The following is a 247,210-nucleotide window of genomic DNA, read 5'->3' on the forward strand; positions in this document are numbered from 1 at the left end:
CTTCCAAATCCAAGGTCTGTCTGGCAGTCTCCACCTTAATAAACACTCGCCCATTAGCAGTTATGAAGTTTTTATCCTCTGCTAAAGAGGTATGAATTATGCAGCAGGGAAGTACATGAGTTAGTGGCTATAAATCGCTCGGCAGCAGCAGCACCAGCTCGCCCGCGGGTACCCGGGGGTGCTCCCGCCTCTGCCAGCCCCGCTCTGCTGCCTGCGAGGCGGCGCAGGGGCTCCTGCCTGGGCCCGGTGCCTCCCGGTTCCCAGGCCGTCAGGGTTCCCGTTCCCGGTTCCCGTCAGGGCTGTGGGCATGCCTGGCCCTGCTCTCCCTGGGAAGGGCACGGCCGCTGCCGCGGGCACTGGCCTGCCCTCGCCTCGCACCCGGCCTCGCCGCACCGGCTCGCAGGCTCTTCCCCAGCGAGGGGTAAGCGCTGGACCGCAGGGCCGCGCGGTTTTGCTGTAATAAGGCATTTTCTGTAACGCTTCAGATGCTGTCGCTGCAGGTGAAGGCTCTCTCCGGCGATGACTTTAAGCCTGGACGTAGGTTTTGTGTCTGAGGACTTGCCAGCCCGCTGCTCGCCGGGGCGTTCCCGCAGGCGCTCGCCCACGTGCTGCCGGATCGGCAGCGCTCCCTTCCCAACGTTATTTCTTAGATCAGCTGCTGTTTAGGCTTTGTTTAAAGCTCCCCGCAATAAGCTGAGCGTTGCAGTGCGAAGGCTTCTTACTTATTACTTGGCAGACAGTAGGAGGCTGCCAGAAGTCCAGTTGCAGATGAGATGTGGGAAGATGGGGCTCCTCTGAGCAGGTGAGGCAGGAGTGGGGAGCAGACTCCTGCACCCCAAGGCACTGCCCCTGGCCAAGGGACCACAATTAACCAAATTACCTCCGGTAACACTTGGGACTCCGTGCCATGCCGCATCTCCCAGGTCCTGTTACATGGCTCACACCCACGCTACTCTCCTGCTTTATGCACCCAGTCAATCCTGAAAGATTTGCTTTCTTTTTTTTCTTCCTTCTTTTCACATACAGCCCCTAAACAGCCACCTGGCCGGCTACTGCTCTGCAAGGGATTTTACTTGTGTCATGTGCATTTTTTCAGGACCGTGAAGGCCTAAAGGTGATCGAGATATTAATTGATACTCTGAATTTCCTACTCTTGTTATTAGAAGAAATCTTCCCATGAAATAATTCACAAGTGGAAGAGATGGTGAGGAAACTTCTTCTACAGAAACAGCCCCGGCCACTGTCTCCAGGCTCTGTGAGCTGAAGGAGAGAGTTACAAATGAGCAGCAGGCAAAGAGTTTTACATAGTTTTATTTTCTTCCAGCGCCACTATGATCTATGAGCTGTACCAGGCAGATCTTTCCAAAGCAGCTATAATAACTCATAAATATTTATGGTGCTTAATCATGAGGCAGCAGTGGTGCAGAAGCAATAATTCCTGACACAGTTTCAGTGCGCTGGGCTCAGGTCCCCGATGCAGCCAGGACGGGTCCATCCCTTGTCCTGCACGGGGGACCCTCCCGCTTTCCTGCCCCTTGTCCTTCCCACAGCTGCCGAGCGTGTGTGGGAGCAGCGGGGGTAAGACCATGCGTGTGAGAGAAACAGTAAGCGTGGGCTGGGCGGGAGGGATGTCCTGGGGACACTGGGAGTCCCCAAATCGCTGCCCAAAGAAGGGCAGGGAGAGGAGCTACCCCTGAGGAGGGCTCCGACCCGGCTGAGGGGCCAGCCTGCTCACTCCCGGTCTCCAACCGCGGGGATACGAGAGTAAGGCACCAGCTTTGTTGCATCCCAACAGGATCTGCAGCTTCCATCTTGCTTCTCCTCCTCTGGTCCTGGCGAAACGCGGCCGTCACAGCGAGGGAGGCCCTGTGCACGGGCCGGCGTCTGCGCTGCCTGGCTCGGGGCGGTGTCGGTGCACCTGGGGCTGGGGGGTCCCTCGCAGGGGCTTCTCAGAATCTGCTGTCTGCCCCCGGGTGCTCTCACAGCCCCGGTCCCAGCAGCTCCCGTGCCGCTACGGAGCACTGTCTGAGCGTTGGTTGTGCGGAGCAGCAGGGCTACAGGCCCCCTCTCCTGTAAGAAAATTGGCCTGGAATCTGCGCTGAGGCTGAGGCTGAAAGTCTTTGCTGAAATGGCAGTTGAGCAGCAGTTTGGCAGTGGTGAGGACGTTTCGGTAACCAGTTCTTTCTGGTTACCAAGCGAAGATTCAGTTAGGAGAGCACTTTGAGGGTCTTCATGATGTCACCAAGGTGCACATCGTACCCCTTTCCTCTGACGGTCTCCAGGAGCGTGGTGGGGCTGGTCTGTAAGAGCAGTTCGCTGAACAGGAAGCGCCTCTGGTGCCTCCTCTCCCCTGAAGTCACTCCCGGGCGCAGGTGTCAGTGCCAGCAGCGCTGCCCTGTTACTGTACGTGGCTTTGAGAGTTCTGCCTTCACCCATAAAGAGCCTCGTCTGCTTTGGGGTGTCTGCAGCCCTCTCAGGGGGAGGCTCTGTCCCTCCAGCTGGGCTGCCAGGTGACAGACAAGATGTTCTGCTCATCTCGTCCCGCTCAGGCTTGTCTCCCACAAAACAAGCCACCGCTGCCTGCCCGGCTGTTGTTCCCCGTTAGCCTGCTGAGGCTGTGCTCTGGGAAAAAACCCACCACAGTGTTTTCCTGTGCAAGCCAATCCTCTGAACCTGATTCATGGCACCAGGCAGCATTTGACATGAACCTGCAGTTAATTACATGTTCTTGCTAAAAATAATTGAGTAGCCTAAGTTCGGATCGCTGTAATTGCCTCCTAATGAATTTATGTGTCAGCTTGTTATGTGCAACTTCGCTGTGTTCTGTAAATAGCAAATTAAGTTCATCGCTCAGTCTCCAGGCGCCCGAAGCACGAGCACTCCACAGCCGACTTCTCCGGCGGGAAGGCTGCAGCGCAGTCGCCGGCCATCCCGCTCCTCGGCAGCACGCCAGCCCCGGGCCGGGCACATGGCGCGAGCCCCGGCAGCCCTGCGACTGCGTGGGAGGCACGAACAGCCCAGCACGCTGCCCACCACGACGGCCGCGCTGGGACGACGCAGGCTCCTGCCTGCAGGCTCATCCCTGTCCCAGGTGCCCAGCCCAGAGCAGGGCTCAGCGCCAGCCCCCGCTGGGGACAGATCTGGGCTCTGCTGGGCACCCAGCGGGACGCAGGCTGCAGTCCCAGCCCCGTGCCGGGAGCGCTCTGCCGCCTGCCCCGGCCGCTAACGGCTACCGGCTGCCAGCAGAACGCTGCTGGTGCTCGACCAGCATGGGGACACGTTCCCTGGACAGCCAGAGAACGAGCTACCGAACCAGAAATTAACCCAGAGAACAGAAATGTGTAATCCCAGTGACTTCGGTGAGAGTTACGAGAAAATGGTGCTGTTCCTTGTTAATTGTTATGACCTGAACAAGACCAGAACCCCCACCTGTGCTCCTTGAAGGAAAGAGAAGCTTTGGCAAAAATTACCGAAATGATGACGTGCTCCCATAATGGCTCTCTACAGAGCATTACTTATTGTCATTGTTTTTCGTGTTTGCTACCAAAATACCAACTACAGCTCCCCTACAAAGCTGTGCATGTTAGTTTACCTCATTAAATCCTAAAGGATTAGTCAGCTGTTCCTCAACCACAGAACTGTTAGGAAACATCTAAAGCTCAAAGTTATGTGGCTTGGAAAGTGATTTTCTAATACGCAAACTTCAAAGGAGTTTTGAAATCCTGCAGCGTAAGGGAGACAGACTAACGTTAATCCACCGCAGTGCTGCTTAATGGCCTGTTTAATTTTTGTCTTGATAGGTCTTTCTAAGCAGCTGAGCATGACGGGTGCCTTGCGATAAGCCAGGGTTCAGCTTCACCTCCAAGCGCCGCATCCCCTCGTACCGCCCCGCTCATCGCATACGATCTCCTCCTCCCCACGACGGCAGCGCGTGTCCCGCTCGGCCACGTCCATGTGCCGGTGAGTGCCCGGGGACCACGGGGGGCTGTGCTGGGACAGGCGGGCCGTGTCCCCTCGAGGGAGAGCGCTGGGGAGCCCCAGCCTCACCACAAGAGGGGACTCACTCCGCAGGGCCCGGCGCTGCCTCACGGCTTCGCACCTCGAGCTGCAGCTGGAGGTGCTGGGAGAGCTGCCTGCACCCCCAGGGCCACCCCGACCCTCCCGCTGCCCCTTGCGGCACCAGGAACCCATCATAACCCAGGCTGTGCGGGGACTGCCCTGACTCAAATAAATAATGCTATTAACTGAGAAGTAATGAAGGAATTAAGCACACTGCATTTTGAGAGCACAAAGCACTGAAACCCACAAATTAATTAAGCCTCACAGCCCCCCTGTGAGATGCAAAGGTAATTGCTGTGTTCACGGTGCATGTGGGAGAACAGGGAAAGGGATTTGTTGTGGCAGCAGAGGCTCTGTAGCGGAACAGCAGAAGCACGAGTGGCACTTCAGCCCCGAGCCCCCTCCGGCCTCACCTACGTCTCCTGGGCTGACAGGGAGCCAGTGGAGCGGGGCTCGGGTGCTCCTGTGCTGTGCCGAGCCAGGACAGGGACCCCCGGCTCTGGCCCCCTCCCGCTGCCTCTCCCCACCGAGCCCCATGGGGCCGGGGCAGAGCCGCTGCAGCCCGCTCTGCCCGCAGCGTTGGCCCTGCTCTGCCGGGGCACGGGGAACCCCGGGCTCCCTGCTCCCAGGCGCTGGAGGCTGTCGGTGTAATGGGAACAGCCAGCAGCACAGAGCCAGACTGAATAATGTATCTGCTGGTGTGTTACCAGCTGGGAAACCTGTTAGTAATAAAAATACACGAGAAGAAGCAAGAGGACATGAATGTTTAATTGGATGAGGGCATCCTCTAGGATACCCACATCTCTGCCACTTAGGCAGGCCCAGCGTGAGTGGAGAGGAGGAGCGCTCCCGGGCATCGGAGCGCCGAAACGCTGCCTCACGGCAGCCGAGCAGCAGCCAGACAGCCTAATGCCGAACGGCAGCGTCTTGGCACGTGTGGCGCCCGGGGAGCGCTCCTCCTCTCCAGCGTGCGGCCCTCGCAGCGTCTCGAGGCACAGCTCTGCAGGTGCGCTCGTGTCTTTGCACCTTGAGCGAGTCCTTGAGCTGCTTCTGCGGGTCCTTGCTGCATCTCATTTCATTCACCTGAAAGCAAAAGGCACCGTATCGTGCTCCGGGGAACAGCAAAAGACCCTGGCAGCTAGACTCAGTGATCTTAAAGGTCTTTTCCAACCTAAATGACTCTAAATGGTTCTATGATTCTGTGATTCCCGACCCATAGTGACAGTGCCCGAGCCCCCAGGGGCCACCCAGCAACAGGTCACTCTCTTTTTTCTTTTCTTTTTCAGTGAAACTGGTTTTGAGGGCTGACACTGAAAAATGGAGAACTGTGTACTCCACCCCACTGTCCTTCACAGGGAGGTCGAGCCGAGCTGTGGAAGCTGAGAATTGATAGCTGTAAAATAGATCCATCAGCAAAGAAAGAAAAGTCCCTGCTTTCTGAGAGGGAAATTAATTTTGACATCTTAATTATAAGTCAGAGGAAAGGTTGGTGCTGGAATAGTGAGCTTTGACGATTATTATATCGTCATTATTCATTAACGACTACAAAAGAAACTAGCTCTTAATGATAATGGTAAAGTATAATGGCAAACCTAGGAAGCTTCTATTATATCCTATTTACTCCAAAAGAGTCCTTTGCTATTAACTCGATAACAAAACCCAGAGGTGCTAATCAGGTTTTGGTCTACAATGACATGTATTGCTGTATAAACACTGCCAGGAAAAAAGAGTCTAGAAAATCTGTCTCACTGTGTTTAGAACAATAATTGTAAAACTGGATGAAAATAGAACAGGAACTTCCAGAATTACAGCTGTCAAACGCAGCGGTGGTATTCTTGTCTGGCCGATATGACTGGGCCTAGGGAGGGAGGAAAGCAAGAACTTAGGGAAAGGTGTCTCGGCAGGGCTCTTGGAGGAACAGTGACATCTGTAAATGGCCTCTGATTCTGAGACTGCCTCTTAAATGTGCTGAAAACCGTGGGGAAATGGAGAAACCCGGCCTAGGAACTGAACAGGGTGCAGCGGGAAGATGACAGGTTATTTCTCAGTTAGTGGATGCTCAGCCCCTGCACCTCACAGCGGATTGCCATGGTAGCCACGGAACAGAAGGAGACCTTTACCGCTGGCGTGCGGGGCGGTCTGGGCGAGCTGCAGCAGCAGCAGCTTACAGCCCCGCGGAGGGGCGGGGGGCGGCCGGGACGGGGTCCCCTGGGCGCTGGAGCCCCAGGAGCCCCGGCCGCTGCCAGGAGGGTCCCTGCAGGTCTCCTCCCAGCCCGAGGGATAGTTCCTGCCACGTTCTTCTATAGCAGTGATACCTGGATGGCCCCTCCCTTGAGGTGAAGTCTGTTCTGTCAGAGTGCATTGTTGTACTAAAATGTAAATTAACTTAAACCTGCTATAAGAAGCTTATTTCAATATGAGCTGTAATTGCTGCTGGGGCTGTAAAAAAAGCTTTCTTTAAAACTTTTATCAAAGTTGTTTTGTGTTATTATTGCTTTCTGTGATGTGTCTGGATTTTCTAAACAGCAAATAATTCTGCACTTATCTTGGTTCCTTTGATAACACTTTTTATGACAGACCTACTGAGACTCTAACTACATTATTAACATTAAAAAGAAGAATGGGGACAGTCTTTTCTAAATAAGTCTCGAAAAACCCTTGTATGCCATTGCTGCTGCTTAAATACTAATCATGGAAAGACAAGAAATGTATTAATTGCACAGCTTTGTACAGAGCAATGTAACAGCTATGAATTATCGTGTTGCTAGGACTAACAAATGCAGCCATCCTTCTTCAGCTGGTTTATTTGCTCAGATGGGGCTTTCTGAAATGTTAGTGCAGTTGGAAGAGATCCTCCAAGTGACAAAGCCAGCTACATCCACAATAGCAGCAAAACAAAAGGCCGGTTGTGTCCGTCAGAAATGGCACCTGGGACACCGGGGAGCGACCCCGGGGGAGGCTGACGCGCACGCCACAGCTTGCAGGGACAGGCAGGCAGCTCCCCTTCCAAACGCTGGAGGGGCAGGAGGGGAAGGAGACGTGTTTTTCTGGTCCCAACACTCCACTGCTCCTCCTTCATCCTATTTTCTAGAAATGAGGAAAATCATCAGTGTGTTGGTGCAGCTCAAACCCCCTCCCCTCCCTGACGGCTCCTCTCTCAGCAGGATCAGTGTAACGGGAGAGGGCAGGACAGCACCTCACCCCTTCCCTCCGTCACTCCTTCAGATCCACCGTGGTTGCTGTGATAGGAACAGTTTGTCTCTGGGAGATCAGAGCGATAGGAACAGATTGTCTCTGGGAGACCAGAGCAGGCTGAAGGAGCCTGCATGGGACTGCAGGGCTCGCGGGGCCCGGAGGGCGACGACGCGCAGGAGTGGGCATCTGCTCTCAGGAGGCTGGATTCTCCTGCGTTCGCCAGGGAAGTTTGACTGTGCAGGGACACAAAGTGCCTGTGTGCTGCTCCGTGAGCTGGTCTGCTCCCCCTTGTTTCCCCCTCTGCTCACGCAGCCCGTACCCAGCTGGGAGAGAGACAGCAGCTGGTGGAAAGGAGCAGGAATTGGAGAGGAGCTGGGGATTACGTTTATCAGGCAGAGACGGGGATAGGCTTTTGGACCACGTCAGCTATCCCAAATCCCTGTGAACGGGGCTATAAAACTTGGCAAGGCTGCTACAGATATTTCAGATCTTATTAAAGATGTAAAACCACTGACAGAGCTGAACCGCTTACAGATGCTAACTCGGCTGCTGGTGGAGTAGGCTGACACTGGGAGAAGGTTCAAGCGAGGGATTTTAGTGGGTGATGATCAGAAACAAACCCAAATGCAGAGAAATGGCTGAGCTGATGAACATGGTAAAACATCATCAAACCAACAGCTTCTGCTGTTTCTGATAAATGGTCTAAATAGTGCGCCAGAAATAGTTCAATCTGTGGTTGAATTTGATTTGGTTTAGATAAGCTCTTAAGAGGGAAGATTTGCAACAGGTAATTCTGTTCCTATGGGCGATTATGGATTCACAAAGAGCCCTCCCTCCGCTACACAAGTAGACAAACAAACAAGCCTAGCTTGAAAGAGCAAGAAAGCAGTCCTTTCCCTCAGTTCCGACATTGTCTGGTTCAAGTCAAAAGGCACTTCCTGAGCTGGCAGCAGCCTAAACAATACAGCGTGCAGAAGTGCTGTCAGGAGTGAGGATCTGCCTGAATAAACCAAACCCAGCACGCAGCAGACTTTGGAAGGGCTCAGATCTGAGGACACAGGCGGCAAACCGCACCGTGCTGGTCAGTAAGGCTCATGTGTGGAGGAGAGGTGGCCTGTGCCACCCACTAGCCAGGGCTGCATCCTGTTGCCAGCACCAGCGACTTCCAGTTAAGGAATCCATTAGCAGCGACCCATCCTCTGCACTGATGATGCTTGAGAAGGTGAAGAGGGCTTCTGCTGTAACAGAGTAAGGGCTCGCGGTAAGAGCCTTGTGGCTAATTGTGAAATGGTCCCAGTGCCTCCGCATGGCAAAGGGGGGACATGTCCCCTCGGTGCTGCAGGAGGGAGAGCACCAGATGATGGGGCCAGGGGAGATCAGGCCAGTTCTCGCTAAGAGCTGGGATGTGCCGTCAGTTCCTGAGCGTGTCCTGACTGCAGATACCGGGTGAACTTCAGAGCAGTCTGCCACGGCAGCTCCCTGCAAACGCTCCCCTGCACCCTTCCTGTCCGAACCCCCCAGTCCTGCTCCCCCACCGAGCCGTGTCAGAGCATCCCGCTGCTTTTCTCCAGCCTTGATTTTTCTGCAAAGCACTTAAGCTCTAGATCTAGACTTAAACACTCCTTTACTACTTTTAGGCTCTAAATCCATTCTGTAGACGTCAAACCCACGCTTTGCCGTGACTCTGCGTGACTGCGTGACTTCGCTGTCCGGGGCTGTACCCCCACTTTGCGTTCATCAGCACCCGCAGGGCTAGATCTCATCGCAGACCTTCCGGCTGCGGCCAGAGCGTGCGGCTGAGGGGGATTTGCGTAGGCTGCTGCTTTATTCACTTTGACAAGTCCTCTTAGCTCGTCTATAACCCTTATACAGAAAGCTAGAGCAGCAACCAGCTGCACGGGCAGCAGGCATATGTGGACCAATCTCTGTAGTTACTTTTTTTTTTTTATTCTGGAAGTTTTGACTCTGGAGGGTGAGCTGCACAGGAAACAGCAAAGCAGATGAAAAGTGCTGGAGAGCACATCACTGCGCTCCGCACGTATCTGCACTACACCTGCTGATGGAAATTATTTCCTCTCTTTCAGCAGTGCCTTGTTTATTGTTCTCTCACCCCCCTTTTTTTTTTGCCAGCTTGAGGATAACTAAACACTGCTGTCATTGTGCGAAGCAAGCACAAGCCGGGTCAGGAGCAGACTCATCCGTTGTCCGAGCTTTTAACCTGTTGGCAGATGCTTGCATCAAGCAAATCATTTGGTGTCATTTCTCTTTTTCGGGTTCTCCGTTGCAGGGATCTGCCTGTACACAGCCTCCTTCAACCCCAAGGGTGTTTTTTACGTGTGGACGGGGGGCAGAGAGAGGAGGGAAGGTTTTAATGCTGCGGGAGTGCTGTTCTTGCTGGTGTTGCCTCTCGTTTGCATGCTGTGGTGACATGTGTATTAAATACAGGCGGATTTACGGAGCGGCTTCGTATCAGTGCAGCATTCATTGATACTGATCTACAGCCTGACGGGGCTGGTGCGTGTTCCGTTCCCAGGTGAGGAGCCCAGGCACCAGGGCTCAGTCAGCTCAGGCTGACACAGATCTCTATTAAGACTTGGGTTTATTCTCTAAGCTTTTTTGGAGCTTGACAAAATTCCCTGGTGAGATCTGCTTGCATGGCAGCTTTTGCTCCTGTACACGTTAATTTAAAAGTTTGCTTTCAGATAACTGTATCTTAGGGTCACACAATTTTCTAATAGACAGTCCACGGAATAGCAAGTGCCGGGCTCTGACCCGCTCTCATCCAGCTGTGATGTGTTTATGCTTCCTTAGAGGCACATAACTTACTGAATAATTTGCTACCCCGTGTTTGAGATGAGTGCCTCTGTTAGGGAGGAACGGTGTGCCTACTGCTCCTCCCTGACAACTATTTTTGTTTTCAGTTAATGCAGCGCAGTCAACCATCACCGCCGGTTCTCCCAAAGCTCCACAGCGCTGTGGTCGGGTAGTACTGCTGTGAGACGGCCGGAGCTCCTGCGTGCTCGGTCACTGGGAGGGCAGAAAATAACACACTTCTACACATACAAATGTCTGCACGTGCTCTGTGCTGGTGCACCTTGCTTTCATTTCACCTTTGCTGAGGATGGAATTGTTCTTATTTCCTGTGTGTATGTGTTGTGTGAGTATTTTGCCTCTGTCTGGGTCTCTCTAAGCCTGGGACTGAGGAACTGCATAGCGAGTGCTGGGCACTAGGATCAGGACTTCAGAGGAGTCCAAATGTAACGCCACAGATCCCTTTCTGTCCTCTCTGAGAAAGTGTGTCTCCACGCTCTAGTTAAACAGCAGTCTGGCATGTTTACGCTGTTTTGATTGCCTTTGAACTTTGGCAGTGTGATAAACAAACTTTGCTTCCCTGCCTCCCAAGAAGTTGTGCTGCCTTGAAGCAGTTTATTTCCTCAGCTGGGATGTGGCAGAGCTCGGCGCCCTGTTTTCCTGGCACCTGATGCCAACAGCAGAGAGGGATGGCAGCTGCCGTGACATGACGGGTGACGATCCGAGATGCTGGAGCTCTGATGTCTCTTTGATGGCCCCTTTGTGCTCACTGAGACTTCAAACGCTGGCGCTCAGTAAACACAGTTCTTCACACCTCGGTAGGCTGGGGCTGGTGGCGGTGCACAGCACGCTCCTGCTGATCCCTGCCAGGCAGTGCAGACTCTTCACGTGCCTGTGAGCTGCTGTGAGTAGTCAGGAGGGAGGAAGGAAAGCAGGACGAACGTACTCATCGTCATGTGGCACAAATGAGAATTAAAGTTGTCCGTCGGTTCCCAAGCAGTTTGTTTATGTTTCAGTTTGTTCGTGATGGAACAGCGAAGCAGGTCCTGTGGGGAGAGATGTGCTGTGTGGGGTGGGCTACCCCGAAACAGCATGGTGGCCCGGGGGGCTGCCCCGTCTCCCCCCAGCAGAGGTGATGGCAGGGACCCCAGGGCAGGGCCCCAGGGAGCCCCCCGAGAGGCTTCACACATCGGCTGGATTTGCACAGGGTGCCAGCGCAGCCGCATGCCGGGCACTGGCGAGGGGGTTAGCGAATGGTGCTGAGAACCTGAAGGCACTCACCACCACTGCCGGCTCTCTCCAAATGCACGGGGACGGGAAGGTAAACCTGCAGCTCCACAAGAGGATGATCGTTCACACGACGCACAGCTCACCTGCTCAATGTACTGGTGGTGGGGAGCTTCATAAAATTTACAGAGGATTAGGGAGCTCTTTTTGGCTTTCAGATTTACATTGAAGCGTCCTGCTAAAGAGAACAGGACTCTCGCCGAAGGAGCACAGCTTCATGGCTTGCGTTTGTCATTAGTGTGATTAGCCAGCACGTCAAGCTCAGCATTTCCGGAGCTGTGCCCCGTGTCAGGGGTGTAACACAGCGGGGATCTCACTGCGGGGTTTGAAAGTCTCCGCCAGTGAAAAGACGGAGTCGCATTTCTTAAGATAAGGGGCGGTAAGTTTATCCATCCCTTCTGTGAGGGGGGTGGATAAACTGCTGACCCCGGAGCCAAAGGCCACTCAGCCCCTCCTTGAGATGTCTGTGCTGTCCGCACACCACTGCGGGTCTTCTCTGGAACGTCTGGCACAGGCCACTGGCGGCGGCTCATAAATTACGGATCACGCCTGGTGTCACAATTCCCCTGTAAAATACTGAAGGTTGGTTTTAAGTAATGTGACAGTGTCCCTTTTAATGTCCTGATCGCGAACACCACAAAGCTTTCAGCCTTCTTGCTTCCATTCTGCAAGTGCGAAAGAAAATTTATCTCTGGCAGTTTTTCCTGTGCCTGTTGGCAGGCAGCCCCAGGTACTTCTAATCGCACCCAACACAATGAGCTAAACCCGCGCTCGCTGCAGCTCCCTAACGCCAGAGCATCGCACCTCGGATGTACTGGGAGCATTTGGTTAATGTCCCCAAACAAGTTTAGATTACACTGTTTTACCGAGGCCCCTTTAATCGCCCCCCCTTACTCACCACCATTTACTCGCCCCCCTTTAGTCACCACCTTTTACTTTAACGGGCTGCGAGGCTGAAAAGGGGGGGGAGGCCGAAAAGGGGAGGGAGGCCAGAAAAATTGGAGGCCAAAATGTGGTGGTAGGCCACAGGGAAGTAGAGGTTAGAAGAAAGTGGAGTGTTTCGGGGGGGCATGTTTTGGGGGGGAACTATTTTGGGGGGGAATATTTCAGGGGGGCTATTTTGGGAGGGGACTGTTTCAAGGGAGGAGTGTTATGGGAGGGACTATTTCAGGGAGACTATTTTGGGGGCTCTATTTCAGGGGGGAGTATTTGCTTTTTGGTAATAGCTACTCTCTAAGTCAGAGGCTAACAGGCCTTAAAGGTAGAGGGATCTGCAAGAACTGCGAAATACCGAGCAGCAGAGGTTACTGGTATTTGTTATGAGCAGGTTTCTTAGTGGTTTTCCTACTACACAGAAATTAACCCCTCGCTGCTATTTACCATTGCAAAACTTTCCGTGTTGAAATGGGATACGTGTAATGTGCTCTGTTGGGCAAACTGTGGTGAACACAGGGACACAGCAAGGGAAACAAAACTCCATTGTTTTACAGCTCTGCAAACATTCTTCGGGCTCTGCAGATACCAGCTTCTTCATTTCCTCCTATGGAAAGGAAAAGTATTTGAGTTATGCAAAGTCACACCTCTTTATTTGCAAACAATGGCAATGCCACACCTTCTCAGGACTCGGATTTAATGCAGCCCCGCTGCTCAGCAGGACTTCAGCCCACAGGGCACAGCTGGAGCCTTCAAGACACTCCTAAAACATTGTAGATGTCAAAAAAGGTTTGCAGGGGAAATTCAGCCTCTGAGTAAGAGAAAAGCAACTTAAGAGGACTGAGCAGAGAAATTTGCAATTTGTATCATAAATCTTTCAAAGGACTAATTTTCAGCTTTTACAGTGGTGACATTGATTTTGAATGAACTCTCCTGTGGTTCGTTTCCAGGGTTTCATTTGCTAAGGAGCCATGCTACGCTCCCAAATGCCGTGTTTTCATGGCGCGGACCCGGTGTGTAATCCATACCTGGCGTGAGCTAATTGCTGTACCCAAAGCTTTGATATGCAGCTAAATAAAAAAGCTCACGTGGAGATCAAACGCGCTGGATTTATGTTTTCCACTCAAAAAAATGTCTTCACGGGTATATCTGAACTGTAGCCATCGTTTTGACCTCTGCTTTGGCCCGACATGCTCAAAGCAGCATTGAACCGCCTGGCTGCAGCTTCTGCGGCTTCTTTAGCTGTGCAGGCAGCAAGTGCAGACACGAGGGTGCCGGGAGAGGGGTGCAGGCTGCTGGGAGAGGGGTGCAGGCTGCCGGGAGAGGGGTGCAGGCTGTCAGGAGAGGGGTGCAGGCCGCCGGGAGAGGGGTGCAGGCGCACCCCACTTCAGCAGCGAGCGAAGGCCGGCGTGAAGCGCCGGGGGTGGCACGGGGAGGTACCAGCTGAGCGGCAGAGGGGAAGGCGGGCGGCCCTCCCTGCGGCCGAGGGGCTCCCAACTGCCGCCACACAGCACAGCCCTGGCTGAGGGGAGATCAGGGCTGAGGGGAGATCCTGAGGGGAGATCCTGGGGAGAGATCCTGGCTGAGGAGAGAGAGATCCTGAGGGGGGATCCTGGCTGAGGAGAGAGAGATCCTGCACAAGGTGAGCACTGGCTGAGGGCAGCTCTGGGCTGAGGGACGCTCCTTAGGGGAGCTCCGGGCTGAGGGGAGATCTTGCCCAAGGCGGGCGCTGACTGAGGGGGTTCCTGGCTGAGGGCCGCTCCTGACTGACGGCAGATCTGCCCGAGGCGGGCCCTGCCTGAGGGGCTGTTCCTGGCTGAAGGGGCCACACTCGGCCCGCGGCGCGGCTCTGGCGGGGGGGGGCCCTGGCGGGGCCGAGGCGCCCAGCACGGCCGGGGACCGACGAGGCCCGGCCCGGGCCGCCGCGCTGCCCGTCACGGCACAAGCCCCGCCCAGGGGAGGGGCCGGGGGCGTGGCCAGGCGCGGCCGCCGGGGCGCGGCGGGGGCGGGGGTCCGAGGGCGCGCGCGGCGGGGCGGGGCGGGGCGGGGCGGGGGCGGGGCGCGGCGCGGCGCGCGCGGCGGGGGCGGGGCGCCGCCTCGGCGGGGCGGCGGCAGTCGGGCGGCAGCCGCGGCCGGGGTCGGATCGGCGGCGGCGGCGGGGCGGGCAGCGGCGCCCCGCGGTGCGGCATGTCCAAGACGCTGCGGAAGAAGCGGCACTGGCTGAGCAAGGTGCAGGAGTGCGTGGTCTCCTGGGGCGGCCCGGCGGGCCCCGACCCCGACCTCCTGCGCGGCGGCGCCGAGCGCGGCGAGTTCCCGTACCTGGCGGGCCGCCTGCCGCCGGGCGGCGAGGGCGCGCCGGGCCCCGCGCTGCTCTCGGGCAAGGCGCCGGCGCCGGGCGACGTGCTGCTGGAGGTGAACGGCACCCCCGTCAGCGGCCTCACGCACCGCGACACGCTGGCCGTCGTCCGGCACTTCAGGGAGCCCGTGCGCCTCAAGACCGTGCGCCCAGGTGAGCCGCCCGCCGCAGGCCGCGCCGCGCCCGCCGGACCCGCGCCCCGCCGCCGCCGAGCCGGCCGCGGGTAGGCCCCGCCGCGCCGGCGCCCTGCGGGGCGGGCGGGAGGGCCGCGGCGGGGTGCGGGAGAGCCCGCCCGGCAGCGGCGGCGGGGCCCGGGCCGCGGGTAGGCGGCGGGGGGGGCGGGTGCCGGGCTGGGAAAGTTTCCTCGGCCGCGGGCGGGCGCCTCCGCCGAACGGGGCGGCCCCGCTCCCGCGGGGGGCCCCGGCGTCCCGCCCCGGCCCCGCGGCGGCGCTGGCGGGCGCCGCTCGCTTCCCGCGGCTCCGTCCCGCCGCCGGGGCCGGGCGGCCGGTCCCGGGGGCCTCGCCCGGGGGCTCCGCCGGGCGCGGCGGGGCGAGGGCCCGGTCCCCGGCTGCTGCCTCCCGCCGGCTCCGGCGCCCGAGGGCAGGGGGGCGGGGGGGGGGGGGGGGGGGGGGGCGCTTGGTTCCGCGCCGCCGTAGTTCGCGTTTGACACCCGTGCGCGGCTCGGCGGGGCGAGCGGCGGTCGCCTGCGTGGCCGAGCGGAGCTTTCGGGTGACTCGGTCGCTCCCGGGAAGGTCCCTGCCCGGGGCCGTGTGTCGGCGGCAGCGGCTCTCCGCCACTCGCAGAAACAGCATTTCGTGGTTTTTCCCGGTATTCGCCCGATCGGCTGCTCGGAGCCGGGCAGGTGCGGCGGGGGAGGTGGCTCGCCAGGATGCCGTCGCTCTCCTCTGCCGGTTTCTAATTTGCCAGACACCGAGAACAAACTCTGGGTTTTCTTTTTCCATAGATTTGGGTTAATTTTGAGTACGCTTTAATTAGCAGTGATATCAGATCATTGTGGTAAAATCTTCTTTATCAACGTGCCTGTCAAACGTCAGGTTAATGCTGAATAGTGGTACCTGCAGTCACACGAGCTAATGATTCACGGGGTAACAAGCTTCGGATTTGCCGCTTTCCTGGTCGGGCAATCCAGGCGTGAGCCTGGTGCGTTAAAAAGGAACTGTCTTCAGTAAAACCCTGTTTGAGTCCCAGCCGATACCTGTATTTCCACAACCGAAGTCTGTAATATTTCTTGTGCAGCTTCCTTGTTTAACACCTTGTACTTCTGTCGTAACTGCTGCGTTGCTTTTTGACTTTAGGTGATAGATAATTTAAATCACATTTTCCTTGTTTGACCGCTGATGAAAACGCATCTTCTGTCTAGAGACTGTGCAGTTAGTCCTGATGCATATCAGCTGCTAAACAAATTAAAAAACAAAACAGAAATAAACCCACACCTTAAAAGCACCTACAGAGCCCTGGTAGGCTTGGGAAGATGTCTTTATTTCCAAAATTGGAAATCCCATCTGAGTGAAGAAAATAGAAAAGAACAAAGAGCTGCAAGTTAAATGTAAAATAGGATTAAAAAAAACTGATGAGCAAATTAGGTGAGATGGAAAATAATAATAAATCTCTTATAAAATGAGAAAGCTTGTGGAAGATGAAACTATAGTTAGAAGATCAAAGGGATTTCTTGTGTTTACCATGGAGGGAAATAGGGGTATTTCTGTACGGGGACTTTCCATAGCAGAGAGATATCTCCAGCTGTCAAGTTAAAACTGGCAGAAAAGATTTAGAAGAAGGTGATACAGCAAAGAGTAGAAAATGGCCTGAACCAGGTGATGTTCCTTAGGAGTTCCAAACAGGAGGTACCGGACGGCAACGCGTTGCCTGTTCCCTAAATCATCACTGGTGGGGAAGGCGGGGGGGGGGGGGGAGCGCGGTGCCATGGGACAAGGGTCCAGAAGATCAACAGGACTGACCTCTGATTCCAGCTAAAACTGTAGTTAAGAATGAAATGATTGGGCACGTGAATAAATACCATCTAACGGGGAGAGTGGGTTGCTTTTTAGAAGCAAGACTGTTAGTTTTTGAAGGTTCACCGGTTGGTTTAATTAAACCCAAGTATTTTGGCATAGTGGATTTTCAGGTAGACTCCCAGCAAGGTACTGACAGACTCTGAAGGCAGCTCTCGTGTGGCGGTGGAGCTGCCGAAGGAAGAGCAGAATTCTCCCCTGGGTTAGTAACTGGTTAAAATGCAGGAATGGTTTTCTCAGCAGAAGGAAACTGCTGCTGGAGTCTTGCAAAGACCTGTGCCGTTTAGCATACTTGTCCAGAGCTTGTAAACCGAATGCTAGGTTGAGTTGTAAAAAAGAGCTAGCATTTTTATGCTGATTTTGTATAACTTTTGGAACAAATCAAACTGAAGCAATTTTTCCCATGCTGGAACATATTGCAAGCCTATTTACCACATCAGATGATTTTTGCAGTAATTTTCAGCGTTAGATGTCGTGTCCTTAAATCCAGTATTTCAAAGCATACTGTTTTTCTTGGTTGTGTTTTTGCACGGCTGCCACAGCGGCGCTCAGTGGCAGTGCTCCAGTTAGGGTACGTGTAACTAGGGAAGCTGTTGACAGGGTGCTCTCTGTGGAGACCTGTGACTTGGCGTTTGGCTTCCCTTCCACCCTGGGGATGTGGGGCAGCGCCGGCTCGCTGACCCCGGGAGGATGTGAGGGGTTTTGTGGTGGAGCGAGCGAGGGCTCCGTGGAGCGCACGTAGCATGTCTGAGTTCTCAGAGACCTGTAATGGCGTGACTCGTTTTTAAGGTCCCATGTTTCATGTTTTTCTCCAGTCAAAGCCGCGCGCTTTCAAATGAACCCTGGTGTTGAGAGGCGTGGAGTGTCTCTGCCGGCGGCCCTTCGTGTGCCCAGCGGCTCTTCTGATTTGAGTGCTCTTGGGACAAGTCTGAGGGGATCCAACTTCAGGGGTCTTTACCATGGCAGCATGGAGCTTGTTCCCTTGTCTCTGAGTTTTAGGGTGCGTGTAAGGCCTTGATGCTCGTGGTCTGCCTCTGCGTTTTAGAAAGGCAACTTCGGTGTTTAAGAGCTGGCTCCGTCTCCAGGCGAGGCCTGTGCGGGTGTCCCAGTGGTCTTGAACAGCACGTCAGGGGACTGGGCTGCTTTATTTCAAGTAGTGGTGTAGTCCATTAAAGGCAGCAACAGCTTTAGTTGACAGCAGTAAAATCTGTCTGATACTTCTAGCAAGCTCATAGAAAATTTAAAATGGAAATTTCAAGATGCTGTTTAGTCTTGTTTGATAAGACACTTGAAAGATATGAATGTTAATTTGAACGCCATCTGTTAACTGCGCATCACAAATGATGGACCATTTTGTTGATGAAGAAATTTGTCCTTCCCTGCCTTGCTCTGCCCTTCCTTGCTGAGGGGGGAGAACAAGACCAGTGTGCCGCGGGCTGCTGTGCCCCAGACGAGGTCTGGCTCGGGCGCGTGTGGGCTGGCTGGACAATCTGTGGGTCCGCTCTCAGTAGGGGCTGGCGTGGCAAAGTCTGCAGAGGCCGGTCTCGAGCTCTCTGCCAGTGCGCTTGGACTCAGGCCAGGATCTGAGCTGTCTAAGTAAAAGTTAGATATCCCTTCGTTCTAGGTGATGCTTGAGATGATAACCGTACCTCTGTTCTTGTGCAATTCATCATCATTTGGTCAGATGAGCACCACGGCAGTACACAGAAATCAGGCTTTTTGTGCAATGGGATATTTGTATGTATGTGCACGCGGGCCAGTGCAGGCCGGCTCATCATAACGAGTGCATTTGTATTTTAGCCACACTTGGTAAGTGCTGGTTTCGAGCTAATCGCCTGCTTACATGCATCCAAACGATGACTGCTGTGTGGCTCGAGGACCCTCCCTGCCCAGTAGTACTCGCATTAGTCCATTAGCCTTGTCACTGGCTGGCACTGCCGCGGGTTCTTTTATTTCTGTTAAGGAAAAGCCAAAGTTTTTTGCTTTAGTCAAGTCCATTGTCTTTGAGTGCGAAGTTCATCCTCCGAAGGTACCTACGAGTTGCATTTGGCATTGAGATTTACCAGAGGGATGCTTGTCTGTGCAGGCGGGCCTGCTTGCTAAAATACTCATCAGTCTAACTTTGAATGCCTGCCTTCTTCATGGCAGCATGGTAGCCAAAATACATCAAAACTAGGTTGCAGACTTAAAGTTACTGATTATCTGCAAGTTCCTCTTTCTGCAGCCTGAGTTGCCAGATACTACGTAGGAAGGAATGTGTTTTCCTTCCAAACTAAGGAGCTTTGATGAATACAGCTACTCTGTGGCAATTATTATGGTTTCATGGCTGCTGTAACTAGCAGTTGGGAAGAAGCGGGCAGAGCCTTGTAGCTCTTCCACTTGAGAGGCGCTTCCAGAGCGCGTAGTTTTGTCCCTGGATTACTGAGAGAATGAGTGTTGGCGCCACTGGGTCAAAACTGGGCTTTAATCAAACAGTGCAGCAAGATTTAAAATGACGGAAAGTCCCCTTCAGACTGAATTTTTTTTTAGTAGTCTCAGTTCTCCCGAACCCGTTAAACCCCGTTTCCCCCTGTATTTGTTTCCTAGCTGGCTTTGACAGTCGTGGCTGGAGCCCTTCCTCCGACGGGGGGATTTGTTCCCTGTCTCCAGCCTGGACCGCCCGGCCTGCAGCAAGGTGTCAGTTCGTGCTTTGGTGGTTTTTCTCCCAGCTGGGGCTCAGGAGGACTTCCCAGCTCCTGTTTGTGGAGCTCATGGGGTCTTTATTTTTTCAGTCCTTCGTGGGTTTACCATAGCACGGCACACCCCAGTCCGAAGCTGGTGCGCACTGCCACTTCGTGTGCGCTCGGCCGTAGCCCGCAGCCTCGCGACGTGACACCTCGAGCTACTTCAGAGCTGTTGCTTTATTTGAGTTACGACGCGTTAGTACAGAGGATGAGGTGACTGACAGGTGGATGTAGTACTCTGCGGTTCTCGGTACCAAACGAATCTTTTTTGAGTCAGTATCTTTCACTAAATCATGCAGTGCTCTTGGGACTTGAGGATCTTGAAGCTAGCAAGGCCTTATCTTACCAAAACGCTCTCCTGATCGGGATCTCGTATGAGCTTACAAGAAGCCAGCTTGCTGCTGGATGTGTTTCCTCACGTGACCGTGGAATTGCGTGGTGATCGATCCCTGCTGCCCCCGTTACCGACGGGAGTTAAGGGAAGTGTTTAGAAGTCGGCTGGTGTATGGGGGTCCCTTCTCCAGAGCAGAATGAATGAAAACGGTGATGACAAATACAGTGACTCAGATCAGGATTCAGCACTTGAGACATAATACTCCAAGCTGAGTATATAAGGTTCATTTACATTTTCTCTTGTGCTTGAGGTAGGTACAAGCCTCCATGTGGGGGTAAACATTTGCATGTTTGGCAATTAAGGCAGAGAGGAGGGCACGCCGCACTCCGAGGCTGTTTTCGCAAAATCAGATGAATTCTAAATGTGCCGTGTTAAAACAGAGATCAGAGTACACACTAGGATAATTTTGCCTCTCGGAGGAAAGGCATTACCCTAATTCTGTGTTTCTCTGGAAGCTGGCAGCAGGCCAGCGCGGTGATTAAACAGGCTGCTGCGTTACTCTGCTAGTCTGAGGAGCTGAGGCAGCCAGCTCGGGCCCTTCAGCCCTTGGTGCGCGGTGGGTGGGGGGTGCTGGCGTGGAAGGCTGCCCTCCCTCCTCGGGTGTGCGTGGGGAACTGATCTGTTTTTACACAAAAGGAGGAAAGGTTGATTCGTTTTACCACACTAAGAAAAGCCCAGAACACACAGGGTTGCTATAACGCACGTGTAGGGTATCCCAGTTCATGAAACCGGGCAGGAGACAGATGTGCAGTCTGGCAGGAGGGAACGGAACAGGGGGCGCTCTCCGCTGGAGGCTGCCGTGTCTCCCGGGCAGTGGCAGCGGTGTGTCCTGCAGCAGCGAGCTCGCGCCTCGGCTGGGTGGGTGCGAGGACTGCCAGGCCCTCGCCAAGGGACAGGCGTTAGTACGTGCACGTAACTTACAATCTTGTTTCTCATATTCATCTTTATATAAACATATTATTGTTGGCATAGAACATATTGCCTTTCCCTTTCACATACCCCTTTGTTTAAATTTTGCTGCGATGAGTACTGTGTTAATGATTTCACTGTGAATGCACTCTAATTATTCTATTCTTTCTTGGCGTGTTAGTTTCAAATGATAACGAGGCCTCGTGTGGCTTTTGCCACTGTGCTGCTTAACACCAGGGTTTTAATTTGTACTTTTTTGTTCCCTTCAGGAGAGCCCTTCTCTTCCCTGTGCCGTTGGTTGGTGTCTCTCAGTAGTGCAGGGTGAGGCCGGCGGTTACCTGGAGCCGGTGGCAGAGCGGGTGGTGTGGTGGGTGTTCGTCTCCACACCCCCCTCCTCTGCACCCCTGTCCCCTGCTTTAGGGGAATGAGATTAGCGCTAGGGCTGAACGATCAAGCACTCGCAGTCCAGTTATTCCTGCAAGGAAATTTTCTCATTCAGGTAGACAGGTTTGATTGAAATTCTGGCATGTATGTTTATGTTGATTTTCTATGTAAAAATAAAAAAGCCTGGGTTTACAGGCCAGCATAGAACTTGTTTAAAATCCTTGAAACTGTCATTTTGACACTACTCTGCAGTGGCAGAGGCTTTCTCTTCTGTGTGAGTGAAGCCAAGAATGGAATAAACGTGAACCTTTATTAGAAGCCCTGATTTCAACAGCATATTTCATCTTCGTCGTTTTTCTCTAGATACTGCTCTTGAATTCTCGGCTGCCTTTAATGAAATGCCTAGTCAGTTGTAGAAAATGGCTGGTTTTTATCACGCTCAGAAGATATAATTTCCTCAATTTTTAAAAAAGAATTTTCATTTTGCTTTTATAAAACAAAGGCACTTTAAAAATAAACTGTCTTTTTAGAAAATTCCTGAAGCAAACAAGCTGTACTTGTATAACGTGCTATGCACCGTGCTCCTTTATTATTGAAATATCTGCTTCAAGATAGATTTCAGCTGATGGTTCTTAAAAAAAAAAAATCTTAAAATATAACAAGGATTGTGCATTCAGATTTACAGCTGAAAAATTTCCTCTAGTTTTGATTGTTGCTCAGTTTTAAGGTCTCTGAATTCATTCTTGTGGTTCTTTTTAATTCACGATGCTTCTTTTTAAGGAATATCTTGTCACATTCATGGGCTGTTAGTTAAATCACATCCTTTTCCCTGAATGGAAACAATTTTCTTCTTCAAAGCGGTAGTATTCCTGAGAGTACTAGATTTGGCTTAAGAGCTCATATTTTTCTTTGTATTTGAGAGTAAATTCCTTATTTAGTTCTGCTGAACAGAAGGTGGAGGGGAAGATGCGGTAAGGGGAAGATTGTAGACTTGTATTGATCTGTTACACCGTCACCGAAACTAGAGTTCTAGGTAATTCATCTTAGTTGCTAATTGGTATTTGGAACTGTGTTAAATTAATCTTTTCTGGGCCGCGGTGGGACCGGGAGCTGCTCCCAGGTGCCATAGCAGTGGTAGTTGAATACGGCAGCCTGGCTTCCGAGCTGATCAGTTTTAAAAGCAAGAGCAGATGGTTTTGGGGAAAAGGGGAATGTTCTGGGAAGGGTGTTTGCCAGTGTGGGGTGGAAGAGGCTGTAGAGGCACTGCTGGAGAAAGGGGACTGTCACCGTGGGTGCGGCCAGTCGAGGGGTGCTGGGGTTTGTGTTAACTGGCCCACGCTGGCTGTGAAAACCCGTGTTCGAGCTGTCCCTCGGCACTGCTGCTTAGGGTGCAGGTCCGGCTGGGGGCGCGTTGCCGTGGTCGGGGATTAGTTTAGGTGTAGCTTTCAACATGAAATACAGCCATAGCAAGCTTTTGTTCAGGCTTATGTCACTCTGCTTTTTTTGTCCCATGCAAATGCAGCGTGTTAACAGTAGTGACCTTCTGTGGAAATGCAATCTCACTTGCAAGGCACACCAAGGTTGTCAGACATAACTCTGGGCTCTCTCTGACAGCGATCTTTCAAAGCGTGTTTTCATAGCTACCTTTACAAATGCTTGCTTAAAGCTACTTTGCAATATGTGTGTTTGTCAAGCCTGTAATTTTTCATGAATTGTTGGTTGCTCTCAGTTGAATGTAACGCCTTCAAATTGAAAGCCACTAGTGTGTTTACTATCCATCCTGTGACACTCTTCACTTGCTGAATAGCAGTCTAGTTTGTGTAGCTTGATACATTGTAAATTATTTTCCTCAGATATGGTTAAAAAGTTAATTCCTTTAAGCTCTGGATTGCCATATCTCTTCAGTTACCTGTATAAAAAATGTAAAGCTTGAATTGTAGCGCTCTCAGATCATGGTACACTTGAATATTGGTCCTTACGGTGTTCTACTTCAGTGCCTTTTCATTACTGACTTCTGGTAGTAAATACAATCAGACAAACAGCTGGTGTCTTATGAGTATGGATTTGGATGCTATACAAACATCAGAAGTATTCTGGGTTTTGGTGTCTAGAAATGCATTATTTCCATCTGCATGATAATGAAGTGTTCTTTTCAGGAAGGTGGTAAAGGCAATCGACAAGGTTAATGTGATTCTGTGAATTATCTGTTACTAAAGTTGTCTCCTTAAATCCACTGCATTCGGAACTGGAGAACGTGCGTTCGTACAAACCCAGACTGGTATTGCCCTAGTGCGAGAGCCTGACCCAAAATCCACCTACAGGAGTAGCAGCGTCGCGTGGTGCTGGGCGTGAGGCTGGGACCAGCCAGGGCCCGCTCTGGTGCTGGGCGTGGGGAGAGGCCGGTAGCAGCCCCGTGTCTCCGCTGGGCCCAGTCGGGCAGGTCGGGTCCAGCAGGGAATGGGCGAGATGCAGGTCACGACCTGGTGCTACCGACTTGTGCAAATAATACTGGGGAGTACTTTGAGGATGACTGCTCACCTTATCTCAGAGAGACAGAAGCAGAGGAGATGCGACGAAAGGGATCACCAGCCTGGAAAAGCTCCTGTGCAGTGAGACAGAGAAAGGTGGAATTACAACACAAAGGAAGTAAGCACGAGGAATGGGAATATGCAATAACGGTACAAAAGAGCAGGATTAGGAGTTTGTTGCTCCTTCCCTCACAGCACGAGTAGGAGGCTGTAACCCCCAGGAGATAATCCCTGGTAGCAGGAAATGCATCTACAGGCATGTGCAGTCCCTGGAGTGGCATTCAGCAAGGTTCAGCAATGGTTTGAACTTTGCCTCGTTACACTTGCTATTCTAGTGACTTGTAGGTGCTAATTAATAACTGAGTGGGAAGTGCAGATGTTTCTCATTTGGTCCCAGTACAGCTTCAAACTGAAGACATGGGAACACTTCCCTCCTGTGCTGGATGTTATTTGAAACTTTATCTTTTTGTCGGCCGAGTGGGAGCTGTAGGAGCCTGTGGAGGCCCCGCACTGACAGACGCCTCGGCCGGGGTGAAGCTCGTCCCCTCCAAGTGCGCCCACCCGAGATGGGAGCGTGTCTGCTTTTGACTGGGGGGGGCTATAGAAATTTCCATCAAAGTTGCCCAGAAACCCCTAGAGCCCTGAATGTTCCATGCTGCTGGATGTCACCTGGGCTTCTCGGGTGGAGCGAGGACGTGGCAATCCTCCCATCCTTTCTTTGTCAGACTGCAAACCTGTACTTGTGGAGGTGTTGGGGGCTGAGGAGCGTGGCCGACTGAGACAGGGTGTGAGGACAAGCTTGGTGTGCGGGGCTGGGGCGCGAGCTGCGCGCCTGGGGAGGGCAGAGCGAGCGCTGGCCCCGTAGAGCCCCAAACCTTTGCCTTGGAGGGTGCGTTGGCCCCAGCTCGGCCCTGAGGTGCCTCCCAGCCGTTCAGGCATGACGCTGGGCACGGGTGCAGCAAGCGGGAGGGCTGCCCGAGGGCCCCGCAGACGCTGCGGCGGAGCAGCAACCGCAGGTGACACACGACCTGGGTGTTTCGAGGGTCAGTTTATGGATCTTATTAACAATAGGAAATAAAGAACTGGAAATACTTTGTTTTTAAGGAAAGTGATTTCTTTAAAAATCATTCAGGCACCTGGAAGATGTGAATCGGGGCGATGTTTACTCCATCTTGGCTTCAGATCTACAACATTCAGTAGCTGTCTGCAGACCATTACAGGTTTATGTAAAAAATTCCAGAAGTTCTCAGCTCAAGATGCATCATAGACTAAACGTCGTAGTCATTTAAAAGAAAAAACAAGCTCCCTTCCTCGTCCACCCCACTAAAAACCCACATTCATTTTTAGGTCTGGCCATCAGTCATTTCACTTCTTTGTAGTGCAAATAGGAATAAAGATCTCATCTCTTCGAAATAAAAATGAATGGTTGGTATGTTCCAGTGTTGTTTGCCTCCTGGTAATCAAATGCCGTTTGAGGTATATGTCATCAGCCAGTTTCTCTGAGCTATGAACAACACCAAAGGCCATTTTGAATTTTAAAAATACAAGTCGGGAGATCTGTGCAGTCATCTGCCAGAAATTGCTCTGAAAACAACCACCGATATTTGGTGGTTTAGCCTGTATATCAAGCTTTGAATGTAGAGAATATAAAGAAATGTATTTAGTGCCGAGTTTCTATTGAAATGCCCCTGCTGCCTTTGCCAGAGTTTTTTTGATAAAACATTTAGGGAGAAATTAATTTCCCTTGGACTAGGATTGTTCTGCAGTTGTATTCTGAGAGCAGTTCCATGTTAGCTGTTGTGTTTTGGGACTCAAATTGTGTCTCTTCTGTGAAGGACTGGTTTAGCATGCAGGCGAGGACGTAGCGTGCGCTCTGGGAACCGTTTTGCCAGGACCCATCTGTTTGCCCTTTGGAAGGGTTCGTCAGCTCTCGGTGCTCTGTGGGGGAGAGGGGCAGGGCCGTGTCCAGCCTCGGGCCGTGCCTCTGGGAGCCCACAGAGGCCGATTTCTTCTGCGGTGCTCCGCTGGAGTCCTCCCCACCTTCTTGGATGCCCCTTCCCCGCAGGTTGGAGAAGGTGCAGGTCTCCCAGCGTTCCCTTCCCCAGCTTGTGGCCGGGCAGGCAGGAGCTTCGCTGGGGAAACGCCCGTCGGTGCCTGCCCGGTGCCGGAGAGCTCTCCCGGCAGGTCCCCCCGACCGCCGTGGCAGGGGTTACACTGGTGTGTGCACCGGTTTTATGCTTAGCTAGAGGAAACGTTTAAAAAAAATCTGCTTTCATGCTGATGAAAGATCAGATGAGAGAAAAAATTCCATCTGAAGTGACTACTTAATTCCTGTTTGATACAGTGATGTTGTTTATCAAAAAAGTTGCTAGTGGATATAACGTCAGGGTAGAAAGTGGTTTTCTGCTCTAGAGCAGTAACTTTCAACTTGTTCATCTGAATTTTCCAGTGTCACCAAGTCTTGTGTGGCAAAATTGAGCCCATTTTTAATCTGTCTGCTCTTCTTAAATGTTTTATGAACACCGTGGGAGTCATTCAGGGCATGTCAGTCTTCAGTGGCCGCAAGCTGAGACCTGCTGCTGTGGGTGTCTAATGGAGTGGGGCAGCCTCTGGTGACCCACCGAAAAGGTTCCTGGAAAGAGATTTAAAATATGGCCTAAGGTATTTGATCTGCAGTTGAGCAGGTCTTAGAGTATCTGCAAATATCTCTCTTTCTTAACTGATGAAATCAGGCAGCTGGGTGAATGCAAATAATTAAACCGGTTTTAGGTCTTGATATCCTAAGAAAAAATATATCTGATTTGGTGTTAAGCATAAAGAAATTATTCTTGTAAGTAATTGAAAAGAAAATTCCCATGGTGGTTAAGGCTGGTAGTAAAAGCTATAAAGAAATAGACAAAGCAACTGATAGACAACTTTGTGCTTCTGTTTTGTGTGATGTTTTTAGCAAAGGTAACTTGCAGATAATGAAGTATATATAATCTTTAGATGACTAGGTGGTTTGCTGTCTGATGTAGCGAAGAAAGCCTCTGGAACAAGTATTGTATCTCTTAAACAGTTGCTGTAGTTGTAGCCAATCTTTGGGAAAAAGCACCGTGCGTGGTGTCTCGGGTGTGCGTTTTGCATTCTGAAAAAAGCAGCACGTGGCAGGGCAGCGGTGTCCAGCATAAAACTTAGTGGTTTTCCTACCCAGACTCTCCTAAAAACAAATCCAAACAAAAAGTAGAAGTGCCTGTCTTGATATAAGTTTTCCTTTTCCCTGCAAGACTTCTTGGAAGATCACAACGAAGTATAACTGAAGTAGAAACGAGGGCTGGTTTATTCTGTTTGGCACATTTCTTCTGTTTGCACAGCTGGTGGCCTACCAGCTTTATCCTGCAGCTGAATACAGAGATGCATGTGTGTGAGACATTTCTTTTCCTGACATTGCTAAAAACCAAAACATAAAACCACTGACAAATAATTTGAACTCGGTGTAAGTCAACATGCTGATTAAGTATTTCCCTCCTCTGCCAAGTGACTTCTATGAAAAAAGCTAAAGGATATAGGTGGGTTTTTAAATCATTTTGACAGAGTTTCTGCTCAAATAGACAACAAGAACACCCAAACCCCAAACGCTTAAGCCTTTCCCCCTCTTTTAAGATTTCATTGCCAGGATACGCAGCTTTGTTTTGGTTACATGCCAAGTTCACTGTGACCTTCTTGCAGTCGACAGAAGTGGAGTGTGCTGGTACTACTCATTAAATGCAAGAGGATTAACATCCAGTTTATTTCCTCTAAAGCCACAGAACTATCAGGAAATAACTAAGCCCTAAAGTTTTAGGTTTGTAGAAATGATTTCCTCCTAATGCATGTATTTGGGGGGAATTTCAGAATCCTGTTACGTAAGAGAGAGGCAGAGCCCTGTATTAATCCTGGGGAATGATGTTTAATGGCTTGTTTCATCCTTTATTGGTCTAAAGAATTCCTCAGAAATCAGCTGACCAGAAGTGCCAGGGAAGTATTTTTACCTCTGTTGCTGAAACTATTACTGCTCAGTGATTTCACTAATCTTCTTTGCAGTGAGATTAGATTGTAAATGCTCTGGTGCAGGGAGAACTTGTTTGTGAAAACTGCTGGGTACCGTGGGTGCCGTCGAGTGGAAGTACCAATAAGCAATCAAATGTGGTGCTCCAGTGCTGAGCAGTATCTTGAAATACTTATTGCCTTGGCTTTGCTTCACATAGACAGTGTTTCCTTGGAAGATAAATTTTTGTAGTATGAACTTTAATCCATTGTGTTTCATATATACAAAAAATGCTAATGACATAACTTGGAAGACAAAATTGCTCTGGTTTTATTCCCTACTGAGAGTTGGTCCCTCTTGTATAAAACAGTTTGTATAAATAAATAACAATTGTTGTCCATTTTTCTAGATCTCTGACATGTTTAGATGCATGTAATTTTTGTTTTAAATGGCTCATTATAGAAGCATTAATATGCCATATTTATGAATAAGATATTTTTAAATGTATTCCCTGGTAGGTAAGGTATGAAGTGTTGGTGGCTGTATGCAGTGGTGGTTAAGCGCCACAGAATAGCCGAGGTAACAGCTAACTGGCTTATGCTCTGTGCTCTTACCAATGTTGAAAACGACAGATAGTTATGTCCTTGACAGACCTAGGTGCTATTATTAAACCCTGTTTTGTGGCGTATTTACAGGCAGCAGGAGAACGGTTTCACTCAGCGCAAGGCCTGAAGTATTGCTCGTGTCGTGGCATTACGAACTACAGCCACTTGCCTCTGAATCGCAGGCTTTCCGATCTGCCCTACTTACTCAATAGAAAAAACCTAATCCTCTGGATTTTATTTCCCTCTCTGTAGGACAGCAGTAATTACTTTTCTGTGGTGAAGGTAGAGATGCTGGAAAAGTTTAATTAATGCCCATTAGGAAATGCTGCTAGTACATAAATGAATTCCGTAGGACAGGGTACTTAATGTTCATCAAAATAGCAAATAACTGCAGTGGACTGAATGTTGTTTATGCTGTACTGCCTATTACATCTCTTTGTTCTGCTCTGTTCTGCAAAACATTTCAGGATATGTGGGTCTTCCCTAGCCAGGGACGTCTTTTCTAACCCCTGTGTAAAGCGTATGGATTCAAAATGAGGTTTGGGTTTAGAGCATAAATCTCTAAATCTCCTGCGGCTTTGTCACTGCGGAATTGAGTAACCTAAGGGGAAAAAGGTACATTTGTCTGCTCAGCCCTAAGGTACTGCACTGGGAATGCTTCACTGTCACTTAGTTTTGGTAGCTGAATAGCCTTATTAATCTGAATCTTTCATATTAATCTCTCCACCTCAGTAAATAACTCGCAGAAGGCAGTGCGAGTGTGGCGACGGCTCGTCTCCTGTGCCAGGGCCCCCCCGTTGCGGGGACGGGTGCGCAGGTCGTCCAGCCGCCTGACGAGAACGTCACTCGCTGTGCCTGAGCAAACGCCGGGGTCGTTCAGTCTGACTTGTCTCGGGGCGCGGGGAGCCTAAGGGTGTTTCCGAGGCAGGTCAGAGGGCGGGCGAGGTGCCCCGTGGTCACAGCTCGGCCGGCGTTTGGTGCCCGTCGGCGGGTGTTGGGGGGGCCTTGTCGGTGTCAGGGTCAGCCCTGGGTTCCGTGCAACATTCAGTTGTGGTTTGAACCAGGCGTTACAAATATCTGTAACTCACGGGTATTTGTATTGTTGAAACAATGTTCTTAGCACATTTTAAAAACATAAGCATAGATAAGTGATTTGCACAGTTCTTAATTTAAAGCTGTTTTTCTGTAATTAGCTGTCTGCCATCAGAACTGTCAGTTGTTTCTTAAAGAAGCGTTGGAAGCATTTGTGCTATTGAAACGGTTCCTCATCCCAGATTGGAACTCTCCGGAGGCCGGAGAACGCTCTTACTGTGCTGCTGTATGCATAAATTTAATAAACTTTGGCTATGCAATGGTCTGACTTTAGCACAAATTTGTAACAAAAAAATGGTGACAGGTGTGTCTGTTAGGAAGCAGGAGGGTATTGGCCTCCTCTGGTCTTTGCAGGGGGAGGGAACATGGAATGGACATGAAAATGGCTTTGTGGATGGGCTACCATTTAAACGGCCTCCAGAGCAGGATCCGGGGGGCTTTGTTAACCTTTTTATAGGTCTGTATTTGTACACAAGTGTGTGTAGTATTTCCACAGGGAAGTTCTAAAGTGTTCGGAAACTACCAGCTGTTCTCTGCTTTTTCTCTCAGTTAAAAGTCTACTAAAAATAGGATATTCTTCTATTCAGGCATCAAACTCTGATATGTAATGTGAAGTGTCATGCTGTAGGAATAGTAAAAGGGTTTTTACCTGAGGAAGTTCTTTCTGTGGATTGTTTTTTCTTATGCTGGGTGAAATGCAACAAAGAGAAAAAGGATTTAAATCAGTTCCTGCTTTGCTGAATCACCTTTGGGGGCATAAAATTTGTTGTTCTGAAATCCTTAGTTGTTGCCTCTAGGCAAATACATCTGATTTTTTTTTCCTAATTGAACTATGTTGTTGAGAGGTCTGTTGTTCTTCCTCGTGTGTGTGGTTGCAGAGATGTTGGGTATTAAGGAAAGGGCAAGGAAAAAATAATTATCGCTCATGTTTTCAAAAAACCCCAGTTCTTTAACAGAACTTTCCATCTTATCTAAAGAATTTGAAATTGGGACACAAGAACTGGGCCCTTTCTTTGAGCTGTTTGCTGTTACCTGACAGTACAAGTTTTAAATGCAAAGTGTGAGGCTTTTCTTATATTTAACAAATATGTGGACATAAAAAATAAAATCTGTTTGTTGAAGTAACAGTGTGCATCTGGTTCAAATGCAGGAAATTGGAGTGATGCCTGCAGAGGTAGCTGGACCTCAGTGCTACTGCAAACGCTGCAAAATAAATGTAGAAGCAGAGGGTATTTTAAATGTTTCTCTTCAAAACGTATTCCTAGCCTGCATGCTGGACGTGCATTGATGTTTTTACAGTAACAAATCTCTCCAGTGCTCCTGCTCCTGGCACAGCAGACCCCCGTGCCGCGCGTGGGGCACTGAGCGTCCCAGCGGATACCGAGGCGCTTCGTACCCGACAGGCGCAGCATCGGCTTCACCTGGCTGCTCTGACAGTGCCTTCAGGAAAGCCACGTTAGTCTCTTAATAAGAATTTAAACTGGCAGATAAAGACAAGCTAATCTGTTTCATCACATTATTTATTTGAGCAGCAAGATGTCTGGTTTCTTTTCCTTGCTGTTTCTGTGTAGCTGCCAGTGGGGACTGCACGGTGAATTTTGGAATCTGGATGGTTTTGTTTTGTAACAGTCAAGCACTAGCTGCGTAATTGCTACCTGCTGCTGACTCGATACGATGAGTAAAATTAGGAAGGGTCTTCACTACATTCCAATCACAGTTCTGTGACATGATCAATATTGTCAGGACAGGAACCTGCTACCTGGTTTGCTTGATGTAATTCTTACGATCATGGGTGTGGGGTGGCTTTTCATCATCTAGCTGTATGTTTTATTATATTAGTAAGTTGATATATATCATATACTTGTATTCAAATGAATAAAGGCAACCTTCTAAAGCTCTTACCTCCATGTTTAGTGTGAGCCGAAAGCAAGGAGAAAGGAAGCATTTTAATAAGAAGTATCTACTGTGGATGACAAACATCTGCTCTGTGAAATGCTGTGCTCTGGCAATAGTAAAGCATTTCAAAGAGATTACTGCAGAACCTATACGGTCAGACAAGGCTGACAGAAGAGGGAATGATGCAGTAAATACGGGAAAAAACTACTGTGCTGTCAGTTTGGGTTTTCCTGTTGGGGTGTACATCTATAGCTGCCTTCTGATTGATTGTGAATTGAGAACAGAAATTAGATTTGGCTTTGCCTTCAAAGCTGTCTTTTTATTTGAAGTGCTTTCTTGTGAGAATTCCATTTCTGTGTCAGTCTTGAATTTAGTGAGCTCTTTAAGCAGATATAAATGAGTCCAGCCTTTGGAGACAGCTGCATAAAGAAGATGACTGGCAAGCTTCCCGAGCCGAACGCGCCGCAATCCAGGAGCCAAGCGCTCCGAATGGGAAACTTGTATTATCGGAACTGGATGACCCTCTCAGTCTGTGCAAACATTATTATTTTGCTTACAGCATCTACCTTGTGCCAAACTTTCGGGGACAAAAATTAAACTGAAAGCAACTGGTGAAAGTTAATAAATCACTGAATCCAATAGATAATCATCCACACAGTTGTTGTAGACACTTGCTGGGGCGCAGTTCTCTTCTGCCTCTTCTTTAGACTTTGACTCTTGCTCACTGCCAATAGGTCTGTTTGTGGCCATTTATTGTACTTGGAGAAGAGACAGTAGGTGGCTTGGAGGCTGCCCACCGCTGAGTGATACGTGCCGTTTGTACCTGGCTGCAGCAGTGGCCCAGGAGGACTTCCTAAAATCCGAGCGTTGAGGTCTTTCAGTATGGTGGTCCATGGCTTACATAGACTCGTTTTGATGATGGAAGACTTGAAGTAAAAATTAAAATAGCAGTTATCTTGCTGTGAAGTTGCTGTCCTTGCTTTTTCTCTGTGCTTCAACTAGTTTTAGTTTATAGTATGTTTTAAAGTAGTGAAAGAAGTTTGTTCTGAAGCTAAAAATAATTGGGAATTCAGCTGCTGTGTTCCCCATGCCGAGTGACCTCTCTGTAGGTGAACAAATGCTAACACGTGCCAGCCAGAACTTAATCTGCTGCAGAACTGACCTGTGGCCTGTGCTTAGAAGTTCACATAGGTGGCAATGGAAGAGCGAGTTTTCTTTAATGTTCAGTAAGTTCTGGTTATGAAAACCAGACTTATCCTTTTAATGAATAGGTTATTTGCCCTTTTTTAATCTGCCGATCTCTCAAATGCAGATGTTCTGAAAACTTTATTGCAGAAGCATTTCTTAAAAGATTATTATCTTGTAAAAACTCTTTCTTTAGAAATTTTATGGTTTTCTTTTAGCTTCTCTTGAAAATATTTAGCAGATTAAAAGCACAGTGGAGAGGCAGCAAATACATCTTTTCAAAGCTGCCGAGCACTGCGTGTCAGGCTCTGGTGGCTGAGGGAATTCAGTGGCTTCAGTCGTAAGATGGGCAACTGTCCGACTGCAGTCAGTCGCCAGGAGGGGCCTTGGTGGGAGCTTTGAGAAGTGGTTGCCAGAATACGCCGCTAAATGCAGCTCCCTGCTGCCGGGTTCAGCGTGAGGCTGCTCATCCGTGTCGCAGTTCTGAGAGTCGGGCGCTGCGGCCGGGCTCGGCTCTGCAGGGGCTTCCGAGGTGGAACTGCTTGGGAGACCAGGCCCTGCAGAGCGCGTGGCTCCGGGAGCACGTTACTCCCGCTGTGTTCCCCTCCGAAGTTGCGGCAGTCGGTAAGAAAGGCCTTGCGAGGAGGAAATGGGGATGTCTCTTACCTGTTCGATGTCAGTTCTGGGTGGGCTTTCCTTCCGTAAGAGACACGGGTTCGTTGTTAATCTGAAGGTTTGTGTTTTAGTAGCTCTTAAGTTACCAGCTGCTTTTTCCACCTCCTGAGTGACATACTCCATGGAGATTGCTTTCTTACAAACTACCAATAGATCAGAAAACGAAGAAATGCTGAGAAGCAGATGTTGCATGACCAAGTACCCAGCTGTGTACTAACAAAATGAATCTCATGGTGATTAGTTAACAATTCCTTGGCAGTCAGAGGCATATGTAGAACAGTAAGCACAGCATGGGGAAATAATAATAATAATTTTTTTTTTAAAAAGGCATTTTCTGAGCTTAAAACATTGGCAACATCAGTTCAACCATCTGTGTTGCTGAAGAGCTGACTGTGTTGTGGGTAAGTCGTACCAAGGTCAGTTGAACTGACTTAGAAGTCCTTAACCCTTTATTGGTAAAATAGAACATTTTTGTTTTCTAAGCATGGAGTGCATTATAATTTAAATGACATGAGCCACACCGTGGATATTGGAACGTGAACTGTCAGTAAGGGAAAATGATCACTAGTGTTGTGGAGTTTTTACCTGCTGTTAGATGAGGATGTTTGGCCAACAGCAGCAAAGCACAGGAACTGACCTAAAAAAAGACAGGCAGCCATTTAAAGTTAACTTTTACAGTTTAAGGTTAATTCTGTTATTGGAATGGAGTTGCCATTGTTGTATCTATGGGTGAGTGCGTGCAAAGGAGGAAGATAAAGATCGTTATGACCTTCTGGCTATATGATTTAGAGCTGTGGCTGCAGTTGCAACAGTCTGCCCTCTGGAATAATTCTCTTCTGCAGTGCCTTTTTTTTGTCATTAGAGAAATAAATGAGTATGTGTAGGCTGTGAATGCTGTCATCCTTCCCTTTTACCCCCTTTAGTGCCCTTCTTGCCCCTGCTGTCCAACAAAACATCACAACTGTGTTTTTCTGACCAGTTACTCATCACAGGTGATAACAGCTTGGAGAGTACATTTGGGGAAGGGGTGTGAGTTGTGAACGCGGCTGTTTCGCACGTGGCTGTAAGGGGATTTATTGGGTCGCAGATGCATTGACACAATGCAGAATTAGCATTTAGGCTCCACAGAGGTTGCTCTGCCATTACAGCTGGGTTTAGCCGTGTTTTCATGCGGGCGGGTGGTGGGCAGGTACATGGATTTTCAAGTCCAAAGCCGGAATTGCCCGTGTGTTCAGAGGTGGCTTGGAGCTGGAGGCGGCTGCGGTGCTGTGCACAGCCCTGTGGGAGGCCCCCGGGGCTGCAGATTTAAATTGAACCAGACCTGGTGCACAGGGATGTGAGGAATCCCCAAGAGGGAAGAGTTGCTGTTGGGGGGCTGGTTGGTTGGGTTGGGTTTGGTTTTTGCTCACTGGCTGTTTCTGGAAAAAGCTTCTTCCATGGGCTGGTTCGGTCCTTGTTTACACATGCTGGGTACCATTAGGATAGCGCAGGAGCTGACATAAGGAATAAAAACGTTATATTTTCTGAGAGACGTTGGAAACGCTTGTCTGATAATGTAACAAGAAGTGTAAGACTTTTAATTTTTATAATTTTATTTGGTTTTGTCACGTGCGTGCAATCTGCGAAAGGCACAAACCTCTCTGCCAGGGCCGGTTTCCCTGCGGGGCTTCGCAGCCTTTCCCACCTCGCGGCGCTTGCACTGACAGTGCCGGAGCTGTTCCGCAGTCAGGGCGAGGAGTTGCCTTTCCTGCTGCTGTTTATCTTGTTACTGGATGGCTGGGTTCAGGTTTTAGCCCAGAGACGGGATTGTGCATTCGGAGGCTTTGAGGACCACCTGTCTTAAAACACCCCGAGCTAGCGGGGTTTTTCATTCGCTGTCAGGACTGTGGTGAGCGTTAGGGGTTTCTTCCCTAGGGCCACTGTGAGCGTATCGTGTGTCTGCAGGGTGCCCTGGCTGAGAGAATTACAGTGTTGGTGAGGACTTCTGACATGTAAGTAGGGTTCAAACTTCTTTAAGTAAGTTCATGATGTTAGTGCATATGCAAATAATAAAACTTAAAAACGTCAATGTATATCTGTCCTGTTCATTTTTACTAATGCTTACAAATACTGTGCTTCTGGGTTGTTTTTGTACTTCAAGAATATACTAGGTCGCCAAATAACTGAGTTTATATTATGTTTCAAGCAAAAAATATTTTTTTTATATAATCCTGGCAGTGAATTCCTTGGTGAACTTTGATCCGGAACACGGGCATTTATGCAGACAGTAAGTTTCTGCCCAAGGAAGTAAACTAAATTATTCATACTATGAAAAATCGAATCATTCCCTGGGAAATGCTGTTTCTTGTCAGTTGTGAGAAACGTGTACGTGGTATACAGCGGATGGAAAACAACCAAATGTGATTATACTCGTTATCTAAGCTTCTTCGAAGTAGCTATTGTCTGAAAAGCTGAGCTGCGTGTGCCCATCAGCTCAGTGCCTCGCGCCGGGGGAGCGCCGAGGTAAAGGGCTCGGCTGCAGGAAGGTGGCTCTTCCTGCAATGGTATTGTTTCAGTTTAGCAACCTTGTGAGCACTGACCTGCTTAGGCCACGTGCTCCGCGGGCTTCGCTTCCCACCCGGCGCAGGCCTCGCTCCACGTGTGCCCTTGAAATTGCGAAGTCTGCTTCATCTCCTTTCCTGTTCCCAGTCTCGCACTTCCTCGTGTCTTTCCCTGTGTGCTGCGTTGCTCCTCCTGCTCATCTGGGGGGGTGTAGGTGGTGGGGAGGGAAAGGCCCTTACCAGGACGCGATTCCTCCCAGGTGCCAGCGTCGCCTCGTGTGCCGAGACGGGCGTCGGCGCTGGCCGGAGCCCGGCGGCCGGGAGGGCCTCAGCACGGCTCTGCTCTAACCTGCCCCATCGCCTCTTCCCTTTCTCTGCCACTTGCTCTTAAACTCAGTCGGTACAGTGAATACTCAGAGAATTCTCAGTTCTGTAGATACTTCTTACGGAAACAAAGCAAGTGTTGAAATGTGGACTCAAATGTACACAGTGCAACTGAATATTTTTAATTTTTTGCTGCTACTAGTGTTGCCCTAGAGAGACAATAATATCTAACTAGGTTATAATAATTGTACTTTTGGGGATAATAGGCCATTTTTGTAGGAATCTAATAGTTGAGCTTTGTTTTTAGAATGAAGTTGTCTATTTTTGTGATTTTGTGTGTGTGTTTAATCTGTAGGATAGGAATTGTTCAAGTGTTGGATTTACTAAATCACTTCTAGTTCACCCACGTTTTTTTGAGTTCTCTGGGGTCCAAACACTTTTATTTATGGAACATTTTAGAGTGGGAACAATAATGAGCAATTTTTTCTGTAAATTGGAAGCTTCAGTATCTATATCCTCCTGTAAATTTAAAGCCACTGCATTGTTTTGCATCAATATAGTGGTTCCTGCTTTATGTTGCAGATTCTCTGCCTGCGTGACCATAAAAATAAATCATGAACAATCGGTTAGGATGGGAGATGTAATCAGTTAAAGCCTAATGAAGCTTATACTTCAGAGCAGGCTCATCTGCTAAAATACTACGTTGGCTGAATCGCTGCTGCAAATGGGCGGTTTCATAATTGCCTTTCAAGTTAGGTTGATAATACACTCTGTTATCTCGGTGATACCTCGTTAAATCCCACCTGCCCTCGGTCACTGGACGTTTGTGGCGCAGGCGCTCTCGAGGAGTGGGGAGGTGGAGGAGCCCGTCTCCGCGTTGGATGAGGCGCGTCCCAACCGCTTCGTGCCGCTCCGGAGCGTGTCGAGCGCGTTCGGTCGGTTGGCACCCATGTCGGCAGACACGGGCAACAACTACCGGAGAGTTTAAAAACTTCCTGTGCCCCAGTGCGGAACCAGGTGGACGCTGCTGGGTCCGCGGGTGCTCAGGAGCCAGCTCGGGCAGGCGGGTGCTCACCTCGCTGCTCGCGGTGGTTCTGAGCCCAGGTACCTCTCTCGCCCCGCTCCTCCTGCAGTGTAAGTAACGAGGAGCGTGTCGGCCTCGGCTGCCTGAGTCTGTCAGAAATTCCAATGCGCCGACCCATGGAGGCGAGCGCACCCTCACTTCTGAGGGCTCTCCTGTGGCGCTCAGCGGTGACGGCTGCGCCGCTCCCGTGACTCGCGCTGGAGCGCGCGAAGCGGCTGCCGTCGTGCCGGGTTAACTGCCGGGATCGGCCTCGCCCTGGAGCCAGGCGTGTGCACGATGGGATGTGCGCGGGGCCTGCTTGTACTTGGCGAGGAAGCACTTGAATCCCGAAGGCTGAGCAGCTCCTCTTTGCTGGCATCTCGCTCTTTGTACTTGCTTGTCTCGGAGAAAGCACTATTTCATATTTAATTGAAAATCCTGGGTGCCATAACTGAAAATAAATCTTATTAAATGAATAGTGATGAAATAATAGGACATGCTGTGCAAGGGAAAAGATAAATTCCTTTCATTTTTAATTCTACACGATGATTAACACATAGGGAAATATTCTTTCCTTATCTGATTACTTCAACAACATCATGCCGTTAAGATCATAAACGGAAGCTTCCCTGCAAAATTGAATTATAACAAAACTGTAGTTCATCGAGTGAAACCACTGAGATTCATGGGTATGACAGATAAATGTGTGCTCGGTCTGTGTGAACGAGGTGGGAGTGTGCCTGCGGCTCCCGATGAGCGTCGCTGGTAGCTGGGCCCTGTCTGTGGGTACCTGGGACGAGCCTCCTGGCTCTTCTTCGGTATTTTTCATGTGTAGTTGTAGCACCAAATAAACGACAGAAAAGGCGCTTGACTGACATCTTCGTACAGATGAAAGAGAATTACCTTATTTTCTGAATTGGAAGATTTTTAAAGTATTTTGAACAATGCTGGTAGGTCTTGAATTACTTTTTTCTTGTAGCTTGCCGTGTAGTAACACTGTGAGTTGGGTGGATTTACTGTAAAACTGCCCAGGGGATGTTCAGTACGTTCTCAGGGGCGTTCTGGGGAAAATTGTAAATCTTATAAGATTCCTTAAGGGTATAAGTTACCCACAGGTGATACTAAATGCTGTTTCGTAGGTTGTGTTTCGAGATAAAATCTTTCTCATATTTTATTTTTATGAAAATGGTGACTTAGACGAGCTAAAAGTTGCAATGCTCTTTATACCAGCACTTCAAAATGTCAGCATTGATACTTTTCTGTAAGAGGCTTGTTTTTCCGAGAAACATGTTGAAAAATCTGAGGAAGATCCTGTTTCCTTCCAGCCACACTTGTGCAAAGAGGGTCTGTGGGAAGGGGCCCTGCAGCCCCGTCCCCGCGGGCGCTGCCCTGCGCCATCCGCAGGGACTCTGCCCCGTTCCTCAGCGGAGCGCTGCGGCCTCGCTGGTGTGTCCCTGCTCCTTCGCTGTTGTAGCAGCCTCAGTAAAGCCTGTGTGGATGCAGAACCGCCGTGTGAACTCTGCATGAGTCAGGCACTACCATTAGTCATGGCCAGCGCACATCTGGAGTAGCAGGGCTTGTGCTGACTGTCCGCATTGCGTAGAGCGCGCTGGGCGGGGGGTTCTGGTGTTGTTTCCCAATTAAACTTTGAGATGTCTCTCTCTAATCAATGCCTCTGTGACATGGCACATCTGTTAATTTGCTCGGAGGAGTGCTGACCTGGCACTTAGATGCTGGTGGGAGCGCAGTGAGGCACAGCTGTGCCATCCGCAGCTTGAATTTACTGCGGAGCTGCCTCCGGTGAAGCCCGAGGTGTCCGTCAGGAGCGCCGCAGCCCGCCTCTGGGAGCGTTGGGATCTCCCAAGCGCCTTGGTTGAAAAGCCTGTTTGAGAAGCTCCCAATTCCTTCCTAAAAACTGCAGGAGGACTTTTCCTGGGAGCAGGAGTTGCTCCTTTGCCTGCGTGCCCGGTGCTCAGTGGGGTGCCTGCCCTAGCTGGAGCTCGGGGGTCCCGCAGGGGTGAGGAGCCCACCAGAGCTGTGTGCCCTAGAAGCCCATCGGTGACGTTCCCACCTGGGCCAGCGTGTGGGAATGAACCGCGCCCTTACGAGAGCTGCTGTACTGAAAGCGATGCGGAGCGGGGACGTTTGGGATGGGGATGGGTCTGGCCCCGCTTGCTGCTGTTTAAACTTGGTTTATGGGTCCAGCTACGACAGACATTGCGCTGCCGCTCACGGACGCAGCTGAAGGATGCCTTCGCTGTGCACGGTTTCTGTTGCCAGTGTTGGTCACCCAGGAGGTTTGTTCTGTTCCAGGACAACAGGCATACAGCATCTTTGTGAATAGAGTGTGTTTGTCAGGCTCCTACTCTGCCAAACTCCAGACTGAAATAGGTTAGTGGGCCTAGAAATTATGCAGAGTGTAATTGCATGTCTTGCTTCCTATGGAGACCAGGCTAAAAATAAACCTGTCTATGATTTGCATAAGTTCTATTCTAATCAGAACACTCAAAAAAAAAAAAAAAAAAAAAGGTCTTGGCATGTGAACATGTACCCTTATGCTGGGAAAACAGTGCCAAGTCCCAAACAGATTAAATCGCTTGTGTAACACAGAGCAGCTGCAAGGACATTCTTCTTCGGGGATGTGACTGAAATGTGTCATTCTGTGGAGCTGCACGCTGCTCAGCAATAAGACACGGTATGTTGGACGTACGGCGGTGTCTGAAACGCGAGCCTGTGCTGGGACAAGCACGAGGGCCGCTGGGCTGTGCAGTCGGTTAACCCGGTTAACCTGCAGAAGTGCCCTGTGTGGAATCCCTTGCTGGGCTGGGATGTTGAACCAATGCTTGTTAAATGTCAGTAAGTCTGAATTTGCAGATTATCAAAGGAAAGCATTAATATTAGAACAGTTTTGGGACTCAAGTAACATTTTGTTCAGTTGTGTATGTTAATTGTGCTTTCTAGACCAAATTGGTTGGTTTGTCTCAGTAAATCATTTTCTCTAGTGTAAATAAACTAAAACCTCATGTTGTAAATTTAAGGGAATGAATGGAAGATTGTTTATAAATGGGGAAAACCAAGCCATAGTTACCCTGAGGAAAATCACCTCTATTGTTCGGGTTACTTATCTTTGTTTTGGAGTGTTCCACTTCTGTGTCTGCTCAATTAAGAGCAGACTAAATGATTTATGTATTATTATAACGTATGACAGTTACAGAGGACTCTGATTTCATGGCTCCAGTGTCTGTATTTGACTTCACAGTACGAGTGTTCAGCGACAGATACTGCTCGTGCCAGACAGCCCTGGAGGTGTGGTGAGCTGCACAGTGATTAAAACTCGGCAAGGGATTGAGTGCATGATCAGGAAGCCTTAATAAAGTGCTATTATTAAAACAGCCCTGTATTTTTAGTCTTTTTAACATGTTTACATATTACAAGTTCTAATTGTTGTTTTGACCCTTTCGATTGTTGTAACACACTCTCTTAACATGTTTGAGCCTATTTGTGTGTCGCCATACAGGCATCGGTTGGATCCTATTCTGTCCTGCTCAGCCTGTTTGTGTTCGCCTGCTGTCGTGATGTCAACAACCTGTTGCCTCTCGTGCTTTACATTTCTCTCTTACTTCGAGAGGCACAGTTAGATCTTGCAAATCTACGTTGTATTTGTCAGGTGTTCAGGCTCCCAGGCTGTGCTCAGTGAGCTTTCCAGATATCCCTGCAAATCCTTTTTGTCTTCAACCTGGTGGTGGCAGAGGCTCAGAGGGTGCAGTTCATCTGGAATCTTGTTCTTTATCATCAGTACAAACACAGCTTATTTGAGATGGAAATCCTGTGCTGTTTTAGTGGATGGAGTACGTGGGCCCTGCCGCAGGAGGAGGAGGAGGAGGACAGGGAGAAGCAGAGCGGTGGTGGAGGTGCGGGGAGAGCGGCACGGCCGGAGCCGGGCGGGGGGACGCCTCTCCCTGCTGCCCTGCGTCCTCTGGCCCGGGGGTGACCTTTGCAGACACTCTCCACTGACTCTTCCCCTCAGCCGTCGCACTAGTACCGACATACAAACCTCTGTCTGCGAGCTCAGAGCAGAGTCTGTCTCTGCTTTCAGGTACTACCCCACGGTGATTCAAACTAGATTCTCTGCAGCAAGTCTTAGTTGTTTCAGGCAGTTGTAAAAGTCTCCATCTTTGCCATGAATTAAGTAGGATACACGCTGCCTCACAGTGAAGTGTGGGGAAGGATCTTGAGAAAAGTAGAGAATTAAAATATCTCTTGAAAAATATAGCAAATCTTTATAAATAGGCAAAAGATCGTTGATCTGTTCTGTGCTTTTTTCATTTCTCAAGAAAATACCAAATCAAAGAAGGGAGAGGGAAGTCTCCGTGTATAATATAAAAGGTCAAACTGTTCTCTTGTGGAAAGTTCTCTTGCATTTTTCTTCCCCACTGTTAAGTTGAAGGGAACGGTTGTGTTTGCATTTTATTTGAAACCGTTCATTATTTTAAGTCATTTGAGTTCTTCTCATATCTCCTTCAGTGTCTGATCTTATATCAGAAACAGCTGTACAGTTCTTTGTGCTTTGCATTTCTCCTGTTTAATAATGGTACATTAAAATACTTGGCGTTATCAGAGAAAACCCTGCCCATTGGTAATTCTCCTGACTGCACGCCCATGGTTAATGGATTGCTGTGTGCGTGCAGTGTATTACTGTAATCATATCTGATACTAGATGCTTGGAGCTGGCATCTGAAAGTTTGAACTGCTTTACTCAAAGGATTTTCATTTTTAAAATCCTTAAGGCTGAGGCAGAAAATGTTAGGCTGTGCAAGCTTTTTTGCTACTAATGCAGCGCATAAAACAACTTAAAATGACGTCTGCTGTCCTCCACAGAAGTCATGCACAGACTGAGGATGTCTGCAGATGTAACGAGATACAGAAAAGAAGTAACATTCAGTGAAGAATTGTGAACTGTGTTGGTCCAGCAGTAATTGCCTACACTGCTCATCATCTCCGTGTGCTACTCTTTCCGTGTTTTTTCCATGTAGGTTTTGTTTGGTGTTAACCCCCTAAATGTATACCCTTCATTTTCAGGAAGACACACCCCTCCTCCCAGAGCTGTGCTCGGCTCTCACGGAGAGCTGCGTCACTGAAATAGTGTTGCTGCAAAATGCCTCTTGGTTTTGAGTCGGGTAGAGCCTGTGGTTGTCCCACATACGGGTTTCCAAACGCCGCTGGTCTTAACGTACAGATTCCTGCGCCGGGGCGCGCATCGCCCTCCTGCCGTGTGCTGGCCGCCTGGGTGCCCTCGCGGGGCCGCGGCCACGGAGCGGCTCGAGGGAAGGGGCAGCCCTTGGGCTTGGCGAGCCCTGGCAGCCCTGGGCTTTGCGCCCGAGCTCCGCTGTCCCACGACGCGGGTGTGCTCTGGCACGTGAGCTACGGACCTTTGCGTGTGGGTAGGTGCGAGCACAGCCGTGTGCGTTGCTGTTTGTGGTTAGATGGGAGCTGCCCTCCGCCTCCCCCCACCCTGCCCGTAGAAGTTCCGTGCTCTGGAGCAGGGGGATGAGCTCGGGGTAGGTGGTAGAAGGTGCTTCTTTCCTCTGTGAAAAACCTCTTGATTTCACAGTGCTGGATCCTTATTCGTAGCTTCCAAGATTCAGTCAACTGTGATGCATCTATTTGCAAACGGAGGCAATTGTTGGTTGGGCAACAAGTGTTCTTTTCGTATACCAACCAAATGGCGCTGAAAGACTCCGTCGAAATGCCATCTATGTCTGCCAATATTTTCTTTCTTCTTCCTTCTTTGCTAAACAATAGATTATTTTTTTTCACGGTAGATGAGGAACCCAGCCGTGGATATTCAGTCTAGAGGCTTCTGTTACAGTTGACTTTGCTGTTTCTATACTGCCAAAAATAAAAACCTGGAGGATTGCATACAGGCTCCCACTGTTTACATTTCATCTCGGGCTTCTCAGCTCCAAGTGTTTTTCAGAATAAACAATACATTATTTGCCAATCTCTTTGTATTTCTTAAAGATTGTTTGGGGATATGCCTTGAATAAACAATGAATTATTTGGCAGTGCTTTTTGTATTTCTTGCAGATCAGGCGGGGTATGCCTTCCAAAGCGTATTTCAGTTATCTTCAAAACTTGAAATGCTTTAATGAAGAAGTTCATAAGCAAACACAAAGCCAAATTATTTTTGCATAGGTTTACCAACAGTGGGCTGGTTTATTGGTAGAACGTTTCCAACCCTACAAGATTTCAGGGAAACAGTACACCGCAGGATGCTGTGGTGCTCAGGAATGAGGATTGAGAAACTTTTGTCTCCCTGAGTCAGTCACCTCCTTGACTGAAGATGTTGATCACCTGCAGGCTTGTGTCGATCACCCCTCTGATCATTTTTAGTAGTGAGCAGTCTCCTAAATCTGTAGGCTTAAAAGCCAGGACTCAGTTGTGGGTGTTTGCTGAGTTTATTTTGTATTACTGAGAAAAACAAGAAGCTCCCCAAAGTGAAGTGGGATGTACATACTGTAATGACGTTTGTGGCAACCTCATTTCTTAAATCTGGATAAACAGTTTTTCATTTATTTCAGAAGTACTGTAAAACACACTTCCAGTAATTTGAATGCTATGGTGATTTATTAATACTGTAAGGCTTATCTCTACCATAATTTCTGTAAATAAGAATATATTGCCAAGAATTTAATGGACAGCATATAACAAACTGCAATTAAACAAGTGTTTCAAAGTGAACCTTTCTAATATTTTTCAGCTTTTGGCTAGTAAATGAGTCTGGTTTAATGGATTATTGTGGCTATGAAGTGCCTTGAGATTTTTTTCTGTACAATAGACCCTGTAAATTCTTCTATGAATTGTTCTGCATCTATTGTGTTAATGTAATTAGATGAATGTGACATACTTACCCTTTACTTTTCTGAATTTGCAGAATATCTTTAATGACACAGCCATAGTTGAGCTACATGAAAGATCCTTAATTCAATTTTCTTTAAAGAAGATTGACGCTAGTAACATTTAGCCACTTAACAGTCTTTATTTCCCAGCATGGTAATCGGCAAATGCTCTGCACCATCATTTCTCTTTGGTACAAAGAAACAAGATGTGCTATTGTAGTTAGAAGTGTACGAATTAGTTGTGCTACTTGGAGGAATTAAATTCCTTCCTCTGCTGCTGTGGCAGTTCCTGCTGCTGGTTGGCGATGTCTCCCCCAGTCCCGCTCCCTTCATTCTGTACTGAAGCTCTGGGACTTCCCACCTGGACTGGTTGGTCTTGTGGTTACTCTATGCCTTGGAGCATTTGGTGGGGATTTGTAAAGCCAGTCTCGTAAATGTAGCTGTTTGCATGGTTCTTCGGTAGTTATTAGATGTCCAGTTCTTGGACGCATTGCACAGGAAAATGGTGAGCAGGACGGAATCTCTCCTGCCTCTGTCTTGGTAGGACACTGGCATGCAGGAGGGTAATGATTTTCATCTGGCTAGTGTTTCCTAAATACCTTTATGTGAGGCAATTAAAAAGCACAGTAAAATAACACAAATGGCTAGCAGTCTCCTCCAGGCTTTTGGAAGGCTGGGACGTGCTCGGCAGGGCTGTGTACCAAAGCTCGTCTCGGAGGAAGAACGTGTGAAGGGCTTCTCTCAAATTGGCCTTTGCCTGAAAGTTTTGATAATTTCTCAAATACTCTTTTTTTTTTCCTCCCCTTTGTTATAGCATGTTTTCTCCAGATGCTGGAATAACTTCTAGAACTGTGTAACAAGACTGATTTGGATTTTCCGCGCACAGACACCGTGCAAGGCTGCGTCTCTGCCCCTCCCTCCTCTCCGTGTTCGCTCCACTTGTTCCCAAGCCTCTTGCTCATCCGTGTCCGTTTGTCACCTAACCCTGGGCTGTGGTGTCGCAGCAGATGCTAACCCTGTGCCAGTGGCTCCTGTCCGCAGAGTTTCATGCTGTCTAAGCTTTTTTGGGGGGACCCTCGTGTAGCTTGTTGAGTGCAGCATGGCGTAATCCAAATATCTTTGCTGTCCCTGTCTTCAGTCAAATAATTTATCCTCTGCAGACATTCAGTAGAGGGGAATTCACACAGCCCAGCAGGCTTTAGTGAGATTCTGTTAATGAATATTTGAAAGCTTTTGTAAGACCTCTTACTTAGGAATTTAAAGTATATTTGTAAAATATTTTCTCCTTAGAGCATTACTCTGGGTCACAATACCTCTGTTGATACCTGTCCAGATTCCCAAATAGTCCCGCTCAGTTTTATCTGCACTCATCAGTTTCTCATCCTCAGGACTCCCCTTTCCTCACCAGACAACTTCCCCAATTCCTTCCCCAGTTCTCCCACTGCTGCTGACAGCATCAGTGATTTCAGAAGAGTTGGTTTGTGATGTTTGGTCTGCTCTCCACCCAGATCTCTACGAATGATCCTGGACTGAGGGAGAAGGTGAGAAGTCTGTCAGTATGGCCAGAACAGATTAAAATACATTATTGCTCTTTTCTCATGCCCTTTAATCTAAGACTCCATTTATTTTGGCTTGGTAAAATACATCATTTGCATTTACATCCAAAAATAAGCTTCTCATGTATTTGGCTCTTCTCCCACGTTTGTTCTGGGAAGTCAAGATTCATTCTTTACCTTGTCTGTTCTGTTCATTGTCAGGGGAAAAAAATCTGTGTCTTGTGACAGATTGCTGTTTTCAGACAAATGTCGCTGCCTACCAGGGCAGATGCCAAATACCAAATCAAGGTGCCCTTATGGTGTCCGAGCCAGAGACCTGCCCACTGTGGCCCATCGCAGAATCTCTGCTGAATTAGCGAACGCTTGGCCTTTTCTGATGTCGGATCTGGCAATCAAAAGAGACGTGATTAATTTAGACTTTGGGAGCAGAGCAGAGTGGATCTACTGCTGTTTGAGTCTCATTAAAAGGCAAACAGCAGAAACCTACCTGTCACATTCCTGGGATGATTCTCTGCTTTTGGTCTTTTGAACACCCTTGCAGTGACTTAACTCCAAAGCAGCTGGTAATCGCCGGATGGCGTGCAGGTGCTTCTTGAGCTCTGTGGCTGAACACGGTGATTTTCTTACTCTTGTCTCTTAGCAAGCCGTGTGTCACCTGACAGTGAGCCCGATTGCTCCTTGAAGAAGCAGCAGTTCCCTGGGGTGCCTGGAGCGGGGATCAGCCCATAACGGGACCGGGATCTCTGTTCCAGGACAGATCGCTGGCCCAGACGTGGTCGTCATCTCGACCTTCCTGGCCAGAATTTCTCTAGGGAGCGCCTCTCTGGAACGGGCAGAGCCCAAACTTGGGTTCTCGTGTCCATGACCTGGAAGAGGGTCAGGGAGGTGAGGAGCGGAGCGTGTCCGCGGGGCCCTCGCTGGCCCGGGGCGCGGGCGGCTGAGCAGCGCTGTCGGTGTCACCTTCCTCCTGGGCGGCCCCAGGCCACTCGCCCCTCCGCCTCCCTGGAGGAGAAGCAGACTTCTGCAGTCACCCATCGGTGTTTCTGCCCCACAGCCTGAGACCTGCTGACTGGGCTGGGCATTCTCCAAATGTTGCGCTCTCTTTCTGATTTAACTGAAATAATTCGAACCTCCCATGTGTTTCTGGCACTGGGAATGTGGGTGTGTATCTGCTGGGTGGGCAGCCTTGTAGCGCAAGTGCTGCTGCCGGGCTTTTCTGCCTCTTCCATATTCTGTGAATATGCTGATTCTCTTGTGCGCTTTTAGAAGGAATTTATTGTGTTCAGTGAATGCATGTGATCTGTAACTCGTGTTAAATTATCATATGCAAGTAGCTGCTGAGGAATATCATAAAGTTAATGTGTTGCACACTAATTATAACTTTGGTTGCCTAATGCAATGTGTCTGCTTTGTGTAGCTGAACGTTTCTTTAAATGGCTTTTGCTTAGTCACATCAAAGATTGCTTAATCCTACTTTATGTATTGATAGCCTCGTAGTAATTAAGCAGTAACTGTTTTGCACTTGATCAACCCTGATAATTCCTATTTTAGTTAGCCGCTTTTGAGCAAAGCCATTTAGCTGTTTTATTAGCCCTTGATGTGTGTTTCACATGGAATTTTCATATTCTGGGCTCCTCTTGCAGTCACCGCTTATGTAACACGTCACGTGGCCAAGGGTAACTTTGGCCGGTGTGGAATTCTGTTCACATGGATGAAAGTCTGAATTTACGCTCTGAAATTCTGTTTATGTTTCTCCTCTACTTTGTTCCTGTTGAGAAAATTGTGTAGCAGTATCTAACCTGCGCTTTCTTGGTTCTTCAGTGCTTGAAAAGCCCCTGAGGACAGTAGTGCCGAGGTCAGCCAGGGAGGGTGGGCTGCGGGGCTCTGGGGAGCGGGGCGGCGGGTCACAGCCGGGGGGAGCTCGGAGCCCCGGGAGCCCCCGGCCGGGGCTGCCCCTCTGCCCACCCTGCCTCGGGCAGAGGCCTCCGCTGCCGCCCCACCTGCCGTGAGCTTCTCGGGGTTGTTCCCTGTTAATTCAGTAGTGCAACATGCTGCAGACAGGCTTTTTAAAAATTTACTCCAAGACGGAGGGAATGCAATTCCCTTTTCGCATGTTCCCTTAAAATACCTTTTTGTGCTAAAGGCTACAATGAAAGCGTAAGCCCTAGTAATTAATGATGTAGTTTAATAGGAAAGGTCATGTGCTTTTAATAAACTGCTACTTTGAAAAATTGCTTTTATAATTAACAGAATTTTTCAAATATTTTGGAAGAAAAAGGCCATGTACTTATTGATTTGCCCATCGGCACTGCAGCTCCTCGTTAGCATATAGATGCCACTGTCTCTGGGAGGTGTTGGCATGGAAACTTCAGGGTGCAGCTCCCCGCACAGTGTGTGAGTCCTCTAGGAAGTTGTCACCTCTGTCTCTGCATAAAATGTGCATCAAAATGAAACGGAGGATTTCCACGTGGTCTTCAGAGTGATCTGTGGGGGCTGTCACAGATACTCCATGTACTAGCAGCATTAGCCAGACCCACTTGTGACATTATTTTGCTGTCACTTAGTATTGGGCAGCAGCATAAAATCTTCACAGATTGAATTCTTAGAATTTATGTGCGTATTTAAGCTTTGGGCTCTGCTATTTTACCAACATTGTTAATCTAGAAATGGACTGTTGTGTTGAGTTCTAGTAGCACCACGGCCCCACTCCTCTGTCTGCAGCTGCGAGGTGTGTACCTTGGCGTTCCCGTGACAGGCTGGGGGTATAAATAGCCGCCTTCATCCCGCGGAGGCACGGCGGCCGAGGCAGCTTTGCCGATGCAGTGTGTGGTGTGACGAGAAGTGAAAGCCGCTCCCCCCGTTTTTCACAGTGTCTCTGTCGCTCAGACTTGCCTTCGTCCTTCACAGCTCTGTGTTTTGCTGCAGTGGTGCTCAAGCCATTTTTCTTCTGCAGTCACTTAGCTCTCCTTACGCATAGCCTCATTTAGGCAGTTCCTTTGTGGTTAATTTAAATTAAAACTGAAAACAAGAGGCTTGTGCCTGTTCATCTTGCAGAACCTGAACGGTATAAAGTACGTTATTCCTCTTGACTGGTCCCTGTGTTGCGTGTGTCATCCTTCAGAGACAGCTCAGCCGCACGACAACCACCAACTTGACATTTATTAGGTCATTTCGGAGAGCCTGATACATGAGGTTCTCCTAAAAGCCTGCGTGAAACAATGTAAAGGAGCGTGTTCAGCTCCTGGAGGGGGAAATAGCTGGCTTTTGTGTAAGGACAAGCTCTGGAGATTGCCTAAAGCAGCCTTACTATTACTTTATTTTTCTGCTTTCTAATGCCCACCATTCTCTATGTGACTTTCTGTCATTTTCTCTCTGCCTGTTTTGTTTGACTTTCTTCCATTTTCCCCAGGCAATCCTTTCAATCTTCAGTTTAGTCATCTTGGTCTCAGAGTATAGCCCAATCTTTAAGGTTTTAGCGTTAAGATTAACCCCTCAGTGTTGGCATAGCCTTAATAGCAGCTTTGCTTTTACTCTTTTTTTGGACAGAGTTGATATTTATTGAAAAGAGTTTATGACCTTTTAAATTTTAAAACATGAAGAGGGTAAGATCAGTGAATAAATGAAGTGTCTGTGATTCTACATCCAGTACAGCTTTTCCCCTCTTGCCAAGTTTTCCCGACACGCGACACCCTGAACACAGCTAACAACCAGACTCGTTGCCCGAGTGAAATACGTGTGTATCGATCTGCCGAAGGAAATGGGCTCGTCTGGTTACGGCGCGGTGCTGTAGGCCTGGCTCTGACAGCGAGATGGATGGACCGTTTTAGTGGTAAAACATTTTTTAATGGTGAGAAACCATCTTGTCTACAAACAATAAAGCGATTTGTAGTAACAAATGGAAAATATTTTTCTTGCTGGAGATTACACCATTTGTTTTCATTTTCCATGACATGTTTTGCTCATTATGCTGCAGGAAGCAAATCCAAAGTTTTATAAAGAACAGCTCATGATGGCAAAACAGGGAATTGAGCTGGGGGCTCGCTGTCATAACAACAGAGCACGTCAGACCCGGGGGAGCTGCGGCGTTCCTGCCAGTTCCGTGTTTGGGAAGGAGTCGGGGATGGGGGTGCTGCTCACCCCACCCACGTTAGTGGAATTACGGTGCCGGTTGTGTAACTCCGGGGGAGCGCGAGGACTGCCCTGCGCTGCCCTCCCAGCGCTCTAGAACGCGGCTTGTGTTTCTGGACGTCATTTTTAAATAAATGACAGGGTTAAAGGAGGGTGAGAAATGGGCTTCCTTTGGAGCTCAGGGCTTTGTTAAGCCCTGGTGTGCTGCCTGTGTCCCTGGGGGGGTGGGGGCAGCTCACTCTTTGTTTGCTTGGGGGCTTAGGGTCGTTTTGAGTGAGGTTTGGTTAATTTGTGGATGGCACAGACCTCTGAAGAGAGGGCTGACCGGTGGTCTTGGTTTCACTTTTAAATACTTTCCAGCATGCCATTGCTTTGCTTGGAGAGAAGAGGGTGCAGATTGAAACAGGGTTTGCAGTTGGTGAGTGGTGGTGGCCGAGGTGGTGATTGAGAGACGAGCGTTAGGTGTGTGTCTGCCCTTAACTTGGCCAAACGGGAGGGAAGGTATAAACTTACCAAAACGTGCAACTGACTTTGCAGCAGCGACACGTAGTTGGGAAGACTTGGTTAGTGGTGGAGGGTTTTTTGGGTTTTGGTGGGTTTGGTTAATTGTTTTTTTTCCAAATTTGACACCTATGTAAGTACAGTAATCTCAGTTTAAGGTGAGGTGAACTCTGTATTAAGACTGATGTGGGTCTGTGCCCCATTTCATTCTCGGGCCCTTTGAGGTGGTCTCCTCAGCAGCTGGTCTCAGCAGGCTCCTGTCAGAGTCACTCCTGCGGCAGGTTTACGCGTCTCGTAACCTGTTGCTGACGTCCTTTCAAAGGAGCAGTTGTCTGTGCCAGCTGCTGTGATACACCAGCGTACGCCATCTCCTCCACTGGGTTTTGAAGACAAAGACTGAGTCTTTTTCCCTAAAGCCCTGAGTGTTCTGCTGTAGTACGTAACTTAAATTTATCAAGGTCACTGAACCCTATTTAATGTGCTTTCTGGGAAGATGACAGGGTACAAAAGATTGGTTTGTACCCTTCTGTCAGAAGGATGAAACAATAATACAAGAGCTCAGTTATTTGTGTGCTGAAGGGGCTGCAGTTATCTAGCGATATGACAGATTCACTAACGATACCTGACAGAAATATTGCGAAGGAATAATTGTAAAAAAACTCTCTTCTATCATGTCTTTAAAAAGAAAATATTTTCTTTTTATAATATCAAGAATGCAGATTCCCATGTGACAAAATACTGAGTTCAGGTGCCTAGCCAGTAGGTGTAAATTGAATAGAAAGTATTATCACTATATTTTGAAGCGGTTTCCTGTCTGTAGAGGCTTTTAATTTTGGTAATAGATTCTGTATGTTAAGACTTCTTATTGATTTCCAAACAATTACAGAATATTGTCATGGTCTTGCTTGGGAGATACTGAGGTCGGATGGTTGTTGCTCAGCTGTGTTAAAATCACTGGGCCAGTTCACATCAGCAGAGAGTCAGGCTTTGTAGCATTGAGTGACTTTTCCCTTCAGACTGCTGCATGTCAAACAACCTCACTCTTTCTGCTGCTTTCTTTTTTTTTGAAGCATTTATAGCAGTGAAACGCAGTTCATGTTGTGAGATCCTGCTTAATTTTTAAAGTTATTCTTGTTTGTTTTTTTTTTAAGGAAAAGTCATCAACAAAGACTTGCGCCACTACTTGAGCCTTCAGTTCCAGAAGGGCTCGATAGACCATAAACTCCAGCAAGTGATCAGAGACAATCTCTACTTGAGAACCATCCCTTGTAAGTATGTAAAGACCAGCCTCATTTGATCCGTTCCTGCTAACCGTCACAAAATTCGAGAGCTTTAACTGCCTTCTCTCTTAATCTGGTTTATAGTTTTACCTTGCAGCAGGAATGCCCGTAAATGGCTTTGCTAGAATAGTTTCATATCTTAAGTTGCAATGGAAAGGTACAGCCAATGTGGACTGACAAAACAGCAAAAACTTCAGAATTCAAAGCTCAGCGTGTTTCAGTAATATCTGTGTTTTACTCTTTGGAAGTTTGACAGTTGCCGTTAGAATAACCACAGCCACCATGGGAAACAAATCTTCCTCAGCGTGATCAGGCAGCGCAAACACATCCTGATTTTTGTCGATGTATTGGTTTTTGCACAAAGAGGAAACTGCGACCTGGAGGGGGTGACATGCAGTAGGCAGAGCAGTGTTGTGGGAGGGTTGTACCAGGAAGGGTTGCAGCCACAGGAGGTTGTGGGAAAGGAGGTGCGAGGAGGTGGTGGCAAGAGAAAGGGGTGAACCCCTGGCCCAAGAGGAGGAGGAGGGAACGGTGCGTGGACAAACTGTAGTGTCACAGCCAGAATGCATTCATGAGAGAATCTGGATGGACCTGTCTCATCTGAGCATCTGCTGGCACCTCCTGGGCCAGCCAGCACAGGTCCTGGCTTGCCTTTAGCCAGGTGCCTACAGGCTACTGCTCCCACCAGCGGACGTCTGTAGAAAGCACCGTGCAGGGGCCAGGGCGCCCTGACAGCTGCCAAATACCCTGTCACTGCTTCTCGCCCTTCTCTGCCCTTTCTTAATTATCACGACATCATCCATTACCTTGCCACAAAGGTTCACTGATTAAAAAGGCTCATCACCAACTGTATTTAAAAATTCATTGCACTAAAAAATTTTCAACTAACATTTTTTAACTACAGGAATTCAATTTAGTGTCATTATCATACGGAGCATGCCCAAGAGTTTGTGACTTTCTTAAAAGATAATAGTGAAATGCAGTTTATTTACTAACAGCTCTTGTTGATGCTGCTGCCTGAAAAAATTGACATATGCCTTTAAAATGCTATTAGGTTATAGGCAGTAATGAGTCAGTGGAGTCCTTTCCAGGGGAGCTTTAATTAAGCTATTGTAACTGTGGGGGGGCCTGTGTTTATAGACATAACACTTTGAGAACGTCTACGTGAACACAGCAATTACTGATTACTTTGAAAAAGCTTACCTACAGCCAGGGCTTGGGGAATAGCTGAATTACACTCTGAACTGCAGCATTAAAAAATAGTTTCTGTGCCCAGTTATTAATTTGGTGGCCCAAAAATCAAATATGCTTCGTCACGTTGACCCTGTCGCACATTCGTGCGTTGGGACCGGTGGAAGCAGTGGAGCCGTGTAAACACCACAGCTGGTACCGGCTCCCAGAGCCCCGGCCTGCGATTGCCTGGCCCCGGCATCCTCAGCTTCCACAGGAGAAGTTTTTGGCTCACTGAGCATGAGAAAGAATTGTCTCTAATGACCACCTCACCCAGCTTTTTTCTCCTTCCTCAATACCAGAACTGTCATGCCTACATAACTTACTGGTCTAGTTTTTATACGTTATTGTTCACTTGCTCACCAGTGTTCTCTTATCTTACTGGAGTGACATCATCATTGTATAAAGATTCAAAAGTATATTGTTTATACTGAATTGTACAGCAGGCAGCATTTGGTAAACAGGCAGCACTTAAGTATCTTACAAGAATGTTCTCTCTGTCTTTTCAGGCACTACAAGGGCTCCCAGAGATGGGGAGGTCCCTGGAGTAGACTATAATTTCATTCCTGTTGAGCAGTTTAAAGCACTGGAGGAAAGTGGAGCCTTGCTAGAAAGTGGAACATACGATGGTACGTTGGTGATGTTTAATGGAATGGGAAGAAGGACCCAGTACTGGGGTCCCGTCTCTTGGTCTGAGTGTAGCTCCGTGTACCCGGGAGGTGCCACGGTCCTGCCCCGTGATGGTCATCGCGGGAGTACAGCGGCAATATTAAGTCTGCCTGTGAAGAGCTGTGACCTTGTTTTGAAGCTCTCAGTAAATCACAGGTTGGCCTTTCAACCAGTCTTAATGCAATCAGATTATTTTTCCTATTGCATTTTTGAGGAAGCATTCTGAAAATGTTTGTCCATGCTGGGTACAATTTTGTTTTAACAGAATTCAGTCAATTTTGTTTAAACCTTTGAGAACAGAGCCACGCTCTTCTCGGAGGCACATGTCAAAAGTACAGAAGGCAAGGGAAGTTCGGATACAGCAGGGAAAAGAAAGTGTTTTGCAACGAAAAATTGAACAGCACTAGACCGGATTGTCCAAATCTGAGGCAGAGTTGGTTTTGTTAAATGAGATGGGGAAAAACCTCATAATGGAGCGAACTGTCAGGAACTGGCTGCCCAGAGGAGTCAGAGCTGCCACCCTGTGATGGGCTTGGCTTTGCTTTGCTTTGCAGGGTTCGGTGCAGTCAGAGATAACTTTACATCCCTGTGCTCCAGGGTGGGGGGACGGGCTGAACCCCACCTTTGTTTCAAGTGAGAGGGAGGGGAGACCCATTGGGCGGGCTCAGCCCCGGGATGTCTCTGGTTTCTGCTGCTTTTTCCTGTTGCACATCTTCCCTCTCGGCACCCTGAACAGAACAAGCTGCAAACATCTCGTGTTGCTTTTTGTATCGAAGTTTATAAAGCCTGAAACATGATCTGGCTAGATTTTTTTTCAAATACGTAGTTGTACTTGAAGTCAACTAAATTACAGCCAAATTTTCAGAAGTGCTGAGCATGTGCAGCTTTTATTGATGCTCAACAAAATTGACCAGATTATCAACCTCCCTGATTTTTAGGTATGTTTAACATATATTTGATTCAAGCGACTTTAAGCGTGCATCTAGAGGAGGACTTTGGTAGGTGGGGGTTTTACTGGCAATTGAATGAATTTGATTCACCCCCTAACCCACCCACCCCACCCCCCCCCCAAAAAAAAAAAAAAGTCCAAAGTAGAAAATTCTGTGCAAGGCTCTGTACCTCCTTGTTTTACATGTCTCATGCTGTCTGTGGAAATCTCCTAAGCAGATCTCGACTAAACTAGCTTTCCCCCCGCCCCCCCCCCCAGCTCCCCTTTATCTGGCTGTCACCACTTTGAGCCTCGCTCTGATATTTTCAGAAGAGTTTCTTATTTTTTTTACATGGTTAAAACCATGTCCAGCCACCAAACGTTACCCCAGCAGGAATTCTGGGAAGCTCTCTTGCTGCGTGCTCAATTCCCTAATAAAAATCATATGAGCAGTCAGGAGAGAGGTCAATTGCTGAAATCCTTTTCCAGAAAACAACAGATGATTCCTAGTCTTTGTGTTTTAGATTAAAATATTGAAGTAAAAATCTGTTCATTTTTCTCAAGTACAAATAACTTCTAGATGAAGCTGCATTAACAGCTTTGTTTAGCAAGTGTGTTGTCAGTAGAAGATTGTAGGGCTGTGGTTTTAAAATGAATTATTTGTAACTGTTTTTATGTAAATAGATACTTTATGCTTCTGCACAACATTAATTTGCTTTTTGACTTTAGCGTGTTTCTGTTGCTGCATATTACTCTGTCAATCGGTTCATCGGTATATGGAGTAAGAACAATTGATTCTCACTGTTTTGCTTCTCTCAGAGTGTTCCCCAAGTCTCTTCGTGGAGCATTAGTGAATTCCAGGCAAAGTAACAAATCCATCTTTTCCTTTGGAGACGAGGCAGTATAGAAATTTTGAATTAAACCTGATGTCTTCTGATACACAATAGCATCGTTGGCAAAAAGACGGTGTAGGAATAAACTGGCTTTGACTCTTGATTGGGTTTTGATAGTGCTGATGTCTTCTTTACCAAGTTAAGTTACGGTGCAGGTCTCTCACCAAAACCATCTGTCATGGGCAATAAAACATTGAGGGCCACCTCCAGTGCTTCCAGCCAGTCCCAGAGCTGTAGTGACCCTGGGTTCTGTCTCGTTGCCAGGTAATTTTTACGGCACTCCGAAGCCTCCAGCGGAGCCCAGCCCCTTTCAGCCTGATCCAGTGGATCAAGTTCTTTTTGACAATGATTTTGATACCGAATCGCAGAGGAAAAGAACCACGTCGGTCAGCAAAATGCAAAGGATGGACAGTTCTCTCCCTGAAGAGGAGGAAGAGGAGGAAAAGGAAGCAGTTAATGGCAGCGGAGGGATAGGTTGGTTGAGAAGGGGAGAAATTCCCTGCAGTGCTGTATGAATGCATAAGAAGTATACAAATGACATCCATGCTTGCTTGAACTGCTTCCTTAGTGTTGGTGGAGTTTGAAGGCAGTTTTCTATGCAGACTGGTGTTTTTACTCCATTTTTAAATTATCTTTTAAAAGGAAACAGCTGTTCTCCCAGCCAGATGTGCAATTGCATCATAAAATGCACTGCTCATAGAGGACATGTAGTGCTGGGTATCGGCCAGTTACATGAGGAGGAAGGAAAAATGTATCCAGTCTGCAAATAACGGGATCCTTTGCGGAGTAGAATTCATACCCTGTAAAGGTGGTGGTTTCATTTTGAGGAGATCGCTGAATTTGTATGCGAGAGATTTTAGTGAAGCAATCGGTTTAAGGGGCAGCACTAGCTCATACTGTAAAATTTTCAGGTGATTTTGGTTAAGGGAACTATCACGCAGCCTGAAGCTGCCTGGAGGGGAGTTTGTGGAGAGGAATAAAGCAGAGCACGTTGAGACTGGACCAGTGTCCAGTGGGGCCGTTCAGAGACCGGCAGGACGCCCTTTTCCTTTCGCTGTCGTGGTCACTCATCTCGAGGAGGAAGAACTGATGGCGAAGAGAAACTGTCACATTGCATTTGCAAATGATCCTCCGTGTGAGCGTTTAGGACAGGCTCATATTGACCAGAGCTGGCCTAACCTTGGCAGCTCCGGGGCTGGCAACACCCCGGCACAGGGTGGCCCGGTGGCTGGGTGGGTGATTGGGGAGGGTCGTGGCCATCGTCGTGTGACAGAGGACACCGAGCACAACCTCGGGGCTGGAGGGTGGGGGCTTGCATTCGAAGTTCTCTGCAGGGATTTTTGGGAGATTTTTCTTGTTGTGGCTTGTGGGAGGGGGTTGGTTGTTTTATTGGCTGTTTGGGTCTTCTCTGTGTTTCATTCTGTTGCTTCAAGGAATATTAGCAGGATTTGGGGGTTTTTTTGGATGGCTTTGCAAACACTGTTCTCTATGTAGGAACTGCAGCAGTGTAGTCAATTTGGATTTCTGCTAGCGTTGATTTTTCAGAGTAGGCTCAGACACATAATACAAGGTTAATTCTGTTTGTCAGGGGAAGAGCAGAGTTCAGTGATTTCATGTCAGCTTTTCAAAGTTCACAGCTGAAAAAAAAAAAGTGGAAAAATGCACATCACATACAGGGGCGTGCTTGACATCCACTCGTAGCCAGATTGAGAGGGTGGTTCTTTGTGAGAAACAACATAAACATCTGACAAATAGTAACACTTTCCCTGAACAACTGCAGAAAACAAAGAAAAACATTCAGATTCTCCTGACTGGATGAAACCTGTTCCCAGCTACAACCAGACAAGCAGCTCCATGGACTTCAGAAATTACTTGTCGAGGGATGAAACCCTGGAACCACTGCCCAAGAACTGGGAGATGGCCTACACTGACACTGGCATGATCTACTTCATCGAGTGAGTGGACGACACCGTGGTGGGGTCGCGGTGCCCTTCGGAGGGGAGGTGCCGAGGGGCTGTGCTCTGGGAAGCTGCCTGCTGCTCTTACACCTCTCCTCTTCTGCCCTTACTGCTTCTGTTTCTCTGTGACATTTAATATATTCCTACTGTTACGTTCCTTACTGACAGTCACCTGTGTTGCGTACTTGGAACGGTTGCTATCGTGCAGGAAAGCCTTATGGCTCCATGTGCAAAGTCAGTTTCTGTAACGTGTGTTTTGTATCTCAGAAAATACAAATCTGGGTGGGTATTGCTAGGTGAGGTATAACATCGTATAAACCTTCACTGTGTCAAATGGCTCTGAAATGCGAAAGCTTGTTTGTTCTTTCTTGGCTGCTCGTGTTCCTTGGCTGGGAATGCATGCTTTAAAATACAAATAGCACGGATTAAAGCCCAGGATGGGAAAGTAGCTCGTATGTGCACATGTGAAACAGCCTCGTTTAGGAATTCTAAGGCAAAAATGAGACAGAAACCTTGCTGAGAGTTGAGCATAAGAGGAGGCTAAAAATATTTTTCCCTTTCAGGTAGAAACAGCTGCTGTTCCCACATGAGTTCTTGGGGGCAGGGGAGAGTGTTTGTACCTCTAACACTTCACAGCTGTCCTGGAGAGTCTCCAGTGTGCTGCTACCTCTGAGCGTCATTGTTGCCTTTTCTTTTAGCATTTTATGATGTGACTGAGGCACAAATAAAGGTTATATTCTTTAAAGACTACAGTTTGCCCATGGTAGTAAATATTTAAAAGTTAAAGTTTCTTCAGTCTGAGGGAGTTCTCTTCTTTTAATGGCATGTGTTCTGCTCCACAGCCATAACACCAAGACAACCACGTGGCTTGATCCACGGCTCTGTAAGAAAGCCAAAGCTCCTGAAGACTGCGAAGATGGAGGTGAGATGTTCAGAATTCATTGGTCACCTGTGACGGGTAAATGCCTGAGTTTGTCACAGCTGGATACGGTCCATTACTGCTGTGGTGGAAGCTACAGGTGACTCTGGGGCAGGCAGGGTCGCACTGGGCGTCCCTGGTTTGGTGGCAACAGGCGTTTACATAAGACTGGGAAAGTCCGTGGTGTATTTTCCCTTGAGTAGCAGAATCTGACTGAATCATGGGTTTATCTGCATTCCTGAGAAGAGAATGAGATATTTTGTTCCAGTAACTATCATTGCTAAGCAGAAAGCTGCATGTATTAGTGACAATCTCAGTGGAAACTGTTACACAGGTGGAATACGGCAGGAGGAGAAGGTCCATCAGCGTTAGAATGTAGGAATGATGAAGAAGATACAACGTAATGCCTATTACTAATGATATCTGCTGCGTGTGACATGATATAATACTTAAATGCATAAGTAGAGGGAACAATCTGACTCCCTTCAACTCTTCACACTGTTGCTTCAAGACTTACAGGTCAGGTTCGTGACTGGCCTACAGACGATTCCTGCAACCATTTCCTACATGGTCCCGCAGTATAGTCGGCTAGAAAAGAGCCCCAGAGAGCTCTGTCTCGGCAAATGCCTGCTGCTACAAAAGCTGAGGCAGACTCAGAATAGCCTGTTGTCTTCCTAAATTGCCCAGCCTAACAACCGTGTATTCATAATGAAGCCAGCTGGAGCAGTGCACGCGTACTGCTGCTTATTAAACATATGTGCAGCTCACCACAGGATAAAAAGCACACTTAAACAGAGAGATGCAGGATATCCAAATGAACAACGTTTAAACGAATAGACCCTCTGGGTCTTTTCTCGAACCCTGCGGAGTGATGCTGGTATTAATAATTGGTAACATGCTGTCATGTACTGGGAAAATTCCTGTTACCATCAAACACAGGGCAGCCTCAAACAAGGTTACATTCCAGTTTTATCCTTAAAATGTCTAGCTACCTGACTGTATTTGTTATTCTAATATTTAAGTTTTCATGGTCAAGGTAACTAGAACAGAAAAGCAGAATAATTGGACGTCTGTGTTAATTAGCACCTCCAGGCAGTAATGATCTGCTGCTGGGTGCCACCTTACCAGGTTCTGGATTTGCCATAAAAAGGAGCTTTGCACATGTAACTTTCAGTGCCGTATCAGACGGGACAGGTAATTTTTTCTGTCAGACCCCTTAACGCAGGGATGTCCAAGGCAGCCCAAGCCCACGCCGCTGTCAGCTCGTGGCGTGGCTGTGGGAGCGGTCAGGCTGCGGCGGCTCAGAGCTGCGTTTCCTCGTCGTGGCAGACCGGGTGGCCTGTGCGGGAGCTGAGCACGTGCTGGCTCATTGTGGGGCTCTCCCCATGGTGTAAACATCAGGGCGAAACAGCCCGCGGCGCTGGGGGGGCTCCTACATATCACACGGGCTGTTACAGTTCTGGCTGAAGGTTTCTTGGGTCCACTGAAAACTGAAACGTTGACAGAATGTAACATCGTTCAAATATCCTGATGTTATCGAGAGAGCAAGTAAAGGTGGCGTTGCTTCTGCCAGGTGGCCTTGAACGGAAAGGGCGAGAGGAATGCAGAGGTGTGTCTTACAAGCTTGGGACGTGGTACTGCGAGGCATTTAGAGCTCTTGTGTTTTGGGGGCAGAAGCAGTGTGACCGTATTCATACTGTGTAGTTGAAAAACTCAACAACTATCAAATCACATTCATAATTTATAATTAGATTAATTTTAAATAATGTATTTTTTTTCCCCTTTATAGGTTGTTCCTCTCTAAATAGGTTAGTTTGTATCTTGTCTCTAAGTTTATTACATGTTTCAAGTGGCATGTTTTTGTTGAATACAAGTCTCCTCATGTAGTGGAAGAAAGTGAGAGTTACAGGGCTTCAGATTCCCTGGAACAGGCTGATATCCTTTTGTCAGAAGGACCAGCCTCAAACAAAGGAAGGGAAGAAGTATTTTCCTCATATTTTTCATGAGTCTGTAATCTGTCCTCTCGTTCCTTCGTAAGAACTCTGATATTTGCAGATAGTTTTCCACTGTAATGGAGAATCTTGTTCTTTTCTGACTGCAGAACTTCCTTATGGATGGGAAAAAATAGAAGACCCTCAATACGGAACATATTATGTTGAGTAAGTGCTAATTATTAATTTGACATAGTTATAAATTGAGCAGAAAATAATGAAGTGCTTGATGTGCAGCCTGGATAGGCTGTGGGGCAGCGTAAGTGTTAAACGTAGCCAGCAGAAGAGTTCGAGGGGCAGCGGCCACACGGCGCAGGCTGCTGGGGCGCTGGCGTGTGGGCAGGCCCACGGGTGACCTTCTGACCTGCTGGCCTGGATTTCCTTCGGGGAGGGAAAGCAAGTAGCAACCAAAGTAATTTATTAATGGGAATGAGCTGATGTCATTTTTCTTAGCTTTAACAAAAATGGGGTCACTTGATTTAAGAGTGGCACCTGATAACTGTAAAAGAGCAAAAATAACTTCTATCTCACTGCTGTCTCCAAAGAGCCGAGTCAATAACTACTGAATTGCTGCAGGAGCTCTTCTGAATCTCCTTCAGGTCAGAGTACATGAAATCTCTCAAACCACGGAGAAGAAAATTAGTAGAGTTGAAAATGTTAGCCGCAGAGAACAAGCTGACATTTTTTGACTTTGCAAAGCCAACGGGTATTTAAATTCTGCTCAGACTTACTGCTCTTTTCCACTCTGCTGTAGTACTCCAGCATCTACGGGTAAAAAGGTGATGTCTGAGTTCGTAAACATTATAGGTGGATGGAAGCAAGACATAGAGTCAAGAGAAAAAGCAGGTTTTCTCAGTTCTAAACTGTTACAACCTTTTGAAAATGAGCAGAGTGGGATGAAGGTATGCTCTGCCTAGCAAGTACAGGAAGCGAAGTAGTATTGGCTCTTAAAGTAAATCAAGTTGTTGAAAGAACAAAAATGCTTTCAATGTTGATTACGGTAGTTTATCATTCATTCCTCCAGAGTGTTAATCTCAGATAATAAAACAAATAGTATTTGTAGGTGTATCTCTTGTGGTTGTCTTTTCTGTGAAACAGGCAGAATGCTTTCTGCTGAAATCCTGTCTCCCTTTTGTGTGTCTACAGTCATATTAACCAGAAAACTCAGTTTGAAAACCCAGTATTGGAAGCCAAAAGAAAAAAACAGCTGGGACAGACTGATGTTGGCCCTTCAAAGCCAGGTATCACTGAATATTGTGTTCTTTGTCACTAATATCTTTATCTGCAGGTGTGCATCATAAGTAACCAATTTTGGAATTCACCGAGGCATTAGCCTTGTCTTTCTGCTGGCCGTTGCAATGCTGCCCTCCCAAATCTGTAGGGTCTTTTGAATGACTTTTTTAATGTTAAAATTGAACTGAGACTCTAAGACTGCTTCAGAATCATGGTGCTGGTTCTGAAGCTGCTTGTCAGAAGCAGCTTTTGAATATATGGAGGGTTAGAAGAGCCAGCTGGAAGATGCAGGTAAAACCACACCTTGAATTTTTATGCTTTTGATCTGCTTTAAGCTTGGTATTCAAGGGTTATAGTTTAAATCTGGGAATTATAGGTGGGAGCTTTAGTTCCAGCCCTGTTGTAATCTGTACTGTGGTCTTGAAAAAACTCTTTTTCCATGCACTTAACTCGACTGTGAAATGAGTGTAACAGTATCTTTTTGCTTTAGTCCATAACAGTGCTGCAGGGGTTAACCAGGGTCAACAAAACAAATCATTAACCTTTGACATCTTATAAACCAAACAAGCAAGCAAAAAACTTACCAAAACTAACCCTGGTTTCCACCTTCATATGTCTCTATTCCATAATTCAAAAGCACCCGAGAAGTCTGTCTTCACTAGAGATCCATCCCAGCTTACAGGAGCGCTTATACGGACGTCGCTGAAAAAAAGTACAATGGGATTTGGCTTTACAATCATTGGAGGGGACAGACCTGATGAGTTTCTCCAGGTGAAGAATGTCTTAAAAGACGGACCTGCTGCACAAGATGGGAGAATTGCACCAGGTCAAGTATTATCTCTCTAAAATTCCATTTCCTGTGGCGCTTTTGGAGAGCGCAGTTTCTGCGGCCCAGGAGGTCGGATGACTCCATCCACTGACTCTGAACACTGCACTCCGTGAAATAGTTTTCAGATTTGTGAAAGATCTGCGCAGAGCAGTGCCTGAAAAGGGGAAGAAGCAATGTTCTAGGTAGAAATCTACTTTGAGGACAGTGCTGCAGATTTCAGTAGTTCTGCTTTAGCTAAGACTTTGGCTTCATGGTTGTTTACAGAATGGTTTTTTGCTCCCTCTCTATACGTAAAGTAAAAACAGTGTGTGTGTGAATCCTGGTCTGTGTTTTGCCTTGTTGCTGCCCAAAAAGATGATGCCAGATACTAAAATAGCAAAAAACCTGCAGCAGGAATGAGCAAGCAAAGCTGCATGAACTGGCCAAGTGAGGAGGTAAGAGGGGTGAGCGGACCTGCAGCCCCTGAAGACCTGCACACCTTTTCATTGGTGGTTGACATTTAACCTTGCCGTAACACGGGGTTTACATACTAGAAAGGCAAAATGTTCATTACATATCACATAAACTCTCTTTAGATAAGAGTAATAAGAGTTCATGCTTTCAATTATTTAATACTATTTACTTAGGAAATGAAACAATTTCCTGTTTTGTTGCTGACCCACTGTTTGAACTTGTCTGCATGCGGTTCGTTTTCCTCCTCTGTAAAAATGAGGCGGCCCCGCAGCGTTGTGTTGCGGTGCGCACACGTGTTTGAATGAAAAGATGTGCCTCTGTTTCTGTGGTAGCTCCTAAGAGACTTACTGTTTTACTGGTGCCCGGGCATTTAAGTGATGATGGTTTGCTTGTTGGGAATATTGTACTTCACATGCAAATTTCATAATCAAAATAACGCACGTTATGAAGCCTGCTTCCACTTCATTTTGAAAATACACGCTTGGCCGTGTGTGACAACGGTGTAAGAGTACAGAACGTGTGTGGGTGCAATCCTAGCTTAAGTTCAGCCACTCCTAAAATAAACACAGGACACACACTCCCCCCAAAATCCGATTTATTCTGGATTGAGTTTAGGATGCTGTACGATATGAATTAAAGTAGAAGACATCTGCTTGCAGTAGTGTGCGTGCACTGCTTCATCTCCTGGGGCTGCACAGTATCATTTTTTAAATCTGCTGCAGATTAAACTTTATATATTTAGCACACTGTGTTCTGCGATGGACTAGAATAAATGCAAAGAGGAAATCCTTTATGCTTTTTGGCAACAGATAGCCCAGGGGTAATAGCCCGGCCACCACTTGTTCCTAGTTTTGAAGAATGCGCAGTGATTTCCTCCAGTTGGGCTTTTGTCCCGAGTCTCAGAACACGGGACAGGTGTGGATGGTTTCCTTTCTGGTTTTGACGCTGTTGAACTTTCTTTTGTAACAGGTGATGTCATTGTGGACATAAATGGAAGTTGTGTCCTTGGCCATACCCATGCAGATGTTGTCCAGATGTTTCAGCTAGTTCCCGTCAATCAGTATGTGAACATGACTTTGTGTCGTGGGTATCCTCTTCCTGACGACAATGAAGACCCTGTGGTAGATATAGTGACAGCTACACCTATTATCAACGGACCGCCTGTGACCAAAGGAGATGTTTGTGTGAGCAGCCAAGATTTAATGGCAGGAACGGTTGTGTTGGACCAGAATGGAAAAATGGGCCCTATGTTGGTCAACGGTCGACTGAACGGCCCTTCCGTGGACGCAGTCGAGCAGAGGATCTCCCTCGCGTCCTCGGGCGGCTCCCAGCCGGAGCTGGTCACCATTCCCCTAGTGAAGGGTCCTAAAGGCTTTGGCTTCGCCATTGCTGACAGTCCCACAGGGCAGAAGGTGAAGATGATTTTAGACAGCCAGTGGTGCCAGGGCCTGCAGAAGGGGGACGTAATCAAGGAGATTTGCCATCAGAACGTACAGAGCTTGACCCATCTGCAGGTGGTGGAGGTGCTGAAGCAGTTCCCAGTAGGAGCAGAGGTGCCGCTGCTTATCTTACGAGGAGGTACGTACGTAAATTTGCAGTTGTCGTATGTGGTTATTTGCTTTTCTAAAGTCCCTTTTTAGTGTGTATCTAAATCGTGTCCAGCCTTGACAGCTTAGCAGCTTATTATCTCTGAGCCATTATGTTCTAAGTTTAATTTATACCCCTGAGTATTTGGGGTGAGAGCATGTTGCTAGGGGTTTGTTTTTTCAGAAATTGTATTATGATATGTTGATGCACTGTCTCTTCCAAGTGCCTGGGGAGTGCTTCAGCAAAAGTGCAGTCTCCAGCATAATCCAAAGCGTGTGATGGACAGAGGTTTCTGAGGCTCGCCAAATGTGTTCCAGTAACTGTAGCTGTAATGGTCAGGGGGTAACGGGAGGCAGGAAGAAGGATCAGCAGTGAGGTGGAGCCAATCACTGGAAATGCCATAAAAATTCTCATCTTTGTATTTGCATTTTTATACCTCTTCACTGACTGTCAATCACAGACCAGAGTGTGTCTTCTCCCCGAAAGCTGGCTGGTAGGGTGTGTGCGCTTGCCAGAGGGAGCTGAATGAATTATTAAGCAACACATGGCTGCTTAGTGTCCCTGGAAGCTTTTATTGGAGCCCTGAGAGGGTCACTTCAAACAGTCATCGACATTTGTAAAAATCTCCAGGTCGTCTTCTGCGTAAATGCCACTATTCCTTAATCAGCTAAGGAAATAATTAGATTTCTTTGGTGTCAAGTGAAATTCCTCTAGACAAGGATTCCTCACAGTCTCCGTATCCAGTGAACCCAATGAATTGGGCTGACCAGTGTCTCTAAGAGGAGGAATAGGTATTTTTCATTGTTGTGCAGCTAGCAATTCTAATTTGAGACTACTCTGAAGTGATGTTCTTGGTCAACTGAACATTCACTTTGCCATTTCGAAGAAGAGTGAATAAACAGTTACTATTTTCAGCCCAGGAGGAGCTGATTATGTTGCCTTAATGCTGTTTAAACTTTTGGTGACCTAGTACTGAAATTGCTTTCTGCATTGTATTTTCTTCAGGTCCACCCTCGCCTACTAAAACTGCCAAAGGGGTGAGTATTGCTGATGCATTTAAATCTGTTTCTGATGGAGAATATTCAGGGCTTTTTGGTTACAAGACAGACTCATAAATATGGTCTGCTTAACACAAAAGATTCCTTTGAGTTTTTTGAGGAGGTGACAGATATCTCTCTTCTTACTACTGGAGAATCAAGAATGCAGCAAAGATTTTGTATGATGAGGGGAGTAGTACTGTTGATTTATCAGGATTTTAAATATGATATTGCCACTTCAGTTCTATCATTACTTCCTTTTTTGCACTATACTTGAAATTGCTGTCTGTGTGCATGCTTTGAGCTGCTTTTGTAATCTCATCTCCTCTGGGTTTTAGTTCCTGTGATAATCTGCAAGATGATTTAGCAAAACCACGTCTACTTGCCTGGCACAAATTCATTGTGTTAAGTAACTGCTGTCAGAATACCCATTAAAAGGGAAACAAAATACAGTATCTATTTTTTTGTTTTTCATTGCTAATTACCTGTATTAAAGTGAAATGGGATTCTAAAGGAATTTTATGATACTTCAATATTTTTCAGTCCTTGCATAGAATTAATGGACTGGTTAGTACTCCCTGCCTGAAATGCTTGCCTACCTTTGAATCCATATTTTCAGGAAGTCTTTATGTAGTGGTACACTTCTAGTTTGATACTCATTATTCTTGGATGTTCCATCTGTTGGGGTAGCTTTAATACCTATTAGCTCAGTAAAGAATCCTTGGGCTTAATAAAATACCCTCTGAGTTGATAATGCTGATAGTAATGCATATTTATGTCACGAGCAGTGCTTTTATGATTAGGGCACTCGGCGAACAGAGCTGTTTCTTGTACAGAACAAATAATTTCATTTTAGGAAAACCCCATTACTGGGATGTAGCCGTAGCTCCTCTGTCTCTGTCCTGCTGTTGGGGTGTTGAAGTCATATCCTAGCGCACAAGTTCGTGCTCTTGAAGCAGACTGTGCTCGGTGAGATTTGCAGCTCCAGTTCCTTGCCGCCGTCAGCTGCCTGCACCGGATCAATCGGGGCATAAACCCCTGCGGCCTGGGGACAGGAGCCCTGTCGGCGTGGCTCCCTGTCGGTGCGCTCCGTGCAGGCAGCGCTCCGCACTCGGGGCTGGCGTCCGAGCGCCCGCGGTAGCAACGTCCCATGGAGCACTCGATGGTCAGTGGCATTAAGCAGCATGGCCAAACAATTCAGTTAAAAAGGGCAAGTTCTTGTGTTTATAAACACGCAAGAAGTGTCAGGCTGGTGACTCACTTGCGGGGGGGTTCTTCCACTCTTGGTAAAAGGGTGTATCTAAGTCTATTCTGCTTGTGCTTTTGTTTAACATGCACAGGCACATGCAGACTACCGTGTTCCAGTTTTTCAGGTTGGGTTTCAGCCCAGAATAAGCGTTTAGAGTTATTTAGTGCATAATCGATTGGAAATAGAGGTGGGAAACCACAAGAATGCTTGCTGTCCTTTCTTCCTGAATTCTAACGGGAGTGTTGCAGCTATCGGGTACTAAAAGAAAAGTGCAAGTACCGGGTGACGAACGCCTCGCCCTGCCCAAGCGTGTTCCTCCTGCCCAGTTCCCGACGCCGCTGGGACACCCGCAGCAGGCGGCCGCTGCTGGGCACAGCTCGGGCGCTCTGTGAGCCGTGGGCAGGGGGCAGCGCCCGCGGGGCAGCTCGTGCCTGTGCTGGTGGCCCACGGGCCGGAGCCCGGCAGGCACCTGCCGAGGAATCAGTCCCTTCTCCGAATACGACCGGTCCCGTACACCCGGCGTCATCCCGGGTGCCGGCAGCAGCCAGGAGCTGCGCTCAGCTCTCCCCCCGTCGCTCCAGACCCCTTTCGAAGCCCCGGCTGCAGCAGAGACCTGTGGGGTGTGGGGTGGGCTTCAGTACCCGGTGAGACACTTCACTGGAAGAGCTGTGTTGAGCTGCAGTATCATTCCCCTGTTCCCTCGTTTTGCCCTGCATTTCACCTCTGCATGATGTTTATTGTCTTTGTGCACACACGTACACAAATTCAGTTACACTCTTGATTTCATACGGATTTTGTGGGGTGGGGTCTGTTTCAGAAGGACAAGCAGGACAGTTCAGGTAGTTTGGAAGCTGTGGGCGATCCCATCCCGCAGCCGATGCCCTTTCCACCTGCTGCTGTACGACCAGGCTCTCCTAAACTAGACCCCTCGGAAGTCTACCTGAAGTCTAAGTCTATATATGAGGACAAACGTGAGTATATCAACTTCAGCTTGGAAATACTCAATTATGAAGGAATTTTTGCTTTGTCATGTGTGGTAAAACTACTGTGACTTTCCTGTTGAGTTTGTTAACCTCCTGTAGATAAAACATTTCAAGACATGCATAATTCATATATAAATTAGAAACTGTGAAACTCCCTTAAAAAAAAAGATACAATATGCTTCAACCATATTTACGATAAAACAGTTAATCATAGAAATGGTCGCAAGGATGATCTAGTCTGAAGTAGACCTGACCATTTCAGGGTTTATCGACGGTAGCTCTGAGCTGTATTACAGACAGATTTTGCCCTGACCCACCATATGAATGCAGCTGGGATTTCTCCTTTGGCATTCGTCAATCTATCCTTCCTTTTCAGCCTTTTCTTGAAATTTTTTTTTCCATTTTGGAAAGAACATCACTGAAGATTTGACTGTTTGAATTATTTACCATATTTCTGGTTACTGTGTTCTGTCGATGAGAAGAGTCAGAGTGCACAACAAAAGTATAATCTTTCAATACTCAAAAGATGGCTCCTTACATGTTTTGAAATGTTGCTTTGTCTTAGCTCCAAACACAAGAGATTTGGATGTTTTCCTGCGAAAACAAGAGTCAGGCTTTGGTTTCCGGGTGCTTGGAGGGGATGGACCAGATCAGCCCGTAAGTGAAACAATTTGCGGTCGCCTACGTGTTACCTTACAGTATCGCTGTTAGAATGACACCAGCTCTGCCATCCTCATTTCCCTCTCATTCTGAACAGTTCAGTGACAGCAAAATCAATCGATTCAGTAACTGCCTTTTACAGATCAAGAATTGATTCAGATTACCTTTCTTTTTCCTCCTCATGGCTGACTTTAATCTGCAAGGCTGCCGTGCCCTTCCCGCTATCTCGAGTCTGGCTCGGGCAGCGGTTTCCTCTGTCAGGCTGGTGACACTGATGGTGTGTCTGTCGTTGCTGCTGTCTCAGGAGCGCTCCAGAGGGCAGCGCTGGGGCTCAGCCGTTGCCCTTTTCCACTGATCCCACTGGTGGTCTTGCCACAAAATGTGCCCTGGTGATGCTCAGTGTGCTGTGCACGTCGGTGTGTCCTGGGGAGCAGAGGAGTGGAAGGAAGCTGCTGCTTATCCCGCAGAAACCCCGTCAGGCCATTCTTCTGAACGCAGCCCAGTGCGACCGAGGCAAGCTTGGGGATGGTGTCGCACCCCTTTTCCCCCACCTCTCCCACCAGATATTCAAAAATGCATTTTGTCCTGCCGGTCAGTGTGGATTCTGGTGGATTTGTCTCGAGGGGACAAGCACAGCTTTTCAGTGCCTTCTTGCAGGCTTTTATTTGCCTTGTGGTTTTCCCTCTTGTCTCAGAAAATACAAAATGTGGTACTTCAAGATTTTCGAGACAGGCTTGAAGCAGAACCGATTAAGACTGGCTGCCTTCTGCAAATGGATGGTGGTGGTGGTTTGCATTGTAACTGGCACCAAAACGTAGCTAATGTTTGCACAGGAGAAAGAATACTAGTTAGAGGCTGGTTTGCTTTAACCTGGTCAGGGGCTGGAGTTCAGCTGGATTTGAGGCTGTCAGTGTAGCCGTGTCTCCTGGCCTCAGCCTGCAGAGCTGTGGCCCTGGGACTCGGAGAGGTGGTTGCCAGGGCACGGTGGGGTTGGGGGCCGAGGGGCAAATGCTGGTGCGGATGCCCCAGGCGGTCTGTCCTCTGAGGGCAGGCTGAGGGAGACTCCCCTCTATTTCCAAAAGGGCAAACGTTTTTCTCTGGGAAGAAGTGCTAAGACTCGTACCGTGTGTTGGGGCTGTGCCTTCAGCTGTCAAGTTGAGAGGAAAAGCTTTTGGAATAGATACCCTAGATTGTTTCCTGATTACAGTTAAGGAATATGGGTTTTTTCCATTCACAGACTGTAATCCAGTGCTAGCCTTTTTTTTTTTCTTTCCCCTAACATGCATTTAGAGAAAAGGAAGAACAAAACCAAAAAGAATTTTACTTGTGTTGCACTTTATAGCATTTGTGGTGTTTTGTTTCCATAGCAGCCATAGCTGTTGGTGAGTGTCAGCTAATGTTATGGATGCTGCGTGCAGATGGTCTGCCCCCCATTGCTTAACCTCCAGCGGCTCCTGGACATAATTATTCTTAATCTTTCATTTAACCTGAATGTGATTCTAGCATATGAAATAGTGTGTGGTGTTCTTATCTGTGTTACATTTAGTAGCACTCTGTGAGGTGGGGGTAAGGGGAGTGCAGCTCTTTGAATGCATTAGCTAATCACCAGAAGCTGTGCACTGAAAAAACTTCGAGCATGGAACTGTCTGAGCAGCTTTTCAGAACTAAATCTGAGTTCTTTTGAAAGCTTTTATTTCTTCCCCAATCACTCTGGCCTAGTCTTGGCAAAAAAAAAAAAGTAGAATGACTGACAGAGGCTTTCATTTCAATAATGTCTGGGAAATGATATATATAGTAAGTACACAGTGTATGCTTATGTCAAAAGTTGGGCTTTTCAACAAACTGAAAAACATGCTAAAGAGATAGTGATACTTCCAGAATTGATGGCAATAAGGATTAAAAATCCCCCAAAGCTTGAAGTATTTACTGAATGCCTTGAGCCCCCAGACTGTATCCACCGAGTCAGCTTGTACAGAGCGCACTCGCTGGCTGTGTTTGTGCTAGAATCAGACAGTCAGATGATCTTTAAAAATACCTCCCCAAAAGCCCTCATCTGTCTGGATTCACCTGGAGTCCAACCATTACGTGTTCTGATGAGTTCATGTTCTGCCCTTCAAACCCCCCACTGCTCTGCTGACAGATTTATATCGGAGCCATAATCCCCCTGGGAGCGGCGGAAAAGGACGGCCGGCTGCGAGCTGCGGACGAGCTGATGTGTATCGATGGAGTCCCTGTTAAGGGCAAGTCGCACAAGCAAGTTTTGGACTTAATGACCAGTGCTGCACGGAACGGTCAGGTGCTGCTGACAGTCCGCAGGAAGATCTTCTTCGGTGGTAGGTGTCTGTCTGTCCGGAGGGGGTGCGGCAGGACACGCGTCTGGCCAAAGCAACACTTACGGTTTTGTAATAAAATCAGCTAAAGCTGCTCTGAAACTTATCAGTTATTGCACTAGAGCTGAGCAGCCTGAGCTACATAATTCTGAGTAAGTGGAGAGAAGCAGAACTTAATAAGCTGATGCCTTAGTGCTTGCTAGTTCGCACTGCTCATGGGTAGGGCTCTGAAAACGATGATGGCAGTGGTGTTTCCTTCAAACCTTTTTGCAGATATTGGTTAGAAGAGCCACTAATGCTATGCAAATCAAGTAGTAACACAATCTTTTCTGTACAACATGCTGTATTCTCAAGTCTTTTGGCATCTGTGTGTGGCAAGAATAAGTGCATTCAAACCAGAGATGGTTCAGGGCAGCATGTTGTGATTCTGCAGCCCGAGATCGGTGTCCAGATCGGCAGCGCACAGAAGATTATTGTCCTCGACTCCATGGTGCCGATCGTGTGAATGACAGAGCTGGGATGGGGCGCTGGAGCACTGATAACAGCCCCCTGTTCCCATCAGCAACCTCTATCGCTTTTCCACTGCATTATTCAACCATTAATTCTGAGTGTATATAAGTAAAAGGAAAAAAATATTTTTAAGATCAGTTCCCAATTTCTTTAAGATGCCTTCTGATAGACAGACTCCTTCAGGACCAAAAGTTTGTAGGTTCCTAACAGAAAGCCTGGCTTCAGTCTTCAAACTGCCTTTTAAAAAACATTTCCTTTGTTCCAAGTAAGCCCTTGTTCCTCGCTGAAGATAGCAATAGTTGTAGTTTGTAGCTGGATCTCTGCATAGGTCTTGTAGCATGCAGAAAAGCCACAATGTTTTTTGCTATAAGAATGTATCAGATGGCTCTGACAAAGCCTGTGTGGGCACTGCCAAGTCTCTTCTGTGTGCAGCCGCCTTTCCGTGCGTCACTGTGCGCACCTGTGCGGGACTCTGCGCCTCTGAATGCTTCATCCTGCATCTGATTTTGATTTGCTCCAAACCGTATTGTTAATGAACTCGCCCCTTACTTTCCCAGGCAGACAGTGTTTCCTCATGCTGGCGCTGATACGGAGAGGCACAGGTTTGCTGTAGTTGCTTGGTGAAACAGCAGTATTGTTTCTTGCTCATTTGTTGTTTGTCTGTTACCTGCAAGGGGAAAAGCACCCGGAGGAGGAGGAGTCGCAGCCGGTCCTGACGCAGAACGGCTCTCCCCGACCGAATCGGGTAGAGTTTGCAAACCAGCAGTCCCCGGAGGTCTACGACGTCCGTCTGCAGCGGAAGGAGAACGAAGGATTTGGCTTTGTCATCCTCACCTCAAAGAACAAACCTCCTCCTGGTGGTAAGTGCCGTGTTGTCGCTGCGTGGCGCTTGAGCGAAGCCGCTGCAGGCGGGAGCGGCGCTGGGCTCCCTCGGGGGTCTCTCTGGCAGGCCGGTGTTACGCTGCGTAGATACAGTCAACTTCCACTCACACTGTTCCACAGCCCGACCACCTGAGGCTTGGTCGTCTTGCTCCATGTTTATGCTCTTTGTCACCCAACTGTGACATAAGTGGGGAGCAGGGGGAAGGTCTGTCACAGGCAGGAGCGTGCGCCTGTCGCAGGGTGGTCGTCAGGACGAGGGTATTGGTCGGGCTGTGGTGGTGATGCAGATCTCACGCTGCGGCAATTCACAGGCGTTTTAATGGAAGTATAGTTTCAGTCTTGGCTTTATATTACCTAATCAGGTAGAATTTCTTATTTTGGGGATCTGAGAAAGTAGAGACTGTGGTACTTGGAAGAAAGCAATGAAGCTGTTACTGTCAGACAGGGTGTTTGTCGAGAAGGATCATCAGAATGAAGTAGCAGCGTGTTCTGGTGTTACAGTTCTGATACATAGACTTGACTTCAGGCATAGTTGTAAAGATAAACAGCAAAATAACCAAGGTTAAAAGCAAAAATAAAAAGCAGTGTTGTGAGCAGAAGTGAATGAGAGAAGCTGCTTGTGGGAAGCCCTGGAGTCCAGCTCAACGAACGGAAAGATCCGTGACCCCCTGCGCAGGAGCGGGTCCGCTCAGCGTAACCCCCGTGTGCGATGCCACCGGCCGCCGCTCACTGGCACAGCAGGAGGGGGTGGGCAGCATCACCCCCGAGATTCCTTCCCTTCGGCCTCAGGTCGGGGCTGTCTGTTCAGCACTAGAAATAACAGGCCAGCTCTGCTCACCCACAGACAAACGCGATTCACTGACGGGAGATAACTCCCGGAATCCTCACTCGGTTCCTGAGCTCCTTGGGGTAAATCACCCTTCTGGAACTTCTCGGCTGGTTCCAGACAGACATAACGATGGCTCGAGAGCGTGTCTCTCTTACTGAGTCTCAGACACTTTCTTCTGTTTTTCCACTTCGTTTTACTGCACAATAAAAAACAGCAGGAGCACAGAAAAAAAGCGTTTCTAAATAACATTGTGCTGAATTCATCTGATACATATTTAGCGTGTGGTGCAGTCTTGGCTCAGGCGACACCTTTTCAGGAACGCTCTGGAAGCGCCTGGCACGGCGCAGCGGCCCACGCGCAGGGTGAGCTGTCCCCTCCCCGAGCCTGGCGCTGCGCTGGTGGCCGTGTCCCGCCTCGGGGTGGCCCTGGGTACACGCTGTGTTGGCTGTTCAGTCAGATATTGAGAAAAAAATATTATAAACAGAATTATTCTATAATATACTGGTATCCTGTTATAACTGTACTACAGACACCGTTTGTGTCTGGGCATCTGCTGCAAATCCCTGTTTATGAGATATTAGACCTGGAAGTAGAAGACAACTGAAAGCTGTTCCAGTGCTGGACAGAGCAGCCCCCTGGCCCAGGCTGTTTCTAACACACAGTAAAAAACACGCTGGTGCTTCCACAGGCTGTGCTGTGCAGAACGTTTCTGTGCCACAGTTTAACATGAAGCTACTGTGTTCTTCTAAAGCCAGGATATTTTAAAAACAAGTAATCAGCAATTGGGTCTGCAACCCTGCAGTGCTTTGCTCTGCACAGTTGGCTCTTAGGTTTATATAATACTTAAAAAAACAGTCTATTAAGGGAAGTGTAATTAAAATTTAAACTCATGGTAAATGCTAGAAGGCATCAATGTCTGTTCCTTCGCAGTAACTTCTGCGTGTGCTAGCTCATTAAAACAATCCTTGATGGCTGCTTAATCTTGGGTGGCTGATGACACTGTGAAAGTGTTTCAGACCTGCCGTTGTGGTTTCCAAAAGCCAGCTGATAAAATCCTGACAGGCGCATAACGATGCTCAGCGCTCCGATCCCTTGGAGAAGAGCTTGTCTGGGAGAGCAGCTACTAGAGAGAACAGGTATCCATCAAACCCCCTTCAGGCTTTGGAGACACAAACAGGTTTCTACATGAAGGACCAGGAGGAGCATTGATGAAACATGTGGAGGTCAGTCTGGAGAGGTATTTGGAAATGAGTTACAAAGGAGCAGTGCAGCAGTTCCTGGTAGAAGAGCCCTGGTGAGGGATCTGGGAAGGACAGGAGCCAATTTTGCTGTGCTTTCAGGCATCCAGATGAACGAAGGGCTGTTCTAGACACTGACGGATGCGCTTTGAGGTAACGCGAATCCGCTCTGTCGGGGCCACGTCAGCACGCGGGCAGCTCCGCGAGCCGCGCTCTGCCCCAGGTCTTGGTGGCCTCTCCTGCCGCAGCGGCTTCTCGCGGGCCCCCAAGTGCCATCTGCAGCGCTGACGTCCGGGTCAGCAAACCCTAAAACAAGCTCTGCCCCAGCGCAGCGCAGCTGTGTCCTGTGGGAGAGGCGCCGGAGGGGCGTGGGGCGTCCCTCCCTCCTCGTGCCTTTTGGTTCCGCTCGTTCCTGCATCTGGGTTCACCTCCGGGAAAGCAGAAGCCGTCTTTTTTCCTTCTGCTTCTCGTAAAATTCCCTCTTCTCCCTGTTCTGTCTTTTCTGGCCCCCATTGCTTTGGCCTCCAGAGGAGTCTGTACCCAGAGCAGAGTGGCACTACAGGGTGAACGGAGGCCAAGCCGGGAGAGCTGGCTAAAACCCAGGATGGTCTTTACAGGTGCGAGTTCCTGTCGGAGAGCAGGAGCAGGGCGCGGGTCTGTGCGGGGCTGCTGTAGCGCACCGTGCTGTGCTGAGGGTCGCTGCCGAGGTGCTCGCCAGGCTAGGTCGGTCTCTGGCAGGAGAAGTTCAATTCCCTTTTGAAGTGTATTTAAGGCTTAATTTTTGGTTGCAAGGAGGAAGAGTTAACCTGTGCATCCAGATTTCTAACGACTGTGTTAAGCTGGTTGTCTGTCACTGTCTCTGAGTCCACGCAGTGCTCCAGGGTTTGGGTGTGAAATGGAAAACAATAAGTTACGGGAGGGAAACCTGCTTCAGAGTGCTCCTGGGACACGGGGTCTTGCTCATCCCTTTGCAGAGGTGACCCATTTCCTTCTCCTGTTCTCCTTTAGGCACAACACCTTGTACGTGACGAGGCCGTGCTGTCGGGCTGGCATTTCCATTCACCCCAAGTGAAACATTCTCCAGGCTTTTCTTGTACCAGCAGTGCTGCCCTTCAGGGCAGGAGTGGGCTCTGGGACGACTCTGGCAGTTCTGGGTCTGGGTGATGCTTATCTGACATGAACATTAATCATGTTGCTGTGCCTGTTCTTGATCTCCTAGTGATTCCTCACAAGATCGGGCGAGTTATAGATGGGAGCCCGGCTGACCAGTGCGGGAAGCTGAAAGTGGGAGACCGCATCTCGGCGGTGAACGGTCAGTCCATCGTGGAGCTCTCGCACGACAGCATCGTGCAGCTGATCAAGGACGCGGGCAACGTGGTGACTCTGACTGTCGTGGCTGAGGAAGGTGAGGAGCACGCGTGGCTGTGGCCAGTGGGTGGCTCTGCCGGAGTCTGATGTTTGTCACTTCTGAAGATAATTCACATAAAGTGCAGAGTATTAAGACGTTTGGAAATTAAAGGAAAGAGAGTGAAGCTCATGTGTTTGCTCCGGAAGAGCTGAAGGCAGGCGGGGCAGAGAGCGCTGCCAAGATGGTTATACTGGGAAGTAAGATACAAGCATTAACACCACGATGGAGGGTAAGACAAATTCCCATGGTTTCTCACATGAGAGACACACACACTGCTGCTCCCATGGAAACGTGTCCTGTCCAGACCTCGTGCTCCTCAGCCAAGGAGAAGTGACCTCTCCTGGGGCAGCTGCAGCAGCCGCGGGATGACGCTCAGGGAGGAAATCTTCTCGCCCCCGACGGTGCCTGTCCCCGCTGCTGCGGTCGCTGCCAGGAGCTTTGTTCCCGACGAGGCAGGAGCTCCCGGGGCGGCTCTGCCAGGCAGAGCGACGGTGCCCTGCGGCTGCAGGGACACCCAGATCCCCCCGTTTAGGCACTCTGAGGTTTTCCTTCCTGCCATGCTAAAACACACAAACTGCCTAATGCTGCTTCCCTGGGGTACAGCAGAAACCTCCTGTAGTTCTGTCTGCCAGAACGGCCCTTTGAAAAACAGTCCCAGCCCACCGTGACAGCCTTGCCCAGGGCTTTCCCCCAGAGCCTCCCAGGCTGCCAGCAGATTCTTCACAGGCCACTGCCATGTCACCTGAGCAGCCCAGGCAGTGTCTGTGACTGCAAAGTCCCATCTTTAGAGACCATATTTCTAACGCAGGCTCCCGTGCAACGCTGCACTCACTGTGGGATTGTCTCTACACAAACAGTTCATTATAAATATGTAAAATCCAATCATTTGAAGAGAAAAGCTGTTTTCCAGCCCTGCTTACCACTGCATTTTTCTGGATTGCTGCTTGTGGGTTTAATTAAACTCGCTATTGTCATTTTGCCAGAAAGTTGGCTTTCTTCACCTTTTAAATAATAAATACCTGAAGCCAGAGTGTGTTATTCGCATGATGATTCTCTAATTACACATTCATTGCAAATATTTAACATGCTATCTCAGCCTGTAATACAGAATTTCAAAGACTTAATTTTCCTTTTTGTTAATGCTTGAAGCAGAGAGACTTCTATAAATTGTTATTTTTCTATTAAGACTTTAATTTTTATCAAATCTAATTCATTTCAGTTTGAAGGGACGCACCTCAAAGCAGTTGCTCAGGGCAATGTTTATAATGCAACTGAAGTGAGTTGGTTGCATTAAGTCTGTTTCTCCGGGGCTCTTAGTCACCTTTGTTTTAAACTAAGCTTTCTGACTATAATGCTTTTGTCCCTTATTTATCCATATCCTTACCTGGACTCTGTGTAAGAACTTTTTGCACTTCCTCAATGCCAAAATGTAGAGATAAAACAAGAACCTGAGGAGAATCAACAAAGAGAGCGGGGAAAAAAGTCAGTAGCAGGTGGTAAAACTCGATTGAAGAGACCAGTCAGAAAAAATGTGTGGCTTAGAGGAGCTGGAGTTGGCGTGTTTCAGATGTAAAGAATTCTGTGACAGTGAAGGAGAGAGAGAAGCAGAACCTGTTCCACTGAAATGCAAATATATTGCCACTTTAAAATTCTTCTTGATTTGGCTGGAGAAATACAGTTTAGCTCCTGGCATAACCCCCTGCAGCAGAGTGGGTGTGAACTGGGGCTTCAGGCGTTTCCCCGCTGGGTTGCTGCACGGAGGTGGTTCACGAGACAGTGGTTAACGCGAGGAAGATGCCGGATGCGGCTCGAAAGAGAAAAATGCCCGTTCTGCCAGAAGGTGTTCAGCATCGCAGAGCACAGACCCTAACAGAGTTTGCTGTTCCACAGTGCATCAGCTTCAGTGCTGTCCTCTGAGGCTGGCACAGAAAACGCTGCCTGTACCCCTTCCCTCTCCCTCCCAGCTTTCGCAGATGGGTGATCTTTGCTTTTCATACGAATAAACGAATTCTACTTCATGTGCCAGAAGACATTCTTTAACATTTTTCACAAAAGCAGGAGCCTGTCAGCTTTTGTCATGTATTAGCTGGAAACACAAGAGAGCAGGCTGAAAAGAGGACTGGAGAATTTGTACAAACAGATGGCATTTTTCTTGCCTGTGCTTCTAAATTAAAACTCTGAGTGTAAACCAGGAGTAAAAGTTGACATTTTGTCTCTAGAGAAAAGCCTCTTGAAGGCAAGTCATAGTAATAGCACCAGGCAGCCCTGTGAAGGACTTGGGAGGTCTCGTGTACCTCAGAAATTCAGTCTAATAACATGCTTTATGTTTTCCTTCCCTTCAGATGCGTGAGCGCTTTGTGTATTTTACTGGGGTTTGTTTGTTCCTAACTGAGAAACGCAGTAATGTGATGCACCTCACAGAGGACTGGAACATCTCTTGTTTTGGTGCTTGAGATTTTTTTTTAACCCTTATAAGGAAAAGGAGTTTATTAGTTTATAATTCAGCATGTAAGTTCATCTTGGGCCACTACTTGCCATTCCAGGCTCTAGCTAAGAGGCAGCTTTCTGCATAGACTGCAGTTCATTACTCTTAAGTGACAGACATTTTGTGTCCTGAAACATTTTTCATAAATGCATTGGATTTATTGCAACGTGCACAATCACTGTATTTTGTGTGGAAGGGAGAATAATCCTGAGCTATCTTAAAAGATTTTATTAAATGTCACTCTGCTTTAATTTCTGCTTAACCTGTCAGTGAACGAGTCCTCCAGCGTGGCTGTGGGACCAGTTCCTGACCTTCCCTAGAACTGGCCGGCAGCAAACGCTCCCTTGTGCCCTGAGTTGACAGTTCCCCTCCATCGTTAGGGCCTTCACCTCTGAGTCCTCACTGCCCCTGCAGATCCCCCTTCTCTTACCTTTAAAAAGGAATATGTTCTCAAGTGGGTGTTATTCTTCATCTCTTACAAAACTTGATTATATTGGATATCCAGACCGATGTCATGGACCTGACCAGCCCTAATCCCTTCTGGTCTTTATCAACTTGCAGTGTGAAAACCCTTCTGCTTTTGTCTGCTTCTGTTAAAATTGTGTTGTTTCTCTGAGGAAAAGCAGTGTAGATAAGAACAAAGTTCCTAGTAATTTATTCCGTGGAACCAACAAACTGCCCTTGAGTTCCTGGTTTATGGTGTTAGACCTTGGAAAATCCTCTTCACCTCGTGCCTGTGGCGGCTGGCTCAGCCCGAGGCGCTGCGGCCGCGCTGCTCAGCAACACGCTGGTGCTCACCGCAGCCTCGGGCTGAGACTGCCCGGCTCTATACCCGGGATGTTCTCTCTGACTGTTGATTTTTCTCTGAATTTATTAGAACACCGCGGTCCTCCGTCAGGAACAAACTCTGCCAGGCAGAGTCCAGCTCCGCAGCACCGGCCGCTGGGATCGGCACAGCTCAACCCTTCCGGCACAGACAGGTACAGAGCTTTGGGGTGTGGAGAACGGCCGGAGAAGCTTGAGCAGAGGGGTTGTAATGCAGAGGTAACGCCCACGTCCTTTCACCTCTGTGTAGGGGAGCTACGGAAGGCGAAGCTGGAAAAGAAGTTTCAAACAGTTACAGGCTTTCCTGGCCTGAGCACAAGCACCTGGCACAGTCCGATGCTGGCGTTGCTTCGGTTATTGGCGGCCGTCACTCCCAGGCACAGGTAACCCTCCCAAAAATACTGGTCTGTCAGGATGCTACTGGGGCATTGCCACTGAGATGCAAAACCAGAACTATAAACATTTTCTTGTCAGAAAAGTTGTGTATAAGAATGCACTAAGGTGTTTCACAGAATGTTTTTGCTAATGTTTTAAATTTGATTATGTCCTTGGCATAGTCGAGTAATCATTAAAATTATAAACAACAGAGAAAATGCTTGCAACGGGGCTACTACAGACCCTTTGACAAAGTTAAAGAAACTTCATATATATCTAAAACTTAGAAGGAAAAATGTTGTGTCTGTTTAGATTGAGAATGAAACCCTTACACCTAATCGTACATGAGTTGTGTTGAATTCAGCCTAAATCACGGCTTGCATGCTTCTCAAAATACAGAAATGTGTGAAGCATTTTTCCAGAAAAACAAATGTTTAAATCTGCCTACAAGTCCTCATCTTTTTTCTCTCTGACTTCCCACGCAGAATCCTGGCTGTTTCCCAGTTGAGTTGGAAAGGGGCCCTCGAGGGTTTGGATTCAGCCTTCGAGGAGGAAAGGAATACAACATGGGCTTATTCATCCTTCGACTCGCTGAAGACGGGCCAGCTGTCAAAGACGGGAGAGTGCATGTGAGTTTGTCTTCTCTAATCAGTCTGTTGAGCCAGTTGGCCTTTTGACACATTAATTTACCCACAGTGGCAGCAAACTTTGTTCCTCCCCGAGCGCGTGGTCGCAGCGGGCAGCGCCGGCGCAGCTGCGCTGAGGCGGGTGCTGCGGGATGTGGGAGCGGCTCCAGCCGTCCCCCGACCTGCCCGTCGGGCCCGAGTTACCTGCGTGTCCCGGGTGTGAGCAGCAGCTACTCGCGATGCTTTAGGAGCTCAGACAAGAAATTGCCCAGTGGAGCAGAAAGCTGAAAGGAGAATCACTGCCCGAGGCAGAGAACTTGTGAGGAGTTTGTGTGTTGCTGCTCTGTGCAGTTTGAAGGTACAAACCTGACTGGTTATTGTGTTAATTCTTACGTTGGTGTAAGGAGTTCACTTTCAAGTGTTGTAGTAAAAGCAAAATACATGGGTACAACAGCAAAGAGCGATGGTACAGGAGCATCTGTGGCTGCTGCCCAGAGCTGAGCTTTTGGAGGCTGGAGCGGGACCTGAGCTGGCGCCAGGGAGGTGCCGTCCCAGGCGCAGTCCTGGTGCTTCGCTGCACGTAGGGCCCCCGGCACAGGGCTCTGCCCCCCCCCTCCCTAGCACAGGGCTCTGCCCCCCTCCCCCCGCACAGGGCTGACACAGATACTTGCTGGGGCTGCTGTGGGGCTTAACTGGATGTGAAGTTGCAAGTATTGATAACTTCTATGATCCTAATTCTTTACAGTAATTCCCTTTTTTCCCCGGATGCTTGAGGGGGTATGTGAGTGTAGTGTTTAGTGCTGATATTTCTCTTGTATTGCTCTTTCAAGTGGTGTTGCGCCAAGCTCCAAGGCCTCACTGTCAGGGCAAAAGCACCCAAAAGGTTCCCAGGTGACTGTGCCGGGGCAGGGCTTGCTGGGGTGTTGCCAGAAGTGCTCCAGCCCCCACACACCGACTTCCACTCGGAGCACGAGGCCTCAGCACCCGGGTAAAGCTCCTGCCATCACTTGGCACCCGCTGTGCCGGGACGTGTGTGTGTGGTGGGTGGTCGTGTCCCCCGGGGCTGCGGGCGCTGCGCCGAGTGTCCCCAGCAGCTCAGGGTGCAGAGGGGCTGCGCTCGCCCGGCCTGACGTTACTGACAGTTTTGCTGTCGCTCAGTCTCTCCCTCAGCTGAAGATGGTGTCATTTTCTGGCTGCACTTTAAAACAGTGCAGAGGAATTTCTCAGCCCGTTAATGGCAGCTGAGCATGATGGGAGGCACGTCCTGTCCTGCCCATGAGCAACCAGCCAGTGACCTCCTTTGGCAGAGCCAGTTTATTTAACAGAGCCCAGTCAGTCTCTTTAATCTGCTCATTTTATGCGCTAGTGACATCCCTTGGCTGATCCATGTACTGCGAAACAGGTTTCTGGACCCTCTTTGCCTTTCCAACCCCTTCCAGCAGCCTGCACGGGCAGTCTGAGCTGCGATTACCTGCCCCGTGCCTCTTCACGGTGCTAACTGGCCTCAGAGACCTTAGTACTGGTAACTGCGTCGTGGTGATCTCTCCTACCTGGAATAAAAACTCCTTCCCTGCCGTAAAACCTGCTGTGCCGGGACGGCGTTCAGCTCTGTGTCGCTGTGGTACCCGTCAGTCTGACTTCAGGCAGGCACGTGGTGCCAGGTTTGACGTGGTTCATCCGTAAGCTCCTTCCACGGTGACCCAGAATGAAAATACATCCGAGCACGTGGCGGTATCTGTGCCGTCACTTGTAGGAGAACGGAAGGTGTGTCTAACGGGATCTTCTGCTGAGCTGGCTGAGCAGGAGAGCTGCAGGCAGAGCTCTGAGCCGCCAGTGCCTGGCGCCGGGTTGATCAGCAGCCGTGGGACGGCATTGCTGTTGCTGAGGGGATTTTAGCGTGAGAGGAAAAATAGAAGCATCTGCCTCTGTTTTGTTTCTTCCTAAACTAAAAATTAGTTTATGGTGTCAGAGATTCACAAAGACTAACCTGGTTGCTATTTTCTCATCAGGTTGGTGACCAAATTGTTGAAATTAACGGAGAACCCACCCAAGGAATCACTCACACACGAGCCATTGAGCTGATTCAGGCTGGAGGGAATAAAGTTCTGCTGCTGCTGAGACCAGGGACTGGCTTGATACCAGATCACAGTAGGTCATCTCCAGCTTCGTTGGGAGGGTCCGAGGCAGTGGAGTGAGGAGACTTGGGTGCTTGTTCACTGAAATAGTCAGCAGTTCCCTTTGTGATAGCTGTGTGGGTGTTCGTATGTATTTTAAAATACAAGGAATATTTTTGGTAGAATTAACACGTGACAAGTACCCAGGAATATTACGCAGTGTGGAATTACTGGAATAATTGTAGTAAGTTTCTCAGCTCTGTCCAAGCTAATCGAGTTTTCCTATACAAATGTGATAATTAACACTGATTGCATTTTAATTTAAATTAAAATTCTCTATGATACAGTACTCAGTTCAAAATGCCCATATTGTTAAGAATATTATTTCTGTACAGATTTACTTCACTGGTTTTAGCCTTCTAAACTATGGAATGTTTTGTTTTTCAAAGTCAGAACTTCAGAAAGCAGGGAGAGACAGCTTTGCTCTCAGAATGGGTTCTGTTTAAAGGTGTGACTTCTGCATCTGCAACAGGAAAGCACAACTTTGTAGGCAAAAAAAAAGGGACAGAAAAGCAAATGTGTGCAGGAGCTCTGAGTTCAGCTGCAGAGCCCAGAACTGAGGATGTCGAGTCTGACTTAGGAAATGTTCCAAACTACAGATCAGAGAGACCTGTGGCTGTGGCGGTGCTTTAAGGCAGAGAACCACTTTCTCCCTGAGTGCACGTTTTAGTCTTTTAACCCTTGATGCTGACACCAGGATTCTGATGGTAAACGTCTTAAACTGTGGGGCCACTTTTCCTGATGAAGAGCTTTTCGGTAATATTGACCAGCTGTGAGTTTATCCTTTGAAAATTTTAAAACGCACAGTTTGAACTCCCAAATAGTTCGTTCTGTTCAGTCATTTACAGGCAGCAACTGGCATCCACTCAAGGGCTAAAATCTGCTCAGAACTTCCTCCGTCTCTTTCCTCCAGAGAACTAGAAGATGGCCCTTAACATTTTAGCTGCTCCAACCTGCACAGCACAGCAGAATCGGAGCATTAGTGCATGGCACGGGAAGAGCCCGTCTGTGAGCTGCGGGGTCTGTTCTGTGCCATCGTGCTCAATTCCTGGCTGGCTGGGTTTGTGTCTCACACTGAATTACTCGGTCGTTAGGGGCGGATGTTGGATACAGTCCTGCTTGTGTCCTGAGGAGCTGCTGCTGAGGTTCTCTTTAAAAGCAGCGTCTGTGAGCTAGAAGAGAGGGAGGCAGAGTGAGGGCACCTCGGGCTCTCCCGACTAACGCCCTTTCAGCGGTGATACGTGGTGTTTCTCCTGCACCACGAGGGCTGTGTGGTAGTTCTCTGGAATTACTCCTGGCCCTCTTGTTCACAGAAACCTCCTCAGTCTGAGGTAGAAACACAGAATCATAGAAAAGTCTGAAGGAACCTCGGGAGCCCGTCTGGTCCAGCCCTCTGTCCAAGGTGGGGCCTGAGATTAGGTTCAGCACCTTAGCTCAGATCAGCTGTGGAGAGGGGAAGGGTTTTGTTGCCTCTTGTCTTGCTGTTAATCGTACATTTCTGATTGAAATCTTGCTTGCTCTGTGATTTTGGTATGTAGTTCTGGGCTTTTTCTCTTCCTCCTTCAGGTTTGGCTCCTTCCAGTCTGTGTCCCTACGTGAAACCTGAGCAACATTAAGGGCTTTCAGTGCTTTTCTTGGTTTTTCCTTAAAGACTTGGTAAATCTGCATGTCTTGTGTTTCATCTCTTCCTGTTATTAAAATGCAAAGCTATGAATAACCTCAACTTTTCACTATTTTCAGTTTTCTTTAGTGTAACAGTTCCAGTTCATTTGGTTTTCTTATATTAAACAATGTAGGTCAGGGACTCTCTGTTCTGCTGCGTAGGCTCTAAAGCTGGGCTGGTACAAGACCGTGTCAGTCCCGCAGAGATCGCGCCAGCGTTGTAAGCACGAGTGTTTTCCCAAATCACATCCTTACGGTCGTTGTAGGTTGTAGAACAATGCGATACAGAAAACTGACTAAATAAGATTTTGGGAGTATGCCACTACGTAATGTTTTTTTAAACTGAAGATTTCATATAACATCCTGGAACCTCAGTAGTATGCCTGTTCCTAAAATATTTAGTGATTAGGGTTTTTTTAGTCATTTAGTCAAATCTCTCACTGTTCACTTCCAGGTGATTGGGATAGTTCTAATCCATCTTCGTCAAATGTAATATATGAAGAACAGTCACCATTATCTTCATCTTCACATTCTGCTTCCCCACCTGAAGTGTGTTATTTACCAGTACCAGGAGAAGCTTTACCGAGAGTTCAGCTGTCTGAGAAACTGGAACAAGCAAAGAACACTGTGCCTGACAAGATAAGCACTTTAACTGAAAACCAGTTTGAGAAGAAGCTTCACTCTTCTCCCCAGAGAACAAAGAACAGATGGGAATGTCCCTCCAGCCCAGGGTTTGAAATCACAAAAGGTAGTTTGGAATTAGGGACCAGAAGAGACAGATCTGCGAGTCCAGAGATGTTAGTGGCTGCTGAGGGACACCCGCACACGGGATTCCACAGCCCCGGAAAGGGGGATCCAGAAAAAACCTACGGCAATCTCTTACATAAATCTGACCGTTCCAGAAAGAGCGAGAGTAAACCCACAGAAATGGGGATGAACAATAGTAACAAAAAAGAGTATTCCAGTGGAAATCGAGGAAGGTCTGCCAGTCCCCAGAAGCATCTCGGTAAGCAAGGAAACGTAGAGGCAGTAGGCAGGTTACAAGAATATCCAGATAGAACAGCCGGTGGTGATAAGACGACTGTTGAGCAGTTGAAAGGTGGAAATGGTAAAACAGGAGTCGCCAGGAAAGACACGAAGCAGAAAATTTCTGGAAAGACGGAAGGGCGGCCTCCAGAGCGACAGCAGGCGGCATGTGATGAGAATAATCTTCCGTTTGGTGACTCGAGGAGAAACACATCTGAAGATGAAAAAATAAAGAAATCAAATTCTGGAGAGCCAAGTTCCATCAGATTCAAAGCTTCCAGTCTTTCCAATATTCCTCTGCTTTCCATGGAGAAACAAAGGTGGCTGGAAACACAGGAGACTGTTGCGCTGAACAGACAACGCGGGGAGAGACACGTGGAGCTGCCCGATGAAACCAAAGATGATGGAATTTCCAAATCTGAGAACAGTTCTCCAGTCAAGAAAACACCGATAACTCCTGGACCTTGGAGGGTACCAAGCGCATGTAAAGTCACCCAAACAGCAGGTGTGGCTGAAAAACGGGTTTGACTGACACTTTTTTTTAGAACATGTTTTAATCAAGTTTCTAATAATGGTCATTTAAAAGCTTTGTTTCTTTTCACAAAGTTGTCATTTTTCTCAGAAACTGCTTAGAGGGTGGAAAGTATTTGAATTGTTCTTAAGTTATCTAAGCTGCATGAAGGACTCTTGGATTGCTCAAATGAAACTCTTCGTAAGCTGCTGTCCCCTTGTCCCGTGGAAGGCGGTGTTCTGCTGCTCCCGACGTTGCACTGCTACGGCTTGCTCTGATAGTATTGTGAGTTTCTGAACAAAATTATTTAATGCCTGTATTGCCAATGTGATCATGACTCACTTCTCGTTCTTGTGCCAAGTTATCTGCTGTATCCAGTCAATCGGATCCTTCTCATCTGTACCCCGCTCACAGACGAGGCAAGGTTTTTGTTCAAAATGGGTGTTTTCTCAAGAGCATGTTGCATGTTTACATAAGGAAATACATGTTCTTACTGGTTCAGTAAGAAGATGGGCGAGTTGGTTCTGTCAATTCTAGGGCAGCAAATGAGCCACTGCTGCTGTTCAGTTGAGGTTTTTTTCTTAAATTTTTATACCTAATACAAAATCATGTAGATAATTATATTTAACATAATGTTTTGTAATTTTGCTTTTTATGAACACAGCAAAATTGCTTTATTTTCTTGATTTGCAAGGAATGCTGACAGCAACTGTTTGCAAACATCTGAAAAGAGCAAACTCCAGGTTCTGTTCAATAACGTCGTTCCTTTGGTTTCCCTCGTGGCACTGTGGCACCCTTGGCGGAGCGGAGGCAGGGGGTGCACAGCTGTTCTCAGCCTGCCTGCGGGGCTGAGGTCCCATCTCATTATTTAATGTGAGTTAGGAACTGGGGTTTTCTCCCTCTGTAGAGACAATTGACCTTTAGGACAGAACCAGCTGCCGTAGTGGCTTCTTAACTGAAGTTCTTGCCTGTGTATAGTAGAAGTTTCCCATATTTCACTTTGAACGTGTGATCTGTTCTAGGAGCGCTACATCAGATGATGTACAGGGTACGTGAGACTTAAGATCTATTGTTTGGGCTAGAATATGTGTTTTTAAAAAAGGAATGTTACCACCAGAACCTACTGACACATCAGTCCTACAGCTGTTAAGAACAGCGACTGCCTAAGTTGAAGGGTTTTATTTTAATCATAGTTTTAGTGGTGATTTCCTGGCGTTAGGTTTTCAATGACTCCAAAAACATGGTAAAAGGAGCCCATTGGTCCAGTTTGCAGGAGGAGGAGGTGTAAAGGGTCAAACTTTACTTACCTTAAAATCCAAACTAATGCGATTTGCTATTTGAAAGTGACTTTTGGCTTTGGCCCATTTAATGTTTTAAAGCTTAATGAAGCACAGTGAGTCAGTTCTGAGTTGAATTCTTCAGAAGTAGAGATGAATACTCGAACAGCTTTTTAAACAAAGACTTTGAAAATTAAATAGGCTTTAAAGCAGATCTGAACTGTGCTCTGCTGCTTGACATGGGATGATCCATTGAGATTTGCTGTGTAGCATCACACGTACAAATACTCCCCGGTGCGGAGTATGACTGTGAAAATATTTAATACTTTGAAGTAGCCTGTGTAGATATTATCTGTGTATTCTTACCGAGATTCTGTTTTATGTTGAGTGTCGGCGGTTGCCCTGACCACTGAGTACAGATTCAGATGTTTAATACAAAGATGAATTAGCACCACTGAAATCACTGCCCTGTCATCAACTACCCCCACACTTTTTTCTGTTAATGTGACCTGATTTAGTGTCTTACCTGTGTGTGATTTCTCCTTCCATAGAACTCGTCTCTGTACTTACTGTCCCAGACGACTTAGCAATGTGGCCTTGGAATGCCAAGCAACGTATGGATGTACTGGGTGTAAATGTTTATATACTGTACAGCACCTTTATACATACTTCTGAGGTTCTGACTAGAGAGACCTGTAAATCGCTCATTATTTTTTATATAGATATTAAAAAGAAACTCCAGTTCATGGCCTGTTGGTTCTGCACTGTATAAAATAGATTCTTTGTTGACTTTCAGTGGTGTGATACTTCAAGCAGCTAAATCTGTGACCCGGGTTTTGCCCACAAACATAATACCCTTCTGGAAACCAGTTTATTACTGTAGCTTATTACTGGAAGTTTCCTTGACCCCTGTTCAGATAACAAATGTTCAGCAAAGGTGGTATGAAAATCATCGAGTCATGTAGAAACAGTTGTCAATGATGAAATACTTGTACTGTAGGTTTATTTGTATATTTTGATATATAAAATTGTCATCTCCTTTTACAACTTACAACTTTTCCTTGTACAGAAAATAGCTGTAAACAATTTACTACCAAAAATTCTTATTCCATCTCACCCCTCTGTGAAAGAATGAAGCTATGAAAAGTTCCTCAGTTTTTGGTTCTTTCATTACTAGGGAACAGCAGGTACTGAAGCAGAAGGTAAGTGTAACAGGCATCTCGGAAACAAAATGTTTTTCTCCTCTGCCTTTTCTAAACACGAAGGTGCTGCTGGGTGAGGACTTTGCCCTGTCTCTTCACTGAGCAGGCTCCTTCCTCTGTGCCCCAGGTGAGGCAGGACCACGGTGCCCTGGGGCTGAGCCCAGGCTCAGCTTAACTGAGGAGTTCCAGGAACAAAGAGCTGAGAGGAGCTTTCCCTGGGGGTTGTGGGTGAGGTTGTTCTCATGTACCTGCTGCTCTTGGATACGGTTCATCGGTTCATCGTTTATTTGCAGCTGTGCCACCCCTGGGGGGCAGAACCCTCCTGGGCAGCTGCTGCCCGTCAGGGCGAAGAGGCAAAGCCTGGGCCTTGCATCTCCGAGGGGAACAAACCCCCATCAGCGCCTTCGTGAAGCACCGGTGGGATCCCAACTCGCAGAACAGCGGCAGCAGCGCTGCTGTGCCCCCGCGGAGCTCTCACCCGGTGTCCGCTCTTGCTCTTCCCAGTGCCAGCTGTTGGTACCTGGCCCGGTGATTGGGTTTGCTGCATGCAGGCCCTTAGACCAGTTTATTCTGTACGTTGTAGAACAGTGAGGCAGAGGGAGAGCTGATACACACTGAGAATCTGTTTAAAAAATCATAATTACAGATTTCCACAGCTGGAGAGCACTTCTGCGTTTTGCCGGGGCTAGCGGTGATCTCTGCTCTGGCGGGGAGGGCTGAGGGCCGACGCTCGGTCAGTTCACGGTTTGATTTTCCATAACTGAAAAGAGATCCTGAGCGTGAGGGCAGGGCCGAGAGCCGCCGGCCGAAAGCTTCAGCTGCGGCTGGGACCCTGCACCTGTGCCACGGGAGGGCGAGGTCAGGCCTGTCCTTCCTCCCCAGCCTGGCTCAGGGCCATGGAGATTCGTTCTCCGAGTTACCGGGTGGGAGGAGCCCGATTCAAACCCACGACCTTCCCGCCCAGGGGCAGGAATCTGGCTGAGGTGCCCCTGCCGAGGTGGCTGCTGGCGGTTTGTGGGGGAGTTGTGACACTTACTCGGATGTTGAATCCTAGAAGATCACTTATAATGCCCGAGACAGCAGAGAGGATGACAACGCGGGTTATGTTGTAGATCAGTGGATTCATGGTCAGCCCATACAGCCGGAATGGAGTGTCCAGTTCCTGCAGTGAGGGGGAAACCAAATTCCATTAGTGCTCATCGATACCAGAAGCGATTAACGCCCCGGCTTGGCTCCCCCTGTGCTGCCTCCGCCCCCTCGCCCAGGTGTGTGTACAGGAATCCCCACTGTTTCAGGCTGCCCAGCCCAGAGATGTTTCCTAACAACCAGCTGGGCTGAGTCCAGAGGTCTCCTCTGCAGAGCAGCAGCTGCAGCATCTGCCTGGACCCATTCATGGGAGCTGGAGACTCTGCTCCCTCTTGTCCAAACCCCTGCTCTGCTGCTGGCAATGAGCTGTGTTCGTGCCCACCTCCCCTCTCACATCTAAATCGTAGGGAGCTGCTGCTCCTCAAATGTTTAATTAACCACACCACCCTTGTAGTGCTTGATCTTAGGCCGTGGCTGTAGAAGCACAGAAAAACCCCCATTGTGAGGCCGAACCCACCCCCTCGGGAGATGAGACAGGGCAGGAGCAGAAACGTGGCGCACAGGCCCCCCCCGGCCGTCCCTGCCCGGGAGCAGCTCACCTTCAGCAGCTTTGTCGATAGTTTCAAAACGTTGTTCACTAGCGACAGCTGTTCCTTCTTGTTTGGCTTCTTCTCCATCTTTAGGTACAAGTTTATCTGTGACAGGGGTGTTACAGACCAGGCGTTAACGTTCCAGCACTGGCCCCCAACACATTTCTGACTGACGTGGTAACACGTGTTAACCCAGAGACACAAATAATCTAGAATTTTAGAATTTGAATCTGTCCAGATGTTTAACAGCTTGTCCCTTGCCAGTGTTCTACTGCCTCCCATCCAGCACAAGGGTTGATTTCTAAATCTAAAAATTTGATTCCAGTATTTTTTAAGCTGTTTTGAAATGCAATAGTTACATCCAAACAAGCCCCAAAGCCAAAGGGAGAACAAGCGAAATGGAGATACCTGCTCGGTGAGCAAGATTGAGATATTACTGTATTTCTTGTTGGTTTCGGAGCCCAAAGATGCCAGACGTAGTAAAAAGAGAAGTAGTGCTGCCTCCCAGATCAGGAACTCCCAGTTGTAAGCTGCATTCAGAAATGTTTTGTGACCCTTAAGAACCTGTATTGGAAGCAGAAAAGCGGCACCATCGGTCACAAGTGAGGTGGGAGAAGTGTGGGGGAGCACCACCCTCACCCCCTGCTCTGAACAGCTCCACTATCACCAACTAAACAGCACAAAGCTCTTAAGAACTGCAACCGCCTCCGTGAACAGCTGCAGTTCCAGCACTTTGTAGGTTGGCAAAGGAAAAGCCTTCAGTAATTGGGGGGTTTTCCCTACTTTTTTTAAAAAAGCAGAAAGTGAGAATCTCACCTGGGCACAGCATATAAAAGCAATTGAAAGAGCCAGTAAAAAGATGGACGATACGACCACGTCCACGGAGCGCTGGGGGCCTCGGCGCTGCAGAAACAGAGAGTCGGGTCTGAGGGCACAGGGGGGTCCCCCACAAACGGCCGTAACCGCCCCACAGCGAGCAGGGCTGGCCAGTCACACACAGGTACCAGGTATCCCCACGGTGATCGTCACAGCCCCCAGCAGAACTCACCTTCAGGTAGGAACGAAGGGACAACCAGATCTTAATGTTTTCTACCTTCTTGAGTCTAAAGTGAGGGATTTCGTATTTCCTGGCTTTCCGAGCAGATGTGATGTGGCTGAAAAGCTTGGCGAACAAAAACCTCTGCGCATTAAAAACAAAAACAACAATTAATCTAAAAGAGGAGAGATCGTTTGGGCTTGATTAGTGGCAACCCAGGGAAGGTCGTTGGCCCAGGGGGGACAGGCAAGGGGGGACCATGGAGCACGACCTCGGGGTAAGGATGGATGGGTTAGGGCGCAGGACGAGCCGCGGGGCTGCAGCTGAAGCAGCATCAACAGCCGCTCCGGCAACACCTGAGGGTGTCAGGAGGTTGTGACAGGTGCAGGGGAGCCCCGGCAGCACCCCCAGAGCACCCGCCCTGCTGCAGGGAAAGGCCACAGGACGCCTAAACCCACCTGTTTGTATGTTCTCTCTGCAACACACATCATGAAGAAAAACATCCAGGTGAGGCAAAGTCTTTCAAGGAAGTTGATCGCGGACAAAACCACGACGGGGGCACTAGCAGGTGCTCCACAAAAGATGTGCAGAAGCTCCATGAGGGAAAGGGAGCAGAGCTGCTCCAGGTGGTCTGTGCGGAAGAGCCTGTAGAGGAAGGGCAGGAACGCTAATCCAAGGGTGATGATGTTTCCCAGCATCTGATAGCCCGCTCCTTGCTGGTAGGCATTAACCTGGCGAGCAGGAACAAAACCAGGGTGATTACCTGGGTTTGGTAACAAGGAAAAGGCGAGCGGGCGTGGCAGCGTTAGCTCAGTCCAGCCCTCAGCTCCCCTTCCCTTCAGAGCACAGAGTCTGAAACAATTCCACCCATTTCAGCCCAAAACCAACAACAGTCAGTCAATAAAACCACCACCTTCAGCACACTGCAGAGACACAGCCAACAATAATCAGCACCCGGTCTTCAACAGGACCTCCTAAAGCTTGGTTTACGGAATTTTTAAGGAAAAACATTTGGGACAACTCTACTTGCAGTTTGTATTTGCATGTGTAACTACTCTCAGGTTTTTCGGGGGCTGTTTTCTAAGCGCTGGGAGAGGCTGCAGTGCCTTGCAGCCCTCTTACCCTGCTCATGATGATCCCGCTGATCTCCAGCACAGACATGTCGACCTTCTTACAGTCGTTCCCTTCCCAGATCAGGGCACTCACTTTTGCAGACGCTGGACTTGTATTCTGCAGCCAAAACAAATGGTTCTGTAAAAGAGAAAAGAATGCAAAAGCTGTATAATCTGTTTCTGTCCCGCTATTAAATAATCCTTTTTCCTAGAAAGTATTTAGATTGAGAGGGGGATTCCAAATTTGTCTTTGGGTGAAAGACTTTGGCTTGGATCAGCAGTGGCCCAGACGCTGCAGGCGGGGAGGAGGGAGCTGATCCCTGATGCTGCTGGATCCCTCCCGAGGGATCAGCGCGACTGGCAGAACGGGCTCCCCCGGCACTGGGCTGCTCACAGACACCAGCAGCTTCAGACGTGTCCTGTGTAACAGCTGGGCAGACGGGGGAAGAGAGACACCTGCAATGGGGGGAGAGGCGGGGGGAGGTGGGGATCTCTCACAGCATTCTCAGCTACCGGACACAAATGAACCAACCTGCTGGAAAACATCCTCCTTCAGGTCCCGCCGGCCGCCTCGCACCGTCGTCTCCTCGCTGTCGCTGGTGCAGGACGAGCGGCACTCGGGCCCGTGGAGCAGATCATCCCAGAGCATGTCCTCGGTCTCCGAGTCATGGCGAGTGCTCTCCGAGTCCCTCCGGGTGACGCTGCAGCTCCGGGACCCCACGCTCAGGCAGGACCTCGAGTCCTGGGAAGAGCAAAACTCCCAGAGCACAGCCCCGCACCCCTCTGCAGAACCCCCTTCCTCAGCTCCCGGCCCACCCCCCACCAGGTAACGCTGGGGCGGTTCTGCCACCGGCATCTGGGCACGGGAACTCACCCCCCGCGTCGGGTCCCACCTCCAGTCCCAACTTGGCAAAATAAAAATTGACTTAGTCATTCTAATACAAAAGTTCTTTGGCTTTTGCGTAATCTCTTTTAAGATTTCATTTATATTTTGTATTTATTTATAGATTTTTATAATTCAATACTCATATTTTATTTCTATTTTATTTTCAGGTGGGGAGTGGCAGGGGGGAGGATAAAGTGATGAAGTGAATGAGTATATATCACAGAATAGATTTATATTTTTCATTTACGATCAGAATTTATTGGCGTAAAAGCTACAATACAGTGCTGCCTCCCAAACCACCAGAGCAGCTGCAGCAATTCAACACGAGCAATTGGAGGCAGCTTAGACCACACTACACTGCCAAGAGAGTGTTTGGTTTGGTTTTGTTAAACAAAGTAGAATTTGCACAGTTGTGAACAAAGGTTGGAAAGCTGCAGGGAGGGACCACACCTCATACCTGAGGGCAGCGACCATGGCCTGCCCCGCGGGGGAGGGTGTCCCTGCCACTTGTGATCGTACCTGACTATACAACGTGGATTCCAGTTCAGATTCCACGACACTGTCAGAGTCTCTGGCACCTTTCAGGGCTTGCTTGACCTGCCAAAACCGAAGGAAAACCAGCTCAACGTCCACAGCAAAGCGCTGTGGTGGAAAGTGGCATAAATTGAACACGAGTACCTGCGAGACAGCCTGGTTCAGAGAAACAAGAGGCCTCTTCTTCTTCTCTTCGTAGCTGTTGTCACTGGAAGCCCCTTCCACGTTCTGGTGTAACAAGACCCTTTGTGCCGTCACTTCAGCCTCCTCCTCGCTCGACAGCTCCTCCGAGACGCCTCTGTGGGTGCCGTCACCCTACGGCAGCAGGAGGGTGAGACACGGCCCGGGAAGGGCTGGCCCAGCCCGCACCAAGCTCAAACCAGCAACCGCTTGTCCCGCGCAAGATTTCCCCACAAATGCAGAAACAGAGTCCAACGTGGCGTCACAGAGACGTCGCAGATGTCAACTCGTTACCCCCCCCCTTGCCACAGAAGCAACGAGAGGGAATGTTGGGTGGGTGGAGCTGGGTTTGGGGCAAGGGCGGGAAGAGGCGGTGGCAGCAGCTCTTGGCTGCGTCCTACCAGCAACCTTAAGCCCAGCAGAAGCTATCCACGAGCTGGTGGCTGGCAGACCAGGAACACAGAATGGTGAGGTGTCCCCCTCCACCCCGCTCTGCCCCTCCCCAGACGCCTACAGAGGAGCTGGGACACACGGAGCCGCGGGGACTCCAAGGGAAGTTCTTCACATGGGAGTTCACACCTTCCTGGCCCAGAGGCGCCTCCAAAGGAACTGCACAAAGCTTCGTGTTTGAGTGACTTCGACAGAGGCCACGATGCTTCAGCTCTGTCCTCTCTCCCCAAGGGATGTTTCAGGCTTCAATTCCCACGTTCCCCCGAGGGGATATTGTGGGGAACTGTTTGCAAGGCAAATTGTTTTACAGAACTGCTGTTGAAAATCGCTAGATTATTTATTTTTAATCATTATCAGCAGTCTTCCTTAACTGGACATCTTGTGACCAGCAGTCTCTACAGCTGAAAGAGCATGTTGGTACAACAGCCGCTCTCCCAGGCCGGCTGTGCCTGACACACCTGACCGCTCTAACAGACCAGACGATGCCGACAGCGAAGCACCAGCCCCGTGTCAGCTGCTCGGTCGAGAAGTTAAAAGGGTGTTTTGGTTTCCCACATGCAAGCAAGGACCAGTAGGAGGGAGAATCTTCTATTAGATCAAACCAACAACCTTTTGGGCACATACAGAACACACTGAAATTTGCAACTTCAGATGGATCTTTCCTGCCAGTACCTGATGGCTCTTTTCCCCATCGGAAAGTTTATTTTTCTCTTTGAAGTGCAGCAGCCTGTATTCAGACCTGGCGGGTCGGTGTTTAACACCATTATTCACAGCATTCACACCATTTTCTGTCTCAGTCCCTTTCTCAGCTACCAACTTTACTCTTCTAATCCTGTGAGAGAAAATGCAATTAAATGCTTTTATGTCAGGGAAAAACTCTTTGAGGGGAACATCATGGTCTCTCTCACTTGCCACACAGGTACAACATTAAACAACACCCCTACGGGGACACACAATTATCTTCTGCTGACAGGCTCTTTGTGTCCTGGTTCTGCTGAAGGGACGTATCTGCTCACTCTCACTGGACGGTTCGTTTGTAACTCTAACAGTATCTTAAAACTTCTAAACCCAGAGGAAAATTTTTTCTATTATTTTGAAAAAAATAAGTAAGAGCAATTCAGAAGACAAAAAGTCCTCATGCACAGAAAGGACCTGTCAGTTGAAAACTCATCAAGAAACTCACCTGAGAAAGCAGTAGAAGACAATGATATATTATCCCCAAATCTATCCTCCTTTTCCTCGAGTTACTTTTAGAAAAAAGGTGGTAAAGTGAGATGACTATCCAAGCAACTTAAACTAGAAGGCACAATTGCTTCTGGACATCAGGTAAAACAGCAATATAATCTGAGCATACACACTGAAGAGAGGCCACTTGTCTGATAAATGAAAATAAGCTCCATCACTTTCTGCAACTCACCTAACGCTGGGTTTTAGCCACAGTGAGAGACACAGCGGGATCTCCTACTACGGACACGCTGAAAACTCATGAGGAGTCAGCCTGCTACAACACCAACAGTGCTTTTGGTCCAAAAGAAACTCGTTAGCAGACTTTGGGGACGTCAGTGACAGTATACATTCTGTCTTCATCTTCCAGATACCAAATTGTTCACAGTGTCAGTACAAATACAACAAACCCAGTGAAGATCACATACCTCCTTTGGAAAAGCATACTAAATAAATTAAGAATGGATGCAGATTCAGACTGCTCTTCTTTACTGTTTTTGTCAGGAGACCAACTGTTCCCATCGACACCCACAGATTTGCGTAACTTCCTGATTTTTAAAAAAAGGAGAATTAAATTTGCTTAGCAAGCGACTTTTAGGCCTTTCTTAACAGATCTGAATCAGATTTGAACAGCTTTTTAGATGCAATTTTTCTTAAGTCATGCAGACAGAATGCTTATTTCCAAATAAAATAAATTTTATTTGGATTAACAGAAACTGTGCATATACCCACAGGACATCAGTGTATCCCTAGTAAAGGATTCAAACAGACAAAATCTGGACCAAATCTCTGCTGCGGGAATCTAACAGAGGCGAACCTCTACCCACATCCATCATCCTGTGTTCAAGTGTATCCTAACAGTGCTCAAACGGAGCGGGACACCTAACAGTCAAAACAGTAAAACAGGCGTAACAACGCACAAACCCCCCGCACTGAACCCCCACTGCCACCATCTCCCTGTCCTCAACACCCACCCGCCACTCCCGCAGGACACCAGACTGGTCTGAAAAACCTTGGAGATGCCTTTCTGTGCAGAACAGCCTCCCCTCCCCGCCACAAAAAGCGGCCGTGTTAAACAGCCACGTTAGGGAGAGAAGGGCCCGACCAACAGCTAAGCCAGACCTACCTGACCAGGCCCGGTAAACCTGCAGCATTTGTCTTGGTTATGAGAAGATTACACGCAAGACAGAAAACACTCATTTTCACCTTTACGGTTAAATAACATATTTACACAAAAATAAAAGAGAAGGTATTTACCCGTTAACTTCTACCACCAGCAATCCTCCCCGCGCTCTGAACCCGTTCCCCGCTCACCTCCTCCGCCGGCCGAGCCCGTTGCTGCCCGAGGGTCTGTTGATCTGGGTGGACACTATCTGACAGTGAACGGTTCCCATCAGCAACATAAGGCACATCGGTCCCATGACTTCACTCGCATTCACAACAGGCATCATGAAATACAACACAACTGCTATGACTGGAAAGGAGAAAGCGGTATCAAATACAAAAATTAACAGCACGGCCCAATTCTGTCTGAACTATTTACTTTTACTCTGTTTTATCGTTTCTGCAAATGCTAGTGCCACACATCTTGAAATCTGCATTAAGCAGGTTTCAGACAGGATCCTTGTGCTTTGGATCACGGGCTACAAAATGATGTCCCATTCCTTGCGGAAAAAGGATTGTGCCACAGACTGCTGCCACCTCTCACCTTGCATAACGTAGAGCACCAGGAGCCACATAAAAATACGCTGGGAAGTAACCTGTATCCACCACTGGCTGAATAATGGAAAAAATACAACTCTCACAATTCCTTTCCGAGTGAGCGATGTCCAGGGAATTTCAGGCTTGGCTTTGGCAAATGTAGAGCCTTAGAATTAAAGGAAAAACAAACAAGTCATCAACCGTGAATTACAAGAATTTCCTTACAACTTCCTCTTCGGCCGAGGCCAAACCCTGCCACAACGCTGCAGCTGAGGAGGGTGACAGTGGCCCAGCCCCAGGCTGTCCGACCCACAGAGCTCCCACGGGCGGGTCTAAAGCCACCCCTCAGCTTATCTCCGCGCCGCCTGCCGGCCCTGCCCAGCCGCAGCTCTGCTCTCACCCAACACTTGGCACCGCTCTTGCGGACCCACCCCAACTCCTCCTGCCTCTGCTCTCAGGCTGTCAACGCTCCTTTCGCACCGATGCTGGCGAGCCCCGAGGTCAGGGTTCAGCGCCGCTCCGCGCCGCGGCTGGCACCGTCCCCGCGCGGAGCCAGCGCCTCCCTCACGGCGCCCTCACCTCTGATCAGATCCACGTCGATCAGGTCAGGCTGGATGTGACCCTTCTTCTTCGGCTTGGTTTTGAAGCCCTGCGAAGCCGAAAACAAAGGCCTGTTGGCGGCGAGGGGAGCCGAGCCCGGGCCGCGAGGGCGGCGGGAGCGGCGGCCGCCGCCGTTACCTTCATCTCGGTCTGCTCGATGGATTTCTCCCATATCTGCTGGTCGTAGGCCCCGATCTGGAAGGAGAGGAGGTGGCTGAGGGCACGGCCGGGCCCGCGCCCGCCCGCGCCGCGCCCCACTCACCTTCTTCTGGTACCAGGAAATGGCATCCCTGTCGCGAGAGGCCATGGGACGCGGGGCGCTGCGGGCGGGGCGCGGGGCGCTGCGGGCGGGGCGCTGCGGGGGCCCCGGCCCGGCCCGGCCCTGCCCCGCCACCGGCACCGGCCCGGCCGCTGTTACCCTGGAGACCGCCGCCCGCCCGGCGCTCGACTGCCTGCGCCTGCGCCCCCGCCCCGCCCAGGCAGCACCAGGAGAGCGCCGAGCGCGGCCCCGCCCCGGCCGCGGCTCCAGAGCGGAAATAAGCAGCCAGGCAGGTAAAGGACAAAATCAGACTTTGTTTATTAAAAAAATACTTTACAGGAAAAAATTCTATGCATTCCGCTGGACTATTTTACAAAGAAATAGCTTAACAGTTTGACACTCGTGTACAGTCAGCTACTGACAGAAATGCACTGCGTTAGAGTATTCACAGAGGCCCACGCCGCACTGCTCCTCGGAAAACCTCTTGGAAACACTTGCTAATGTCAATAAATATACTAAGGCCGCACAAAGCAAACAGTCTTCCAGGCAATTGTACATGTCCTCTGTAGGCAGAGACCTTAGATAAATTAAAACCACAGAAAAAAATCGTAGCTGCCAATCAAAATCAAATTAAATCACAAAAACAGCAATACAGAAGTCTCTTTACATGTTGTACAAAGAAATCGGAAGCGTACGTATTTCTCTAACACTCAGAGCGCCCCGCAGACACCTCCTGGGCCCCTGGGCCGTCGCTGGGATCCCCCAGCACCAGCACGTGCCGGGGGGGCTCTCGGGGGCAGAGGGGCCGCTGCAGCGGAGCAGAACCAAGCCTCCCCCTCTTCTCGCACCCCTTCAGCAAGTACAGAGCTGCCAACACTTCACACTTCTCGGAAACTACAATTCCAGAGTTTATTACTCAGACCTGACAACGGCAGGCCACGCCAGATTAAGGACTTGAGCTCACGCCTGTGGGAAAAGCTCTGACAATCACCCTCGTCCAGGGGAACTAAAGTGTAACGCGCAGGAAAACTGACAGAGCACAGCTGAGAGCCCTTTTTCTGTATACCTGTGAAAAATGTTGGTTATAAATCCCCTGAGAACACTTCACTGAGTGTCCCACCTTCCTGGAAGAGAACGTGTCAAGTACCTGCACAGAATGACTTGCAGCGTGTCTGAAGGAGAGAGGAAACTGAAGCTGACTGATATTTCACCTTTAAACTGCATTTTGCTCACCCACTTCTAGCACAACCGAGCCACTCACCTTTATCCCCAGTGACATTTTTAGTCAACAGCACTTTATTTAAAATAGAAGCCTGAGCCCCGTATCTCGAAGCTGATCGCTCCTTAGACGGAGCGCGTGGTTAAAGCGCATCGAAGCTGATATTTAGGTAATCGATTTTTATAAAGTTTGCTCCTCTCTCCCTCAATCTTCCAAGCACGCTAGAACAGCACACCAGCAACATTCAAGTCATTTGAAGATACGTTTCTGTATTTAAATCTGACATTAGATACTAAGTTAGTAACTGAACGGAACATAGAGAGAACATGATACTATTGGTCATGTCCCTCCACCCAAAGAGATAAGTCAGAGCATTTTCCGGGTATTTCAGGCTGTAGTCACAGATTTCACTAAAGCTTCAGTTTCGAAAGCAACATGAGCCACTCTGGCCTTCTTCCTCTACCCATCTGAAAACACGCTATTAGAATTTACGGAGGGCTTCCAAACCGATTCCCTCCTCATTCTATTCCAACTTCCACTACGAAACAGACAAGCTGGCATACGGGGGCTCTCGATCTGTTTGTTCTGCCTTTGCAGTTGTGTTTGCAGACTCACTGTAGCATCTGCAGATGTGTCAATTCCTGAGTGATTGCACGCAGTGCTGGCTGTCAAGGAACGGCCACCTTACCGATGTACCTCTACTGACACGACCAAAGAATAGCACATGTGAGAAGTGAAATGGGCACTTGGAAGACTAGCAGACTTCGTAAAAAGGAAAGAACACCCTCGGGTAATACGATCTCTGAATGTGAAGGATGAACTGAAACCACTATTGCCTGTGAGGAATTTTACTTTGCACAACCCTTAAAGCTATGAAATTCCTCTCAACATAAGAAGTGGAAAAAACCCACCAGAGAACAGACGGCTCATTTCTGAACCAGTCTGGGTCATCTAGAATTTCTGCTAAGATTAAATTACACCCCTGCATGAATCACATTACTTTTCATCATAAAAGCTTTCCATTCTAACACCTTATTTACACAGATTACTAAACAAGTCACTACCACTTCAATCTGTAAATTAGTTTTAAATTGAAATATTTCCTAGTCCTCATTTTTGTACCGAAGACAATACATACATACACATAAGGAGTAATACAGGTTCTAACTAATCACTGCAGTATCTTCTGAGGATTATTTTTCTATCAGTTTAAAATAGTGACCTCTACACTGAGGTGCTAATATGTATATAAAAGCCTACACAAACAATATTGCACAAAGTAAGATTTATAATAGAGTAACATATTTTAGAGACCCTTATAAAGAGAAGAGTAATAATTGATATTAAAAAGATGCATCCAGAACTAACACAGCATCTTTGCTTTTGTCTAGTCTAACATAGTGTTTCAAATCTTTCCTACCCCAGTGAGGATTAGAACAAATAAAGTTATCTGGAGACAGCTTAAGTTGCACCAAAACCCAACTTGTACTCTAAATGTGGGGAGGGGGGAGGGAGAGAGAGAAAGGGACAGGACTTTTCCTTTTGATGACTGGAAAGGGCAGTAATAAATGGGGTGAAAGTCAAATACAGATTACACGTTAACATCCAGAAATATTGAAATATTATTTAAAAACTGTTGATAGCTGACACTCCACACATGTAGCACGTGCCACTGATTTTTCCACAGTACCTGGGCACCCAGAAGCTACACATGGAAAAAGCAGTCCAATGCCATAACACTTTTTCTTGTGAAACAGTAACACAGAACTCCCCAGGATGGGGACGGCCTCGCTGTGTACGTCAGTTACCAACTCCATGCTACTCTACCAAGTGCATCAGTACAAGGGGAAGTGTGGTTCCGTCGGACACGTTACGACCTGATCAAAACAAGCTGCCAAGTTGGTTAGTATTTTAAAGCCTTAAAGTGCTCAAAGATAGCAGTTTCCTCCACAAGACTACCAATAGGTTCTCTAATTTTGACACTAGTATTAATCATGTTCAGGGAAAATGTATTTTGGAAGCAAAACCCTCACACCAAACGACATAAGCAGTGCTATGAAAGTGTTAGGTCAGTAAGTCATTGCATTTTAACAGGATCAGACACTTCAGTTAATTTTACAGATCACCTTTGTAGGAACTGTAAGAAATAGAGATCAGTTTCTATAGCTTGTATATAAACCAACGTGTCAAGAACAGACATACCAAAAATTTCACAAATCATCAAAAGTGCTGTGCTTTTTTTTTAAGCAAATAAAATGTGCTGGGAAAGTCACTTTGCAAGTCTTCTACAAAAGCGTCACTTTCTGGTGAAGATTAGAGATAAAGCAAAAAGTAGGGAAATAACACTGACCGATGTAGTTCAATCATTTTATGCTCCTGGAGGAATTTCATTCTGACTTTGAGGAGATACTCAATATCTCTTTACTTAAACAGAAAGAAGTGGTAGACCACTGTTACAGGTTGTACTAAGGGGTTAAAATACAACTTGAATTTTGCATAATCTGTGTAAAAAAGATATGCTTGACATTTTGGAATGTCACCTTTCTTTATAGAATTATAGGCAAGATTTCTCCAATAAAACATAAGCCAGTTATAAAACTATAACTTCACATCAAAATTTTAAAAAGTTGTTAAAAAAATGTTTGATTATATACATATCACACAGAAGAGCCTGCATGATCCTGCGGATTGTGTTGCTGATCAGACTCTGTTTTAAAACCTGGAAGGGGCTGGGCCTCCTGATCTGGTTGCACAAGTCCTGATATTGAAGAAACAGAGGAGGGGAGCACCCCTGTTGTAAGCTGCATTTCTATACCTGGTTCTTCAGACTCTATTTTTACACTCACACACGGGGGTTCACCTTCTGACTCTGTCTTTCCAGGAACATTACTGTTCAAGCTTGAATTGCTTTCTGCATTTGGAGAAGTCTCCCCCACAGGGTGATACTGTTTAAGTCTTATGTGCCAGGCTAAGCTGCAGACTGCTGACACTGTTTTGAACTGATGAATGACATTTCTAGGGATGAAGTAGATGTCATTGTCACACAACTGAATTCTAGCATAGCGAATGCCTTCCCGTCTCATTTGGTTTAGTTTGGCTTCATCCACCCATTGAACACACTGAGAGAAGGAAAGATGGGAGAGTTAGTGGTGTACTCTGTTTAAACATTTCAGTATCCATCTATTTTCAACGTACTTCATGTCTAAATCAGAATGTTTCTGTTTAACAGGTAAAACTTCAAATTTAAATGAGAATTGGACTACTTAAATGTAATTGCTCTAATGCACACATCTTAGGAGAGGACAATGAACAGCTGAGAGCACTCTGCAGTTATCGCTGAAAACAGCAGGTTCGACACGAGGCTGCACTGTTTTGGCTGACAGGACTGAGCTTAGAAGCCTCCACATCCTAAGACAGTGTCAGTGTATTAGAAAAAGCACAAACGGGCACATACGACTTCTTAATCCACTTCTAATTGTCCCTATAGCACAGATCATGACTGACAGCACAAACCCCAGCCTGGTGGAAAGGACAAGATGATGGGTGTAGGTCCCTTCCAACTGAACTACTCTATTCTGAAACATGAGAAGGGAAATCGCCCAAGAGCTGTGAACTGGGGACCACCGAGGATGCAAAAGGGGCTGGGAAGCTCTCAGGAGCTGCTCCCAAACCGCTAAGAACGAGCCGTCCCTCGGGGAGGTTCGATACCTGTGACACTGGAGGTTCATGCAGGTCCAGCTGAAGTCTCTGCACAACGTCAGTGAAATCTTCAGCATGAAAACAAACCACATCTTTGGTTATACGAGGCTGGTCACTCCTAGAAAAAGATGAGAATTCGAGGAATTTTTAAAGAATTTCAGTTATAGAGAATTACAGCTCTTTCTAGCAGAAAGTGCCATTGAACCAATGACCCACTTCAACTTTACACTGCGCACAAAGCCTCGTCGCTTCTCAATAATTCACAGATTTTACAGGGGTCGGGGTTGGGACCGGCGCTGTTTAACATCGTTGTTGGGGACAGGGACAGTGGGATCGAGGGACCCTCAGCACATTCCCACCAACACCGAGCTGTGTGGTGCGGGGACACGCTGAGGGAATGATCCAGCCAGAGGGACCTGGACAGGCTGGAGCCCCCTTGGACGGGGCTCTGGGTAACCTGGGCTAGTGGAAGGTGTCCCTGCGCGGGGCAGGGGGGTGGCACTGGATGGGCTTTAAGGTCCCTCCCAACCCAAACCACTCTGTGAATTTTCCTTTTTGAAGAGAGAAAATGTTCAGAATCACGCCCTCCCTACCAGCATAGTTGCATTTCAGTGGCACTTACCACTCCCCAAACTGCACAGCCTTCAGAACACCTACAGCAGCCGTACTCTGCCAGTCAAACCCTTGGCCCACATGGTCAGCGTGAGCTCTTGTTCTGTCTTCAAACAGAACCTCGCGGGGCTCACTGGTTCGAGGTAGGTACTGGAGATTCTTTATTTCGTTCATTGACCTACAACAGGATAAAAAGACATACTAAAAAATGTTTCAGACTACTAAAAAATAAATACTTGTATTCAAATAACCTTAAAATGTTGTGTGCTGCAGGCTTCGAATCAAAGACCAAAGCACTTCCCTCTGATTTTTTTCCTAGGTATTTATTCAACAAGAGATTGAAACAAATACAGCAAAGTACAATTCAGGTCACGAGATCAAACTTTATAAAACAAATCCAATCACCAAAACAAAATTTTTTGTTCACTTGTGCTGGAAGAATTCTTCCAGGAATTTAATGTTATGTAAAAGAGAGCTACTTTAGTAGATGCTGAAGTTTAGTTATTTGGTAGTATATCCAAAAAATCTGCTTGAAATTACAATTAAAACACTCTTCCAATTCTTTATCTCCTAAAATTGGTTCTACAACACACTTTTTCTGAGAAAGACAGCAAGTGCCTATGTAAACCACAGCATTTCCTGAGAAGGCAGAAAGCATTAGAAGTGCTTTAGCACTAACACTAAAATGTGACGTGAACAGCGTCAGAATCTCTGCTGGTTTAGAGCATTTCACCTGCCCCCACCACCAACTCTGCTCTTTCCGCAGAAATCAGATTAATAAAACAAGTCTCCTGAAGGAAAATGAAAGGGGTGTCAATCTTAAGACAGCACTGACCTAGGACATACTCCTATGAAAAGTAGTGAAATAAAATAACCATCATAAATGAAGTATTTGTCTTTTCCACCAAGCCAGTTTGAAACAGAAACGAAAATGAAACTTAAATCTGCGAATCAGCCTTCTGAAGAACTAGTGAACACAACGTACTTAGGCCTTGTTCTCAAATCTAACACAGGCATGACTGCAGTGTTTACCTTTAATACGGAAAGGAAAACAAAACATTACCGGCGCCGTTTGAATGGCGATTTTGGCATATCAGCTGTCGGGATCATCTGCTCTCCTGGTCTCACCCACATTATGGGACCATCATCACTTTGTGACCTGCACTGAAGTCTGAGACTAGAAAGAGTACCCCAGGGCAAAGTCATCTAAAAGAAAACAAAAACAAAACAACCCACAAAACACACATAACACAAAACACTGGGTGAGATAGAAAAATTAAATGATGCCTTTGGTAAAACTGGTTCAAATTTGCTGTCAAAAGAATTGCACAGTAACTAAAAAAAGTTTGAGAGGTAAAATACATTCCAAGCTAACTTTATCAAACTTAGCTTTTAAGGAAGTAGATTATATGTAGTGCATATATATGATAAACTGTACTTAATTTTTTAATTATTCACACAGCTGTAGCTACCTGATTCACCACCTTTCACTTGGGCGCAGTGAGGAATGTACCTCAGTAGCCCAAAAGATAAGCACATCAACAGAGAAAAGACTTTACGGTTTATAATTACTTGGAAAAACATAAAACTTCGGAACTGTTTAAATATCTATAGGGCTCTAACCAAAACATCACAAGTTACTGCTTACTCTGAGAAACGGAGATTCTTCTAACATATCTAGGAATTCTGGGAAGTAGTCCCCAACTTCTTCATCCACTGCTCCAACAAGGCTGATCTGCCGCATGGGTCCTGCTCTGTAGGTTCCACAGCAGTACGTTCGATTGACCTGCGTGGCCAGAAAGGAAGAGACAGTACCACCACTGCTTTAGTTCCGGCACAAGAGGTTAAAATTGATTAATGTAATGCACTAGACCCCAGCTGAGATGACTCTTGGGCTCATCTACACCTATTTCATTAGCGATGCCTTTGGAAATAAGCACAGATGCCATAGGGCATCCCAAAAGAACTCCCCTCTGTATTACTGGCAGGAAATACTTCTGATGTCTGAATAATAGCAAGTTAGTATTTGACTAATTCAGGAACAATTCAACACTTCCAGGCTGACTTGAAAACTCCACCACAAAGTTTTACTGTGACTCAGTCCTTCACCAGCAAACTTAAACCCCACTAATTTGTGCAGCCGACTGTTGCTTCTACATGTCAAGCTGCATGCTACAGGAATACGTGTGTTCGTCACTTCAGTCATGTCCACAGGTCTTTTCCCTGTGACTGTAGGGAAAAATCTACGTGGTTCTGATAATATTGCTATAGTGTATATATAAAATTGGACAAAAAATTGAGGAAATGAGAGGTCTAGCTAGAAATCCAGTGTTCATGTACAACAATTTTAGGATTACCATTTGCAATATAACCTGCTGTCACGGCTGTGGCCAGAAACACTTTAATCTCACTTACAGCTTTTTGCTGTAGCACAGACTGTCCCACTTTCCCAGGTCATCTGGAAACTTTTCCTGCCAATTTCCTGTTCCTGGAGGAGAACCACTGGCAAGACTCCAGCCTCGTCCTATGGACTGCAGCTATAACGTGCCATATGGCCACAGAGTAGGTTGGATGTAGGTGCAGCAGCTATTCAGTCTTAAAAGATCAGAAATTCTGCCATCATTGGTCCGTTTTGTACACTCAAGTTGTGCCTGAGCCCCAGCCTTCCCTCACTCTTCAACAGCCCCTCTACATTCCTCAAGTGGTTCCAGTGGTGAAAAACTCCAGGCAACCTCCACGGCTCAGTGGTGGGACAGGTACAAAGGGCAGAGGCTCACTGGTAAATTTGCAATTTTATAGTCATGTTCAGAAAGTGTGATACCTTTTATAACTCCATTTACAGATACATGTATGAAGCAGCTTAGTTTTATGTTTTCTAGTTTCAAGCTTTGCAGTTTAGCCAACAAACCAGATGTAGTTAAACTACTCCATGAAGTTGTTAAAGGTATATTAGGAGAGGCTAATAAAGCAGGAGTTACAGTTACTGCTGCAATTTTATCCTCTAGCAGCAACCATAGATATTTAGCTCCTTAATTTAGGAGTTTAGCTCACTCCTATTTCCAGAGTCCTCCTTTTTTATCTCTGTATATATGCAGTTGGCAGTGCTGCAATGATTGCACACGCTTACATGTTAATTAACAGCTAAGTAGGAACCCAAGAGGACTTCACATGTAGCTTTATTCCTCAGCCCTAAGCCAAGCGCTGCACCACATGGCCTCCACCTGCACAGGCAGAAGTTCACCCCCTAAGCCACCCCCAGACCTTCGCAGCGCAGCTCAAGCACGCCGCCCTCACCTCCACCCAGACCAGCAGCAGCTCAACAAGCACACACCAGCTTTCTGGGTTTGACCACACAGATTTTGAGAGCCAGGCACTAGTCTCGGGGACTGTTAATTCTTTCTGGCTGTTGCCCTACGAGAAAGTCTCCAAATCCTATTAGAACATTACTGGTAAAGGTTCATATCTAACACCAGTGAAGTGCCACAGTGTCACCAGCAAGCTGGGAAGCAATTCAGAGCAGTAGCAGTGGAAAGCTGTGGCACTAGCCTCGTTGTGTGCACCTGCAGGAGAAGTTTGGTCCTTAAGCCAGTTAAATTGCCTGGTACTATTAAAGTAAGTGCAGACAGACTAATTCCAGACAAGATTTGTTCTACTGAAACCACCTGGGGAGAGTCACCAGTATCTCACAGGTGTTTGTCACAAGTTAAAGTGAATTATAATACCATATGCAGTTTTTCCTTGTAATGTTTTTGAAGGGAATGAAAAACTAGAAGCTTTAACATTATTTTTTTTAACACACTGGAATGAAATGAAAAAATAGAAAAGAATTCAAGAGCTATAAAGCAGACACTATAAATACTTTCAGGAAACCTTGGATATCAGTGTTTTGCTAGTTTTTAATAGAACTTAAATACATACACTTGAGAATTAAAACCAGGACATGTTCACACTGAAAATATGTACCAACTCACGGCAGTCCCCAGCAGGCTGTGGTACACATCTCAAGCACCTCAATCACAGGGGAAGCAGTCTACTAGTTTAATATGCTGCAAAAAATCCCTTCACATATAGTTTCTATCTCATCCTTAACTCCTGCAGAGCAGCACAAATACCAATACCACTGGTTAGGTTAGTGGCCTCAAGAACATGGAGTATGCCAAGACCTTGGGTGTAATAACAAGCACGTTCGTGACCATCTAAGAGAGCAGGGATCTTACTCATGGGACAGACACGAAACCACCCAGCTGTAAAGGAAGACCAAGTAACCTGCTTGCTGCACCTTCTTGCAAACTCCCTTGACCTTTCATGTGCCAAGTGCTCCAGATGCACTCTTAACAGTGATATTAATTTCACAGCCATCTTCATGAACCCCTCTTTTCAGGGAAGAAAGATGAGACTATGAAACACTTGAAGTCACTTTGCTGCATCCACTAGGACCTTTCTCAAAGTTTCTTATTTTTGTTTAAAGTTCAATTCTTGTTCAGGAACTTAACCTGACTCATTCCAGTTTACATGGCTGTCAAGTTAATAACTTGTTACCACAGCACCTTCACTGCTGTAATTTGTTCACTAGCAGATCACGGCCACCTCCACTGCTGGAAAGGGACCACTCAGGTTCCTGTGCCCTTTCAAAAGGCCAAACAGTTATCACTGTCCTACACCTCCCCACTCCAGACAGCATCACGCTCAGTGAAGTTATAGGCATCTTTAAAATTAGCTCTTCATGTTCACAGAAACATGAATGACGTGTCCATCAGTGCTTCATACACTTGAGGGAGAACAGAAGCGGACAGCATCAGTGTTTCCCGTAGAAGTTACAGATCTGGTATTTGCATGTTACTGAGGTAACTGAGGCCCCTGGCTCACGAAGGGTTAAGCAAGCAGTGTCCTGCTGCAGGGTAAGAGGAGGGCTGACAGATGAGGCATAAGCTTGAGACAAATGAGGTTAAGTTTCACAAGTTTCTCTCTCCTTTCAAGAAAAGCATGAATCAGTCGATAGTGACGGTATTCTAGTACGTCAGGTCAGCTATAAAACCAACCATGCAAACACTCTGCTGCAAGGAAGCAAGAACACAGGAAGGCTTACTTACTGTTTACACCAGGAGGAGGGAGGGAGGGAGGGAGGACAGACAGCGTGACCCGCCCTTACAGCAAGGGTCATGTGTTTGACTAAAACCTCTCAGATATTTCAGTAAGACCATCAGGCAGTATTTATATGGCTTAAGTGACAAACCAAATAAAGTTTGCAGTACAGATACACAATTTCTCCATTTCATACTTTGATAGCTTCTGAAAAAAAACAACAAACTTGCCCTTCCAGAATGAGAGACCTTTTCCTAGGAGTAAGAAAACTTAAGATGGGGCAGAAAACCAGTGACATGGTTCATTAACCAAAGCTGTCAGGAATAGAGTAACCTTTTCTGACAGTATGTTGCAGGATTAGGAAAATTATTATCACCTGTTGGCTGCTTCTCCCACCTCCTGCCCAGAAGCAACAGCAGCTTATGCAAAACCTGCTTCCCCCAACTCCCTCCCCGCCTGTTCCCAGAACCCCCCCTCCGCCCTGACACCAACTGCTCTTCGGGCCACACCGAACACATCAGGCAGTTGATCAGTTGCTTCTTGGAAAGAAAGCAGAAGTGGTTTTTCAAATCTAGATACATTCCAATTCACTGAGTAGACCTAGAAGCAGTTGTACTGAAACAACTGGTAGGGAAAAAAAAAAGAGTTCATTCTGGCTGCACTGCTAAGAACTTTCACACCGAAGTATGGCCTTACGTGAAAAAAATACTGCTCAGTGACTTGCATCTTGAAAGCTCTTAGTCCAAGTGAATAGCTCCAAACTAAAGCTTAGCTTTAGCACTACACTATTACAACAAATGACCCAGAGCCAATGCAAGCAAAAAAAAAATCCAGAGAACACTGAAGCTTAATTATTTTGATAAACAGAAACCAGACAGTTATACTACAAATACACACTGGAGTGTTTTGTTATAAACGTTGTTACATTGTCCTCACTGCCCTGAGAAAGGAATTCACCTTGCAAGGGAGTTACTTATCTCTAGATTTTTATGAAGTCTTGCAGATTAAAGTCCTTAGTTTGAATTGGAGACACTTCCTACTAAAATTCAGTTTGTCTGAAAAGGTACACAAACCAGCTGAATGTTGTACAAGCCAAAGGTCACATTAACCTTCAGTTCAGAGATCAAATTTTGATTCCTTGACAGCAGGTCTCCAGGACTCAAGAGTACCTAATGCTGACATCCCCCTGCCACAGTCTGGTCCAGTACCGCAAACATGCTCGTGCATACAGAGGCTCAACCAAGAATGGAGGTGACTTAATATCAGTATTACACACCACAATACTGTAACTTGCTTAATCTGCAAAGGCTTAACTATAAAGTGCTTTTGTATTGCAGAGTTTCTCATACAGGAAGGTCCAAAAGTAAGGCTTCGCCAATCTGTTCGTTCCTCAACAGTGCTGCCAGGGAACAGCAGTGAACCAGCCAGGCTTACCCTCCCCGTGCTCCCTGAAGCAGGGCATTTCACCCTTCTCTATTTAAAGATAAGCCAGTTTGCAAAACTGGAGTTTTAGCAGCATGCAGCTACCACAGTTGAATCCACCATTGATTTAAATGCATCCTTAAACTAGATACCTTACCACCATCTACATTCTCTGAAGAGTCCCGTGTTAGCTGTTTTAAGGGTCGTGACAACTGCACTTTACCTTTGCTCAGCATGTGAACTGCACCAACATACTTCAGCCGGAGAGGATTAACCAGGTCATGCTGAAGCTGGGTTTAGAGGTGTTTTAGACCAACTGAACCTTATGTCACGACTCCGTCTTAATCAAGTTCAGACAGTACTTAAAATAGAATTAATTGGAATACCAGCAGGGACTATAACCCAGCGAAGCCTCTTATTTATTACCATACATTCCTCACGTGTATTTATAGTAGAAGCTATTCCTGGTCACAAGACGGAGACATTCACCAAGAAAAAGTGTAATTGTGAAATACCCCATTGGCACTGTTTAGCCATTTTAGGGGGTCACCACATGTACTCAAAGTAAATTTGGATGTAATCATGATGCCAAAGAACACAGCTAAGTCACTAACACAGAAGATTACCACCCAACCCGTGGCCAGGTTCCCCACCCGCAGAGCGCAGGCGTGTACCGCGCAGAAGCCTCCTTTATGCTCAGACTGTGCACCCCGGTGCAGCTCTGTCAGCACAAAGAATCACTTAAACCAAGAAATAGAAGCTGGTTTAAAGTAAGTGCTGCAGCAGCTATTCATTGTCAAACAAATTCATAAGCTAAGTGTCAGAATTACTCATTTAATGGTGTCTAGGGTAAATGCTGGAAGGCATCAACAGGCTCCACAAGTGACCATGCAGCAACTTCCTGCAGAGCAGTAACTGCAAATCTTGCTTATAAGCATTTGGCAAACTCTGGAGATCTAGACAGCCCATCCACAAACATTCCCTTTTCAAAACCTGTTGTTAAAGAAGGTTTGTTTCAACAGTCCTGAAGGACACTCCACTACCGAGTTTCAGGTTTTTCCTTCCAACAGGTGAAGCAGTAAAAGTAATTAAGGTCTTGAATAAAAACTTTGAAAGGAATCAGCAGTTTGAATCTGTTCTCAGACTAGACTAAGCAGGAAGAGGTTTTATTCCATCGAAACTGATCTAAACTGTCATGTCACTGTACGTTCACAGATACTGCTAAGCTTGATCACAAGAGCCAAACACAAGGGGTTTTCACATGGGAATCTTGAAATTAGCTTAATTACTGCTGCATCCATTTAAATTACATGGAGATACAGTTGGAGAATCTAAGATAGTTTAAGCCTACTGTGAAATCAAGGTAGTGTATTAAATGAAAGGCTTTTTCAAAGGCAATCAAAAAGATATTGCAACCAACTTTCTAAAGATGGAAAGTTTAAACACCCAGCATCAGCTACTGATAGAATTAAGATGTTAAAAAAGCTGATTTGTTGAGAATGACATACTTGAAACCTGGAAAGTAGTGTCACTGCAAAAAACCCAAAACAGATCTACTGAATAGAAGCAGCAGTGTTAGTATTTGCAGTCTATACAACTCCTAACACAGACTTGTCTGTTGTTTTGAACAATGTCAGTGTTCTCCCAAGTTTAGAAGATCAGCTGAAAGTCTGCACGAAGGCCAGTGCAGATCTTCTTACAGGTCACGGTTAGCAGCATCCGAAACGTGACCCACCAACTACCAGTGGGCACCAGAGCGCTTTAGGCAGAGTCAGGAATGCACAGCACAGCAGCAGTAGTCCCGACATCATCCCCCTTCATCTGCTTAGGAAAAACCACTGTGCCTCACCTGTTTTAGGCCATCCCTGCTCTGGATTAATGAGATTAATCAAACCTAGGTGTTGTGCAAATTTTATGCCTTTAAACAGTTCTTACCTGAGAGTGAAAGTTTGAAATTGTTGTCGTTTCAATGTCCTTCTTGCCCAAAATTTCCATTTTCACTGGAGTGTTAGGAAAGTTAAAAGCAAAGTAATCCAGGAAGTCTGGTAAATAAGCAGCTGCTCCATGGACTATGGCTAAAGCATAGTAAGCTGCATTTTTATCATTTTCACTGAATGACAACGCAAGAAACTCTTCTGCAAATCTCTCCATCTCCACTGGAGACAAAAATGAGAGTTCGTCCATGTAAGCGTGAAGGACCAGAGCACCGCCATTGGACTGATGTTCTTCATGAATGAAGTTACTAAATTTAGTGCCAGTTTTCAAGAAGCTGCTGCGAACAGAGTGCTCCTGGTGCGTCACAAACGGCGTTTGTACTCCCTGGGGTATTCGATACTCCTGCATACCCAAATTCAGTCTGCAGAGCTGCTCATCCTTCAGATACCTGAAGGATTCCTTGTTCATCTCTAAGTTATCACACTGTCCTTGAGACAGAGTCTCTTTGTCAATGCGAGTGAGTCCAGCACACACCGTCTGCACTTCTTTGTTGTACATCTTCAGGCGTTTTCCCCTCACATCTTCCCGGTGTTTCTTTTTCTTTTTTTTCTTTATCTTCTTCATAATAAGACTGTCAGCTCGCTGGGTTTTGCCATTTTCATCTGGAGTTTCTGCAGCAACAATAAAGAGGAGATTAGAGTTCTACAGTTGCAGCATATTCACCCAAGAAGAATCAAGACCTCTCATTTGCTAAAGCTATCTATTCCCAATGAAGACTGACCGACAGTCACACCTTGACCTTCGACTCCCATGACTTATACAACAAAAAAATGCAGCACATCCAGTTGTTATGCAAAGAAATCCCTGAATTAAAGAAATTTTCCAAAACTCAAGCTCAATATTTTAGAAGTATTTCAATTTTTAATATTTATTACAATATCTTTAAAAGGAGTCCACATTTCAGAACATCTATAATTAAGTACATTAATAACTTCTGACATTTAAGGCAGTGCCATGCAGGGGAAGAGGATAAACAAGTATGTGTAACATTTAAACATTAAGACTTTGGTTACAGAACACTTCCCTGATTTTGGATACACAATGCAGGAGCAAAACAGAGTGCAGCTGAAGAGGTACAAGCATTATTGACATTTAAAGGTAAAAATACTTAGAGTAGTTCAGTTTCTGGCCCAAAAACTGCTTATCTTTCGTATTAAAGCATCTGAATCACCACATCCACATCTTCAACTATCTTTTGCTAGTCTTACCCCATTAATTCTGAGCTAGAAGTTAAGAGGAGGTTGTTTGGTTTTATTTTTTTTTAAAGGTCAATCAACCTGTAAAAGGCTAAAGGCTAAGAGATAAAGTGTAAAGAAGTAGTTCTGTTAGGCAAAATGTAATAGTTTAATTGCTCATCTTTTAGGAATAAAAGCTAATTCAAATAATTATTTAGCAAGTGACAATGGTAGTTAGAAATCTTGATGGTCCAGCTGTTAAAAAATCCAATTGCCAAGATTTTAATCTGCCTGAATCAAAGAACTATTTCATGCCAACAATGCACAGAAACCTCCAAGAGCCGTATTCCCAGGGTAGCTGCGGGGATCAGAAAAATCTGCTGAAGGCAACACCTGACTAGAAGAAGCAACAGCCTCAGTTTTTCAGTTTCCCACAGCACAGGGAACTTTTTTCCTTTTTTTATCTGCAAAGTTACCAAGTTTGTACTCGCTCTTTATTCTCTTGCAGTACTTGAAGTTAAAGAAAAAAACATGTTACACTGATTTACTGGAAAAGGTGTAACGATAAATACATGCAGCTTCAAGTTACTTGGTCTACCCACAGTATTTAACTGTATTGTTACTAGTTTGGTGTTGGAGCTCTTTACTAAAGATCGTTGACCTTCATAAGAGCCCAGTGTAACGAACAGAATTACTCATGAAGCAAAGAGAGTTAATTGCTTAATAGTAACTTCATACAATTGTCTTAGGACCTGAAATACAAGTTTTCACAGTACTGCTGTTAGCCTTTACAAACAGCAAATGCCCTTATTTTTGTATTACAGCTAGGGAAACTGGGAAAAGAAAGGTGGTATCACTTGTTTTGGTAAGCCAACTGAAACAGTTCTTTGAATAAGCTTTTCTGGAAGCCTCGGAAGTTACGCGTGCATAAGCTTACTCAATCACCAGGCTCTCAAGTACAGATACTGCTTTACTAACTGCAGTGAACGTACTAATCACACAGAAGATCTTTGTTCTGGGGGGACCAGAGATTCCAAGATGAAACTAAACAAGAATTCCACGCCACTGCTGAGCTGTTGGGACTACTTCCCTGTAGATCTTTCTAAGTTAATTTTTGGTTGTTAGAAGTGTCTTATTGTAAGCATTTCTAATTTTAGATATAGTCTTAAAACCTCAGATGTGCACTAGTTTTAATTCAGAGTCTCTTCCTGTTGGAAGATATTCCCTAATAGCAGACGTACACCCAGCACTCTTTGTATTTTGGAATTTCCAGTGAACACTGGTCTATTTTCGGGATAAAAGCTATCCTGGCTGCTGCTGCACCCACCGAACACAGCAGAGTCCCACTATGCAGTGAGAGCAACCTCTGTATTAAGTGAAGCTTGACAGTGACATTACGGTAATGCGTGACAATCTTGAAGGAAATATCAGTTTAATTATTCCTTTAAATAAATGGAAAACCTCCAGTACCTCAAACCCAGAGAAAGCTATAGCCAGGTCATCAAACCATGGGCTCCCACAGTGAGGCAGAGCAACAGCAGTGTCAATCACTCAGCTACTCTGAAACTATCAGACATCACATAACTGAACACACCAGTACCACTATTAAACAGCAAAATGACTGGAGATGTTCACTGTCACCTGTGGCCAAAGATATAAATAATACAAAGAAATAGGCAGTTTAATTAGATTATAGAATTAAAAACTGATAGTGAAAGACAGGAAAAGAAACACAGCCCCATCCAAAACCCACTACATGTGCAGTCTGGGACAAGTACTGAAGAGCTTCAGACTTCCAGTTAGCAAACAGCTTTCCTCTGAAATCCGGAATTCAGGTGGTGAGTTTAAGAGTGTTTCAGCCTTCGTTAAAAGGCCTCATTTGATTACTGGGTTAGAACTGACACACACTGACGCTCCCAGTCTACAAAGATCTACTACTTCTGTAGTTTTATCAACATTTATCAAGCTAAACTTTGACATTTACAATCCAGTAGCTTTTACAGTCACTATTCAAACACAATGGTTTAGAAGCATTAAGCAGTAGTGAAAAGTCTCTCCCCGTAAGAGTTTTGCCCATTCTTAAGACAGTATGACCTAGAGTTTACACTCTATACCTAACTTTTCTAAGTACGTGCATCTATAGTTTCTTTGGCACAATACCTCCACATACGCTCCTGAAGCATAATTCACAACACAGTATCTTTATTACAGCAGCTTCTGTAATTGCTTTTTATCGACGTTGCTCTCACCAAGAGGCTTTTTACTATCACAAATTGGTGTGCAGAACTAAAACTGTCATTCTGTACTGTTAAAAAAAAGTAAGAGACACCCTCACTCACCCCCCAAAATCCAGAGGCGTTTTGGCCTTCCTATCAGAGAAAGCCCGGGGCACTTATTAAAAAACTACACCGAAAAGCCCCAACAACCCAGCAGCTCCTCGGTTTAGCACACACTACCGCAGGCACAGCAGGAAGGACGCCTCACCGCCAGCGCGCTCGTGTGCGGAACCTGCCAGGAGAGCGACTCTGACGAGCAGCCCCCGAGCCAGAGCAGCAGCGGCGGAGCCCCCGCTCCTCGCCGGGGGCCTGCGGCTCGGCCCCCCCCGCCCCATCGCCCCGGCTCCGCGCTCAGCCCCAGCGCGGGGGAAGCGTCGTGCCCCGCCACGGCAGGAAACAGCGACCGGGGCTGCCGGACCCGCGGGCGGCTCCCGCTGCCCCGCGCACCCCTCCACGGCCGCGGGCATAGCCTGGGGGCTCCGGGCGCTTTCCTCGGCTCCCGCCTTCGACCGGGCGAGGCCGAGGCCGAGCCCGAGCCCCGCCGAGGCGGGCGGCGTGCGAGGCCGCCGCCGAGGGACGTGGCGGGCGGGCTCCGGCGGGCTGCCGGGGCGATCCGAGGCGGGCGGCACCGGCCCGGCCGCGCGGGCGGCGGCCGCTCGGCCCCGCTGCCTTCCCGCCCCGCTCCTCACCTCGCTTGCCGGGCCGCCCGGCCGCCCCGTCCGCGGGGCTGCCCCGCCTCGCCTTCTGCGGCTGCCCGGCGGCCGGGCGGCCGGGCTCGGGGCCGGCGGCGGGGCGGTGCCGGTGGTGGTGGTGGCGGCGCTCCTCGAGCGCGGCGGGCGGCGGCAGGCTCAGCGGGGAGAAGGTGAAGAGCCCGGCGGCGGGCAGGCCGGGCAGGGCGGCCGGGGGCAGCGGCTCCGCCGGGCCGGGCCCCGCCAGCAGCTGCTGGCTCAGCCGGGCCCGCTTGCCCCCGCCCGCCGCCTCGCCGGGAGGGCCCCGCCGCCGCCGCCCGCTGCCGCGAGGCCGGCCGGGCCGGTCCCCCGAGGGGAGCGGGGGCGGCTCCTCCGGGGCCCGGGACACGGCGCGCACCGCAGCGACCTGCGCAGCCATTTCGCCGTCTCCCTCACACACATTTAAATGGCCCGAGCGCCCGGCGGCAGCTGCGCAGGCGCCGCGCGGCGCCCTCTGGGAGCGGTAGTTCGGGGCGGGGGCGGGGCCCGCCCAGAGCGCCTGCGCGGGGCGGCCGCCGGTCACGTGGGCGGGGGCGGCGCGCGCGGCGCCGCCGAAAATCGCGGGTTGGCCCCCGAGCGGCGGCTGCGGTGGCCCTGGGCGGACCGGCCGCGCAGGCCCGTAAATAAACTTTATTCTTATGGCGTTTCTCGCGCGTCGTAAAACGCCTCCTCGGTTAAATAGCGGCCGCGGGACGCCAGCGCGACCTGGGGGCTCGAGGCGTGACATGGCGGCCTCGGGCCTGCCCCCGCCCCGGGCGCCGCCCCCAGGCAGCGGCGTTGTCAGGGGTACGGTGAGCTCGGTACGGTGAGCTCGGTACGGTGAGCTCGGTACGGTGAGCTCGGTGAGGTGCTGGGCGGCCCCTGCCTTGGGAGAGCGGGTGAGCGTGGTGAGGAGGCTCCGGGCTGTGGTAGCCGCAGCTCCAGCAAGAGTCGCTTTAAACCAGCTTGAGTTCTCTCTTCCAGTAGTGGTCAGTGGGTTCCTCTCGGGACCAAATTCCCCAAATCCCACTTTGTTTTTCTCTCTCTACAGGAAAACGATCAGATAAAGCAGTTTTCAACATCTTTATCGCTCCCCACTGAGGATATAAATAGCAGTGGAATCTGGTGAGGAATCTCTGTAGAAATCTCATCTTCTGAGGTACCCGTCTGAAATTCTGAGCTGGAGAGTCACAAATCCCCCAAACCAGCATTGCTTTAAAAATGCAATGATATCCTTGCTGGGGTGGTGTTTTGTTTGAGGCTTTTTTTCAGATAGCGAGGGCACTTGGGTCAGCTCGTTCTGCAGTCTGTGACACTCGCTTAGCTCCTGTGTGACCAGTCAGCATCTTGATCTCACTGACCAAAAATCCAGAGAAATTACCTGATTTCACTCAGATGAAGAAAAACTTAAAGAGAAATTATTTCTAAAATGTGAGATGCTAATTCTCTTTCAGTCCAAGTAATGTAAACATTTAAGGAAGTGCAGGTCTTTGATTGCAGTAGACCCACAGACGAGCGAAGCTGCCCAGGTGCCTTGTCCTGCGCTGGCTTTCCAGGTCAGTCAGTCGTTGCGGGGCGCTGTCGCCAGCGTACACGGCTTTGTTTCAGAACGCTCAAATCCATCCTTTTGAAGTGAATACATTCCAAAGCACGACTAAAATGTCTCTTTCCTTAGGATAAAATATCTATTCCCGTTTTTAGTTTCCATCATGTTGTGAATGAACGGAAAGTGCTTAGCTGCTGGTACTTCTGTATTCTTCTCTACTTTAAAACTTCAGTTGATGAAGAATGTGTAAGTAGTGCCTGAGCTGCAAACACCGTGCAGTAGCTTTTGATGTATTTATTTTGATGGAAACCTTACTGGGATGAGCACTCAAGGCGTATCAGAAGGACTTCACAAATCTGTAACGCCAAATCTATGAAACATCTAAATATTCCATGCTGGTGGTGGATTTCTTGGTCCTTTAGGTTTTGAAAATCGATTTGCAAAGCCTAGGAAGAAATTATTTTTTTTTAATGCAACAAATTCTGTATGTTATAGATGCTGATTATGTAATTCCTTAAGATAATACGGTATTTAAAAATGCTTGTCATTTCAGTTCTTTCCCAAACTTTAAGCAACATCCTGTAGTTGTCAGTCAGCTGGTGCAGAACCAGTCTGTCAGTGCACCTATCCGACAAATACCGTCGTTACAGCGTGAATATCAGGTTAGCTAGATTGTGTGCCTAATCTAATGCATGACTGCTCTCTAGAAGAAGAATTTAAAACGGAAAACATATTTCTCCTCTGCCATATTACACAACATAGGGCAGCAGGCTGGTGGCAATGCTACAGCTTTGTCTTTGTCTTCCGCTGCCTCTGTTGCCACATAAAGGCTTTCAGGTACGGGAGGGCCCAACGCACGCTTCAGACTCTTCACACACCAAGAAGCGTTTGGCAGAGCGGGTTTCGGGGTTTGCGCGTTCCATCCTTACCTGTTCTTTAAACAGTTCGTGAATAAAGTTGTAAATGTGTAAAAAAAATAATAAGTTATTTATAATGTTTGTAATTTGTTAGCATTCAGCCTGGTCCCTGCATTTAGACTTTCAAAAAACAAAGAGAAAAACATACCAAAGCTAAGGAAAGACCTCGAATGGTTTGAAGGGGCAGATTCTGGTGGTTTCATTGGTGCAGATGGACCACAGATGCCTAGAAATAAAAAAACAGACTGAGGCAGTTAGTGACTGTGTGGCAGCTCCCTGAAGAGCGGGGGAGCAGGACAGGGCTGAGCACTTCCCGCGCTGGCAGCGCCCCAACGCCACACGCTTTAAGGACATTATTTGCTCGTAGCAGGGAGCCAGTGTACTACTGCAGCACAATCCACTGGGAAAGTGTCTGCTCAGAAGTGCTTTAAAGAGTTTTTAGCAGTCCTATTTTCAAGGTAAGCATTTTAATTTTAGATCAAAATGAGCTTAATGAGAAACTCCTTATTTATGCCCCAAATAGAGTGGGCGGAATCCAGGATGAGGCTAACCTTCCTCACAGCACCCCTGTCCCCCATTTTTAGAGTATTTGTCCCACAACACTGGTTTGCATGACCTGAAGAATTTGGTAACTTGGGTACCCTGGAGCTGTCCCTGGGGTACCCGCAGGGCAACACAAGGGCAGCACAACCGCCCCACGATGCTGATGAAACAACCGTCCCTACCCCGAGGGGGTGGCCTCGGCCAGCCCGTGCGGCTCCGCATGTCCTACTCCAGAGCGGGCAGACGTGCCGGGCCATTCACATCCGACAAGTTCAGGTTCTTGACAATTCAACCCCACATATTTCTTTATATACTTGCTTAAAGCCATCAGGAAGATGCACATTAACCTGAAAGACTTACTCTTTCTCACATTTTTCAATATTTTCAAGCTCTGTAGAGAAAAAAAAAAAAAGTCTTGTTGGAAAAAAAATGTAAGCAGTAGATCAGCTCCTGGGATAAAAGAACTGTACTGATAAATATACACGTGTCATGTCTCATAAGTATTGTGCCTGGCAGCTGCGACTGAAACACAGACATCTGACATTCACTTTGGCTTTGGCTCTTTTCTAGCCAACCCGAATGCCTCCAGTTTGTGTTATTGTTTTCCTCAAACACTTTTCTGCTCAACCATAACATCCCAAAGTACAATTGCTCGTGGGGATAATTAACTCAGGCCACAGGAGGGGACCGGTGATGAGTCGAGTCTGTCCTACACAGGAATTCAGGCTCCACTCAAGCAACTCTTTCCAAGAGGAACTGGCCCTTGGGGCGGCCGGCGTGCCGGGCGCAGCCGTTGCCACGGGCAGGGCTGTGTTACTCTGCCCCTAGTGCAGACGGTGGTTTTGTTTGTAGTTCTGCAGTGGAGTATTTTTATTAGTCTTGTTTCCTTGCCCTAAATATGAGTGGTCTCAGAGCAGACCATTTTCACAAGGTCAGCAGTGAGCGAGTAGCAATAGCTGTAGCTGGAACGATCTCTTCTTCTCACCCCCCCATTTTCAGTAGCTTGTGTTTCGCCTTGTTTCTCTTACCTTGCTTCTCCTGAAGCATTTCATAGGCTCTTTGGACGAATTTTCAGAACCATTGTTCTCCAAGCTCAGAGGACCCGTCATAGAATTTCTTGCAGCAGGCTGCAGACCTGGGAAGGCACATCAGAACATTTTCAGTGGTCACTCAAGAATCCTCCTGCTCTTTTCTAAGCGCTTTGTTGCTGCTTTTCATTGCCTCTGATGCAGCAGTTGAAGACATTCCCAGCAGGTCCCCTAGCTGCGTTTACTTTCCTTCTACCTGCTGAACTCTGCTGCAGTTAAGTCCTGAAGCACTACCGTTGGTAAGGCTTTGAACAAGTGGGCCGCAACCTCCTCAGCTGTTTACAGGTTTAGGTGTAAGTACAAAATCTCAGTTACATGCCAAGAAAATAACTCATCGCTTACTTGCTGCATCAGCAAGAACAAATGATTCTGGGGTTCTTTCAGGAAGCGGGGGAGGAGAGTTAGAGCGATCCCGGGTTGTCTCTGAGAAAGCAAAGATAAAAGAGTTGGTTACCTAGCTATAAAAATAAATATATGTATCTGTCAGTTCACTGGGAGGTCCACAGCACTCCAACCGGCATGTGTCAATTGTCTCGGAGGAAACACAACGTGCAGCAAAAGACATGACAACCCTCAGCCCGAGGAGGCTGCAGGGAACATCATCACGTAGAGGGTGAGGCAGGAGCTGATTAGGAAATATAAAACTACCAGTTCATGTGCTTGCAGAACTGTCTAGTTCTGTTTAGAACTGTTTAGTTGCAGAACTATAGCAACACAAAATTTAGGTTGGACCGAGCACAGATCCTAAAGACATTTACTAAATATGGTAAAGCAGCTTCGGTAAAAAGCGGACCTTATTTCCAAAGATAGTTTATCTCAGCATTAAACTTATACCTGTTTGTGGGCTCCGAAGCTTCACACTCTGGAAACAGAAAACAAGGAAGGTATTTGAAATTTCCACAACCAAATGTCATTCTCTTGCACACAAGAGAAGACGAGGAAATGAAGTTACACGCAAACACCCTCCCCCACACACCCCCGTGTAATGGAAGATAGACTTATGCTTCACTGTTCCGCTTTACAAAGCTGTAATTCAACTATGGGATGATCAAGAGATGCTTACATTTTGTTCAGCTCCTGCCTGTTCCACAGGGCAGTGTGAACCTCACCAGACCACTCACTAACTTCCTGTCTTCATTATCCTCCTCTAAAAGAGGGGCAATATTTTTACTACCTTGTATGGGATTTAGGACCCCAAAAATTAATGTTTGGAGTAAAGTAGATGCTGATAAGGAGGGGCCTGACTGAGACCACATCCTCCTCCCAGTCCTGAACCTGGAAATAATTTATGGAAAGTACACAGGACCAAAACTAGGGTCTTTCTCACAGAAGGAAACATGTTAAGGAAACCGGCACAGTGGTAGTGCTGGAGAAGAGACAAAAAGCCACTTACTTACCTTACACGGTCTCAGTCTCACTGAGTCATTAAACACCTCTGAGTGAGACTCACCACTCCACTCCAACGAGATTCCAGTGTTTGTATTTCTGGCTGGAAGCTGAAAATCAGAAGTGGCCAGAGGAAATTGTCCTAGAAACAGTTGAACACGAGAGGTCATTTCTCATCCCAGGCAGCGCAAGCAAAGGCGCGGCCGGACACTGGAAGAGCCCTCGGGGCGCTCCTCAGCCCCTGCTTTGCTAAATGCACCTACCAGCTTCACTGGCCACGATAAAGGACTCGGGGGTTCGCTCGGGCAGGGGTGGAGGATCATCATCATCATCATCATCATCATCTGGCTGTGGCAGGGCGGCTAATTGGGGAGACATGGACAGAACACCGGCATGGCACGACACAGCAGGAGAACTGCAGACCTTCGTGAGACTCAGAGCTGACTGCTCTCGCCCAGCCGCGCGCCGGGGATGATGGTTAAACACCTCTAAACTGTAGCTAAAAATCCAAATAGTCCTCAGCACCAATTCACCCGCCGCTAGCTACGTGGCCCCCAGGGGTGGGCTGCAGCGGTGTCGGCAGCAGAATGCCCATCGTGGAGGGCAGACGCGGAGCCATCGCCCGCACCCAGCCAGGCCCACGGCACCGCTGCTTCTCGGCGGGTGCTGCAGCCCCAGAACTTCCCAAGAGTCTGAGCATCTGGGTTACGAGCGCGCTGAAAGCTGAAGGGCCTGAGCAGAACACAGCTGAGCAAATACCAAAGCTGAGGACAACGGGAAATGTCCAGCTGGGCCAGGACTGACCAGACCGAGGAATGATTCTACCTTCCTCATACGGCGGGTGATGGGTTTAAGGCTACAGATCTGGGCAAAACACTGATGTTGAGGTCCTGGTTCTCTCAGCCTCAGCGGGATGCCAGCATCCCCCTGAACAGCACTCTGCAGAAAGGAGTGGTTTTTGACCTGGAAGCTAAATCCTCAGAGAAAACCATTTCTGGGAGCTTTCTGAATGCTTCTTGAGCACCCTGTTTTAAGAATTGGTCAGCACCAATCCCTGCCTTCCCTTGACAGCCGTACCGAGGTGACACAGGAGTTCAGAGCAGCTCTGTAACGTGAAACCCAAAATCATGCTGTTCTAAAAATGTTGTTTATGGGAAAAATTTAAGGCAGGATCAAACAAGTGCAGTGATGAAACCAGTTTCTCCCTCAGCTCTTGGGGGAACACAGTCCCGAGAAGCTGCTGCAGCCCTGCCTGAACCCCACAAGACCACCCTCACCCTCCCTCCAGCACGCCGCAGTCCAGCAGGACCAAGCCCAGCTGGTCGCAGCGCCGCAGCACTTACTCGGGGAGGACAAACTCTCGTCGTTCAGCAGGGGAGCGTGGTGGGACACGGGTCCGGGTGGCAGAGAGCTGGCCATGGCGGGCTGCAGGGGAGCACCCGCAGCACAAGGGAGGAGTACATCCTGCCCCTCCGCAAGGTCCTCAGCAAACACCAGGGACACGGGCTCATCTGGAGAGAGTGACGAGAAGTAGGGGTCTTCTGCGGAGCAGACGTAAGGGTAAGGACATTGCCCACGGTTCCTGCAGCTTGGGGGGCTGTCCGCCTCTCGGCTGGAGTGGTTCAGCTCAACAGGGGGAATTCCGTCCTGCTTCTTCACCTGAAATCTTGACCAACAGGCATTGGGCAACTGTGAACTCAAAACAGGCTTTGCATCCCCACCATCCCACTCCCAGCCTTCTCCCCGCTGCGCCAGCACGAAGGGGGTGGATGCCGTCCGTGTCAGAGGGGCTCTGCCGCGGGGCCCTCTCCTGCCGGCTCCCTTCGGTTCCAGGTGCAGCAGCAGCTGCTCGGGAGAGATGCTGCTGAACTCCAAACTGCGGTGTTTCTGGAGAGCGTCCCCAGCACCCCACTTCTCCGCAGCAGCTGCCTTTCTGCAGTTGATGAAGCTCAAAGTGCCAAAGGAGATGGCCTGTCTGATGGCAGGGCCTCCGCGTCCAGAGCTGCCGTGTGCTCCGGCGGCAGACAGCGATGTCAGGGCTGGTTTGCTTTGTGCCACCGGGGGAAGACATCGATGCACATCCTGTTCTTCTTGCTCTGAGCTGCAATAAAGCACCGTGCTGTGAAGTCAAAGCCATCCAGTACTCAGAAATCTCTGTTAGCCTGCTAACAGGGCCCCACCACGCTGCTCTTGAGAGCAGATCCAGGGGCGCAGAGCCCGGTTCAGCCCCAGGCAAGGAGCACGGGGACGGACTGTGCACGGCGGTGCCCCGTTGGAACACCACATGGCGAGCAGAGGAGGCCCCTTTACGCGGGTAAATGACACCTTCAGTGCCAACTATACCAAAAAGCAAAGTTACTTACAGAAAGCAGACACTGCGAACCAAAACATGCCCACAGAAAGATCCCACCACCCTCTGAAGCTGCCCGTGGTGGGAAGCCAGGCTCCTCGGGCAAGAGGCACCGGGGTGGCACAGGCAGATGGGAGGGGGGACCCGCAGGGTGCCCAGCCCCAGGCAGAGGCCTGAGGTGAACCAGCGCTGGGGCGTCTCCACGAGCGTGAGCCTTTTTTCATCCTGCCCTGTGTGTTCAGTTCATTTGTGAAACACTGTGTGAGCCCCACATGAGACAGAGCCAAGGGCAGGAGAGGGGGACGGGTAATGGCAGGCAGGGAAGAGGCTGAGACTCAGTCTCAGAAACACATCAGTGAGAAGAGCAGGAATTATGTTGGGAACAACTGTGAGAGTCAAAGTGGGACTCAAGGGAGGCTGCAGATCCTGCTGACAAATGAAATGCAACATTTAAACAGAACCGTGTCACAAAGCACACGTTAAAAAATGCATCTTCCTGAAATCGTGTGGGTGACTGAAAATACCAACCCAGGGCATACTTGTGCTATGGCCTTACCAGGTTAGTAATCTCAGAGAATAAATATCTTCCACTGAAGTCAGAAGTGGCTTGGCCACAGGATGCCTTGTTTGTACCTAGTGACAGAAAAGTTTAGAAAACAAGAGTGAGGAGGAAGAATGCAAAGAGCACAAACATGCTATTTCAGGAGTTGGAAATTATTAATGCAGTTTTGAAATGTCAAACATCAACTTGAAAACACCAAGTTGGAGCTGAAAACTGAGGACAGTGATTCCCGTCAGCACCTTTTTGACATGAGAGTACAGCGAGCAGTAAAACCACCCAAACACCTGCAGCACAGCCTGCGCGGGCAGCTCTGCCCCCAGCACCCGCGGCCGCTCAGCCCGGCACGCTGGGCGCTGGTTTCCTTTGTGACACTTCAGCCATGACCATCCCCATGCTCTGCACAAGTATTTCAGAGGGCAGCGAGGTTTGGGTGGGCCAGAGGTTTGGCCAGGAGCTACAAAACCACATCCGGACTCGAACTCTTTTCTGCATTTTGTATCAACCCAGTCCTTGCATCTCCCTTGCTTACAGACTGTCCACAACACACAGAAAGAGGAACTTTCCAGCCCTTTTCTCACTTGGCTCTGGCTTGGAACATCCTGTAAATCCTATGGCAAAACTGAGGCACGAGTCCCATCACAGGATCCTGTTCCCAATTCTTTAGACAAAAGCTTCTGACAAAATAAACTAACGGTGACCTTTCAGCCTTTGCCTAAGAATGGCAACGCATTTACTTCAGCCAGACGGCCAAGAGCTACACAGGACAGGTGGGGTTCGTGCCAGCAGCCACAGAAGAACAGCAAGAGCAAAGAAAAGCTTAACCATGGACGTTCTGTACGCTCCTGTTTGTATGCAACTTCATACCAAGACCACCTTGTTTTTCCTCAGAGGTGTGTCAGATTTGAAAGACTTTGACACGTTTTTTCACAAGATATTTTAGCCTGCTCTCTCCCACAGACAGGCTGTAATGCTAATTACCTCGCTAGAATACCACCCTGCTGCAGACTAACACTTTTAGCACACCGCCTTGTGTGCCCAAGCTTCCCAACCGAGACTGAGAGTCACTCTGCAAGCTCTCCATGAAGACAAGTTTCACCCGCACGTCCACATGGAACCCAGCTGCTACTGTACGGAGTTGGTGCTTTTCTATTCGCTCATTACATTCAACAATTATAAGAGTATATAGAAAATGGTTTTGAGACCAAAAAAATTTATCTCTCGCCTGGGGCCAAATCCTGTGCTAAACATTGCACGTTCAGGGAAACAGCCGGGTTCTCATGGGTTTTCCAGACAAGAGGCTCAGTTTGGGCACCAAGGGTAGCAGAAAATACGGGGATTCATCCCAGGTCTGCAGAGGAGACTTCTGCAGTCGGGGTCGAGGTTAGAGCTGGCATGGCCGGGGCTGCAAGGGGCAGTGTGTTCATCCTGGGGACTTTTTACCTGTGAAGCAGCAGAATCTTCCTGAGCATCCAGTGCTTTAATCTGCCTTTTGAAGAGCTCAATCACCGCATCATAAACCAGCTCATACTGCTCCTGCATTACAGACAAGTAAAACAGACATGAGAGCCAGCACCTGCAGTAGGTGCAAATGGTCTCCTGTTACCCAAATCAAGCATCAGCCCCTGAGAGAAGCTGCCACTGTCCGGTCCATTGGCAGGGTAAATTCTCAGAAGAGGTAGAAGCCACAACTTTCAAAGGGTTTGGACTGAAGCATCTGGGTTTTTTTCGGGTGCACAAACAATGCTGTTCTGCATTGAGCTTCCTCTTCAGCCTGTCTCAGCTGAGAACAGTTCCCACTTGGTCCCCTGGACAGTCCCTTGTTTCACAGCGTAAGTGTTCGATAAATCAGGCTGCAAGCACTGAGCTATTCCAGCTGTCTACAGGGAAATGGTCAGCTACCAAATTCATTTCTGCAAAAGCATTCTTCTGTTCAGAGAAGGGACCTTACAGAACACCGACGTGCCCCAGTTCCCAGCAGCACAACGCTCTGCGTTTCCCTACTGCGAACCCTCCCGGGGAAGAGCCGAGGTCCCGCTATGGAGAGTGTCCCTACACTTGGTGAAACTGCCCGAACGTACCTTGGTCTGCACTATGGAAGGCCTTTGCGTGCGCATTTCCTGGATCAGACTGAAAATACTGAAGTTCACTGGAACAATCTTGCAAGAAAGAGAGAAGATGAAAAATTACAGACAGGTCTAATTCCAAGCCACTTCCAAGTCATGACGCAGTTTAGAGCAGTGTCCAAAATTCAGGCCTGCTATTGCAAGAATTTTCAACAAAGGACCTGCTTAAAGTACTATTTTTTATTATGAACCAGTTGCCTCCCCCCTTCTGTCTTGCACTCCACAGAAAATGCCCTTTTTATAACAACATTGGTAACAGCTGTGAACAGCACAAAGGACAAGACACTGATTTCCCAGATCAATGGGTTCAGGGCTGCTGTGGTGCAGAAAGCAGCCACTCCTCCGAGTCCCAGCAACCCGCTGCAAGGCCAGGGATTACTTCACATACATATTTATCGAAGAATCCGAGTAAAGCAAGGTGTGGAAATGGTGAATTTCTGATGGTTAAGTGCAGAGAGACAAATATAGACAGTAAAGTCGTATTGAAGAGTGAAGGCCAGCACAGAGCCAGGCCCGGTGACCTGACGGTGCTGCCAGAGGAGCAAAGGGAGGGAGGGTTCTGCCCCATCGGAGCGAGCATCAGGGGGCATTCGCATCGGGATGGGGGGAGCAGCAGCCACGGGCAGCGCATGGATGACGAGGAGCCTGAAGAGAGAGAAGCAGCACAAACTGGGAATGGGGTATCGGCGGTTTGGCCACCACCATCCTGCAGTCAGGCTGCGGGGGGGCTCCCGCTCACAGCTGTCGTCTGCAATACTCTGCCTGCAGTCAGAGGGGGGTGAAAGGGGCAGCGAGGGGGGAGAGAGGCGAGGAGGGACAGAGAGATGCCGCGCGGCTGCACGCAGGCGCCGTTTGGAGACGCAGACCGGGCTGACACTCACTCCGTCCCTCAGCAGCTTCTGGGTGTAGTCGATGGCGCAGATGACTCCTGTCCTCCCGCAGCCGGCACTGCAATGACAGTCACAGCAGGGTGTTGGTGGCCTCTCAACTACACATGACACTGCTGGCCTGCTGCTACCCGTGCTGGCTGTCCTCAGAGCACCTGGTGCCTGAGGACCTCCTGCGAGAGGAGCACAGCTGCAGGCGTGTGCCGTCTGCCACCCCGCTGCGGCCGCTCGGGAGGCAAGAGCCGGGGGGCCGGGGGGCCACCAGCCCTCCCCGCTGGTGACCGACTCACCCACCTGCAGTGGATGCAGATGGGGATGCTGTCGTCCGGCTGGTAGCAGCGAATCTCGCCGATGAGCTCCAGGATGGGGTCGATGGACGAGGGGACGTCATGGTCCGGCCAGTTTTTATAGTGGAACTGGTGGACGGTGCGGATTTCCTGCGAGAGAAGAGCGCTGGCAGGGCGCAGGGCTGGCCGGTGCCACCAAGGGGATGCTGCCACAGCTCCCGCGGGCGCAGGCCGGGACGTCGGCAGGGCCAGGGGAAGCTGATGGGCTGCAGACACCCCCAGCTCCCGTCTGCGTCGTTCGGCAAAGGCAAGAGTGGGCAGCTGTTCTTGCTACAGAAGCAGCTTTGCCATTTTATGACATTCCTGATGTTACCTGTTGGCCTCACCCAGGGTCTGATTTGCCACAACTGACAAACAGCCTCAGAAATTGAGGTTTGAGTTAATCGATTTTTTACTTTCTTTGTTCCTTCAGCTACTGTCAAGTCTAAACCAGCAGGCTGAGCAGTGTAAAACTTTCTGCATAAAGTGTGCCATATTTTAACGTATTATTTATATAATAAAGCTAGCCAAGATGCATTTCCTGCCTTGACCTTTCCTACTTACCTCATTCAGGGTCACCTTTAAAGTCCTAATTACATACTCATTTTTCTTCTCTTCAGCTTCCTGCAGAGCAAGAGGTTAGAGTCACATTTTCTGCGGGTGACACGAGTTTCCAGCGCACGTGATGCGCGATGGTGCTGGGGCAGCTGTACTCACACAGGCGACGGAGAAGGGACCACACTGCAGGGGAGAGCCACCCACCTCTGCCCAGTACCGCTCACATTTCTTCTGTTGTGAGAAGCAGGACACGTTTGGTTACCCAGCACCCGCCCCCCTGCCCGGGCTGCCCCCTCGCTTTGCAGGACAGAACTCACGCTGGGAGGAGGCCCAGCGCTTGCTGCTCCCCAGCTCCAGCCTCCCCTTCCCTGGAGCCATCGCTGCTGATCTTTCCCTTCCAAAGGGATAAGCTACACTACTGGAAAGGGTTTAAGAATCTGCAGCTGGAGACTCAGGAAACAGCTCGTATCAAACAGAAACTCACTGTCACTAATGAGATTTAATGAAAATCTGCATCTCTCCACCCTGCCCCGGCACTGTCACGGCAGAGGCCACCCCTGACATGTTACTCACCTTTCCCATTTCAAACTCCATACAAGCCATGACCACAATCTGCAGAAAGAAGGTTCATTAGAAAAGTCTGAACACAAGTTTCTCATCCAGGCAGCAAAATCAAACTCATCACTTGCGGGTACTTGTCAGCAGTGAGGAAGTTCTGCGGGCTGCCTTCCCGGCGTCCCGGCCTGCCAGGCAGATCAGACTCGGGGATGAGGCCCTCTCCCACTCAGAGCCCCAGTGCAGAGACAGCCACGAGCCCACTCCTGTCTCAGCACGAGTGTGGAGGAGGCTCACGGGAAGGACGCGGGGCACACACAGCTTCTGGAGTAAAACCCTGACCTCCCTCTGTCTGCTTAGTCAAAAAGGACTGCTGGCTGGCTGCACGGACAACTTTTCTTTTTTTAAAAAAAGGAAGACATATAAATGTGCACCTTACCAGGACTTCATACTCCCAAATCATCCTCCAAAAGTCAATGACAGTAGCGGGGAGAGGACCCTGGGTTGCAATGTATGCTCTTGGCCCATAGACGCCCTAAAGCAGCATTCAAACCAGACATGGAGACATCTTTGCTTAGTGCACCAGCAGAAATAAAGTCACTCCTCTTTCTGAATCTTACTTCTATTCAATGAGGCCATTAAGGGTTTAGAAAGGCTTTTATATGGTTACATTTTAGGCACCTACATTAAATTAAGCAACTGGAAACTAATGGTGTGCAAGCCTCCGAAAGGCAGACCCAAGCCAGGGAGCCAGGCTTGAGGTGAGATCTGCTCCCAGACCCCCAGTTCTCGCAGCGCGTCGGGGAGCTCGGAGGTCACAGCAGCTCACCCCGCTCTGCCGCGTGGCCAAAGAACGACCCATCCCCTGGTGACCCTCCGTTCTACAGACAGGTTACACAGAGCCCTCGGTCGCTGTGGTGGAGAACGAAGGAAACCTGCTATCGATCTGTCAGAGAAGGGTCGCGAGCACAGGAGAGTCCAAAACACGTGGAGCTCCTGATGGAGAACCGGCCTGCGCTGACCTGCCCCGTCTCCGCCGTGGCGGCGGGTCTCAGCCGTGCTGCCGTGCAGGGCTTCCTGCCTGCGCACTGCCTGCAGGCGACTGGCCACAGGCGATTCTGCACCACTGTCACCCACCAAAGGCAGTAACACCGACAAGGAAGTTGGGGCTGCAAGCCACAAAGTGTTCCACCACCCACCCCAACATGACCACACGTCCCTGGCCCCGTAGCCTGGTGCCTCTGTGCTGCAAGGGGTGTTTTTGAGGGGCTCGCTGGTCACACACATCTTCTTTACATCAGCTGTCCTGGAGCATGGCCCAGAAACTACTGCACGGTCCTTACACTCACCACAGCCCCAGGGCCTGCTCCTGCCGGCACCACTCGACCAGGCAGCACTAAGAGCTGCTACGAACACCTTTGTGTGGCAGAACACCACGAAAGAAGCAATACCTTGATGAAGTTGGCATTGATGTAATGAGAGTCTGCATCTGATGTGATCAGGGACAGCTCCACTCTGCTGTGGTCAACTGCAGGCACAAAAGCAGAAGCAGCAGCAGTTAGTGTTTGTCTTTCGTGGCGGTTGAGCTCCTCAGGCTGCAGCACAAGGTGCTTTGGAGGAGCACACGCATCAGGGAGCTCATCCCAGAGCAGAGGAGCGGCTGTGCAAGCAGCTAATGCTCCTCCTGCACCTACCGACAGCCTGCGCGGAGCTGCCGTCGCCTACGCAGGGCAGCTCTGTCAGAGCGACGGCGAGGGCTCAGGCAAGAGCTGCAAATGCTGCCCCTGCCCCAGCACAATGCCCATCTCCTCTGACCGTGGAGCCAGCCAGGCCTAGAATCACCCTGCATCCCATCTTACAGGCTCAGATGAGATCTGTGCGCTTAGATTATTTTGTTTTCAAGCTAGAATGGATGAAAGGGACAGTCTGCCCCGACCCTAGGACAGACTCGTCTTTGGAGACTACTGCACCAAGCCAGGACCAGCCACTGCAGTTTTTAACTGTAATCTGCTTTGTACACCACGGAGACAGCTTTGTCCAAAGCCGTGTTCTGTGAGGCCTTGGAAAACAAGTGGTTGCAACACTACCCAGAAAGCTTGCAAGGATAAGCATTAGAGGATGTGTTTCCTACTGAAATTTAGAAAATACGTGCCAGAGCCTTGCAGAGCGTGCACTGCAACAGGCAAAGATAAAGCCTTAAACCTGCACAGCGGAATCCGAGGCCACCTGACAGCCGGTGACACGCTCACACGCAAGCGGCTGTGGAGGCAGGGACTGGAGGATGAGAACAGACTCTAAACTAGAAAAAAACAAAAGGCTGAATAGGAACATTTGCCATTTCCAACCTACAGGGTAAGATGTCCTTGTATCTGTTCTTCTTGATGTTCTCTGGTTGCTCAGATGCTGCTGTAGGGTAGATTTTATCCGATCGGTATTTTGTTGACTGCCTTTTCAGCTTCTGTCATAAAAGAATGGAACAAATTACAGCAAATGTGCTACATACAACACTAGAGAGCACACGTGAAGGTCTCTAGGGGTCAGGTTCACTACCACAAAGCAAGGTCTGCACCATTAATTTTTTCCTGAGTGGCTTTTCTCAAGGTACTCAGAGCAAGAATAGAGACAGAAGCCACCTGAGAGCCCCACCACAGGCTTCTGAAGAATGGAAAGTGTGTGCTGAGGCAGTGCCCACACAAGGCTCGGGCATGTGGGTTTCTGAAGTGACATGATGCATTTATACAGCACATAAAAGCATCGCCCTCACAAATAAGTGAGACACGGGGCGGGGGGGGGGGGGATCATTCGCAGTATAAATGGCACCCAGGTAAGAGGTGTAACAATGTTAAACCACCTTTAATAAATGGTATCAGAAAAGACAGATAAATCAATTGATTTTTCTCACTTTGGTAAAGATGCTCCCATCTGTAGCTGCAAACAGCCCTGCTCAAGCCACCAAAGGAGCACAAGCAGTTGGAGCAAAGTAGCTACATGCACAGATGAAAGAGAAAGGAGAAGGAGACCTAGGATAGACCCTTCGGGGGCTGAATCTCTCATCTCTTTCATTTCCAGGATAAAGCTGCAGCACTCCCAGAGAGTTCAAGCACCTTTTTCCTGCCAAAGCAGAGCATTTTATTTCACCGACATCAGCTTCTGAATACCACACACTGTTCGTTACCATGAACTTCAAAAGCATCATTCTTGCTGTACTTTTTCTTTCATAATTTTTTGTCTACCTAACCACTTTTCTTGCCACCAAGGGGTGCTTTTGATTTAAAACAAAAGGCCATTTCTCTAATTAGCGACTCTACGGTTCGACACTCGGAAGGGCAAGTCTCCCTTTCCCACCCCCCTGGAGCCCTTCTCCTGGACATCACGGCTGGCATCCAGAGAGTCGGGCTGACGCAGGAGAACCCTCAGAACCCTTGTGAAAGGAAGGTGTGCAGGGGTGCAGAGCAAAGGGGAGGGTCCACGGGCACACCTGAGCTGCAAGGTGAGAGGGTTTCTCGTGCCTGGTGTGCACCTCACTGTGACCTGCCCGAGCTGCTGGCAGGGAACGGGAAGGGTGGGCTCAGCGCTCACGGTGCGGGGCAGAGCAGCCCGCCAGTCTCGGGGTCACCGAACCGAAATAGCGCCGTGGTCAAAGGGGTCGGAGCTGAGGAGGTGACAGTCCCTCCTGCTGGCACCAGCGAAGCCCTCCCGGAGGGCTCAGGGGCCACAGCTCTGGCACGACAGCACGTGAGCAGGAATCGCAGGAGTCCTGACGGTGTCAGGGCCCTGATTTTTGGGTGCTCACCGTAAGCGGCTTCAAGAGTCAGCTCACCAGGGACCTTCCCACGGAGCTCGTAAGCACCTGCCTGTCAGCTCTCCCAAAAGCTCTCACCCAGTTTTGAGAATCCTGTCCCCTGTCCTTCCCTGCTGCTGACCCGACATATCAGCAGCTGCAGGAGAGCTGCAAACCCCCTTGACTCCAGCCTGCTCTAGACAGTCCCCCGCTAGGACACGACACCCTCGGGCCTGCAGGCACTAAGCTACAGAATTTGCCAAACAGCCACATCCGGAGCTGGAGCCCTTTGTAGCTTCTACGCACTTGACCAGGCCAAGCAGCCCCTTAGTGATACCACAGATAAAAGGTGTGTGCAGCAACGTGTATCTCACCTCCGCAGTATGTCTGTGCACAGATATGCCAGTTCAGATCCAAGCCAGAGCTGCTGGTTTTTAACATTAAACTGAAATTTTTAAACCCAAAATTCTGCTTTCCAGCCACAATACCACAAAAGCCACATCTCGCTGATCTGGATGGAATGAGTCAGGAAGAAGGTACAGGAGGCCCAGGACAGTCCACGTGTCCAGTCTCCATTAATGAAGACCCCGGGGCAGGCACAGTGTGATAGAAGCTGTGGGAGCAGGGTGGGTTTGGTGGACGACACGTCCCTGTCACCTCCTGAGCTCTTCTGGTGTTAGTCACACCCTCCCCCTGCCTCCTTCCAAGGCAACCCCAATTTCCAGGGTAAGCTTTTTTGGAAGGGGCATCACTTAGTACTGAAGCCAGTTTTACAGCTGAGGCTCTGAATCGCCTTAATTTCTGTCCCTGAATAAACTGACAAAACTGCTTGGGAAATGCCTACACAGGAGAAAGCGAGCAAGAGCAGTGAGGATCAAACTCTGGCTGTGAGGCTGCACGAACAGAAAAAGGGGACTTAAACAAAAACCCCTGTCATTTACAGTAACAACACCACAATTTGCATGTGCAAATGCTTGTTCACACAGAGAGAAGGGAGGCATTAGGACAGAGAAATAGCATTGAATATTTCTACCAAGTTTGGAAATGCAAAGCCATCGCGACCGCCTGTTAAGGCTTCTGCACTGGCAAAAGTGGCCGGCGACTTGGCCACCCTGGGAAGATTTCTCCCCAGTGCAAGAGGAAATGCAGACTTGACCACTTCTACCTGCTTTTGGGTCAGATAATGAACGTTTGGCTGCTAGAGCTGGCGCGTGCACCCGGGCTCACGGCTGCGCCTCGCGCGGCACATCCCCAGCACACAGCCAGCAGGGGAAATTCAGCAGCCGGTGACAGCGCTTTGTTCCATGGAACAACAGACTGTCACTGCAGGCGCAGATTAATCACTTCCCTCCGGCCCAGACACCTGGAAACCAAGCACTAAGCTTTTCCCAAGCGTTTGAAGCGCCAGTCTTCACCGGTCCGAGAAAGCAGGGCTGATCTCGCGGGGACTCCGAAGCGACCCCTGCGCCTGCCCCAGACACCACTGCCTGATGTGTCCGGGGGCAGCTCAGGCCAGTGGTTGTTCTGGTGTTTGAGACATCTCAGATCTTACAGATGCACCAGTTTTACCCTTCCCTATGTCTGCTAAAGCTGGGCAATGCCTTTGCTCCTCTGAGCAGCCCAGAGAGCCTGCCAGAGCAGCCTTCCTCCAGCTGGTCCATCGACAGCCACGGCCAGCTGCCAGCCCAAACCACGAGGCAGGGGGTTGCCCTCCGAGCCTCACCCCTGCCACCCAGACAAACAAAGAGACGTGGGAGAGCTCACGGACCGGGGCACTGCACAGACCTCAACCAGCCCAACGCTGCAGAACGCAGGGGGAGGTCAGAGCCACCACCATTTTTTGCTAGTTTTGCCTTGAGGGAACAAGAAATGAATGTGCAAGAGGGGCCAGCAGCACTGCTGGACACAGAGCACACGCGCTCCTGGCGAAGGGACGCACGAGCCCTTCCCAGAACCCCGCGCTGGGGGCTGCAGAAACGGCCCATCCAGCCGCCGTCTCCTCGCGCCTTGGCCAAGGTGCCCGGTGTCAGCGAGAGGGGGAAGAGTCTGGAGCCCACGGGGCCTTTCTCTGAACGCCCGCTCCCCGCTCTGGGGTGGTACAGGGGCAGGGTGGGGGAAAGCAGGAAAGCAGGAGCTTTCCTCCACAAAGAGGAAAAGCTGCAGCAAGTAGCAACTGGAGATCCCCGACAGGAACACGTGCATCACTGGTATAACAGGCTGCGGTGGCGAGAAGGGGCAGCAGCTCCACGTTCCCCACCGTGCCCCAGTTGTATTCGCAGGCGAAGTGAAACTGTGTCTTGACAAGTGCATTCGCAAAGCAGAAAACAGGAAGCACTCGAGTAGTTAGCTAAAAAGCAAACAGTTCTACTTTGAATGCAAACTATTAAATTACTCTTCTGTCTTTACATTCCTTTTACCCCAGTTAACTCCTGTGTCTCCTTCTGCTGCAAAATTCGTAGAAAATCTTATTGTCACATGGAAATCACATCGCTGTTTGAGAAGTGACTGAGTGGTTCCCTTTAAAATCAGCTGAAACAAGGAGCCGTGCCTTAAGAGAACTTACCAAAAACTCGTCTGCAAACTGTTCTCGGTTGAGCTTCTTGCCTTGGGCCCTTTCCAGGTTTAGCAGCAGAATCTCCCTTTGGTCCATGTTGCCGGAGACCGAGCGCGCCTGGGCTGCCGGTGCTGGGAACGGACATGTCAAGTGCCTGCCGCGGCGGAAAGCACCAGCCCAGAGAGCGCTCGCGGCGGGCTGTGGTTTACTGACTTCATCACAAGTCCTAAAGGAAATTAGTACGTAACCGATATCGTGGCCAAATAGCAAAACAAAACACCAAAACTGGGGTCCTAGCGCCTCCTTTTCAAACCACAGGCAGCGAGGGCAGGCAGCACCGAGCCGGGCAGGAGCCTGGTGGCGGGGCTGAGCTGCCCGGTCCCTCGGGCGTGCCCGGCTGTCTCCCTGCGCGCCGTGCCACGGAGGTGCTCGGGTGTTGGAGACCGGAGCCGAGCACCCCAACATCTGGCTGCTGTAGGCACCGCGTCCAGCCGTCAGCAGCGGCGCGGAGGGGCGAGCACGGGGTGAGCACGGGGAAGGCTTTGGACTCGGAATATGCTGCGACTAGAAGAGCCCCTAAAGCAGCACGCAAAATCCACAGTTCCCCGTCACACTTATAACTTAGATTTTTTCCACAGTAACTGGAAAATATTTGGAAAGACTACTTCAGGCAGGCACTGCGCACCTGAACCTGGCTTGCACGTGTCACTCCCCCGAACGGCACCACCGCTTCTGAGCAGAGAAAACCCATCAACATGCTTCAGGTCAACTCTTCCTGCCACAATTCCCCACATCTGGTAGCTTGTGCCAGAAGAGAGGGTCAAATCTCCCCGAGACTATAGAAATCAAATTAATTATGCCAGCCTAATTCACCTCACGCCCTCTGGGTAACACTTACAGGTACTCTAAAACACCCCGTTGGACAAAGCGGAGGTCGTTCCGAAGTGGGAAGGAGATGCAGAGAGCAAAGATCTCGAAGGCCATCCATTCTCTCTACTTGCAGAAGTGGGAAAAACTAAAATAAACAAAACTAAACTAAAACCAACCACTGTCCAAAACCCAAAAAAGGTATGGGAATCACAGCCTTGATCTTTCCAATATCTCACGTTTTGCACAAAGACTTCAGCCTCGCTGTGCCAAGTCTGTTTCTCATTCTGATTGTAACTGGTCATTAAACACATTCCCCCTCTGTTTTCTTGCAGCTCGGGTACAGAATAGCCACAAGATTTATGTGTCTAGGCGCTAAAAGACCAAGGGCTGTTGATCACTCTGAAAGAGCCATCACTCTTAGTTTAAAATAATGTCAATGTTAATTTTGCAAAAATAAGCCTTTCAATCACCTGAGAGGAACAGAGAGATCTTTAGAATAACTAATGGAAACATGATTTAAAACAAATATTCACCTGATGAGTCTGCGGCACTAAGCACTGACCTAGAAACCTTGAATAAGAGAGAAGCCCACTTTTATGGCTAAATTCAAGAGAAACACAAGTAGAAAAGCAATAACAATAAACATTTATTAATTTTTGCCTGTAGTGATACAGAATGTCTTCTACATGTTGGTTATGTGTAGAGTTCTTGCAGTCTCCAGAAGAAATACAACATTTCTCCCAGTTACATCAACGAAAAGGCGAGCTTCACCTTCTGAGTAGTAGTGTCGCCCTTTGTCTCAACTGTCCAAGTTCTCCTGAAAACAAACCAACCCACATGTATGTTTTAGAGAAAGATTTCAAGGCAGGTTTAAAGGAACCGGCAGGAGCAGGACGTGGGCTGGAGGGGCGAGCGAGCTGCCTCCCGCTGCGACCCTCCCCGGGACTGATTTCATCCTCCCCCGGTAAAACGCAGCAGGTGGGGCCTGTGAAGCTGCGTGGGCAGGACGGCGCTTTCGTACGGCCCATCCTTCGTTATTTGGGTTCTCATCTACGGGAGCGAGCGGGGCTCCCAGGGTACCGAGATAAGGAATTAAATGCTGAGACGCAGCAGCAGCCGGGCAGTGGGATGGTGGCTCCAGCAAGGCTCCCCCGAGGCGCCTGGCAAAGCCGCGCGCCCACGGCGACTGCACGTGTCCGGGGGGATGCGCTGGGTGTCAGCAACCGGCTGAGCCGGGGAGAGCGGGGGACACAGAGGGAGAGCTGTAGATGCCCAGGCAAACACCCCCACCACCTTCGCATCCTTACCCATCCGCCGCAGGCCTCGATGTAGTTTCTCACTCGAGAATTTCCATTGATCACTTCTATGAGTTGGTTCGGACGCAGCAGAGCTGGGACTTTCTTGGTAACGTGCATCACCAATTTCACAGCCACACTGAGAAAAGCTTTCTCGTAGGCCAGCTCGGGGTTCTGGTCACTCCACCTCCTGCTGAGAGAGTCCACGGCAGCCGCAAACTTCTCCATCTGCAAGCGTTGAGAGGGAGTTTGAACTGCTTTTGAAAGGACAGGGTGATAAGTCTGGGCTCAAAACTCAACATTCTGTTAAATTCCCGCATTTGCTTCTTCTACCCATGGCTGGAGCAGGTGCCCCCACAGCTTCCTGCTGACAGGCACAGGGCGCAGGAGGGCCGAGGCAGGGCTCCCCTCTGCCGGGGCTGGTGCCAGCCGCAGCGTGCTGGGAGGACGGGGCACAGCCAGCGGTCTGAGCAGGACTGCAGGAGCCCAAAGCTGGAACTGCCTGCAGCAGAGGCGAGCTGGTGTGAGAGCTCTGGCCGCAGGGCGGGCTGAGCCAGATCACCTGCAGCAGGCTGGGCAACCCCCTCTGCTCCTCTCACCACAGTCTTCCTCCTTCCCCCCTCCTCACATGAGCTGCCTCCACCAACTCAGGAGCATCTCCTGCAACGACAGGCCGGCCCGGGCAGCTCCAGGGCCTCTCAGGGGATAGAAAGCAGCTCCCTTGGAAGGGAGAGGAGACAAGGCAGCTCCCCCACGCCTTATCCAGCTTCTGTCCTGGCAGCTCGCACCCCGCCTGCGGCACAGAAACGAAGGGAGTCTCGGGGCATCGCGCCCCTTCCCCTCAGACCCCCTGACTCCCCCAGCGAGAGCTGTGCTGCTCCCCGGGCTTCTTCCGTCCCCGGCACCAGGCAACACAGGGCTGGCCTGGGGACGAGGAGCCGGCTGGGCCAGGCAGGCCAGGGTGGGGTTTACCTTTCCCTTGAGCACTTCAGCAAGAGCCTCAGAGGAAACCCTTTCAAAATCCATGTTGCACCGGTCCCCCATCTGCCGCAGGCGACTGGCGATCACAGTCGGGTCAAACGTGGTCGGGTGCTCCCCCGCAGACCGCAGGGGCTCTGGAGCAGAGAGCAGGGCAAGGGCTTTAGCACGACGTGTGACAGGTGGAGAAAGAGAACACCCCCAGAACACCCCCAGGACACCCCCAGGACACTACAGCTGTTACTGCCTCAGGCCCTTGGAGGTCAGCACGGGGTAGACCTCTGAGAGGGCGCGTTAGGAGATGTGAAACCAAAGTCCCTAAGAAACACCATTCGGCCATTCAGGTATTCACCGGCTTACAGGGCCCCAGGGGCTCTGTCCCATGGGGTTGTCCAAGCCGCTTTCCTCCCACCCTTGTTGCTTCACGCTCAAGTCTCAGTTCAGCCCCACTCCTATTTCTCCAGGGACATCCCTAAGGCCTCTCTCCTGCCCCTCCGGGTTCTGGCAGCTCCTTCCTCCCCGGCCGCCAGCAGCAAGGAAGGAAGGTGTCCTGCTTTCGGCTGGGACAGAGCTGATTTTCTTCACAGTAACCAGTATGAGGCTGGTTTGGATTTGTGCTGAGAACAGTCCTGCTAATACAGGGATGTTTTCATTAGAAATTAACTCTTAAGGGTTACGATAACAAAATTAACTCAACCTCAGTTGAAACCAGGACAATATCCACCCCTTACTCTCTACCATTTATGTCATGCCCACATCCCACACTTTCCAGTACATCCCAGTTAATCACCACCACCTTTCTTGTTTATACACACAGACACCATTCCCACAGCCTGTGGGCCACCCCTGCAAAGTGTCTGTTGAGTTCACTTAGTCCAGGACTTGTCGCAACAGCCCGTGTGGGCACCAGGGACGGCGTGAGGCCGGCTGGGGCAGGGCTGGGCTTTGGGGCGGCGCGGCGGGCGGGGGAGGGAGGATGCTGTGTAGTGCTGGATCGGTGCATCTGGAATCAGCTCTGGGTCCATCACCACCGCGCTTCGCTCGGTTTTATCAAAGTAACGCTCAGAGGAGTTGGAAAACATCTCATCTCTCTCCAGCTGCATGGCACAGCGGCACTGATCGGATGGCAAAGCCCTGCCCGCGCCCCCCCCTCATTCCGAGGCTGCGGATCACCACGTGGACTCTTCAGAGAACTTGGATGTTGTACTCCAGGTCTCTTCTGAGCAAGTGCAGATGGCAGCATGTCAACAGCCCACAGTGACCCAAATTTGGGAAGGTTTTCACAAAAGGAGTAAAAGGCATACTTCTCAAATTTCAAGTATATACATAAGAACTTCTCAGCTATACTTGGAGGGGGGCACAGGGGGGAGCACCCAAGTTGTAGCATTTTTCCCTTAAAGTATCCTGAGGGGAAAAGAACCAATTTCTTTTCCCTGAAAAAACAAGGTTCAGCTAGAAGGAATTACCCAACACTGAAAGTCTCAGCAAAACCATTTCCATGTTTGACAAAGTCATAAGGAACTGAAAGCAGGATCTTTCAACAGAAAGCGAAGGGAAACTTCATCTGGAGGCATCGCTTCCTGATCCGACCCCCTCCCTCATCCAGCTGCTAATCCCAGCTCCGGCACTGGGTGCCCACAGCCCGGGGCTCCAGCCCGTGGCCCCCGGGGCTCCGGGCGGTCTCACAGCGCTCGGGACAGCCGAGGCAGAGGCACGAGCATCTCATCCGGGAGAGGAAAACGAGCAATACGCTAACGGAGACTTGTTCTTTGGGCAAAACGACAAACTTCCGCGGAGCTGTTGAGAAACGGACTCTGCCATCTGGTGTCAGCCAGAGCCAGTGGCTCTTGAAACATTTTGACTAGTTTGTTGTCATGAAAATAGTGGGAAAAGCAACGTGAATACAGGTAAAATTCTGGGTTTCTTGCAGCATTGCCCAGCAAACCAAAGTAGCCCAAATGATACTGGGAGTTTGGGAAGCAAAGACCACACCCCATCTTACATGCTAAAGCAACTGGTTTTACCCAATGAGCAGTATGAGCTTTTTTTTTTTTTTTTGATAATGACAATTACAACTTGTCCCACCCCATTGGTCCAGAGCAAGGCAGGGCCTGTGGACCCACATGGGGCCGTGGGGGTGGCCAGTGGGGTGGCCATCCCACACAGCCCCCATTGTCCAGCCCTGCCAAGGCAGACCGTAGCCATGGGCTGCCCGGCATTCAAACTTGACCTTGCTCTAACTTTTCTCTCAAACCAGAGACGGCTTGGAAGTCATCACGAGTCTGCAGTTCAGGAAGCCCAACAACCCCCAGCTACAGCCGCCTTCCTCTGAGCGTGCAGTGGAAACGCTCCTCTACCCTCTGCAGCAAAGAGACCAGCTCTTGCTCCCGCGACAGGCCCCACCTCCTGAGTCTGTCTCCAGGCTCCGGCACTCGCTCTCGTCCTCGCCCAGGAGGTCAGAGAACAAAGCTTCCACCACGCAGGCCGTCTGCTCCTCGAAGGTCGCCATCACAGCGCGTCGCCCCACTGCAGCAGGCAGGGACGCTCTCGCTGCTGCTCTGGGCAAGTGCCTCTGGACTTTGGCTTTCCTTTCCCAGAGCTGCACAGGTTCTGCCTTCCGAGAAGAGCATGACCCCAAACCCCTCCCTGGGCCAGCACCATATGCCAATATTTGCTCTTCAAGCCATGGGTGTGGTTAGTTTCAAAATAAGTCATGTCTGTTAAGATCAACTGAAATAAATACTTAGAAGTTATCAGAGACTGCTGATTTTTTACCCAACAAGGGGTCTGGATAAAAGGCTGGAAGCTCCAAGTCCCACCCCAAAGACAGGCTTGGTCCAGCCACAGCAGAGCGAACGACAGCTGGCCAACAAGCTGTCAACTATTATTTTCTGAGAACTACTTAATGCCAACGCTTGAGCGCGGCTCTCTGCAAGGACAGGAACACAACACGTGCAGAAAGACATGGGAAACTCTTAATAGGAGCTCTGCTGCAGCTACTTCCCTACCTTTGAATTCAGCTGTAGGGAGCTCACCGTTACAGTAATTTGGCTTATGAGACTGAAATTAATTATTGCTCCTTAAAGCCTCGCTTCAAGGAAGCTGAAAAGAGAAAAGCCCCGTCTGAGGGGGCAGGGGCTGGGCTGCAGCTCTGTCTGCTCCACGGCAGCGATCGGATGGCTCCATCCCGCAGACTTCAGAGTTGAACCAAGAACTCCAGAAGACAGCCAGGAATGTTTTACATTTTTATTAAGGAAAATCAGAAAGAAAATCTAAAGCCTGTTTTTTAACAGTGACAGAAGTGTTTCAGTGAAGTGCATGGAAGGCATATTGCAATTGAAAGGTACAATAGTCATTGAAAGAAATTAAAAATGACAAGAAATCTTACAGAATAGGGTTAACAAAGCCACTTCTTAGAGTATCGTAACGCCCTGTTACCGTAACCTCCGCCTTGGGCCAAGGAGCCTTCCTCAGAGTTCTGCCACTGTGAAACACGGCTGAGACACAGAAACTCTTCACGACCCTGCCCAGAGCCCGACCCTCCCCGCGTTTCCGCAGAGCTGATGAAGTGCTGTGGACGCGCTCTCCAAAAACACGTCCCGAGGCTGCCCAGAGCGTAACGGTAAAAACTGTGAAAAATTCAGTCAGGTAGTGCTGCACCATCTCGTGCACTGCACTGCCACGGCAGGGTGACAGCAGGGCACGGAAAACAGACCTGTAAATACCCATTCTAATTAACAAATGGTAAAAATCAGTGTCAGCAAAAATGTAATATTCCCGAATTACCCAAGCAGCAATTCTTCCATTCGTGGTGCGGGAGCAGGCACCAACAGCTCCCTGACAGCTGCGCCAGCAAACCCGACCCGCACACCCTGCGCCTTCCAACGGCCGCCCCGGGCCCAGGGAGCCGAGGGGGGAACTTCGGAGGGGGCAGTTCATGATTTCAGTAACACATTTCAACTAGAAAATACAGCTCTTCCTCTTGAAAAGAAACGGGCCTGCTCCAGCAGCATGACGGACCCTGTCCGCCCACCTCTGACCCGCAGGCGAAGCTATGGGCAGAATCTATCAGACAGAAACGTAAACCACAGGTAAAGGGAGCCAAGAGCGAAACCCTTCTCTTCACTGCACGCTCCTCTTGATGTGGGGGAAGCAGCAGCATCCGGGAGTCTCTGAACTTTTGAATTATTTACAACACACGTGAAAAAAACTGCAAAACACATCCCCGAATTTTGCTTGTTTCTGGTTCCATCAGTCCATCAGTCACATCAGTGCCTCGTGGCCATCGCCACAGATGCCACCAGCTCTGTGACTCACGAACATGTCACCTCGTCCTTCCCCCGCCCAGAGGGAGGCCAGACCCTTCCCCCCCACCCCGTCTGCGTGCCAGGCCCAAGGGCCGCTCTGCTCCCACAGGTTAGAAGTCCAAACCCAGCGCCAGGCGCAGCAGAAGGGAGAGAAACGAACCCTTGGTGCGCCCTGAGCGGGGACCCGTCAGGAGCCCAGCCCAGCCACCGCCCCCATCACCGTCCTTAAGGCCGACACAAAGGTCTGCAGCGCCTCGGGCCTGGCCTCGCTCTGCTTCACCGAGACCTGCAGCTCCGCGTCCGCCCCCTCCAGCAGCAGCTCCGTCAGGAAGAGGCCGCCCGCGTCGTCCTGGGCGCTCAGATAAGCCTTCCAGGGCCATGCGCCAGCCCTGCTCATGGCAACCGTCTGGATGTGGACGACGTGAAGGGCCGTTTGCACCGTGTCCGGCTGAACAGTCCCACCCCAGGGCAGAGAGAGGCAGCAGCTCGTGTCCAGGCTCAGCCAGGTCTTCTCAAACTGTTCTGCAGTCAGGTAGACATCAGGAATCAAGGTCAGGCTGCCCGTATCAGGGTGAACCTTGAGGATTTCTTTATTCCCTTCAGAAATCAGTGACTCTGAAACAAAACCGCAAACACGTGAGACGCAGCACACGAGGTGCAGCTCCCAGTTCCACACAAACAGCCCACGGAGCCATCGGAGGAGGATCCATCCCGGCTGGAGTCACAGCACCGTCGCGGCAGCCCCTGGGCTAGCGAGGGGGTGGCCAGTCGTGCAGGGCACAGGACGGTCAGAACACCCAGTCAGCGTTCTCCGTGATCTTCTTCCAAAGAAAACCACGTGAGAACATCTACTGATGAGGGGAGAACAGACCCCAGGTGGGGGTGAGGCGGGTTACCTGCGTCTCTGTTCCCGGAGTCGGTACAAGAACAAGCGTGAGAGGGTTCTGCCGGCGGGCGAGCGCTGACGAGCGCCCAGCGCTCCCGGCCATAGACCGGTGCAAGAGTATTGAACTCCGATGCCCACGTATTCACGGGTCGCTCAGTTTGGTCTTCCAGGAGCCCCAGAGAGGGGTCAGACTTGGGGCTACACAGGACCCGTTTCACTTCTTCCACTCCAGACTGCAGGAGGCGATAGTAGAACAACCCACGGTCCCGCACGGCCATATCCATCTCCTCCTCTGGGAACAAGAGACAGAATTTACGGAGAATCCCATCATCCAGATTTCCCTGAAGCACTAACCCTTAATTACTAAAAACAGATGCTCAGGGATCCAGTGTGAGCCTGTTACCAACCAGCCAGCCAGGGGCCAAGCAGCAGCCTGAGGCTTAAAGCCTCCTCACTCTCCTGACCCCGAGGGTCTCCTCACGGCGGGAGCTGACACACAGCACCCACGTGCTGGGGACAGGCCCAGAGCAGGCCCCAGCCGGCCCGTCCTGGCCCCCGGCGCAGCGGAGTGCAGGGACCCACCTATGCAGTAATAGAGCAGCCGGCCCAGCATGTCCTGACACTCGGCAGGACGAGACAGGAAGAGCCGCACCAGCGCCGTCAGAAGCTCCATCTTCACTGCCGGGAACATCTCCGATTTCACGTTCTCCACAAAGTCCTCTAGAACGTAGGGGGCATTCGGTACCTTCTCACCATGGGTGCCCAGCAGCCAGATCAGCGCTTGCTTGCCCTGAAGGAATCACAAAACAACAGCAAGCAGGCGCCATTTACCAGAAAGAGCGTAGACATGAAACAGAGACGAGAGAACGAGTCTCGTGAAGGTCTCCGGTCCGCGCCCGCCGACCGCGAGCCCAGGGAAAGGCAAAGAGTCATGTCCCCCGTCGCCAAGAGCCGCCTCACCTCGCTGTCCTGGACGGCGTCCTCGCAGCTGGGCAGCGCCCGGCAGACCGCATCCGTGCACTGCGGGCACAGCCAGACCAGGTCCCGGAAAGCCTGAACCACCGCTGTGAGGAAACAGAACGCTCAGCATCCCCCAAGAGTTAGAAAAGCACTAGGGGAGTAAAAAAAAGTCATTCCAAAAAACCCCACTCCAGAGATTTTGCACATCTTAGCTCGGAAGGTCAGTGCCGTGCCTGGGACTGATCTGAGACACCCTCCTTCGCAGCCCCGTGACACCGCATTTGTCAGAGCAAAAGTTGCCCCCAGTCTAAAATAAAGCACTGAAACTTTAGATTGGTCCTTTGGCTGCTGGAAAGTAATCTCTCTTCTGGACATTCCCCAGCCTTTAAAAAGACACTGACTCATGATGCTTCAGACACACAAGGTTAGGATGACAAATTAAAACTAAGACCAATTCAAAACAAGTCTCACGAACCTTAGGTCAAAATTTGAAAGGCTCTGCTGCCCACTTACAGGGACACCAGCAGCTTCTGCGATCGAATTCAAGAGCTGAGTGCGAGCACGTGATGTTCAAAACTGAGTGCAAAACCATTTAACAGAGCGGTCAGAAACAGCAGCGGCAGGAGGTCAGAGCTGAGGGCAGGCGAAGGGGAAGGGAAGCCTGGGTACAATTGAATCAGACTATGACATGAGCAACAGAGACCACAAAGATTTAAAAGATCTATCAATCATCTTGGCCCTCAAACAGACACTAAAAGTCTCTGCTGGGTCCCTCACTCCCTAAGTCAGCAGGTGGCAGCCAGAAAGGAGCCTCCACATCAGACCGAACACAGCTACGACCACCTCCCCCTTCACCACCGGGTGGATCCTGAGGAAGGAAAAACTCCAATGTCTGGCCGCACGACTTACCCCAGCTCCACCCAAGGCTTCCACCTGAAGATGCCAACGGAGTGAAAAGCCAAATGCCTTTGAGAGCCTTGAGTCTGGGAACACGAGCCCCAGCCAGGCCCCTTCCTGAAAGCATAAGCCGGGCAAACAGCTGCAGGTGATTACCTGAAGTGATATGTTCCTGCTGGAGCCCCAGGAGCTCTGTCAGGATCCCCACGCACTGATCCGTGTACGTCCTGGCAATATTGCCTGCAGAGATGCCAAGGACATCAAAGCCAACCTTTTATCAGAGCAAAATAGGAACCACGAGCCCCACTATTCATCACAAACTCATTTTAAAGAAACAGTATTTCTCTTTTCCTTTTTGACTACAATTTCTAAAAGTGCAGCCAATGAGCTTGTTCCCCTCCCAAGGAATACGTTCCTTTTTCTGAAGCCACGCCTCACAATAAGTCTGAACTTTTCTTAAACGTAACAGGCACAAAAGGCATTTTAGCATCCCTGGCTTTCTCCTTATGAATACCATAGAAACTCACCTATTTTAAAGCTTACAAAAACAAAAGTGCCCCAAATCACCTTCCTCTGCCCCCATCACAACTCAAAGAACCAGCAGGTATGGGGGCAGCTCCTCCACCCACTACCCAGTTCCATTCAATGCTCTAAGGCTCGTTAACAAGATAAAATGACACAACTTCTTCAGGGCACCTCATCAGAGCACAGACAACTGAACGAGATTCAAGGACTTTATGTGCAACCTGAAACAGTCCGAGGCCAGAACTTCAGAAAGAACCAGCACAGTCGTGGTTTAGAAACACTCAGACCAAACGCTCCTGGGACGCTGGTCTGCAGAGGGCTCTGCTGCCTCAGCACAGACCAGGGATTTGGCATCTGCCCAGATGCTTCAGCAGAGAAAGGCCCATCCCAAGGACCTCGGCTGCGGCCGCTCCCGAGGCGGGACTCGGCGCTCACCTATGGCGAAGATGGCCCCTTGGGCGAGCTCCACCGACACATCCGTGCAGTAGCCCTTCAGCTCCTCCAGCACTTGCTGTACGTTTTCATCATTCACCAGCTCGCACAACACCTCCATCTTCTGGCACTTGATGTAGTGGGGCTCCGAATACGAACAGAAGAACTTTTTGTAGTGGCTGCTAAAATGGCCAGGGAGGCTACCGAGGATCTGCCGCACGTGGCAGAGCGCGGTGAAGCAGAGCTCCCTGCTCTCAGAGGTGCAGGCAGACAGCAGCGGCCCCTTCACCCTCACCAGCACGTCTGCCTGCACGTGTGGGTACTCCCTGGCCAGCACCAGGAAAAGCTTGGTGGCTGCCATCACAACGCTGGGGCTGCTGCTTTTGAGACAGCCGTCCAGTAGATTGAGTATGTCGAAGAGCTCCTCCTCGCTGCGGGGTCTGTAACGCAGGAGGAAGGTCAGCACCTCGCTCTGCCCCCACTGGTCCAGATCAGCCATCCTGCCGAGGGAAGGAACAGCCTGCAGGAGCCACGAGGGGCTCAGAGATCTGCGCTGTGCAGAGCAGAGGCCTCAGCCCCTGCGTTTCTTACGCCTCTGTTCCAAACCAAACACCACGACGCTACCTCAAGAGAACTGACCCGCTCAGCACACGGGCTTAACTCAGTATCAGTCACGTGCACTTCCGCTGGCTCTAAGCCAGACAGCAACACTGACAAGAACCCTGGGCAGAGCAATACCTCTCTTCTGCCAGGGCATGTAGAATTACCTCCAGAGAAGCTAATTTTTTCAAGCAATGGAGAAGTTATTTATGTTTCAATGCATTGGGAGAAACATACCAGAACATATGTGTCCCACAAATATATCATCTGTGCTATCACCAAAAATACCTAAACACATTAACCTACAATTCCAAACCAAACCACCAACTGAAGCAAAGACTCCCTGGAAAAGCAGAGCATCTCAGATTTCCTTAAGACCTTCGCATAAAAGTAGTGTAGTTTCTTTTAGCTTGGGCACCTCCACCTTTGGGTGCCTGACTCCCCCCTCCAGGTCCCAAGAGGGGCGCAGGAATACCCGCCCTGACAGCCTGCAAAGGGCAAGAACAAGGATGAAGCCTCCGGCACCATCCTAATACCCAACAAACCTGTTGAGGAGATGATGGGCGATGGGTTTGTTGATGACAACTCCTCCCTCCTTCTTCAGGATCTCTTCTAAGGCCCTCAGACAATTCACGACTACAATAGGATCCTGGTCACGGAGCAAACTGTACAGCTCGTTCACCAGTGCACCGTCTGCCAAGGAGCAGAGGTGCTCATATCAAATTCTGCAGTTTAATCGCTGTCTTTGTGTGTTTATCACAAACAGGAGATACAGCTTGAACTGGGAGCAGCAGTCAACAAAACCTCCAGCTCTGCAGCAGCACCCACCCTGGGCACAACTCTTCCCTGAAGGTCTGCGGATGCGAGAAGGCACCCGGCCTGTCAGGGGCTGCGGGAGCGGGCGGGTGTGGCGGGAGGCCCTGCAAGAGCAGGTGTGGAAGGGGCGTGCTGACGCGGAGCCTCGCAGCACCCGGCCTCTCGGGAACGACTCGATAGCAGCGACCGCCGATCTACCCTCCTCCTCCTCCCTCCCTCCCTCCCTCTGCCCTGCGGCCGCTGCCCAGAGCGGCGAACCCCGGGTAGACCGCGGGCCCGGGTGTGCTCCGGGCAGCCCTGTGCCGCCTCCTCCTCCTCCTGCTCCCCCCCGGCGGGCGCGGAGCCCCCTTACCCACTTCGGCGTCTCCCTGCAGCTTCACCATCTTGGCGCAGCCCAGCACGGCCGCTCTCCGCACGTACGAGGCCTTGTCCCGCAGGCCGCTGAGCAGGGGCTGCTGCAGGTACTCCTGGATGCCGGGCATCCTGCGGGCGGGTGTCAGCGGGGCCCCCCGGTACCCCCCACCCCCGCCGCCCCCTCCCGCCACCTCGGGTACCCCGGCACCCCCAGGTACCCCGGCACCCGGAGCCCCCGCGCCCCCCTCCCGCCGCCCCGGGTACCCCGGCAGCCCGGGACCCGCCCCCGCCGCCCCGCACCTGAGGCCGCACATGCTGCGCAGGGCAAGGCCGCGCACGGCGGGGCTGGGGTGGGCGCAGTCCTTGCGGAGGCTGTTGACGGCCAAGAGCGCGAGCTGCGGCTGCCGCGGGGCCTGCGCGCGCACGTAGAGCGACACCAGCTTCTTCTGCACCGCGTCGGGCGCGGCGCCAGCCTTGACCATCTCCGGGAACAGCCCCGACACGTCCGCGCCCTGCGCCATGTGCCTGCGGGGGACGGGGCTCAGCGCCCGCCGGACAGGACGGGCCCCGCCGCCGCCTCCCCCCCCCGCCCGTCCTACCGGATGACGCGCAGGACGGCGGCGCGGTACCGCAGCCGGTCCGCCTGCACGTGCGGGTTGGCCAGAGCCCGGCGGAGCTCCCGCAGCGCCTCCTCCCCGCCCAGGTACGGCATTGGCGCGGGAACGGGAACGGCACCGGCACGGAAACTGACCAGCACCGCTCCAGCCCTACGGAACGACGTGGTCCCGCTCCTACGTAACGACGCGGTCCCGCCTCCTACGTAAACCGTGTCCCCGCCCCCTACGTAACGACGTGGCCCCGCCCTCTACGTAACGACGCGGTCCCGCCTCCTACGTAACGGCGTGTCCCCGCCCCTACGTAACGACGCAGTCCCGCCTCCTACGTAACGACGTGGTCCCGCCCCCTACGTAACGGCGTGTCCCCACCCTCTACGTAATGACGCGGTCCCGCCCTCTACGTACCGACGTGTCCCCGCCCCTACGTAACGACGCGGCCCCGCCCCTACGTAAACCGTGTCCCCGCCCCTACGTAATGACGTGTCCCCGCCCCCTACGTAACGACGTGGCCCCGCCCTCTACGTAAGGACGTGGTCGCGCCTCCTACGTAACGGCGTGTCCCCGCCCTCTACGTAAGGACGTGGTCGCGCCTCCTACGTAACGGCGTGTCCCCGCTCCTACGTAACGACGCGGTCCCGCCTCCTACGTAACGACGCGGTCCCGCCTCCTCCGTAATGACGCGGCCCCGCCTCCTACGTAACGACGCGGCCCCGCCCCTACGTAAACCGTGTCCCCGCCCCCTACGTAACCGTGTCCCCGCCCCTACGTAATGACGTGTCCCCGCCCCCTACGTAACGACGTGGCCCCGCCCTCTACGTAAGGACGTGGTCGCGCCTCCTACGTAACGGCGTGTCCCCGCCCTCTACGTAAGGACGTGGTCGCGCCTCCTACGTAACGGCGTGTCCCCGCTCCTACGTAACGACGCGGCCCCGCCTCCTACGTAACGACGTGGTCCCGCCCCCTACGTAACGGCGTGTCCCCACCCTCTACGTAACGACGCGGCCCCGCCCCTACGTAAACCGTGTCCCCGCCCCCTACGTAACGACGTGTCCCCGCCCCTACGTAATGACGTGTCCCCGCCCCCTACGTAACGACGTGGCCCCGCCCTCTACGTAAGGACGTGGTCGCACCTCCTACATAACGGCGTGTCCCCGCCCTCTACGTAAGGACGTGGTCGCGCCTCCTACATAACGGCGTGTCCCCGCCCTCTACGTAAGGACGTGGTCGCGCCTCCTACGTAACGGCGTGTCCCCGCCCCTACGTAACGACGCGGTCCCGCCTCCTACGTAACGACGCGGCCCCGCCCCTACGTAAACCGTGTCCCCGCTCCCTACGTAACGACGTGTCCCCGCCCCCTTCGTAACGACGCGAGCCCGTCCCCTACATAACGCCTCGGCCCCGCCCTCCGCCCCGCGCCTGCTGCGCCTGCGCGGCGCCGCCCCCCGATTCGGCGGGAAGCAGTGGCGGCGGGAGGCGGCGGCGGGGCCGGTGTCCGCCCGCCATGAGCGGGACGCTGATCCCGGGGACGCCGATCGCCGTGGACTTCTGGAGCGTGCGGCGCGCGGGTGGCGCGCGGCTGTTCTTCCTGTCGCACCTGCACTCGGACCACACCGTGGGGCTCTCCAGCACCTGGAGCCGCCCGCTCTACTGCTCCCCCCTCACCGCGCGCCTCCTGCCCCGCCGCCTCCAGGTAGGTGCCGGCCCCCGGCCCCGGCCGCCCCCCGCCCTGCCCGGCCTCACCCGGCCCCGGCCCCGGCCCCGGCCGCCCCCCGCCCCGCCCGGCCTCACCCGCCCCCCGCCCCGCAGGTGCCGGCGCGCTGGATCCGGCCGCTGGAGGTGGGGCAGAGCCACGCGCTGGGCGAGGAGGTGACGGTGACGCTGCTCGACTCCAACCACTGCCCCGGCTCCGTCATGTTCCTCTTCGAGGGCACGTTCGGCACCATCCTCTACACAGGTACGGGGCGGGCTCCCGCGGGCCCTGCCGCGGCCGCCGCCCCACCCTGACGGCCCCGTCCTCGCAGGGGACTTCCGCTACACGCGTGCCATGCAGGGCGAGCCGGCGCTGAGGGGCCGCCGCATCGACCGCCTCTACCTGGACAACACCCACTGCCACCCACAGCGCCCGCTGCCCTCGCGGCAGCTCGCCACGCGCCAGGCCGCCCGCCTCATCCGCACGCACCCGCGCCACCACGTCGTCATCGGTGAGTGCCCCGCGGCGCGCCCGCCCTCCCCGCCCCTCGGCGGGTACCGGGGCCCTGGCGCACGCCGCTGACGGTTCTCCCCGCAGGTGTGTACAGCCTGGGCAAGGAGACGCTGCTGGTGGACCTGGCCGTGGAGTTCAGCACCTGGGTAGTGGTGAGTCCCTGGCGCCTGGAGCAGATGCGGCTGCTGGAGCTGCCCGACGTCTTCACCGCCGAGGAGGGCGCCGGCTGGATCCGTGCCGTGGATGTGGCCGAGATCCGCTGGGAGACCCTCGTCAGCTGGAACGCGCTGCACCCCACCATCGCCATCCTCCCCACCGGCAGGCCCGTGAAGGTCACCCACCCCAACATCCACCCCATCCCCTACTCGGATCACTCGTCCTTTGCGGAGCTGTGCGAGTTTGTCAAGTGGCTGAAGCCGTGCTCGGTCATTCCCATTGTGAGGGGCAGCACGTGCCAGGTTTACTTCCAGGAATACCTGAGCTCCGCCCCCCAGGCGCTGCCTGACCTCGAAACCCCAACGCCCGCGCAAGAGTCTGCGCAGCAGCAGAGCACGAGGAGGGAGCAGGAACCCACGTGTCTCTTGAGAAGAGCTGCCCGGCATTCTGCGCCCCGAGGAGTTGTTTATGAGTCCCCGGATAAATGTACTGAAAAATCTGAAGAGTTTACAGGTGTTAAGGTTCCTCAGCACAACTACCGTGAGCTGGCTTTCTGCTCAAAAGAAGGGTGCACTTGTCACACGGGCAAGGAGGAAGCACAGGAGGAGCCGAGCGCGGAGCAGCCACAAGCAGCTCGCCCCGCGAGCCCGGCGCCCGTTTCTGATGAGCACTTTCCAACTGGGTTTGCAGAGCAGTATTTACTCACTCCCTTAAATGTCCTAAAGCAGAATTCCTCACAAAAATTTGACAAGCTGGTAGAAGATTTCTTTAGGAGGGGAAAAGCGTCCTGAAAACCCGTGTGACGCTTGCCAACCTGGTTGAGGGCTGGGACTCCGGAGGTCTCACTGCTGCATCCTGTTCTCTGAGCTCGAGTCTCCCATCAGGAGACAGGAGCTCAGCTGTGGGGCTCTGCTTTCTTTATCTATTATTAGAGGACGAGGGGGAAACTTAGAAACAGTTTGTAGGTGTTAAAGATTTTTAAAATTTATTTATTTTTATACCTCAGTTGACATCTGTCGGGTCTCCACACTACACCCGGGCAGGGCGGTCCCACTGCGTTTGTGCCTTGTATCGCTTTTTGCAGTGACTTACCTGTTTCTTGTGACAAGGAGCTGCCAGGGTGATTCAAGCTGCAGAGGGCGTGAGCTGCCTGCAGCTGAAGTAATTAATGGGGATGGATGTGATGAAAGCAAGAAGGGGGAATCTCAGAGCCCCAAAGATTCTTCTTTCTCCATGTCTGTAATGCCACGTTGACAATGAGCAGTTCATTCCAAGATGCATTACAAATATTATGTATTAAGGTGCATTTAAAAAACGGTGCCTAAAGAAATCTAGAAAATGAAGTGCCTCTATTAATCTATTTATCTATTAATCTCCTAATGCCTCCAGACAGCACTGCTTTTGCATGCAGCCGGACACGGTTCTGCTCTCCGAAAGCGCCGTCTGAGTGTTCGCTGTCCGTGGTTTTTCAGGTTACTGGCTGGAAAAAAACAGACCTTGTCAGGGTTCCCGAGTTCTGGACTTCCCGGAATGGGTCTCTCTGCAGTCTCTGCGCTCAGGTCTGCGTCTCTGAATTCTGCCTGACTGCAAAGCGCTTCTGGCAGCTGCCAGCATTCTGCCAGGCCCGCTGCCTCCCCGCCCACTGCTGGTTCTTATCACACAGTGGCAAATGGGATGGAAGATAACGAAACATCTGCTTCGTGGTGTGAAGTGCTCAGTCTTAGCAGCGTTGTTTGGAAGGGACACTGCGGCTGAGCAGCAAAGCTGGCGCTGTCAGAGGTGAGGCTCCTGCCCGCTCCGGATCGACAGCGCAGAGCCCGGCCTGGCTGGCGCCGTCAGGGCGCGTCGCAGCGTGACGGTGCCACCGCGGAGCCTGGGGACGCTGCCGCCGTCCGTGACAAACTGCCCTGGAAATGGCACCAGTTGGCTCCCTGCAGGGTCAGGGCAGCCACACTAGAGTGCAAATGGTCACCAGCACTTCCCCAGAGCAGCAAACCAGTTTGTCACTCAGCTGTGTCTGGCTGCCTTTTCGTTGCTTTCAACACAAAACGCCTCACATGATCTGTCAGGCCCGGAGTCTGTTCTGAACACGTCCGGTGCCCTGCAGGGTCTCTCCAAGACCGTCAGCCGGAGGGGATGGATGCCCTGAATCCAGCCGGAAGAGGAAGCGCCTGCTCTGAGGGCTTGTGAAAAGCAGAGGCGCCTGTGGATGCAGCCCCCGCGCCTGTGGAACCCAGCTGTCCCGGCAGGAACAGCCCGGGTGGGCACGTTTGGGAACCCGCTCGGCAAACAAGAGCCCTGGGTCTCCCCGGGCGGGTCCTGCCCGCCCGCTGCAGGCGGTGCCGCGGCCCCTGAGACACCCTTCAGAGGGGTGGCAGGGGCAGCTCAGCCTGGCGCTGGCGGCTCTGCGCTGCTCCTCGCAGGGTTCTGTGGGGACTCTTCGCTAACCCAAACTCAGGGCCCATCGGGTCAGCGTGAGCGGAGGCGTCTGTGCCTCCTGTAACGCCTGAGACTGCCAGGGAGATAATTGTGCTATGCGTGTCGTGTTTTGTCTGCTGCTGGCTGCCTCGGAGATCCAGGCTGTTATTTAATTATTGTTGATGTTTAAGTGACTCATTGGACAGGCAGGTGAGCGAGGCGCTGCCCAAACTCCCCAGTCCCACGTCCTGCTCTCCCTGCAGCGCCCCTGCTCCGGAGGGATATTTGCCTTCTGAGTCACCGCTCCATTCAGGCCTGTTGCAAACGACCTCAGAGATCCGATGCGTTCGCTGCTGATGTTTTGTGGCATCCAGCCTTTCTTCTGTTCTTATCAACCGTTCTCATCAATAATTTATTCAAGTAGATGAAGTAGAGAACCTCTGGGCAGAATGGAGTTGCAAATGGTAATTCTTTACAGAGGCAACTCTGATCTTTAGATCCTGCAAAAAGAAGTGACAGAAGCTGGGGATCTGCACCCCATTTCTGAACACTTGGTTAAAACTGCACAAGAAATGCTGGCTTTTGTTACTAGAGCTTAAAAGGTAATTCCTGCCACTTCAGAAGGAAATGATCCAAATCATATAGAGCCAAGGAAACCTAAAACCTCTCTGTGGCTTTAAAAGGCAATAGAAGCAGGAGAGACTTGACCAACAGTGGGAGATCTTTGCCTCAGCTCTGCCGGTGTATGAGGCATTTGAGAGTGCCACACGTTTCCTCCCTCTCTTAGGCGTTGAAATACTACTTCTGTGCGTTATCCTAAAATCAAAGCACAGTCTTGTGGGGAAAACTGGCAGTGCAGTACTGCTGAGCTCTGAGGTTTCTGAGAATCCTTCAGTCTCCTGCAGTAAGTACCTGGCCTATTACAGGCCTTGTTCTCCCTCGTGCTTGCCTCCAGAGTTTCCCTCTCTGCCTCCCACCGGCCCGGCTCACAGGGGGTGTCTGTGCAGCCCAGAGCTGGAGCGTCCCGTCCTCCAGGGGCTGAATACGCTGCTCCCAGCTCAGCCACGCGGGCCCTGTCGGCACGGCTACCACAGGGGTGTTTTGCTCACAACAGCGACAGTGAGAAGCTGTAGCCAAGTGTTAGCTTGGCTGTGGGGTATCTAAGGGCCGTATTCTGGGAAATTTAGAGTTATCCCAACAGGAAAAAAAAAGTGGTGCTGAGACCAAAGCCCTCCCAAATCTACACGCAGAGCAAAGCACGCTTGAGCTGCTTATCTCTGTTCCACAGTTGGGAACCAAGCCCCAGGGGGACGGAACGACTCACCCGAGGCCTTACAGAGGAGCTGGGACCAGCCGAGTTCCTTTTGGCGACCTCTCGGCACTTTTAAGAAGCTGTGATCAAACGCGGGCGTGTGGTGAGGGCGGGGCGGGCTGGTGGTCCTGGGCACGGGGCTGCTGCTGCGCCCCTTGTGCGCCGCTGCCCGGGGAGGCCCAGCCCCGCGCGTGACAGCGCAGGCAGCTCCAGCTCCTCTGAAACGGTAAAAAAACATGAAGGTGTGTCCTGCCTCTGCTGCAGAGGAGGGAAAGCAGGTCGCTGCCAGGAGGCCGGGGTAGAGCTCACGTGCTCCACGGCAAACGGGGGTGTGCTGGGAACAGCCCAGAGCATGCTCGGCGCCTCGAGCCCCTTCCCCTGTGACGGGGCTGGAGCACTTCCGACAGCTCCTGCCTTCTCTGCTGGCGGCTGCCGTCTGCTCCCGCAGCACTGGTGGTTCTTACTGTTATTTTCTAGATAAAAAGAATCATGTGATGGGCAAATCTTCACCAAGAAAACTAATTATGAGTTTACATCATTTCCTATATGGTGTGTTGTAGCTTTGCGCTTACTCCAAATTAACCTCAAGCCTAAACTCTCGGACTTGGTGCTCTTTTATGGAGCCCTCTGAAAAAGTAGTAGAACATGGAGAAAAGGACAAAAAGGGAGTGTCACCTGATAGTCACGTGAGGCGCCTTCTTCAGATGCGCTGCTGGCTGGCTGTGGGTGTTCTGTGTGCATTTCTGATCCCTTCTGCTACGTTTGGGCCCTTTTGTTAAGGTCACTACAGCGCCTTAAGTTTTCCCTGTTGTCACTTTGTCCTTGGCCAAATACCAGCACAGGGGCCGTGAGCGCAGTGAATAGTTCGGGACAGAGCTCCCTTGACGGGAAGGCTCTCGGCCCTGGCTCGGGGTGTCTCAGACATGGTGAGCGGGTGCCCGGGAAGATGAGGGACCCCACCAGCACGTTCATCCCTGGGGCTTCTGTTGCTTTCAGCGGTCTCCAGGGACCAATTTCCTTCTGCGTTTCAGAAGGGTCAGTAACACTCCTGCTCTCGGGTTCCCACGCGTGGCAGGCGTTACCTGGTACTCCACCGACGGACGTGCACCACCCCTGAGCCTCGCAGAGCGCCAGAACTCGGCCGTCCGAGGACCGCGACCCGCCGCGCCCTGAGGGAAGCCGAGGTGTTAAACGTGACATTCAGGGACCCGTGGGCCTGTTGGTGCCACCTCAGCGTTGCAGCTTCAGCCCGGGGTTGCTGCGGCCCGTTGACAGATGCTCCAGCCGTGCAGTGCCAGGTTTCCAGCCGCCGCCGAGGGCCCGAGGTGACGCCCGCGGGGGCTGTCGCGGGGCTGGCGAAGGCTCCGTCGGCCTCCTCGCTCCTGTCCCTGCCGGCAGCAGTCACAGACGGTGGGTTGGAGATCGGGATGTTCCGACTGGGTTTTGTTCATGCGCTTTTTTTTTCCTGCTGATCATCTGGATGCAAACTGTCCTTGACTCTTGACGCTCGGTACAAGGGGTGAGTTCACGGTTGTTCGCTGCTGTTCACGTAAGAGTAAACACAAGCGGTGAAAGCTCCCGGGCCCTCCGTGACGTTATTTCACACCACCGGCAGCTTCGGAGAGAAAACAGAAACGTCTCCGTGACGCTGCCGGGACGAGGCTGAACTAAACCCCTGGAGACGGAGCTCCGGGGCGGGTGGTACCGGTCTGACCCCGAGACGGTCCGGCCGCCGCTCCCGACCTCTCCCCGGCGCGCATGCCCCGGAGGGCTCCGGCGACCGCGGTCTCTTCCGCGCTCCGGACGCCGGCTGCTGGAAAGCGCCGTGTCCCGGCGGCCGCTCGCGGGGCTCCCGCGCAGCGCCGGGGGAGCAGCGGCCAGTGAGGAGCCGCTCGGCCCGGCCCCGGCGCTCCCGCCCGCTTCCGCGGCGGCCTCACGGCGCGTCACGTGCCACGGCGCGTCACGACGGCGGCGGCGCGCGCGCGCGGAGTGGGTCACGTGGTCGGGCTCGGCGCTCGGCCCGCCTGGCCGGCTCGGGGCTCGGCTGGCTCAGTCTGGCGCGAGCGGCCGAGGGGCCCGGAGCGGCGGGAGCGCGGCGGGGGGCGGCGGGCCCGGGCGGCGGCGGAGCGGGGCGGGACGGGGCGGGGGGAGCCCGGCCGGGCCGTGAGGGCGCGGCGGAGCCTGGCGGCGGCGGCGGAGCGGCCTGGGGGCTCCCCCCGGCGTGCGCGGGCCGAGCGGGCCGGGCCGGCGGCCGCGGCGGGGCTATGATGCGCCCGCTGCGGGGCTCCGCACCCCCGTGTGTCCCCCAGGCAGGTCCGGCCCGCGGCTGAGAACCCCCCACCGGCGGTGAGTGCGGGCGGGCGGGCCCCGGCGGCGGGGCGTGGGGGGGGCCGGCGCGGCCCGGCGGGCTCGGGAAGCCTCGGCGCCCGCGCGGCGGAGGCCCGCCCCCCCCCCCCGCTCCCCCCCCCCCCCCCCCCCCAGCTCCGAGCGGGGCGGTGCTGCGGGCTTCCGCCGGGCGGGGAGGGCCGGGCCGGGCCGGGGAGGGCCCGGGGCTCAGCGGCTGCCCGCCCGCGGCGGGGCCTGGCCTTCGGGCCGGCGGCGCGTTCCTGACCATCGTCCGCGGGTCGCGGCGTCTCCGCGCGTCAGGCGCTGTCCCGGGCGCGCTCCGCCGGAGCGGCCTCCGGTCAGACGCTTGGCTCGTCCGGTTCAGGCTTCCCTCGACTCCTTGTACAGTTAAGGGGGGAACAGGCCTGGGGGCGGGCGGGAGGGAGAGCGGTCTTAATTTTCTCAGCATCTTCCCACTCGCGTGCTGCCCTCTGCTCCGCAGTACTGTTCTCCCTTGCGCTGGCGTTCCTGCACCCTCCAGACAGCCGAATAAAGGGCTGTCTGCTGCTTCTGCTGCCGGCAGCGAGGGAAGCTGCGGTAATCCCTCCGGAGAGCCTCGCTCCGTGGGGAGGAGCGGTTGAAAGGTTGCCTTCCTAGGCCGTAGGCTCCATGTGGTGCTTAGAAAAATACCGGTAGTTCTGTTTCTTGTGCACTTGAAGGATCTTGTTCCCTCACGCCCTGCTGCCACTGAGCAGTCCTGATGCGTTCTCCTCTCCCGTTTCAGGTATGGCCTCACAGCTGCAGGTGTTCTCCCCTCCGTCAGTATCCTCGAGTGCCTTCTGCAGTGCCAAGAAACTGAAAGTGGAGCCCTCTGTCTGGGATGTTTCAGGACAGAGCAGTAGCGACAAGTATTATACCCACAGCAAAAACCTCCCAGCAGCTCAAGGGCAAGCAAGCTCCTCTCATCAGGTAGCCAATTTCAGCATCCCCGCTTACGACCAGAACCTCCTTCTCCCTGCTCCTTCGGTTGAGCACATCGTGGTTACAGCAGCCGACAGCACAGGCAGCAGCGCAACAGCATCCTTCCAGAACAGCCAGGCCCTAACTCATAGGAGCAACGTTTCTCTACTGGAACCATACCAAAAATGTGGATTAAAAAGGAAAAGTGAAGAGGTTGACAGCAACGGTAGTGTGCAGATAATCGAGGAACATCCACCTCTCATGCTGCAAAACAGACCTGCGGTGGGTGCTGCGGCCACGACCACCACGGTAACCACTAAAAGCAGCAGTTCCAGTGGAGAAGGGGATTACCAGCTGGTCCAGCATGAGATCCTGTGCTCTATGACAAACAGCTATGAGGTCTTGGAATTCCTGGGCCGAGGGACGTTTGGGCAGGTGGCGAAGTGCTGGAAACGTAGCACAAAGGAGATTGTAGCCATCAAAATCCTGAAGAACCATCCTTCCTACGCCAGGCAGGGCCAGATAGAGGTGAGCATCCTCTCTCGCTTGAGCAGTGAGAATGCTGACGAGTATAACTTTGTTCGCTCCTACGAGTGCTTTCAACACAAGAATCATACATGCCTTGTATTTGAGATGCTGGAACAGAACCTGTATGATTTCTTAAAGCAAAATAAGTTCAGTCCATTGCCCCTGAAATACATTCGGCCAATTCTGCAGCAAGTGGCTACTGCCTTGATGAAGTTAAAGAGCCTGGGTCTGATACACGCCGATCTGAAACCAGAAAACATCATGTTGGTGGATCCCGCGCGCCAGCCCTACAGAGTGAAGGTGATCGACTTCGGCTCGGCCAGCCACGTCTCCAAGGCTGTCTGCTCCACGTACCTGCAGTCGCGCTACTACAGGTGAGGGGCGGCGCCGGGCTCGCGGGCGGGCAGAGCAGAGCTGATGCCGGCGGAGCGCTGGGGCTTTGCTGCTTCTGCCGGTGGGTTGCACCCCGGCTGAGGGGGAAAAGGAAATGACCAGCCTATCCACTGGTCTGCGTGTTTCATGGAGATTTCTGCTGAGATTTGTGTGTAAATAAATAGAGCTTCTGCCATGACAGTGTGACATCAGGAGCAGTCCAACGCCTTCCTTTTACCCCAGATTAGTGCAGTAAGGTGATGTCACCCCGTCACTAGTTTGTGATGACGTATGAAGTAGCAAACTGGGGAAGCAGTGTGCTACCAGCAAGTAACATTTTGGATTGCTTGCCCTGATCTGAAACCAGTCCGTTAACCGTGGTCATTTAGAAGGGGGAGAAGTCAAAAGGATGCCAGGTTCTTTTTACCCTGTTTCTTCTGCTGCCATCTTTGTCTGAACCCACTTTGTGAGCACGTGGCTTCCTGTGTCAACCCTTGTAAGTCACGCTGTCGTGAGACCTGTAGCTCTTTTAAAACAGCCATGAGCTAGATCGCAGCTTCCTGTAGCAAAACGTAGAAATGGCTTCTACCCTACTCCTGTCTAAGAATTAAAAATAAACTACGGGCAAAAATATTAGATCTTGGAAACTGTGTAGCTAAAGCAAGCTGTGCTTCTCCTTTCAATTATTCCTCCAGCTTGGTTCTGTTACTAGTGTGTATTTCAATGAAGTACCAGTAGACTTCAATAAATGGATGCAGAAAGAACTTCTGGCATCAAAGGGACATGAAGAAGTCTGTGCTGTGTTGTCAGGGCTGCTGTTGGTGGAATGTGAGCTCACTTGACGCAAAACTTAACTAGTATCTAGTCCTTCCAGCTGGGACGAGCCAGAGGACTCGAGACACTCCACCCCACCCTGTGCCTCTGCCCTGTTTGATGTCTTTCTCGTCCTCCTAGCTTCAGTTTAAAGCCCTGGCTTGTTGTAAGCTTGTTCTGTTTGTTCCTCATACTCCCTGTATTCTTGCCCTCTTTGTTTTGGGGTTTTTTTTGACTCCCTCTGACACGGAGTACCAGCTTTCTGTGCCGGTTCTTGCATGTGATACAGACTTTTCTTAATCCATTCCTCATGATCGTCACTCAGCTCGTGGGCGCCAATCTTTCCAATTCTGAACTATCGATTGTTATTTTTCGTAATGCAGTTGTCTTCTCTGCGCCGTAGCTCGCTGGAAACACTCGCTGTCTGAAATGCGTTACCAACTGATCGAGCATCTGCTCTATCTGACCCGCAACACGCGAGCCCAGCAGTCTGGGGAGGCTTATAGTGCTTTCCAGTTCCTGATATCGCAAAAAACAGATTAGGCCGAGGCAAAAGCAGCAAGGGGTGATAAGTATCTTAAAGGGGCTGCTGGGAGGGAAGCTGCTCCAAGCCACTTCTGCCTCCCTGACGCTGCCAGAAGGGCAAGAACCCGAGGTTAGATGGTGTTTAAGACAGTCTGCTTGACTGGAGTTAAGAATGCTGTTGTGTGGAAGTCTCATGTTTAGGGATATGTAATTAGTTTGACGGTGGTGATTACTAAAATCCATAATGGAAGGACTTGCACAGATGGTGTAGAAACCAGCTTATTGTGGGAGAACTGGATTGCTTTAACCATATTCACGTTAAATTAGCGTGAGTTCCAAGTTGGAAATTTTTTCAGTGCTGTGTTTAATAAAACAGTATAGACCCATCCTTCATTTGGTTCTCTTGTCAGCTATTAAACTTCTGTTTTCATTTTTTTTGTTTTTAAGACCTGTTACTGGCACTTAGGTAACCTCTGTCTCCTGTAGACATCTAAACCAGCCAAACTCAGGTACCGGAAGGTGAATTTTCCGATCGCATACCCTGAAGGGAAATCCCTTCCTTTATTAATTGTGCTCAGTGCTGCGGGAGGTCACCTTGTCCCACAGCCCCGCTCGCTCCGGGGTCTGACGGTACTTCTGGACAACTTGCACTGGTCTCTGTGCTGCAGCCACGGATTCCGTGGGGATGTGGGCTGTGGGTGCAGGCATGTTAGGGCTGGGGCAGGGTCCCTCTGCACGGGCGCGTAGGAAGGGAGGTTTTACTGCCGTGACATGGTTGACTTAAAGTGTGAGTAGAAGTGCCCGTGAAGAATTCTTTGGCTCTGAAGCCAGGCACGGACTAGGAGCAGACTAACTGGCAGTCATGCTTGTATGCAGAGACTAGTTTCGATGGCAGTCCTGAGGTCTATTAGCAGTAATTCCGGACCTGAAACCGGGAGTACGCGCTCGCTACGTCAGGTGCAGAAGGGTATGGATGCTTTTGTCCTCCCCGGAGAGGATAAACAACAGAAGGAAGCAGACAGCTTGCAGAAGTGTAAAATCCCTGGGCAGACTGATCTCCCTGCTGTTCAGAGTGGGGTTTCTCGTGCCCTGTGCTGTGTGTAAGTACAGCCATCACGGGAGCCTTGGGCACGTCCCTGCCTCCTGGTGCTTCCTGAGGGTCAGTGTGGAGGCGCCTGGCAAATCAGAGATCCTGAGCTGAGGGACCGACCAGTTTGGGCCATGAGAAGGGGGCACTGAGTGTTGAGGGAGCTTTGCAGAGTGGAGCAGTGTCTGTTTCTTACCTCTGCTTTGGGCTACATGACCTACTTCTGTCCCAGTCGTGTTGGCCTGGGAAGCAGCAGCACACGCTGCCAAATCCAACTCTGCTAATCCAGCCCTGAGTGGTGCTCACGCTAGTCCCTGCATCACCAGCTCCAGTTGTACAAGCTTCCTGTTACCATCATTCTTCACGAGGGGGAGGGCTGAAGACGTGTGTGTAAACATGGGGTGTTTTGAAATGCTAAAAGAAAGTCTCGGATTTTTCCGCTACTGCTGTGAATCGTCTTCTGAGACTGCCTGAGCATATTTGCCAACTTTGGAAGTCAGAGTTTGGCAAGCGTGTGTGCAAAGAATGAATGTTGTTGATTTCTATTTCAAAGAGCTTAAGATTGTAAAATCACTTCAATCTCTGACAGACCAGCTATGTAAGTGACCTCTGCCTGTTGTCCTGTTCCAGCGCACATCTCATAAGGCTGCTAATTATAGTGGTGTGAAAGGAGATGGGAGAGATTCTGATTTACCAGCTCTGTCCTGCAATCAGAATGAAATCAGGTGGCCTGTGAGAAGTTCATTTGTTTAGTTTCAGGGAACGAAACATGTGGATTTCAACTTGCTGTTGTTTTGGTACTGAGGTTTCAGAATACCTAAATCTATTTTGGCGTGTAGTTAAAGACTAACAAGCTATCACATCCAGCCTTTTTTTGCCACTAATCTCTCTTCCCATTAGAACTGGTGGGATTTTTTTAATGCACTGATGAAGGATTAGCATGCTCTGCTTATTCCACAGGCCACTTACGGTTCAGTTTGTCAGTCCAAACCAAGGAAAGTTGTGCATGCAGCATTCCTTACGTGACAGGTCTGGATCATACCTGAGTTGGAAATTCTTGTGCAAGTAGGGTAATCAAGAGGATCAATAGTTTGTTGATGATGACTAGTAGAATAATGGCACACGGGGTTCTGAAAATCCCGTGTGAGTGGCTGCATCACACTCGCTCTGCTTGTGCGGACCAAAGTGCTGCAGAAATGGATTCCTCTCGTTTGCACCTGTTTGCCTGCAGAAAGTTGGATCTATTCTAGCATAGTGCTTTAAAATACAAATGTTTAGCAGGACATTCAGCAGTCAAATATCAGATATAGATGATATTTGTGTAATCATTTTATATTTTCACATATGAAAAGCCTTTCCAAGTTGACCACTGCCAGGGACAAACAAGGAGGTAGAAACAGATCAGTGTCAAGTAGAGCGACTGCCGCGATGTCTTAGCTTAAATCATCTATTATTCTGATTACTAAAGGTCTGTGCAGCTCCGTTTTAGTGGGACTTGGACACGATAGAACCTCCTTGCTTTAAAGCTGAACGATAGAGTCTGGGTGTGACCTCATGGCAGCAGACAGCTGGTTCTGCTCTCTGTCTTTTTTGGTAGATCTTGTGCTTTCTCAGGGGCCATGGGCCTGGGCAGCTGGGGTGAGTGTGTTTGTTTTGGAGACGGGCTAATGGTAATTGCGTGGTCACCTAAACCAGAAGCTGTATCTGTGTCACCGTGACACAAAGGGTGATTAGTTGGAGAGTCACTTCTTGCTGTGTACAAACAGTTGGGAGGTACATTCGGGTTGAGGAGGGTGAGTGTCAGGTCTATTGACACCTGTACGTTATGCAAGCCCTGGTTTTTAGAATTCTGTAGAAAGATCAGAACTGATTTCAGAGCCTTTTTTAACAACAGTATTACAGCCACACTGTAACACAAGAAATGTCATGCAAGCCCTGGGGCATGCTACCCGAGCCACGACCAGAAAATAGCCTGCAGTTTAGGACTTTTCTGTCTTCCTTTGCGCTTGTGTTAGTTATGCATGAAGCGATCGAGGTTTTCATGTTTCCTGTACTTTCCAGAGTAAATTCCCACACCAGTTCATATGGTTTTTGCAGCACTTGGGTTTTATGCTGTATGCAAATGTGTGACCAGAATTTAGCCTGACAGAATGGCATCGGTTTGTTTCAGAACTGTGTGTAGGTGAAGAGTTGTACTAAAACACCCCTTTGTGATATGAGTCAGTTCCAGACAGAAATCTCCCTGAAATTCCAACCTGTTGCAGAAGCAAACCCTGCTCAGAGTTTGAGTTTTTTTCATCACTTCTCGTAAAGGCTAGGCCAAACAGGTAAATTTTGCATTAGGTGTGGTTCGGTGCACAGAAACCTGTAACACAACCTTGCCGAGCAGTCGCAATCTCCAGCTGTGTTCTCTCCGTCCATTTTAAACTCGAAACTCTCAAACAAACCATGTATGAAAACCTGCTGATAGAACCCGAGCAGCTCTCTGGAGAGCTCCTTTCTCGGGCTCTGCAGAGGCTGTTCCTTTCCACCTGCAGCTGATCAAAAGTCTGAGCACCGTTTGCCAGAACTTCTCCTCCCTCTTCCATCAGGGTCGGCTGTGCGTGGTCTCGGGGACGCCTCACACCACACGGACTGTCAGGTGTAATTGAACTGGTTACTGAAGGAGTAACTTCATATCACAGGTGCATAGAGGCCACCTTGGAGTTGGGGGGCACCAGGGCAGTAAAACGAATCCAACCGTGCCACTAAGTGATAAAAAGGTCGGGGTCTGTTGGGCCACTTGAGGAAACATCTTCTGCTTTAAAGAGAATCACAGAGTTTCACACAGATTTACTTGTGCTTGGAGGAGAGAAGGGGGAGCGTTATGCAGAGCAATTTATAGGAAAGAACCGTGTACTTTCAAAGATTTTACTACTTTTTTTTTTTTTTCTTCCAACAGAGCTCCTGAAATCATCCTGGGTTTACCGTTCTGTGAAGCTATTGACATGTGGTCGCTGGGCTGTGTGATCGCCGAGCTGTTCCTGGGCTGGCCTCTGTATCCAGGAGCGTCCGAGTATGACCAGGTGAGAGCGTGGGGATGTTCAAGTGAGACCACGGTGATCTGTGTCCGGACCCTCCAAACCCAGCGGGTCCTCCGTCACATTTCACCTGGTACAAACTCCTGTTGTCTGTCATCTCAAGTTCATTTTCTCTCTGTGACATTCCCATTGCCTATCTGACTGTTGTGCAGGAGAGCACGGAGTTCTGTGTGTTTTGAGTTGAACGTAGTTATCCAATATATAGAGTCAGTTTATAGTTAACCCCATGGCTTCCAAGCCCAAAAGCTGTTGAAATACCTTCCTGTCAAAACAGAAGCGAGGTGTGCGTCCTGACTTGAAACGCCCTCTGTGATTTCACCATGAGGGCAGCTCTGCCATGCGGAGACAGAGCAAGCCTATCATTCCTGTCCTGTTCTACCTACAGCAGCCCTCACTTCTAATGCAAAGTGTGAGCCCCAAGCTGTCTCTGGAATACAAGAGTCTGAAAAGGCATCTTGAACTAATTAGTTCCTTCCGTGGATACTCAGCATTATTACCTGGGCTAGTCAGTTGCCTATAAAAGGACATAAAGTCTATGTGAGAGGTTTTTTGGGGGTAACTTTTCCACTGTGGTTTTTATGGTGGTATCTTGTTACAGTGCTTGGTACAGTTTTCCTTATGTGATAAAATACATGAAAACTTACTAAGTTTGAAAACACTTGTCTTACCTCTTCCCAGCACTGTAAATTTCCAAAGGAAACACAGTGGTACCTTACTGAGCAGAATGAGTTAGAAAGTAACTGAGGTATGACATGGTGGTTTCCTTGCACCCTGAGTTTTGTGTAGTTCTGAGAAGCTTATCTAGTCATGTAGGTGGGTGGGGAGGAGGTGCTTTTTCCATTGCTTAATAGACAGGATTTTGCAGTCCTGTGTGAGGCAGCATGAGGTGTGACTTCATGTGGTTGATTCTGATACCTGAATTGCCCTTGAAAACTAGGGACGACTTGCTTCCATGTTTTCTGAGATTCTGCAGCAGGAAATGAAAGCTCAGGCAGAACTTGTGAGAGGACTCTCCAGGAATGAGTTCGTGGGTTGGGATGGGATTTACAGTTATTTTTTAAACACCCTTTGGCTGTAAAGCAAGAGTTATGTCTCATAAAAATAGCAGAACTCTTAGCTGAACTATTGGTGTAGATGCAAAAAACACTCACCTGCAGACGCTTCAGATCCACGCTGGTGTGAATGGAAAGTGAGTCAATAAATTCTTAGGGATCACAAGCTGTGGCAGGGTTCAGTGCCCTGCAACGTTCCGCTGTTGTGGCGCAGTGGAACAGCAAGTGTGCTGCAGATAAGGAATGAGACATGCTAAAGGACTATCACTGATAATTCCAACAAAGCCTGGTTACCTTAACGCTCTGTCTCCGGTCCTCATTTTATAAATCGGTCTTACCAGGGCTTTTTCTTAAACTTCTAAAGAGATTCTTTTGAGGGGAGAGTCACAACAAAGGCGATGTCACATCTCTCCCCGTACGTCTTGAGAGCAAATAGCACTAACAATTGGGCAATATTTAAAAAGCTTATTATTGTGTTTTTTCATAACTTGCTATTTTGTTTCCTTTTGAGCAGCCTTTCTATTTGTTAGCTCTCTTCCAGTGTCTTAGCAGTAACACCACAAATATTCAGACGCGTTTTCCAATTTATTTGTTACGTGTAAAGTAACGTATATGAAATGTTTTTGAGGATGTAAGAATCTGACTGCAGTAGAGTCTTGCTCTCTTGGTCGGTGAGAGCTTTGCCGTGACATTATTCTCAAACCGTGTGCCTACAGTATATGCAGCCAGTCACAGCAATGTTGCTTGGATACTTACGCCTCTAATTATATATACGTACATGGTAACTGCCGTGGTATTTTTCTCTCCGAATGTGTACCTCTTACATTGCTGATATTAAAGACCATTGGTGTTACTTTATCCATGTCTCAAATGTTTACAGTCTGCTCACATGCACTTGGGCAAAAAATATTTCCATGAAATAAGAAGGATGTATTTAAAACCTGAACTTTTTGCAGATGATGTGACTGAAAAAGTTAAGTATCCTTATAGATACTTGAGGTAGTTCCTTTAATGTTGCAGTTTGAGTTACATGGGCATTCTTTATTTACAGAATAATATCTACTCCTATTTGCTGTGAACAAACCTGCTGATAATTCCGCCATTAGCTATGAGTTCTTTGTATTGGGAGTCCTCATTCTTTTAATTTGCTTTCCTAGATTCGTTATATTTCGCAAACTCAAGGCCTTCCAGCGGAGTATCTTCTCAGTGCGGGAACGAAAACAAGCAGGTTTTTTAACAGAGATCCAAATTTGGGATACCCACTGTGGAGGCTAAAGGTTTGTCTGCCTTTTTAATTCCCAATTCTGTTTTGTTCGTTGAGGGCTTGATATGAATTCACACCTAGTTTTAGTGTGCTCTGGAAACGTTTGGAGTGGAGACTGGATTTGAAGTGCCTTCAGCTCTAGCTGGTTTGTGTATTTCGTTTCAGAAACTGTACAGACCTCCTGGTACTCATCTGACAATAGCAGCTGTGCTCGATAGTACCAGCAAAGAGTGGGTGTTAAAGTAATTCAGATAATGGTTACTTATTATGGCCTGCTCAGTCTTGGTGAAGTATGTCATCTTGTTGTCATCTCCTGACAATACAAAGAGTAAAATAGGGAGTATTTCATGATTGTCTTTGTTAATTTAACAGAAATCTATTTATGTATTGGCAGAGGACAGGAAGGAATCAGATGTACGCTTGATTTGCCTTTAAAGTTGAGCAGCAAAAGGAAGGGGATTTTGCCTTTCTTCTTTGTAAAAGAGGGATGTAAAATATTTATGGCCTCTTCTCCTCCTAAATCAGAAATCATCAGTTCTTCTGGCTAATGCACTACCTAATGAAGCCTTGAAATGAAGTCATTCTGTGTAAATTCAGCTGTGCAATGAATGAACTTTCCAGCTGAGGAAATGAGAACCCATGGCTGGTTTGGCTTGGCCTTGCGGGTTTGTGATTTGTCTTAAAGCGGGCGAAAGATCGCCTGGCTCGGCTCTTTCCTTGCTGCTTTTTCTTTATCAGCATGCGATATCTCAGTTTATAGTAACAAATGGTTTCTTTTGTAGACCCCAGAAGAACATGAGTTGGAGACAGGAATAAAATCCAAAGAAGCTCGGAAATATATATTCAACTGTTTGGATGATATGGCGCAGGTGTGTGGAGATCCTGCAGCGCGCAGATGACTCTCGTACTCGTTACATACGTTATTGGGGTCTCTAGGAATGGGGCTCCCGTGCTGAAGCAGTCTGCTTCCACGTGCTGTTGAGAACACTGGTGTAGGTTTGCTCGGTGCCAACTTGCATCAGAAATCACTGTATTAAAAACTATCAAATTGTTAATTATGAAGCTGTTAGAAATTCCTTGTTTTTTCTTAGGCCTTGGTCCGGTAGATGCAGCAAGTGTGCTCAGCCCGTTACCCCCAGCAGTGGTTGGAAAGCTGAACCCCTCCAGATGCCTTTATAGGATTAGGCCTCTGATTGGACTTCGGAGAAGTTGACAGGAACTACAGATCGTTCTGTTTTTTCCTTTTGTTTTCAGAGGCAAAATGAAGGAATATCTGAGTGTTTTTAATATCATGAGGCCTTGAATCTTAAATATGTTGGTCTCAATTTTCTGTTGCTTTTGTAGCTGTTGCCATCACTTTACATCCGTGCAGAGAATGCAGAATCTTGCTATACTGATTTGCTAGCCCCTTAGAGCCCCCCACAAAAAATGAGGGTGCATTGCCAGGCAGTGGAGAACGAGGCCTGATTGATACCTATTGAACAGACCAACTTCATGTTGAGATGAGAACTCCATGTGTCAGTTGGACTTTCTTTTATAGAATGAGCAAGGGAAAGGTGGTGTGTTAGCGCTGTGGTACCTAAAATTAAGCTGCCTAAGAGGCAGAATGCTTAATAAATATTTCTTCATGATGTGAAATTACTGAATTGTTAGGTAGCAATTAATTTGATGTTTGTGTGAACTATTCTTTATTTTATTTTCAAGGTGAATATGTCTACAGACTTAGAAGGGACTGACATGTTGGCAGAGAAGGCTGACCGAAGGGAATATATTGATTTGTTGAAGAAAATGTTGACAATTGATGCAGATAAGAGAATTACTCCACTGAAGACTTTGAACCATCCATTTGTTACAATGACACATCTACTGGATTTCCCACACAGTAATCAGTAGGCTTCCTTAGACTTCTTGTTTTGTTTCAGGAAGACTTATTGGAAACACAGAACAGCACTTTCCTGCTTTCTGTCAATGGTGTTTTCTGCAGTTTCTGGCTGATCTGAGAACAGCAATGGCATGTATAAGGAATGGAATGTTTTAGGACATTCTTTGTTGGTTAAAAAAAAAAAAGGAACCTAAACCTAAAGGCATGTGCATAAAGTTGGGAATCTGTCATGTCTCTGTTTTTACATATCTGATATTTTCCTTCTGTCATTCTGTTTCAGTGTGAAATCTTGCTTTCAGAATATGGAGATCTGCAAGCGAAGGGTTAATATGTATGATACAGTGAATCAGATTAAGAGCCCGTTCACGACTCACGTTGCTCCTAACACAAGCACAAACCTGACAATGAGCTTTAACAACCAGCTCAATACAGTACACAATCAGGTACAGCATCTTTTAGCTGTTTTATACTCATCAAAGAAATGGAGTGGTCTAATTTTGTGCCTTCAGGCCAAATCCTGTTCCACAAAATATTTAAATTGTTCTCCAGAGTTTGTAGTCTTGTCTTGAAATGTCATTTTCCAAAACTCAGGCCAAGGCAGTTTCTTTACTTCACCCAATCGTATTTGCCTGTCAGTTCAGCAACTTAAGTTGGTGCAATTCATGATTTTCCTCCTATGTTGTCTTACACCTGTTACCTGAAACCTTTTCCTGGTGCTTGCTCCATAGTATCGTGCTGATGGTTCCTGTCGTTTGTTTTATAACAAGTATGAGTGATAAATCTGACTTCTAAATTTTTTTTTTTCCTAGGCCAGTGTCTTGGCTTCCAATTCTACTGCTGCTGCTACTCTTTCCCTGGCAAACTCGGATGTCTCGCTGCTGAACTATCAGTCTGCTCTGTATCCATCGTCTGCAGCGCCGGTTGCAGGAGTGGCACAGCAGAGTGTTTCCTTGCAGCCCGGAACCACCCAGATCTGCACACAGACTGACCCCTTCCAGCAAACGTTCATTGTTTGTCCCCCCGCTTTCCAAAGTAAGCTGAAAAACCCTTTGTGTGGTACTGGGGTTTCGGTTCGGTAGAAATGAGAAGTGGTACTTTGCACTAAATCGGGGAAGTACAGGAGACCCCCTGTGCCTGTCACACCGTGCTCTGGCGTCAGATCGAAGTGCAGAATCGGGTCAGACGTGTGGACAGGTCGGTTCTCTTCCAGGTCATGCTGGAACAGTGACAGTGTGGTGACAGTGTGGTGCCTGCCTGGGCTGCAGTCACCATCTGGTTGCTCAACCAGTTTTTCCCCCCAAACTGAACACAGCAGCATTCCACAGAAAGAGGTGAACAGAGGAGCCAGGCCTATCTGAAAATAAGAAAGCATGGTGCCATGTTCTGTGTGTCAGGAGTGAATACCTGGTCGTGGAGTCTCAGTTCAGTCACTGATGCAGCTGAGTACTTTCCTAGTGACAGACTGTCGCAGATCGCAAAGAAGCGAGGTTAGCACAGGCTGCTAATCCTGAAAGTTCCCCCTTTATGCTTGTACGTGGATTGTGTTACTCTGGAGGGTTGTGTATGGAATGGGGACTGATAGCGTAAGGTTTGAACTTTGAACTTAGTCTCAAGCAACACAGAGTTAGATCTCAGTGTTACCTGTGCTTCTGAAAACGAGACTGGGCTTGAGCAGAGCCGAGCTGTTGGGGGCTGGGTGTCCATCGTGTTGCGTACGGCCTGCAGGAGTAGGTACTTTTAGTGCTTTTGTCATGGGAACAGCTTTTCTTTCTCTTCATCTGGCCCTGTCTTCCGCCCTTACCTGATAGGAATTTGATCTTGGAAAGAAACTAAAAAAACAAAGAATAATAAAGCAGCTTAGCGGTGATGTATTCTTGTCCTCCACAGCCGGACTTCAGGCGACTACAAAGCACTCTGGGTTCCCAGTAAGGATGGAGAATGCTGTCCCGATTGTACCGCAGGCACCTGCAGCACAGCCACTGCAGATCCAGTCTGGAGTTCTCACGCAGGTAAAAAAAAAAAAAAAAATCATCCAGAAAAACCCCATAGAGTTAACTGCAACCCCTGCCACCGTCCAGGAGAACCTGACTGCCCCTCTGGTGCTGGGGTGGATGCAGGGGGTTCTCAGAATACCCCGACAGGATAAATGCAGATCACTTCTAAGACAGTGTTTTCCTGTTTTGTTTTTCTGGAATATTTAAAGTCTCAACTATTCTGTGTCATGTGCCTCCCTGGTTTTAGGAGTTGGATTTAATAATGTGAATAAATATGTAGTTTTCAGCTGCTAAAAACAGGATGTATTTTTTCATGAGTGTATACTGCCTTCTAGGTATGTTTTTGCCTATACTTTAAAAATTTGGCAATAAACTTTAGAAGAAATCATTTCTGTGAGAAGCAAGATCCCAGTAAACAGAAGTGGCAACACAGATTACTCATGTTAAAATTTCATCCTTAAATCAATGAAATTATTTCTGAATCCTTCTCAGTTAGTTCCATTGTCAGTGTGAATTGATGTGTAGCAATGACATACCTATTTCTGTCGTTTGCAGTTTAAACAATATGCGATAGCAAAATTCACAAATAATTCTAAAAAATTATGTTTTAAAGATTAGTAATGTGTCTAAGTGAAAACAATTTTTATTTTCAAAAAGTAATGCTTTAATATATAGCGAGTGCCCAGTGATTCACAGGTTTTACTCACTGAAAAATTGTAATAGCCTTTATAACTAAGTGCACTTTTTATTTATTCGCATAGTTTTAGTTTCTGCTGACATTAACACATACTTTATTAGTTTCACTCTCCAGGCAGTTTATTGTACTTACTGACCTACTTGTAGAGGAGGAGTTTTTAGATTGTTCAGTCCAAATAATTTTGGTGGCATTCTGCGATCTCCGGTTTGTTTAGCTTAATTATATGGTATCCAAAAAGCAGAATACACTTGGAGGAGGCCCACCTGAACCCAAACCCTGCTTTTCCTGGGCGTGCAAATTGTACACTAAGAATCTAGTTTTATTGGACATTTGATGGACTAATATGTGATTTGGTAGTTTCATCACAGATAACTTTGCTCCTCCCTGATACAAAAGACTTGCCGTGCCTTTACGACATCCCTTAGTTGACCTTTTTCCAAGTGTGTGTGGTTCAGGGGTACGAGGGTGAACGCTGTGTCCCGCCGGGGTGTGGGTCGTGTCACGGCCGGCGCCGTGTGTCTGGTGTAACGCTGGGACCCCGTAAAGTACCGATAGCCGGACACTGTCTCGTTGTGACTTTTTAACTGTGTCATCGGAGAGATCCTGTTCCCAAATCCCCCGTTCCTTGTGTTCCCCTCAGGGACACGTAATTGCTTAGAGGAGCGTGCCCGGAGGGTCTGGGTGTTGGTTTCTCTGCGCCCATGACAGTTCTGGAGTCTGCTCCAGCACCATGGAGTGCCAGTGAGGTGAAACCTTCCCTGGCCCTCTTGCTGAACCCACTTATCCTGCCTCAGAACGTGTGTTTCACTCACTGCCTGATCTACATTTCAGGGAAGCTGTACACCACTAATGGTAGCAACTCTTCATCCTCAAGTAGCCACCATCACGCCGCAGTATGCGGTGCCCTTTACTCTGAACTGCGCAGCCGGCCGGCCGGCGCTAGTCGAACAGACGGCTGCAGTACTGGTAATTGCCTCCCTTGATTGTGTTCACTAACTGAGTTTTTGTTTTAACTTAGACTTGCAGAGGGCATGGAAGCATGTGCCATCTTGTGGCTGTGTTCTTGCTACATCTTAATGTCTTGTTGTTTTCCTCCCCAACATTGCTGAAGCACTGTCTGACTCTGACGTTTAGTGTGGCTCTGTAAAGAATCCAGATCATTGACTATTACTTTTCACTAGCCTAGTGTTATAAAGCTCCTCTAGGCTATGCTATAGAAGAGTTATAATTGTTCTCGTTCTTCGCTTACTATCCTATCTTTGCCTTTTGATTGTCGAGTACAAAGGAATCAGTCTTTAGCTTGACTCTGCTACAGGTACCTGGATGGCCAGAATTTGAACTACTTGGCAAGTTAGCTACATATTTTGTTCTCAACATGTGTAAAGCTGCTTTGCATGTAGAAATGTTTCAGGTCATTAAGCACAGGCTAAAATCTCTTAATGATAGCAAATTCTTTAATGTATTGCTTTAGCAGTCGATTTCTCTTGACCTCTGTTGAACATTGACAATAATTTTCTGGCCTTTTGTTATTTATAGCCAATCGCAGGTAGCTTGCTTCACCCAGATAAAGATACTGTTCTTCACAGATACTTTCAGTTCATATGTATTTCTTGGTTGAAATTAAAGGTGAGCTCTAGTATCCAAAACAGCAGTAGCTAGCTTTTAGGCTATTTGGAACAATTTTTTAAAAGGATGGGGGAAGGAAATAAACACACCTTTAAGAAGCGTATGTTTTCAAAATTGTCCTCTTCTGTATTCGTTTGGCACCTGCATCAGAACAACTTTGCAAGTGCCACAAAGAAGTCATTGTAAAACTCCAGAATCAGATCAGTGAAGCTTATGAAAACATTGCGGTGCACTTAAGTGCTGGTATTCTCACATGTCGTTCAAAGCACGTTCCATTATGTGAACCATGTTGTTTCTTGTGGCTTTCAAGTGGTAGTTTGAGTGTTGTTTTCTTCCAAGAGGGAGAGCTCTGCTGAAGTGGAGTTTGCTCGAGTCATACCTGTACTGAAATTAAAACCCACTCATTTGAGTCCTTGTGAACCAAGTTAACTGCTCCCTGTTGCTGAGGACGGGCAGGCAGGAGAGTGGGGTCCTCCTGGGTCGCAGCTCTGAGCTACACAGACCCAGGGATGCATCTCCTTTCCTCCTCTTGACCTGTGATTGCTGAAAGGCTGCAGTCTGGGCTCTGCACACGGCGAGGGGTGACTGTAGCAGAGCTTGGGACATCAGTGAGTTGTTAGTGATGTTTTCAAAAGTGTATTTGGGCTTTTGATTCAACAGGCAAATTCTATTCTCCTGTGTGTGTGCAGTGGACTTGACGTTCAACTCCCCTGTACAGCCGTGGAGATCAGAGCCAGCTGTCTCCAGACTCTGAGCCTGGATTCTGAGTTTCTCTGGAGGACTTACTATTTCTGTTTGGATTCTGGGAGCCTTTGGCGTGAATTTGCTCACCTTTAGTGCTTCCGACACTTCTCCCTTGCTGCTTCCCCTGAGTTTGCATTAGCCATTTGCTAAGCTTTGCATATTTTTGTCCTTCCTCTGTCAAAACAGTTCGTCGCTTGGAAGGCCCGATTTCTGCCTCTCATTGGGAATTTATATCTTGCTGTATTAAACTCTCTGCTTTGTCTTGTGCAGGTGTTGGCTTTTGGAAAGACGCATGGTGTGACTTTTAACATATTTCTCTTTTTTTTTTTTAATATTATTATTATTCCGCTTATGTTGGCAGAGGTTTTAGCAGCTCTCTGCTTTGAAGGCTTCTTGTTTGGAACCGGTATTTGTAAGAAGTGGATTTGTTACTTGCAGAAATATTTTATTTAAAACAGTAGATATTTATGGTTTTGCAGTTTAAACTGCAAGAGAGAGAGCCATATATATTCAAAATCATAGAAATATTGTACTGCCAAATTTATTTTGGTTTTTGTTTGAGGTTTTTTTTCCAGAAAAAAAATGCATTTTGTCAATTTGGACAGGAACATTAATAATATTAAGGAATTGAAAATTATCTTCATGTATCTCCCTTGTAGCTAAACGTTTCTCCCGATGTGGCTTTTCTTAAATTCTGTAGTTGAAATGGGGTGAATTTCCACAAAAATCACACTGTCTCAGCTCTCTCAATGTGAGCCCTATAAGGCAGAAAAACAGAAAAGGACCAAATTGACTTCATATTTTGGAATCCTTCAGCAGAGCAGTGTGCGTAAACTCCCGTGCAGGAGCAGTCCTGGCGGTACCATATCCGGCTGCCTTCTGCAGGACGTTATTAACACTCTTTTCCCCAGGTGACATCCGTGATACAAAAGGTTAGCAAAGTGTCCGGGGAAGCTTGTTTCCCTGGTTTTCTTGTTCTCTTGCTGTACTGAGACCTTTTGAGAAAGTGCCATGATGTGCTGTTATCTCTGCAAGCTAACAATCTACGCGAGTGCATTTATTGCTTGGAACAGTATCTCTCTCTCCACCTGTAGGAGCCGAAATCTAGTGAACCTGTGTGTCTGTTTGTTGTTTTGCAGCAGGCCTGGCCAGGGGGAACCCAGCAGATACTGCTTCCTTCCACCTGGCAGCAGCTCCCCGGGGTTGCTTTGCACAACTCTGTCCAGCCGGCAGCCGTGATCCCGGAGACGCTGGGCGGCAGCCAGCAGCTGGCTGACTGGAGGTAGGGGCTGCGCGGCTCCGCGGCGCCGGGGACACGCGCCCTCGCAGGGCTGCTGCGCCCCACACAATTTCTCCCTTCCCCTCAGAATCTCGCAGGGACTCGGTGCTGCTTGTGCAGTGTAGTCATGAGCTTTGCGTCTGTTTGCTTGTTTGTTTTCCTGCTGCAGGAATGCCCATTCCCATGGAAATCAGTATAGCACCCTCATGCAGCAGCCGTCACTGCTGACCAACCACGTGACGCTGGCGGCCGCGCAGCCGCTGAACGTTGGCGTGGCTCACGTGGTCCGGCAGCAGCAAAGCAGCAACGTTCCAGCAAAGAAGAACAAGCAGCCAGCGCCAAGCACAGCCAAGTAAGGATTCCTGTCCCAGGGCTAGGGAGAGCCGGGGTGCCTTTGTGGAGGTTGCCTTTACGGCCTGAAAAACCGTCTCCTGACCACAGAGACATTGTCTGTGTAACTTTAATGTGCTACAATTGCTTTTGAGGATGTCTTGGAAAAAGCCTCTGGTCGCCGATACGAGCAATGTCAGTCTCAGCGAGAGCGCAGGAAGCGCTTTAGGGTGGTGGCCAGAGGGGGTTCTCGCACATTCGGGGTGTGTTGGTGCCGTGACTGTACCAGCAGCAGGAGTGAACCAGGGGCGCAGGGCTCGGGCAGGGCTCAGGTGACTCCGTCCTGCTCAGAGCATCGCTGAGCACGTCAGTCCCTTCTGGGACACGTCCCGTGGCGCTCTCCGGTGTGAGGGTCCACGCTGAGGTTCTTTTTGTGTACTTCAAGGTGTTTCCTGTCATGTGTGTGTGGCTGTTCTTAATGCTGGTGCTGGTTTGTCCCAGCCTGCGAACACGTAGCTGAACACTGCTCTGGTTTTGCTCCAGGCCCAGCTCCACTCTAGAGACTGTGCCCTCCCAAGTCTACTCGCTCATCGGGAGCAGTCCTCTGCGCTCCACCTCCTCCTCGTCCAACGTGCTCGTCCCTGTGCAGGAGCAGCACCAGCCCATCGTGATCCCGGACACTCCAAGCCCACCCGTCAGCGTCATCACCATTCGCAGCGACACTGATGAGGAAGAGGACAGCAAATACAAACCTGCCAGGTGGGAAGTTCGTTTGGGCAGCCAGCGTTGATCTGTCCTGAGCTCAGCCCAGGCAGCAGGGAGAGGGGAGAACGCTGCATGCAAAGCGCTGGCTAGGCTGAGAAAGAAGCACTGCGTGAGACACAGACTTCTGCATCGTGTCTGCTGTGCCCCGGTTAATCAGAATTTCCTCTGAGAAGGAGGGGGGTGTATGAGATGCCAGAGGGAGATCTCCTGCATCTTGTGGGAACAGCTAGGATGTTTCCCGTTTGTTTTTTTTTCTTTTCCCCTGCAGTTTGGGTATGAAGCAGAGATCCAATGTCATCAGCTACGTTACCGTTAACGACTCCCCAGATTCCGACTCCTCCCTGAACAGCCCCTACGCCACAGACCCACTTTCCTCTCTCAGGAGCACAGGCGGTGCCCTGGAGCTGCCAACCAGAGGCGCGGCCGACAGCTCTAGCTCTCGGACTATCATCGTGCCGCCGCTGAAAACGCAGCTCAATGACTGCATCGTGGCTACCCAGGCCTCGGGTAGGTGTGCCCTCCCAGGTCACTCCGCTCCGTGGTTTTTGCCAGGGCTCAGGTGCCATCTTGTCCCTGACAGCTTTGTCCTCGCAGTTTTGGACTATCTTCATTGGGTCTTCAGCAGCTGTAGGTTTCACAGCCGCTGTCCTGAGAGTGCAAGCCTTGGTCTGTTTTCAGTTTCAGTGATAGATTTACCTTTCGTATATGTTTGCCTACATTTAGAAAGATCTGTAAAAATTCCTGATGATTTCCTGTACAATCAGATTTTAAATCATAATTGAAGAAAAGGCTGTTACAGAAATAGTCTCTGTCTAAGCTAGTTATCACAGGGCATGGCTTGTGAGAGGGAAGAATGAACTAAGCTTTTGAAATATTTCAGGCATCCTGAGCAGCACCAGTAAGACCAAGCCAGTGGCCTCTGTGAGCGGGCAGTCGTCCGGATGCTGCATAACACCCACCGGGTACCGCTCACATCGCGTGGTAACGAACGGCGTGCAGCCTCTCAATCTCAGCCAGGTGGGTACCCTGTGGCGTGGGCTGACCTCGAACACCAGCCTTTAGACTTGCTTTAGAAGCACCACGCTGTGTGTCAGCGAGAATCGCTTGGCTGCAGGAGGATCGATAGCTGCTATCTCATGAATTCTTTGAAGCTGATTCTGTCCCGTGGCTGTGCAGGGTAGGGTAAACCTCGTAGGGGTATAGTGAAGTTTCTCAGGGCAAAGAATTTGTTCCTGTAGCAGAGGGCAGGAGAGGGAAGCGTGGTTGTGTCCGTATCCTCTCTTGGTGCTCCTCGTCACACCTCTCGCAGTGGGTCGTTCTTGCCACTCGGGTGGGAGAGCGGCACCGGGGTCCAGCTGTCGAATTAGAGACACACTGGGGGTACTCAACAGAACGAGGAGATTCTTCTGTTCTTTACCTTCCTCTTTTACATCTCACAAAGGCCCAACCAGGAGATGAAGGCTGGACCTTGTCTCTCAAACTAACAATTAGCACCTGACTTCCCTTGAAACTTTCAGAGATTGGTTTCACTTCAGTTTGTGTCACTACTCTTGATCTTTGAGTCGAGCTGCAGTGGCCTTTCAGAAGAGAGGAGGTGTCACACCTCCAGTTCATTTCTGGCACGGGGACAAGACGGGCTTTGTTGTGCTCAAATGGGGCGGCCCTGCTGCCGCGTGCCGGGGTGCAGAAGAAGAGATGAGCGAGGAGCTCGGGGCCTGGCTCAGCCGTAGACCTGCCCGCTCTGGTACCCAGGTGTGGCGGTTTGATCCCATTGGGGAGGACGAGCGTAACCTTTGTCTCGGCGGAGCCACAGTAGCCCTTCTCAGCTCTGGGAGGGTTTCACCGAGCTGGGCAGGGAGGGTCCGCAGGGGTGTTGGTGTTGGCCCCCCCTCGCTCCCCTTCCGCCCCTGCGCTCTCCCCGGAGGAGGCCGCTAACCCGATTTACCTCTTCTCCCTGCAGAACCAGCAAACAACAGTGCTGGCCTCACAGGAGAGGAGTGGAAACGCTGTCCCCCGTAGGCAGCAAGCGTACGTGGCGCCCCTCCCGTCAACTATTTCTCAGGCTCCCTACACGTTCCAGCACAGCAGCCCGGTGCATCCCCACCTGGCAGCAGCGACGGCGAACGCGCACCTCTCCAGCCAGCCGCACGTGTACACTTACGCCCCGACCACTGCTGCCACGCTGGGCTCCACCACCTCCATCGCCCACCTCTTCTCCCCTCAGGGCTCCTCGCGCCACGCCGCCTACGCTGCCCACCCCGGCACCCTCGTGCACCAGGTCCCCGTCAGCGTCGGTCCCAGTCTCCTGACGTCTGCAAACGTGCCGCCTGCCCAGTACCAACACCAGTTTGCTCCCCAGTCCTATATTGGTGCTTCCAGAGGATCTGCTATTTACACTGGATATCCGCTGAGCCCTACAAAGATCAACCAGTACTCCTACTTGTAGTTCCTGGCAAAGCACTGTCCTGCAATAGGCCTGAGAGATCGGAGAAGGATTCAGGTGAACCTTGACCTGGTCATGACTGCCTGGTTCTTGTTTCTCCCTGGTCTGGTTGTATCAAAAATGTCTCCGGTGAGTTCAGCCGCTGAGCAGCATGCTTTGTTACCAGTACGAGGGTCACTAATTAAGTTTTTAAAATTTTACTTACTTTTTATAGATGCTTTTAAAAAGTTCATGGTCACATTTATTTAAAATTGTTCTGTTGTGCTAATCAAAAGAGGAAAGAAAATCAGTGTCTTGGAAGACAGATCCTGATGACTTTTTTAACTTGTATAACTTAAACAAAAAGACTAGCAGATTATATTTTAGCAGCTTGCACAAATCCGTGTTGCCACTAAAAATGTAATGCACATTTATCTCATTATGTTGCTGGGGCAGTTTTAAAATCAAGTTCAATATTTTAACATTTGTTCTCTGATTCACTTTGTCTCTAACAAATTGCTGGTTCTGCAAAAGCCATTACATCTCCGTATGTGTTACTGTCAAAGTTTTTTGTTTACTTCTCTGCTTTGTTTAAGGACTGGTAGAGGCAGCTGCCTCATACTAGCAACGTTATCTATTCAGGAGTCTGTGTAAACCCTGAAATCTGTCTTGTTTTCTTGAAGATTCTGTCTCTCCATAACACAGCTGAATTTTTTTTGCATTCACTGCAGAATTCTCCTAAGTTTTTCAGACTGTGTTCAAGATCTCACTGTGTAACACCTCAGCAGCTTTGTCAGGATGCTGTAGTCGTCAGTTGAGAACGAATAGCACAGCCTTGCTCTAAAGTTTGGTTTCTGCAGCTTATTAGATGCTGGCCCTATAACGGAGCTGGATTCCTTCACAGAAGCACAGGGCTTTTCTTTTCTGTTTTTCTTAATATTTTTCCTCACGTGATTCATTTAGGAGGGAGTTGAATTTGAAATACAATGAAACATCACTGTATTGATGTGTACAGCTTTTTATACTCCTGTGAGCGTATCCTCCTGGATATGTCAACAGCTACTTTAAAGCGCTCTTAATAAGACTTGTATACAGTACATGCATGTAGGAATCACAAAAAAAAAGAAAGAAAAAGAAAAAAGGAAAAAAAATCCAGATTTTAAAGTTTATTACTGAATTTAAAACTATTTTAGAAGTTTTGTATTGGTGGTGTTTTAATATTTTACATAAAATGAAATATGTACATATTGATTAGAAAAATATAACAAGCAAAACTTCCTGCTAACCCCAAATGTTCTGTCTTTGTAATCAAAATGTGTAGTGATTATACTTGAACTCTGTACTTAGTGTTTGTCTAATTCTTAAACGTTCCTGGGGATGGAGTTGATGTATCCTTTGTATTTAAACCAAAATGAATTGATTCATGTTGGAATGTATGTGATATAATGCAATGGTTAGAGCTCATCACTGTAGCACTGAGAGAGGAGTAGAGCTTCGTGAGAGGAAAGGATACCTTCTGATTTGTTTTGCACAGGTATGTGTGATGAAGAGTTGTTTGGTGTGTCCCCTTATTGTAGTGCCTTAAATGATGATGTAGTGTGACTAGAGTTTACAGTGAGCTTGCCTTATGAGGGACCAGCAAGCCCCCGTCGAATTGAAGCAATTCACTGAGCTTATCACAGCAAGAACAGCAGTATGTTGCATAGGTGCATTGTTCTCAGTTTTAATGCTCTCATAAAAAGCTACATTTTTGTTCGGAGTGAAGCGATGTTTCCTTAAAGCTTTTCCTTGAAATGGCACATGTACTGTTAGATGTCTGTCAGTGCATTTCGAATAAGGTAGTGCTGGGAATGCATTGGAATGTTTAGTCTAATATTGCAGAAGTGATTAAATATGTGCAATCACTTTTTATTAGATTAGTATGACCTTACCTTCCCCCACGTTAATAGCAGACATTTCTTGTAAAATATTGCTAGCTTGGTGATAGATTATTTATACCAAAGAGAGCCTGCTGTAAAGCACATAATACCATTAAAAAGTTTTATAATGCTACTGCTAATGTGGAGTTGTTGGGAAGGTTTGTCAGCTGTAGCCCTAGTTAGTGTTCAGAGGAAATACTCCTTTTGGATAATCAGTGCAGTTTTTAAACTGCACTTTGTTTTCTTGGGTCCCTTGTACTAGGAATTATTTCTCATCCTCAGTACGTAGATGAAGTATCTTGTCCAGATGGGTGATAAACTGGCTTGAGCGGTCGTCTTACTGCAGCAATAAGAGGTTTTGGTAACCTTGAATCCCAGTTTATGTTCCGTCCCAGTGGAAAAGAGGCCAGTTCTCTGGCCAGTATGTGACAAGAAGTGCAAAAGTAATTTCTGAAATTCCACATTATTGATAGAAGAAAGTCTGGACTGGCCTGAAACTGATGAGCTGTTAAAGGTTTGGCATCTCTTTCGATAGAGGGATCAAGGACTTTGGAACTGGACGGTAGCATTAGCGACGTTGTTGTTCAGTGTATTCTTAGTCAGAGCACTCCTGTAAGTGTGCGGACAACCAGCCCGTCTTGCTGTGCCACATCATTGGTGTCAACGATGCTGTTTGTCACTGTGGGCACTTCCTTTCTTTTTTCCATATCCCATCGCTTGTGTTCAGTACTTCCCGTGAGATACCTCTTGGGTACAGAGTTGTGCCTTTCCCTCGAAAGGCAAAACAAGCTCCGATTCCTCTCTTTCAGGAAAACGTTATTCCCTGTTTCACCAATAGTAAAGTGTTTTTCCATGAAGTCCTAACAGGAGAAAAAGACCTCTATGAAAATCTGCTACTAATTTTGAGGACTGGCCCGCTTCCCCCCCAAAAAGCAGATTAAAGCGACCGTTTATCTTGAGAGTCCCTATTGCCTAATGAAACCCGGTGGAACGTGTTCTCAAAGCGTCAGCTCTCCCACTGCCCCAGTGTCCAAAAGTGTTGGAGCAAGCAGGACAAGATGGAAAGGACGTAGGTAAAATGAAACGTACTCCATTTAAAACGAGTTGGTGATTACCCTGAAATCCCTCTGTGATACACGGCACGAGCCAAGCAAAAAAAACCCACCCCAGCAGGGCCAGACTCTCGTCTTGGCACTGGCTTCACCTGTGTGGCGGGTCCCAGCCTGGCCCCGGCACGTGCTGGCCAGTTGAAGTGCGTTGTAGCTGCTCTAAGGAGACACATCCCTTCTTCCCGTGCGCGCCCAGCCTGCCAATTAGGTTAAAGAATTGACTCTCCTCGGTGTCGGAGCCGCTACACATCTTTTGTAAAGAAATGTGCTATCTCTGAATAGAAATGGGAGTCCTTTAGGTTTTTTAAAACTAGTTTGGGATTCACCTTTTGAATATTTGACTACCATGGTCCCATCTCGACTTGTCTGTGTGGTTCTTGAACTGTTCAATCAGTTGTTCCTATCACCCGTATCGCAGCTGTGATAGCCACCGCAGAGGCAACTTCTGAGGCTTTCCTGCTTAGCACCTAGTTGATGGGATGCAGTAATTTACCTCTGACTCAGCAATTTCTTTTAGTACATGAAACTAAATTGCTTCTAAATGACAGGATTGGCACAGCCCTGCTTTCTTTTTTATTTAAACTTCTGAATGGTGCCGCATGTCCACATGGTTGTTTGTTGCTAAACTTTATATAATGTGTGATTTCAGATTCAGCTTGAAATATATCTATCTCACTACATGTAGCAGTACATTATATGTAATGTTAGTATTTCTGCTTGAATCCTTGATATTGCAATGGAATTCCTACTTTATTAAATGTATTTGATATGCTAGTTACTGTGTAAAATTTAACTTTCTTTTATGGTTGTGCTCTTCCTTTTTACAAGCCGCTAGATACAGGTAGTTTCTGACAATTACTGATCTATGTTTGTATTGCTGATGTACTTAGGGGGTATGTAAAAATCATTTTAACAAAAGAAATAGATATTTAAAAATTTAATACTAACTATATGGGAAAAGGGTCCATTGTGAAAACATAGTTTATCTTTGGATTCAATGTTTGTCTTTGGTTTTACAAAGTAGCTTGTATTTTAAGTATTTTCTACATAATATGGTAAAAATGTAGAACAATTGCAATGCATCAATAAAAAGGGTTAATTTTCTGTACTCTATTCATTTGGTCACTTGATCTATTAAAGGGGGTTTTGGCATATCCGGGATGAAATCCCAGCCCTGGCTGCTGACAGCCGGTGCCGCTGCATCCGGGGCCAGATCCCAGCCGGCTCCTGGGGCGAAGGCAGCGTGTGCCGGGCCAGGGCCCCTCGGGCTCTGCGGCTGCCGGAGGGCTCGGGGGACGCTGCCATCAGGAGTGGCCAGGTGGAAAAAAACTTTCCCGTCACCTTGCCTTATGTCATAAATGCATTTGACTTTGCACATCCCGCTGGGCTGCCCTGGGCACGCTGAGGTGGCTGTACAGGGGGGTGGCTGTACAGGGGGGTGGCTGTACAGGGGGGTGGCTGTACAGGGGGTGGCTGTACAGGGGGTGGCTGTACAGCTGCCCCCTGTGGTCTGAATTGCGTTAGATGCTGCTGGGAGCTGCCAGAACTAATCTCCCTTCTGACCTTGCGCCTTGGGCAGAGTCACTCGCCTTCCCACACCACCTGTAACAGACCCGGGCTGTGACAGGGCAGGGAGCGCAGAGGAGGCCTCGGTGTCTGCATGTCACCCCCAGCCGGGCTGGCGGGGGGCGGCTGCTGCTGAAGGGCTCTTCAGGACTGTCCTGCCCTGACAGGGGCAGTTGCAGAAGGAAGCGGCTGCCAAAGCCCCTGCCTGGTGCTGGGCCCAGGTCCTGGCGCTCTGCAGCGCGGGTGCCACAAGAGACCAGCATTGCCCTGGAACCGCTCCAGCACCGGCGTGGCCTGAGCTCCTGCTCGGCACCGGGGATGGGCTCAGTCAACCGCCCCAAAACCACCGCAGGGCCGAGCGCTGGCGGCGGAGCTGGGCCCTGGCCCGCGGCGACCTGGGCTCTGCGGGCACCCGGTCGCCCACCTGCGAGCGGCGGCCTCGTGTGAAAGGCTGCAGAGAGGTGCTGGGGCTCTGCCCGCTCCGGCGGGATGTGGGACGATGTGGGATGATGCAGGACGATGGGGGATGATGCAGGACGATGCGGGATGATGGGGCGTGCGGGAGCACTAGATGGCACACTCGCCCCACGTGCAGCACCGCAGCCCTGCACATGGATGCAACCCACCCTGAACTGCCGCAGATCTGCGGGCAGAGCCCAGGAGATCCAGGGGCCGTGGCTGGTGGCCCGGCCTGTGCCCCAGCCCCGCCAGCCTGGGCGGGGTGCGGGTGTGACCACAGGCCTGGCCGCGGAGCTGCAGCCTCCGTTCATCGCGCTGCGCCTGGGCCCTGCCGCGTCCCTCGGCCGGCTGGGGTGTGCGGGAGCTGCTGAGGGGCTCCGCACCAGCACTCCGGCAGCCTCGGGAGCAGGCGCTGAGCAAACGGCCCCGAATGGCAGCGTGCGGGCACGTCAGGCGGGGCAGCCCCTGGCTGACTGCTGGTGGTCAACCGAGCTGCCAGGCCAGAACAGCTGCTCGGGGGGACCCCGCAGGGCCCCAACGCGAGGCGGGGGCAGGCAGGAGCTCCTGGGGGGTGCTGCAGGCTCGGGGGGCTGGTGGCCATGATGCTGGCCCAGCCTTGACTCCACCAGACCTGGCACGTGGCCGGGGCAAGCTCAGGTTGGCCACCTGCCTCGGGCAGCTCTGCGGCTCGGCACACCGGGAGCCAGGGCTGCGGCTGTGCCCGTGGCTTCGCACCAGGTCCAGCTTGGCCTCGCGCTGTCCCACGGGCTGTCCCCACACTGCCACTCACGCTGGCCCCAGCACCAGAGGACGTGTCCTTCCCGTGCTGCACGGGGCTGCCGCAGCGCTCCCCACTCCCCACGCCCTGCACCCCACATGAGCCAGCACCAGCACGTCCCCAGCCACAACGTGGGCACCCGCAGGGGCACGAAGGGGTTAAGGCGCCTGGGGCTGGCCTGCGGGGAAGGAGCAGCCTCTCCTCCCCTCTTCACATCTGGATTCAATAAGGGCTTCGAGAGGCCAGAGCATTCCTGAGCACTGAGGTGGAGGCTGCTCTCTCTGTCGGCCATGGGGCCCTGGCACTGCCTGCTCCTCCTGACGCTCCTCGCTGGGGCCCTCCGCGCCCAGCAGCAGCAGTTCATGGAGTACGTGGAGCGGCGACTCACCCTCCTGGAGGTAGGGCCCCATCCCCGCTTCTCCCACTTGGCCCCGCCGCGGCCGAGGAGCTGGGAGCAGGCCCGGGGCGTGGGGCAGCCGGGACGGGGACGGAGCAGAGATGGCGGGGGGGGTCCAGCACGAGCGGCGCGGGCGCGGAAGCGCTGCGGGATGGGCGGATTGGGGGAGCGGGAGCATCGTGGCTCTGGGGACGTCGCGGGTGCGGGAGCGTGGTGGGATGGGCCCCGCAGACACGAGCACAGGGGTCACCATGCTGTGGGGCCCCGGGGCTCCCACAGCCACGCGCAGGCAGCGGAACGGTGGCCGCGGGCGGCTGCAAACTGCCGAGACCTCAGTGTCCCCTTGGCTGCCCCAGGAGAGGATCTCGCAGTGGCACGACCAGAGCAGCCGCTACTCCACGGAGCTGCGGGACTTCAAGAACCAGGTGCTGGGGATGCTTGAGACGGCGGAGAAGGAGCGGGAGGCGATGAGGTCGGAGGCAGAGAGTGCAGCGGTGCGCGTGGACCGGCTGGAGCGTGAGGTGGACTACCTGGAGACGCAGAACCCCGCGCCACCCTGCGTGGAGGTGGATGAAACGCTGATGGAGAAGCAGGTGGCCACAGCCAAGCAGAGGAAGAACGAGAAATACACCAAGCTGACAGGTGAGGGGCTGCCGTGACTCCCCAGGTGCGGGGTTACCCTGGGCCTCCCCAGCCCACCCAGGCCCAAGCCTCCCCCGGCCATGTGCCTACGTCCCTGCAGGGCATCTCTCGGGTGTCTCTGGCACAAAATCCTGCATCCCCAGAGCTGCCTGGGAGCCACATCCAAGCCCCAGGCCAGACTCTTGGGCTTCTCCAAAGCCCCTGGGGCAGGGCTGGGGGCAGAGTGGCCTCCCCTGCCCATGGCACAGGCACACAAGGGAACTTCTCGATGCCACCAGGGACGGGACAGCACCGCAGCCTCTGCAGCCAGTTTGCTGGGCAGCTGCTGAGGGCTGGGGTGGGGCGCAGCGGGACACGGGTGACTCTGGCGCAGGGGGGACCAGGCAGGGTGGCTTCCAGGTTTTCACGGCCGCCCCGCTCTTGCAGACTGCAGCGACACCATTGCCAGCGTCAGAGCCATGAAGATCCTAAAGCGTTTCGGCAGCACCTCAGGGCTCTGGACCAAGGATGCTGCCGGGAACTCCGAGAAGATCTACGTCTTCGACGGCACTGCCAACGACACGGTGTACGTCTTTCCCCGCATGCGGGAGTTCACCCTTTTCTCTGCCACCCGCAAGGCCGCCCGCATCAAGCTGCCCTACCCCTGGGTGGGCACCGGGCACCTCGTCTACGACGGGCACCTCTACTACATCCGCCAGCAGGGCCCCTTCCAGGTGATCAAGTTCAACCTGGCCAACAAGACGGTGGTGGACAGCTCGGTGTTCCCAGCCGAGGAGCAGATCCCCGTCTTCGGGCTCTCCCCCTTCACCTACATCGAGGTGGCAGCGGATGAGGAGGGGCTCTGGGCCATCTACGCCACCAAGGAGGACGAGAAGAACATATGCCTGGCCAAGCTGGACCCTACCTCGCTGGACATCGAGCAGATGTGGGACACGCCGTGCCCGCGAGAGAACGCTGAGGGCGCCTTCGTGGTGTGCGGGGCGCTGCACGTGGTCTACAACACCCGCCTGCCCAGCCGCTCCCGTGTGCAGTGCGTCTTCGACGTCAGCGGCACGCTGGCCCCCGAGGATGCCTCCCTCGTCTACTTCCCCAAGCGCTACGGCTCCCACTCCAGCATGAAGTACAGCCCCCGGGAGAGGCAGATCTACGCCTGGGACGATGGCTACCAGATCATCTACCGCATGGAGATGAAGAAGAAGCTGGAGGTCTGAGGGGCCACCCCACGGGGCACAGCCAGCCCCGGCACGGGACGGCCTCTCTGACCCATCTCCCGTCACTGTGAAATGATGAAATGCTGGACCCCCACCCCGGCCACCCTTCACCCACCAGCACCAGGCGTCCCTGCCCGGGACCACCCTTCAGAAACCTGGACTAATTTAATGAGATTTTCTTCTCTGTGATATAATGAATAAATACCATGCAGCGAGCTGCAGCCACCTGCTTGGGGGGGTGCGGGTGCTGGGGCCGGGCTGCCAGAGCCACGAGCTCCACGTTGCCCCAGAGTCACCCCAAAAGACACTTCCCAAGGGTGGGGTGTCCATGCAGGGCTGGCCAGAGCGCAGACTGCTCCTTGGGCTGGGTTGGGGGTTTGGGGTGGGGCAGGCATTTAGGTTGGGGCTTTGGGCAAGGGTTTGGGCTGGGGCTTTGGGCAGGGATTTATGCTGGGCCTTCAGGCAGGCTCCTGCTGCAGCAAGGGACCTCTGAGCCCGGCCAGGGCCAGCCTGTTTTGAATACACAAAACTGTGAGCAAAGAGCAAAATCCCTTAATCTGAGAGGACAACTGGAGATTTTCCTCGCGTGCCAGGGAAGCGTCCTAGCTGTCAGGCACCAGATGTTGCTGATTTTCCAACTTCGCTTCTAATGAAGCACAGTCATCACCCCCCTGCAGCCGCAGGGTCGCCACAAACCCTTTACGTAAGGCCCTGGGTCCCCTGAGCCCCTCCCTGTCCCTGTTTCACCAGCGCCGAGTCCCTGCAGGGCCCAGAGCTGGGCCGGGACGGGGCAGGTGCTGGGAGCCCCTCGGGAGGGCAGCTTGGGCGCTGCCGGGCTCCAGAGCCCCATCCCGAAGGCGGGGGCCGCAACCGCTGGGCACGGGCACAGCCCCCCGTGGCCACCACACCAAGTCCTTCCAGTGCCCAGTGTCACCCAGCGGCAACTATCCCGCACGTTGCCCCTTGCACCACGCCCCCGGGGGTGCAGGATTTGGCCCATTGCTGGCCAGAGATGCCATGGGCCCCCCAAAACCTGGGTTTGCTGTGATTTGTTCCTGTCACAGTGTCCTGAGAGCACAGAGGATGAATTACGGAGCATTTCTGTGTCACTAAGAATCCCTTTTGCCCATCGGAGGTCAATTCTGGGGACAAACGCTGAGCACAGAAGCTGTGGGCTGGTCTGGCCGGGCCAGGATTGCACCTGCCGGTGCCCTCAGGGCCAAGAGGCCTCGGAGCTGCCCGGGCACCCCAGGGAGGAGCTGGCCCGTGGGGAGCAGCGCTGCCAAGCACCTGGGGGGCTCCCGGGGCCACCTGCCCCCCAGAGCCATGGCACGGCCACGCCACCCCCACGTTGCCATAAAACCAGGATCCGGCATCGCCCCGCACCCACCTCAAGGCAAGCTGCCCTGCGATGTGGAGGCAACTTGGTATTTGCTTCAAGTTCTTCTATATTATAATTAAAATATCTTTTGGTTGCATGAGAGAAATGTTTAAATACACCCTCTGAATGACTGTAATTGGATGGTGCTGAAAGTTCAACACACGGTGCAAGTCAAGCAGAGAAATTATCCGAGTGTGAAGGACTTTGCGAACTGTCAAGTTAATTTATAGCCCTTTTCAAGATCAATAACTATGGTAACAGAAATATAATTTTCAGAAATTGCACAGTTGTAAATAATTATGCCAAAGATTTCTCTAGCTTGAATTAAAATTGATGGGGCAGTAACTATTCTGCACCAGAAACCATCTTCTAACCCGAGACAAGTCCTGCAAAATCTGACACTCGCTCCTGAGACACTGGAGCTCGCCTTGGCGTGAGCGGGACGGGGGTGCCAGAGTCCCGCTTGTGCTGAGCATCACGTGTTCATCAAGTATTTTATTCTCTTTAGAAAATCTGGCTCATTAGGCTTCGTCTCACCGTGGCCGGAGGGGCAGGAAGCCCACGCAGCCAGGCGGCTGGCCTGTGCTGCTCGGGGGGCCCCTCGGGAGCCCCCGACGCCGGGACCAGGCAGGACCAGGCGCAAAGGTCAGCCTGAGCAACAGCCCCCGCTCACTCACTGCCAGGAAACTGCTCATGAAATGGAAGGAAAACAGATTTCTCTCTACAAGGGCTGCCCAAGAGGGGCAGCCCCCGCCCTGGCTCACGTCCCTGCAGGCAGGGATGGGGGGTCTCTTGCCGCACCCCGAAATGCCGCTGCCACCTGTGCTGGGGGACGCACCGGGGTGGAGAAGCGGGGACATGGTGGGGAGCGCGGGGAGGGGCTGGCTTCTCTCCTTCAGGCCACGCTTCTAACACGGGAAATGGCAGGTACGAGGGCAGGGGGAGAGCGTCTGCTGCTGCCTCGCGAAGCCCCAGCGTGACGAGCGGCCACAGGAACCACACACTCGTGGGGAATTTGTTTTGTACAAACACTTGGGGAATGAGAAGCAAACTGGAAAAATAACTGCAGTGCCTGATCGGCTTGTAAAGCGCAGCACTTATCTAGCACTCCACATCTTCAAAGTACTTCAAGAAACATCAACTAATTAATCCTTGGAATAACCCCCAAAAAGCAGAACAGCATTATCTTCATCTGCTGACAAACACTTAGACAAAAATCACATGTTTGATCATTAAAAGTGGTTCGACTCGGAGCTGGCTGAAGGCGGCTTGGCCCAAGAGCAGCAGCTCCCTCGCCGTGGTCCCAGCGGGGGCCGAGCAGACCCCGCTGAGCCCCCGGTGCCCGCGGAAGGGAGCCGTGGCGCAGGTGGCAGGACCAGGGGCACTTGTCATGCTCAGGGCTCATCCCCACGCGACTGCCCAGGACGGGGTCAGCCCCGCTCGGCAGCTCCTTGTCCCACTGGAGGTGGGTCTCTGCCACAGACAACTGCGCGGGGTGAGAGACCGCGGGGGTCTGAGCTGCTCTCCTGCTTAATAACCCACTGAGGAGAGAGTTAGTCGTGAAAGAGAAAAGCGACAGATTCAGGGACAGGCTTATCCACCATGCGTCTGCTCCCGCGCCTGCTGCGGGCTCCTGCCCTGGCCCCCCCGGGCACCCCCCGGCACCACACAGGCTTTGCTGCCTGCAGACCCAAGGGTTCACCTCCTGCTGCGGTGTATTGATTTCCTTTTTTCTTGTTTAAATATTTATCAACCCCATTAGGAGAAAGCAAAGGCTGTGGCACAGCTGGTGAGACTGTCAGGGCATTGAGTGCCCTAATAGGTGTTAATTGCCCCCACCAGCCCCTCCTGGCCCCACCCGCTGCCTCCCGCCCAGCGCCTTGGCCCACGGGAGCTGCCGGGGGGAGCGGAGCCCCCCGCCCTGGGTTCCGGCAGCGGGTCCGGGTGATCCCGGTGTGGCAGCAGCTGCCCAGGACACTGCGGGGCTGCCCCAAGCCCCTCTGCCACTGGTGGAATTGGGTTTGTTGCTTCTGTGGCTGCTCCCCATTGCTCTGCACCCCCCAGCCCCAGGGCTGCCCAGCTCTCTGCCCTCCCAGCCATTCCCTCCGAACAAACAGATTTTGTGGGAAATTCAGCTTTGACTTCAAGGTCACGGTGGCAGAGACTCCACCGCGTTCTGGTTTGGCCATGGGCAGGTTACCTGCGGCCGTTACAGCCAGTCAGACCCTCTCCCCCACAGGAGGGTCTTAAAAACCCTCATTTCCAAGTGCACGGTCCCGCTCAGCCGTTCCCGCCTCCCGCGGGAGGTGGCTCTGGGACAAGGACTGGCCTGTCCCGTGTCGTCCGGCTCCCGGGGCCATGGACGTGGCTGCCTGTGGCCTGCAGCACGCAGTGGCTGGTGGCCCCTGCCCCGACCCCGGGCAGGGGAGCCCCTCCGCAGCGGCAGCGCTTCACAGCCGTGTTATCGCTTTCTGTAATGAGGGGTTAGTGGAAAATATGCTAATGTGACCGCTCCAGTGAAGTCAGAGCTTGCCTTGAGAGTCTGCAGCTTCTTGTGCTTTAATTGCCAAATATTTTATCTCTTTAAAGAAGAGTCTCTGTAAGTAATGATCCCTTTCATCTCCGCTCCTCTTGAAAAATACTTCTCTTTGGAAGGCAATCTGATAAAGTAAATTAAGAAGTTATGTTAACAGTAAGAAAGCGAAAGCAAGATCTCCTGGCTAATTTTTTCCCCTTTGTCTAATTTTCAAGGATATTGGCTGTTTTTTCCTCCCTGACTTTTCCAGCTCACAGGAGCTATTGATAAAGTGCTGTGGTTCTGCATGCAGTATTAGAAACAAGGGAACTAAAATTAAAAGCAGGCAACTTAAACAAGTGTGTTATAAAGACACTATTGTATCGAAACAAGAAGGGGGGGATAATTTCCCCATTTAATACTTTCTTAATGGCTGGTTGGCAAGTATAATCACAGGCTTTTAACTTCAAATAGGTATTTCTGCCCACGTAACATCTGGTTGAGGTCTAGCTCGTCACGCATGAGCTGGGAGGTGCCAAAGCACTCTGTCCAGGGTCTCACGGCAGAGGGGGAGGACACTGGAGCTTGGGATGATCTCGGACGTGCTAAGAGGGACACAAAACGGTGGCAGCTTGCTTACGGTCCTTTGCGCTTTCTAACCAAATTCACCAGAAGTGTTTGCTTGGAGCTCTGCTGCAGAGAGGGAGAGCTCAGGCCTGTGGCCTGTGTCAGCGGGGAGGGGCTGGAGCTAAACCCGTCCTCGCTGAGCGCTGCTGGCGTGTGGCCAGGCGTGCTGACGCTGGGCTCAGCCGGCCGATGCCTTCTGGGATGGAGCCAGTCTCCATCCTCTGGAAGTGGGACCGTCCAGTTAATAGCGGGGATGGAGAAGTGTGGGCTCGATCACAGCTCTGTGCCAGTTCTGGTTTTTGCACCGCCAGTGGGCTCGGGGATCTACGAGGCAGTTTTGTGGCTCTGGGGACAGGAGAGCCCTGGGAGGGTGGGTGCAGTGGGGGCTCTGCCGGGACGGGAACTGGGGGGTGCCGGGGGGAGGCTCTCCTGGGGTGCGTGTCCACCCGCAGGGATGACCCTCGCCTGCGGCGCTGCTGAGCCCTGCGCTGAGGGTGCTCAGCCTGGGGGGGAGCGTCCCCGGGGTCCCCTCATCCACGGCCATGTCTGCCTGGGAGAGGTGCCGATGCTGAGGTCCGAGGGTGAGCACGCTGAGCCCCAGTGTGTTTGGCTGAGTTCAGCTCAGCCCCACTTCCCCCAGCCCAGCTTTTCCTCCTCGAACACCAAACCTGGCTCCTGCCCCTCATCCCTCGCACCTCCCACCACCAGCCCCCCAAACCCTCCACAACACTCGCACCCCCTCTGCACTCTCACCGTCGCATGTGCTGTGTTGGAGGAGGTGTGCTGCAGCTCAAAGGAAGGGACAGAAACTGAAATTTCTGTTAAAAAGGTGGATTCTGCAGTATTATGGGGTCCCTGCAGAGCTGGCTTCGCACCTGGCCCAGCCAGCCTGGGTGCAGGAGGTGCCTGGTCTCCCCTCATCCCTCCCCGTGCTGGGGTGTCCGCTCCTTCCTTTCCTCTTGACAGGAAGATTAAAAATAAAGTCTTCGAATTCCGAGCTCACAGCCCTGTCAGAGGAGCTGTGGTTTGTGACACACATCATTTCATTATTTTCCAGACAGTTTCATTTACTAAGAGAATTTGGAGTTATTTCAGTACTTTGATCAAGACGGATTACTCTGTGCACTGCCCCCATTTCTGGTAACACCTGCCTCCAGCCAACACGGATATTGCTGACATGAGGAAGCCCCACGCAGGTACCTCACACCATCCCAGGGATTTCACGCATCCCGTATTCTACATGATTTCACTAGGATTTTCTTTGGGTTGTTATTATTACTAATGCTGTTATTATGAAAGTTGTTTCCTGAGGACAGAAAAATACTAGCTCAGCTATTCAGCTAAGCAGTTCTTTAATTTCTTTCCTCTCTGAAAATCATCTCCCCAGAGCTTTTCTGGAATAGATCCGAATTTTCTACTTAATACATCCTCCTCAGGCAAAAATGCTGAGGGATGCAGTGATTCTCCCTGTGCAAGGGAGGGTTTGGGTTTCCCTCCCCGGCGCTTTGCTCCGGCACTGCCTGCAGCTTGGGGAGGGTGGCCAGCTCCAAGGTACACGAGGTAAAGTTTTGTTTGTCCGTTTGCCTCCAAGTCCCTCACCCCTGTCTGAGGCTCAGTGAAGCACCGAGTTTGGGGTCCCAGCCCCTCTCATCTTCCTGTCGGCGGGCTGGGGAAGGAGGAGCTGCCCCTCGGTGGCACCAGCACTGGGGTGGCACGAGGATATGGGACCCCGTGGGGGCTGGAGCGGCCGCCCCCCACCAGCTCATGCAGGGACAGTGTCCTCCTGCTGCAGGTGTCTGGCAGCCTGGAGGGAGATATAACCATGGTAACTGCAATTATTATGGAAAATTGCTGCCATTACCACAGAGGTAGGGTCAAAACAAACAGAAATTACCAATTTTTCTGTTTCTCACAAAATACAAAAGTGTGTTATTGACTCACTAATTGCTCAGTTGAATGGATTTCTCCAGAATTACCTACTAGCCCTTGTAAACAAAAATGATGTGAAGATTAGCACTTCCATGGAATTGCTCAGACAAGGGAAAATGAAAGGTCTGATTCAATTCACCAGGCAAAGCCACTGGAGGAGCGTCTGTCCGAGCAGCGCAGCGCAGCGAGCAAAGGCCACCGGGACCCATCCTGAGCTGAGGTGCTGCGCTGGGGCACCCGCAGGACCCGGGCAGGCCCACACCCCCCTGCCAGACCCACGGACACGTGTGTCCCCAGGGCAGCCCCTATTCCACTCCCAGAGGCACTCGGGGGTCCCGCTGACCCGTCAGTGCCCTCGAGCAGCAGCTTTGTTCTTGGTCCCTCAGTAGCTCCGAACTCCCGCTTACCGCAGCCGAGAGACATTTCAGTGCTGACCTGGAGCATCGGCGCTTCTCAGAGCCCGGCCTGGCCGAGGACACGGGCTGGGAGTGAACAGAGACGAGGTGCTGCCGCGGGGCAGAGCTCCGTGCCCGGGGTGCCCGGGCAGGCACCGGGGAACAGCAGGGCAGGGGCACCCCCTTGGCCACAGCAGGACAGACCGCCCCCCCAGCAGCGCTGGCCACTGGCTGCAGGAGCCACTGGCCAGCGACGCACTGGCCAGCGGCCCGCAGGGACGGGGTGGGAGCAGAGGGGCAGACGGGCGAGCTCCGACTGGGAAGGCAAGAATTTTAATATGCAATTAGACATGCCACTGAGGGGAAAATGAGAACAAAGAAATAAATGTTAATCCACCGATTAATTTGCAATGGAAATCCAGTCCCTGACCTCCAGAGAGCTGCTCCTTGCCAAGTGTTGGAGTCCAGCCCATGACTTTTACAGTCCTTCTCATCTTTTAGTTTTCATTCCCTTTTAACCTAAAATTGCTTCAAGCCTTTTGACCTGGAGGAGTCTTAACAGCCACAGACCAGAGCTATGCTTTGTACCCGGCTCCTGCGGAAGATTGCTCCTCACAGCTTTGTTCTAAATTGTCAATTCTTCCTTGACTGCAGTTTTTCAGGAAAGCAGGGTTTTAAATGAAAAGCAGTTTTCCCCAACTGAGCCACCTCCGATGTCACTGTCATCTGCCATCTCCTGCTTCCTTCCATTCCCGATCCGAGCTTGCCTCAGGAATTGAAATGTTCAGCTTGTTATACAATAAATTAAGAAAGAAATATAATTTGATCAGTACCAATAAATCCCATGAGATTTTTCACAGCTGGGGTGCAGTGTCACCATGCCGTGCATTGACTGTGCAGTATCCCCTCGCGACGCTCAGCCGTATGCAGAGAAACCAGGCAACTATGTGCCACTGATTTGCATTGCTGGCTCTTCCATTTTTCCCTTCATAGCAAGACCCACTTTCCTAGGCTTAGAGGAACGTGCAATTTTAGGAAATAATTCTTTTCATTGCATCATCAACTCTGTTCCTGCCACTGGGAACTCCCGCTTTGGGGTCGACAGGAGACGCTGCCTTCATGCAGCAGCATCCGAGAACCCTAGGGGGGGCACGGCCCTCACGGGCGGTGTCACCTCGGAGGAAGAGCTTGGAAGGACCCTCTGCCACGCCAGCACCAGCCCATTTATCTGCAGTACAAACCCTGGCGGCTCCTGTTGGCGTGATGCCATTTCGGGGCTTGGTGATATTTTCCTGTTGAGATTGCAGGAGGGAGAAGCGCTGCCCCCCCCGCTGGGGCCGGGCAGGGCACAGCGTGAATCCACAAACCTGTTTGAGGCCCAAGCCCGCAGAGACGCGCCTTTCTGCTGTTCACCCCCCGATGGGTTTGTGAAGCTCTCCAAGGCTCCGGGCGTCGCGCTTGGAAGTGGCTGGGTCCGAGCACAGGAGCCGCCCGCAGCCGGGGCCCCACTCCCAGGACAGGGTGCGGATGCTCCAGCCTCACAGCCCAGCGCCGCGGGCCCCCGAGGAGGAGAATCCTCCGCATCCAGCACCCCAGGGCTGCAGCAGGACCTGCCCAGGGACCCCGCTGGCACGAGGGAGGACGGGAAAATTCCCGCTGCGCTCATGGCACAAGGGCCAGGGCAGCGCGTCCCTGCGGATGGGCCAGCTCTGTCGGAGGGAGACAGGCAGAGCGGCTCAGCAGCCCTCCAGAACACCCACAGCGTGCAGCAATTAGAGGTTCATTAGATAAAGCTGAGGTTATGCAATAGGCAGAAAGGTCCTCCTGGTTTCTGTAACTATTATGTGCTAGAAAATCTGCATTAATCCATCTCCAGCAGGCAGGGGCCATACCCAGGGCTGTGCCTGGTGCAGCAGCCTCCGGCGCAGACGTGCTCAGGAGGGTTTGCAATGTCCACTGCCGCGTCGCGGGGCTCCCCCCGGAGCAGGGACCCCGGCGGGCTGCGCCGAGAGTGGGGCTGCCGGGGCTGGGAGGGGGACACTTGGTGGAGGATCCATGGTTCAGGGCTGAGGGGCTGGAGAGGCAGGCAGGGTGGTCTCGAGCATCAGGAGGAAATCAGCAGAGCAATTAGCAAAATCCTCCTTCATTTATGTAAGCTATCCAAGAGTAACGCCAGCAAACTGACTTCATTAAAAAATTACTGCTCTTCCACTCTGTCCCTCATGGCAGCAAAGAAATCCTCATCTTCTAAGGCAGTTTGGAATGGGAGGGATGTGCAGTTGCTAATGGGAGATTAGGAGTAAGTCTTCCACTTTGGAAGCAATTAACAATCCAGAAAGTATTTACCTACGTGAATTTGATGACCAGGTCACATTTCCCAGTCACATTTCTCTGCCTGGCCGGGCCCGGCCGTGCCAGCAGCCGACATCCCTCCAGGCGGCCACTCGCCCCGTCCCCACGGGGCCCCCGACGGCTCCTCTGGCCCCGGGAAGGACCACGGGGGCCTCGGCGCGTCTGGCACCGCAGGCGGGACGGCGCTGCCCTGGGCTTGGGGCAGAGTTCTCTCCTCATCATATTTTTGCCTGTTATTTCTGGCCGCAGGTTACCGTGTCTGTACCTGGTTTTGGTACCGGCTGTTCCCACGGCAACGGAACATGCTCTGGATTTGCCTTGACCCGTTCTAAGGCACTTAATTAGCTTTAATGAACTGCATTTTTAATAGAAGCCTACTTTGGATTTTTGAAATATATGTGCTTTAAATTCCATGGTTTTAATTACAAATGACATGGGAACATAAGATACACAATTATATATGCATAACTAACGGCACTGTCTTTATATACATATATATAAAGCTGTAAAATATAATTACAAATTATATTTCAGAAAAGTCCAGGGGAAAAAAAAATTTTCTTGACCATTCAAGTAGCATTGCCACTGAAGGCTGACTGCAGAGGTTTGTAAGCCAAGCAGAGCTACCAGGATGCCTCTGGCACTTGGACAAAGATCCAGATTTTCTAAGCCTGTGGATCTGCAAAGAGCAGCCAAACTCCACTTCTCCCAGGCTCACCTGCAGCACTGGCCTCCTGACAACCCCGATTTTGGGATGATGCTCACCCCAGCAAAAAAGCAGGCTATGTTACCTTTTATCACAGAATGGAGACTAGATATTTTTTGCTGTGGAGAGGTTTTTTAAAAAAAAAAAACAAACCACCAGCACGAAAGGAAAAACCCCACTTCCCTGTCTGCAGTGCCAAGTGCTGGGTGTATTCCCGTGAGCTCTGCGCTCCAAGACGTGGTGTCTCCGGACTGTGTCCTGCTGGAAAGCCGGTGAGCAACGGGCAGCTCCGAGAGCCGCCAGTGCTGCGCCCACAGAGCAGAGAGACCACCCGAAAGCCTCCCCTCCGTGGGGGGTTTCCTGGGCACAGCGTGCTGGAGGCGGCCAGGGCCCGTGGCAGCTCTGGTGCAGAACAGCTGCTGCCCTGGCCAGGGTCCCCAGCCCCGTACCCCCAGCCCCGTACTCCCCAGCCCCGTACCCCCAAGCCCCGTACCCCCCAGCCCCGTACTTCCAGCCCCATACTTCCAGCCCCGTACCCCCCAGCCCCGTACCCCCAGCCCTGTACCCCCCAGCCCCCTAGCCCCAGCCCCGTACCCCCCAGCCCCGTACTTTCAGCCCCATACCCCCCAGCCCCGTAGGCCCTGGCAGCAGCTGTGTGAGCAGAGCTGAAGGGGAGTCCAGCTATCCTGTTTGTGCATCTGGGAGCTGTGACTCATATAAATGACAAAGAGAGTTTCTAGTCCCCGGGAGGTCATCCTTGGGTGATGCATGATAACCAGATCCCTGACCCAGCATTTACATAAGTGCACAACTGTACTGATATATATAATCTTAATGGCAGGAAGAATGATCAGGGCCCTGGGGGAGAAAACCTCCAGCAAAATGAGACTGAGAAGCTTGGGACTGCTCGGTTAGAGAGACGATTAAGAGGGCAAATTACAAAAGTAGAAAAAATGAAGTACAAATAAGATAAGGATCTCAAAGAACAGGGCTGTACTTTTCTCAAATGAGCTATAATTCGCTGTCTAATTTATTACCTTATAAGTGAATACAAAAGTATCTGGACTGAAGATACTTGGACTAAAGACTGAAGCAGGACTGGCATGCATATGGCATTGAGTATATGTGATTACATACTCTTTATAGGCTACTCAAGAGTTATGCTTAAGTAAAAGGATTTGGAAGAAATAGAATAAAATTTGAAATTAAGCACACAAAGCTGCTCCTGCTAGAGAGTTTCCGCTGAGCCCACAGTGGGCACAGGTCAGCTCAAGTCGCCCACGTGCCCAGAAACCCTTTGGAGCGGCTGATGCTGCCACCGGCGGAGGCAACGGCCGAGTGACCCAGGAATCCTGAACACCCCGTGTGCCCCTCCCCTGCCTGCAGTCCCACATCCCGATGGCTTCGGGGAGGCTGCGCGGAGTGATTTGTGATCCAGAGTCCAAATACCCCAGTCTGTCAGTCCTTCCCTCTGGCTCCTGGCGTCCAGGTGGGGTTTGTGAGTCTTGTTCAGATTTGCACAAAAACTTCCTATAGAATAAGTGATCCCCAGCTGTGAAAGGTGGGGACACCCAGCCAGCCTCAGGATGGCAGCTGTGACAGCATCAGCACCGAGTTTACATTTATTTCTCAGGGGTTTTATTGCCTAAGATAATTACAGACCATGTTTATTTACTTCTATAAACCCTACAAAACCCTGGTTGTTTTCTTCCTCACTGTCTTTTTTTTCTGTGTGAATTGCCTACCTGTGAATAGCATTCCATAATTAGAAATTAAAGGCCACTTTTGGAGAATAAATATAAATTGTTATGACAAGATTCTTCTCTTTGCCAAACCATGCATTGCTGATGTGTGAAAAAAAAAAATCCCACAATAATGCAATCAGCTTGGAAGCCAATATCGGAGAAGAGCTCCAGAGGAACCTGTGTATGCTCCTCAGCTGAAAAGCAAACGTTCAAAGACCCAGCAGCCCCCCGCAGCCAGGCAGGACTCCCAGCTGACAGGGAGGGTGGATGGAGACGTGGGAGCCGCGGGCACTGCCTCTCTGCAGCGATGCTGAGCGAGGCGTCTGATGCGCACTAGGAAAGATTTGGGGTTCAACTTCAGCCTGAACTCTGCTCAGAGCAGAGCAAACGCCCGCCCGTCTCCCAGAGCACCAGCTGAACTGGCCCGTTTAGGGAGCAGAGCAGCAGAACAGCCCGTTTCATCCCAGCAACACCTTTGTCAGGGCCAACACTCCTCATTGGCTTGGAAAGGCAGCTCTGCCCGAGAGAAGGTGAAGGCTGTTCCGGGAGGCCCGTAGCTGTTACTGGCATTCCCAAGAGCACAGCCTCAGGACACCTGGCCCAGCATCCGCCTGACTGACATCATGACTGTTCGGAGGCCGTGGGACTGCTCCAAGAGGGGACGTCGGAGAGACAATTCATAACGGACCCGTGACGCTGGTGAGCAGCAGCCCGGCACTGGGGCGCAGCGCTCGGTGCCTGGTTCCAACAGCAACAGCTCTGCAAAGGCTCCGGCGCAGGGGGGCGGCCACAGACGCAATACACTGGTGTGGGCTGGCTGCTCAGGCACGCCTGGCAGCAGCTGAGTCCCTGAGCAAGGGCTGCGTCCAGAGCCCCCACCGGCCCCGGGACAAGGGGCTTCTGCTGCCCGGAGCTGTGGCACGGCTGGGGCCATCGCCAGGGGGACAGTTGCTCCTTTCTATCCCAGCTTCCTTCACAACACGAAGAGCAGAGCTTCACCATGGTTGAGACTCACTTTCCATGGGGTGTTTTTCACTTTTTTCTCATGCATCAAGTTATTTTGTTCTCAAATCGGTGGGAGGGCACTTGGCTGGGACAGTTCCCCAGCCCTCTGACCCCCTGTAATGAGCAGCGCAATGGACTTGTGGGATTTCATGTCTCCCTGTGTCCCCGTCACTAAACCAGCCATCATTAGGTGGCAGCCCTCACTTCAGTGTCTCTTCCTCTTCCTGCAGTCAGTTACTGTTCTGTGAAATTGGAGACAGTGAGGCTAAAACTAAAAAGAAAGGGAAAAAAAAAAAGGTGGTCTGGGAATGCTCATGTGTGTTTGCTTTGCCTGCAGCACTCGAAATAGAATAGACTATTCATTTGTGGCTGCTTGCAGACTTGGATGGTGAGCGGCTCCCTCCCGCCTGCGTGCCGGCACCGCTGGCCCCCGCACGCTGCCCCCAGCCCCGCACGGCACATCAGGCCCCCGCACAGCCCCCGGGTCTGCGAGCATCCCCCCCGGCGAGGGAAATTCGCCTTTGCCGTGAGGTTCCAAGGAGCGCGAGCCCCACAGTGGCAAACTCTTCCACGGGACACGGCCCTGGGGTGGTTTTCCTTTGCTTGGTAAGAGTTTAAACTTCTCTGGGAGTTACTATTATAGAGTTAAGAGTAGCATGGGAAGTGAGGAGCAAGAAAGCAACCTAACTAATCCTGAGATGGCACTTGTGCCAGGCTCAGCTCCTTTTCAGAGTTATAATCCTTCTCTAGATGAAAGGGAAACGTTTGCCCTCGTACGGTACATCTTGTTTCCATTAGTGTGACCAATCTTCTCGAGTGGATGCACTGAGGCGCTGACATACACACAATGGTTCGATTATCCCCTCACTGGGGGACATGGCAAAATCTCAGCATTTAAAATATAAGTGTAGGGGGTTTGAGACATCTAGGCGTGGGTGTTATTCACTAGCGTGAGAGCCAGTTTTCTAGTAATGCAAGTGACAGTCAGTATTGAGTGGCAATTGATTATCTGTGTGAAGCAAGGATTAAAAATAGAAGCTTTGTGTCAAACCCCACGTATGTTTTGACTAAATCCTAGATAACAAGAAGAATGAATAAAAGACAGAGATTATACAGAGAACACCAAAACCCAAGAAGCCAGGATTAAGGAATAAAAAGATTTGAGTGGGTTAGTGCAATTAATGATTGTCAAGTGCCAGCCTTGCCTCCAGCCGGGACTGCTGCGGCTCCTTCTGGGTACGTCTTGTGCTACAGGTGCTTTGATCTGCCAACCTGCAAGAGGCACTTCCAGTTCATGGCGTTAAACACCCGAGGCTCAGCTCAGCTCAGGAAAAGGTTCAGGGGGCTCGTGGTCATTTTTTGAACCATCCACCACTCTAAGTCAATTACTTTGAATGGTTAGAAACTCCTTCCAATAACAGACCTGGAATATTCCCAGGAAGGATGGGTTGTCTTGAAAAGGGGTGTCCTTAGTGGTGTCCCTTGGTAGAAGTCTACAGTACTCTTTATGCTGGAAAGCTAATGCAGTTTTACCACCTTTTTGTTTCAATGAACAGTAAGTGCTTGAAAGATTTTATTTTTCTTCTGTGACTCGTGTTCAGCAGTTCCCCAGGGATGTGTATTGACTGTCCCAGGACAACCAAGAACTGCAGAGTTTATGGCCCAAGAAGTGTCCGCTTCACATCACGCAGTCTGCCCTGGCAGGGCCTCACACCACGCAAGGACCTGCTGTTCTCACATTTTATAGCATCCACTGTGATTACTGTAACCGTCTAAAATCACATAACACACCATTACTGCTTTCACAGAGGAAGTATTTCACCAGGCAAGGCAAGACTTGCAAATAAAATAATTTTATTGAGTTTCTGCTTCTACAGCATGTGGCACGTAAGGAGAATTAAGACACAAGGTGTGATGAGAAATTATGTATTTGTCCTTCACTGACCAAAGGATTCATCTTACCCAGAAAAACAATGCAAATACCGTTCTCATGATGTTCAGTGAAGGCTGATGCTGTGACATTTAGGAAAATGGAAACTGAAGTTGACCTGAAGATTGTGGTCGATGTACGCAGTTCTGATAACCTCATGTGAGGAGAAATGGCTGCCTTGCTAGCAAATTTTGGTTTAACTCCAAAGCAAAATATTTGCAGTTACTTAATTTAATTACAGTGGAACAAACAGCACTAATGTATTTATTAACTCAGAGATAAATCCACGATGAGAAAGTATCCAAAATCCTCAGCTGTCTGATAAAGATCGGCTGATTTAGCTGCATTTTCAAAGCTTGTTTGCCGGATGTTATAACTTCATTGGCCTCTGCAGCCAAGGAACCAGCAAAGTTTAATTTTTTCAAAACTTGATCTTCCTCCAGGGTTTGGGCCTTAGAAACTTTTTTCATTAAGGAAGTGCTGATACTTCAAGAAAAATGTTTGGAAGCTTTTTTTAATATTGGTTGTGTTTCTGTATTTCCCTTTACCCTTTTGTTCACCCTTTATTACTAGGATGATATAAGAAATAAAGATCTAGTGTTCATGCAAGGTTGTCACCTATTTCTGTAACATCTTTCCCCCTTTATGTCCAAACCCCACTTGTGGCAACACAGTTCTCTCCACTCCAGATAAGACAGTGATGCGCGGGGGGAATGAGTGGCGGCTACGAAGGGGTCTTAAGAAACTGTTCATGCAAGTAGCTCTAGGGAGACTTCAAATACAGGGAAAAAAAGAGCTTTTCCCCCCTGAGGAATCAATGGTGGTTTTTTATATATGACAAAAGGAACTCGGGATACGTACTGCACAAACTTCTAACAGCTCATGAACACTCCACACGAACAGGAGACCTGTGAAGGCGCTGCTGGGTTCGGGCTGCCCCGAGCCCAGAGCTGCTTGGGGTCAGGAGTCTCTCGCGTCCCGCGGTGCTGCTCGTCCGAGCGGGCGCCGGCAGAGCCGCCGTCCCGCTCCCGGCCACCAGCGCTGTCTGCAGACGCTCAGAGCACCTTTGCACTTTTCCAGCCTTCATACACACTAAAAACTATTTTACATGCTATTTTACAGACCAAACTTCCAGCTCATGTCTCAGTCCACTTTCCTCCTCTGGAAACAGATCCGTACAGTAAAAGCCACAAGAAAAAACATCACCTTGGGAGACATATTAGACAAAGACATATTTGACCACAAAACGGGTTTCTGCCTTTACTTACTCAAGGAACAACTAGACCGGAAAGTCTTGCTGCTGCCACTGCCACTCAGCAACAAATTACTGAGACTGTAGGCCAAGTGCAAAAATAACTTGGTTTAGTCCCATTTTACTCGCCGCGCTCTGTATCATGGTGTGGGTGGTGGTTTAGGCGAGGGACAGGAACCCTGGCTGTCAAAGCTCGCTGCCCGGCCTTGCCACTGGTGGGAGAAAAAAGAAAGCAAGTCTAAGAAAACAAGAGAGATTAATGGAAATTCTTCACGTCCCTTTACTGTGTTGCCTGTCTGCAACGTTCTCATCTGCTCTACAGCATGTTTCAACTTATTGAACGCCTGTGTTTAACCACTCAGGAAGAATTACTGAACAATTTACTTTATTGCTTTGTAAATCAATTCACAATTGTGAGGACTGCTCACAAAAAAGGAAAAACAAACAGTATCTGTGTGTGCTGTGAAGACAAAGTTTTCTCTCAGTTTAGCCTTCTGTTGTTTCCTGTGCTGTTGCCTTTTTGTTTTAGAAATACTGCTTAATTGCAGAACTACTTGAGTCTTTCCAGTCTGGCAATCTGACCACACAGAAGCTACGTCCACAGTGCCAGAGACGTTTCTCAAAGTGAAAATCAGATCAGAGAGTCTGTGGATGTGGCAAACACTTTTTTGCCATACTTACAGGATCATAAATTATTAGTCATCTATCTGCCTTGGGGGCTATTATTATAATTCAAAACCATTACTCCTCATTTTGAGTACTTGCCCATCTCACCATCTTGTTTTATTAAATTCAAATGACAAATGATCAACATCTCCCAGAGACAACAGGAGGCACAGCACTTGCACTGCTTCACTCCCCCTGCCCGGATCGATTGTCTCCTCTCCTGCATAAGCAGAAGCTCTTTGCTGGCTAATATTAATGCTCTAGCATGTACGGATTTCACCTCTGTGGGTGAAATCTCATTTGGCAAAACAAACTTCACCCTCGCCTCGGCAAAGGCGTTCCAAGTGAAATGCAACTGAATCGGTGAGAGCGGGATGGGGCGCGCGCTCGCGGGGAGGCCGAAGGGCCTGGGGCCGGGGTGGCCGGTGCCTCTGGGGGCTGCAGCCCTGCAGGGCCCCGGTGAGGCCCGTGACCGGCCGCGGGCTCTGCCCCACGGCCGCTCATCGGCACGGCCGCGTCTGGGCCGGGTCTGCGCGGGCAGCACAGGGGCACGGCCGTGTCCATCCGACGGCAGCTGGCAGAGGCTGGGTTTGATCACCCGCTTCGCCAGCGTGTGCGTCTGGTGGTTACAAAGTGGGGGCAGAGACAGGGTCAGGAACTCGGCCAGTCCCTTCCCCAGAGACACCGTCAGCACAAGGTAACTCACCGCACACAGACTATTCATCAGGGCTGAGCAGGAATTAATGAATGGAGAAGGCTGTCCTTCCAAAGGGGCTACCTTAAGGTAAGAAAACACTTTCTTCTGTGTTTCTGATGTCAAATGTATTTGCTAAAATCCCTGAGGAACTGATAATACGGATACAACCTCCTCATGAAAATTACCAATAAAACAGCAGATAAGCAGAAATTACAATAGAAAAGGGCTTTTGGCAGAGTCCTCGGCAAGTTCCTTGCACTGTCCTGCCTGCAGTTACAGGGACAACATTTGTTACTCCAAAAATGTGATGAAAACTCTTCCAAGAGTAGGTTCAAGAGACCGGTGTGCTGTGAGGAACCTGGAGATACTTTTTCTTCATTTAATTAGAAAAGGTGAACCACCCGTTGTGTAATTAACAGCCAGAAACTGGGCACAGTTCAATGGAAGTCAAACGTGCCCAAAAGTCTGGAAGAGGCTGGTTTTGCATATCTTTAAAGATAAATGGCTGTTCTTCATTATGGGCATGACTTATCTCTCAGCAAAGTTATTGGTTTTTATCTGGAGAAATAGTTTAAACAAATAAATGCTCCCATGCTGAATGTCAGAGGGACTTGGCAACATCAAAGACCCATTTTGCATTGCACTGATGCTGCTGCTCTACAATATCAGACAGAGTTTGTCTTTCAAAGATAACAGAGAAATTTCCAATTTTCAGAAGTCCCTTTCAAAGTCTGGAAAGACATGCTGTAATTTTCTATTTCTTTTTATAGACACATCACTTAACCTGGCTGACGGATGTATTAGGAAATGCAGATGAAACAGCTGTGGGTGGGATGGCTGAAGCACACCTGGGAGGCTGAGGCCACAGCAGCGGGTGCCAGCAGGACCTTGGGGCTGAAAAATGGGAACGGGTTTGTGCCGAGGGCAAGTTCACTGTCAGAATAACTTCTAAATGCAACAGCAAGTGGGATTCTCGTCTTCGGCTCTCAAACTCTCCTTCTAAATGGCTGTGTGAGGAAGATAGTACTGGGAAGCCTGTAATTAATGATTCATTTGCACATGTTCTCTTTTTAATGATGATGGTCATTAAAGAAGTGCAGTCATTACAGTTCGTTACCCACTGTTGATAAATATGGGGCAGCCAAAGACACGAAATGTAACAGAAGCAAGTTTCCCTAAAGGCTCCAGCAATGAAAGAGAAGAAAGAGCAACTCTGGCTCACAAGAACGGGCCGAGTCACGCTGCCAACCCAGAATGAGGGTTTGGGGCCGCTGAGCACCGCACGGCGGCTGGCAGAGCAGCCCGGTGCTGCCCAGGGTCCTCGTGTTGGACGGGCAAGGAACCAACGCCAGCGGCCTGGCCAGGGAGCACAGTCCCAAGGGCACCGGCAGCCGTCCGTCCGTCCGTCCGTCCCACACTGCCGTGGCAGGGAGCAGGGGCCAGGGCCGGTCCATCCTCCTGGTGTAAAACACTCTGGTGACAGTTTTCCTGGTCACTTCACCAGAACGTGTGACTCTGAGCTGTAGTCAAAATATGGCATAAGCCCCTTTTTTTGGCCATACCAGGCAGGGCAGTATCCATGCAGGTGAGTAAAGAAATTCCCAATTCCCCACCCTTTTCTTCACCCGTCTGCAGCACTGAGCTGTGTGGGGAGGGGCCAGGACACGGAGCTGCGGGCATCACGGTGCAGGTGCAGAAGGCATCAGGCGCTGAGCAGCTCCGTGCTCCTGCGTTAACAGCTCCGGTCATCCACTGCTCAGTTTACACATCCAAAAAGACAACTCATTCCTAGCTTGCTCGCTTTTGGGTTAAGATCAAGCACTCAATCAGGAAAGACACTGATGTAGAGCAGAGGCTGTTACTAATCGCTGGAGCAAACAGAGAAGAGCACGAGGATCAACTAGAAAGCAAATGCTCTTTAAGATGAAAATGAAGATGATGATGATGACCGCTCAGGATGTCAGCACAGACTGAGCTCACCCCCACAAAGATACAAGGGTGAAAAAGGGATGAAGGGTCAGCATCTTCTCCCCCAGCATCTGCGTTCAAGGGCAGAGGGACCGGGGCTCTGGCTGCCCACAAGGCCTCCACCGCCGCGGCCCTCGGCCCCCATCGCCAGCACCCCCCGGCCTTGCGGCCTCCCAGTGCCTGGGGGCCCAGAGCTGATGGTACAAGATACAGAGCCCACACTGTTTTAAAAAATACAAACACATATGGAAAAGATGATGCGATTATCGCATCAAACCAGCAAATACCGTTTCCCATTAATTTCTCTCCAGCAGCCTGTGCCTTTTCTGTTTGTTTTTTTTTTAAGCTGCACTAGGGATTTGCAGACAGCAGTGCTAAAACTTAAGAGGGCAAATAAACACAGGGACCACTTGCTTGCTGGCTCTGTGCACCAGCTTGTGGCAGAAATACCAGAACAGATGATCAGAGGCTTTTTTTTTTTCTTTTAAGCAGAGCTCCTGACCTGTGCACTGGAGGATGAAATGATTCACTTGGGGTTTTTTTTCCAAAGTCTTGGGGGCTCAGCAGTGGTTTTCAAAGTATATTTCAGAAGGTGAGTCATCTTACGTGCCTTCCTTTGTTTCTCTGAGTTTTGTCACCATAATTATGTCTTTTTTTTTATATTGATTATCAAAAACTTTACAGCAGTCTTTCTTTCAAACTCCCACCTGCATCTGAAAATCAGTGTAGTAAGGTCAGATAAATTACAAACTGGAGAAGGAACTCCTGGCCCTGGGTCGGCCGCGGCAGCTGGTGTCATGCTGTGAGGTGCTGGGGATGATCCAGACACTGAGCTGACCGACCCGATGACAGACCACTAAGCATTTATCTGAAACTTGGCGGTCGCTGGTCCCCACCCTCCGCGGCAGCGTGAGACGGCGTCTGCTGCCTGCCCAAGCAGCCGCAGCTCGTGTGTGCGATGCCAGTGCTTGAGCATGGAGAGGCTGATCACGGCCTGGTCCTGCTCACCACCCAAAGGCAGTATCACCATTACACACGAACTGCACAGCGGTTTAATTCTGCTTTGATTTACACCAGTTCTGCACAGCTGACCTGGGTGGTTACTCCCGATTTACAGTGGTGCAATATGAGATCACGAGACACCTCACACAAGTGAGTGTGAATTCTCAGATTTCCACTGTCTGATGTGTGTATTTCCACCGTGTCTTAAACTAAGATATTAATTGCCAGGTTTTCCCACTGGGTGTAATCGACCTGGTTCCAGGAAGCGAGGATGTTCCTCTGATAAACCCTGGCTCTGGAAGGTCCCCACGGCCACGTTTCATCCGCGATAGAGAAATGCCCACCGAGGGACGCAGCAGCCACGAAAACCGCTGCAGAGCTCCGCACGGGTGGCTGGCCTCAGCTCGCACGGCTGCTGCGTACCAATGCTTGGAGAAAGAAAGAAACCTGCAGAAGCAGCAGAGCTGCCTCTGGGATGGGCATGGCTGAATTTCAGAAGCCAACCTGATGAATATGAGCTGGGATAGAGAGCACCGAGCACAAACTGCATTCTTGTTAGAGGAAAGAGCAGATCTCAGGGAAACATGGGTTTGATGCATACTAATTCAGACTACTGTGGAGGATCACCAAGCCTAGTGTCTGCCTTCCAGCAGAGCTCAGTATCTTAACTTCAAGGGGAAAATATGGCTTTTGTTAGTCTGTGGCTTTGAGGGAAAATGCCTCCTTAGCCCCAGATACAGTGGGAGGTTTTACTGCCTTTATTATACTTTAGTATACTATCACTGGCCACAAATGTTGGCTTTCTTTTCATACCTGAAGTGTCAATAGCATGTGTGCCATTTTCCACATCTCTCTTCTCCAGAATTTATAACCTAAATCAGGCAAAACCCAAAGAGCTCTATAGGAGCATGAGAAAACGGAGTGCAAAGAGGAAGAAAATGCTAGAGATGGTCAAAACGGTACCCAGGCATTTCAGCCCTATTTTATCATCTGGGGCTGCATCAAGTGAATCTCTTTCTCTGGAGATGCTTAGAGCAATTACATTTGTTCTATTTATTCTCCCTCAAAGGCTTGGAGATGAGTCAACAGAAAAATCTTTTAGGATGAAAAAATTGAAACTTGAAATAGGCAATATCCCTGGACAATTTGTTCTGCAATCAGAACAGCATTCTCTTTCCTTACTGCTCTCAATCTCTAATTTAAAAAAAAAGAAAAAAACCAATATGGTAACAGTCACATCTGTAAACACAGTCCCTTTCATTCTTGCTTGCAAGCTCAAGCAGCTATTTCGAGCCAATACAGAGATACTTGCTTTCTAGAGTTCATTTCTGGTGAGAAAATTCCCTCAGTTCTTGTCAGAAAACCCCAAGTGAGAGTAGAAGCTCTCTGAAAGCCTTGAACCAGCTCACTCATGCGCAGCACATGCATTAAAAGGAAAGAATAACTCCACACACCTCTTTGAAAGACTTCTTTACCTCCACTAATGGATGCCAGTGCGCGATGGGCTTGCGTGGGTATGCCAGCATCTCGTTCCAGTGGTCTCTGCCCAGTCCTTCAGCATTGACCCCCACACGGCAAACCCCAATAATCTCGTTGTGACCCACTCTGAAAACAATAGAAAAGCAACGTGATTACCCGTCTCTCAGACTGTCCAACCAAGACTTCTGACCCCATGTTATCGGAGTGCCACGAGGCACGGCACTAGTGAACACGGGCTGTCGTACCCGCACGAGGACAGCCAGGTCTTGTCTGCTACTGTCAGCACATGGAGGCACTGCCACTGCCAGAAATAATAACTTTAAAATTATTTGAACTGTAGATCAGTCCAGATCAGTAATGGATAATTCATACACCAATTGCTATTCAGAATGAGACCATTTGCCTTCTGAAACAGGATGATGGTTTGCAGGAGAAGCAAATAGCGAAGGGGAACACAGTACTCACTCAGGAAAATGCCATAAAGCAAAGGACCAGCTTTACCACACTTACTATTCTAGCAGGTAATTTTCCATAACCATAAACATCAATGACACTTTAACAATAAATCACTAGAGACAGATTGATGCCACAGAGCTGTGCAGGCAAGTCTCTGATACTAAGGAAAACGGCTATTGAGCAGGAAAACCTGCACCCAGCGGGATGTTTTCCCCTCCAGCTCTCCAGAGCCTTCCACCTACCGGTCATAATCCATGACAGAGATAAGCAGACTGACTTGATCCATGTTCTCTGGGGGAATGTCAAAGATTATTGCTTCATTGTACGTGGGATTAAGTGTGTTTTTCTTTATGGTGGTTTTCTTCTTTTTCAGTCTTCGCCCATCACAGAGCAAAGACACTTTGACATATGGATCTGAGGAGGAAGAGAGAGGAAAAGGCCTTCTGTTTATGGAGGTTTATTTTGTACCATCACATTATAGAGACAGCATTATCAAAGGGCAGACTGTAAGTTACCATGAGCCAAAGGCACTCCTCCTCCTCAAATGTACTTTTAGAAAAAGGGATGTCTGTGTACCAGCTGAATCCACCATTTCTTGTACTGGTGTGAGTGCTGACATGAGGTTCAGGCACCGAAGAACCAGCACTGCAGATTTCTTGGAAGGAAAAATCAGCTGTTTCCATCAGTTCTTCTGCGATAAGGGTTTGCAAGGGTAAGAAGGCCCCATCTCAGACCAGGAGCCAACACTCATCAGAAGACGGTAACGGGCACTGGGCACTCAGGCACGCTAGCTGGCGTTAACTGCTGGCCACAGACAGCAAACCGAGAGTTTTCTCTGAAGAAAACCCGTACTTTTTCAATATTTGACTAAGAGAGTAAAACGTAATGCAGCATTTCGACAATCCAATCAGGCAGAGGGGGTTATTTTACAGGGATCCTTTGCTGCACTGCTACCAAAACTATCCAATTGCTGACATTATAGCGAACAGGGGAATTTTAAAACCCGTTTTCCCAATGTCAGAGAGCAGCAGAAAAGGTGTCAGGGCAGCTTTGCTTCACCTGCCTCCCACTGCTGATCGTGGCAGAACGCCCTCAAGTTACAAACAGCTCCTGTTCGCTGTAACAGCTGCCCAGGCAATCCCAATGCATTTTCAAGTAACAGTAACGTGCAACGTTATTACAGAAACGCTGAGCTGGCTTCATCTAAGTCTCAGTTCTCAGACATTTCATATGGCATCAAGCTCCAATTGAGTAGAGATGTTTTCTGCAAAGATATTTTACTGTATTGTTACTGCCTTTTATGCAAGCTGTCAATGAAATTCAAATACTTTGATGCTGATCTCTGGAAAAGAAACTGCTTTTAATGTTGAAATCCAGAATTCATGCATGCTGCATTTGTAAGCCAACTCTTTGGAACTGTGAATGCATACAGTCTTCGAGTGCTGTGATCCTCATGTTCGAGTACTGGCCACTGCAGAGAGGAATGCACACTCACCTGGGATTTATCCAGGTGGCCCATGAGCCTTTCCTGATCTTGGGGTGAAATGATTGATTCTGGCTGCAGCAGGTTATCCGATGGAAAACTCCTGACTCACATAAACCTGCCAGGGTCAGTATCTGCAACAGATCTGAGGCGTCCAACCCAAGAGACAGACCAGAGCTCTGACCCTGCAAACCCTTCCGTGGGGATGGGAAACCCCTGGCAGTCTCCTCGAATAGTACATTCACGTATATAACCACCTTCCCTGGATTCATGCCCTTGGGACGGGTTCAAAAGACAACTCTACTTTTAAAATTTTGTTCATACTTAAAACATGGACGAAGCTTTGCCAGGTGTTCCCGTGATGATACAGCCTTGGCACCAAGAGCTGTATGCCCACTATCCCCTGAGGCTACCTGAGGGAGGAGGAGGAGGTATGGATGCGGTGGGGTCCTTCTCAGCCATCGAGCACCTACCTGAGTAACCAGTGATATCCATAGCTTTGAGATTCCTGCATTTAATGACTGTTAAGGTGAGGCGACCTGCAGTTGGCAAATAACAAAGGGAAAACATGATCTCTCCCAGGTCCACGCTTTCCTTTAATAAAACAGAGAAAACATTATATTGGAAACATGCAAGAAGCAGCTGGGCTGCCTCCAGCCTCAGCCACACAATGCTTCGTGCAGGATTCATGTGGCACTCACACCGAAACAGGGTTTTCTCTATTTTCAAGTGAATTTTTCTCTATTTTCTCACATTTTCAAGTGAATGACACTTTACTATATGGCGGTGCTTCCAGTGTATCCCAACATTATTTGGCTAAAAATGAATATAGGGAACAGGAAAAAAATGTGTGCCCAAATGTTATAGCTTGAAATCATAGTTAAGAATAATCCTCCACTGCCTCAGTGGAGTACGTGCTTCCTATTGGCACAGGACAGCTAATGCACTCCTCTTGTTCTGCTCCATTGCTTACACAGAAGTGAAGGATATCTAACACTAAATGAAGGCCATTAAGTAAATTATATTAGATCAAGTTTTGCTTGAATGTACAGTACATATCTTCAAGTGCCAAGTGTGTGACACTAACACCTATTTCCTCAGTTGGAGGAATGTAAGACAAACACAGCCTGAGATCACAGAAAGGTGACACCTGAACATGCAGCGGTGCCGTGTTCTCTGGCTGTACACTGCAACAAGTGACCTTCTAGTACAGCCGGTGCCATCGGTTCAGTGACAGAGGTTTACAGCCTTTGCTGGTGCCTGACATTGCGGCAGAGAACGCAGATGTCTCTGAGTAACACGGCGATTTTCTCTGAAGTTGAGCATGAATTACTAGGTAGTTACAGACCAGGGGGGTCACAGCTTTAAAACAGAAGAGAACCACGAAGGGCCCCACTTAGTAACAACTGAGCTTTTAGGTTGTGACATGCTTATTATGGTTTGGGCCACCAACCCCTTTGAGATGCCTTCAAAGAGCTAAAAAACACAGTATAAGGCATGTGTATATGTGTATATAAATAGTGAATTAACCAGCAGGTGGCACTCAGAAATGTTTAGTAGTTTCTGGATTACACAGAGGCCAATACAATTTATTCTTTTAGTGCCCCATAAAACAACTTTTACACATTGCTCTTAGCACCTCTCGTACATGCAGCCTTATCTACTACATTTCCTAAAAGCCCATTCCATCATTGCCTTGCTCATGGGAATTCAAGAAAAAAAATAAACAAACCAAAAGTATTATTTAAACTAGAAACCATTATCATCTGACGTGAGCTGAAAGATTTCCAAACACCTTCCAAAAATGGATTAAAAAAAAAAAAAAAAATCTTATTTGGTACATACAGATCCCACATCTGTAGAGCAAACAACCCGTTTATTCTTGGAAACAGAGTGTTTGATTCATTTCAATGTGATATAATGATCCGCTGAAAGAATTTTAGCTGTTAGTAGTAGAGTGATAGAACTAGAAAGACAAGTAAATGCATTAGGCACTTAAAGCTTTGCTAAGTGTTAGGAGAATAGATCTTGTTGATGGATGAGATTTTTGCCAAATTATTTCCTTCTCGTTCTCTGGTAAGGCAAAGATTAGATATTTATTCCACTTAGATGTGCAGAATACTAATGAACATTATATAAAAGTCTTGATTCTTGACAAGACTTCATTTGACTAGCAAATACATTTCAAATCTTCTCAAGCATAGAGTGTACAAAAGACACAGTGGCAGCCAAATGTTTTCTGGACAGAACAATGTATGACTAGACTTGTAAGTATCTAAATAAACGTTGTCTCAGAAAGTGCTATTTGCTGGTAAATAGGAGTTTCATGCTCTCATCCACTCAGAGTTCCCACGCGGATCTCTCGCTGGCCTCACTGAACCAGTGGCAGCCTACAGAGCTTTCCTCCCAAGCACGATCTCGAGTTGCAGCCGCGTTGTCAGGGGCCAGCAATGAAATACGTGGAAACATCTACTGAGTTGTTATTCCTCTCCCTCTTGATGTGTCTCCTGGGAGCTAAATTTCTTGCCTCACAAAATATTACTAAAGTTACTTTATAAGGTACCAGGATCATTGTCACCACACACGAAAGAGCTTTTAGAGCCCCTGCAGCTTCCAGCCCTTGACTGTAACGGGTGCCCCCGCGTCACGCTGCTGTCTCGGAGGTAGAGCAGCAGTGAACAGCACCACTGAGCGTGCCAAAACGTCCTGCCCCTGTGTCACCTGCACCCTGAGAGCCGAGCTGAGCCGTGGCTCGTGCTGCCTGACGCCTGTGTGGCCGACGGGCAGAGGACAGGGAGTTCAGTATTTTACAGAGCCTCATTCATTTACGGTGTCTTCAAGCGACCACTCAAAACCGTGTGCCCAAAATTACAATTTGTTTTTTAAAACATGGCACTTCTCGTTACCTTTAGAGGTATTCTTCCTCTTTTCAGACGAATTGCTTTACATAACAAAGAGCCTGAATAAATAACTCTGCACTGAGGAGGCACTTCATAAGAAGTGTCTGGAACCTGCTGCAAACACTGCTGCTGCATCACAACTACGCTTGAGGACTGGGGCTGTACCTTTACACTTAAGTGTCTCCAGCTCCAGTCAGACACTGCATCTACCAGTCTTAGCTACAGACTTTACTGACAATAGAATTTAAAATAAATATTGTGAAATTATGATTAGAAATGGTTGTTCTGTTCCCAAAGAAATGAGCACCTAATCTCACTGTGTGCTGCCTGCACTGGACACCACATCCACTGCACAGCGCAGCAGCAGCTGGCACCCGGGTGCCACCCTGGGCTGGGTCTTTCCTTCGGTCTCTTTGGTTTGGGAGGCACGAGGATGGGAGATCTTGGACACAGATGTCAGAAGAGAGCAGCCTTATATGAGACCGTAAGAGCACCCTATGGGCATCATCCCATCTCCTATTCCTCTCCTCACACTGGGAGGACCCGTTCAGGGTATAAAACTAACATAAATTGTTCTTTGACCTCATTGTATTAGGTCAAGGGATTTTTCTTTGCAACCATAAATACAGGAGAGTAAAGCATGTCCTGTGGGTACATTATTTTCTCACAGATTATAGACATTGGGACATTTCCAAAATTCATATCAGTGCCTCTTAGGAAATAATGGAAGCTCTGAATCAATAACCTTTGCAGACTTGAAACCAGAAGTGTTTCACTGATTCACAAGCTGTACAATCATTAATTAAAGAGTTGAGTGCTAGCTATTTGAATAGCCTATATCATTGCTTAAGTGTGTTCCTATCTTCTTACCCACACGATCAATCTAATGTATTATTAGTCACCCAGAGCTTTCCTTGGGTATTATGAAAACTGTATTTACCCTTCTCGTATTTGATTAAACAGAAATGTCCTTGGGTGTGATACAATTGGCTGAGATGTACCAATATCAGCCCATTCCCAAAGAATGGCACAGGGACAATGAGGGGACGGAGCCAAACGTGGCACTCAGGGTTTCTGCGGGAGCTCTTCAAAGCTGCCACACAAAGTGTCTTGGGCAAGATGTTGACTCTGCTCCTCTCACACCTTCTTTGGAGGCTTTTCCCTCAACAGTCCTTCTGTTGGTGTCTCTCCACCTGTTTTTGTGGGGTTTTTTCCCCATTAAATTAGTTTAGTTAGTCAGCTAGGAAAACATCCACTATTTCTTGCAGACCCATCCCAGCAAAACACAGAACATGCACAGGTTACAACCTCTGTAACCATCTCCTGCAGCCTCATCTTACTGTGCTTTCCTTCTAGTGAGACCAAGTGTTGCTCCTTCCCAGTTTCACTCCTGTCCGCAGTTCTTTTCCCTCCGAACTCCTCGGGCTCACCACACCCTTTGTACGCTGATCTTACAGCAAGGAAAGGGAATGTCCCTGCCGCCACAGAGGTGAATTCACCCCAGGGTTCAGCACCACGCACATAACCGCCAGCGTGGCAGAGCTGGCAGCGAGCTGAGTCTCAGAGGCAGAGCAGATGCAAAGGGGTAGATGCCTCCAAGAGGCACCCGCTCGTCTCCCAGCAAACCTTTGCCAGGCGAACGACTGTGCTTGATGCCTGCTTGCCTCTTTGCCAGCGTTTTTCCTTTCATTACCACCCATTAATCCTAATGGACATGGCTATTTGTGGATTGAAAGCCAGGAGCTGTAAACACCCTGCTAATTAATACCATTGACTTTCCCCGTGGTTGATCCTGTGCCTCCCGCCCACTTCCCTTGCAGGCAAGATGCTCTAAAGGCCGCAGAGCTGCAGCTGGCAGCACGCTCCCCGCAATGCCCCGGGGTTCCTGGCAGGCGTCGTGTGTATCTCGGCGCCCTTAGGCAGGCACGACACAAGCTGTACTGCCACAGAGCCATGACTGCCGCTCTCCGTGCCCTGCCAGGGCCGCTGTCAGGGCCAGCACGCTGCCTGCACACCCTACTCCCCGTGCCCGGGTGCTGGGCTCCCACACCGCGCCCCAGCTGAGGCACACGGCACAGGACACGGTGCTGCACACGCGTGTCGCACCTCACAGCTCTTCTAGAAAGTTCCAAACACGCTACAGTGAAGGAACCAGCACTAATAGCAGTGACCAAGGGGTACAACTGGTGAGAAAAAAGCTGCAGAGAGCTACAAAGCAAATGTCTTTTGATACTGCTGACCAAGCGCAATAAACCTTCGTATTTGACAGCTCGTTCCGCAATACAGAAAGTGGGAGAGCAAAGGTGTGAGATGAGCTACGAAGGAAGTTGCAGGAGAGATTTTTGCAAGTCGTGGGATTATGTCAGTTGCCAGGGAAGATCTGACAGGGCCCGTGCTTTCAGCCACAGGGGTGAGGACACCTCGTGTTCCAGGTCCAGAAAGAACAACATGAAATGACAAAGACAACGACTGACTTGGTGTCCAGCGGCAAAGCAGTTCAATCATTTGTTTGCCCCCAGAACCAGCCAGGTCCTCCTGGGAGAACAGTGGAGGAGCTGACAGCTACTGTGTAGAGGTTAATGTCACTGCTTCTGCACTCAGTGATCAGTGGGAGAGGGTGGCCTCTCCTGCCAGCTCCCTGAAACCCTGACAGTGGCTGCGACATTTCCTGCTTTGACACTTGGTTTCACTTTCAGAGAGAATTCCCCAGAACTACTGAAAAACCCACATCCAGCTCTGGAAGAGTTGCCAGCAACACATCAGACAATGCTCTCAATACAGAAAAGCCCAGCACCTCCAAAGGATTGGTGGTGGCCCTCCAGAGCTAATTCTGACTTTATCTGGCAGACAACCAGAGCCTGAGACCCTTCGCATGTCAAAGGGGTGCCAGACAGGGACGTAACCAACCCCTCAGTTGTTTTTTAGCAAACCTGGTATCAGCGAGACTTGCTGTGGGTGAGATTACAAAAGTCACTAAGTAAGGGGATGAAATTCCAGTAAACCAGGATTCTGGTAAAGCTGACAGGCTTCTGAGTACAACAGCCTTTGCCACCCCTGCGTGCGGTGGCTGTAGGTCCCCAGGGCTGACAGCACCTTCTGCAGGGAGGCCATAAACCCACCAGCTGGCAGTTGTGCAGGACTTCCCCCTTCAGGCAAAGCAGCCAGAAAGAGAAGCCAGAGCCACCCTGCCCTGGGGCCGCTCACCACACACTCGGTCCCCTTCCCCCACACGCAGGGGTACCACGCGCCATGCCGCAGCACCGCGCCGCAAGCGCTGCCAGGGCAGGACAACCCTCCACAGCAGATACTCACCGTCGTCGCGTACTGAATGTCCTTCCAGACGGAAGTCTCCCGGGAAAGGTCTGAGGCCTCAAACAGGTTCTCCAAGATAACTTCTCCTATCATGTCGTGTCTGGAGAATCTGTCAAAGTCAAAGACGCTCAGGTGGAGCTTCCTGCTCGCCAGCTCCTCATGGGGCACAGGGAAGTGGAAGGACTCATCGAAGGTGGGATTCAGAGTCTTCCTGTGGACTCGTGTCTGGAACTTGCGCTTTCTGTCAGGCAGGAGGTAGATCTTCACGTAGGGATCTGAGCTGCCGCAGAAGTCTTTGGCTGGCAAGTCAAAAGCCCTGAGAATTCGGACAGTCAGCGTCTCATTCTCGTAGTCGTACTTCAGAGTGAAGTTAATTTTCCCACAGGTTTTTGCTGCCTCTTTTTTGGGATCCTCAGAGTCAACAGATTTTTGCTTATAGAGTTCGGGCTTAATGCGACCGATGCTGGTTGGCTGCTCAGCCACAGCCGGCGGATCCATGCCGTAGTCCATGCTGGATACGTGCATTTGCCGAGGAAGGTGCCTTTTGAAGGAGATGTGCCTGCAGGAGGAAGACGCAACAGCTGTATGGTTTTCCAAGGACATTTCTCTCCTTTTTCTCCCCTGGACTACTAACTCTAGGAAAGCAGAGAGAGCACAAGAACAAGTGCAACAGGTACTCCTGAGCTCTGTACAGAAACCACATACGTTATGGAAAAGAACACTGAAGGGAACACCTCCAGTGGTCACAGGAACCGACCCAGCAGATTTCCTGACTTTCAGAGTATTTGCAGCAAGCTGCATTGTTTCACCTGTTACACAAGTAATAGCCCACAGCTAAATACAGGAGACCAATAACTCCTTAACGAAGCTGTAGACAACCCAGTGTGGAGACTCTTTCCCACCCTCAGTCCTTACGCTTCCAAGATACTGGCACTAAGTTTCCCTTAGGCAAAAAAACTTTTAAAGTGAGAGAACCACGACCAGCTCAGAAAGTTAGGTTTTATTCTGGGTATTGACGCTTCCAAACTTCTCCAACAGACTCTCATCAGAAACCGATAGATAATTCTTGACCGGGAGGAACCCACAACCTTATCTGGAATCTGTCTCTTGCCTGGAGTTCCCCTTCAGCACAAGGGAAACTGTATGTAAGCAAAGCTTTATCTAAGCAAAGCATAAAAGCTTTCGGTGGACTCATGGCATTATTTCAGATTATCTGGTGTTTACAAGAGCAGTATATGGAGTTATTTAACCATACTAGGAACTTCTACAGCCAGAGCATTAGCTTTCGGTGATACTTGGTGCTCAGAGACCTCACTTCTCCTTGGCAGGTTCCTCAAAGGCATTTTGGCCTGGGCTCGGCTGGGCTGGGAGTCAGAGATCCCAGACTGCTGAGGTTGCTCCCCAGCGTCCCCGGGTCTGGCTGCCTGCCTGCGGTTCATGCTGGGCTCTTTTGCTTGAGAAACTGTGTTTGAAACCCTCCCACATACAACCAAGACCCACTTTGTTTGTCCTAATCCAGACAGGCCGAGCTTTTGTATTCTCCTCCACTGGAAAGGTGTAATAAGAGCAGAATGAGCGTGTGCACGACAGAGGGGCAATCAGCTGTCCAAAAAGCGGCGTAGTTAAATAAAAGAGTGTGTGGCACAATTGCAGGTGGCACCATGCTGATTTTAACTCCAGCTCTTCAAACAGAAGGCTGTGATCGGTGCCTTACTAGTCCTGCAATATGCAGCCCATTTCTGAGCAATGTCTGTTTCCGCACTCTCGCACACATCGTGGGCACGGCCAACAAAGCCAGCAGAAGTGCTGGGGCACAGCCAGGACCCTGCCATCACCCTTTCCTGTCCCAGTTTCACGGCCTTCTGTGTCAAGGGAGAGGTACCGTATTTCTCAGTATCCTTGCCAAGAAGGTGTCCCCAGGTTCGTACGGCCTTGCCCTGATTTACTGAGCACGATGCCGACAGCTCTGTCCCTGGCTAAGCCACGCGCCGAGCACTGAGCGCAGCTGGTTCTAAGCGTGTGCAGCGAACGATACGTCAATTCTGCTTATCTAATTGTTTCTGCTAGGAGCCACAACAACAAGAGAGAGCAAAAAGGTCTAATTCTGTCTGACAGCACACCATCATTGATACTTGAGCCTGCCTCTCATGCTGGAACAAAATTAAAGTGGCCAAAGCACACTGACGGCTTGACACAATGAGGTCAAGTCACAGTAATAGGGCTTGAATCCTTGATTCTTTCCGAAGGGCCCACAGTAAGCCAGTCCTAACACATCAATTGGTTAAGGGCCAATCTTTGGAAAGTGATCCAGCATGTAGGTGGGAGCGCTTTCTCCAGCCTCCCTGAAGGCATCCCAGCCTCCGGCTCCGTTAGAGGCTGCTCCCGCCCGCCCCAGCGCAGAGCGCGGCTCCACTCACCTGGAGGAGGACGCGGGCTCCGTCGTCTGCCTCTGCATCCGCGTGCGCCGCATGATGTGGTCTCTCATGGACATCTGGACCTCTGCCGGGATGTCTGGCGATGTGTGGCTGATCTTCACCGCTGCCTCCAGGAAACTTATGGCACCCGTGTCCTTGAGCTTGTCTGCCATGTTCTCCTTATTGCAGCCTGCCTCGCTCTGCAAGACGGCCAGGTTGGAACAAATGGCCTTGTTCCTCCGGGGAACCCAGCACAGCTTCCAAAAGAGAAACAGAAAAACTGCCACCAGGGCCAGGCCACACACAACAACTATCACTGCAAGGAGGCTGACGGAGAGCTCTACACAGGGAGAGAAGGCAACAGCAACAGGGAGAGGGGAGGAACAGGAAAGGAGAAAAGAAAAGAAAGAAAAGATAAGAAAGATGGTGAGCAAGCCATAAGTAAAGGGAAGAAATGGTCCAAACTGGCTTATATCAAGATTACTGGAGAGCTCTTAGCAGGTTCTGCAAGCAAGAGTCAAACCCAAGTGAGCATCCCCTGACAGATTCAGGACCGCTTCCTGCCCCAACGCATCTGGGGAGAAATGGGTGTCTCCAGATGGCCAGAGCTATGAAGTTTATACCATGATGCTCAGACTGGCTATAAAATATCATCCTTGATTTGTTTTGTGGCATTGGCAAACTGCTGAGTTTGAAATCGAGAAGAATTAGAAGAACTGCAGAATTGCATGATAGAAACAAGCTCCAGTGTTGTACTGGCAGAAACAGCCTTTTTGCTTCATATCACTGGTGTTCAGACACTATATTTAAAAAAATCTATCTACCATGATCCTCGAAGCAGATTGTTGTACTGTCAGTGCTCACATCTTGTCCAGATGTGCCCATAGGGAATAAAAAGTAAATACCAATACAAAAAAAAAAAAAAAAATCACAAGCTGCTGATGCAGTGAAACCAAACATAGAAGGAGGCTGTATGGCAAGTACTACACATCCTTATTCTGAACAGCACAGAAGCTGCCTGTGTTCTCTGACTCTCTGAGTCACCTTTACCTCATACGCTAAGTATTTCAGCATTTCAATCTTTTTCTAGAGAGGAAAGAGCTTCCATACCTATGGCTGAAGAATCAGGAAAAAATGAGATATATTTTTATGTATGATCTGGGCTGTGGAATGATTCACAACACTTCAAAAAGTGGTTAATTTTAGTTCCTTTCTTACAGTGTATTAATTACCAGATTCCTACCCAAACCAAAATTCCAAGAGTTCAGAATCACAAAGAATACGAGTCCCTGAAGACGAAGACAGGTTTTGCTCTGGAGTTAATTCTGCAGTGTCAGGACTACGGACAACTCAGTCGCAGACTGCTGTGAGTTCACAGACAATTCCTTGATCGCCTGCAGTGTTACTTGCAGTGACCAGCAAAGCCATACTCCTTACATTACCTGAGGGCAAGTCAGGACAGAAAGACAGGCAAAAAAATATCAAACACCCCAAAAGTTTATACAGAATAACCATTACCTCTTACTCACCTCTATTTACGTGTATGCTTGGACCATAAACATTTTGTCCTGCCACATGAAAGCCACATTTTGTTCTGCCACAGCAAAAAGCACCCCAACCCCACTGACGAACCACAACAGCAAAGTATTCAGGAACCCATTTATATCATCAAACTTTGCTAACGTGCTATCTGGGAATACAACACCTACTATATATTTAGAATTTTCGCATCAGTTCTTGTAAGTGAAATCTTGAGGAAGCGTCAGACACAAAATGCGACGTCTACACCGGACCGAGGCAGCTCTGCTGAACACCTGGGGAACCATCTGTTGTTTCTGATATCCCAGAGGAAATGCACTGTTTTTCCACAAAATTACCTAGCTTAGCAAACTCACTAAGAGCTTGAGGCAAAGCCTCCTGACTGCCCACAGGTTCTTTGACTTCAAAGGAAGGGCTGGAAGCTGCCAGCAGGACCAGAGGGACAGAAGAAATGCTGTCCAGAAGTTTTTGCAACTTTTCCTCTCCCTCACCAGCCTTCTGTACAGGTCAAACCACACTATTTATTTTCTGCTGTAGCTCCAAGGTGGAAATAGAGATCATTACTCCTGTCTTATTCAATAATAACTAGGATTGTACAAGTCAGTGGTGGAGCTTCCTGAGAGATTTAGCTAAATGTATTCTCACCAAAGCAGGGAGCACAGAGGTACCACCTTCTCATACTTTGAGTCGAACCTTGGAACTGTGCCCAGGAAACTCAGCGTCAAACAGGTTCATAAGAAAACTTAAGAACCTGGACTTTTTGCAAATATGTCTATGTTGTTACAAAGGAAATATTTGCACTGCAGAATCTATCACTGCTGGGAGTTGTTACGTGATGGAAAAGCTTCTGTTAAGGTACTTCTGCCCATTCCAAGAGGTTCTATAGCATGCCTAACTCCGCTAGCACACCAGACTCATTAATGGAAACATCAGAAATAATCAGTTACCCCTTCTGAAAACCTGTTGCCAGCTTGAGAAAGATCTTAGTTGATGTCACTTCTTGCTGAGCCGGTATTTGACAGGATTCACAGATACTTTTATGCATGACCTCCTACTCTTTCCTCTGACAGCTCACATAAAACACAAGTAGAAGGGATCAGGATTTTACAGACATTTTTTAAGCATCTGCCTGGGAAGAATATTGGTTTGTCTGAAGATGACATTGAATTCCCCAAGACTTTTTCGTGACTTGTTAAACTTAAATATCAGTTGGATAGAGTTGACCTTAATTGATTTAATGAGCTTTCTCTCATGAATTTGAAAATACCAGTTACTTTTAAAAAAACAGCTATTCTTCAAAATGTTATTCTTTAAATGTCGTTTAACTTACAAGAAGCTGTAAAAGCAAGATAATTCCTCATCTAACAGAAAATGCCCCAAGGCCAGAGGTTGCTTGGGCATTCCTGGCACGGATGGAGGTAAGACCTGTTCCCCCAAGACAGAACAGACCAGGAGGACACCTCATCCCAGGGGAAGGGTTAGCTCGTTTGTTTATTTTCTCCCAGCATTCGGAGCCCAGGCTCCCTGAGCGGAGGGTGACGAGGGCTGTGTCCCTGTGCAGCAGTAAGGAAGCGCTCCCTCGAACACGGAGCGGCGCAGGGGTAGTTCAGCCTCCAAGTCCCCAAGCGTCCCCGCACTGCAGCCGCTCGCTGGAGCTCCCCGAGCACTCGCGGCTTCGCCATCCTCAGCGAGGGACAGAAGCATCTTACTGCTCTGAGGAAAAATACAAGAACAACTACAGTTTTATTCTATTCTCCTCTAAAAAAATAGCAGTGAACTCTTTGTCTCTTTGCTATCAGGTAAGCAGGGCCTCACAAGAGCAGAGCGGCTTCAGCCATTCCTCACCCTGGTCCTGTCTATCGGTACCGGTGCCTCGTTCTAGCCCAGCTCCTTGAGAGACATGGGAGAAACTGCCGTGTTGGAAATTGGATTTTATTACAACTTGTAATTGAAAAGATAAAGCTTAAAAGGAGGAGGTGACAAATACAAATTAACATAGCTATTTTCCAGTCTCGCCCCACCCTGGGAGCAAGAGCTGCTTCCCAGAGGAACCCTCAGCTGGAAACCGCTTTTGGCTACAGAGCAGCAATGACAAAGCTCTCACATGACTAACGAGGAGGGAGGGGAGAACAATCAGCAGGAAAGACACGGACATGGACATGAACATTTACCTGCATGAGCTGATACGCTTAGGATAAGTCACCGAGCTGTTATTTACCTGGTGGAACAGAGACAGCTCCTTCGGGGATGGTCTGCCTCACTTAGGAAGGTCTTTTTGAGGCAGAGATTTAGCATGACATGTAAAGCAAAAGAGAAATTGTGCATTTGTGCCCCCCCCCCCTTCTGTGTGCACCCAAACTCCTCAGAGAACTGAGACTTTGCTCCAATCCCCACAGACACGAAGCACTATCACGTCTCACAGAACTGCCCCAGAAGTGACCACTGACAGCCACCACCAGCAGTCCTGGTCCTTCGCTGCAAAGCAGAGACCGAAAGAATTTCCACACCAGGAGAACCAGGGAAAGGCTCCTCTCAGCCAGGAATTTGATCAGTTGTGCCACAGATTCCCCATCAGAGCAGCTGATGGAGAGAGAAACTGAGCTTTCTAAACCAGAAAGCCACTTGCCGCCAGGACAGACTCGAGCACACCCACGGGAAGGCCCATGGCTCACGGTCTTTGTTCTGCTTTGCTTCAGTGAACAGGAGCAAGCAAGCCGTACCTGAGAGGCTAATGATAAATGATCATTTATCACCACTTAAGCAGCTGGAGGTACCATTAAACACTGATCTCCCACCCCTGCAGCCTGGCATAAGGCAAAATAATGAATCAAAGTCTTCAGAGACAGCACAAACAGCTTTAGACCAACTTGTTATCAAAACAACTCTGCGCTTTGGTTTTCCTGCCGCGGAGCAGTTACGTATCCACAAGGAACCGGGGGTGAGGGCGGTGAGGAGCTGGCTGGGTGACGCTCGGGAGCTGCGTGGCCCAGGACTGTCCCTCTCCCGCGGTGAAGGGCAGCACCGCGCTCCGCAGCCAGCAGGAGTGGGGGCAAGACCAGCACGACAACGGGGACGTGCAGGGACACCCCGAGTCAGTGGCAAGGGACGCAACCTGAGAGACCAGATCATATTCAAGCATTTAAACACAAACAAGTTTCACGACTGTGGGTATTTGGCAGAGGACTCAAGCAGTGAAATGCTCTTTGACAGAACACTCTCACTGCAGAAAAAACCTGAAGCTGACAGCTAGCATTGGGGATGTCAAAAGCACAAACGGGACGGTCTGAAACCTATCAACTTCACCAGCAAATGATCTCATTCCACTTTGACTTGACTTCTTGGTTTGTGTTTCTGTAACATCTAAAAACCTTGCTACTGAATCTTACAGCAAAGCTCACAGAATGGCTCAAAACTGTAAAACTTCTTAGAAGGCCACTACTTTCTACTGCCTTTCAAACAAAAGATGAGATGGCCCAGGGCAGGACAAAGGGACAGTGGGGTAATTTAAAACTGTAAAGCTAAAAGCAAATTTAGGAGATAGGGATCATTTCTTAGCTGGTCCAGCCCCTCCCCTGCCCTGGTACCCACGCACTTCGGAAGCAGCTCATCAGTACAACTACCCGTTTTGTTTCATCTTGGATAAGAACTAATTAAGAGAATATGGTGGAACTACCCTTCAGCTTTATGTCCCCGAGGACTTCATAATACCCAAACTGAGCTACCAAAGGGGATAATTAGCAAAGTCCAAACAGAAAACGATTAATAATATGACAAAGCCATGATTCCAACAGTCTATTAACTGCAAGACAATACTGGTCTAATTATGGCAACATTGACTTTTATTACCGTGAAGTAGCTCGCACTGTCATTAAAGAGATTCATGGACAACTCTGAGTTTAATGTGAAGAGTTATATTTAATATCTTGAAGATGTAATTTAGCTTTCCTTCCACCCACTTCCCATAGAGAAAACAAAATGCGTTTGATGGCTCTCTCAGCACTCCAGCATCTATTAGTCATCCCTGCTACCTGTTGGCTTTAAACAAAGTCTGAATACCACGAGTGGAAGTTCAAGGGGGCTGGAAAAATTCAGTGCTGTAGGCTGAGGCCCAGCATGGGGCCAGGCTCATGCTAGAGGAGCTCAGCTTCACGGCCACCAGCCACCTGGACCTGTGCCACCAGCCTGCGGTCCCCTTCCCGGAGCCCCTCGACACCTGCAAGAGGACAGATGCGTTTCTGCAGGCCCTGGGTCACCCCCAGCCCGGTCCCCCACCAAAGCAGTGACGGCACTTCGGCTTGGCTCTCTGCTGAGTGGGTCCTGGTGGCACTGCCACCATGGCACGTTTGGTCCCACGGCTCTGTCGGCGAGAGCAGACCCTGACAAAGCCAAGAGCAAAGGGGCATCTTCCCTGCACAAGGTTCTCACTGGTAAGTTTTCCAGTGGCCAATGGAAAATCTTAGCATCAGGAGAGCTCTGGCTGGTTTGTTCCCCACGAGGTTTCTTTCAGCTGAAAAAGCAGCTCCCAGTTGTGCTGAGCGATGATCTGGAGCAGGTAACATCCTGCCACCGCAGATGCTCCTGGACCAGCAGTTACAGGAGATGGCAGAGCCCAGAGGCAGGGGGTGATGGCGATGGACCTTAACCCCGCTGGTACTGGCTGCCTGACTGGTTTTCCAGTGTAACACATTGACCACTGCTCATACCACATCAGGAGAGATTTCCAGGCTTCTCTGTCCATTTTTGCTATGTTTTTCTATTGCAACAGTGCTTATGAGAATATATTGTTCTATTTCTGTAGGGCTTTGTAGAGATCATGCATTCAAATGATGGATTACTACGAGAGTTATTGCTGGAGGAGAAGACAGGCAGCTCTGGGGCTACAAAACACCACGTGAGGCACCCACCAACTGCTGATCTAATTTTCTCTCAATTGAGAAGCATCAGCAATGTAAGTCTGATTAGCTGAGGGCTGGAAATTGGGCATGAGAAACTGTGGAGAGAATCTCGGACATCTGAGGCGGGGGCAGGGGGAGCACAGGACAACAGCAGGGGAAAAGGAAGAGTTTTCCATTAAATCCCAGCTATAGACATGTTTATTTAGCAAAGCCATTCAGCTCTGAAGCTTTACAGAGGAAGGAGCAGGGACTGGATGGAACAGAAACCGAATGTTAAACCAACACAGCAGCACAGCATCCAGCAGCAGCCCAGCCAGAACTAAAGCAGAGCAGGGGAAAGACCCCTTTGGGAATCCAGCTCAGAACAAACCCTGCAAGGCACCACGGAGCGCAGCAGCAAGCAGAGCACTTTGCAACCAGAATTTTGAAAAGGAAACTGGCTGTCTTCTAAATCGTGAAATGCTGCGTTGGATGAGAGGCGAGCTGCAGTGCAGCAGCGTGCAGTTCTCAGCCAGCTCCTTATCCCCTCCCCAAGCATGTCACAGCCCTGGGGATGGAAACAGAGCAAATAATAAAGATCAGATTGTCCCTGTCACCCAACACAGCTTCAGCTCTTGTATCAGCAAGCAGCTCTATCTCACAGAGCCCAGAGCTAAGTGGGCACTGGGGGCTGCAGCGAGCGTGGCTGCGAGAGGTAAGCATTGCACGGCTGCTCACTAACTGCCTCTGATCGCTGGGGTTATGGCCAGCGTGCCAGTCCTCCGCTGATGTCTCCACTGCCACATCTTCAGGCCTACTTGCTGCCATTTGGTTGTCGTTTGGAACTTCAGCAACACTTCTCTTTTTGATTTACTGGTTGTGTTCTCTGGGCAGCTATGAGCTATAGGAATATGTCCTGAAATATTCTTGAGCTAGACAAGTCATTAGCAGCTGTCACATCAAAGCCTAACTGCAGTCAATTTGCTTTTCACAAGCAGCGCAGGAGCTGGATGTGTGGTGAGGAGCTGCAGCAGGGGCTGCTGCTCAAACACGATCACAGAGGTGTGGGTTGTAGTGATGGGAAAATATTTCATCAAGTTCTCAGCCGATGTTAAAGGGCCAGGTCAGAAAGCAATTACAGATTGAGCAGAGCTTCCATCGTCCCTCCCTCAGACATTATCTCATGCTGTGGGTGGCGATAAGGGCTGCAGAGCAGCCCCCACGTAGCAGCAAGTCAGGCAGCAGGACCCGGAGAGCGCTGGGGATATCTATCACCTGCAGGTCCACAGGTTACCAGCCCCTTTCCTGAGACTCTCCAAAGTGCCCCTACGCAGGGAGCGACCCCAGCAACGGGAGCAAGTGTCAGCTGCTGCAGCTCTACCCGCACCGACCAACACCCCCCTCAGACCAACGGAGCTCGGCTGCCCGTCGGGTTCCCTGGCAGGGGACAGGGAGCATCACCCACCCAGGGACAGTGCCACATCCTTTCTGCTGAGTATGTGGGAGAGGAAAGTGAAGTCAAAGAAATATTTGGTACCATGACCCATCCAGAAACAAACACATCAGGGTGTTTTTGTCTATTAGTACAGATTCACTGATTACTCCTCGCAGCTGTCCAGCAACGGTACAAAATACCCACAGAGACCCTGAGATACTCCTGCACGTGCGCACTCCCATGACCCTGGTACCTTTACAGGGTTTCTCTAGGTGAAGGCAAGCAGCTTTTCCAGCTGTTTTCTGCTGTGGAGCATGCCCAGATCTTGTTTTGTTACTCTGTCAACCACAGGTAATTCCACAGATGACAGCACAATGAGAGTGAATTGAAAACAACGTGAAAGCAGGAAGAGTTTTCATAGTTTGTTTTACACAAAGAGCACTTTCACACTGGGTTCATCACATGTAGCCCAATGGCAAACTCCCCGCCCAAACCAGCAGAGGGGTGGAAACCCTCACGAGGTGAACACTGCAGATGTTCTGAGAGCAGACATTCACACAGTCTCTGAAATGCCCCCTTGGAAGCTCTGCAAACTCAACCTTCCTCCTGCACGAAGCTCAAAGGAGATTTATCCTGTTCACGTGCTTCCTCAGTCCTTGGACACTGAGTCTCATGCTATCAGCTCCCACCAGCTCCCTCCCGCCAGCACCGGCTCCGCAGGAACCCAGACCAGCCTCCTTGTCTCCTGTGCACACCCAGCTACGGAGCGGATTACATGAAGATACAGACAGGAATGCTCGAACTGGCTATGCTGAAGTTTCAGGGAGACAGAAAAAACTTCTTAAAAATTAATTTGCTGCTACCGCAGGGTTCCTGCCATGCAAGAGCTTATTGGAATGCAAACTATAATCTTCAAAGGGAAGGATGAATCAGAAGCTATTTTGAGAGTAATTATATAAGATTATAAAATTCAAACCATCTCATTATTGCACGTTAAGTATGAAGACAAGATGCTTCATAAGGAGACCTTGCAGGGATCCAGCGTTTCAAGCAACTACGATCTATGGTCCAAGTGTAAACAGCAACCTCACAACTCCCATCCAGACAAAACTTCCTTCATTAAGCAATGCCAGGGCTTTTCTTACCATTTACCGTAATTCTTTAGGGGATGCAGTTCTCTAGCTGGGAGAATAACTAGAACACGAGACATGGAAAACTTCATGCAAAGTTTTGTTCCTTTAACAGTTGTGTAATTTGTTGTCCTGGAAACCAGCCACCAGCTTGATAGTGACAGTACTTGCAAATTCCCGAATTTTATAAACTCCAGTTCAAATTATAATGAAGGAGAAAACATTTAAACAATAAATTTGCACATGGAATAAAGTACTATTCCAACAGCTCCAGCCACAGCACAAGGAGCAGCCTGGGTGTGGGTGCAGCTGGGAATCCCGACTCGGTTTCCCCGCGCTGTGATGGGGACTGCAGCAGCTCGTCGCTGCAAGGAGACAGGGACACCCCCTGAGCAGTTACCTGCATTGTACACTGCCTGCAAGAAGAAAAGAGAGTTGTTTTTATTTTTGCTTACAGATCCAGGCCGCAGCTGAAGGTCCTGCTATGTCTTGGCTTGGAGGAAGTGGGCGCACGGGTGGGAGGGCTGCGAGCCCAGAGCTCTTCCTTGCTGCACCCCCGTGCCCGGTCCCTCCGGAGGGACCTTCACACCTGGTGGTCTAAGAGAGCTGATTAGACAAGTGCATTAAACAGAGGAAAGGTGGGGAAAATAGAGGCTGTTGTACCCTTTACTACCTGGTGTTTTTCAGTTCACGGTTTGGTACTTCTGCCACCCAGCAAAGAGACGGTAAATGCACTGAGCTACCGGAGAGGGAGGTGCCCCAGTCCCCCAGGCTGAGTTTAAGCAGAAGACAATTTGAACAAAGTAACTCAGAGGGAAACACCAAAGGTGACTTTCAAGTGCAGAGTCAACAGTGAGGTACTTTACACACATGTATGTATATATAATAAAAAAGAAAAAATAAACACATACATATGAAAATGTGTAACACACCAAACAAAGGAATGCAATGGGAGAGGAGAGCTCGGCAGCCTGGAGCTTGTGCTTCACTCACTGAAATAGAACGGAGAAAGATTTAACTGCCAAAAAAAAAAAAGGAAAAAGATCATGAATAGTTGACAAGCAAAAGACGTCTGCATGCCTGCTACATACAGGAGAAGCCTCCATCCTATCAGGTTCCGGACAGCCAAAACACAACCACGAAACACCATCCAACCTTAACGAGAGCTCAGCGAAATCCCTGCTAAGCTGTGCTACCAGGTAGGAGTGACAGAGGGATTGACCCAGGAATCACTGAATTGCCGTGGTAAGATACACTTGGTTCTTTGTTCATTCAGACGGTGGCAACCACAATGGCAAGCAGGTCAAAAAAGTCCGAAGTCGTCCAGAGTCAGGTGCAGCTCAGCCCACGTCAAGAGGCGGAAGGGTCCATACCCTGCAGGGAGCTGGGCTGCGCCACCCTCACGTAGAGACCTCTGCTCACTGACCACCACACCAGACACTCCTCAGCCCACATCCTCTTCCTGGTTTATGTATTAAAGGAGACAGGCCAAAAAAACCCACCTTCTTTCCAGCCACAGGACTTTATGGCTCCAGGGCCACCTTCTACAGAGGAAAGAAAATCAAGCTTTCAAGCTCAGAAGAAGACAGCCCGCTCCTTTCCTTAGTCACCTTCTTTCAGATCAAAGGTGATGGGGACACCGTGCAGGAGCACTCAGCGTCCCTGAGCCAGGGTTGTCCCCGCTGCAGAGCCGGCACGGCAGCGCAGCTCAGGCCGGGCAGAGCTGAGCCGGCGGCCGGCACAGCAGCAGGCGACCGCCTGCACACGGACACCCTCGGCGCGGTCACCCCGGCCTCCTGCTCGCAAGTCGGCTCTGCCGATGGACAGTCCCCAACCCGGCCTCGGCCTGGGCTCCCTGGCCCGACCCGGAGACGAAACTCCCTTCTCCCACCCTCGCCTTGCCCACTGGTGACCTCGGGCTTCGTACACACGCCAGGAGTCCCGCACCAACGCCCAGAGAAGATAACTCAGGCACGTTAAAATGGCCATGCCCCAGCAGAACAGCTGGCCCAGAGGAGACTGATCAAAGGCTTCTGAAGACCAAAGACGTTGGTATTCAGTGGTTATTGATCTGGACTTTCCCTCCAGGCTGCATCAAAGGCCCATTTGTTACTCAAACTTTTGCTGGCAGGTGCAGTCAGAAGGGGAACTTTGAGCTGTCAGCAATGCAGCATTTCTGTTACCAAAAGTGACAAAAAAAAGAAAAAAAAAATTGTTCCAAACCGAAGGAAACATTCCCCAGTGATTTAGGTTGCCTTGTGTCTTAATCAGCTGCCCTCTAGAGTATTATAAATGAGATAGTAAAGAGTTGTCATTGCTTTATGCCTAACTGATGACAATCTAATGAACTATTATAAGCCACACTGCATATAATTATAATACATAGCTGTGTGCTAATCCCATGATATTTTATCACAACATGCTGTAGCAACATCTGTAAAGGACTCAGCAGTGCTGAACACACACGGTGTCCCTGGGCTGAGGTTAAATAACTGACAGTGAGCATCATCTTCCTCCCATGATGTGACCCCGTACACGCGGGACCTGAGCCAAGCCCTGAAGACGTGCCAGGGAAGCCTTGCTGAGGTTGTTCAATGTGGGGGTGGAGGCTCTATCCAGACCTGCTGGAGACGAGCAGAGCCAGCCAGAGAGCAAAACACTGTAATACAGATACTTTGGGATGTAGAAACACAACCGTGTTTCGAGATGCAATCAGGAATCAGGCTCTCTTCCCACCCCAGCCTGCAGCCCGGGAGGACAAGCCCTGCTGCGGGTGCTGATCCTGCCCCTGTGTGGGTGCTGGGCAGCCCCAAACCCTGTGCAAGAGGACAGGGCCTGGGGACCCGAAAAAGCCAAGCTCGGCTGGGGGAGGGCAGAAAGCCCCAAGCGTGGGACAAGGCGGCCCAGAAAGCTTTCCAGAGGCTCTCCTTCAGCCGAGTGCCCCCACCACACAGAGCCCCTCCAGCAAAAGGGGCTCCTGGAGTACATGGGAGCACCCTGGAAGAGGTGTGCTGCCCAGACCTGCCCCACAGGAACCCCAAAACCAGAAATGCAGGATTCATCCAGAACTCCCCTGGCTCCAGAGGCTGCAAAGACTGGGTGATAAGCAGATCCATGTCCTCAGGAGGTCAGGTTGCCAGTTAAAGCCACCTAGACCCATACGACCACGTAAGCCCATGCCATGCCCTCCTCCTCTCCCTCCCAAGGTGTCCTGCTGGCGGCCCCTGGCACACCACAGCCTGACCGCAGGGCAGAGCAGCACCCGGGCTCTGTGCGGGGAGCAGAGTGGCCCGGGGGGACCCCCAGAGCCCCCAGACACCTCCTGCCCGGGGCGGCTGCTGGGTGCAGAGACCCTGCGCTGAAATGCAGCGGTTATCAAAAGAGCATTTCTTTGTTCAAGCTCTGCTGAACGATCAGGGAACTTCCTCCCTGAAGGGCTCTGCTCCCTCATTAGCTGCTGCTGCTGCTTCCATTAGCTTGTAACAAAGACAGAGATCTTTAACCCCTAAAACGTACCCCACGGCAGTCACGCGTGCTGGCTGGACTGCCTGATCCACAGATTTACTAAATGGATCCTGAGATTCCTTTTCTCTTTCCCAACAACTCGTATCACTCCATACTGTGCAGCTCAGAATCCTTTTAGCATGAACATTTTGACCAGAGACCAGATTCAGAACTGAGCTCAAATAACTGAGCAAACGCTCGCAGACACCCGAGAGATGAAGCCCTGCATACGGAGAGGATGCGTTAAGAGGTGCCCGCTGTGCTCACCTCACACTGGGTCACACGAGCACAGGCAGGTTACAAACATGCACAGAAAATCAGAGTAATACCTACGTTACCCGCAACACTGGTGTGCTAGAATTGCTGGGCAATTATTATTTCATGGAACCAAATGCTCTAGGACTGTGGGTCTTAATGATGGTTTTGAAAGAGCCTGTATGAACTGAGCTTCTGGCATCCTGCCTTTAGTCTCTGCTGCACAGTTTCCTGTGATGTTGTCAAACACTAACCTGCTACAGCATAACAAACTGAACTAAATATAAAGGCGGCCTTAATTAGCATCTGCAGTTTTGCTATGTACAAGACACCCTGCAGGATAACTTCCTTTTTTCCACAGACATGGAAAATTTACTGTACAGTCACTCCAAATATCCCTTCTCTGCCCCTTTAGGATGCCATTTTGCAATGTACAAGTATAATTAAAGACAATGCACGGCTGAGAGGCAGATCACATCTCTCCCAAACAACTGCCAGCATGAGTGACTGCTGTGTTAGTGAGTCCACTGGATTGGAAGAATAAGGGCTGCTACAGACAAGCTTCCTGATTTTACAATATACAGATAGGAAGGAAAAAATATATTCTCATCTTTGAAAAAGAAATAACAAATATTAAAGCTAGAAAAAGCTGCCTAATCAACATGAGATGGAAACCTGGGGTCCTAAGGAAGATTGTACCTCAAAACATGAACAGCAAGAAGAAGAAACAGGTAAGAAAAACAAGGATAGCTGAAACTATAGTTAAATGAAAAATTGTATCAGAGATGAGATCCAGTTATGGCTCTGTTTTTATCTCCGAACAATGAATGCACACATGTGAGACTCTGACTGTTAGTGAATACACGGTACGTGCAGCAGGCTCTGCACATCGCATGGTATGACTTCAGCAAAGCAAAGATGTTAAGCAACAAACACCTGCAAACACAAAAATACCAGCTTCTCAGAGTCATCCCGCAAAACAATGAAGCTCAGAGTCAGGCTATGCCCTGATCTGAACTAGCTAAAAGCACATGCTTGGTTTCAGTGAAAGGTAGGGAGAATACTGAAAGCAGAAGAAAATGTTTCAACGGCAAAGACAGAAACTGCTGAAGCAAAATGTTTAAGAGGCTCTGTATTATGAAAAATGGCAAAAAAATAACAAAGTAACTTCAGAAATGTGGACTTACCAAGAGGTATCTGCTCCTCAGCTCAGTCCCTGGTCACTGTCCTCAGCCTGCTCACACGCTCAGTTAACACCAGCAGCAATCTGGCTGCCTGTTTCTATGGAGTTTGAGATGCTGATCCCTGACTATGCATGAGGCTACTGCAGCTGCACTGGAACAGGCTCCGAGGTCCGCAAAAAAACCCACAAACATGATCAGCCTCCCTGTACTGCTTCAGGAATGAATCAACCAACGGCAATTAGGCAGATGCAAACCTGCATCTATGCAGAGAGGTACTTAGCTCCTAAATACAGACACTCCACACAGCTCCATCGGTGCATTTTATTTACCAGGACCATCACAGGGCACAGCCAGAGGCAGCTCTACAGTCACAGACCCACACACAATACATCAGCAGAGACACATGTTCATATACTGGCTATATAATCCATTTTTCCTAGATTTATGCTGCTGGTTTTAAACTTATTTTAATACAGTTTTGCAAACCTTCCTCTGGTAGCAAGGTTTGAACCTGACACCTTCAGGATCAGAGCACAAACCTGTTTTACTTGAGCTAAAGAGCAAATCTGCCGCACGTAGCTGGAGCCGGCTCTTTCCCTGCTGGTGGACCAGACGCTCACAGAGAAAGGCAAGATCCATTTTGCAAGTGCATTACTCTAAGAGAGAGCTTTGCCCCAAGGTGCTACTCCTCCCGTGCCTGGCCTCTGGAAACACAAGCTTCAGCGATTAGTGTTAGCTTTGCCTGGGTGGTTTTAAACATGTTTACTGTTACGTTTACTTAAAATACACTTGAACGGTGATTCAGAAAAGTGTGTTATTACAGCTGGTAAGTAAATTCAAGACTTGCCCATATTTCATTGGCAGTGGCTGTAGGCATCCCGTATCAGTGAATGGGCAAGTCATCAATTTCCCATTAGTCAAACTATCCTATCAAGGGATAATTTTTTCCAGGAAAAATACTCCAGAAGCAATTTCTCCATATAAAAGTGATATTTCTGCATCAACATTCCTGCAATGAAAAAAGCTCTATTGCACAAACATTCACCCCCTTTTCTGCCTGCAGCAAGAACACTTATGTACTTGTGGGTTTAACATTTTAATAGTATTTGCGAAGTGCCAGGAGGGTGTTCAGCGCTGTACAAGATGTACTGCCTGCATCATGAAGTTTAAAAAGAACAGTTCACACAAAGGGCAAAACACTAAATGTGCTCTGAATTATTGCAGGATTAGAGCACAGAAGGACAGCTGACAAAGTGTGCTAGGAAACAGAATTTATCGTAAAGTCTCTTCTGGTTTTGCATTTTCCCCAGCTGTCCTTTTTCTCCCTCTCACTCCAGCTTTCATATCCTGCACGAGGAAAGCACTACAGCATTTTGCTGGGGTGAACCAGTGCCTCAGGAAGGGTTTGAGGAGGGTTCACACACTGTGCCGGGACTGCTGTGCACACAATCCTGCAGTGACTTTCTGGGTAAGAACTGCCGCACCTCTGCACATCATCCGTTGTATCCTGTACTTAGCCTACAGGGCAGTGAAGCTTTTTACAAATGGATACACTGAGGAAAAAAACCCAACTTAGGTTATTTAAAGAAAGTCACAACACAGTGGTGCTGGAGCTAGAACCCAAACCCAGGGGTTTGGTCCTGGATGCGCTCTGATCTGGGTGTAAATTCCATCCCACACCCAGGCACCGTCCTTTAAATTCAGCAAGCATCACAAGCCACACGCTCCAGTCACACTCCGCCAGCTCCGCACATGCATTTCAGAATGATCATCCTCTTTTTAAATGCCTTTAAAAAGTCAAGCTCCCATCTTCTCCACCATCCCCTGCTTGGCACCAGCTCCCAAGACTGGCCGGCAGCGTCTGCCCGCAGCCAGAGCCGGCACCGCGCACCCACGGCCAGCGGGACCCGGGTCAGGCGGACGTTGGGAGCGAGTCGGAAACACAATTCTGTCCAAAGCGAGCGACAGCCTGACCGTGCAGACACACACCGAGCAGACGTCACGGTGGTGAGAGCTGTGCAGGGCACGATGCAGCAGTGCCCAGCCCAGGGACGCTGTCAGGCTGCGGCCAAGCTGCCCCAGCCAGGATCACGGGCTCTGTACCCTGGGAGCTGCCCTGGGACGAGCAGTCAGGGGAGAGCTCGCCCCACCGCAGGAGCTGGTTGCAGGCCCTGGGGAGTGGGATTTGGCACCCCGGTTCCCAAAGACCCTGGAGTCCATCGCTCTCCAACAAGCAGCTCCACTCACTCCCATGGCGGAGGGACGGGGTGAAGGGGGGTGACACTGTGCCCAGCTCCTGGCGCGGGCTGCCCTGCACCGCCAGCCAGGAGCTTTGCACTTCAGTAGGGCTTGTCCACAAATCCTCTCAGCTACATCCTAGAGCACCCGCTGCACCTGCAGGGCAGAGAAGTGATGTACCCGTTTAGCCAAGGCACATCGTCACAGTGGGAAATGCTGTCCCTGTGTCACAGGCGTCACTGCCCACAGCCTGGGAACTATCACACTCTCAGTGTCGCTGCACAACAGCTGAGGACTGGCAGGGAAGAGAGCGATCAGATGGAGGGAGCTACGGGGGAGGATTTTAGATAGGCACAACAAAAGGATGCTGCATCTTGCTCGATCTCAGGGCCCACAGCCAAGAGATGGGTTCTATTCCTGGCACCGCCACAGGCCAAACTGCAGGCAAAGCTCACCCTCACACATCCACTGACGCATCGATACCAAAACCTTCCTCAGCCAAATACCTCATTTTTCTAACATACTTAGCTGCTGGATTACTAGCCAGCAGCAGCAGCCTGCAACGCCCCTTTGTTGGGTGCACAGTAATGTACGTACTGGAGAAACACTGCAGCTATATTTCTCTTATTGACTTTAAGTAGGAGAATCAGCTATTACATAACCCGAAGTACAAAGAGTAGAGGAGCATCTACTTTATACCCAGTAGCACGCTCCACATTCAGTCCAAAATGGTTTTAAAAAAACCCCACTGCATAAAGCCATACTCTGACATAATCTTACATAAACTACACAGCAATATTTTTATATTCACTGTCAGATGCAGTTCAAGAAGGCTGTTGGTACCTGGCTCGTTTCTTTGCAACTCCACAGCACCCCCAGAAGATACTGCTCTCCATCACTGCATGGAACTCCACACAGAACCAAACCACCTCTCGGGGGCTGATGGAAAGCAGAGCTGTGCAGAAGCAGTCCCGGGTCCCGGCTTTGGCAGCGTTAGAGTGTTTTCATCTGCCTGCTCACAAACGACACAACTTCACCGAGATGCCTGACAAGCCAGGCTGATTCAGCCGTTAGCCAACAGATCTACCCAGGAGGTAACACTGACAGAGAAGCTGCTGACTTCACAGGATGATGACGACAAATACGGCCAATTTTACTCCAGCAAACTTTGCGCCCGGGTTGCCGGGGCTGTGCTGCCCGGCACGGGTACGCTTCAGCAGGACCCAGCACTGGCTGCACGGCCCCTCTGGCTCTGCTGTCGGTACCGACGTGGCACCACGTCCCAAAGCCATCACTGCTCATCTTTGCACAACCTCACTGTTTATTTGCACATCTTTGTGAGGAAGGACTCACCGGATCTGAGCAGAGGACGCCAGGTAGCTGATAGCAAATTTGCTCAACATAAGTCATCAGTGTAAAACAGACAAAGCACAAATGCAGATAATTAGATAAACATCCAGACACTAATGGGAAAGGTACCTTACCACCGTAACTGTTACCTTAGTTAACATTGAATGCAAACAGTTTCCCTTGCTGGACCAGTTTTACATCCAGGTATTGGTACCGTTGGGCCCAAATGGTGACCCCAGTGCTGTCTAGACACAACAAAGGCCCAGCCATGCAGAGCAGAGACAAGGGTAAAGCTGTTAATGCACCCGGAGCAGTCAGCCAGCCCAGCAGGACTCGCCCAGAGGCTGACACTTAAACCAGAGATCAGAGCAGACACACATTTGAGATGTTAAAGGCAACGATGTGATCAAGACCTGCAAATGAGGTCCTGAACAGGCTGCACAAAGAAATGCAGATCTGTCATATCAGGGCAGACAGAACAAGAGCAGCACAGGTATTTCTGCTGCACAGAGTCAGGAAAACATTAATTTTGATACCAAGCTAAAAAATTACAAAGCAATGCAGTAACTTATTTGCAATAGAGAAAACAGCTGCAGCGGATGCAATACGTAAGGATGGTACCAGCAGCAGCCAGAGGCCCTCAGAACAAGCAGGTGTAAAGCAAAGTCATTTTCAGGTGACAATTAAGCTACAAGCAGGATGGGATGTGACAGGACGATGATAGGCTGGACATACTGGCAAAACCACTGCGAGCAAACGGACGGCAGAAGCCCAGCGAAACCAGAGCTGCCAGCGTGCCCGGGGTGCCAGGAGTGTCCCGGCACGAGGTGCTGGCAGAGGGGGGCCAGAGAAACTGAAGCAAGGTGACACAGAAAGCCTTGGACAGGGATTGATGGGCTGCTGTGCTGCGGCTGGGCTCTGCACAGGTGTCCTCAGGAGAGAGAAAAGTTTCTGAAAACACATGCTGTGAAATCAGGCGGGGTTGGTAGGTCATTATCTAGAGAAACCTTACAAGAAGCACCCGATGCAAATGTTCTAATGCACAAACAACTTACACCATGTTATCAATAATGCTAAAAAGCGTGGGATTTTCGTTTTGGCTTCTCAGTGTGTGAGGCTGGGCTGTAAGCTCCCCCTGACAATGTCTTCTGAAGTTACAGCAGAAGACAACCTCTCTGGAACAAGAAGCTATGAGCAGAAGCGTACAGAAAATTAACCGCTTTGCGCTGAAGAAATGCCCCTTTGCTCTCCGAGCAGTATGCTTGCTCTTGATTCATCGCTGGCACGGCAGCGTCTCCCTAGCTCTCCAAGCTGATGAGGAACAACTTCAGGCAGTTCTTAGGGAAAGTAAACATATACATGAAACTGCATTGAGACCCCTTAATGGGGAACAAAAATCCATGAAAGTCCCTCCTTTTCACAAACTGGGATAACAGTAATCAGTTCCTGTCATCTCAGTTACTTAGACAGGCTTTTCACGGCTTCTTGTTTTACACAGGACAGGAGTCTATGTTTTTAAAATATAAGGGACTTCCACAGAAACTTTGTCTCATTAACCACCTCCTCACCAGCACGGAACACCCTGTCTGTCCCCTCTGCGCAGCTACCCCCATCAGGCTACACCCTTCGCATCAACAGGTGAGGTGGTACTTGCCCCCAAAACTTCACAGCGGAACCTGTGCAAAGGCAAACAACCGCCCAGCGATGCCCGAGACCAACCCCCCAGGTCCAACACGGGGCATCTCCCTCCCCTTGTGGGAGTCCTCCTGCCTTCCGCTGCCACAAGCACCACTCGAGCAGACAGGACCAGAGGACTGTACCTGGCTCGGAGATAATCAGGCTCTGGTCGGAAGGCAGCAGGAGGAATTCCCTGCAAGTGTCCAGGTCCAGGCTAGGCAGGCTCTTCTTCCGGCAGAGCTCGGTGACAATGCGGACTGCCCTGTGACAGCGGCTGTCATCCTTGGTGCCACTCATCTCCCACACTGCATCCTCCGCGATCCCCCTCCGCTGTCTAAGAAAGTCAAACTAGGAGAAGAGGGTTTGTTTAGTGTTAATCACGCCAACAGCCTCACGCCGGTCCCACCCGCTGGCACGCAGCACCCCGAGGGACACCCGGTGCCAGGGATGCTCCAGGCCTGCAGCCCCTGCGCAGCCCCAGCACCCACAGCCCCACCGCTGCTCCCGGTGCCTTATTGCCTCTGAGAGCAGAGCGCTGTTTACTGCCAAGGCGGGTTCCAGACAAAGAACCTCCTACCAAATTCAGTTTCATGCCCTCTGTAGACGTTGTTAAAGCTGCAGCCCTGATAATTCTTTTTAACCCTTTCATTGCTGCCCCTTCCCCATTCTCCAGGTGCAGAGTTTCAAATCCCAGCCCCAGAGCAATTTCACAAAAGCAGTGAACGCTGAAACCTCCTGGCTGAGGCCAGCACATCATCAGAAAAGAGAAACAACAGTGCTACCATGAACACCGACAAACTACTTAGAGCTGCCAAAGGCAACATAAGAAAAGCAGGAGGTTTGATTGATTTGTTTGTGCTGGTCCTAACACAACAGGCTGCAGATGGCCATAGAGATTAAGAATGCCATTGTATTTCATAATTAGATTTGTGTTTTTAAAAATTTTCTGGAGTATTTTTTATTCCTATTGTAATTTAGCAGACAGGTCATGCCACATGACAGCGCTACACTTCTGAACAGAGAATATATTTGACAGACATGGGAAAAGAAGCAATTGTATAACAGGCAATTAAAATTATGTACAGCAGAATGATTTCTTGCAGCTTCTGGAGCGGAGAAGCTAGTACAAATATAATAGGCATACTGGAGAGCCAGGGCCAAAGCTGCACAGGTCCCTCAGCCCCACATCACAACAGAGGATGTTTACATTCAAGCCACCGTGTTCATTTTGTCTGCTAATTACTTGCCCAAGCCCCGTGAGCTGTCGCACCACCTGGGTCCCCGGAGTTACACAAGCACTCAGCCCGCACCAGGCTCCACCAACCCTCCCGCAAGGCAGCCGCGCTCCCAGTCCTGCGCTGGATTCCCAGGCTGGGAACCCCGGGACCTGCCCCGGGTGCCCCTGGCGCTGCCTCCTCCTGCCCGCTCCCTGCCCATGTTGCCATCTCGGGCCAGCCTGGGGTGACAGGCCGGGCGTCGCAGCCCCCCGCTGCTCAGCAGACCCGGGTCCCTTCCCTGGCTGCAGCTCTCGCCGGGGCTGCCCTGGGCTCCCTCGGACAGGCCGTAGATCCTCCAGTCGTCGCGTCAGGGCCCGGCTGCCCGCACCAAGGCCTGTGGTGGCCAGGCGGCTCCTGGCGTTGGTCCAGTGGCCCCGGGGAAGCTGCAGACGGGGCCCATTGGCCACACCAGCCCTTGCTGCCTCCTGCCCACACCGGGGTGTCGGGCATCCTGCCCGAGCGCAGCCGCTGCCACGGTGCTTTATCCCGCACGTCAGCCTCTGCCTGGCAAGAGCAAGTTACCTACTAAGCACTTCTCCTTCCAAAAACTTCTGTTGCCATGACAACATGAGTGAACTCTTTTATTAAGACAGCAATATCCTACAATCGGTCACAAAGAGACACTTTTAATTAGACACTACCACCTCCCGGTCAGTGCTGTATAACCTTCTGCTGCAGTCTGAGGCATACCTGCAGATCAGGGAGTGTTTCTGACTGTTTACCACATGCAGGCAAACACCAGCATCACTCACCCGCTGCCTGCTGGCAGCACCACAGCTCCCAAAGGTCTGTGTTTACTGAGCAGAGATTCCAGACTTTGCAAGGCTGGAAGCTAAACCAGTAATTTGCCAGGAGCTCAAGCTCAGGTATAGTTTGCATTGCATTTATATGACAAACTCACTAAAACCACCCACCTATTTATCTTTTTAAGAAGCTTGAAACTCAAATTATGCTCCAAAACTGTCTTTAGAACCCACCGTTCCCATCACTGACACCCCCAGCCTTCGTCTTTCCTGATTCATGGCACAGTATCGCTCCTTGGGCTGCGCAGCCCTCACAGAAGGGCCTTTCCTCCCTGATTTGGGCCCGTACAGCATCTGACAGGGGCTGGGCCCTACCCTGCTGCAGCCTCTTACTGAGGTATGAAGGAATTAGTGATGGGTTTCCTTCAACAGGAGTTCAGCCCAGGACCTTTCCCATCTGGTTTACTTGTGGCTCCTGCTCCAGAGGAAAAACTCGTATACGTACACTCACGTAGGCAGAAAAACTTAGTGCCAGTGCAGAAGGTCCTACAGAAGAATTTTCCACCTGCGACTGAGAAGACGCCAGAGGAACGTGAGATGCACTGAGCTGAGTCCGCCCTGCAGACGCAGCCACAATGCAGCGCAGGGGTTTGCGGTCCCAGAGCAGGCTGCAGAGCCCCTGCAAGGGAAGGCCATGGCTGGGGCTCTGAGACTGCCACGGCAGGGCTGGAAGGAGCAGGGATGATGGTCACTCAGCAACTGCAACAAGGTTTAACAGGTTATCTGTAACGAGCATGCCGCTCACCTTGGCAGATTAATAACACATCAGCCAGCACGGAAAGAAAAAAAACCCCAAGAAACTACATATGTTAAGTTACAATCACTTTGTGCTGGTGCTGCTTCTTCCCTATTAGAGTCTTCCTCAGGTGACTGGACCCCAAACATCGGCTCGCTCTCCGTTAGTGGCCTGCTGCCTGAAAGCACCGCTAATGGCAGCAGTTCCAGAACCAGATTAGCATGTGCAGAAGTGATTATCAAAACAAACCCGAACCTTTCAGGACAACATTACCGTCCTCTGGGAAAATTCAGATATATGCAGCATCCAGGAGGCCACTCTAGGGCAAGAAACAAACATCAGCAGTTGATTTCCCAGTGCTGGGGAAGACTGTTCTGCAGGTCAGGATGTAAGCCACGCTACATCTGCGAAACCAGCCTTCAGGCATCTCGGATGGTGCTTCACAAGAGCTACTGGCAATCAGCCTGCGCCCGCCAGCACTAGTGCAGCCGTGGGTGCTGTCGTGCTCATGGGCAGACAAGAAAGGAGCGGACCAGGACCTGGTGAGGGAGCAGCACCTCTTCCCAGCTCCCCCTTTCCTTGCCTCCCCCGGGGCATCTGTGGCCCAGACTCCCAAAACCAAAGTACAGTGAGATCCAAGGGGATGCGAGCGAGCCCCTGGCTAATGAAACCATCACCACGTCTCCCCAGCACAGCAACAGTTTTTGCCTGAACCACCAAGACTGGCACCAAGAGAGGAATTCCTGGAAAACATCAGTCAAGTATTGCATCTGAAATCTCAATTTACCTTAAAGAGATTTCAACAGACAAAAAAACCACCCAACCAAACCCTTAGAAAAAGGTTAATGTCCAATTGAGAGCTTGTAACACAGAAATCAATGATAGAATTCAATTATTTGGAAAAAAGCTAATTTTATTTCAAAGGTAATACCGAGAACTTTTTGCTTTTAAATCTAAAGTTACCTTGGGTCAATTATTCGCCTTCATTTACATATCAGAGGATTCTAGGCTTGCTGGGTAACAATAACAGGACACCCTGGTATTAGCCATACTCTCAACAAATATTTCTTCAGAACACAGAACCAGACTTTTTTTTTTTTGCACCTTGTAACTTTGAATGTATGTCATATGCACCATTTATCGTCCAACACAGAAAGCTGGAAACCAGCCAGGTAGCAGCCACCACCTCTGAAAATCCAAGCACTGCTTCTCCCGAGCAAGGACTCTTGCACCCACTTCTCCCACATACACATACACCTGGCTACCAAGGTACAAGATTTTGCCTCTCACCTCCCGCTGGGAAGCTCCTGCTTTGCCACATGGAGCTGCACAGGGGAAGCTGCGGGGGAGCCAGACCCCTCTGCCCCAGCACTGCAGCTTCCACTGCACCCCAGCCCGCGCTGCCGGAGCCTTGGTCAGAGGGTGGAGGGGCACAAGCACAGCACCCAGGCTGCTGCAGAACATCCTTTTCGCAGCCTGCCTCAGACTTAATTTGTACGTGGAGGCCAAATTTCTCCCCTAAATCACGTTTCCACCTTCCAGTATGAACAGCAGAGGCAAGTTCCCCCCCACTCCCAGGGACCTCGCAGAGCTGATGATCTCCAAAGGGCTTCAGCAGCTTCGTCTCACCCACACCCACCCTGGCATTTCGGACTTCCCGTGTCTGTCGAGCTTCTCCCCGCAGCTGCATTCACGTGGCATTTAGGGAAGCGTGACACGCCTTCCTCTCACATGGTACCATTTCTCCCTGTCCAGTGGCTTGATGTTACATTTAGAGAGGCAGAGCTAACAGTTAAATAGAAAAGGCTGCTTCCGTAGCTAGTCCAGAAGGGCTCAGAGTTGAATAAATGTTAGGAAAAGTGGCTCCACAGACTTGGATTATACAGAGAAATGTGTTAATGCGACACAGCTCTTGAGTTACTTTTGAAATAATCACTTCAGACAAGACCACAAAATGAGTCCAAGTCTGTAGTTTGCATCAGTTAGAGGGCTGCTACCCAAGGCTGAAAGGGGTAAAACTCATAATAATCTGAGAGGGAGCAGATTGAGAAAGGATGACAATTTCCCCTTCAATAAAGCAGAAGACAAGCACCAAAGACAATATTACCACAAACATTTGAGGAAATAGGAAGTTTTGTAGCACACCGCAACAGGATTAATGAGAGTATGTTCAACACTAACCGTACTGAACACAGTGTAGGCTGTGGTCTGGTCAAACTGTGGGACGGTGTGCTGCTAAGGTAGAATCACAAATATATTTGTCCAATTGAGAAAGAATATGCTATTCATTTAATTTGTATTAGGATCTATTTAAAGCTGATTTTTTTTAAACAATAATCAAGTCTGGAGAGGGAGCAGCAGCATTTATTTATGCCAGTTCTAACTAATAGTGTGATATTGTTTACTCTCCTAGTTAATATGATAATTGGAAACAGCTCAAAAATGATTCAGAGCTTTTTGCCAGGAAAAATGGCAGGGATCTGGATCCTTTGGCAACGTCAGTGTGCCATCTGTGTATAAATGTACCATGTACTGCTGTGCACCTTCACGCACCGCTTTGATATGCAGATCTTCCGTGGGGGCTGGCAGTGGGCGAGCGGGAGCAAACCAGCATCCCCACCGAATCTGCGTGCAGAGAGGAGATACCCTGCTTGTCGTAATGGAGGCAGCGCTTTAAGAATTAGTTTAAATCCAATACTAGGAGCAAAAATTGAGCTCAAACTAAGTTTAATAAAAAAATATTTAAACAAACTCTGCTCCAAGTATTAAATCTGTACCGACCCGTGTGCGGTGTGGAGCTGCCTCTGCCCCTGGCAGCATGTGAGCGGGCAGAGCTCTGCAGTTCTGCTGGTCACTGCAGCACAGAAGAAGCACCTCCCATGGTGGAGAGGGGAGTTAGGCAGAGCTGTATTCTTCCCAAAGAGCAATGATTTACACTGTTTTGCACAAAAAGCACAGACCACCTTCAGCAGAAACATTTGCCAACACAAAGGTCTCCAGGACCCTGGTCCCTCATACTGCTCAGCAATAAACTTGCCAAGGCTCCGTTTAGTGCACAAAACAATACTAGAAACGTAAGGGAAATGCTGGTTCCTCACTTGTGTGCCCCTCGTCCCTCCCAGCTGCACAGTGGCGGCTCATTCCCCAGGTTGCCCAAAGCCCTGGCAACAAGGCCGGGTTGGACAGGGCTTTGGGCAACCTGGGCTAGTGGAAGGTGGCCCTGCCCATGGCAGGGGGGTGGCACTGGATGGGTTTTAAGGTCCCTTCTAACCCAAACCATCCTGTGAGTCTGTGATAGCAAAAATGCCGCTGTGGCAAGGGGTCAACAGCACCTGCTCAAGCTCCTGCCCCACAGTGCCAGCGAGGCGATGCTGCGTAGCGCTGCTCCACTGTCCTGAGCTGACCCAGAGGATTGCACTTATTGCATAAAAAATGGACACCGAAGACAGACTTCTCTGAAGCTGAGTTCATCCAGGCAAGAACCTTTCAAGGGGCAGGACTTATCAAAAATTGTTTTCTGGTGATGGGACTTCTGAAATATATTTTATTGACCTGGAATCTTTGCATATCCTCAAGGTGAACAGTCACGGCATGATCTGGCAGGGCTGGAGGCTCTAAAAAGCCATTTCTGCTCCAGCAGCATCAGAAGGCTGAGCGCCATCAGATGAGATTGTATCAGAGAGACGTGGCTGGGAGCGCTGCAGCCCAAAGCTAAATAGCCCGGGGAACTCTGACCTTCCATTCCCCAAGCATCTGCGTTTAAGACAGGGCAAATCTCAATAAAATTAATGAAGCGAGAGCCCAGGGCCCACGCTGGGGTACCTGCCCGAGGACTTGACATCTCGGTTGCACCCAAGCCAAGGCGGCTGTGCGGGGCACAAGCTTCGTGCACACAAACGCTGCCCCAGTGGACTGTCAGCCCTGTGCCAGTTCGACAAGCTGGGGTTATTCAGGACTTAAATCTCAAGAAGATTATGGCAGCAAATCCTGTTACCCAGACATGGTACTGCCTCACAGGAATGAGTGTTAGACTGGGATTAGACCCATTTCAGTTCCTCAACCTGATTGATAATGTTAGTTAGTCTCTATGTTTATGCAATGCTGCGAAAACCTAAAATGTGGCTGTTGTCTGGTACACAGCTATTAGAAGGATTAAGCTGGTCTTTGCATAAATGTTAACAACAGATGTTAACACATGCTTTTTCTGAGAACAGATGAAAAGCTGCTGCTTTTAGGGTCTCATTTCAATCCTCTGTGCCATGGACACTGTTCTCAGGATCACTGCATAATTTATTTTATAAAGATTGCACTTTCCTCGAAGGCCAATAAAATGCTGGTGTCAGAACCCAGAAGACAGATTAAAATTTGTCTTTGGTAATAAAGTGCTAAAGATTCCCAAGAAGCCTTTGCTCTCATACACTCCTCAGCCATGTAATTCAGGAAAGCAGGAGGAGGCCCTTTTAAGCCTAATTGCAGTAGCCTCCAGGTCTTCCCTGGCCACATCGAGTGTTTCTAGAGCAGAAGGAGGGTTTGGTCAGTGATTTCCACTGACGGTTCATGTGACTCTTTCAAGCCCAGGCATGCAGACAGCTCTAGCAGCCATGAGGTGCATAGTCTTTAGATTTGAAACAGCCCTGGACCACACCACATATGGCTTTGAGCACAATTTCTATCAGGAAAGAAGACAGCTAGACACTGAGAGTTGGGTAAGAGAATCTGCAAAAACTCCATGTGTCTGCACAGCACAGTAAGAGACTGAACACATCCGTCTGCAACCACCTTTCTCCTGCACCGTAGGCACTAACACCTGGCAGAGGGTGCAGGAGGTTGCAAGCCCAACCCTCCTCGGAATTAGGGCTTTAAACCACAGTTGTTTTCATGGAAACAGAAGAGCAAAGCGGAATATATTTAATCTCAACCTTCTGGAAGAAACAAGCTAAGTTGATATCTGTAATGGAAAATAAGGAGTTATAAACTGGTTTTTTTTTCCCCCCAGTGTGCTTACAAAGGATTTGCCGTATTCTAGTTATTTTTATCCCTCCCAGTAGACATACGAGTAATAAAAATAGCAGTATTTCTATAACAGAGAAAACAAAAACAATGGTGCGCAACATTGCCTCGGAGAAAATGCTGTAGTGTTTTTATTTCAGGAGAAAATTAACATGTGAAAAGAAATCTGAGAGCTCTTTGATTAACCTGCTCAATCAGGCTCCAGAGAGCACCACGGAACTGCAGGATCTGCTTCCCCTGTGACGATGCCTCCCGTCCAACACCCCAGCGGGCAGGAGCGGTCTCCTCTCCAACGGTGCTTTCCAGATGGGCGCAGACCCCGCTCCCACACCGCTGCTGCCCCGCATCGCCCAGCATCGCCCCACATTGCCACGCAGCGCCCCACAGCTCCTCACCTCCCCGCTCTCTGGTACCCAGCCCATCTGATCCAAGCCTAGCGTCAGGCCTTTGGCCACTGTCTCCTTACCCCTTGTCTCTCCTGCTCCCTCAGGGACACCATGGCGGGGTGTGGGTCCTGCTGCCAGACCTGCCCGCTGCCGCACGGGCAGTCCCAGCGCATCCTGGACAGCGATGCCAGGCCTCTTTCACAAGATCCACAGCCAGCAATCCCAATGATTTTTCTGGCTAGAGACATACAGCTCTGCACCAAAGCTCTGGCTAGGTGCACAGCTTCCCCTCCGAGCATCCTCTGCAGGGATCTCTCCTGGGAGTGCAAAGCAGCATTTCCAACACTGCTATTAGTAAAAAAGGAGAAAAGAAAACTCTTAACAATCACTTCACTACTTAATAATCTCCTTCCACAGGTGACAATGGACAGAAGAGTTAAGCCTAAATGGCAGATGTGTTGGCAATCTTCTCAGTTCCCCAGGAACCTCACAAACACAGCCAGCCTCACCATTAGCCATGCAGCACATGGGACTTTCCCAAGCTGTTGGTTTCTGTTGCATCGGCTTTCCCACAGCTTCATGTCCCCCAGAAAGAGGGGCAGCAGGTCCTTCAGTCTGGAATAAGGGCATCCTTGCCAGCTGCCCGTGGAAAGAGCAGGAGAGCCGTGCAACAGAAGAAAACCAACAGGCTGCTCTCGACAGGCATGAGGGTTCAGACCCACCACCAGCACCCGAGGGCTCAGCCTGGGGAAATGCCTGGGACAGTGGGGAAAAGGACCGTGTCTGCCTCATCGCAGGGTGTTTGCTGCTCCTGCCAATATCAAATCTCAGGGCCAAAAGATTTCACTGGGTTGTTGGGGTTTTTTTAAATCCATTTACTTACTGATAACATTATTTCCCAAGGCTCTAAATGACAAGAGGCAAGGACACAGAGCCATTAGCACTGGCAAAAAGTTGTTTACTTAGTAGGTCTGCTTACAATGGTCAAACATCCTCCCCCCACTGCTCTCACCCGTGAAGTGCCCTCCACCGTCACTGCAGAGCGCTGCCAAAGGCAATAACCTCAGTCACGGGCAGCCCAGGCGCACAGAGGGTGACGGGCCCAAAGCCTGCGGCACCCTGCCCTTGGGGGTGGGTGCTCCCAGGGTGCCGGGGTCCCAGCCCCAAGCACTGGCCAGACCCTCTCGAATGCCCTGCCAGAGCCCCCCGCCTGGGGTCACATTGCAAAAGTCACCTCTGCACGTTATTAGTAGAACTCAGGAACAAACAAGAATGAACGCTGTTTAGTTTAAAGAAGTAACTCATCAAGTGAATGAGGATATAGGTCTTCCACTGACTTTGATGAAGTTCTGTCAACTTACACCAGTTGCAAATGTGGCCCCATAAATCATGTCTCAGACACAGGCATCCAGAAAACCTTCTCTGTGGAGGCAGTCGCTGTCAGAACGAGAGGCGGCCCCTTGGATGTACCGAGTAGGATAGAGTCTCCAGCCCCAACAAGAGCATTATTGAATTACTTTCTACTGAATTTAGTTTTCAACAGCCAGCAGCAAGTTAGGATGGCCTGACACATTTACGTTCTGCTGAGACACTAAAAGGATACTGGGTTTGTGTGTATCTGGACAACAATTAGATTGATTATCATTGGGCAGAAGATTTAATTGGTTTGACATGTCCACAGTCACCCCATGAGCCAGCAGCACACAGAGTATCCGATCCCTTGCTGTGGAAGGGAACTGAGAAATTGTAGAGTTAACAAAGATCATACTGTAGCTTGGGACACC

General features: G+C 49.8%; 10 protein-coding genes across 27 annotated transcripts; 4 read left to right on the forward strand and 6 right to left on the reverse strand.

Moving 5' to 3' along the window:
- The first annotated feature begins 14,413 nt into the window (after nt 1-14,413).
- On the forward strand, nt 14,414-87,288 carry MAGI3 (membrane associated guanylate kinase, WW and PDZ domain containing 3). Of its 4 annotated transcripts, XM_074893575.1 has the most exons (22): nt 14,414-14,794; nt 51,234-51,350; nt 53,102-53,221; nt 55,347-55,556; nt 56,863-57,037; nt 57,883-57,962; nt 60,061-60,118; nt 61,097-61,191; nt 61,821-62,009; nt 63,435-64,043; nt 65,058-65,089; nt 67,156-67,309; nt 67,887-67,978; nt 70,122-70,314; nt 71,496-71,681; nt 74,990-75,175; nt 78,541-78,643; nt 78,739-78,871; nt 79,349-79,492; nt 81,499-81,637; nt 83,230-83,319; nt 83,780-84,027. In XM_074893575.1, exons 1-21 carry the CDS (start codon nt 14,473-14,475, stop codon nt 83,277-83,279), a joined length of 3,387 nt encoding a protein of 1,128 aa, XP_074749676.1. In that variant the 5' UTR covers nt 14,414-14,472; the 3' UTR covers nt 83,280-83,319; nt 83,780-84,027. The 4 variants fall into 4 exon arrangements, with proteins under 4 accessions (XP_074749676.1, XP_074749673.1, XP_074749674.1 ...); XM_074893572.1 differs by lacking the exon at nt 83,230-83,319 and having other exon boundaries at nt 83,780-87,288; XM_074893573.1 differs by lacking the exon at nt 83,230-83,319 and having other exon boundaries at nt 67,159-67,309; nt 83,780-87,288.
- LOC141954252 (protein PHTF1-like) lies at nt 87,111-115,724 on the reverse strand. 9 transcript variants are annotated; one of them, XM_074893577.1, is made up of 23 exons: nt 115,169-115,601; nt 110,969-111,639; nt 104,178-104,315; nt 103,593-103,735; nt 102,540-102,707; nt 101,927-102,035; nt 96,879-96,935; nt 96,720-96,789; nt 96,148-96,306; nt 95,754-95,913; nt 94,868-94,987; nt 93,888-94,047; nt 92,730-92,900; nt 92,571-92,648; nt 91,698-91,907; nt 91,176-91,304; nt 90,512-90,784; nt 90,066-90,197; nt 89,834-89,920; nt 89,426-89,581; nt 89,027-89,122; nt 88,378-88,503; nt 87,111-88,101 (listed from the first exon to the last, which is right to left on the reverse strand). In XM_074893577.1, exons 1-23 carry the CDS (start codon nt 115,584-115,586, stop codon nt 88,081-88,083), a joined length of 3,852 nt encoding a protein of 1,283 aa, XP_074749678.1. In that variant the 5' UTR covers nt 115,587-115,601; the 3' UTR covers nt 87,111-88,080. The 9 variants fall into 9 exon arrangements, 8 of the variants coding, with proteins under 8 accessions (XP_074749678.1, XP_074749677.1, XP_074749679.1 ...); XM_074893576.1 differs by having other exon boundaries at nt 92,571-92,900; XM_074893578.1 differs by lacking the exon at nt 94,868-94,987 and having other exon boundaries at nt 92,571-92,900.
- A 530-nt stretch (nt 115,725-116,254) lies between these two features.
- On the reverse strand, nt 116,255-134,548 carry PTPN22 (protein tyrosine phosphatase non-receptor type 22). Its single transcript, XM_074893585.1, has 21 exons — nt 134,372-134,548; nt 130,377-130,485; nt 129,479-129,555; nt 128,467-128,562; nt 128,046-128,084; nt 127,632-127,703; nt 127,479-127,538; nt 126,883-127,025; nt 126,583-126,649; nt 125,657-125,734; nt 125,019-125,111; nt 123,573-123,649; nt 122,010-122,767; nt 120,930-121,028; nt 120,678-120,808; nt 120,115-120,142; nt 119,623-119,703; nt 119,221-119,327; nt 118,553-118,583; nt 117,798-117,875; nt 116,255-117,178 (listed from the first exon to the last, which is right to left on the reverse strand). Exons 1-21 carry the CDS (start codon nt 134,456-134,458, stop codon nt 117,114-117,116), a joined length of 2,376 nt encoding a protein of 791 aa, XP_074749686.1. The 5' UTR covers nt 134,459-134,548; the 3' UTR covers nt 116,255-117,113.
- Nucleotides 134,549-135,854: 1,306 nt separating this feature from the next.
- BCL2L15 (BCL2 like 15) lies at nt 135,855-140,210 on the reverse strand. The gene is made up of 4 exons (XM_074893707.1): nt 139,909-140,210; nt 137,500-137,642; nt 136,540-136,755; nt 135,855-136,049 (listed from the first exon to the last, which is right to left on the reverse strand). Exons 1-4 carry the CDS (start codon nt 140,012-140,014, stop codon nt 136,032-136,034), a joined length of 483 nt encoding a protein of 160 aa, XP_074749808.1. The 5' UTR covers nt 140,015-140,210; the 3' UTR covers nt 135,855-136,031.
- Nucleotides 140,211-140,737: 527 nt separating this feature from the next.
- AP4B1 (adaptor related protein complex 4 subunit beta 1) lies at nt 140,738-148,088 on the reverse strand. 2 transcript variants are annotated; one of them, XM_074894074.1, is made up of 10 exons: nt 147,882-148,088; nt 147,583-147,807; nt 147,281-147,411; nt 146,658-146,805; nt 145,516-145,952; nt 144,712-144,795; nt 143,659-143,762; nt 143,281-143,488; nt 142,709-142,990; nt 140,738-142,427 (listed from the first exon to the last, which is right to left on the reverse strand). In XM_074894074.1, the coding sequence occupies exons 1-10, from the start codon at nt 147,992-147,994 to the stop codon at nt 142,000-142,002; spliced, it is 2,160 nt and encodes a 719-aa protein (XP_074750175.1). In that variant the 5' UTR covers nt 147,995-148,088; the 3' UTR covers nt 140,738-141,999. The 2 variants fall into 2 exon arrangements, with proteins under 2 accessions (XP_074750175.1, XP_074750174.1); XM_074894073.1 differs by having other exon boundaries at nt 145,516-146,012; nt 147,882-148,087.
- A 993-nt stretch (nt 148,089-149,081) lies between these two features.
- Nucleotides 149,082-151,601, forward strand: DCLRE1B (DNA cross-link repair 1B). Of its 2 annotated transcripts, none has more exons than XM_074894075.1 (4): nt 149,082-149,589; nt 149,706-149,853; nt 149,921-150,100; nt 150,187-151,601. In XM_074894075.1, exons 1-4 carry the CDS (start codon nt 149,401-149,403, stop codon nt 151,047-151,049), a joined length of 1,380 nt encoding a protein of 459 aa, XP_074750176.1. In that variant the 5' UTR covers nt 149,082-149,400; the 3' UTR covers nt 151,050-151,601. The 2 variants fall into 2 exon arrangements, with proteins under 2 accessions (XP_074750176.1, XP_074750177.1); XM_074894076.1 differs by having other exon boundaries at nt 149,706-149,826.
- LOC141954482 (uncharacterized) lies at nt 151,217-155,920 on the reverse strand. 2 transcript variants are annotated; one of them, XM_074894077.1, is made up of 4 exons: nt 154,664-155,920; nt 154,298-154,461; nt 154,001-154,206; nt 151,217-153,176 (listed from the first exon to the last, which is right to left on the reverse strand). In XM_074894077.1, exons 1-4 carry the CDS (start codon nt 154,727-154,729, stop codon nt 153,007-153,009), a joined length of 606 nt encoding a protein of 201 aa, XP_074750178.1. In that variant the 5' UTR covers nt 154,730-155,920; the 3' UTR covers nt 151,217-153,006. The 2 variants fall into 2 exon arrangements, 1 of the variants encoding a protein (XP_074750178.1); XR_012632193.1 differs by lacking the exons at nt 151,217-153,176; nt 154,298-154,461 and having other exon boundaries at nt 153,472-154,206.
- A 241-nt stretch (nt 155,921-156,161) lies between these two features.
- Nucleotides 156,162-181,874, forward strand: HIPK1 (homeodomain interacting protein kinase 1). 4 transcript variants are annotated; one of them, XM_074893900.1, is made up of 16 exons: nt 156,162-156,334; nt 157,098-158,175; nt 163,540-163,663; nt 165,888-166,007; nt 166,777-166,863; nt 167,699-167,883; nt 168,157-168,319; nt 168,686-168,908; nt 169,764-169,885; nt 171,399-171,533; nt 174,077-174,219; nt 174,386-174,568; nt 175,090-175,305; nt 175,580-175,818; nt 176,192-176,328; nt 177,272-181,874. In XM_074893900.1, exons 2-16 carry the CDS (start codon nt 157,100-157,102, stop codon nt 177,755-177,757), a joined length of 3,639 nt encoding a protein of 1,212 aa, XP_074750001.1. In that variant the 5' UTR covers nt 156,162-156,334; nt 157,098-157,099; the 3' UTR covers nt 177,758-181,874. The 4 variants fall into 4 exon arrangements, with proteins under 4 accessions (XP_074750001.1, XP_074750004.1, XP_074750002.1 ...); XM_074893903.1 differs by having other exon boundaries at nt 177,536-181,874; XM_074893901.1 differs by having other exon boundaries at nt 174,080-174,219.
- Nucleotides 181,875-183,817: 1,943 nt separating this feature from the next.
- OLFML3 (olfactomedin like 3) lies at nt 183,818-186,029 on the forward strand. The gene is made up of 3 exons (XM_074893629.1): nt 183,818-183,962; nt 184,318-184,603; nt 185,030-186,029. Exons 1-3 carry the CDS (start codon nt 183,855-183,857, stop codon nt 185,812-185,814), a joined length of 1,179 nt encoding a protein of 392 aa, XP_074749730.1. The 5' UTR covers nt 183,818-183,854; the 3' UTR covers nt 185,815-186,029.
- A 14,277-nt stretch (nt 186,030-200,306) lies between these two features.
- On the reverse strand, nt 200,307-237,771 carry SYT6 (synaptotagmin 6). Its single transcript, XM_074893804.1, has 7 exons — nt 237,358-237,771; nt 218,032-218,368; nt 215,615-216,173; nt 209,876-209,996; nt 208,162-208,333; nt 207,439-207,589; nt 200,307-201,863 (listed from the first exon to the last, which is right to left on the reverse strand). The coding sequence occupies exons 1-7, from the start codon at nt 237,509-237,511 to the stop codon at nt 201,792-201,794; spliced, it is 1,566 nt and encodes a 521-aa protein (XP_074749905.1). The 5' UTR covers nt 237,512-237,771; the 3' UTR covers nt 200,307-201,791.
- Between the last annotated feature and the right edge of the window lie 9,439 nt (nt 237,772-247,210).

Source organism: Strix uralensis, chromosome 24 (assembly GCF_047716275.1).
Source record: "Strix uralensis isolate ZFMK-TIS-50842 chromosome 24, bStrUra1, whole genome shotgun sequence".
Classification (NCBI taxonomy): domain Eukaryota; kingdom Metazoa; phylum Chordata; class Aves; order Strigiformes; family Strigidae; genus Strix; species Strix uralensis.

Excerpts from the sequence above, each read along its gene's own strand:
- MAGI3 (XM_074893572.1), top strand. The coding sequence starts at position 14,473 with ATGTCCAAGACGCTGCGGAAGAAGCGGCACTGGCTGAGCAAGGTGCAG. Across the intron at positions 53,222-55,346 it reads AGAAAGTGGAACATACGATG|GTAATTTTTACGGCACTCCG; the intron begins GTACGTTGGTGA and ends TCTCGTTGCCAG. Across the intron at positions 78,644-78,738 it reads AACCCTTCCGGCACAGACAG|GGGAGCTACGGAAGGCGAAG; the intron begins GTACAGAGCTTT and ends ACCTCTGTGTAG.
- LOC141954252 (XM_074893576.1), bottom strand. The coding sequence starts at position 115,586 with ATGGCTGCGCAGGTCGCTGCGGTGCGCGCCGTGTCCCGGGCCCCGGAG. Across the intron at positions 96,307-96,719 it reads CGACGTGGATCTGATCAGAG|GCTCTACATTTGCCAAAGCC; the intron begins GTGAGGGCGCCG and ends TTTAATTCTAAG. Across the intron at positions 88,102-88,377 it reads TTCTAGGATTCAACATCCGA|TTATGGAAAATCAAACCGTG; the intron begins GTAAGTGTCACA and ends ATCTCTTTTCAG.
- PTPN22 (XM_074893585.1), bottom strand. The coding sequence starts at position 134,458 with ATGGACCAAAGGGAGATTCTGCTGCTAAACCTGGAAAGGGCCCAAGGC. Across the intron at positions 130,486-134,371 it reads AGTTTGCAGACGAGTTTTTG|AAGCTGAAAAGGCAGTCAAC; the intron begins GTAAGTTCTCTT and ends CTTTTATGACAG. Across the intron at positions 125,112-125,656 it reads CTTCCATAGTGCAGACCAAG|GAGCAGTATGAGCTGGTTTA; the intron begins GTACGTTCGGGC and ends TCTGTAATGCAG.
- BCL2L15 (XM_074893707.1), bottom strand. The coding sequence starts at position 140,014 with ATGGCGACCTTCGAGGAGCAGACGGCCTGCGTGGTGGAAGCTTTGTTC. Across the intron at positions 137,643-139,908 it reads CCTGGAGACAGACTCAGGAG|AGCCCCTGCGGTCTGCGGGG; the intron begins GTGGGGCCTGTC and ends TCTCTGCTCCAG. Across the intron at positions 136,756-137,499 it reads CTGAAGTGCTCAAGGGAAAG|ATGGAGAAGTTTGCGGCTGC; the intron begins GTAAACCCCACC and ends CAACGCTTGCAG.
- AP4B1 (XM_074894073.1), bottom strand. The coding sequence starts at position 147,994 with ATGCCGTACCTGGGCGGGGAGGAGGCGCTGCGGGAGCTCCGCCGGGCT. Across the intron at positions 147,412-147,582 it reads CGCAGCATGTGCGGCCTCAG|GATGCCCGGCATCCAGGAGT; the intron begins GTGCGGGGCGGC and ends ACCCGCCCGCAG. Across the intron at positions 142,428-142,708 it reads CTCCGGGAACAGAGACGCAG|AGTCACTGATTTCTGAAGGG; the intron begins GTAACCCGCCTC and ends GTTTTGTTTCAG.
- DCLRE1B (XM_074894075.1), top strand. The coding sequence starts at position 149,401 with ATGAGCGGGACGCTGATCCCGGGGACGCCGATCGCCGTGGACTTCTGG. Across the intron at positions 149,854-149,920 it reads CGGCACCATCCTCTACACAG|GGGACTTCCGCTACACGCGT; the intron begins GTACGGGGCGGG and ends CCGTCCTCGCAG. Across the intron at positions 150,101-150,186 it reads GCGCCACCACGTCGTCATCG|GTGTGTACAGCCTGGGCAAG; the intron begins GTGAGTGCCCCG and ends TTCTCCCCGCAG.
- LOC141954482 (XM_074894077.1), bottom strand. The coding sequence starts at position 154,729 with ATGCACACAGAACACCCACAGCCAGCCAGCAGCGCATCTGAAGAAGGC. Across the intron at positions 154,462-154,663 it reads GCGCCTCACGTGACTATCAG|AAAATAACAGTAAGAACCAC; the intron begins GTGACACTCCCT and ends CTTTTTATCTAG. Across the intron at positions 153,177-154,000 it reads GCTCCTCTGTAAGGCCTCGG|GATCTAAAGATCAGAGTTGC; the intron begins GTGAGTCGTTCC and ends TTCTTTTTGCAG.
- HIPK1 (XM_074893900.1), top strand. The coding sequence starts at position 157,100 with ATGGCCTCACAGCTGCAGGTGTTCTCCCCTCCGTCAGTATCCTCGAGT. Across the intron at positions 167,884-168,156 it reads GATTTCCCACACAGTAATCA|TGTGAAATCTTGCTTTCAGA; the intron begins GTAGGCTTCCTT and ends ATTCTGTTTCAG. Across the intron at positions 174,220-174,385 it reads CAGCAGCTGGCTGACTGGAG|GAATGCCCATTCCCATGGAA; the intron begins GTAGGGGCTGCG and ends TTCCTGCTGCAG.
- OLFML3 (XM_074893629.1), top strand. The coding sequence starts at position 183,855 with ATGGGGCCCTGGCACTGCCTGCTCCTCCTGACGCTCCTCGCTGGGGCC. Across the intron at positions 183,963-184,317 it reads GGCGACTCACCCTCCTGGAG|GAGAGGATCTCGCAGTGGCA; the intron begins GTAGGGCCCCAT and ends TGGCTGCCCCAG. Across the intron at positions 184,604-185,029 it reads GAAATACACCAAGCTGACAG|ACTGCAGCGACACCATTGCC; the intron begins GTGAGGGGCTGC and ends CCGCTCTTGCAG.
- SYT6 (XM_074893804.1), bottom strand. The coding sequence starts at position 237,511 with ATGAGTGGCACCAAGGATGACAGCCGCTGTCACAGGGCAGTCCGCATT. Across the intron at positions 216,174-218,031 it reads GAGCCCGCGTCCTCCTCCAG|GCACATCTCCTTCAAAAGGC; the intron begins GTGAGTGGAGCC and ends TTCCTCCTGCAG. Across the intron at positions 201,864-207,438 it reads TAAAGAAGTCTTTCAAAGAG|TGGCAAGGCCGGGCAGCGAG; the intron begins GTGTGTGGAGTT and ends TTCTCCCACCAG.